Source organism: Eschrichtius robustus, chromosome 5 (genome assembly GCF_028021215.1).
Source record: "Eschrichtius robustus isolate mEscRob2 chromosome 5, mEscRob2.pri, whole genome shotgun sequence".
NCBI lineage: Eukaryota > Metazoa > Chordata > Mammalia > Artiodactyla > Eschrichtiidae > Eschrichtius > Eschrichtius robustus.
Window position 1 is genome coordinate 14,437,552 of NC_090828.1, and position 225,668 is coordinate 14,663,219.

Genomic DNA, 225,668 nt, shown 5'->3' on the forward strand with positions numbered 1-225,668 from the left:
CAGACAGCTGCACTAGGGTGAACCACTCTGCAGCTCTGTCAGTCATCTCTCCAGGGAGCCAGTCTCCCCTCAGATAAAACCCCCAACTCTAGAAATAAGTCTCCTGGAGATTCCAGGGTCACTTGTTCAGGCAAGATGGTGGTGGGGGTGGATGAAGTAACCTCCCATCATTAACACAAGACCAGTGGTCCCTGACTCTCTCTCTGCCTCTCTCCGCCTCCCCTTCCTTTTCCAGAACCTCCTCCCACCATCTCCTGAGGGTAACAGGGCCATATCTGCAGCTATTTAGTTAGACCCAGGGGAGGGACCAGCCCTGATTTTTTATGGCAATTTTTAGAATTCAGGTGTATATAACAAATGATTTGTCCTCAGCTTTGAACCTTAGTCAGCTATTTAAAAATAATATAAAAGGTCTCACTCAATGACAGGTTACAAAGGAAACATATAACAATGATTTTGGATGGTTATAAGTGCTATGAAGAAAATGAAATAAGGCAACATGACAAACAGCGACAGAGAATCACTTTAGATATGAAGGTCAAGGACAGCCTCTTTGAGAAGGTGGTACCCGAGTACCCACCAGAATAATGGAAATCACTGAGCCCTTTAGAGATATGAGAAAAGATGATTTCAGGCAAAGGAAAGAGCATGTGCCAAGACTCTGAGGTGGGAGTAAGCTTAACTATTTTGAGAAACAAAGAGAAAGCCAATGTGCTTTACAATATGAATTTTGCCTGGATTGGGCAAGACTACACCTCCATCCTTAGTCTCCTACCCAATGACACAATTTTCTTTTCAACAAGAGCACATGGCAGTGCTTCTCGCAATAATAAAGACAGGGGATAGGTGATGTTCAGTGAAGCTGTTCTTAGAAAGAATGACCAAGAAGCAAGTTTGACATAAACACATCACTAACACTTGGACCCTTAGATATCACTAATGCAAAAATTATTCTTGTCTACTTTTAGGTAATATGTCTACTACTGGAAAGACTACACTGGAGTAATTATCCTCTCTCTTGGTGTCTGGACGTTCTTTAAAATAAAGAAACTAATTGAAGTCTTCAGAAAGGTCCCTGGTACATGGGAAGCAGCTGTCTGCAACACAGTAATATCATCAGGATGGCTTTAAGCAACTGGATGAACAAGACAAAGAAATGTGTTTCTTGGGATGCAATTTATCAGCAATAAAGCAAAATAACATTTCATTACAACTTCTAGGAAGGAAACTGATAAAAATATTTCCAGGAGTAAAAGGTGGTAAAATAGAAATTAATTTCACAATTCCCATTCTTAGCTGGGATTATAAAATGTCATTGATAAGTCCTTAAAAATAAAATTTTTATTTAAAAAGAAGATTTTAAAAAAGCCACTCAAACTTATCTCCCAAATGTGGAGCTATCACCAGGATTCACAGTCAATTCACAGTGGTGGTGATGGGAAGCACAAGCTGAATTGTTCTTTTAGTCTCTTCCTCCACTCTTGGACACCCACTGACAAAGACAAATGAAAACAAAAGCTCTCCTCTTTCCTCCTTCAGTCAAAACAACAAGTCTCTGAGCCTATCAGCTTGTAGTCAAGTAATTCTCAAGCATAGTCCAAGTAGACTGCTTAATTGTCTAGCCTTCCTGCTCCACAAAGAGCAAAGTCTTTCAAAACTCGAATACTTACAAAGTTGTGGTACTGCTCACCACAATTCTAAGACAGTCCCCAAGGTCCTCTCCCCCAAGCCCTGTGTGCACCCTTTGCCTAGTTCCTGGGACTGTGAATACGATGGATTTTACCCTCATGATTAGATTACATTATATGGCATAGTTGACCTTAAGGTAGGGAGATTATCTGAGTGGGCTTGACCTAATCACATGAGCTCTTTGAAAGCAGAGAGTTTCTCCAGCTCATCACAGAAGAGAAAGTAAGAGGTTGGAAACTGGAAAAGGATTCCATGCACCCTTGCCAACAGGCAGATGGCAGAGATCATGAGGCAAGGAATGTGGGCAGTTTGTAGGAGAAGCATTGGCTGAAAAAGCCAGCAGGGAAATGGGGACCTCAGTCCCACAACTGTAAGGACCTGAATTCTGCCAAGAATCTGAATGAGCTTGGAAGTGGACTCTTCCTTGGAGCCCACAGATTAGAGCTCAACCTGACTGATGCATCGATTTCAGCCCTGAGACTCTTAGCAGAAACCCCAGCCGCACCGTGCCTTCTGACCTATATAGCACTGTGGACTAATAAATGGGTGCTGCTATATGTCAATTATATCTCGGTTTTTTTTTTTAAAAAGAAATAAATACATTATTTAAATGTTTACATTTTTCTCAAATCTTTTTCCTTCTATTCTCTGATATGTAGGTAGGTATCTCTCTCATGGTCTAATTAGATATTTCCCTCACTTATTAAATATTTCCTTAGACATAAGAATCTAGCCTGTATTCCTTCTATGTGGGCTCAATATAGGAGGACAGAATGAACTGTGATGTTGTACGGCAGAGAAGAGGAAAGAAAGATAAGAGAGAAAAGAGAAAGAATAAAAGATAGTAGGAAAGGAAGGAAGGAAGAAGAAAGAGAAGGGAAGGAGGGAAGGGAGGAAAGAACGAAGGGGAGAGGAATGAAAGAGGGAATGTTCTGGTTATCTCTAGCTGCATAACAAATCACTCTAAAACTTGCGACTTAAAACAACAGTTATTGTATTATTATCTCATGATTCTGTGGATTGACTGGCTCTGGTGGGTGGCTCTTCAGCTCCGTATGATACTGGCTAGGGTTGCAGACATCTAGGGACTTGGCTGGGCTGGAAAGTCCAAGATGGCGCTGACGTGTCTCCATGCCAACTGCTGTCTGGGAGCTCAGCTGGGGCTGTAGACGGCAGCCTCATGGTTTTCCTCCTTGTAGTGTCTCCATGTGCATTGGGTTCCTCATAGCATGGCTGCTGAGTTTCAAGAGGCTGGAAGCAGAAATGATCCATCTTGTTTAGGTCTGGGAGCAGCAGTCCAATAATGTCACATCCCCTGCATTCTACCCTGCGCTAGTTTTTCTTCATATTCCATTGTATATATGTGCCACATCTTCTTTATCCATTCACCTCTCGATGGACACTTAGGTTGCTTCCATGTCCTGGCTATTGTAAATAGAGCTGCAATGAACATTGTGGTACATGACTCTTTTTGAATTATGGTTTTCTCAGGGTATATGCCCAGGAGTGGGATTGCTGGGTCATATGGTAGTTCTATTTTTAGTTTTTTAAGGAACCTCCACACTGTTCTCCATAGTGGCTGTGTCAGTTTACATTCCCACCAACAGTGCAAGAGTGTTCCCTTTTCTCCACACCCTCTCCAGGATTTATTGTTTCTAGATTTTTTGATGGTGGCCATTATGACTGGTGTGAGGTGATACCTCATTGTAGTTTTGATTTGCATTTCTCTAATGATTAGTGATATTGAGCATCCTTTCACGTGTTTGTTGGCAATCTGTATATCTTCTTTGGAGAAATGTCTATTTAGGTTTTCTGCCCATTTTTGAATTGGATTGTTTGTTTTTTTCATATTGAGCTGTATGAGCTGCTTGTAAATTTTGGAGGTTAATCCTTTGTCAGTTGCTTCATTTGCAAATATTTTCTCCCATTCTGAGGGTTGTCTTTTGGTCTTGTTTATGATTTCCTTTGCTGTGCAAAAGCTTTTAAGTTTCATTAGGTCCCTTTTTTTTTTTTTTTTTTTTTCCATTTCTCTAGGAGGTGGGTCAAAAAGGATCTTGCTGTGATTTATGTCATGGAGTGTTCTGCCTATGTTTTCCTCTAAGAGTTTTATTGTGTCTGGCCTTACATTTAGGTCTTTAATCCATTTTGAGTTTATTTTTGTGTATGGTGTTAGGGAGTGTTCTAATTTCATTCTTTTACATGTAGCTGTCCAGTTTTCCCAGCACCACTTATTGAAGAGGCTGTCTTTTCTCCATTGTATATTCTTGCCTCCTTTATCAAAGATAAGATCCTTTATCAAAGATAAGGTGACCATATGTGTGTGGGTTTATCTCTGGGCTTTCCATACTGTTCCATTGTTCTATATTTCTATTTTTGTGCTTGGAAATTCTTACAAACTAGGTAAGCCCATCTCCTCCTCTTCCATGTTATTACTCCTTTTCAACCTTTCAGTCACTTTTGAGCAATCTTCTCTTGTTCTAAGTTGTGGTGTTTTGATTCGGCCAACAAATTCTAAAGGTCTAATCTAATCATAGCAAATTCCCTGTGAGCACTTGTACTATCAAATGAGAAATCCCTCCTTGTGTCCCCCTTTGAGTTTCCCTGATACAATAAGACTGCTGCTCAAAGCATCGCCAGGCTCTTCTAGTGTCTTCTGAATCATTAAGAGAATTAATAATGATCAGTCAAGTTTAGATGCTAAATACATTTCCCCCTCTGCCAATTTCACAGAAATGGCAAGTCTGCATGTTGTTGGTAAGATAAAGCTCATGGATTGTAACCATGAGTCATAAATCATGATGTTGATAAGCTCATTTGCTCTGTTCCCTAGTCCTCCTAGATAGATGAATGCCACTATTTTCTAGGATCATTCTAGTTGCTATTACTTAAATCTTGCCTCTCAGTTTAGGGTCAAGACAGGGGCTGCACACTGATATCTCATGTAACTAATGCAGCTCCCCATCTCCCCAGTTAGTTTTGTTTGGAAGACATAGTATAAAAACCTTTTTTTTTTTTTTTTGCTTTTAAGTGATCAAGTGCTCCCCAGTTCAACATGGTTCCTACCACTCTCCTTTTCATTTTTATCCACTTATGCCACTGCCTGAGGCATCTGAATTGTTGAGCCCTGGAGAGATGTAGCAATTTCACTGGAAGATGTTCAATAGTGTTGGCTAATAGATCCACTGAGGGTTCTTAACGACTCCTAGTCTGCTAGGCACACCCATGCAGAGCTGGCTTGGTCATCCTGACTCATGGATTCATATTTCAAGTTTACTCAGTTAATTGACAGATTGTTTGACTCCAAGAACCAGACGCTAAATTGCATTGAGCTATGGCACGTTGACATTTCCTAAGTTGTGCCATAAAAACACCAGAAACAACATGTTTGAAATTTTCCCTCAGTAGAATATTTATTTTTTAATTTAACATTTTAAACAAAATCTAAGCAGGCCCAATAAATCCCAGGACAAAGTGAAAAATGTACCCAGGAGCTTGAGTTCTTGTGGCAGAGCAAACACTAAACCAATATATCAGTCTTTCCCACGTGGGAAACTTGGTCTCAAGTTGGTGGGTGTTCTACAGAGCAAGGGTTCCTTGGTCAAATATACTGGGCAAACTGTCTCATAAATATAGGCAACTAATTTTTTTTTTACTGTAGGACCTGTGTTGTTAGTATGTTCCAAGAAAAGTTACAGTACATGTTATTTCCTAAATTTATTTGTCTAGCAAAATCTATGCACAGAACATCTGTTCACCAGTATTGCAAGGCACATCACTTTAAAAAGGCCAGGGCAGGCTAGTGGGCAGAATTTGTTACAAATACTTAATACTTCAGCATCATCCCTGTGACTGAGCCACCCCCCAAAAGTATAAGACCTTTATGAGACCTTGAGCAAGTCTCAAAACGCCTGTGAGTCACTCTTTCTTCATCTGGAAAGTGAATAGTTTAACTTCTCTTCCAGCTCGAATAGTTTCTGATTTGCCCCAGAACTTCATGATGTTGTATTTGGTCATTTTCACTAAATGACTAAAGGGGATGAAAAAAAGGAAAGCTATTCTATAAAACAGAGTTCTAGGACTTCCCAGACCCACCTGACTTCGCAGAAATACAGTTAGGATTCCGAGGTTAAACAGGTTTTATTTTCCCAGAGACCCACTGCACTGCTCTTTAAGTGGCATTTCAAACCTTTGAGTGTTAAGAACACCAAAAATGTCTGCTGATGGCTGCTTCAATAGTCCAAGACTTTTTATGGAATTATCACTAGAACTCTTACTCATTTGAGTAAGGAAAATGAGAGAGGCTAAAAGACTTTATTATTCAGTTTCTTAAATGTGATAGAAGTAGGTCTGAAGTTAGGACCCCTCCAGTGTTTCCAGTTTACCCATGTGTTGGGTTTTCTTTCTTCAGTACAGTGAACAGGGATGGAAAAGGAGGTCACAGGCCCATCTCCTCTCCCTGTGAGTCTTCACTTCCTGGGGTTTAAATCTAATGACTCATCTTCAGGATTGGTTTAAGTGGCCTGGCAACAACCACACTATTTTCAACATTGATTTGTCTTTTGATGGTTCAGGAAGAAGTAGAAGCAGTTTGTGCAAATCACAAATACAGGCCTCCAACCTCTCCAATTTATGACTCTTCTTTCTAAATCCAAGAAATAGAAACAACTATTTCTGCTTGTTTCTCAACCTAAGAAAAAAAATTGGTTTCTGGTTATGGATGAGAACAGAGCTTTTGCCTAATGTCTAATTAGGTAATAAGGTTGTAACAAAGTACATTCAAAAGGGAAATTAATTCCCATTATGCGACTCATTCTTAGCACTGTTTGTTCTTATCACAGATGCAAACACATGCTGTGATTTTTCTACTAGATGATAATCTGTACTTGAAGAGTTGAAAGTCTTCTGTTACAAATTTGAATGAGTCCAGGAAAGCTACCTAACTGTCCTACATGAGAAATTGCCAATGTTTGGTGGTGGATGGAACACATGCATGAATGTACACCTAATTTTTCTATCAGGGTTTGGTGAAAATGAAAAAAAAAATTTCGGAAGTCCTATTAATCCCTATCTTTTGGCTGCAGGAGATGGAAATCCAACTCAAACTAGCACTTCAGCCAAAAAGACAATGTGTTGGCTGGGAAGTCTGAGACATGTCTTGCTTCAAGTATAGTGAGGTCTGGGACTCAGTTTGTCACACCTGAACTCTCTCCCTCTTCATCTCTCCACTCATCTTTGCTGGGTTTTAATCTCAGGTTCTTTCTCCATCGGACAGCAAGACATCTGTTCATAGCCCCAAGCACAGTTTGTCCTTCTATCTCCTGATTCTGGAAGAAGAAAGAGACTCTCTTCCAGTTTTCTCAGTATCAAACCTCATGGAAATGCTCTGGTGGGACTTGCCTGAGTCATGTGCTTATAGCTGAACCAATCACCATGACCAAAGTAAAAAGCTACTCTGATTGGCCAATCGTAGGTCACGTGCCCACACTAAAGTCAAGGCAAACAGAGCTGATGTTCTACCACCATGGTGGGAGGGACAGTTTTCCAAAATAAGAGAGGCTGGCAGGCACCCAAGGATGACTAGCACAAAAGACACTCACTTCCTGAAAACCATAGCACTGGAGAGCTGAAGGGAGCTTCAGAGCTCAGCTAGCCTCCTCTTCCTACACAAGACACTGCTAAGGACTCCTAGCAGTTGTGATATCCTATAGCTATGTGATAACCTATAGGTTTTACATTTGTAAAACCTCTTCTCCAACTATCTCCCCTCTCTGAGATGCCTGCTGATAGGAGACTTGAGACCCAGACACTCAAAAATGTAATAAGAATGAAAAGAAGTTCAGTGAGACAAAGTGCCTAGAATTGAAAGAAAGCATTTTTTAGATATACTTATTGAAAAATTATGTTTCATTTAGACTTCAGGAATTTCCTTTATCCCCCCACCCTCTAGTTTTTGATTGCTTAAAATAAGGTTAAAGAAAATATTTTAAAAACACTATCCTCCTGTCCTACTCAAATGTCCCCCAGCCCAGGAAATAGTCAACTGGTATGAGAACCATAAATCACCTGAGAGTGAACACTCAATGCCTGAAAGCATGTGCTGAAGATTTTAGATAGTGTCAATGATTCATGGTTTAACATTCTTCTTAAAATTCCAACTTGCCCTCTGAGTCATGGTTTTCACACTTCCTATTTCCCTGCCTGGAACACCCATCTCCCTTCTCCCTTTCCTTTTCACCTCCACAAAGAAGCTCTCCTGCCTGATCTATAATAATAGATCACTCATCAGTTATTCTCCATCACAGAGCTTCATTTGCTTCCCTCATGGAGCTCATCACACCTGATTACAGTTTTATTTATTTGCCTGTTTCCTGTTGGTCCTAGATTTTAAGACCCATGAAGGCAGGGGCATGCTTTATTTGCTAACACCCATCCATCAACTAGCACAGTGCCTGGCACACTGTAGAAAAATAACTGAATAAAGTAAAAACCAGAAGAAAGAAGTAACTTAGGACTCCTCGGTTGTTGTCCAGGCTGAGAAAAGTAGGGGGAGGCTAACCTAGAAGGCACCAATCATTTCTTTCTGGCAGAAATTGAGAAGGTGATGAGATGGAGAATAGGGAGGGGACTGGAGGCTCTGCCTTATCCATCGTGTGTGATTCCTCCCATCTCCCATTTCCCATTTCAGTATATATTCTCCACTCTCTGCACCAGCAAAACTTGCTCTTAGGAAGGAGTAAATAAATTCCTTCACTGTATTGCATGACTAAGAACAGCTTAACGTCAGAACTTTTTAATACAAATAAAGCCTCAAACTCTTATCTATAGATTTCAGCCATGGAGGCAGGGGAAGGTAGGCAATACATGAGGTGTCCTTGATTCCGACTCTGAATTGTTCCTAAGATGAGTCTCCCTTGCCCTTTGAGAAGTGGAAAAGTTGAGGGCTGGGTTAGCATTGAAGTGAAAGCCGCCCTGAGCAGGCTTCTGATCACAGCTTTCCCATCTCCAAGCTCCTCTACACCCTCCTCCAGCAGTTAACAGTGATACTGGCTTTGGAGCCAGACCACAAGCTTGGAAAACAGCATCATTCCCAGGAGGTCAACAAAATGTATACGTCAATCGACATAACTGAAAGCAGCATTAGTCACTCCTGGCAAATGCAAGATGACAAATAATTTTTGATAAATTTTTTATTTTGGAAAAGCTCTTCCTGCTCATTGCAACTGTTACTGGAGCTTTATAGGTTATAGCAACATTGAGATAAATTTGTGATAAACTTTAAAAATATAAATTTTGGGTTGTTTGGCCTGAGGCAATCCAGCAATGGAGGCTACAGGCTCTTTCTTGGGGTTAACGGTGGACTCTGGGAGGGCTCATGCCAAGGAGTACTTCCCAGAACTTCTGCTGCCAGTGTCCTTGTCCCCGTGGTGAGCCACAGAAAACCCCACCTCTGCAGGAGACCCTCCAACACTAGAGCTGTGTGGCTGACAGGGTCTTGGTGCTCTGGCCGGGTGTTAGGCCTGAGCCTCTAAGGTGGGAGGGACGAGTTCAGGACATTGGACCACCAGAGACCCCCTGGCCACACATAATATCAATTGGTGAGAGCTCTTCCAGAGATCTCTGTCTCAAAGCTAAGACCCAGCTCCACTCAACGACCAGCAAGCTCCAGAGCTGGACACCCCATTCCAAACAACTAGCAAGACAGGAACACAACCCCACCCATTAGCAGAGAGGCTGCCTAAAATCATAATAAGTTCACAAACACCCCAAAACACACCACCGGACACAGTCCTGTCCACCAGAAAGACAAGATCCAGCCTCATCCACCAGAACACAGGCACCAGTGCCTTCCAACAGGAAGCCTACACAACTCACTGAACCAACCTTACCCACTGGGGGCAGACACCAAAAACAACGGGAACTACCAACTGCAGGCTGAAAAAAGGAGACCCCAAACACAGTAAGTTAAGCAAAATGAGATGACAGAGAAATACGCAGCAGATGAAGGAGCAAGGTAGAAAACCACCAGACCAAACAAATGAAGAGGAAATAGGCAGTCTACCTGAAAAAGAATTCAGAGTAATGATAGTAAAGATGATCCAAAATCTTGGAAATAGAATGGAGAAAATACAAGAAACATTTAACAAGGACCTAGAAGAACTAAAGAGCAAACAAACAAGGGTGAACAACACAATAAATGAAATTAAAAATTCTCCAGAAGGAATCAATAGCAGAATAACTGAGGCAGAAGAACGGATAAGTGACCTGGAAGATAAAATATTGGAAATAACTACCACAGACCATAATAAAGAAAAAAGAATGAAAAGAATTGAGGACAGCCTCAGAGACCTCAGGGACAACATTAAACGCACCAACATTTGAATTATAGGGGTCCCAGAAGAAGAAGAGAAAAAGAAAGGGTCTGAGAAAATATTTGAAGAGATTAGGGTTGAAAACTTCCCAAATATGCGAAAGGAAAGTCAATCAAGTCCAGGAAGTGCAGAGAGTCCCATATAGGATAAATCCAAGGAGAAACACGCCAAAACACATATTAATCAAACTATCAAAAATTAAATACAAAGAAAAATATTGACAGCACCAAGATAAAAGCAACAAATAACAAACAAGGGAATCCCCATAAGGTTAACAGCTGATCTTTCAGCAGAAACTCTGCAAGCCAGAAGGGAGTGGCAAGACATATTTGAAGTGATGAAAGGGAACAACCTACAACCAAGATTACTTTACACAGCAAGCATCTCATTCAGATATGACAGAGAAATTAAAACCTTTACAGACAAGCAAAAGCTAAGAGAATTCAGCACCACCAAACCAGCTTTACAACAAATGCTAAAGGAACTTCTCTAGTCAGGAAACACAAGAGAAGGAAAAGACTTACAATAACAAATGCAAAACAATTAAGAAAATGGTAATAGGAACATATATATCGATAATTACCTTAAATGTAAATGGATTATTAGATGCTCCAACCAAAAGACATAGACGGGCTGAATGGATCCAAAAACAAGACCCATATATATGCTGTCTACAAGAGACTCACTTCAGACCTAGGGATACATACAGACTGAAAGTGAGGGGATGGAAAAAGATATTCCATGCAAATCGAAATCAAAAAGAAGCTGGAGTAGCAATACTCATATCAGACAAAATAGACTTTAAAATAAAGACTATTACGAGAGACAAAGAAGGACACTACATAATGATCCAGGGATCAATCCAAGAAGAAGATATAACAATTGTAAAAATTTATGCACCCAACATAGGAGCACCTAAACAATATGCTACTAAAGCACCAAGAGATCACTGAAGAAATCAAAGAGGAAAGAAAAAATACCTAGAAACAAATGACAATGAAAACACGATGACCCAAAACTTCTGGGATGCAGCAAAAGCAGTTCTAAGAGGGAAGTTTATAGCAATACAATCCTACCTCAGAAACAAGAAACATCTCAAATAAACAACCCAACCTTACACCTAAAGCAATAAGAGAAAGAAAAACAAAAAAACCCAAAGTTAGCAGAAGGAAAGAAATCATAAATATCACATTGGAAATAAATGAAAAAGAAATGAAGGAAATGATATCAAAGATCAATAAAACTAAAAGCCGGCTCTTTGAGAAGATAAACAAAATTGATAAACCATTAGCCAGATTCATCAAGAAAAGAAGGGAGAAGACTCAAATCAATAGAATTAGAAATGAAAAGGAGAAGTAACAACTGACACTGCAGAAATACAAAGGATCATGAGAGATTACTACAAGCAACTATATTTCAATAAAATGGACAACCTGGAAGAAGTGGACAAATACTTAGAAAAGCACAACCTTCCGAGACTGAACCAGGAAAAAATAGAAAATATAAACAGAACAATCACAAGCACTGAAATTGAAACTGTGATGAAAAATCTTCCAACAAACAAAAGCCCAGGACAAGATGGCTTCACAGGTGAATTCTATCAAACATTTACAGAAGAGCTAACACTTATCCTTCTCAAACTCTTCCAAAATATAACAGAGGGAAGAACACTCCCAAACTCATTCTACAAGGCCACCATCACCCTGATACCAAAACCAGACAAAGATGTCACAAAGAAAGAAAACTACAGGCCAATATCACTGATGAACATAGATGCAAAAATCCTCAACAAAATACTAGCAAACAGAATCCAACAGCCCATTAAAAAGATCATACACCATGATCAAGTGGGGTTTATCCCAGGAGTGCAAGGATTCTTCAATATACGCAAATCAATCAATGTGATAAACCATACAAACAAACTGAAGGAGAAAAACCATATGATCATCTCAATAGATGCAGAAAAAGCTTTCGACAAAATTCAACACCCATTTATGATAAAAGCCCTCCAGAAAGTAGGCATAGAGGGAACTTACCTCAACATAATAAAGGCCATATATGACAAACCCACAGCCAATATTGTTCTCAATGGTGAAAAACTGAAACCATTTCCACTAAGATCAGGAACAAGACAAGGTTGCCCACTCTCACCACTATTATTCAACATAGTTTTGGAAGTTTTAGCCACAGCAATCAGGGAAGAAAAATAAATAAAAAGAATCCAAATTGGAAAAGAAGAAGTAAAGCTCTCACTGTTTGCAGATGACATGATACTATACATAGAGAATCCTAAAAATGCTACCAGAAAACTACTAGAGCTAATCAATGAATTTGGTAAAGTAGCAGGATACAAAGTTAATGCACAGAAATCTCTTGCATTCATATACACTAATGATGAAAAATCTGAAAGAGAAATTAAGGAAACACTCCCATTTACCATTGTAACAGAAAGAATAAAATACCTAGGAATAAACCTACCTAAGGAGACAAAAGACCTGTATGCAGAAAACTATAAGACACTGATGAAAGAAATTAAAGATGATACAAACAGATGGAGAGGAGATAAACCATGTCCTTGGATTGGAAGAATCAACATTGTGAAAATGACTATGCTACCCAAAGCAATCTACAGATTCAATGCAATCCCTATCAATCTACCACTGGCTTTTTCCACAGAACTAGAACAAAAAATCTTAAAATTTTTATGGAGACACAAAAGACCCCGAATAGCAAAAGCAATCTTGAGAAACAAAAACAGAGTTGGAAGAATCAGGCTCCCTGTCTTCAGACTATACTACAAAGCTACAGTAATCAAGACAGTATGGTACTGGCACAAAAACAGATATATAGATAAATGGAACAGAATAGAAAGCCCAGAGATAAAGCCACACACATATGGTCACCTTATCTTTGATGAAGGAGGCAAGAATATACAATGAAGAAAAGGCAGCCTCTTCAATAAGTGGTGCTGGGAAAACTGGACAGCTACATGTAAACGAATGAAATTAGAACACTCCCTAACACCATACACAAAAATAAATTTAAAATAGATTAAAGACCTAAATGTAAGGCCAGACACTATAAAACTCTTAAAGGAAAACATAGGCAGAACACTCTATGACATAAACCACAGCAAGATCCTTTTTGACCCACCTCCTAGAGAAATGGAAATAAAAACAAAAATAAACAAATGGACCTAATGAAACTTAAAGGCTTTTGCACAGCAAAGGAAACCATAAACAAGATGAAAAGACAACCCTCAGAATGAGAAAATATTTGCAAACCAAGCAACTGACAAAGGATTAATCTCCAAAATTTACAAGCAGCTCATGCAGCTTAGTATCAAAAAAGCAACAACTCAATCCAAAAATGGGCAGAAAACCTAAATAGACATTTCTCCAAAGAAAATAGACAGATTGCCAACAAACACATGAAAGGATGCTCAACATCACTAATCATTAAAGAAATGCAAATCACTACCATGAGGTATCACCTCACACCAGTCAGAACGTCCATCATCAAGAAATCTACAAGCAATAAATGCTGGAGAGGGTGTGGATAAAAGGGAACCCTCTTGCACTGTTGGTGGGAATGTAAATTGATACAGCCACTATGGAGAACAGTATGGAGGTTCCTTAAAAAACTAAAAATAGAACTACCATATGACCCAGCAATCCCACCACTGGGCATATACACTGAGAAAACTGTAATTCAGAAAGAGTCATCTACCACAATGTTCATTGCAACTTTATTTACAATAGCCAGGACATGGAAGCAACCTAAGTGTCCATCGACAGATGAATGGATAAAGAAGATGTGGCACATATATACAATGGAATATTACTCAGCCATAAAAAGAAACGAAATTGAGTTATTTGTAGTGAAGTGAGGTGGATGGACCTAGAATCTGTCATACAGAGTGACGTATGTCAGAAAGAGAAAAACAAATACCATATGCTAACGCATACGTATGGAATCTAAAAATAAAAATGGTTCTGAAGAACCTAGGGGCAGGACAGGAATAAAGGCGTAGACATAGAGAATGGACTTGAGGACGTGGGGAGGAGGAAGGGTAAGCTGGGATGAGGTGAGAGAGTGACATTGACATATATACATTACCAAATGTAAAATAGATAGCTAGTGGGAAGCAGCTGCATAGCACAGGGAGATCAGCTCGGTGCTTTGTGACCACGTAGAGGGGTGGGAGGTAGACCCAAGAGGAAGGGGATATGGGGATATAAGTATACGTATAGCTGATTCACTTTGTTATACAGCAGAAACTAACACAACAATGTAAAGCAATTATACTCCAATAAAGATGTTTAAAAAAAAATGCATGGGGTGTCCTTAGAGTCTGGGGGAAAAAAAGGCAAATATGCAAAATGTTCTCTACGAGATCCTCAATTTATAAAGAAATAACATAATACTATCCATGTTTCTTTACTTAATGGACATCCTGTATTTCCTATCTATATACATATTTCCTATAATATGTATATGAAGGGTAGGGCATCTTTAAAGCTAACACTTTTAGAAGGTTCTGGGGCTGAAAGAAAATAGATTCTTCTTGACTAAAATTCAGTAAGAAGCAAGGAAAATAGTCTAGCACCTGCAGAAATTTTCATAAAAGTCTATGGGTTAAGGGAGTGAGCAAAGTGCGAAAACACAAGACAAAGGGGAAAGGGGAGGAGGAGGACAAAGCCCTCTTAATCTTGATGAGTTCTAAAAGGAAGGCTGGAAGGAGATATTTTTGCCTGGAGCAGATCAACCAGAATTTAAAGTGTATTTACTTACATGCTGGAACATTTTTTTCCTTTGATCTTATGGAGACTTGAATCTGAGGTCTGAATAAATCCATCCTTAACCACTGGCTCAAAGAATTGTTTAGCCAGTATCAATGGAATTCAGGTTTCTAAAAAAGTCTGCTCCTTCCGGGACACGCCCTATTGGTTTATAGGTTTTGTTAATCCCTTTTCAAATGCAGAAATATATTGAATCTCTCTCTGGGTGTGAGTCCAAACTGAAGGCCCTATCATAGTGCACTATTAATAAAGGCACTAAGTCATCCATGTTCACGTGGATGAAATCTTTACACAGTAGCCTGGCCAGTGGTGTAGGGAATCTCATTTCCAGATAGCCATTCTCAGCTAATGTGGTCTTTTGAGTCCTTGCAGCTGAGCTCACTTCCACCCTGTTACCTACCTCTCCAAATCAGCAGTTCAGTGCGCTGAGTACATTCATGCCAGTAAGTCAACTAAATGCTTGATTCCAACTTACTGAGGAAAATGTAAATAATGCTACTAACCATGATAGATGTTGGGACTTGCTTTTCATTTTTTCCTTCTGGAAGCCACCACTAGAGTTTTAATGGTGATGAAATGAATAGCTGGGTCCTAGCAAACATCTCGATGCCAGAAAAGACTTGCTGATACCACAGACACCAAGAGAACCAGACATGATTTCCTTCTACTTGTGGTACTGATGAAAATGACATTGATCTGTACAAAGGAACCTGAACCTGATGCTCAACTGGCAACTCATGTCTGGGTCATGTGTTTCCGTGAACCCTGATGACCACTTCTCTGTGGTCAAAGTATAAATGTAGTGGTAATTTTATGCCTTTGTCCTCACCAGCAAGTCTGTCAAAGGGATTTCTTAACTTTTCAATACATTTGTTTTTAACATGAAAGAACAAGTTGTAGATACCTTAGTAAATACTGCCATTGCTTCAAGCATTTGAAATATTTTGAACAGACCACAAAAGCTTTGAGTTTCCTGTATATTATTTGTAACCATTTTGAATGGACCCTACTGCTTAATTTAATTTGTATTGGGAATTTCTACACTGACTGACCATATTCTCTCTGTAAAGTGGTTTTAGAAATCGTGAGTACTGGAATTTAATTACATGAACGTTTTTTCCAATAAGGACTTGTTCAGTTTTGGATATAGATATGCCTTGGGTCAAAACAAGCTGTGCAATGAAAATTAAGGTATATAAATCAGTTAGAAAGAGAAACTCCTGAGGTGAAGCTACAGTGTAAACTAACACACTCATAAAACTCCAAAATGTACCCAGTCAGCTTCAGTTCTAGTCACATCACTGTGGAGTCAGAATGAACCTCTTCTAACCTTTCATTTTACAGACAAGGCCCAGAGAGACTGAAAGTTGTATCCAAAGTCAGGGAGCTGATTAATGGCAGAGCCAAGACCGACTCTATACCTTGGCACTAAAATGAAGCACTGCCTTTGCCTTAGGATCCTTTTCAAGCCAAACCTGTTCATTATGATTTATTCAATCGATGTAAGTTTATTGGCTGATCACGAGGTACCAGGCACAGGGATTTGACTGTGAAATAATGCAGAGTTGGTCACTGCCCTCATAGAGCTTACATTCAAGTGGTCGAAATAGATGAACAGATAAATAAGATGATTACAAAATTAGGACATAAGCTCTAAACAAAAACACTTAAGGGGCTGAAAGAGAATAACAGGGAGGTATCAACTTACCTACCAAATAATAACTCCCACCTTTGGACAGAAGAGGCATTTAAGCTCAGAGATCTAAAGGAAGAAAAGGAGATAGCCAAGAGAAGAGTTTGGAGGGGCATGAGAAGAAGATTCCAGGCATACAGAGGTGCTTTCAATGTTGCTGAGCATGAAGTTAGTCTAGACTGTTCTCTGATAAAGGACATATTTATGATGTCCAAGGATGAACCATGCCTGACCCCCATTTATACTTGGTTCAACTCTTCATTCAACTCAACACAATGCTTCTTGTATTCATAAGAAGGGGTCTCCTCTTATTATCTAGAATGAGACCCACACGCTTATCCATCCTCTCCCCCATCCCAACCATCTGCCACAGACAACAGAAGGAAAGAGGCTGAGGTTGCTCAGATTCCTACTCCTAGCCCTGCTCAAACAAGCTAGACTTCCTCCTGATTAGACTGAGAGCAGATCTTCCTGGCAGGGGCAAACATAATCAAATATAGGGCTTAGGAAGTTATTCACATAGTTCATGAGCAGATGAGAATCCCACCCGCTCTCATCACTTACTGTATGCTCAGGCCACTCAAGATGGCTGTTTTCTTGCTCTTTGTACATCCCTGCTCGACCAGCCCCTGTTTCACCTGCACCCCACTCACATGAACATGTTTGCCGCTTGTCCCTTAGACCAGAATAGCTCTACCTGCTAGTTTGTTAAAGGGAAACATCTGACCTCGTGATGGTCATTAACCTGAGGGGCTGTGAGGGACGTGCCCCAGCTGCTGATTTCCCTGGTAGCTGATGAGCCAATCTGATGTCAATTCCCCCTATAAATGGTAGCCTCCTTCTCCCCCAGGTAGCGAAGACTTCTGCTGTGTCCTGCCTGCTGTCTGCTGCACACAGTGTGGGGTGTTTCTCCCGGACTTGCCTCAGCTGTATAAGATCCCCATCTATTAAATCATTTGTGTCTCTGTCGCTGTCTCAAGGCTCTTTCTTCAGTCTCGAGGCTGGGCAACTGCAAGGCTTGCAGGTCTGCAGGGTGCAGCCCAACAGTTATATTTATCACATAATGAGCTTGGTTTTCCATATTTTACACACTAAACAGATGTATAACAAAAATGATGCCTAGAAAGTATTGTTGCATTGGACTTGCTCATTTGATAACATGGAAGTTTCTGATTGCATCTAAATCCATTGACATTCTTCAGATTTGTCCCATTAAAATATCCCAGTCACTTATGTTCATTTAAAAAAAAATCTATTCTCCCATTTGGGCATAAATAGGATTATTTCCTCAAAGTTTCAGTCAAACCCCACTAGACTCCCTAGTGTCCGACCTCACACACTATGATATAAAAGTTTGGTAGATAACAAGAATGTGAACCCACCCTGTCTGTCTGACTCAGTCAATAACTTGACCTCCCAGATAATCTTGGATTTGACTGCTGCAGCTTGCCCGAAGCCCAGTTGCTCTCCAGCCAGTTGATTCAGCTGGAATGGAAGTAATGAAGCTGGGGCTACAGATTCGGCTCTCCTGAGGACTAATTAGTTTCACACAGAGAAAAAATTCTTCCAAACTTCCCTCATAATCCCAGCCATCTCTTTTGGAAGTTCACTCACTGGGGGAGGAAGGACATTCTGACTCACTCTCTCCAAATCTACAGATTCCCTCTTCTTCTCAACAAAGTTTCTTGCAAGAGATGTTTAGACTCATTAGCTCAGCCTCCTTTTCTCAGTTACTCCTTAAATGTCTGGATTCCTTCCTCCTCCCAACAATCCATTGAAATAATTCCTGCTAAAACCACCGACAATCTGCTAACTGCTCTGAGTAAGGACCATTCAGAGCCAATCCATTTCTCCAGGGAGGAAAAACAGTGGCAAACATAGTCTCACTCATGGAAGACAAATGAGCCCTAGTGGATGCTCTGTTGCCAGATCCTTCTCCAGCTGCTGGCACAGTTGGGGACTGAAGGCTTTCAGCTAGATTGCTCTTTGGGAATCTGCATCAGCTGAAAGCAGCTGTCTGTCCCAAAGTCTTTACGTTTCTGGGGACAGCCAGCATGCAATGACTGGTTGGTGGGGGGGTAAGTATAAAGTTTCAGCCCTCTTGCCTTAGATTAAGGCAACCCTAAGGGGCCATTCTTTTCCCAAGCTCCCTGTGGGATTGGCTGAAGCCTTTGTTGCAAATGCCGTGACATGACACCATCTCTTGATGAGAACTACATTGGACTGCCCACCACAGAAGGGACAGAGATTGATTCTGACAGACATATAAACATATTTTGTGGGGTCTGGGTTTGCCCTTTCTTCCCACAGGACCTCAGCCAACAACGCTGTCTGAGCACCTGATCCACTGACATGGGTCCTACATAACATCATACTGGACCAAAGAACCCACTTTATTTTATTTTATTTTTTATAAATTTATTTATTCATTTATTTAATTTTTGGCTGCATTGGGTCTTCACTGCTGCATGCGGGTTTTCTCTAGTTGCGGCGAGCCGGGGCTACTCGTCGTTGTGGTGTGCAGGCTTCTCACTGCGGTGGCTTCTCTTGTTGCGGAGCACAGGCTCTAAGTCTGTGGACTTCAGTAGTTGTGGCGCACGGGCTTCAGTAGTTGTGGCTCGCGGGCTCTAGAACGCAGGCTCAGTAGTCGTGGTGCATGGGCTTAGTTGCTCCGCGACATGTGGGATCTTCCCGGACCAGGGCTCGAACCTATGTCCCCTGCATTGGCAGGCAGATTCTTAACCACTGTGCCACCAGGGAAGCCCAGAACCCACTTTAGAGCAAAGAGATGTTGCAGTGGTCACATGACCATGGGCTCTACTGGTCCCATGACTTATTACACCACTCAGAAGCTGCTGGCCTGATAGAGCAATAGGATGGATTTCGAAGGTGCAATTAAGGTTCTGTCTTGAAGATGATACCCTGAAAGGGTGCTGCCTTCCCTCCCCACCCCACGCCCCAGGATTCAATATATACTCTAAATCAGTCACCATTACATGGTGTTGGCCCACAGAAGGTAGAACACAAGTATCCATAACCAACGGGGGTAAGTAGGAGTGGTCCCATCCACCATCATGCCCGGTGACTTGCTCTTGGTCTTCAGAACTCTAGTTCCTATGGATTTAAAGGTCCTAGTTCCCAGGGTAGAAACATTTGCACCAAGGGACAAAGCAAGGGTCCCATCAAAATTTCAGCTACTGGGCTGCACCCAGTCACTTCAGTCTTCTGGTGCCAAGAAACAAGAAAGTAATAGAGCAAGTTGTCCACCCTGGCAGGAGTGATTGATTCTGTTACTCCGAGGAGGTGAGGCTCCTGTTACACAGTGGGGGGAGGGAGGATTACGTTTGGTACCCAGGTGAGCCACTTGAGCCTCCCTTGGTACTCCCCTGCCCGGTTTTGACAGTGAATGGATAAACGTAGCAGCCACAGCCTGAGAAGGGCAGATTGACCAATGTTCAGGCTTCTCAGTGTTGAGGTTCTGGGTCATCCCACCAAGTAAACCACCTGAACCAGCGGAAGTGACAGCTGAGGGTGAGAGAAATCTCGAATGGGCAGATCATTTGCAGCTTTAGGAGCAGTTCCACGTGTAGATGTATTTCTGATGTATCTGTGGGGAGGAAGGTGATCTCCGCGTCTTACTCTTCCACCATCTTCCTCATTTGCAGCTTTGAGATGAGCTACAGTGATGGGTCCCATAGTTCATCCCACTATCCATTTTCTTATAATCCTGGGAGAGTTGGTCCCAGAATGTCTTATATGAAAAAAACTGGATCCAAGCGGTGTCAAGGGTAAACAGGAGTGCACGTTTTAGTGCACCACGCAGATCCTCCCTCTCAAGATTCTGGTAACCTTTCTTCCAGTTGCTACGAGTGTTGACAGCAGAAGACTTTCAGATGAGTTGTCCTCCAGAAATTGCCCTCGATTAAGTAAAGCCACCTCACACAAGACCATGCCTTCTTCTCACTGGCAGCTCATGTCCAGTGACTGGACAGTTCTGGGAGGGTATAAAGAACCACCCTCTTTGCCTCAAGGCAAGATGACCCTGGAGGACCACCTCAGTTTCTGAGCTCCCCATAAAACAGGATGAGGTCTTTGTGACTGTATTACAGTCCAACTTCTCCCTCTGACCAACACTGCTTTTGTCAATCCCCCATGAGTACTGATATTGGCGACACTCCCCAATGAACTTTCTACAGACCGGTCTCCAACTCAGAGTCTCTCTCCTGGGAAACCTAAGACAGAAGCTTGAATATAGGAAGAAGGTATCACATAGGGTTTAAGGAGAGTATGGATTTCGAAGTTCCATAGAGCTAGTTCCAATCCCAGCTTTCCATGTACTACTACCTGTGAACTTGTAAGCAAAGGCTTACATTCTCTAAGCTTCTGTTTCTGCATCTGTAAAGTGATAATAATAATATGGCCCTCAAATGGCTATGGTTGCATAACAGAACTCCTATATGTTCTCTGATGTTAATGGTTATTGTGATTTTTATGATAATTACATCTTTGCTTTTACTAAAAAAAAAAAAAAAATGGCTATGGTTGATGTGTAAATTAGCTATGATAAAGTTCTTAGCCCAGTGTTTCGCATAATAAGCACTCAAATGAAAGCAAATATACTTAAGTGTGTCTTCTGCTGGGTTCCTCCTGAAGCAGACCCTGAGCCTAGTATTTGAATGCAGGTAGTTTACTGGGGAGGTGACCCACAGGAAGCACTCACAGGGGGAAAAGGATATGAGATGGAGAAAGGAAAGAAGTCGATCCTGGGTATGTTAATGAGAAAGTTAAGGATGTGGGCAATTAGGACTCAGTCTCACCAGGGACCTCTGAAAGATTGGGTAGAACTTGGTCTCCTCAAGATGGGTAAGGAAATTGGGGTATTCGCCCCAAAATCCTATCCATCATCTGTTGAATGCTTTTCCCCAGAGGATTAATTCCTTGATCATCTTAGTTCTGCCTCACCTGCTCTGGGGGAAACACAATCCAGCAATGAGAGAAAACTCTTAGGCAGAGACTGAGAGGTGCCTTCAGGCAGGAGCCACTTGTTCTGTGGGAACGGCAGCACTGTGGGGATGTGGCCAGGGCAATGAGAACATTTGCTGCCGGCTGTGTTTGCACATGTTATACACTCACAGCAATCTCCTTGCACATTTTCACTTTATTCATACACTTCCATTTTCTCTTGATCCTCTCACTGTTTTGTGTCTTGGAGAGTATAGTGGATTGTATGGTGTCCCCCCAAAAGATGTGTCAACATCATAACCTCTGGGACCTGTGAATGTGAATTTATTCGGAGAAAGGGTCTTTGCAGATGTAAGTAAGTTAAGGATCTTGAGATATGGATCATCTGGGTGGGCCCTAAATTCAATGATAAATGTCCTTATAAGAGAGGCAGAGGGCTTCCCTGGTGGCGCAGTGGTTGAGAATCTGCCTGCCAATGCAGGGGACACGGGTTCGAGCCCTGGTCTGGGAGGATCCCACATGCCGCAGAGCAAGTGGGCCCGTGAGCCACGACTACTGAGCCTGCGAGTCTGGAGCCTGTGCTCCGCAACAAGAGAGGCCGCGACAGTGAGAGGCCCGCACACCGCGATGAAGAGTGGCCCCCGCTCGCCGCAACTGGAGGAAGCCCTCGCACAGCAACGAAGACCCAACACAACCAAAAATAAATTAAAAAAAAAAAAAAAAAAGAGTGAGGGCACAATAAAGACATTTCAAACTCACAAGAACTCAGAAATTTAAAAAAAAAAGAAGAGAGGCAGAGAGTTTTGAGACAGAGGAGGAAGAGGCAGTGTGACCACGGGGTCAGAGATTGGAGTGAGGCTGCCACAGCCAAGGGACACCTGGAGCCACCAGAAGATGGAAGAGGCAGGGAAGGATTTTCCCCCTAAAGACGGGAGGGGCCACAGCCCTGCCGACATCTTAGTTTTGGACCTCTGGCCTCCAGAACTCTGCAAAGAATCAATTTCTGATGTTTTAAGCCTCCCAGTTTATAGTGATTTGTCATAGCAGGCCTAGGCAATGAAAACAGGGAGTGTTCCATAAATTTGTTTCTGGATGTGTTTGGCATTCTTCAGAGAATGTCAGCAACCATGGCGTTAACTTAGCTTTTCACTAAAGAAGAAAGAGGCTTGAATGCAGACCAGTCCTCCAGCCCAAGCCAGCCTCTCACTTGGAGGACCTATGCTGACTGCATTTCCCAGATTGGCAGATGCGCTCCAGGCCTCGGGAACCAGGGGATTCTCACCTCTGGTCCCCTCTGGTCCCCTGGCTCCAGACTATAAGCACAACACTTCTCTGGGGTTCTCTGGCTGTTTCAGAGAAGCCACAGGGCATGAGATCTCTTCTGTACTCACTTAGGCAGTCTGAAAAAAATGAAAGCTAGATTAAATTAAAGCTAATTGAGGAAGCTGATTACTCTATTAGAAGCACTTCAAAATGCATTCTGCAAGTTGATGCGCAAGTTGGATATTTATTCCACAAATATTTATCAGTTTTTCTGGCGTACCAGGAATTTTTCTGGGTGCTAACAGAGATAGGAATCCTTAGGGAAAAGCAATGATTGTGTTATAAATTACACATTTATTGAAGTTCATATTCCCACTCCAGACAAGGTCTGTGCATGTGGTGTGTCAGCGTGGCAAAGATCCGTTTTTGACTCTGTTCAGAGTTCTGGCCCTCTGACTTGTTAGTTGGGGATTGATGCTCCTCCTGTGATCCATTTTGTTCTGGATGCGCTGTCTTGGCATGACGTAGCGGGGGAGAACTGTCCCTAGGGGACACTGGCTGTAGAGGCTACAATGCCCCCCTAAGCTCCTTTCACATTCTAGAGAACAGCATCTACAGGTTTGAACCAGGAAAATATGATCCGGGATTTCCCCTGTGGCGCAGTGGTTAAGAAACCGCCTGTCAATGCAGGGGACACGGGTTCGAGCCCTGGTCCAGGAAGATCCCACATGCCGCGGACCAACTAAGCCCGTGGGCCACAACTACTGAGCTCATGCGCCACAACTACTGAGCCCACGCGCCTAGAGCCCGTGCTGTGCAACAAGAGAAGCCACCGCAATGAGAAGCCTGTGCACCGCAACGCAGAGTGGTCCCCGCTCACCGCAACTAGAGAAAGCCCGCGGGCAGCAACGACGACCCAACACAGCCAAAAATAAATAAAATTTTTAAAAATAATAATAAAAAAAAAAAAGAAAAGAAAATATGATCGTTCCCACCCATCCTTCCTGGACCATTTAGTCCACCTCCTCCAAAATGCTTCCCAGACTTTGCTGGCCCAAGTAATCCATCCACCTATGATACTCTGGGCTGATCCACCCATGCCAGCCCAAATGTCTATATTGTTACTTACCACCTTGTTAAGTGTTATCTCCTTGGAAAGCAGGGACAGGATCCGAACATTGTCCTAGCCCAGGAAATCTAATAGATACTCAATAATTTGTTTGAATGAGTATTGAAGAAATTCATTAAACAATTGGAAAAAAATGAATGAATCTTGACACTTCTGCTCAAAGCCTCCTGCTGACTTCCTATCACACTCAAAGGCCAAAGCCAAAGTCATTACAGCAGCCCAAAGGCCCCCTGTGACCCAGCCATCTGCCACCTGTAGGACCTCATCTCCTATCAGTCTTCCCCTTGCTCATATCTCTGGTCTTCTGTTTCCTTGAACACACCGAGCATACTCTTTCTTCAAGCCCTAACATGGCTTCCCAGATTTAGCAAATAACATACAGCATGCTTAGCTCAAGTTTAATTTTAGAATTTTTTTTAGTATAAGTATGTCCCATGCAATATTGGGGATATACTTATACTAAAAATATTTTTTTTATCTCAAGTTCCACTTGAACTGGGCATCCTGTATTTTATCTGGCTACCCTATGTGGTGATTCCTCTGCACGGACCACGCTTTCCCAGGGCATCTACATGGCTCAGTCCCTCACTTCCCTCAGATATCACCCCATTAGAGAGGCCCACTCTCGGCACTCTGTCTAAAAGGGCACGTCACCATCAACTCCATCCCTCTCGATCCCCATTCCCAGCCTAATTATTCTTCTTAGTACTTATGACAACCTGACAGAGAGTATTTTTATAGGCTATTGTTCATCTTCCCCACCTTGCACATCCACCCCATATGAGTGGGAACTTGTTTCATTTACTGACATTTTTCTCATTCCAGGGACAGAGTCTGGCACAGGATAGGCCCTTAGTAACTACTTGTTAAATAAATAAATTTTAATAGCTTATAATTTGCTTTAAATTGTTGATTTCTATAGAGACGATTTGCAGGTAAGAATTTAAGTTTTAATTTTTAATATTGTTCTCCTTCAAGAATAATACTCCCTCTCACCTCCCCTTCACCCATCATGACAGACCCTCTCAATATGAAAATATCTCAAGCAAGAAGGGGATTTACCTTGATTCTTGGGCTTCTTCACTTGAAACTTTTCCCTTCTTTGTTCCATGCTGAATGCCAACTTAGAAACATGGAAGTTTTTTTTTTTTAAATATAGTTGATATACAATATTGTGTTAGTTTCAGGTGTACTACGTAGTGATTTAACATTTGCATGCGTTATGGAATGATCACCACAGTAAGTCTAGTAGCCATCTTTCCCCATACAAAGTTATTACAACATTTTTGACAGTATTCCTTATGCTGTGTATTACGTCCCTGTGGCTTATTTATTTTATAACTGGAGGTTTGTACCCCTTAATCCCCTTTAATATTTTGCCCACCCCATACCCGTCGTCTCTGGCAACCACCCGTTTGTTCTCTGTATCTATGAGTCTCTTTTCATTTTGTTTTGTTTTGTTTTTTAGATACTGCATATGAGTGAGATCATACCATATTTGTCTTTCTCTGTCTGACAGTCAAGTCCCACTGATACTTGAATTAGAGGACTCGTTTGACCTTGAGTTTTCCTGAGGTGTCCTGTGGACCAATTTACCTGTAATTGACAATCTGGGGAAGACAAAAATGAACACTAGTAATTAAGGGGATGACCCATGTTATTTCATCCCATGTTCCACTTTTCTATTTGTCCCTTGCCTGGGGATAGGGAGAGAATTGTCTTTTGTTTTATTATAGAGTTCAGGTAGAATGAAAATTGTAGCTGTTATACCAGCTGCTGGCTAAGGCCTACTGTTCTCACTCCTATTTGTCTAGCACTTGAAGGATGAGGCCTTGTTTGGAAACATCTAATAGGCAGGTACCCTGGGTTCTGCAAAGTTGACAACAAGGAATGAGAATCTCAGTTCATCTTTCTAGTACCCAACAGGACAGCTTTTGCCTTCTGAATCTTTACCCAAAGCAGATATTCGAGCCAAGATCACACTGGTGGTCAGTTGACTAAATGGGGCTCAGAAGAACCCAAAACTCCAAAGCTCTCCAACACTCCAATAGTGAAGAGTCTCTGTGACTTTCTTCTGCCCCTACCACCACTACATTAGGCAGGGTTCCATCATCATGTACCTGACTCCCTGCCAACTGACACTTGATTCCAGGCTCTGCCTCAGGAATCTGGAGGTCCCTGCCAGGCACTAATCTTCACGATTTCTTTCACTTGTTCAGAAATTGTAGTGATAATTTAGCCTTGGCCCCAACAAGAGTCTTCTGCCTGGCTTTCAAAACCTTCCATCATCTACTATTTCCCCACCAGATCAGCCTCCACCCACCCATCTCTCTAATTTCTACCTTCCTTTCTGGTCTACATCCCCCTCCAGGGGCATTCTTTTAGATGTTCCCTTTGCCATTTCTATACCCTGAAGCTCGCCTCACCTTCAAGATCCTCTTAAACCTTTATTGATCTTTCCTTAAAGGCCCCAAAATTCCAAATTTAGCATTTCATTATATACTTACTGCATTTTAAACATTTCTGTTGTCTTTTTTTCCCAAGTAAATTGTAAGTGCCTTGAGATCTTGAACATTTGTATGGAAAATGAAAACTATAGCTGATGATTTATTTGTAAATGGCCCCAGTGGCATAACCCTTAACACTAACTCCTAAGTTCGTGGCTATACCTTTGGTTCTCTCTTATAAGCAACTAGAAGAAGAGGGGTCTTTGTTGGTTCAGTGACTTCCTGACACTGGACTTTAGACAAGTTTATTTGACCAAAGTTGGGAAATCTGTAGTATCTTGACACTGGCACTATAAGAGCTGGTTTGTAGTCTCTTTCTGAGGAGTCAAAAATAAACATGTATGTGCTTAACACTGATAATACATTATCTTTAATCCTTACTACAAACTTATGTAGAAGAATTGTTATCCTCATGTTAAGAGTTTAGAAAAGCTTAGTCAGGTAAGAAATGTGCCCAAGTTCACGTAGTTAGTCAGGATTTGAATTACAGGCTGGGCTAACTTTCAAAGCATCTCCAAGTCATTCTGTAGGAATTAGAGATCATAAGCACCAACACCATTATTATAGACATGGGTGAACAAAAGGGCGTGGGCTCAGAGGAGCTGACTGTCAAATGTTCAAACAAACTGGCAGCATCATACAACTAGGAATTAGTCAATATATTATTTCTTTACATTCCCATGGATATTTGAAAAAACTCAAATCACAAAGTTTTCAGAGAACACCACATTCACTCAAAAGTTTGGCTTGCTGAACCTAAGAGTGCTCAGGAGATATTCAACATCTAAATATGATTGATTGTCTTCTCTGGGGGGGCAGGGGGGAGAGAGTAATGTTTTACTTTTCCTCTAGTTTGATAGAGCCTTTTTTTTTTTTTTAAAGATCTTCCTTTAGAAGTCTAAATGCTTAATCAAAATAAGTCCTGGGACCCCGCAGAGGTTCATCTTACACAGTTGCATTTAAAAAATGCACGGCTCAATAGGCAAAAAAATCACTTAATGGAAATTTCATTCTTTACTTGCATCTCTTATAGAATATCAAAAGAGATCAAATTCCTAAATCATGGGAACACATATCCAAATCTTATTTCCTCTTACACCTATTTCTCTTCTACTCTGAAGCTGTTTTGAAGCCTCTCATTTACCAAATCCTGAAATTCTTTCTGACATTCAACCCACATGAACTCTCTTTCTCTTCCACCCTCCTCTCTGGTCCACTATTCCTCTCCACCATTCTTCTCATTTGACACCACACACACACACACACACACACACACACACACACAACCAGACTAGCAGAGTTGCAACATTCCTAAGTGTGGGAAATTAAAAATGGCCACAACTTTTAAAAAAAATATTTTATTTATTTATTTGGCTGCGTCGGGTCTTATTTGTGGCATGAGGGATCTTTTATGCTGCATGTGGGATCTTTAGTTGCGGCATGCAAACTCTTAGTTGCGGCATGTGGGATCTAGTTCCCTGACCAGGGATTGAACCTGGGCCCCCTGCATTGGGAGCATGGAGTATTAACCACTGGACCACCAGGGAAGTCCTGGCCACAACGTTTTATGCCTCTCTATATCTGTACCTGTTGCAATGTGATTTTGTAGCTCCTCTTGTTGAGGTAGAAGTGACTGTGTGCCAATTCCGAGTTTAGACTTCAAGAATTACCTTGTCCGTTCCCTCTCTCTCTCTCTCTCTCTCTCTCTCTCAGTCCTGACATGACTAGGTGAACAAGCACAGGCTAGCTTTCTGGAAGATGACTGGAGGAGAGCCTTGTTGTTCCATCTGAGAACATCCTAGACAAACATACAGCCAACCAACCACCAAACATGTGACAGTATAGCCAATATCAGCAAAGCCAGCCAGCAGCCAGCCCACCAACCCATCACCTACGCATGAGCAAGCCCAGCCAAGACCAGAAGAGCCACCCAACGAACACACAAATTCTTGAGCTAATTAATGTTTGCTGCTTTAAGCCACTGCCTTTTGGATTGGTTTGTTACACAGCAATAGCTAACTGATACATTAGTGAAAGAGGGAAATCAAAGCTGGAAGCAGAAGGGAAATAGACAAGACTCATAAATAAATTTTGTTTCCTTCTGGTAGAAGCTGGTATTTATCAGTGAGAATTTCTAACAGTCAGCGATACTGGCTTCAGTGTTATCATTTTCTTCTTCTTTTGGTCCAATCTACCAAAATAACTCTGGTCAAAAAAAAAGTATCCATGGACTTCCTATTACAAATGTAAAAAGCTTCTCTAGCCTCCACTTGATCATAACAATTTAATCTGCAATTTTCCTTATAATCCAAAGCAAAGGTCTTTTTCTATCACACACATGGCTTCTGGTCAGAGTCTGCTGCTTGAGGGTTTTGCTGAGAGTAGTGCCTACATATCAAAGAAGCATTTATCATAATCTGCGAAAGGTTTATGTGTGAGCAACAGCAATGTATAAGTCATTGGTTCCTGACAGAGCTGTAATAAAATCTACATATTGGCTGCATCCACTTAGGAAATATTCCCCTTCTAAGGATATTTGTTTGCTTTCAGACATTTTGGACATAAATTGTTTTGAAGTTAGGGTACAGACCTCTGAGATATTGCCAAAGAACTGCTTCCATCACATCCAAATTCTATCCCCACGAGATATTCTATAGCTAGGTTTTTTTTTTAAAAAGCAGAGCTATAACATAGTAATGATGATAAGGCATTTCCTCAAGATTTAACAAACACACATTCCAAGATAAATTGGGTTAGAAAATAGTATGTAATGTCACCATCTGGTGACTTCCTCAAAATGTTACAACTATCTCCATGCCAATAATCAACATTTTATTAGTGCCTTAAAGCAAGAAAAGATGATTTTTTAACAAGACATATGGGAATTGTTTTGTAATATTTGATAATCTATTAAAGAACAGTGTATTGGAGTGTCTTTGGGAGTTCTTTGCTTACAACACAGAAATCAGCTGTAACTAAATTAAGCAAAAAGGAACTTGTTGAGAAGAATATGGGATGACTCTCACAATCAAAAGTAAAGCTAAAACAAACAAACAGAAAAACCCCACAGACACCTGAAAGGACAGGGAACAGGGCAGGCTCCAGGTATGAGGTGTCAGGCACTATTTAATGAGTCACCTGTTCAAATTGCCATTGTCATGATGAACAACCTCTGGCTGTTTTCGTCTTTTTGTGCCATTTTCTTTATGATTTCATTTCCAGGAAGAGAGTATCTACTTGGCCTAACTTGTGTCACCTACTCAATCTTGCCCAAGGGAGGGCTAGGCCACGTCAATTGACAGTCCCATCAGGACTGCATCCAATGGGACAGAGTATGTGTAGAAGGAAAGGAGGTAGGTCCCCAAAGCAACATGAGGGTTCCATAATCTGAAGAATAAAAAATGGGTGCTGAGAGATCAAACAACAGACGTCTACACAGATGTCCATGCTTAAAACACTTTGGGAAGCTGAATAAAACCTAAAGATCCCTCCCCATTGCTCTATCCTCTTCAGCTCTAGGTAGAGGCTTACAAATACTGTTAAAAACACTCCATAGACACGGCCTGGGGTGAAGGTGGGAGATATAATATTTTAAGGGCAATTTGAAAGGAGAGAGGGTATTAGCTTTCAGCTTAATTGGGCATAAAAAAGATCTTGCTTTAGTCACTAAGGCAAAGTGAAAAAGGGAGTAGAGAATATGGGGAAGCAAAAACACACATAAACAATGAAAATCGGGGCTTCCCTTGTGGCACAGTGGTTGAGAATCTGCCTCCCAATGCAGGGGACACGGGTTCGAGCCCTGGTCTGGGAAGATCCCACATGCCGCGGAGCAACTGGGCCCGTGAGCCTCAACTACTGAGACTGCGCGTCTGGAGCCTGTGCTCCGCAGCAAGAGAGGCCGCGACAGTGAGAGGCCCGCGCACCGCGATGAAGAGTGGCCCCCACTTGCCGCAACTAGAGAAAGCCCTCGCACAGAAACGAAGATCCAACACAGCTAAAAATAAATTTTAAAAAAACAATGAAAAGCGAAGGAGATAACAAAAAAGAAGCAGACTCATAGATATAGAGAACAAACTAGTGGCTACCAGTGGGGAGAGGCAAGTGGGGTTACCACTGGGGTAGGGCATTAAGAGATACAAACTATAAGGTATAAAATAAGCTACAAGGATATATTGTACAACACAGGGAAGATAGCCAATATTTTGCAATAACTATAAATGGAGTATAACCTTTAAAACTTGTGAATCACTATATTGTACACCTGTAACTTATATAATATTGTACAGCAACTATACTTAAATTTAAAAAATAATTTAATTTTTAAAAAGCAGAGGGGAAGGAAATAAATCTGTTATGAAGGAAAAAAATGCCATGATAGTTACTCCTTCCCTATGCGACCATACAGACTAGACAGACCCAGAATGGGTGCTTGCCTGTGGTAACATCGCTGTACTCTGCTGCTTAAATGTGACTTCAGAGATACCTAGAACAACCACGAGTTTTGTATTTTCTAAACTGATTCTCCTAGAACTATCTCTGTCCTCTCTTCTTTGTACCTAAACTGACTTTTTCCTCTTATAATTAATTTAACTTAATCTTGTACTATTATTAGTGATGGTAGAGAATAATATGTTACTACCCTTCCTATAAACATCTCCTCATATGCTTACCATTCTTAAACCAATCCCAACCCTGCTGTGAACCAAGCCGAACGATCAAACGACATTCTCCCATCAGTCCTATGTACTCAGCCCTAAACAAGCTTTTCTGAAAGAGGAGGTGTCACCTTCACTGGGTTCTCAGAAGAGGCAGAGGTCTATCTGTTCTCCGTTCAGAGTGGAAATGATTGTTTTTTAAATATTTATTTATTTGGTTGTGCCGGCTCCTTAGTTGTGGCATGTGAACTCTTAGTTGCAGCATGCACATGGGCTCTAGTTCCCTGACCAGGGATTGGACCCGGGCCCCCTGCATTGGCAGCGTGGAGTCTTATCCACTGCACCACGAGGGAAGCCCCGGAAATGATTTTTTAAAAAGGAAGAATCATACTGAACTGATGGAATTTGATCCCCATCCTTCCTTTAAAATCTATGCATGTGAATATCCTGTCACACGAATGCAATGGCAGAGCTCCTCTAGAGCACATTAAGGCGTCTCAGCCTGAGCTATGTTAGCATCTCAGCATCCTAGTTTGGTGGAGAAAGGACAGAAGCCATAATAAGAAGGAGCCGGGGCAAGGGCAGCAAGCAGCCCCAGCTGTAAGACCAGCCCCCAACCAAATCAGCCAATCATGAAATATAATAATAATATCAGGTAGTATTCACAGGTGCTGGACCTCAGGTCAAGTGACTTACATGCATGGTCTCATTTAATTCTCTTATCCACCCTGGCTTTCAGGTTATTTTTCTCACCTACAGATGAAGAAACTAGGGCTCAGAGGGTGAAGAAATATATTCAAGATTACACTTTGTAGGAAGTATCAGAGCCAGAATTCAGACCAGGTAATCTGGCTCCAGGACCCAGATTAGAAATGGCTGTCCCCACAAGGGTGATACCCAATGTTGGAGGTGGAGACGGAGTGCCTACTATGGCGTGCAGCTGCCTGAGGGTTCTGGGGGAAGGAGGTGAAAGGCCAGCACCACAAGAGGAGGATTTCTGGACTGGGCAGGCTATGGGAAATCCTGCAGGGAGGAGGGTCAAATGGCCGGGGGGCCTGGTGTTAAGTCTCAGCAAAAATCCATAAGCCAGGGTCCATGTCTGACTGCCTCAGGCAAGTCCAGGATGAAGACCAGAGACTTGTTACCTGATGGGTGTGGTTCAGGCCAAGTTCACAAGCCAACGAGAGACGAGCCTGGCAACATATCCAGTTGCCAAACCATTAGGGCCATGCTCAGTGTCTGGCCCCGAGCCTAGATAAACAGTCACCTAAGAGACCAGAGCCAGAACCAGAACCTATGTACTCCCTGCAGCCCTGCTCACAGCCAGTACCGTGTGTGCCCAGTCACCGTATCCAGCCAGGTTCCGATCCATTCCCTGCTGACCAGAACCCTAAAAACCTGCTCAGCCCCTTCCCATCCTCTTTTCTCTCCAGTGAGCTGAACTGTTCCTTAACCCAGCATCTATTTGTCGGTAACACTGTTTCATTCCAAATACATCCCCCCCGGATTCAAAACACTACTAACCATTGATGTTGCTTCCCACGACTACTCAGAGATCTTATTACTGTACTCTCGGTCCCCAAACTGGACCAGTTGGCTGCTGATGCCAGGCGTGATTAAACCCAGTCTTTCTGGTGATTAAGATGGCTGGCTACCTTCTTGGGCAGGAGCTCCCAAATGGTCACTCCCAACTGTATCCATCCCTGCAGCTCTAGCCCAGTCTGAGTCTGCTTACTCCCCTTCCCTACCAGCCTATGGATGGGGTCCCCACATACTTGGGAACCAAGCTGGAACACGTCATCATAACACAGGTTGCAAAACAGAAGCCCGGCCTGATGCCCTCTCCTGCAGCACAGGTCACCAGGATAAAGGCCATGGTGAGCTAGCTGGCTCCACAAAAGCAGGGCTGTGAGTCACGGGGCCTCACGTGACCTCACTCCCTCTTGCATGCCCTCCCACTTCTTGGCATCTGTACTGGATGTTCTATTATTGGGGACCTGCCTCCTCTTACCCTTGCCCAGAACTCCCCTAGATACCCACCAACTTTTCCCATTTTGAAACTGCAGTTCTTCAGTGAGTATTGTTTCTGGAAAAAGAATAGTTATGAAAGCCCTTTCTGTGGCTGTCCCCTTGGACAGGGTCTCCACGCAGGTGGGGCTCTGGTACTTCAGGTACCAGGCTATTAAAGCTGATGGCTTCACTCATGTCAGGCAACACTGAACCACTCCAGGCAAACCTCACAAAGAATAACGTCAGCTTGGCTGTTGCTTAATAGCTATCAGAAGCTCGGATGAAGGAAGTAGTTTTTCCAAAGGTCTGTAACTCTTCCCCTTGAGCCAAGACTGTTAACCTCAGGAATGAGAGTGGGTTTCAGGAGTCTGCAACAGGAATAATTGTATTTATATAAAATGTTTTGAATTCGCATTTTCCTGAAAACAGGGTCCACAGCTTTGATCAGATTCTCCCCCTCACCCATCCTTCCTACGTCCTATCAATATTGTTCCTGGACTATATCTGCACCTGCATTCCTTCTCCATCACCCTAGTCCAAGCTATCAGAACTGCTGCAATAGGGGCTTCCCTGGTGGTCCAGTGGTTAAGACTCTGTGCTTCCACTGCAGGGGGCATGGGTTTGATCCCTGATCGGGGATCACGCCTGCCACGTGGCATGGCCAAAAAAAAAAAAAAAAAAAAACCTGCTGCAATAACTTCCCAGTGGCCTCCTGACCTATGGTCTTGCCCACGCTCAACCATCAGACTCAAGCTAGGGCCAGAATGATGCTTTAAAATGCAGAGTTGATGGGGGCAGCCTGTTAACTTAGAGGGTCTACCCTTCCATTCCCAGTCATCCACTAAAATATTTTGCTTTTGCTGCTTTATTTCTTCCCTTTTGCTCTACCCTCTATGGGTGTTCTGCTTTTGCCAGCCCAATTCCGGTGATTATTGTGATCCTGAATCAAGATGAATATTTGGAGAGATGGTACATAGAGAGTAGGAGAAAAGGTGAGGTCACGGTAAAGCCGTGGCCCTGTAGGCTGAAAGCTGGGGAAGAGTAAGGGTGAAAGAAGGAAGGGGGAATGAAGAGGTGAGGGGTTCCAGAGCTGCTCTGGAATTGTGGTGGATAGACACGGTGGTTTCAAGAAGGGCTGCTGTGTGTTACAAATGACACTGTGTATTAGTCATTGTGGGGGGTTGAACAATGTCCCCCCAAAATGCATGTCAATCCAGAACCTCAGAATGTGACCTTATTAGGAAATAGGGTCTTGGCAGATGTGATTAGTTAGGATGAGGTCATGCTGGATTAGTGTGGGCTCTAATACAGCACTGGTGTCCTTATAAGAAGGCCATCTGAAGACATAGAAAGATGCAGACACACACAGAGAAAGAGGCCATGTGAAGATGGAGGCAGAATTTGGAGTGACGAGCTACAAGCCAAGGAGCACCAAGGATTACCAACAGCTACCAGAAGCTGGGAAGAGGCAAGAGAGAATTTGTCCCTAGACCCTTCAGAGGAAGCCTGGTCCAGCTGACACCTTGATTTCATACTTCTAGCCTCCAGAGCTGGGAGTATAAATTCCTGCTGCCCCTGGGTTTGTGGTACTTTGTTACAGCAGCCCTAGGAAGCTAATACAGTCGTATTACACTGGGGCAAGAAACAAACCCTGAAGCCTCAGGGCCTTAAAAGGGGGGTGATTTCTCACTCACCCAAAGTCTGAGGCAGGTCCCCAGCCCTCTTCCATCTTACATTCCAGAAAGATGACCTCCAAGATCATTGTTGCTGGTAAAGCGAGTACTGAAAGATCACACAAAATGTTTTTGAAAACCAGACCTGAAAATGACTTCCATCATTACTGCCAAACCCAGTCTTATGGTCCCAGCCAAGCTGCAAGACAGGCTGGAAAATGGAGGAGAGCATATAGATACCGGATGACCTCTAATGCTCTGCCAAAGATCCCCCTTAAAGGCACAAGTAATGACTAGAAGGACCTTTGGTTGCATTTCATTGACAGCGTGTTGCATTTCATTGACAGCGTGATTTGCATTTAAATGAGGTGCTGTGGCAAGACTGAGCCCTAGGGTGCCCAGAAGGGACTGGTTAGGTTATATAATCACGTCATTCCCAGATTAGAGCCCTTTATTTTCTTTCTTTTTTTCTCTTAGGAGAAAGAGAAAAATCATTATGCTCTCCAAGATCTATCCTATGCCATCTGGACCCTGCCGACCTCTTTGATCTTAGATGTGACACTTTCTCCCCCAGTCTCTCTCCCGCATCCCATAGATCTTCTTCAGTTTCCTCCAGGGCATTATGCTGCTGCTTTGCACACACAGTACTCCATCCCCATACCTTCCTCCTCCTACACCTGCTTTCAGACCTCAGTTCACACACACCACTTGCTAAGTAAAGTCTTAACCTTAATACCACTCCTTCCCAGTCTAAATTGTATCCTTCAGTTATTCTCACATAGTTTCTTATACTTTCCCTTCTTATTACTTATCTTAGTTTGTCATGCTATGTGCATGTGATTATTTAATCAATCTCTCTTTTTTGCTGCCATTTCTCAGTAATATTGTATTTATTAAAAATGAATGAATGAATGGGTAAATTCTGAAAAAGACTTTGGATTCCCCAAAAAGTTAATCGCTTTAAAGTATTCTAAAAGATGTATTCATTATGATGCTTTTGGCTGCAAGTAAAAGAAATAACAATTCAAAATTCCCAAGACAACAGGGGCTATTTGTTATCTTATATAATGAGGGTTTCCTAGATAGGGGACTGCCTGGGTTGGTTAATTCAGCAGCTCAGTGACATCATCAAAGACCCAGGTTCTTCCCATCTTGTGTCTCTTCCACCCTCAGCACGTAGCTTATTTCCACCCGTAGTCACAAGGTGGCTGCAGTAGTTCTGGGAAACAAGTAGAAGAAGTGATCTCCTCTTTCAGTACGAACCACTTTTATCGTCAGGACAACCTTTTTCAGATGCTTCCCTACCAACTGACTTCCCTACAGGTCATTTCTACCTCTAAACCAAGCATTGGCAAAGAGAATAAAATTATTATTACTGGTCAAGATTAATGAGGATTTACTCCTAAAACAGGTATCAGAGAGATGGATGGGTGTCTGACCAAAATCCAGATTCTGCTAGCAAGAAAGAGGGATGGCATTAACAGATAAACAACCATATCTGCTACACATTGGTTGGCAACTTTACAGATGTATTGCCAAATTTTGATCTGAGTATAGAATGTATTATATGAATACTTATCTTGATATATTAATAGGTGTCAGATAAAAATGCTATGTTGAGCTAATTGTGTTGCTGTGGTACGGTACAGGGTATATTTTCACATGAATAAGAGTCAGGAGGCATCAAATGTTACAAAGATATGTGTGCTGGAACACATGAAAACCTTTTCTCATGAGTAAATCAGAGTAAATGTCCAGGACAATGGAGACATAGGTCTAAAGAGGCACCAAGTGGATTATTTCATATCTATGGTGTAGGGCTGCACCCCACAGGCCTGCAAGCTCTACTTGCCCAGCCTCAAGACCGAAGAAAGAGCCCAGAGTCAGCGACAGTTTAATGGATAAGGAGGATCTTACACATTGGAAGCAAGGTCTCGGAGTGACACTCCACCCGTGTGTGGCAAATGGTGGGCAGGACATGGCAGTAGTCTTTGCTGGGGAGTGGGAGAAAGGGGAGAGGGAAGGTACCAGTTATAGAGAGAACTGATGCCAGGGAAACCAACAGAGAGGCACGCCCCTTTAATAAACTATCCTGGTGGAGATAGTTCTGATCTAAAGATTAGAACAATCACTAGCTGAGGCCAAGGGCAAGTATGTTGGCATTCACTGATTAGGGTCTATGATTAAGAGGGAAGGTCAGTCAGGTGAGTAGAGAGTAGAGTGTAGGCGAAGCAGGGGCTGGTTGAGCAGGGGATGTACATTGAGCAAGAGAACGGCTATATGGGTGGCCTGATCATACATACGGATATAACTTATGCACTAAAATTTCAGCATAGGGGCTCTGGGAGTGTCCCATGCCTCAGTAGCAACAAACATACACAGTAACCAGATCTTGGTTTCTACAATAAATGCCATTCCCTAATAAAAGGAATCAGGGTTCCTTCAAGAAATGACTGATTCTAGGGCTGCGGAGAGAAAATATAAGATGAGCCTACAGCTCCTGTAGTTCCAGAAAGCAAAGAAGTAATCAAAAAACAAAAAGATGGAGGTATATCAAAGGGGCACAGGAAAAGCTCCCAGGAGCTAAATCTGGAGCAACAAAATGACTAGTGTGGTATTGTATTATGATCCAAAATGTAAAATAAACATACATAAGTTCATTTGATATAAATAAATAAATGAATTAAATAAATACCTGGGGAAGAAGAGATAAACCTTCCCTTCAGAAGAATCCCATTTAATATAAGGAGACATTCCCACCTCCAGAAGGTGGACTTTGACTTCCTTGAGTGCGAGCTGGACTTAGTGAATTGCACCCTAATAGTATGTGGAAAGGGGGAAAATAGTAAATTTTCAGTGGAGAAAAGGCAAGTAACACCTTAACCACATCATCAAGGTTAACTTCACTGATGATATTGAAGAATGCAGCCCTGATCTAATGTGATGAGAAGGGCACTTGGCCTATGTGGTCCTCTTCCTCCAAACCCATAATTCCAATCTAATCATGAGGAAAACATCAAACAAACACAAGAAGAAGTATATTCTACAAAACACCTGACCAGGGCTCCTCAAAACTGTCAAAGTCATGAAAAGTAAGGAAAAACTGAGATCTATCACAGACCAGAAGAGACTAAGGAAACATGAAAACTAAATGCAATGGATATCCTGCACGGGATCCTGGGACAGAAAAAGGAGGTGGGGGGAGGCGTGAAATCCAAATAAAGTCTGGAGTTTAGTTAATGATAACGTGCCAGTGTTAATTTCTATGTTTCCACAAATGTAAGATGGACTTTCCATATTATCTCTGCAACTTTTCTGTAAACCTAAAATTATTCCAAAATTCAAAATTAATTTTTAAAAAGTGTAATTAAAAAAACAAGTTGAGAACAATTGCTCTAAAATCTATGCTTGGATTAGGCAACAATATCAAAGAACTGGATTGCCTGGGTTCCTGAAGCAAATGGTGTTGCTACTCTGCCTTCACTCTCTCCGTTACAAAATTTTCTGATGGTGATTTGGTATAATTCCATCAACTCATATTAAAGGGTATTGCTGTTGTCTGAATGTTTGTGTCCCTGAAAATTCATATGTTGATTGCTAATTATTAGAGAAATGCAAACCAAAACTACAATGAGGTATCACCTCACACCAGTCAGGGTGGCCAACATCAAAATCTCTACAAATAATAAATGCTGGAGAGGGTGTGGAGAAAAGGAAACCCTCCTACACTGTTGGTGGGAATGTAAATTGGTGCAGCCGCTATGGAGAACAGTATGGAGGTTCCTCAAAAAACTAAAAATAGAACTACTGTATGAGCCAGTGATGCTATTTCTGGGCACATATGTGGAGAAAGCTATAATTCAAAAAGATTCATTTGCCCCAATGTTCATAGCAGCTCTATTTACAATAGCCAAGACATGGAAGCTATGTAAATGTCCACGGATGTGGCACATGTATACATATATATATTTTATATATATATATATATATATATATATATATATATATATATATATATAAAATGGAATATTACTCAGCCATTAAAAAAATCATGAAATAATGCCATTTGCAGCAACATGGATGGACCTAGAAATTAGCATACTAAGTGAAATAAGGCAGACAGAGAAAAACAAATATCACATGATATTGCTTATATGCGGAATCTAAAAAAAAAAAAATGATACAAATGAACTATTTACAAAACAGAAACAGACTCACAGACATAGAAAACAAACTTATGGTTACCAAAGGGGAAAGGTGGGGGTGGGGGAGGGATAAATTAGGAGTTTGTGATCAACATATACACACTACTGTACATAAAATAGATAACCAACAAGGACCTACCCTATAGCACAGGGAACTATACTCAATATCTTATAATATAATGGAAAAGAAGCTGGAAAAGGACACACACACATATATCTGTGTGTGTGTGTTTATGTATAACTGAATCACTTTGCTATACACCTGAAACCAACACAACATTGTAAATCAACTATACTTCAATAGAAATTTAAAAAAATATTTGTATGTTGAAATCCTAATGACCAAGGTGATGGTATTATAGGTGATTAAGTCATGAGTGTAGAAACTTCATGAATGGGATTCATACCCTTATGAAAGAGGACCCACAGAGCTCCCTACCCTCTTCCACCATGTGAAGACACAGCAAGACATCTGCAGTCTGGAAGACAGCCCTTGCCTAACCATGCTGGTACCCTGATCTCGGACTCCCAGCCTCCATAACTGTGAGAAATAAATGGCTGCCGAACGAGTAGATCTTGCGATGGATTCCCAGGTGCATTTTTAACAAGAATCTCAAAGATAATTTTGCAGGCCATCTTTGGACTACACTTTAAGAAATGCTGGGCTGTTGATCTATAAGGTTCCTTCCTCACTTTAGAAATCTTTGAAGAGATGTTCAATGCTAAAATGACACAGGCATCAACAGCGTGTGTTAATAGATACAGTTAGTCAAAGCTCACACTTACAGATTCCTTCGAGGTTCAGTCACTTGTTCCTATATCGTTTAGGGTAGAAGTGTACAAAGTGTAGACTGGAGAGACTAAAGAGGGTTCTCCAGTGGCCCTTTATGGAATTATTGCTTAAAAAGTGACAATGGATCTCTATGTCTGGGCTTTGGCTTTTTCTTTAATAATAACCAGTTTTTCTCAAGGTTTCATAAGGATGGGGCATGGTTATCTTCATTAAATCTAAAACGGTGTGTAACGAGAGGTGATAAGGGGAAGCTGAGAGAGGGTGGAACACAGGGTCCTTCCCCACAATGGAGATGTTGGGGGCCTGGAACAGCGAGAACCGCTTTAAGGGGAGGCAAGATGCAGAGCATAGCAGCTTCTGTCCTGTAACCACCACAAAGATGATTAAGCAGGGACTTCCCTGGCAGTCCAGTGGTTAGGATGCCGAACTTCCACCGTAGAGGGCATGGGTTCAATTCCTGGATCCTGCACGCTGTGCCCCATGGCAAAAAAAAAAAAAAAAAAAAAAAAATTAAGCAACCTGAGATTTAAAAAAAAATTTTTTTTTCTTTTTCACTCAGAAGCCATTCTTGAGATTTCAAAGCCTCGTTATTCTCACTCTGCAATCTGAGCCGCCTTTGATAATTCAGCGGTCTTCCTGAGCATTTGAAGACAGCTTTCTAACCTGGTATGAAGTTGGGAACCTAAACAGACAAATTCATTCCTTCTATTTAGAACTGGAAATCTCAGAACACTTGTCTTTACTTTCCACTCCCCCAACATCTGTCCATAGGGACTGGGAAAACAATAATAAATGCTATTATCTATTGATTTCTATGATGTGCCAGGCACTACAGAAGGCACACCAGAAGGGTTGGTATAGAGCAGAATCTGCAAGGAACCAAGATAGACCAATGAAGATCAATGGTGTGCTTCAGAATTAACAATAGTAGTGTTATGGCTGAATGTGTATGTTCCCTCAGAATTAACAACAGTAAAGTTATGGAATGAATATTTGTCCCTGCAAATTTTATCTGTTGTAGCCCTATCCCCCAATGTGACAAAATTTGGAAACAGGGTCTTTATGGAAGAAATTAAGGTTAAATGCATGCAGGTGGGGCCCTGATCCAATAGGATTAGTTTCCTTATAAGAAGAGACCTCAGAGTTTTCTCTTTCTCTCTCCCATTCATACACACAAAGAAGAGGTCATGTGAGTACACAGTGAGAAGGAGGCCAGCCAGAACCAAAGGAGAGGAGAGTCTCTCCAGAAACTGACCATGATGGCACCCTGATCTTGGATTTCCAGCCTCCAGAACTGGAAGAAAATAAATTTCTATTCTTTAAGCCATCCAGTCTATGGTACTTTGTTAATGACAGCCCCACTAGACTAAGGCAAGTAATAATATCTGTGAAGCTCTTTGGATTTCACAAAGTGCTTTCACCTAAATATCATACTCCTTTCTCATGACAACCTTAAAAAGGTATTCTTCTTCTTCTATCAGACTGAGCCTTGGAGACATCAAATGACTTGCTCACAAACACAGTTAAGAGGTGGCAGAATGGGACAGTGACCTAGGCATTTTGGCTCCCAGTGTCCCGTCTTCTAGTTCTTCCACGTGCAGTTGTCTAGAGAACCGGAAGAGGTGGAGGACTGCAGACACAGAAGAAGCAGTGAAGTGTGCAAACTGCCCAGGTGCCAAACCTAGTTGATCTGTGAGTGGCTGTCACTTTGGGGAACAGTAAAATTAATTGTATTTTTCTTCATTCAATAAACATTTATTAGGACCCCCTCTGTGCAAGACACCACATGAAAACTTAAAGATATGAAAAAAAAAATGGCTACTGCCTTGAGGTTAGAGCCTAAACCAAATGCTTACATCCAAGGAAGGATGTGGTCGTGTGAAATAAACAACCCATACTTAGAGCTACAGGAGTGCTGAGTGAGGAGATATCAACACCGGCGAGGCTGAGAGGGGAAAATTGTGAAGCATGAAAATTATTATTTCAGTGGCAGAGAAGGGTGGTGAATTAAGTCCAGAAATGGGTGCAACGACCCCTCCCTTCCTGCAGCCCCTTCTGCAAGGTGATTTTTCTACTCCTCTTGTTATAGACTGGACTGTGTTCCTCCAAAATTCGTATGTTGAAGCCCCAACCCCCAGTGTGACTGTACTTGACGATAGGGCTTTCAAGGAGGTAATTAAGGTTAAATGAGGACAAATGTGTGGGGCTCTTCTCCAGTAGGACTAGTGTCCTTATAAAAAGAAACGACACCAGATCTCTCTCTCTCTCTCTCTTTCTCTCTGTGTGCACGTGGAAAGACCGCATGAAGGCACAGTGAGGAGGCAGCCGCTTACAAGACCGGAAGAGAGGTCTCACCAGAAACCAACCCTAAGGGTACCTTGATCTCAGATTTCTAGCCTTCAGAACTGTGAGAGAATAAATGTCTGTTGTTTAAGCTACCGAGTCTGTGGTGTCTTATTATGGCAGCCCTAGGTGACTACTACATGTCTCATCAAGAAGTAGAGACTACATCTCCTTCCTCATTTGAGATAGTTCTGTGACCTGCTTTGAATGCAACAGATATGACATTATACTAAATCCAAGGCTAGTCCTTAAGAGGTCTTGCAAGTTCTGGTTTTACCCTCTCAGAGTCTTGAGCTATCCTGTAAAGAAGTCTGTGTAGGGACTTCCCTGGTGGTCCAGTGGTTAAGACTTTGTGCTCCCAGTGAAGGGGGCATGGGTTTGATCCCTAGTTGGGGAACTAAGATCCTGTATGCTGCACGGCGTGGCTGAAATATAAATAAATAAATAAAAAAGTGGCTATGTAAATTATACTTCAACAAAAATTTTAAAACAAACAAACAAAAAGGCAGCCTGTGCACTGTTGGAAAACCAATGCAGAGAGAATCTTCTCAGTTTGAAATATGACAAGGGGAGAAAAGGCCCATAAAGATGAAAAAACTGCAGCAAAGAGAAGACAGAGTTCCAGCCATGCCTGCTCAGGGTCCACACATGTGAGTGGAGCCATCTTGAATCCTGCAGCTGTGCAGGTCAGACAACACTGGGTGAATCAGAGATGAACCATCCCAGCTGAACCCTGCCCAGCCGACCCATAAAATCATGAACAAATAAAATAGTTACTTTAAGCCATTAAAATTGGGATAGTTTATAATGGAAGACTAGAAATTGATACAGGTGGAGTGAAAGAAGGGATATTTGGGGCAGAATGGTTTAAACAATGGCACAATAGTAGAAGAATACAATAGAAATTTTGATGAGTAATTCTGGTTGGTAAAGCCTTTATGAACATATTAGAGAAAATGAGAGGACAAGGTTAGCAAGGTAGGTTAGAGTTAGCCTGTGGAGAGCTTTCACTATAATAATTTTTTATTGAGCACCCACTATTTACATTCAGCTAAACCCTTTTCACAGATTAACTAATTGTCACATAACTCTATGTGTAGGTTATACGATTAGTATCCCCCATTTTACTGATAAGGAAACTGAGGCTCAGAGGTTTAGTTAATTGAAAAAAAATTATGTAGTGATGAGGCTGGTATTTGAACCCAGGCAATCTAACTCCAGAACCTGTGACCCCAACCTCTACAAAAGACTGCCTAAGCCAAGGAATTCAGACCTTAATGATAAACATGAAATTATTTTAAGCCTTGGAGTGGCATACTGAAGCAGTGCCTTAGAAAGATTAAGCTGGCAGGGGTGGATAGAATCTGGAAGCTGAAAGAATAGTTAGGGTATATTGCAGTGGTCCAGGGATGAAGTGATAAGGGTCTGAACTAATCTGAAAAAAACAAAATAGGAAAGGGATGAATAAGAGGGACTTAGGGAAGGAACTATTAATAGCACCAGGTAATGGCTGGATATAGGATAAAGGGAAGAGGAGTCATCAGAACTCATTCCCATCCTTCTGGTTTCAGTGACTGAGACGGCACTCCTCCCTCTAAAATCCTTATGGAGTTCAGGAGGAAGAATTGCTTCAGGAGGGAGATAATAAATTGCTTTAGACTTGTTAGGTAGGAGGTGATGGTGGAATATTTATTTATTTATTTATTTGTTCATTTATTTGTTTATTTGGGCTGTGCTGGGTCTTAGTTTTATCATGCGGGATCTTCGTTGCCCACGCAGGTTCTTTTAGTTGCTGCATGCGGACGTCTTAGTTGCGGCATGCAGACTCTTAGTTGCGGCATGCGTGCGGGATCTAGTTCCCCGACCAGGGATCGAACCTGGGCCCCCTGCATTGGGAGCATGGAGTCTTACCCACTGGACCATGAGGGAAGTCCCTGACAGTGGGATATTAAGTAGAAGTATCTGCCAAGCATTTGGAGATATGTGAGTAGGAACTTGAACAGGGGTCAAGGCCATCTGTAAATACAGGCTTGGAAATCATCCAGAACTAAGCAAAGTTACATGCATCTAGGATGTATCTGTTAAAGATTCTTGATTACAAGCAACAGAAACCAAATCTGGCTAGAAAAGAGTCCAGTGTGGACTTCTACTCAGAAGAGGCAGGGACCATGGTGGTTCTGGGGATCCAGATGGGAAGAATTCATAAACAATCTTATCAAGTTAGGATGAGCCAGCTCCAACTACTTTCCCCATTCCCTTCAAGTATTCAAAGTCCTGGGAGGGGATCCAGTGAGCTTGGTCATATGCCCATCCCTTGACTAGAAGAAGTAAAGACACCTTGTCATCCATTCCCAACAGGGTGACATAAAGCAGGAGAAGTGATTCTCCAAAGGAAAACAGATCTTGCAATCAAAAGACAGGGAATAGATGCTGAGTGGCCACAAACCAATCAGTGGTCACTCTACTGGGAGAGAGCGTGTGAAGGAGAGGAGAGAGCTGAGGGCAGACAATAATATAGCACCCACATGTGGGAGGAGGAGGATTTGATGAGGGAAGGATAAAGGCTGGCTAAGGAATTGGAGAAGAGAGAAAACAGGCAAAGGAATTTCAAAAATGGGCAAAACACCAGAGTTATATGCTGCCAAGAGATCAAGGGTGATAAAGAATGATGAAAAACCACTGGGGTTGGCATTGGAAGTGATTAGTAACTTTTGAGAGAGAGAGAGGGTGGGGGGGTGGAGGAAGAGAGAGAGGGAGGAGACACAGTGATGCAGGTAAGAAGTGAGGGCATAGAGAGTATAAAAGAAAGGGAGGCGGCATCCATGTTTGGTGGTAAAAGGAAGAAGAGCTAGGTTGTTGTTTGAAGGGGTCAGCCTCACAGTGATCCTCAGCACATAGCGCTTTCCATCTTCTTTGGTCAAATATAAGCGGAAAATAATCCTCAGCCCAGCACTTACTGACGTCTTTTCTCGGAAGCCCTTGGTGAAAAGTAGCGACGATAGTGGGAAAGTGTGAACTGATGCTCTGGTTGAATCTGTTTCAGAAGTTACAGAAAGAGGAAACTGGATTTATTTGAAAGCCAACTTGAAAGGGAAATGAAAAGACAAAAAATACCTATTACAAGCTTAAAAAAAAAAAATCATACCAATGCAACAGTCCCAGAAACTAATTGTCTAAGTGAACTGTTATAACCAGTCTCCTTTCCCCTGGTTGAAACAACCTTACGAAACAGCATCTGCATCTATAAAGTTGTGTAACAAGTCGTCTTGTGGTGAAATGTATTTTAAATAGGGGTTAGATAGGAGAGGAGCAACTATTATTATCTTATTATAGAAATATCAGTACCTCTTCCAGACAAAACACCATCACCCATTGGGAGCTAAGGATAGCTTTTACTTAAATACAAGGTCATACTGTTTGGGTGTATGAGGGAGTAGTGGGGGTGGGGTGGGGGGATTTTCATCTTCTTCCAAAGCACTCGAAGCTGGACTTCTTCCAAGAGAGGAAATGAGACTAAATAGATCATTTGTTTTATTCTGTTTGGGCATTTCTTGCGTTTCTCCCAACTGCGGCTTATGGACACAAAGCCAAACTCAGAGACCGGCTGGAGCTGGCTAAACTCCAGGTCACTTAAAAAAAAAAAAATTAAGGAATAAACAATTTGAAGCTCTATCAGAGGATTAAGGCAAGCCACACAATTGAAGGACAAAATGAAATTCTGCTGTGAATGTGAAGTTGTAAAAAAAAGAAGCAGGTAGGAGCGTTAAACGATTTGGATTTCTCAAACAAGACAGGAGGGAAACGCCAATTGAAAGCGCACACCTATGACAAATCCATTTCAACAAGGGTCAAACACCCTCTGGTGTTTGAACTGCCGCTTAGGGGCACCAAGTGAGGTAGGAACACAGCTTCTTTGGGGCAGCCCCTAATGATGGGGGTCAAAGTGCCTGGTCACTTGAACGTCGTGGAAAGCTTGGGAGATTGCTTCTGTAACCCTCTTGCTGGCATCAGGAAGGCCGGTCAGCAGTCGCCGTGCACATTCTGTAACAAGCATAGTTGGTATTCCCAGCATAGCCCACTGGCAGAATGGGTCTTTGTCTTGAATCACTTCCCTCTGGGAGACACTCAGTGGCAGTCCCATGCAATGTCCAAGGAGAGAGAAAGGCCCATTAGTGGTTAGGCATAGTTTAGCATATTAGTTAACACTGCATCCTGTCTGATTTCAGAACTGACAAGTCATGTAGAGTATTGCTCAAAATGTTCCTTCAACAGTACTGGGTAGGGCAGGGAAGTGAACAGTCAGAGGTAAGTCCCAAAGATTTCTGACTGTCTTTTACAGATGAAGAACCTGGACCCTCATTATGCTCTAACTGGGAAAATAAAACATTCTTCCCCTTTAAAAAAAAGTTGGTTCCATTAAAACAAGAGACTTAAACCCTTTAACATAATATTTGTTCATTTCTGGGCTTCCCTGGTGGCTCAGTGGTTAAGAATCCGCCTGCCCATGCAGGGAACACGGGTTCGAGCCCTGGTCCGGGAAGATCCCACGTGTCGCGGAGCAACTAAGCCCGTGCACCACAACTACTGAGCCTGCGCACTAGAGCCCGCGAGCCACAACTACTGAGCCCACGTGCTGCAACTACTGAAGCCCATGCGCCCTACAGCCCGTGCTCCACAACAAGAGAAGCCACTGCGACGAGAAGGCCGTGCAAGGCAACGAAGAGTAGCCCCCGCTCTCCACAGCTAGAGAAAGCCTGAGCGCAGCAACAAAGACCCAATGCAAAAATAAATAAATAAAATAAATTTATAAAAATAATAATAATATTTGTTCATTTCTTTCAAAATTTTAGAGTAACTTTACTACAAATTCAAAATGGCAAATAATTACCCAAAGTGTTTGAGACATGAATCAATGTATACATGTTGATATACTGATTGTGATATTACACAGTAGTCTTGCAAAATGCTACCCTTGGGGCACACTGGACAAAGCATACAAGGGACCTCTCTGTGTTATTTCCTACGCCTGCATGTGAACCTACAATTATCTCAATAAAAATGTTCAATTTAAAAAAGTGATAAAGATAGAAGTGGATGCAGGGAATCGGGCAGGCTTTCATAACCTGGCTTCACCCACTTCTTGGTTCTATAATAGTCTGTTTCTCCACTAGTCCCCTGAATGACTCCCTTCCATCTGGAAGATGCTGATCCTAGCTTCTCAAACACACCAAGCTCAATCCCACCTCTGGGCTTTCTCCTGTAGCTTCTCCCATCCCCACCTCATTCTTCCCAGCTCCAGCTTGCCTTCCCAGATGAGAACAAATGATAACACTCTCCCTGGAGCAGTACTTACCATGTTAACAGTCACTTGGCACTTGTCCACAAATATTTCTTGAGCAAAGACTATAGGTGGAGTATTGGCTCCAGGCACTAGGAACCAGGTGAGTTAGAAACCGCATTCAACTGGTTTCTCTTCCTTCCTTTCTGGGAGCATACATTCTAATGAGGAAGTGTGGAAAAACTAGTCAAGAAACAAACAAACAAAAAAATCAAATCATGATGAGGACTATTTAGAATGTCATGGGTTGGAGAAAGGCGGAAGTGACTTTAGCTCAAGCGACCAGGAAAGGGTTTCTAGAGGTGACATCTGAGTTGTTGACCTGAAGTAAAAGGAAGCAGTCATCAGGAAGATGGTGGGGAGAAACAAAGCATTTCAGGCAGAGGGAACAACAAGGAAAAAGGATTTTTATCCTGCCTGTAACTGAATATGAATACTGGGCATGAGTGTAAAGCAATGAAATGGGTTTTCTTTCTGTGGGCTGTGTTTCCTTTTAATTTTAGGGCCAAAACTCCCATAGCATGTTTTCCTATATGAGAGGCTGTGAATACCCTTCCAAGATTCCAAGTTGCTTTCATGAGTAGATGCAAGCTTAATTCGAGGCTGTGTTTTAGGAGATTTACCATATTTCTTTCTCACAGTCGGGGCCGTGGGCCTGTTGGTGAGGGTTCTGCACTGTCTAAGGGCAACATAAATTATGCCATTAAAGTTGGGTACCTACAAAACTAAGCTGATGCAAAGGCGGGCCGCATACGGGAGATCTGGGTCATACAGCTGGGAGCAGGACGATAATTTGCCGCCGGCCTCTGGGGTCTGTGCTTCTCTGCGGCGCAGAGGTCCCATCGGCTGTAGTAACCGGTTGGGAAGGGCCGGATTCCCAGGTCTCTCCGGGGTACCTCACGCTGTCACCGCAACCAGGAATCCAGTTTTCTGGATCCCCTGGTCTGCCTTTTGCCTGAGGCGACCAGCTGCGGCTCCTCTGTTCGCCACTCCGGGAGAAGTCGGCTCTGGGGCACCCGGCGAAGCGCTTCGAGGGGTGATCTGTCCCTCCCCGGCCGCGACCTGGCACCGTTATCCCCATCACCCGGACCGGTAGGCACTGTCCCGGGGCGTCCCCCTGTTTCTCCCTGGGAGGGGGGCAGCCCAGACGACGCGTCCCAGGGACGCGCCACGAGCCCTTGGGTCCCTCCCCCCTCCCACCCCCACCCCCCCTCGCCTCCGAGCCCGGCGACCCACGTGCAGCTCGGGCCGGGCTGGTGCCGCAACTCGGGTTTGGCGCGTCTCCCGGCTCTTTCTGGGCGCAGCCCCGGGACGGGGACCCGCGGGGGGCGGCCTCGGCGGGACGCCGGCGGCAGCGGGGGCGCCCCGGAGTGCGGGCGCGGAGACGCGGCGGCCGCTGGCACACAAAGGAGGCGGCGGGAAGGCGGGGCGGGGCGGGCCGGGGGCGGGGGCGGCAGGAAGGGGCGGGGGCGGCGCGCGCCGCGATAAAGCCCCCGCCGCCGGGGCCGGCCCGCTAGCGCTGTGGGGCTGCCGGGCTGCTCGGGCTGCGCGGCGTGAGCAGGCGTCTCCGCCTCTTTCCTCCGCTGCCCCTCCTCGCCGCCGCCGCCGCCGCCGCCGCCGCTCTTCCTCCTCCGACTCCCCCGCCCCGCCGACACCCGGCTCCGGCTCGGGCCGCGCCGCGCTCCGCGGCCGCCACCTGGGGATCCCGAGCGAGGGGCGGTGAGTACGGGCTGCGCGCCCCACGGCCGATCGCGGGCGCCCGGGGCGGGAGGGGCGCGGCAGGCGCTGCCCGCCGCGCCGGGGACGGTCGCGGGGCTCGGCGTGCCGCCGGCTCCGCGCGGCGACCTTGCGCCGGGCCGGGAGGCTGCGGGGCCAGCGGGGCCGGGGGCGCCGGTGTCGAGGAGGAGGAACTTTCTTAGCCTCCCCCGGCCGGGCTGCCTCGGTCAAAGCTGCGTGCGCGCCCGGCACCCGTGCCCGGCCCGCGGGGAGCCCGAATACGACCCGGGCGGGGCGCGGAGAGGCCGCGCCGGCGGGCCAGGTGTCCCCGCGGCCGGGAGTCCTGGGGCCAGCGTGTCTGCTGCTACCGGTCCATCCTAGCGGGCGCCCGTGACCCTGAACCTGGGGTACCCAGGTACTCGCGGGCGTCCCCTTCCCCGTACTTTGCGTGTGCGCCGCCTGTTCGTGAAAGACAAACGGACTCCTACTTGTTGTTACCGCTGCCTGAGCGGGCTGGGGGTAACCGGTGGTTTGGGGGAGAGCCTTTAAATTGGCTTCTGGCAACCGATGTAACCCCATGGAGCTGATCTTTGCCATTTTCATCGTCTGTAGAAATGGGAATTGCAATGCTGATCAGTGCCTACAGGTAAGGTGAAAGTACTCAGAAATTCTGGGCGGAATTAGGTGTTTAATTTGCCTACAAACTGAGTGCGGAGGGAAGGCTTCTATTACATAAGACAGCACTCCACCTTCAGGTATTATGGAAGATGCTATTGAAGGTTTTAGTGTTTTAATGAGCAAAAAATAGTCTTCGTGTGTGTCTCTCTTGAGAAATCTCGAATGCTGCTGTGTCTTGCTTTGACTACTTCGCAGGGAACGTTTTAATATTTATATTATTTATATTTAGCATCAACATAAAAAGCTGTTTGAAGGTTTGACTTCCTCTTTCAAGCCAGGAAGCAGTTTGCTCCTCTGAACTGTTCAGGAACAATTTACGTGATAATTTTATGCTTCGGAGATTTTATATCGGAAAGTTGAACACAGATAACTGGGGAAAAAATGTAAGCATTGCTAATTTGTGTATCTAAAGCACACTTCAAAAATTGAAGATACTTTCAATGCTGACTGCATATCTAAATCAGTAATTATGTGCTGTTTGCACTATTTCAGCAAAAATTTTCTTCAGCTCTGCAAATGAAGGTGTTAGCCTAAATCATCGAAGGCTTCTCTCAACCCCAAGTTTTGAGACTTTCTTAAAAATCATGTTCAAAAATATTGTACAGTGCAGGGCAATTACTGAAGGTCATCAAGATGTCACCTATCTCTTATTCTTTACAAAAACGAATCTATGCAGAAAATTTCTGCCTCCCGTGAACTTCACATATTAGTGTAATTTGAAAAGGACTGAAATGATTCAGTCTCCAAAGGACAGTCATTTTCAGTTCCAGACATGAGTGGTTAAATACTAGTCAGAGATTGTTTGAGGTGGCAGAGTGGGAAATGAGGTGGTCACCTAGCCAGGTCCCGCTACACTTCTCTGTGGCCGTTCTTTGCCAGCCAGTCACTCTCTCGCAGCATGGGAGACTTTGGCCCGTGGGCTTTCTCTCCTCCCCTAGTCCCACAGTCCATGTATGGGATGCTTCCGATTCCTGCTTCCTTGACCACCTCGACTCCAGGGACCTCCACCCACTCCAGCTACTGGGTCCTCTACATCCAAGTCTTGCCCTCACCCAGAGATGCTCAACTTCTGAAATCAGCATCTCAGTATCTCTGCACCACAGGCGCCTTCCTTCCAGGTTGCAAACTGGTACTCCCATGGCAACTCTTCTTGAACACAAGAGATCTGTTCCCTTCCCTCCTTCCGGTTGGCAGGTGACTTTCATGGCCCACTCTACTGAGAAAGTAGGGGTCACCGGATTGAAGTCTCCCCACGTCCTACCCCATTTCCTTCCTACAGACTTTTCCAAATTTACCCACATCCAAGAAATCTTCTTAAGCATCTGTTGTGTCCAGGCACTTTGCTAGGCCCTGGTGTATGGTAAATATAGCAGGTCGCTGTTCTCTTGGAACAGTCTTTCCTGTGGCAGCAAGCAGACACAAAGAAACCTAACTATGCTCTGATAAAATAGGAATAAGGCAGAATAATAGAAGAGAAATCAAGTTGGGGCGGGGACTTAGAGAAGGTTAGAGAGAAGACTTTCCTGTGGCAGTGCCTCATGTCTCCCAATGAACTCTTTTCTTTTTTAACAGTGTTTTTAAAACGCCATAACCTCCCTTGTCCATGCATGCCCAACTCACCTACGGCCACCACCTGTCTCCCAGGCTTCTTAAATGAGTTAACACTTCCCCAGGCTTCCCTTTCTTCTTAACTCTCTGCAAGCTGGCCAGAGACTCCCCAAAGTAGGAGAAGACCCCACAACTCCTGAATGAGTGGTCCTGAGCATGTGTTCTAGACCTCTCTGCAGCATCGGATACAGATCTTTCCTCTTTTCCTGAAGGATGCTTTTCTCCTTCCCTAGTTGCCACCTCCTCCTGGTTTGCCTTCTGCCACCCTGGCACCTCCACTACCTCCTGGGGTGACCCAGGGCTCTGTTCTTACCCCTCTTCAGCTTCACGCGGAATGTTTGGGATACCACATTCCCACAACTTCCACTTTCACCAGTACAAAGTGAGTCCCAGATTGGTATCTCCAGCTAGTTACCTGCAGTCTATGCCCTTTAGGCAGAAAAACCCACAGTAAGTCGAAAACTGATTTTAGTTCTCATCACCCACTCCGTACCTGCTTCAACCTTGACCAAAATTTGTCCTCTTTTTTTTTTTTTTTTTTTTTGCTGGTGACTCGGCTGTTTACCAAGGTGCTAAAGCAGGAACCTCCCAGTGACGCTGGACTCCTCCAGCAACCGCCCGCCGCCCGCATCCAGACACTCACCGAGTCCTGCTGCTTCTCGTGCTGTGAAATCCCATAAACCTCTGCTCTAGTCACCATGGCCCTGCCCTGCTTTAGAGCCCAGAAGTGGCAAAATGGTGGCCAGTGTGCCAATTCCAGCTGGCAGATGTGTTCTTGGCTTGAACACAAGTATACAAAAATCGTGTGAATATTTGGAAATGTTAAGATATCACTTGGATTTATAGCTCCTCTTAAAAATCAGGAGGCCTGGAACAGGAGGCCTACATTCCCACGTGGCAGCCCTTGGCTGGCACGGAGCTCCCCGTGCCTGGCTATGCTGGAGGCTGCTTGCTTTCCGCGTCCCCTTGCACCTGTGGTCCCCCTTTACAGCAGCTTCCTAGCTCCCGCGGGCTTCTGACCATAGGCTGGGGGCCCAGCAGCAGCCCGGGGATGCCGAGTGGCCGACTGCACCATTTCCTGCCTGGTCTGTTGCACTAGATTTGCACCCCTTTCAAACCGTCATCCGCATGGCTGCTGGGGCTACTTACCTCAGGGCCCTCAAATCCGAATCTGCTTGTGTCCCTCCCGATAAAAACTCAGCGCCTCCCTCTTGCCTTGGGGACAGACCCCGACTCTGAAGGAGTAGCTGTGTTGCGTCACAAGCTAGGTATCTCAGATAGAAAGGTGGGCTTTCTATTGACTTTTTAAGGTGATGTACCTGCATTTCTCAAAATGCTTTTGCACCTCTATAAGGAGGGTCGCGAATATGTAATTCCAGTGTTATCTCACCTTTCCTGAGGTGTAGTCTCTGCTGTTTATAAACCGTTTCCACAGACCTCACCCCCTTCCCACTGCCTCATAACCACTCTGGAAGGAGACGGGGCAGGGGTGACTCCACATGCCAAGGCACGGGCTGCCCCAGAAGACCTCAGCCCTTGGAACATGGCGGAGCCCATTTCACATGGTGCCCAGAGTCATACAGTATGTTCCCAAGGTCACTCAGCTGCCTTTGGGCAGTCCTGTCCCAGAAGTCCTCAGCGCTCAGCCAGGGAACTTTCCACAGTGTCCTGCTCTCCTCCCTAGCAACTCCCCAGACTGCTGGCCATTTGTAATGACAGAGTCCAAGCGTTCTTCAACCCTTTCCCACCTCCCTGCCTTGTACCCTTCCACAAACTTTATTCTCTTGCAAAACTGAACTCCCTGCAGACTTCTCACACCATGGCGGTGCCCTTACTCCCCGCCTTGGCTCCTATTGGACCTCTGCCTGGAATTCTCTTTCTCCATCTTCTGCATTCATTGTCTGGCCAACTTCCCCTTTTTCAAGACTCATGTCTAGTATCACCTGTTCCAAAAAGTCTTTCCTGAAGATCAGTATCTCCCAATCCTCTGTGGCACACGTGTGGTGTGTGCACACACATGTACATCCTACCAAGTGGATGCCTGTCTGATGGCGGTTACTGTGTCATAGCAACATACCCTACCCACCAGATTCTTAGTGCCGTGAAGTCGTGCCTGTGTTCTGGTTTCATTCGTACCAGCAGTGGTGCGTGACCCAAAGGCACGTATTGGATGTTGAACTAAACCATATTCATATTTTTCATAAGTTTGCTGCACACTTTATGAAAGAGAGCTTGTCTTTGGGGCTTAAAGAGGAGCTCTCCTCCCAGACCTCTACCCCTGGTGCCGGGTACTTCTGCAGTTAATATATATCTTCACATTTAAAAAAAAATCTTTGATCAACCATGGCTTCTAAGACAGAACATTACTTAGAAAAAAGCAGAAGTCTAATACAGAAGTGCTTCTGTGTCTGCGTTCACTTCAGTTACCCTCATCCGAACCCTCTTTGGCTTCATTCTGTCTTCCTTGAAGTCCACTGGCTGTACTTCGTATTTCACGGTTTGTACAAGGTAGGAGAATACCTTCTGATTTATTTCCATTAACCTTCTCAGTGAGGGTGATACATGACCTCTTGCTGACCCTTGTTTTTCGTTTTGTTTTTAAATTTTTGCCAGGGCAGTTTTTTGTCTAATGTCTTAAGCCGGGTTTGGTGGAAAGAGCCCTGGGTTGGGAGAGGGTCTGGGCTATGCCACAAATGATTTATATAGTTGACTATCTAGAACTTAATTTCCTTGCCTATACAATGGGTGTGTTGAAATAGTGATCTCAAAGCTGTCTTATTTTAAAAAACAATTTAACTTCTTGGCTTATTTTCCTTTCTGATCCAGCTTTCTCATAAATATCAGGCCTAGATGAAATTTTTTCTTAAATGCATTGTTTTATGTTTATCTACATGAAATTCTTCTCTTTCATTTTCTCTCTCTTTTAAACCTAAGGAATATATATTCAGTTTGGTTCTTCAGGACTTAGAAATAGCATTGAGGCCCAACATGAAGATTTATTTAGTTTGTATTCCCACTTGGAGGCATTTATAAAAATGTTAAATAAATTGGGTCCCGTATACTTGGATCTTCTTTGTAAACCACTGTCTCCAACCATAAATGTGCCCGTCTTCTCTTTCCAAAACCATCATTCCTCGTGAGTAGATTGCACGCCTGATCTAAAAATCAATATTGGGTTTAAAAAAAATACCCTTAGGTATGAAATGGAGTGAAATGCAATAAACTACATCTTTAGGTTATTTCTTATCTATAAGTTCACAGTTTGTCTAAGAACACTGAAAGACTAGGACAATTTTATTTCTCTTTTGAGAAATGCTACCTTTCACCCAATGGGCCAAGTCAATTTACACAGTAAATGATTCTCCCCTTATTCTGCTGTTAGATTTCTAGGTCTGGATGTAAGCCCAGCCCAGAGAAGTTGGCGTTCCTTCTGTGACTCTTTTTGTGCATGGGGATGGCCACGGAGCCTAAGCAATCCTCTATTTGTAATTCCATTCATGCATCTGGACAAACATTTCATCTCCACTTCATCCTTGAATTCCTTCAAAGGTTGGGGTGGACACCCTAATTCAAGATCAGATGAGGAATACCCCATGCTCCTGCTTCAGTCTGACCTCAGACTTTGCCCTTTGTCTCAGAAGATAATTTGGAGAATTGGAATCCACTGTGCCTTTCTATTTTTATCAGTTAATTCTTGGGAGAAAGATAATGTGGAGGGGTCTTAATATAAAACAGAAAAATTCCTATGAAAAGGCAGAAAGGATTTCTTATAGTGAGTGCAAATCTTGGTGCATGTACTTTGTTTTGTTTTTGTGATGCCTTCCCCCACCTTGCAGCAGTGAGAAGTCCGGTAACCTGGGGAATTTCTAAGAACATGCTAAAAACAGCATCAGTGCTTTTTCCCCCTTCCCTTCCCCGCTCCATTTAGTGCCAACTAATACAGCTATAGAAAACTTAACTACTTGTTTTTGGCCTAAGTTTTTATGGACCAAATCTTGAAAGTGGGTGTGGGTATGCGGGAGAGTTTAACCCCAAATACGAAGCCCACTGGAAAATGTATACGGTGACTGCAAATGAAAATAGATTTCTCTTCCTTTCTTTTGAGAAATCCATGCTATATGGATAATGGCAGTGTTTGCATCTTCTACTAAAGAGTTTTTTCTTTTTTTAACTGAGGAATCCACTTAGGAAGAAATTATTTTTATTGAAGATTTGGTCACTGATTGGATTATATGAGCTTTAACTACTGTCTTATCTTTTGGTTATAAGGGCAGAAACCCCAATCAAAATAACTGACTCAGAAACACGGAGAGCATGGGGGGAACTACTGGCTTATGTCGCCGAGCCCGAGCCATGGCGGAGGTGCTTTGGCCTTGGAGGTGACTGGAACTAGAGACTCAGGGCCTTGGGCCTCTTTTCTCTCCCTCCATGTCTCTTGTCTCTGGACCACGACATGACTGCAGGCACCTTCGGGTTTCTCTCCCTACAGCCTTAGGATCAAAGAGGAAAGATGAGCTTCCTGTCAGTTCCAGTGGGCAAAATCCTATGGAGGCACTCTGATTGGCTCAGGTTGGGTCATGTGTCTTTCCCTGGACCAATGGCTGTGGTCAGGGCAGTGGGATGCTATGACTGGCCAGATTCTGAGTCACGTGTTCAAGCCTGCAGTCAGGGGAGGAGGGAGTATTGAGAGGGTGTGCTGGACAGGCAAGTTACCTCAACTGTCATTAGTATTTGTTTGCAGTTGACAGAGGCACTGTGTTATCTCCTCCAGCCTCATGTTTGCTTGTTGGACAGATACTAATATTCCCACTCGGACAGTTGTGGAGAAGAATGTGGAGCTGCCCAGGTGTCCATGGTAATTCATACAACCTCTTTGTGTCAATGCCAGAGCCTGAACCCAGGACTGTAAATGTGTGAGTTGTGAGCTGGTACCATGAGCTGTCAAAGATTTATGACTCGTCAATATTTATAACCTCTCAAAAGGAAATTCCTGTCAAACAACGGGCCTTCTTTCAAGAGACCAGCTTCTCACTTTGCTGTATGATCTGCTTCAGTAAGACAACCAAAACAGAGATGGAAAGAGACTAATATTTTTGTGTTATGTTTGAACTAATGTTTTTATGCCTTTTGGCCCCTGGGCCCAGTTTTTCCTTAGATACTTGTTTTTTTCCTGGGACTCAGATGCTAAAATTAGTACTGACCTTTGGATTGAAAAGGTAGAGTACATGTACCCAGAGTCCAGGGGAATAACTTAGGCTGAGCTGGATAAAACTCAACTGAAGAACAAGTGTGACATGATTTTTAAAAGATGTCTAATTGAACGCCACGAATGTGTGGAGACTTAGCTTAAAACGTGAAGGTTTAACTTTTCTTTTTATAGTTTTTTTTACATTTAACTTTATTTCAAAGTTTGTCACATCAAATGGTATGTGCTCTCCTCCTCCTCCTCTTCTTCCACCTCCTCCCCCCCTCCTCCCCCTCTTCCTTAGTATAGTGTAGTAATTAAGAGTATGGAGGATGTAGAGACCAACGGGCTTTGGCCTGAATCTAGATTATATTGGTTACTAGTTGGAGACCAGGAGACCATAGCCAATTGACTAGACTTCTCCAAGCCTCAGTTTCATCATCTGTGAGTTGGGCATGAAGGTAACCACATCTTAAGTGTTGTGAGGGTGCAGTGGAGAGTATGCTTTAGGTGCTGAGCACAGGGTCTAGAATGGAGCTGAATTCCAGGGCACGAGGTGGCAGTGGGGTTCCAGGCAAACATTTAACTCCACTGCGACTGGTGTTTTCATTGTGCCTTTGACCTGATGAATGAATGACTTGCTCTCTGTGTTTGCATACTTAGTTTCCAGACCCCTTTTCTGTAAAACTCTCAGTAGGCAGCACTCCCAGTGATCAGCTGGTCATCTGTCCTTTCCACAGGCTTCCAGCTCCTCCAGTACTGGCCATGGAGCAAAGGATGGCTGATGCATGAAATAAACTCCCTTTTACTCCACCTTATGAGGAAATGTAAGCAGCAGTGTTACCAGAAGCTCTTTCTAGAGGCACATTGCAGGCTAGCCCTGTCAGGCTTGGCGCTGTGTTTTTCTGTTTTGTTTTTTTTTAATGTTAGTTATGAAGAATGAATAAACTGTGCAGTAGGAAAAATCATCTATTTAGGTTTTTGCAAATGTAGCATCCAGAGTCTTCTCTTTTTGTTCTCATTTTTCCAATTGTGAAAAAGTCATTCTACTGTATCCAGTGATGTCCATATACCTAGAAATAACCATTTTAAACACACGTTGAATGTATTTAAAACACGTTTAATTATTCCTTCAATATACAAAAGAGTTCTATGAATGTTGGATTAACCACTGCCAACATCGTTAGATAGGAAATGTATTTTCTGCTGCCATTAGTATGATTTTTTTTAGGATTTTACTGGCAGATATCCATATGGGACTTTATACAGCACTCAGTGTATGCCCACACGTGAATTATTGCTCAGACAATGAGATGGGAGATGCCAGGGAGATTCTATGTGATGACTTAATTATAAACAGAGTTTTCTTTCTAAAGGTGTGGATTTTCTCTTTGAAGTTAATTTACTTGATAGACTCATATCATCTCTTGCCAAACCTGTGTTCATTTCTAGCAACTTGGAGGATTGGCCAGAGATGCCAAAGTATTCATAGTGAACCTGTTCTTGCGCAGCAAGGTGGTAAATCATGACTATCAAAGTGCTAATCATACTAATGTGAATTAATTCAGCAATACTGAAAACAGAGTTGTTCCATGCGTGTATATCACTTATTAGTGTAAACTTTCTTTGAGAACAATATATTTTTTAATGTATACAATGGCAAAAATGTGCTTTTCTCTTACTCTCTACCGTGTGTTCTAGTTATGTGTGTGTCTTATCCACCCCCACTAGGAAACCGCCAGGACTTTGTGGTCTCTCTTACTTCTCTGGGCTCCTTTCACAGTACCTGACACAGAGGAGCCCAAAAGACGCTTGAAAGGGGAGAATGAAGTGCAAGATCATTGGATCATCAGGGTGTCAAGGGCTGTGAGACACATGTTATACATGATCTTGTTGAATCTAAACAGCTCTTGTAAGGTAGAAATTAGTCCTGGTTTACAGGTGAGAAAACTGAGATTCAGGTGTGTGGAGCGCCCCTCTGAGATTCCCGCCCATGGGGACGTTCTCTCCAGGGCTGGGTGTCTTGCAGGGGAGATTTTTGATTCTGAAACATTTCTTTCAGGGAATGACTGATCCTAAACAGTGGTGATGGGGCAACAGCACAGGGAACCGCAGACCATTGCCGGATGGAGAATGACTTGGGGAGTCAGGTGGACCTGGGTTTAAATGACTATTCTACACTTAGTAGTTTTGTGTCTGCAAAATACTACCCGCCCCCAGTGTGCTCCATTTCCAAAGCTAGAGAATGGAGGTGATGAGGATTCAGCTTCCTTGCAGAGAGAGATAGTATTGTTCCTGTCTTACACACATGGAAATAGGAAGTATCATGAATTAGGTCACTTGACAAGCCTGAGGTCATTCTGTAGGTGAGGAACTCGGAGGCTCCGTGAGGGTCAGGAACATGGGCAAGTGATGGACTGTGTCCGGGTCTTAATTTCCTCCCATGCGAATTGAGGGCTTTGATGCCTGGCTTGCCAGGAGCCCGAGAGGGTCAGCCACGCTAATGCGAAAGCCCTTTACACATAGGAGTTTCTTAAATGTCAGTCACTGGGTCAGGGCTGTGACTTAGGTCACTTGGCAAGGTCAGGGCTGTGGCCGAGTGAGGATTCACCTCTCTGCTCCTATCACTTGTCACCTCTCCAGACGCAAGTCTAGGTACAGTTTGGTAACAGACGGCCATGACCTGTCACTCACCCCTGGTTGGCCCCCAGAGTACCCCACTGCCCTGCGGACTGTTATCGCTCATTCCTTAGGGCCACCGTCTGGTTCATGTCTCCCTTTCTCTTTGTTGTTCCCACCCATGTTCTCAAAGAGGATTATTCCCCGAGAGACAAGGGGTTTCCCAACGCTTACTCTTGATGAACCTGCCCCACACAGGACTTCAAAGGAGCACGAGGTGGCAGCCCTGTTGTATGTGGGTGGCATTCAGTTTGAGAGCTAGTTTTTGAGCATTTACTCTGTAATAGGTGCTCTGCGAGACACAGAAGTAGCCACAGCATAGGTTGACCTTTGAGGATCTTCTCTATGTAGGCAGAAAAGGCATACCCGTGAGACTTTAGCAATTGAAGATAGTCTAGAACAGCGGTACGCCGTAGTGGGGTGGCAGCAGGGGCATTCGGGCGAAGCACTGTCTGTAGAGGATTTAAATGTAATAGGAAGTTACCTCAGGCTTGGTTTGCTTTTTATCATCACTGTGTGCCATGGTGATTAACTACGCCTCCCCTGGACCAGACCATCACCCTGCCCCTCAGTACTGTTCTGGGTCACTTATCCACTGCTGTGTAATGAGTGCCATGGATGAGATGCTCAGGACGTCCCACTGGACTGGTCAGTGTGCACTGAGTTGTTGGTGTAAAGGGACTCTAGGAGCGCAGCGTGTGGCCCTGGAGACCGGAGCGGCCACTGGTGCCAGCCCAAAGCCATGGCCGTGCACTGCCTCCCTAAATCCACTTGGCAGCCCTGAAAGGCTGGAGTCCCGAGGTCGTTCTATGGATGAGGGACCAGGAGGCTCCGTGAGGGTCAGGAATGCAGGCAAGTGAGGGACGGTGTCCAGGTCTCGATTTCCTCCCACGTGAAATGAGGGCTCTGATGCCCACTTTCTAGCAGCCCGGGAGGCTCAGCCGTGCTGATGCTAAAGCCCTTTACACATAGGAGTTTCTTAAATGTCAGTCGCTACTAATCATGTGTGTTCGTGTTTGCGTACAGGCGTGTGTGTGTGTGTGTGTGTGTGTGTGTGTGTATGTGTAGAGGTAAGTCTGTGCACAATGTGAAGCGTTGGCTCGTAGCTGATAAGCACAAATGCCCAGACAGCCCTCGGGGGTAATGCAGTCCTTTCTTTTTCTTTCATGTGACTCTCCGTGAAAACCATTTTGATCTAAATTGTGTAGAATTGCTATTTACTGGTTTGTATCAATAATAATGAGTTGGCCAGTTAGTCTCTCATGTGCTCTCTATGACTAAAGATGTGGGGATAACTTCTCCATGGGGGAGAAATCAGATCTCATAAAAAATATGACAGTTTTAGTGCACAACTTTGGAAAGTGTGAAACATTACTTGCATGTAACTTTTACTTTCATTAAATACTCAAGACTACAAGACACTGGAGGGTCCAGAACTGCAGTAAGGCCCGCTCTCTTCTGAGTCAGGCATGCACACTGAATTGGTGCCTGAGAGATGCCTTGATGAGTCACTAAAAAGCACTAAAATGGTGGAATTTTGTCTGGGAAAAAGAGAGTGTCCTAGTTTAAACACTTCATGTTCGTGTACATGAATATGAAGTGAAAAATTTATCTGAAATTGTCCCTCAGAGAAAGAGAGATTTGCTATATATTAGGGTCCTTGCAAAATCTTCCATTTTACAAAGATCCTGATGTGTTTTTGGTCAGAGTTCACCAAAGCACTGGATGGATGAGACTCATGAGAACACGTGGGGGAGGCGCATTAGCCTGAAATCCCCTGTGTCAGTTCTTACTATGAATGCTTTTACCGATTGCATGATGAAAAAGGGTTTTTTAAAAAAAGGCAGAGAAGATGGCGGAAGAATACGAAGTGGAGATCACCTTCCTTCTCACAAATACATCAGAAATACATCTACATGTGGAACAACTCCTACAGAACACCCACTGAACGCTGGCAGAAGACCTCAGACCTCCCAAAAGGCAAGAAACTCCCCACATACCTGCGTAGGGCAAAAGAAAAAACAGAGAGAAAAGAATAGGGACGGGACCTGCACCAGTGGGAGCGAGCTGTGAAGGAGGAAAGGTTTCCACACACTAGGAGCCCCTTCGCGGGCAGAGACTGCGGGTGGTGGAGGGGGGCGAGCTTCGGATCCGCGGAGGAGAGCGCAGCCACAGGGGTGCGGAGGGCAAAGCAGAGAGATTCCCGCACGGAGGATCAGTGCCGACTAGCACTCACCAGCCCGAGAGGCTTGTCTGCTCACCCTCCGGGGCGGGCGGGGCTGGGAGCTGAGGCTCGGGCTGTGGTCGGATCGCAGGGAGAGGACTGGGGTTGGCAGCGTGAACACAGCCTGAAGGGGTTAGCGCACCACAGCTAGCCGGGAGGGAGTCCGGGAAAAAGTCTGCAGCTGCCGAACAGGCAAGAGACTTTTTCTTGCCTCTTTGTTTCGCGGTGCGCGAGGAGAGGGGATTCAGAGCGCCGCCTAAACGAGCTCCAGAGACGGGCGCGGGCCGCGGCGATCAGCGCGGACCCCAGAGACGGGCATGAGACGCTAAGGCTGCTGCTGCCGCCACCAAGAAGCCTGTGTGCGAGCACAGGTCACTCTCCACACCGCCCCTCCCGGGAGCCTGTGCAGCCCGCCACTGCCAGGGTCCAGTGATCCAGGGACAACTTCCCCGGGAGAACGCACGGCGCGCCTCAGGCTGCTGCAACGTCACGTCAGCCTCTGCCGCCGCAGGCTCGCCCCGCCTCCTCTGTACCCCTTCCTCCCCCCGGCCTGAGTGAGCCAGAGCCCCCGAATCAGCTGCGCCTTTAACCCAGTCCTGTCTGAGCGAGGAACAGACGCCCTCAGGCGACCTACACGCAGAGGCGGGTCCAAATCCAAAGCTGAACCCCGGGAGCTGTGCGAACAAAGAAGAGAAAGGGAAATCTCTCCCAGCAGCCTCAGGAGCAGAGGATTAAATCTCCACAAACAACTTGAGGTACCCTGCATCTGTGGAATACCTGAATAGACAACGAATCATCCCAAATTGAGGAGGTGGACTTTGGGAGCAATGATATATATATATTTTTCTCTTTTTCTCCTTTTGTGAGTGTGTATGTATATGCTTCTGTGTGTGATTTTGTCTGTATAGCTTTCCTTTTACCATTTGTCCTAGGGTTCTGTCTTTACGTTTTTTGTGTTTTTTTGTTTTTTTTTTTGTATAGTTTTTAGCGCTTGTTATCATTGGTGGATTTGTTTTTTTGGTTTGGTTGCTCTCTTCCTATCTTTTTTTTTTATTTTTAAATTTTTAATAATTATTTTTTATTTTAATAACTTTATTTTATTTTATTTTTTCTTTCTTTCTTTCTTTCTTTCTTTCTTTTTTTTCTCCCTTTTATTCTGAGCCGTGTGGATGACACAGTCTTGGTGATCCGGCCGGGCATCAGGCCTCTGCCTCTGAGGTGGAAGAGCCAAGTTCAGTACACTGGTTCACCAGAGACCTCCCAGCTCCATGTAATATCAAATGGCGTAAATCTCCCAGAGATCTCCATCTCAACGCCAAGACCCAGCTCCACTCAACGACCAGCAAGCTATAGTGCTGGACACCCTATGCCAAGCAACTACCAAGACAGGAACACAACCCCATCCATTAGCAGAGAGGCTGCCTAAAATCACAATAAGGTCACAGACACCCCAAAACACACCACTGGATGCAGACCTGCCCACCAGAAAGACAAGATCCCGCCTCATCCACCAGAACACAGGCACTAGTCCCGTCCACCAGGAAGCCTACACAACCCACTGAACCAACCTTACCGACTGGGAGCAGACACCAAAAACATTGGGAACTACAAACCTGCAGCTTGCAAAAAGCAGACCCCAAACACAGTAAGTTAAGCAAAATGAGAAGACAGAGAAACACACAGCAGATGAAGGAGCAAGGTAAAAACCCACCAGACCTAACAAATGAAGAGGAAATAGGCAGTCTACCTGAAAAAGAATTCAGAATAATGATAGTAAAGATGATCCAAAATCTTGGAAATAGAATGGAGAAAATACAAGAAACGTTTAAAAAGGACCTAGAAGAAGTAAAGAGCAAACAATGATGAACAACACAATAAATGAAATTTAAAATTCTCTAGAAGGAATCAATAGCAGAATAACTGAGGCAGAAGAACGGATAAGTGACCTGGAAGATAAAATAGTGGAAATAACTACCACAGAGCAGAATAAAGAAAAAAGAATGAAAAGAATTGAGGACAGTCTCAGAGACCTCTGGGACAATATTAAATGCACCAACCTTAGAATTATAAGGGTCCAGGAAGCAGAAGAGAAAAAGAAAGGGTCTGAGAAAATATTAGAAGAGATTATAGTTGAAAACTTCCCTAATATGGGAAAGGAAATAGTTAATCAAGTCCAGGAAGTGCAGAGAGTCCCATACAGGACAAATCCAAGGAGAAACACACCAAAACACATATTAATCAAACTATCAAAAATTAAATACAAAGAAAAAATATTAAAAGCAGCAAGGGAAAAGCAACAAATAACATACAAGGGAATCCCCATAAGGTTAACAGCTGATCTTTCAGAAGAAACTCTGCAAGCCAGAAGGCAGTGGCAGGACATATTTGAAGTGATGAAAGGGAAAAATCTACAATGAAGATTACTCTACCCAGCAAGGATCTCATTCAGATTTGACGGAGAAATCAAAACCTTTACAGACAAGCAAAAGCTAAGAGAATTCAGCACCACCAAACCAGCTTTACAACAAATAATAAAGGAACTTCTCTAAGTGGGAAACGCAAGAGAAGAAAAGGACCTACAGAAACAAACCCAAATCAATTAAGAAAATGGTAATATGAACATACATATCGATAATTACCTTAAATGTAAATGGATTGAATGCTCCAACCAAAAGACACAGACTGGCTGAATGGATACAAAAACAAAACCCGTATATATGCTGTCTACAAGAGACCCACTTCAGACCTAGGGACACATACAGACTGAAAATGAGTGGATGGAAAAAGATATTCCATGCAAACGGAAATCAAAAGAAAACTGGAGTAGCAATACTCATATCAATAAAATGGACTTTAAAATAAAGAATGTTACAACACAAGGAAGGACACTATGTAATGATCAAGGGAACAATCCAAGAAGAAGATATAACAATTATAAATGTATATGTATATATGCACCCAACATAGGAGCACCTCAATACATACGGCAAATGCTAACAGCCATAAAAGGGGAAATGGACAGTAACACAATCATAGTAGGGGACTCTAACACCCCACTTTCACCAATGGACAGATCATCCAAAATGAAAATAAATAAGGAAACACAAGCTTTAAACGATACATTAAACAAGATGGACTTAACTGATATTTATAGGACATTCCATCCAAAAACAACAGAATGCACATTCTTCTCAAGTGCTCATGGAACATTCTCCAGGATAGATCATATCTTGGGTCACAAATCAAGCCTTGGTAAATTTAAGAAAATTGAAATCGTATCAAGTATCTTTTCTGACCACAATGGTATGACACTAGATATCAATTACAGGAAAAAAAAAACTGTAAAAAAATACAAACACGTGGAGGCTAAACAATACACTACTTAATAACCAAGAGATCACTGAAGAAATCAAAGAGGAAATCAAAAAATACCTAGAAACAAATGACAGTGAAAACACGACGACCCAAAACCTATCAGATGCAGCAAAAGCAGTTCTAAGAGGGAAGTTTATAGCAATACAATCCTACGTTAAGAAACAAGAAACATCTCAAATAAACAACCTAACCTTACACCTAAAGCAATTAGAGAAAGAACAAAAAAACCCCAAAGTTAGCAGAAGGAAAGAAATCATAAAGATCAGATCAGAAATAAATGAAAAAGGAATGAAGGAAACAGTAAAACTAAAAGCTGGTTCTTTGAGAAAATAAACAAAATTGATAAACCATTAGCCAGACTCATCAAGAAAAAGAGGGAGAAGACTCAAATCAGTAGAATTAGAAATGAAAAAGAAGTAACAACTGACACTGCAGAAGTACAAACGATCATGAGAGATTACTAGAAGCAACTATATGCCAATAAAATGGACAACCTGGAAGAAATAGACAAATTCTTAGAAAAGCACAACCTTGTGAGACTGAACCAGGAAGAAATAGAAAATATAAACAGACCAATCACAAGCACTGAAATTGACACTGTGATTAAAAATCTTCCAACAAACAAAAGCCCAGGACCAGATGGCTTCACAGGCGAATTCTATCAAACATTTAGAGAAGAGGTAACACCTATCCTTCTCAAACTCTTCCAAAATATAACAGAGGGAAGAACACTCCCAAACTCATTCTACAAGGCCACCATCACCCTGATACCAAAACCAGACAAAGATGTCACAAAGAAAGAAAACTACAGGCCAATATCACTGATGAACATAGATGCAAAAATCCTCAACAAAATACTAGCAAACAGAATCCAACAGCACATTAAAAGGATCATACACCATGATGAAGTGGGGTTTATCCCAGGAATGCAAGGATTCTTCAATATACGCAAATCAATGTAATACACCATATTAACAAATGGAAGAATAAAAACCATATGATCATCTCAATAGATGCAGAAAAAGCTTTCGACAAAATTCAACACCCATTTATGATAAAAACCCTCCAGGAAGTAGGCATAGAGGGAACTTACCTCAACATAATAAAGGCCATATATGACAAATCCACAACCAACATTGTCCTCGATAGTGAAAAGCTGAAACCATTTCCACTAAGATCAGGAACAACACAAGGTTGCCCGCTCTCGCCACTATTATTCAACCTAGTTTTGGAAGTTTTAACCACAGCAATCAAAGAAGAAAAAGAAATAAAAGGAATCCAAATCAGAAAAGAAGAAGTAAAGCTGTCACTGTTTGCAGATGACATGATACTATACATACAGAATCCTAAAGATGCTACGAGAAAACTACTAGAACTAATCAATGAATTTGGTAAAGTAGCAGGATACAAAATTAATGCACAGAGACCTCTTGCATTCCTATACACTAATGATGAAAAATCTGAAAGTGAAATTAAGGAAACACACCCATTTACCATTGCAACAAAAATAATAAAATACCTAGGAATAAACCTACCTAAGGAGACAAAAGACCTCTATGCAGAAAACTATAAGACACTGATGAAAGAAATTAAAGATGATACAAACAGATGGAGAGATATACCGTGTTCCTGGATTGGAGGAATCAACATTGTGAAAATGACTATAGTACCCAAAGCAATCTACAGATTCAATGCAATCCCTATCGAACTACCACTGGCATTTTTCACAGAACTAGATCAAAACATTTCACAATTTGTATGGAAACACAAAAGACCCCAAATATCCAAAGCAGTCTTGAGTAAGAAAAACAGAGCTGGAGTAATCAGGCTCCCTGACTTTGGACTATACTACAGAGCTACAGTAATCAAGACAGTATGGTACTGGCACAAAAACAGAAATATAGATCAATGGAGCAGGATAGAAAGCCCAGAGATAAACCCACACACATATGGTCACCTTATTTTTGATAAAGGAGGGAAGAATATACAATGGAGAAAAGACAGTCTCTTCAGTAGGTGGTGCTGGGAAAACTGGACAGCTACATGTAAAAGAATGAAATTAGAACACTCCCTAACACCATACACAAAAATAAACTCAAAATGGATTAAAGACCTAAATATAAGGCCAGACACTATAAAACTCTTAGAGGAAAACATAGGCAGAACACTCTATGACATAAATCACAGCCAGATCGTTTTTGACCCACCTCCTAGAGAAATGGAAATAAAAACAAAAATAAACAAATGGGACCTAATGGAACTTAAAAGCTTTTGCACAGCAAAGGAAACCATAAACAAGACAAAAAGACAACCCTCAGAATTGGAGAAAATATTTGCAAACCGAGCAACTGACAGAGGATTATTCTCTAAAACCTACAAGCAGCTCATGCAGCTCAATATCAAACAAATAAACAACCCAATCCAAAAATGGGCAGAAGACCTAAATAGATATTTCTCCATAGAAGATATACAGATTGCCAACAAACACATGAAAGAATGCTCAACATCATTAATCATTAGAGAAATGCAAATCAAAACTACTGTGAGGTATCACTTCACACCAGTCAGAATGGCCATCATCAAAAAATCTACAAACAATAAATGCTGGAGAGGCTGTGGAGAAAAGGGAACCCTCTTGCACTGTTGGTAGGAATGTAAATTGATACAGCCACTATGGAGAACAGTATGGAAGTTCCTTATAAAACTAAAAGTAGAACTACCATATGACCCAGCAATCCCACTCCTGGGCATATACCCTGAGAAAACCATAATTCAAAAAGAGTCATGTACCACAATGTTTATTGCAGCTCTATTTACAATAGCCAGGGCATGGAAGCAACCTAAGTGTCCATCAACAGATGAATGGATAATGAACATGTGGCACATATATACAATGGAATATTACTCAGCCATAAAAAGAAATGAAATTGAGTTATTTGTCATGAGGTGGATGGACCTAGAGTCTGTCATACAGAGTGAAGTAAGTTCAGAAAGAGAAAAACAAACACCGTATGCTAACAATATATATGGAATCTAAAAAAAAAAAAAAAAAATGGTCATGAAGAACCTAGGGGCAGGATGGGAATAAAGACACAGTCCTACTAGAGAATGGACTTGAGGACACGGGGAGGGGGAAGGGTAAGCTGGGACAAAGTGAGAGAGCAGCATGGACATATATACACTACCAAATGTAAAACCGATAGCTAGTGGGAAGCAGCCACGTAGCACAGGGAGATTAGCTCTGTACTTTGTGACCACCTCGAGGGGTGGAATAGGGAGGGTGGGAGGGAGGGAGACGCAAGAGGAAAGAGATATGGGGATGTGTGTATATGTATAGCTGATTCACTTTGTCATAAAGCAGAAACTAACACACCACTTTAAAGCAATTATACTCCAATAAAGATGTTAAAAAAAAAAAAAGGCAGAGAAATCGAATACAGGCTTAGTCATTACTGCAGAGGTCATGACTTCACAGTCGCCAGATGTTGAATGTTGTGTTAGTTAAGGTCATGCTAATTGCCGTAACAAATAAACCCAAACGTGTACCGTGGTTCAAACATGATGGAAGGTTATTGTCCATTTGCATAAAGCCCCAAATGGGTGTGTCACTTTCCTGGTGCGGACCTGGTGATTCAGTGACCCAGCTTCCTTCCATCATGTGGCTCCACTTCATTTAACATGTGGGTTCCCAGGGCATGATGCTTGTCAGCAACAAGCTGGTGGAAGCAGAAAGGTCCTGGCAGATTGCACACGGCAGGTCTTGATGGGCCAGGCCTGAGGGCAGCATACATCACTTCCACTCCCATTTCGCTGACTGCGTTTCAGTCACACAGTCACTCCCATCTGTAGCACAGGCTACAGTCCTATCTTCAGAAGAAGAGGAAATGGGTTTGCTGAGTAGGTAGCTATTCTGTCAGATGAAATTTTATCAAAACCACAAAGGGTCACTTTAAAATGGAACACAGTAATATGCTGTGGGGATCACAGATATATTTTTTACCTATGAGGGCCACTGGCCTGATGCTCTGTGAAGGGCTTCTTATGGCTTAGGATAGATTTTTTTCCATGGCAGTGTCACACATAGATTTGGAAAGTGCGGTATCACAGGCAACTTGGAAGAAAAGTGGATAATGTGCTCGGGGAAATCGTTAGACAACACAAAAAGCGATGACAGGCATGTAGAAGATGTCTAGGGAAAATGCTGAACTAAATTGCTTCACAGAAGGTGGAAATGGAAAGAAAGGTTCTATTTCTAGAGTCACATAATATACGTGCTTTCACGTATTAGTCATAAAGTTTACTTAGTCCTGTGGACCAAAACTTGGGTCGGCTGGGGAGGAGGTGTCGGGATCTTCTTGTTGGGGAAGAGGGCTGTCGTATTTGGGAGAGACCATATATTCAAGCACATATTAGAACATAAAAAGTAAAGACTCTCATGATGGAAGAAGGGACGCCTCTTGCAGCTTGGGAGAGGGTCGTCAGGTGTGCTCAGAGCACCATTCTGCAACCGGGAGCAGAGGGCGAGGCGAAGCTGGGGGATGGGACCAACGCCAGTCCTGAGCGCTGACGGGGGTGGGGGGTGGGTGGGTGGGGAGATGGGTGAAAGAGGACCCGGAGGGATAGGACAGAGGGGGAGGCAGTTGACAGCCTTACGGGAGCATCTCTGCCCTCTCTCTGGAAGAAGCCTCTGGCAACATCTGTCACGCCGAGGTGGGCATATCCACGTGGTCCTCGCCTCTTTCTTGCTGTGTGACGTGAGGCAGATGCCTCAACCTCTCTGCGTTTCTGTTACCTCAACCGTATCCCGAAGGGCTCATGTGAGATTTAGTAAGACGATGTGCTCACAGGGCTGTACACACAGGAAGAGCTTTATAAACAGTCTCCCGTCTCCTGTGCAGCGACTCGCCGGCTCCACTGTTGGTGAACATCGTCTCCATAACTGGACCTGAGAAACTGGGGAGACGTTCTCCCCCTGCAAACTGTGACTTCATGACAAAAAGAAGCTCAGCCTCCTCCATCCCGAAAGATTCCTCAGTGCAGTGCCTTATAACAGAGGTTAGGCAATGGTGAGAACTTTCATTGTCATTGATTTTTTTTTTTTTTTTTGGTATGTCTGGTATTGATTCTTTTTTTTTTTTTTTAATTTTATTGAAGTATAGTTGATTTACAGTGCTGTACACCTGAAACTAAAAACTAACTTAACGTTGTAAGTCATTGATTTTTAATTCCTGAAATCCTTGTTCTACCTGAGCATTGTATAAAGGCCGTTCCTATGAGGAAGAGTTCTGTGGGACCTGAGAGCTGTCATATCACTTCTCAGGACAGTGTTTCACGTGTGTACCTTCTGAGGTACAGAATGGGGGAGAGGCGTAATCACTGATTTGATAGATGAGGAAGCTGGGACACAGAGCAGGGATTTATGCTACACAGGCAGGCCTAGGGCTAGACAATCCTATTGCACCATCGTTTCAAAGTGGACACAGGTTAGAGCAGCTCCCCGCCCCCTACCAGATCCCTTTGGAAGGCACCAGCGGAGACCTCAGTGAGAAAAATCAAGTCAGGCTAAAGGAAGAACCTTGGTATTTGAGTAACTAAAGCCAAGTTTGGAATTGTGCTTCCCATAACTTCAGGTGGTTTCTAAGCTTTGCAGAACATTGCTGGTTAAATGGTTGCTTGCTGGGAAAAGAAAAACCAAAAACAACAACAAAAAAAACATGTAAGTATAGAGTGGTCATCTTCTTAAATATTCCTTTGGGATTTTGTTTACAAACTCATCTCTCTGCCTTTTGGGAGATATTCTCTGGGCCACAGAAGTTTGAATCGGTCAAGTCTAAGAGTGTTTGTATTCCTTTTAAATCCATTGTTTTAAAAGTTACTTGGAGCAATAAAAACCTCAATTCCTAGTGTGAAAACTTAGGCATGGTAGAGGCCCAGCAAGCAATATTGACTTAAGTGTGCAGAACACTTTGTGACAACGCTTGATTGTACATTGTAAAACAGGGGACGCATGTTGAAATTCCTCCTGGGTGCTTTAACTCGTGCATTATATGTGCAGTATTTTCAATTAGCTACAGAAAAAAGTACCTTCGTTGTGAGTCTATTTTTACAGCTGGGAATTGCCCTGAAAACACAACTGACTATTTCATACATGTGAGATTTATTTCAATGACTCATGGGGCATTTGCAGTTTAACCAATAATTGAAAATATTATTGCAGTGTGGCAGGTAAAAGTAGGAAGTCATTTTGCATTCCTCCGAGCTCAATAGGCTTATGTTAGTCCAAGGGGCGGGCAGTGGACAGCGGGCGAGAGCAGTGTTGAGACTCGACCCTTCCCATTTCATTCCGGGCTGTGCTACACCATGGAAAGAAAGAGACCGCCTGGCCTAAGGATGCCGTGAGAGGGTGTCTCAGCAAGGACCCAAAGCACTAAGGTGTTCTCTTGTGTCTCTCTCCTGTTTTCATGTACCAGACACAGATGGAAGGTCCGATCATATGTGAGGAGCCCCATCCTTCCCCTGATTCTTCGCCGACTCCCTGTTTCTTCCCTACCATGCTTTTGCCCCCTGTTTCACATCAGCTGTCACCCAGCTCGCCAAGGCAGGAAGCTAGCTTGAGACTCTCAGGATGGACCAACCAGCCCCTCCATGGTGGTTCATAAACATTACTAGGGATTTGGAATATGTGTTCCCGCTGAAAGGATGTTGTAAATGGTGGTTAGGTAACGCTGTATTAAAATACATTCTTGCTCCTGTGATTCAATCAAAGCATGGGTTAATTAGGTATTCTGTGGGCAGAATTAAAATCCTAACCACCAATTTTTAATTTTTCTCTGGATCAACAGTTCTTAGCCAGGGGCTATCCCCCTCTCTCCCAGGAACGTTTGTCAATGCCTGCAGACATTTGGTTGTCACAACTGGGTGAGCGGTGCTACTGGCATCTAATGGGGAGGCCAGAGATACAGCTAAACATCTCACAATACACAGGGCAGCCGCTACAACACAGAACTAGCCAGTCCCAAACGTCAATAATGCCAAGCTGTGAAAGCTTGCTCTAGAAAAAAAGAAATAACTTCCCCAAAGACTTTACGATCCCAACCTGCTTGTAAGATGGTGGCTTCTGCAATCGACATTAGTATGTGAGGTGAATTCAGGTGCTCGCCAAAGGGCTGGCTTCTTCATCGATGCCCTGGTTACAGAGTCCCTTGGTGTCCCTTGTGCGGCGCTGGACACTGGGGAAGCTTGGTGAACAGGACGGAAAATGTCCCGCCCCACCCACAGCAGAAAGAGCAGGATTATGGAGGCTGGAGGTGGGAAAGAGCCTGGCAGCTTCTGCAAACTGCCAGGGGGAGAGTGTATCTGTCAAAGGAAGCCAAATCTGAGCAGGCTGGCCAGGTCGCAGGCTGTGGGAGGGTAAGAGCTCAGGGAAGCCACTGCAGGTTTGATGCAGGTCTTGGTGCCAAAAGTCAAGGTCAGCCTTCCCTATCAGCAAGCTCACTGAGCAGTGCAGACGGTGAGTTCGGTGTAGGAGACTGATGTCTTCTTCCAGGAATGTGGGTGGCTTGCTGAGCACAAAGAAGGCAGAGAGAGTAGACCGTTCAGGAACCGTCTCCGAGGTGGAGAGACAGAGCTTGTTGATGGTTCAGTGGGGCCGGGGAGAGGCTGGAAGATGACTCCCAGACTTTCCGCTTAGATTCTTGAGTGGGTGGGGAGCCGCACTTACGGAGATGTAGATCCTGGAGGAATAGCACATTTAGGGAGGAGGAGTCCTCTTTCCTCCCATTGCAGAATTTCTACGAAGACGGATAAGGGCACTTCTCTATATCTTTCTACCCAATGTTTCTTTCGAAAAGAAGCATTGGGCTTTAGAGTCAGCTCTGTTAGCTAAAATCTAAGATATTTCTCCTGGATTACCTCTTCTCTCCAGTTCCCATCATAGTAGGCTTTCCACTGTAGCTCAGAGTTATTTCTAAATGGCTTCCTTGGGCAGTCATCAAGCATTTTCTGTGTGAGATATTCTCTCCATCTAAGCAAATAAAACAGTAATGAGACTCCGCTCACCATCCAGGCTTCTGAGACACAGCTTGTCTGGCTTCGCCACACTAAAACTTTTTAAAAACTGTGATAGTCTAATCCTGCCCTATTTCATTTTCAGCTGGTAGGAAACCCTTTTCCTTATTCATGAGCCTGGCAGTCTCGGAAGAAGTGCACCAGGAAATCATCAGAGCCTGATGCCCGTTTCCTGGGTCCCTCAGTGACCATTGGTCCTTTCCTGACGCCAACACCAGGGCCATTCAAGGAGGCTGCACGGGGCCCAGCTGCTGCCCCGGGAGGACAAGGCCACTCAGGTCACGTTCCCTGAGGACTTGTGACCAGAGGTGAAACTCTGATAAAGTCACATGGTAGACCCTTGAAGCCCACCTGCAGCAGAAACATGAAGGAAATGGCCCACAGTTGAAAAAAGACCACCAGTAAATAGAAAAGGCAGCTTAAAAATTCCCTTTGATTTTCAGAAATTGGAATTTGGGGAAATTTTGCCTCTGAGGAATCCGTTAGGATGGGCTGGCGAGTCCACCTTCAGAGGCTGAGGAGAGAGACCCCAGGACTCCTCGACCCTCTGTGATAACGGCAGTCATGGCAGAGCCAGCTTGGTTGAGCCCTTGGTGTTCAAGAGCTGTCCAAAGAACCTGAGATGTATCACCCATTTTTATTCCTCACATCAGCCCATAAGGCAGGGACTACTGTTTTACCTGTTGTACAGTGGGCACAGTGAAGTGTAGTGCTTGTCAAAAGTCATGCAGTGAATTGGTGGGGGACCTCGTCTGAACTTGGGTAGTTTGTCTCAGGAGCCTACAGAGGCCAAGATGCCTAAGAACTGGTGCTCTCTCAAAGAGTTATTAAAAGGCACAATTATGCAAAAACATATTTTTGGTATCTTTTTTAGAATATTGACATTTTTAATGTGCCTGCAGTAATTGGGAAAAGAAAGTAAATAATAAAAAGATCTGTCTTAAGGTATATTTGTTTGCTGACTAAAAGTTTTAAATAAGGGTTTTTATTTTTTACTTTTTATTTGAAGGTAGTTGTAGATTTTTTTTTCACATCTTTATTGGAGTATAAATGCTTTACAGTGTTGTGTTAGTTTCTGCTGTACAACAAAGTGAATCAGCTATATGTATACGTATATCCCCATATCCCCTCCCTCCCACCCTCCCTATCCCATCCTTCTAGGTCATCACAAAGCATCGAGTTGATCTCCTTGTGCTATGCATATGACCCAGCAATCCCACTCCTGGGCATATACCCTGAGAAAACTATAATTCAAAAAGATACATGTACCACAATGTTCATTGCAGCACTATTCACAATAGCCAGGACATGGAAGCAGCCTAAGTGTCCGTCAACAGATGAATGGATAAAGAAGATGTGGCACATATATACAATGGAATATTACTCGCCATAAAAAGGAACAAAATTGAGTTATTTGTAGTGAGGTGGATGGACCTAGAGTCTGCCATACAGAGTGAAGTAAGTCAGAAAGAGGAAAACAAGTACCGTATGCTAACACACATATATGGAATCTAAAAAAAAAAAAAAAAAAGGTTCTGATGAACCTAGTGGCAGGACAGGAATAAAGATGCAGACGTAAAGAACGGACTTGAGGGCACGGGGGGAAAGGGGAAGCTGGGATGAAGTGAGAGAGTAGGATTGACATATATATACACTACCAAATGTAAAATGGATGGCTAGTGGGAAGGTAGTTGTAGATTGATATGCAGTCATAAAAAACAGTAGAGGGAGATCCCTTCACCTAGTTCCCCCAAAGGTATCATCTTGCACAACTAGTACACAGCAATAAATACCACAACTAGTACATTAACATTGTATAATCCACCTCGTTCAGATGTCAACAGTTTGACATGTACTCGTGTGTGTGTGTGTTTGTGTGTGTACTTATTTCTATGCAGTTTTATCATATTGTGGATTTGTGTCACCACCACGGTCAAGACGCAGGACAGTTTCATCACCAGGACCCCTCATGCAAGCTTTTTATAGTCACATCCATCCACCTCCATCTCAGCTCCCCTAATTCCTGGTTGCCGCTAATATGTTCTCCATCTCTCTAATTTTGTCATTTTAAAAATATTTTATAAATGGAATCATACAGTATGTAACCTTTTGGTTTTTTGGGGGGAGGGTTTGTTGTTGTTGTGTTTTGCTTTGTTTTGTTTGGCAGTGCAGCCAGGCTTGCAGGGATCTTAGTTCCCTGCCCAGGGATGGAAGCTGGGCCCCGGCAGTGAAATCGCCAAATCCTAACCACCGGAACACCAGGGAATTCCCCAGTATGTTACCTTTTGGAACTGACCTTTTTCACCAGCATAATTCCCTTGAGAGGCATCCCAGTTGATACATGTATCAATAGCTCATCCCCTCTTCCTGCTGAGTGGTGTTCCATGTATGGATGTGCTACAGTTTATTTAACCAGTCACTTGTTGGAGGACATCTGGGTTGTTTCCAGTTTGGGGCTATTACAAATAAAGCTGCTACCAACATTGGTGCAGGTTTTCGTGTGAAGATGAGTTTCCATTTCTCTGAAATAAATGTCTAAGATTGCTGGATCATATGGTTAAATGCATGTAAGAGACTGCCAAACTATCCTGGAGTGGCTGTACCATTTTACATTCCCACCAGCAATGTGTGAGTGACCCAGTTTCTCTGCATCTTCTCCAGCATTTGGTATTATCACTAGTTTTTTGGTTTTTTTTTTTTAAGTTTTTATTTATTTATTTATTTATTTATTTATTTTTGGCTGTGTTGGGTCTTCGTTTCTGTGCGAGGGCTTTCTCTGGTTGTGGCAAGCGGGGGCCACTCTTCATCGCGGTGCGCGGGCCTCTCACTATCGCGGCCTCTCTTGTTGCGGAGCACAGGCTCCAGACGCGCAGGCTCAGTAATTGTGGCTCATGGGCCCAGCCGCTCCACGGCATGCGGGATCCTCCCAGACCAGGGCTCGAACCCGTGTCCCCTGCATTGGCAGGCAGATTCCCAACCACTGCACCACCAGGGAAGCCCACTAGTTTTTATTTTAGCCATTCCAATAGGTGTGTATTGACAGCCAGTTGTGGTTTTAATTTGCATTTCCCTAATGGCTAATGATGTTGAACATCTCTTCATGGGCATATTTGCCCTCTGTATGTTCTCTTCAATGAAATGTCAGTCTGTGTCTTTGGCCCATTTTCTGATTGACTTGTTTGGTGTTCTTTACTTTATGTTGTGAGAATTGTTTGTATATTCTAGATAGTGTATCAGCCTTGTGTCAGATATGTGGTTTGCAAATATTTTTTCCTAATCTGTAGCTTGTCTTCTCATCATCTTTGCAGAGTCCTTTGCAGAGCACATCTTTTTAATTTTGATGAGGTGGATTTATCAGTGTTTCCTTTTTGGGGGTCAGACTTTTAGTATCAAGTCTAAGACAAAGTAGGGTTTTGATTCCTGCCTCCTCTAATGTGCAGTGTCTGATCACGAGAAAGAAGGCGGTGGGGCAGGATGGACACTGGAGTGTGAAGGGGTTGTTCTTCCAGCCTCTGTCTAGTTTGGACTCTGGTGTGTGGCATGGTGAGTTGCTGCTCAAGGTTATGGCCCCAGGGTAGACCTGGTCCTACAAAGACTGTAAGATGATGATGGTGTAAAGCAAAACTCCCAAAATCTCAGTTTCCAGAACCATACGTGGTACCTTCTAACACAAGGCCTTGTTGCACGTGAGATCCTCTGTCTGGAGCTCTCTCCCCTGCCCCCAGCCCCCTCCTGCTTTGTCGTATAAAGTTCTTCCTCCAAAGCTGGCCTACCCGGCCCTTCCTCAGAATACCTCCTCAACCCCTGCCTGCCCCCATCCCCCCAGGTGTGTCTCGGCTCCCTTTGTTGTAAATTTCACTTGCTGTCATACCACTTGGGAAGCAAATGTGTCAAAATGAATGTCAATGTCCACGCAGTATTTATGATGATGTCATTAAAGTCCGTTTCCCTCTAGACCAAGGTTTCTCAGCCTCAACCCTATTGACATTTTGGAGGCGACAGGTCCTTGTTGCGCAGGGATGTCCTGAGCCCCGTAGGGTGTTGAGCAGCACCCTTGGCCTCCGTCCACTATATGCCAGTAGCACCCTCCCCCTACGCCCAGTTGTGACAACCGAAAACGTCTCCAGATGTTGCCGGATGTTCCCTGAGGGACAAACTGCCCAGGTGGAGAACCACGGCCCTAGACTCTCAGCTCTGGGAGAGTAGGCACCAAGCCCATTTGTCCGTGTTCTCTCCCCAGCCCTGTGCCTGATACACTAGTGCTTCATTAATATTTGTGAAATAAATCAATGGATGAACAGTACCTGCTATTGAATAGTTCTTTACGTGGCAACCTTGGAAAGGCCACCTGATTCTTTCAAAAGAATCAAGTGGGTTTCATTGTGAATTTGAGCCTCAAAATCTAGAGTTCCTCTCCTCATAGTTGAATACAGTTTCCTTGCCCTCTTCCCCTGCTGCCTGAAATAAAGATGCAGGAGTCTTCGAGTTCCTGCTTGATTAAAGCCCACATCCTCTGTTAACACTGCCAGAGCACCTCCATCATTCACAGGGCTGGGAGGCCTCCCACTATCTCTGAACGCTCCTTCTTCCAAGAAAAAGAGGACATCCCTGCCGGCAGAATGGGAACCTCGTGCAGGTGGCATTTTGCCGGTAATTTGGCTCTGCTGGAGACGCAATTCAGCATTCGTCTGCTGAGTCTCCTTCCCTCTCTGGCCTCTGCTCCCTTTTCATGAGGAAAGGGAGGAAAAGAGAGATTTGGGCTCAGTTTTGCTTAGCTAAGCATGTAACTGAATATAATTAGTTCAGAAAGTTCCCAGGGAGTAGGTACAGTAGTCGTAAGAATAATTTAGGGATGTGTGAGCATTTTAGGTTTTTCTCTGTACCTGGCAGTTTGGTTCCCTGAATGATAGAGCTGACTTTGCTTTGGGGGGGGCGGGGGAAAGGGCTGCTGGGCATGGGGGAGCAGGCAGTGGGTGGGGAGGAGAGGCTGATGGGGGTAACGGCTGGGTATGCCAGCCTCGGCTCCCTACCGCTGCTTTATGGGAGGGGTCTCATTGGTACTCAGAGGTGCCGCAGCAGAGGGAGGCCGGGGCTGGTCCTCCCCCGCGCCGTAGAGGAACAACTGGGCCCGCTGTAAACGCCTTCCCTGCCCATCCTTGCGGGAGGCTCGGCATGACGCAGGCATTCTCCACTCCAGCCGCAGAACGTCCGCGGGCTGTAGAAGAGCCTGATTTGATAAGGTGGGCTGGCAGGCCAAAGCTTTAACTACTGGTACCACAAACCTTCCCTTCTGGGATTCACAAAAGGGATGGACTGGATCCCTTCCTCTCTCGTGGGTCGAAAGTTCCAGGGAGGACCACTGTGATGGTGTCAGCACAGTTGTTGCTTTGACAAGAAACAGTCTGTGACTTCAGACTGAAGGCTCGATTCTAAGTTAAGGAAAGTCAGTTGTGACGCATTGGGGAAGAGTGGAAATGTGTGCTTTTTTGTGCTCTAGAAGAGCCTTCCTTATCCTCGGCACAACTAGCGTTTGGGGCTGGATAATTCCTTGAGGTGGTGACCGTCTCCTGCACCGTAGGACGTCTGGCAGCATCCCTGGCCTCAACCCGTGAGAAGCCAGTAGCACCCCGTCCCAGGTGTGACAACCCAAAACACCTCCGGACGTTGCCAAATGTCTCTTGGGGGGCAGTGCCGCTCTCCCTCCCAGTTGGAACCACTGCAGTAGAGTAACAAGCTTTCTGTTCAATTCCTGTGCCCTGTAGAGCTGTGGTCACTTGTTTACTCCGAGTATTTGGTGATTTAAGCACAGGACAGAGAGGTAGAAAGAAGGCAGTGTTTCTTTACTTTTTCCTTGGTTGACCCTTTAAACTCCCGCACAAGAGTCAGCATGATATATTGACTAAAAGTGTCGGTTTTCAGACATCTCTTCACCTTGTATGATCTGTATGATCTGGGCAGGTCATTTAATTGGGCCTCAGTTTTCATTATCTGTAAAATAAAAGTACTAATGCCTACTTCTTAACTTGAGGATTCAGCTAGACGTTGAATATATAAAGCTCCAGGTACAGTGTCTGGCATATAGTAGGCATTCCATAAATGATGGCTAGTATTCTTGAGTACTTAAGAATGTATTTTACAAGTTTTAAACAAATTGGATTTTTTTTTGAGTTAGCAAAAGCAGTTGCTGCTGCTACCTAAACTAGTAATGGGAACAGTTAATTTCCATAGAATTACAGCTTATTTCTTAAACATTATGGAGTTCCAACTATATAGTAGGTACTATGCTATATGCAGGGAATAAAAAATTAACTGTAATCCCTGCCATTAAATATCTAATATGTAGATTTAGCCACATAAATGGGTCAAATCATGTTCATCAAAATAAAGCCATCGCTTACTGAAAAAGCTCAACGTGAAATGGTCCATGGGTTGTAATGGGGTGTAGCATTCATTTTAGTGTAGATAAAAGGGTCCCAACATTATTTCTCAACTCTCTCCTTTTCCAATAAGTACCATTTTTTATTCAAGTTTTTATGATCCTGTGATTCAACCACTGTGATTTAATTGTGTTCTGTAGCCTTCTCTGCTCCCTCTTAGTACACATCTCAGCTGAGCTATCTGGAATATATTACCATATCTTTAAGTTTTCTTCAAGGATAGTTTCCTAGCTTCTGAACGATACTGTGTTGGATGGATGTCAGGAACTGTCCTTTACTGTTGGGTGTTGTAAGTTGTGCCCTCCCAGATGTAGTCCCTGAGTCAAGGATAAAGTGTAATTGATTCGTTGAGGAAGTGCTCCCAGGTGAAACAGTAAGGGAATGGAAGAAATGGGAATTAGAAAGGGAAGCAGCCTATCAAGGGGCGATATCAGGTGAAGTCCTACATCAGCCTAATCCCACGGGGAGCTCTAGAGAGTCTGTTGCACCTTCGGGTGGTCTGTGCCACCTTGAGGCAAAGAAGCTGGGCTTTTGTACTCCTGACCAGTAGTCAGTGGCTGTTGACCTCCCGGATGGCAGAATGCTGTATGTAAACTCCCAGCCACTTAGAACCCACTAAGATCGTGGGCTCCAACTCACAATAGCAAGCCTCTGAAAATAGCAGGTGCAAATGATTAGCAACAAAGAACACAGACGCTAGAGGAGAAATGCACAAAGCTGATAAGAGGTCACCCACGGTGTCCCTTCATTGGAAATTTAGGTCGCAGTGATCATTGTTATTGCAATCTATCTATTGCAAAGAATATTGCAGTGATTTTGCTACTAGAAATAACTCCACAGTGAACATTTTTAGACTCAAATCTTTTTTTTTTTTTATTATTACCTTAGAACTGAGTGATAGAAGGAATATTACTTTTCCAGTAGGTATATACATTTTAAAGAATATGCATATGAAAAATTGCCTTTCAGAAAGATTTTTATCAATTTACACTTCCAACACTTACTGTTCATTTTCTTTTTTAGCAACAATCTAGAGAGCATTGATTTCTCACCTATGAACTGAAGACCTGTAGACAACATCAGAGTTATTCTCAGGGGTCAGAAAAGTCATGTTCCTGGTCTAGCTTTGAGTAGAGACTGAATAAATGATATCTCAAAATATGATTGTTTTGAAATGTATCAAGATGCTGTTATGTATAGCTAAAAAGCATTTGCATTTTATTAGTGTTTATGAATTCATGGTAGCATTTTATCATGTATTTTCACCAGTACTAAAAATATAACTAGTCATGAAGCATCTGTAACACTTTTTTTTAGGTCTCAAAAAGGTGCTACCTTGTTTTAAAGATTGAGAACCACGAGTCAATATCACTATGATGTCTTAGGACATGTCTTGACTATTGATTAGAAAATCACCCATATAAACTGTTTTGTCTTAAAGATTTGTCAGTAAGAAAGTCTATACGACTTGGCACCATACATAATAAAGCAGATTTAATGACCCAAGTCAACAGACTAAAAAGCACATCTCAGAACCATGAAAGGTTTTTGGGAACATACCTACCTACCTCCACCCCCGCCATAATAGAACCCCTTCTTTCTCTTATAGGGGTAAGGGAACACACCAGCATTGTCTTATTCTGTGTTTTAAATAGTCTAAAGAAATTATAAAGACACAGACAGGGCTATATCAAGGTGGAAGTATTGTTTGGCCTGTTTTCTTAGCTCAATCCTTGAGGCTTTCTAAATAGCTGTTGAAGTAAAAATCAGAGACTGTTTCGGGTCTTGAGCATTGAGGAAGACAACGGCGACATTTACTGAGCCCCTACTCTGAGCCAGATACTGTGCTAGTTCCTGTCTGCCTTTCTGTTGTGAATATGGAATTCCCATGACCACCCTTGAAATTCGATTTCTAATACAGTAAAGGAGAAAGCTGAGGTTGATAAAGATCGTGACTTGCCTTGGATCTCTTGGTTAGTAAATGGTGAAATTGGGATTTGAACCTTACATGAATTTCCCCTGACACTTAGAGGAAAATAGAATAAATGTCCCATAATCTTGTATTTTAAAAGATGGACAACTCTCAATTTAAAAAAGACCATTAAAAAAAAGATGGACAACTAACAAAGCCCCAACTGCCTTCTTCCTCATAACCTTCCCCTTTCACCTCAAAAGAGATTTCAGAATGAATGGTATGTGGATGAAAGACACTTGGATGTCAGTTAGAGTGTACTTATAATATGTCTCTTTGTTGAAGGAACCTTTTAGACATTGTTGCCATACATTTCAGTAGCTGAACATTTCTTTCCTGGGTATTTTTAGGTTCCTTTCTGGCAAAATTAATTAGTGTCATAGATCAAGCATATACTTTGAAGTCTGATAAAAATGTAAGAAAAAATCCAAAGAGGTCTCTAAGTCTCTCTCCAGTAACCTGAAAGAAGACATTTTAGAACCACCAAGCTACTGTCACTTTGATCAGTTGGCATTTCCTGTTTGTTCTCTTAAGTCTTAAGAATGCTAACTCATTCAGATAATACTCTGTACACTTCCCAAGGGTATCAAGAGGCCCTTTAGTTTTGCTTGTTCATCTCATTTTCTGGCTTAAGAGAATGTGGTAGATATTTGGAAATGAGGACAGGTTCTGGTGGATGTAGTTCAGTAATGTTTGTAGAGGCTAGAGGGACTAGAGTCCTCCTCTCTCCATTATAGGACCAGACCTGAGGCTTAACCACAGTTATTTGTTCATTAGCAACTGCAGTCACTTTGCAGATACAGCCTGCACTTCCATAGGTCAACTCCTGAAGTTCTCCAGAATGCCTATTGCCAAACACCCTTAACAGTGTTAGGCCTTTGCCTGTCGGCAGAGTGTTGGTGAGAAACATTTGGCCTGACTGCTGGGCAGCACAGTCCTACTTAAGGCCACTTAGAAGTCTCAGTTTGGCAGCCTTTCCTTCACATTTACTTCTTTGGGAAGCTCTGTCAAAAAAGCTGTTGGGAGAGGTCATGATTCTAATATAATCTGATGTGCTATTTCTTCTCCTCCTCCTGTAGCCCCCCCCCAGAAGAACTGGTTAATCCAGAGGTACATTAATAAAGGATCTTAGTTTCCAAGAACCAGGATCCTAGGAACACAGAGACCAGAAGGATATCAACAGTTTCCCAGTGCCTGAGAACATGTCAGCTTTCATTGATGGGAAGGAGCTGGTTGTCACACCTTGCCCCCCACCAAGATAAACTGGGGGACTGTCCTTGTTATGCTGTGGGCCACTTGTTCATTCCAGGAGCTTGCATTGTTAGGACCTCACTCAGGATGGGGTTGATCCAGGAGACTCAGTGCCTTCACATGAGGGTGATTCATTTTGATTATCCTAGCCCAACTTTTAATGCCCAGCTCACTCCCCCATATTTTCATTATCTAGTGTGCCTCCCCTAAGCCATACAGCCCTGGGAGGCAAACCAATTCGCAGGGTAGCAGTCTATCTTCCACACTTGAATTTCAGTATTCGGCTATAGTCCAGAGAGGGATGTAAGTGGATTTTGGATTTTTCTACATGTCTGTTGCCCAGTATCCCCACAGTTAACTTAGGGTTTATTTGGTCAAGATACTCAGATTGTGGTCTCTAAATACTGCCTCCCACTAAAAGGAACCAGAGTTCCCTAGAGAAGTGTCTGATTCCAACTGGGTATGCAAAATGAGCCTGGAACATCTTGCCAAACCAGAAACAAGGAAGCTATTGAGACTACAGGGTCACATAAAAGGTTCAGGAGCCAACCTGAAGAGGCTCGTTCTGAGCATTAATAAAAGTAATAATATTTTAGTAGATCAAAACCCTTAAAATATGTTGAAAAACATGAGTTCGTAATTATACTAAGCAGACAAACAAAGAAACCCCCTCTGGTCAACAGTAAGAATTCTGGGTAACCAAGTCATTATTTGGAGAATGATACAGGGAATGGATCTTGCCTTTGCTATACAAACTGAACCTCAAGACAACCAAATCGATGGTTATGGGAAATTTCTTTTTATAGAAATATCCCAACCAATAAATGGAGAAAGAAAGAATTACAAAAGCACCATTTGGCAAGCCATAATAAAACAATGCACTTAGGCAATGATCATGAGTAACTGCTAACGTCACAGAAAAGAGACAGACAGCCGCTGTTTCCTGATTCCAGCCTCCTGGGCAGTACCTCTGTGAAATACTCTTGCAAAACAGAAATATGAATCTGATCAGCCTCTAGAGCAGAAATTGGCAAACTTCCTGTGAAGGGCCAGGTAGTAAATGTTTCCTGGCTTTGCAGTCCAACTGGGCAGCTGTCTGTTCAACTCGCTGTAGGAGCCTGAATGCAGCCAGAGACAAAACAAAAAGCGTGGCCAGATCTGGCCCAGGAGTTAGCAGACTGCTGTTCTAGGTCTAACTACCAGTTTACAGGAAGTAAGGAAGACAGAGGAGCTTGCTAAACAGCATCACATGAGTGCAATTAGCAAAATCTAGACTGGGAAACTCTATAGGACAAGTAAGCTGGTTTCTTCAGTAAAAAAGTTCCAAGGAAAAAGTTAAAAATAAAGCAACTAGGGGAAGATTTTTTAAAAGACAAGAGACATATAACCAGTTGCAATGTTTGGAGCTTATTTAGATCCTGATTCAAATAAACTGTAAAGCAGAAGGCAATAAGGAAAATTTGGACACTGACTAGATATTTAACATAATAAAGAGTTATTAATTTTTGAGTGGGATAATGATATTATGTGTGTGTGTATTCCTTAGGTTTAGAGTATATGCTGAAAATATTTCGAATTATATGCTATCTAGAATTTGCTTCAAAATAATCTTTGATTTTGAAAGAAATAAAATAAGCCACAAGTTGATAATTATTTTTTCTGGATGTTGGGTATTGAGGGTTTATCTTGCATATATTTGAAATCTTTTATGACATAAAAAATGTTTAAATATATACATTTTACAAAATATATCACTTTACACATTTTTTAGAGAAGAAGAAGGGATGGAGTATTTTCTGTTAGGCACTCCTGGGTCCTCCTAAAACTGGTGGGAATCATCTGGCTAAGAGTTGGCGCCAGAAGAGTCTTTCTAGTGTTTTTTCCCCCCAACACTGTTTTCATACATCTTATTTGTTATTCTAAATAGACTCGACAGATATCATATTATCATTTGAGCCGACAGATATCATATTATTTATCATTTGCTCATGTGTTATATGTAACAGACATTTTGTTTTGTAAATAAAGAATTTATAAGGTTGAAAGTAAGCTTCATCTTTTGTGACCAACTATACTAGGCTCCCATTGTTTAATCGATGAGCGTTTGTTCAGTGCAGGAGTCTGGCCACAAGTGCTTTTCACAGCCTGGGGAGGTAATGTGAGTGATGGCAACTGGTGGGGAGCAGAGGGGGCATGTAGGAAAGCAGGCGCCCAGCTCCTGGGGCAGTTGCTATGCAGGATGTCTGCCGTGGGAATGAGGGCCCTGTGTTACCAGAACACCCATTCATTTTCCTTTTTCCTGAGAAGAGCTCTAAATCTAGATTGTATGTGACATTATCTAACTTTTAGTTGCTTAAAATATTTCTGCAATGCCTTGTCTTCCAAACCAAACACTTGTACAGCTGGAGTAGACCTCTGATTTAGCGTCTACCCAATGTCAGGGCCCTAAATGAGAGCCTGTGGGCACCAGGATTCTAAAGTGCCCTGGCCCTGCTTTCTGTGAGCTTCCAGTCTAGTTGGGAGGGAAAAAAAATACTTGAAAAACAAAATGAGAGGTGTAGATAGGAAATGCTATGGGAATTCAGAGAAGGGGGTGGCTAACCCCATCTGGAGAAATTAGGGAAAGCTTCCCACAGGCCACGGAAGGAGTTGGGGGAAGCCCTGGTGTTCTAGGTGGAGAGCCAGGGAGAGAAGCAATGCCATGGACATGGGCAAGAGCAAGGCCCAGCAACAGGAAACCAACCCTTTAGGAGGAGAGTCAGTGGCCCTCCATAGCCCACCCATGAAGGTTGTTTCAAGACAAGATTGTATTCTGTACAATCAGGTGAAAATAGGCAGCAAACAGTGGAAAGCATGGCACTGAAACTCAGCTGAGGATTTGAGCAGCAGATCAGAGTATCATCTGTCTAGAAGTGATGGTTGAAGTCATGGGGCCTGTAGAGTGTGTTTCTTTAATGCCTGCCATTGGCAGGTGGTACATTTATATAGGTGGTAGGGATGCTCTCTGAGTCTGACATTTCAAAACTACCAACCCATTGTTTATAACCCTAAATCTTACTTAAAGCTCAAAGCAGCACCCAAATACTTCAAAAACGTTCCCCACACTGGAAAGGAAAGGTTTGGAGTAAGAGAAACTAGAAGTCCATGGGGAAAGAGAAGCCCACATATGGAAGGATATGCCTGTGGTAATGGCTTTATTTATAGGTATATGATCTCCCTCCAAGGATGGCCAAAAGTAGAGACTTTTTCACTGTTAAAAAAAGATTATTCAAGAAATTGAAATATTATATAGATTATGATTGTCCATATTAATGCTATGTAATACATTTGAGCAACATCTTTATCCCTTCCCTTATTTGAAAGTTTAAAGTATAATTTCTTTTAAAAAATAAAACAGGATGTTATTATGTTCTTCCCATAATGAGAATCTCTTCGTTTTAGAGAATAAGCATTTCAAAGCCTGATAACTCCAACAGTTATTTCATGTAAAAGACTATCTATTTGGACATGAATATGTGTTAATATTAGGAATGTTATCAGCCTATAATAATGTATGGATTAATACCCACTTTCCTGGCTACTGAACTTTGGAGAGAAGTGAAAGCTTAGTCTTGGACATGTACACAAGCCAGGTGAGTTTAGACCACTGAGCATTTAGCCTAGGAAACTGAGGCCAAGAAGAAGTTATGTCCAGAACATCAATCAAAAATAGCTCTGATGATTCATTTGGAGATTGGTTCAAGATGGCGGAGTAGAAGGACGTGCACTCACTCCCTCTTGCGAGAGCACCAGAATCACAACTAACTGCTGAATGGTCATCGACAGGAAGACACTGGAACTCAGCAAAAAAGATACCCCGCATCCGAAGACAAAGGAGAAGCTGCAATGAGATGGTAGGAGGGGCGCAATCACTATAAAATCAAATCCCATAACTGCTGGATGGGTGACTCACAAACTGGAGAACACTTATACCACAGAAGTCCACCCACTGGAGTGAAGGTCCTGAGCCCCACGTCAGGCTTCCCAACCTGGGGGTCTGGCAACGGGAGGAGGAATTCCCAGAGAATCAGACTTGAAGGCTAGCGGGATTTGATTGCAGGACTTTGATAGGACTGGGGGAAACAGAGACGACACACCTGGAGGGCGCACAAAAAGTAGTGTGCGCATCAGGACCCAGGGGAAGGGGCAGTGACCCCATAGGAGACTGAACCAGACCTACCTACCAGTGTTGGAGGGTCTCCTGCAGAGGCGGGGGGCAGCTGTGGCTCACTGCAGGGACAAGGACATGGGCAGCAGAAGTTCTGGGAAGTACTCCTTGGCGTGAACCCTCCCAGAGTCCACCATTAGCCCCACCCAAGAGCCTGTAGCCTCCAGTGTTGGGTTGCCTCAGGCCAAACAACCAACAGGGAGGGAACTCAGCCCCACCCATCAGCAGACAAGCAGATTAAAATTTTACTGAACTCTGCCCACCAGAGCAATACCCAGCTCTACCCACCACCATTCCCTCCCATCAGGAAGCTTGCACAAGATGGCCTCATCCACCAGAGGGCAGACAGCAGAAACAAGAAGAAATACAATCCTGCAGGCTGTGGAATGAAAACCACATTCACAGAAAGATAGACAAAATAAAAAGACAGAGGACTATGTACCAGATAAAGGAACAAGATGAAACCCCAGAAAAACAACTGAATGAAGTGGAGATAGGCAACCTTCCAGGAAAATAATTCAGAATAATGATAGTGAAGATGATCCAGGAAAAAGAAAAAGAATGGAGGCAAAGATCGAGAAGATGCAAGAAATGTTTAACAAAGACCTAGAAAAATAAAAGAACAAACACCTAGAAGAATAAAAGAACAACAAAACAGAGATGAACCATAAAATAACTGAAATGAAAAATACATGAGAAGGAATCAATAGCAGAGTAACTGAGGCAGAAGAACAGATAAGTGACCTGGAAGACAGAATGGTGGAATTCACTGCCACGGAACAGAATAAAGAAAAAAGAATGAAAAGAAAAGAAGACAGCCTAAGAGATGTCTGGGACAACATTAAATGCACCACCATTTGCATTATAGGGGTCCCAGAAGAAGAGAGAGAAAGGACCCGAGAAAATATTTGAAGAGATTATAGTCGAAAACTTCCTTAACATGGGAAAGGAAGTAGCCACCCAAGTCCAGGAAGCGCAGAGTCCCAGGCAGGATAAACCCAAGGAGAAACACGCTTAGACACATAGTAATCAAATTGACAAAAATTAAAGACAAAAATTATTGAAAGCAGTAAAGGAAAAATGACAAATAACATACAAGGGAACTCCTGTAAGGTTAACAGCTGATTTCTCAGCAGAAGCTCTACAAGCCAGAAGGGAGTGGCATGATATACTTAGAGTGATGAAAGGGAAGAACCTACAACCAAGATTACTCTACCCAGCAAGGATCTCATTCAGATTTGGCGTAGAAATCAAAAGCTTTATAGACAAGCAGAATCTAAGAGAATTCAGTACCACCAAACCAGCTCTACAACAAATGCTAAAGGAACTTCTCTAAGTGGGAAACACAAGAGAAGAAAAGGACCTACAGAAACAAACCCAAAGCAATTAAGAAAATGGTAATAGGAACATACATATCGATAATTACCTTAAATGTGAATGGATTAAATGCTCCAAGCAAAAGACACAGGCTCGCTGAATGGATACAAAAACAAGACCCATATATATGCTGTCTACAAGAGACCCACTTCAGACCAAGGGACAAATACAGACTGAAAGTGAGGGGATGGAAAAAGATATTCCATGCAAACGGAAATCAAAAGAAAACTGGAGTAGCAATACTCATATCAATAAAATGGACTTTAAAATAAAGAATGTTACAACACAAGGAAGGACACTATGTAATGATCAAGGGAACAATCCAAGAAGAAGATATAACAATTATAAATGTATATGTATATATGCACCCAACATAGGAGCACCTCAATACATAAGGCAAATGCTAACACTATAAAAGAGGAAATCAACAGTAAGACAGTAATACTGGGGGACTGTAACACCTCACTTACACCAATGGACAGATCATTCAGCCAGAAAATTAATAAGGAAACACAAGCTTTAAATGACACAATAGACCAGATAGATTTAATTGATATTTCTAGGACATTCCATCTGAAAACAGCAGATTACACTTTCTTCTCAAGTGCACATGGAACATTCTCCAGGATAGACCACATCTTGGGTCACAAATCAAGCCTTGGTAAATTTAAGAAAATTGAAATCATATCAAGCATCTTTTCAGACCACAACACCATGAGATTAGAGATAAGTTACAGGGAAAAAAATGTAAAGAACACAAATACATGGAGACTAAACAATACGTTACTAAATAACCAAAAGATCACTGAAGAAATCAAACAGGAAATCAAAAAATACCTGGAGACGAATGACAACAAAAACATGACAATCCAAAACCTACGGGATGCAGCAAAAGCAGTTCTAAGAGGGAAGTTTATAGCAATACAATCCTACCTCAAGAAACAAGAAAAATCTCAAATAAACAATCTAACCTTACACCTAAAGGAACTAGAGAAAGAAGAACAAACAAATCCCAAAGTTAGTAGAAGGAAAGAAATCATAAATATCAGAGCGGAAATAAATGAAATAGAAACAAAGAAAACAATAAAAGATCAATAAAACTAAAAGCTGGTTCTTTGAGAAGATAAACAAAGTTGATAAACCATTAGCCAGACTCATCAAGAAAAAGAGGGAGAGGACTCAAATCGATAAAATGAGAAATGAAAAGGGAGAAGTTACAACGGACACCGCAGAAATACAAAACATCCTGAGAGGCTACAGCAAGCAACTCTATGCCAATAAAATGGACAACCTGAAAGAAATGGACACATTCTTAGAAAGGTATAACCTTCCAAGACTGAACCTGGAAGAAACAGAAAACATGAACAGACCAATCACAAGTAATGAAATTGAAACTGTGATTAAAAATCTTCCCACAAACAAAAGTCCAGGACCAGATGGCTTCACAGGTGAATACTATCAAACATTTAGAGAAAAGCTAACACCCATCCTTCTCAAACTCTTGCAAAAAATTGCAGAGGGAGGAACACTCTCAAACTCATTCTACGAGGCCACCATCACCCTGATACCAAAACCAGACAAAGATACTACAAAAAAAAAAAAAATTACAGACCAATATCACTGATGAATATAGACGCAAAAATCCTCAACAAAATACTAGCAAACAGAATCCAACAACACATTAAAAGGATCATACACCATGATCAAGTGGGATTTATCCCAGGGATGCAGGGATTCTTCAATATATGCAAATCAATCAATGTGATACACCATATGAACAAATTGAAGAATAAAAACCATATGATCATCTCAATAGATGCAGAAAAAGCTTTGGACAAAATTCAACACCCATTTATGATAAAAACTCTCCAGAAAGTGGACATAGAGGGAACCTACTTTAACATAATAAAGGTTATATATGACAAACAAAGGAAACTATAAACAAGACGAAAAGACAACCTTCAGAAAATATTTGCAAACAAATCAAGGACAAAGGATTAATCTCCAAAATATATAAACAGCTCATGCAGCTCAGTGTTAAAAAAAACAAACAACCCAATCAAAAAATGGGCAGAAGACCTAAATAGACATTTCTCCAAGGAAGACATACAGATGGCCAAGAAGCACATGAAAAGCTGCTCAGCATCACTAATTATTAGAGAAATGCAAATCAAAACTACGAGGTATCACCTCACACCGATTAGAATGGGCATCATCAGAAAACCTACAAACAACAAATGCTTGAGAGGGTGTGGAGAAAAGGGAACCCTCTTGCACTGTTGGTAGGAATGTAAATTGATACAGCTACTATGGAGAACAGTATGGAGGTTCCTTAAAAAGCTAAAAATATAATTACCAGACTTCCCTGGTGATGCAGTGGTTACAAATCCGCCTGCCAATGCAGGGGACACGAGTTTGAGCCCTGGTCTGGGAAGATCCCATATGCCGCGGAGCTATTACGCCTGTGCGCCAGAACTACTGAGCCTGCGCTCTAGAGCCCACGAACCACAACTACTGAGCCCACGTGCCACAACTACTGAAGCCCATGTGCCTAGAGCCCTTGCTCTGCAACAAGAGAAGCCACTGCAATGAGAAGCCCGTGCACCGCAACGAGGAGTAGCCCCCGCTCACCACAACTAGAGAAAGCCCGTGTGCAGCAACGAAGACCCAATGCAGCCAAAAATAAAATAAATAAATAAATAATTTAAAAAACTAAATAAATAAGATAAAAATAGAATTACCGTATGACCCAGCAATCCCACTACTGGGCATATACCCAAAGAAAGCCATAATTCAAAAAGACACATGCACCGCAATATTCATTGCAGCACTATTTACAATAGCCAGGTCATGGAAGCAATGTAAATGCCCATCGACAGATGAATGGATAAAGAAGCTGTGGTACATATATACAATGGAATATTACTTAGTCATAAAAAGAACAAAATTAGGTCATTTGCAGAGCTGTGGCTGGACCTAGAGACTGTTATACAGAGTGACGTAATTCAGAAAGAGAAAAACACATATCGTATATTAACGCATATATGTGGAGTCTAGAAAAATGGTACAGATGAACCGGTTTGCAGGGCAGAAGTTGAGACACAGATGTAGAGAACAAACGTATGGACACCAAGGGGGAAAAGCCACCGGGGGGGTGGGGGTGGGGGTGGGGGTGGGATGAACTGGGAGATTGGGATTGACATGTATACACTAATATGTATAAAATAGACAACTAATAAGAACCTGCTGTAGGGCTTCCCTGGTGGCGCAGTGGTTGAGAATCTGCCTGCCAATGGAGGGGACACGGGTTCGATCCCTGGTCTGGGAGGATCCCACATGCCGCGGAGCAACTAGGCCCGTGAGCCACAATTACTGAGCCTGCGCGTCTGGAGCCTGTGCTCTGCAACAAGAGAGGCTGCGACAGTGAGAGGCCCGCACACCGCGATGAAGAGTGGCCCCCACTTGCTGCAACTAGAGAAAGCCCTCACACAGAAACGAAGACCCAACACAGCCATAAATAAATAAATAAATAAATAAATAAATCAAAAGTTAAAAAAAAAAAAAGAAACTGCTGTATAAATAAATAAATAAATAAAATTCAAAAAAATTTAAAGAAAGAAAAACTGCTCTGATTCCAAGTTCTGCACAGCCCCTGACACTGTCCCAATGCGCTGTTATGAAACTACACACAGACATCTCACAAAAACTTCCCAAATCCAAGGAACTAAGAAAAACACCCCTGGCAGCCTTCCCCCACTTTATAATGAAACTGTTCTTTTAGCAAAAAATTCACAACCAAGAAAAATTCTGCTAAATAAGGTGGGTATTTATTTGGGAGACTGTCTTTGCTGATTCCAAGACCTTGGAACTTAGCTTTCTCTCGTTACTGTTGTTTTCTACCCGTTTTACAATCTTCTACATAAGTATGTAGTATGTGGGTGAATCAACTTTAAGCTATCAGAGGCAAAACCAATTTGATGTCCTTTATGAGTATGCAGATTCAAATGTTTATTCAAATATTTGCTGATCCAGGAGGATTTCTTTGGGAAGCTTGGGGAGAATAGCTAATGGCACACTGAAGGCAGATGCCAGAAGCCATCGTAATGCAAGAGTCCACAGTTCAGATTGATGAAGTTGGTGCCAGTCACCGAATTTGGCCATTTGTAACAAAGAAGGTACAAATTGTTTTATACTTATGATGGCTTTGTAGTATATTAAATGTTAAAGAGGAAGTTTATTTCCAGAAAGAAAGAAGCAGGGGAGCGGACACAATGTCTAATTTTTAGACCAAATGAGTAGAACTTCCATTCAGGATTTGGAAGTGCTCCATTATCCAACAGGCTGAAAGTAACTCAGGGGATTGTCGTGGTTTTAGAGACAGTCCAAGGTGCCAAAGTCAAAACAGGCCACGCTGGCCATAGGAAAGCCCCAAGTGGGAGTGTATGTAGGTCACTTACATGTTTTGAATTTAGACAGGCTGTGTTTATACAATCATTTTACAATTAAGCGCTGGATAAGTTCTGAATGTTCTAAATTGTTTATAATGTGCTTTTTTCCCAACATATAAGAAAATTGCACCATCACCTTGAACAATGATGTCTTTAATGGTTCACCTCGGGGCCCTGAGTGTTTGGTGGAGCACGGGCGGGGAACTCTGCCTCTGCTGACAGGCCTCTTCCCACCCCAGTGAATTTCACTCTGCTTGAGAAGTGTTTGGAGCTAAGAGTGAGTGAGGCTCAGGACTAAATTAGTCACGCTCAATAAACATTATTTTGATGCAATGGAAAAGAATGAACAAAAATAGAAAGTGTATCAGCCATCAGGTTTAATCCCACACGTATTTACTGAACATCTACTTGGGTGGGAAGAAGGCCAAGTACATAGAGAGGAAGGCAAGGGAACACACATGCCCGTTTTGCCCGATGCTGTCCTGGTGCCCTTTCTTTCCCTGGAGCATATGGACGTTATTTCCCCTCGCTCCAGGTCTCCTCTCTAAAAGGCTCCCCTCTTTCTTGTTCTCTGCAGACACCCCCAACCTCCCCCATGTAAATGCACATAACAGGAGGACAAGTTGTTTCCTGGGGAAACTTGTGCTCATCAGAAGCTCGGGTCTATAAGGGAGGGACCAAATTAGCCACATCTCAAATTCTGCTTTTGTTTTACCAGCTGCCGCTTCTACGGTCTTATTTAATGAAAGTATTTGCTTTTCCATAAACACGTGTAAATTTCCTACCTCTTGCTTGTCACAGCCAGAGAAAGCTCAGTAAGTGGTAATCAAGGAAGAAAGCATATTTCAAAAAAATCACTGTAATTGAGAATATCAGTGTAAACAACGCCATCTTCACAACTGATGAATTTGCCAATTGTTCTGCCCTCTTGTAGATTTAAGGGTGTCACTTAAATTTATTTTCATTAACAATTCATTAATTAAGAAAGTTATATATATGGTAAAAAAAAGAAAGAGTGTAGTTATAAGATAATCACAGCAACCCAAGGGATTCACGCCCTTATTTCAAACTCTCCAGTGCCTTCTTTCTTTTGTTTTTTTTCTTAATTTATTTGATCGCACTGGGTCTTAGTTGCGGCTCACCAGCTCCTCAGTTGCGGCACGTGGACTCCTTAGTTTTGACTCACGGGCTCCTTCGTTGCGGCTCACCAGCTCCTTAGCTGCGGCACGCAGCCTCCTGAGTTGTGGCATGCGAACTCTTAGTTGGGACATGCATCTGGGATCTAGTTCCCTGACCAGGGATCAAACCCGGGCTCCCTGCATTGGGAGTGCAGAGTATTAACCACTGTGCCAGCGGGGAGCTCCCTCCAGGGGTTTCTCATGACCCCTAGAATGAAATGCAAGAGCCATACCTGGTGTGACAGGCCCTTCAGGATCTGGCCCCTTTTTCTTCTTCTCCTCCTCCCCAACTTCTCCCCTCCATGTCCCTTACATCGCTGGCACACCAAGCTCCCGACAATCCACCTCTGTTCCCACCTCAGGGCCTTCGCCCTGCCGTCCTTCTGCCTGGCACATCCTTCCCCACTTTCTCGTCACTCAGCTCTCAGCACACGTGTCCCTCTGCAGAGGTGCCCTCCCTGCCTGTCCTGTCCCATGCTCCCCCACTCCATTCACTCACTTCACCGTGTCTTATTGTTGTGGCCTGATCCCTCTCTGAAATGACTTTATTGCCTCCTGGTTTACTTTCTGTCTCCCCTCTAGAATATAAACTCCAGGAGGGCAGGGGTCTTGGCCATCTTACTTATATTTCTATGCTCAGCACTTAGACAAGTGCCTGGCACACAGCAGGCTCTCAGTAAATATTGGTGTGATTGGATGAAGGGTGGTAACAAGGATGAAATAATGATTAGAACTGTGCCTGGCACAGAGTTGGGACCAGCAAGTGGAAGTTTCCTTCCTCTCGCTCCCCATCCCCCTAACAAAATATACATAAAGGAAAACAATCTAATCTACACTGTTGTGTCTTGAATATATTAAAGACATTCAGTTACACTGAGTATAGTAAATCATATCTAGCTGAGTACAAAGTAGCCTCCAAAAAAGTATTCATTAAATGTAGAATGTAAATATTTTCTTGATTTCATTTTTCAGGTTGTCCTTGCCAGAAGGAACCATGAATTGGCATTTTCCCTTCTTCCTCGTGGCCACCGTGACATTGCCCTCTGTGTGCTCCCAGTTCAATCCCCTGTCTCTGGAGGAACTAGGCTCGGACACAGGAATCCAGGTGTTCAATCAGATTGTCAAGTCCCGGCCTCATGACAACATCGTCGTTTCCCCCCACGGGATTGCGTCTGTCCTGGGGATGCTTCAGCTGGGAGCCGACGGCAGGACCAAGAAGCAGCTCACCACGGTGATGAGATACGGCGTGAATGGTGCGTGCGCCTGGGCCTGGCTGGCGGGCCTTGCAGGAGTCCCAGTCTGGAGGGCCCCTGGCTTGGTCTTTGCTTACCGCAGCGAGGAGCAGAGCAGCTGGGAGGGGTCTTGCTTGGTGCCCCCTGGGCTTGAGGGCCAGTCTCCTCTAAGGGACAGTGGCAATGCTAGGAGTCAGGAGAGCTGGGTTCTGGTCTCCGTTCGGTAGCTGTGGGACTTTGGGCAGTCACTTGACCTCTTGAATGCCCCTGTTTTCTCATCTCTAACAAGAAGACTTCCCGTCTGCCCCCTCTCTATGTTGTACAGGGCTCAGAATGCATCATGGCTGTGAACGTACTTTTAAATCCGTAATCTGGGGAGGTGGGTGGGTGTGACCATGGAGGGCAGCCCGGGTCAGCCTTATGCTGATGGAACCGCTCTGCGTCTCAGTTGAGGTGGCGGACGCACGAATCTCCATGGGGGGTAAAATTGCATAGAGCCACACACACACACACACACGCACACGTATGTAAAACAAGTGAATGAGCTCTGGGGACTGCACCAGTGGCAGTTTTCTCGTTGTGGATCTGTACTACCATCATGCAAGATACTACCATTGGGGAAACTGGGTGAAAAGTGGAAATACACAGGACCACCTTGTATATTGTTTTGCAACTTCCCGTGATTCTATCATTATTTCAAAATAAAAAGCTATAAAAGAAGTTTGTTTAAAAGTAAGGCCCGGGGCTTCCCTGGTGGTGCAGTGGTTAAGAATCCGCCTGCCAATGCAGGGGACACGGGTTCGAGCCCTGGTCCGGGAAGATCCCACATGCCGCGGAGCAACTAAGCCCGTGCGCCACAACTACTGAGCCTGCACTCTAGAGCCCGCGAGCCACAACTACTGAGCCCGTGTGCCACAACTACTGAGCCTGCGCTCTAGAGCCCACGAGCCACAACTACTGAGCCCGCGCGCCACAACTACTGAAGCCCACGCACCTGGAGCCCGTGCTCCGCAACAAGAGAAGCCCCAGCTCACCGCAACTAGAGAAAGCCCGCGCGCAGCAAGGAAGCCCCGACACAGCCAAAAATAATAAATAAATAAAATAAATAAATTAAAAAAAAACAAAGTAAGGCCCAGTAGGAATGGTTTCGTTTTCTTGAAAGAAAGCCCCGTTTTAATTACCTGTTTAAGCTTAAGAGCTTACACCCCCTAGTGCTGTCCCTCAGCTTTAGCTCAGGTTTCTCAGCCGAGTCCCCTCCCACCGCCCCCTCCACAGTGCTGGGCATGGGCCAGCGCTAGCCTTGGAGCCCTTCCTTGGCACCAGCCTGTGCCGTCACCTTGACAAGTCCCATCTCACATCCAGGTTTTAGTTGCTTTACTGGGAAGCGAGGATGTTTTCCCACCCACATTCCGCCACTCCCACTGGCCATAAAGTTCTAGGAATCTTGACCGCATTGGTGCCTTCGCTGGGAGAGGAGGAGAGATGGGGGTTTGCGTACTCCAGGGCTCCCCTCTGTGCCCCAGTTAGATCCTTCTCAGTGTAGCCCCCGGGGGCTGCCAGCACCAGATGCCCACCCGCCCCGCTCTGTTTACAGGGCATTAAACTGTTGCGTGAGTTTCCAGTTTGTTCACCTGTTGGAAGCACTGGGGGACTAAATATTTGGAACACACCGTTGTACCCTTGCTTGGAAGCCCACAGAACTCTTGGTGATTTATAACCTCATAGTGAATCACCCACGGGGTTCCTGGCCTCTCCCAGCGCCACCCAGGCCCTGTGGGCCAGCACCACTCCAAAAGAGCAACTGGATTGTCCTTGTTTGTCTTCCCGCTGAGCCACATTCATTTTAAGTAGTGTTTCTAAAGTTTTGACAACATTGGTCTGTTGGCAACTCCCCCCAACCCCCATCTCTTCTTCCTCCAAAATCACTAGCAGTCGAGTTGTGGAATGACTTCAGTTCACATGACAGACTCACCGGGGGAGCCCGGGTGGGTTTTCAGGCCCTGCTTTGGGCTCAGCCTCTGAGAACTCAAGACAGCGGCACTCTGGTTGAGGGCAGAGGCAGGACAGTCTGGGGCACAGGAGGAGGATCTGCCCTGATCTTTTCTGGGCAGGAGACTGGGGACCGTGGAGGAGTTGAAAGGGACAAGTGCCACGATTGGGCTCTGAAGTCTGCTGGTCCCTTCGTTATACAACGTGCCTGCCCACTCCTGCTGGGCCTGCCCCACAGAACCCGTGAGGGGTGCAGTCTCCAGAGGCCTCACAGAGGGCCAAACCGTGGGGCTCTTAACTGCCATTATTTAAGAATGACAGGTCAGCTCTCCAGGGGACCGTCAAGGTGACTCTGCCGGTTGTTTTAGGACAGTGTCCTTTTGAAAGGACCCCAAGCGAGTAAGACAGATCTGTAATTCGAGCTCTCTGTAGGAACACATTTCATCCTTTATAACATTTCCCTCTTTTCCATGCTCTGAAACTAAATGGAGCGTGTATGAATGGCCTGTGTGAAATAAAGCTTACGTTGCCGTAAAACTAATTCCCTTACTTTGTGAGCTTCGTATCAAGTAAAAATCACCTTGTTCTTGGATGGTGGCACGTGGCCATTTTTTATAGTCTTTCTGATGCTCAACTTTATGCCTTTTTTTCCCGAAAATAGAGAAAAATCGTGTTGTTACATCTTTGGCAAGAAAGGAAATAGCGCTTCAGATTGTTAAGAAAGAGAGACGAGATTAGGAAGAGTCCTTTGGTTTATTCCCCCATGGCTACATAACTGAAGAGTTTTCCAGTCTCCCTATTGACCTGGTGCCAGGAAAGTCTTCCAGGAGAGCGAGGTCTACTTGGGGAAGTTGTGGAGAAGGCCTGGAAGATGCCTGCTTTGAGGCTGGAAGCGCAATTGATCTTTAGGGGCTATTAATAGTTATACTTCATTCTACGCCCTCCCTTTTCTTAACAGAAGGCCACTGAGAAAGCAGATGACTTAGTCTCTTGCTACTCGTACTAGTTTTGTTTATACTGTTCTTATTTGCCATAATATAGACGATATTAAAAAAAAAAAAAACAACCTTCCTACATTCTTGCGGAAATATTGCTGCATTTTCTCCTTTCTCCTTCAGGAGTCGGTAAAGTGTTAAAGAAGATCAACAAGGCCATCGTCTCCAAGAAGAATAAAGATATTGTGACGGTGGCCAATGCCGTGTTTGTGAAGAATGGCTTTAAGATGGAAGTGCCTTTCGTCACGAGGAACAAAGACGTGTTTCAGTGTGAAGTCCGGAACGCGAACTTCGAAGACCCTGCCTCCGCCTGTGACTCCATCAACGTGTGGGTTAGGAACGAGACCAGGGGTGAGTGGCCACGGTTCCCAGGAATGAGCGGGCGTGATCTTCCACTTTATGAATGAAAGCGTGAGTTGGGCTCTGAGACCCTCACTGGGGCCTGCGTGTCCAGTGGCCCTTCTGTTGTGAAAGGCCTGGGCCCACTGACTGCTCCGCCCTTTCTCTCTCAGGGACCCCACGGCTCAGTCCGCCTTCCTACCCTTTTCCTGCCGCCATCCCCTGTGCCCCCTGGGGACTTGTCTCCCTGTGGCTCTCGGGCAGCAGGGCGGAATACAGCTCTGCACACTCTCTTCTTTCTCCGCAGCGTCTCATCTCCAGAGTCCCTGCCCACAGGCCCTTGTCTGTTTCGAAGGTTTTAGTGCTCATTCCTTCCTACTTCCGTATCCACATTCCCTTTGCCCAGAATGTGCTTCTCAGCCTTTAAGATTCGGGATTGAGCTCTCCCCACACCTTCCTTGCCTCTTTCTTTTTACATTGAAGCATAATTGACGTACAATATTATATAAGGTACAGGTGTACAATGCAGTGATTCACAATTTTTAAAGGTTATACTCCATTTATAGTTATTATAGAATACTGGCTGTATTCCCTGTGTCGTGCAGTACATTCTTGTAGCTTGTTTTATACATAATAGTTTGTTCCTCTTAACCCCCTGCCCCTATGATGCCCCTCCCCCTTCCCTCTCCCCTCCCCTTCCTCATCTCTTGCTTCTGTCCTCCCAGGAAGTAAGTGCCTCCCCCGGTTATGATGGGCATATGCTTATCCACGACCGCACCCTTCATTAGAGCACATCCACACTATGTAATTACTTGTGTACGTGCATCTCTCCCTCCATGAAACTCAAGAAATGTCTAACATCAGTGTTTTTAGCCTGTTAATTTGTAAACTTGAGGTTCAGGTGGAAATATTCAGAGGGAGAGGTAGGTCCAGAACATCAGAGGAGAGTTAAGGCTAGAAATAGAGATTTGGGAACCGTTTTTCACCGAAGGGGAGAGTTGAAGTCACAAGAGTGGAAGCAAAAGAGACTCAATAAGGAGAGTAAGCCCAAAGACAAAACTTGGGGAAACTCTGGCTTTTCGGGTCATGTCTCTCAAAGCGTGGTTCCTGGGGCATGTGTTTAGAATGCAGATCTCTGGGGAATTCCTTGATGGTCCAGTGGTTAGGTCTAGGCGCTTTCACTGCTGAGGGCCCGCGTTCAATCCCTGGTCAGGGAACTAAGATCCCAAGCAAAAAAAAAAAAAAAAAAAAGAATGCAGATCTCTGAACCCCAATCTACTGAGGCAGAATCTCTGAGGCAGGGGCCTAGCATTCTGCACTAAAGCAAGTTCTCCCCCAGTCTCCCTCCAGACTTGTAGATGTGCATATTTGCAAACCATGTGAGGGGCTAGAGGAGAGCCGGATGGGGAATGCTCTGGAGGGTGGAGGAGAGCCAGCGTCTGGTTTTGGTAAACCTGTGACATCCCTTTTCAACAGGATCCTGCATGGTGCAACCTGGGCTCCCTTCCTGAAACCACGAAATGATCAGGAGACCAGCAAATGGGAGGGGGTTAGTGTGTTTTTCTGAGCCTGTAGGGCTAAGAACAGAGGTAGGAAGCTGATGGCCCTCAGATGCGGGTAGCTGTATGATGTGACGTGTCAGCACCCACCCAGCCTTCTTCTTTGCTGTGTCCTGGGAGTAGTAAGTCCCTCAGGATGACGCCCGACCATTTCAAACCACTTGAACACACACTGACTCAATGTATTTCTCACAGCAACCGGGGAAGGGAAAGCGATGAGACTAGAAAAGTGATTTTCAACCCTGCAGACCTAACTCCCGCTGTTAAACAAAGATTTTCACTCTGTTTACTCTCTTGAAATGAAACTCGTAGCTCATATAACCTATGCACATGTACACAAATTTTTAAAAAAATAATATAATGCCAAACTGTAATACCAGGACAAACAAAAGTTATTTACAGATGTAGTTCAGCAGGTAAACCCTGGGGTACAGCCATCCCTGAATACGTAACAGTCAGATTCTTAGAATAAGAATCGACATTCACATTGCCTGTGAATTGACAGCCACAAAAGCAGACCGAGACAGGCACACTGCACTGGCGACACGAAAACCACGGGCTGTGTTACCATCGTTGAGGCAGTTTTTTCTAAAACGCTGCAAAACTCTTGGTAAATTTCCGAGCAAAACAAGTACAAGCTCCCCTTGGTTTGCGTGGTAGTCGCATTCCTGACAAACTCAGCATACATTAAAAGTATCCAAAATAAAAGATACTTTGTGTTTACACCGGAACAAGAATAAGGTTCTGGGCTCAGATGACAAGGAGCAGGTTTCTCACGAACGTGACTACGCAGCGGGGCGTTTGAAAGCAGGATAGTTCATTGTTTGGGCTGTTTTGAACACTGCAGGACGTGTAGCATCTCTGGCCACTGTCTGTGCAACCAGAAACACTGCCACAAATTTCCAAACTGCCCGCTCAGAGGCACTTGTGTATATGCGAGGTGTCAGAAGGACCCTGCTGATCAAACTGTCCACGTGTGGAAGACCGCTGCGTGATGACAGATCCTGCCCTGCAGAGAGTGGGGGGGGCGGCCTTTCCAGTGTGCTAGGGATGTGGTGATGGCCTGGCTGGGGCTGCCCTGCCACCTCTCTGCGGCCTCAGCCCCAACCACGTGGGCTTCCTCCCAACTCTCACACTTGCCATCCTCTCTCCAATCACAGGAGCCCCCCCGGCCCCTCCCCCGCCCCGGTGCATCCTGCTACCTGGAATGCTTTCCTTCCCCGTTGCCCCTTGCCTGTTCATTTCACACTATCTCATGAATGGCATAATAGTTACAAGCGTGAGAGCCCAGTTTGAACCTCAGTTCTGCCACCTGCTGGCTGTGTACCATTAGGCAGGTTACTTAACCCTGTGCCTCAGCGTCCTCGTCTGTAAAATGGAGATAGAGCAGTGGTACCTACTAGAATTGTTATAATAACATTAAGGTTGTTATGGGACTATAAATAATAAGCATAAGTCATTCAGCAAGGTGGTTGGCACTTTGCAAATGTTCAACGAATGTGAGCTATTTTTATAGCTATTGGCTCAAGCAATACTTCCTCAAGGAATCCATCCATCCCTGACCTCATCCACCAGATCACATCCCCCTCTTATTTGCCCTCACATCCTTAAGTACTTTCACTTGAAGATATTTATTACAATTGCATTTCCAAGTCACTTATATCAGCCTCCACTTCCCTCTAATCTATAGCTTTTGGAAGGGTGGGTTTTATTTTTATTTTGTTTTGTTTTCTCAGGTAGACATCAAAGACTGGATACATGGATGGATGGATGAATAGGTGGGTGGATGGATGGGTGGATGGGTGATGGATGCATGTTTATGGCAGTTATTGATGGCAGGTCCCCCATGTGCCTCCTTGCCTCTAAACCATGCATTTCTTACACTTCTCTTTTATCCTTTCTTTTTATTTCTTTGTGCCCCCTTATTATATCTTAGTTCTACCAGTGGCAATAAGAGGCTTTATTTACCTTAGGAAAAAAGGGCAGAAGAGATTCTTTCAGACTCTTGGTGTGCTACAACAGAATAGTGAACATAGAATCTTAGGTGTGATTTTTAAAAAATGAATGACAGGGTTCTTGCTCTTGTGCAGCTCACAGTTTAGTTGAGGGAGACAGATGCTGCATTTGGCTAGAATAAAATACCGCAGTGTAACGATGGTGCTGAGCATTGGGCTTTATGGAAACTCCAGGAGATGGGGAGGAGTGACAGAGAAGAGATATAAGAAGAGGGGACCACTGAGCTATGTCTCAAAGGCAAGTAGGAATTGGACTGGGTAATGGTCCCAGCAAAGGCAAAACACAGCCTTCGCTATTGGGAAACCAGCTCTCAAGAGCTTGCTATCGCTGGAGCACAGAGTTTTCACTTCCTTCCCACAGGACAGAGTCTGTTCACAGAAGCCGCTTTGCTTTGAGCGATGGCTATTTATATCGCATGTATTTTCCTTCCAGATCCTGATGAAAGGTGGCGTTGGTGCCCCCTTGTGTAAGTAATGAGCAATGATGACACTGTCTTGCTGGGCGCCCTGTGGGTCAGGGAATCCTCGAGTGTGCTTCTTTACCATGACTTACGTAAACATCTGTTTATTGTACCTCAGAATCTTCTTGAGCTTCATTTCAAAGAACTTAAAGCTCTCTCTGCTGAATCAGATATTCTTGCTTCTTCAGAAGCTGTTGGTTTTATTCTCACCATTTAATGTACTGTAACTTGCATTTATATTACGATCATTTTTAAAAAGTTGGACCAAAAGCTACACTGAACTAATTTTTAATAGCTTTAGTGTTAGTGATCTCTCTTAAACCCATATACGCACACACACAGACACACACACACACACACACACACACACAGACACACACACAAACGCACAGTTGAATCTTCAAAAACCAAGCAAAAGGAACCTAAATGAAAATTCAAAGCTTCAAGCACAGGTAGCACTTTAGAAGGGTCTTTGTGACTTCACAAGAACATCCTGAAATTGCAACAGTTGTGTGTGCTTCATTCCTGCACAAACAAGCTGGACCATCCTGATATCTTGTGAAGAGCATCTTCCTTAACAATTAATTATTCTAGGAGAGACCCCATGTCTTTTTATCTCTATAATATGAGCCTAGATGGATCCCTGACGCATAAATATAGATACCAATTTTAGTCTCAACTCTTCTTTAAGTAGTTATATAATAATCAGGGATTCCAAACTAATGCTCAACATTCCTAAAATCTTAAGAGAAATTAAGCATTTGCCTTTGATAACATTACACAGGCCGAAGTGTTCCTTTATTTTTAACTGGGATTAAATCAACCCAGTGGTTACAACAAAGCAACACGACAACTGTTTATCTTGTGCCGACCAAAAGCCCTCACTGGCAGTCATACATGTCAGTTATTATCAAAAGCAGAGAAATTAATTATGAATTAAGTATAGCTTATGCGGATGAGCAAAATGTTCTTAAAATATGGGGTTTATAGGGAATTAGTTATAAAAGAATTTCTTGATGAAAAGTTTGGTAACCCTAAGTAGAGGGTCTCTGAAGTCTTTTCTGGTTCTCTGATTTTTAACTTGTTTTCAGCTTTTAATTTTTAGTGAGGAAAAAAATTAGAAGGGACAAGAGGATATTGTAAAAGTTCTTTTAAAAATGTTGGAAATTTTAAATTTTACAAATCTTTGAATCTTAAAATTTTACAAATCTTTGAATCTTAAAATTTCTCAGATTTTTCATTCCCCCCGACCCTGCAGCTGCCTTTTGCCCCCAAGCGGACTGCCAATCCTGAGTGTCCTCTGTGTCTGCTCTCTGACTGCCCAGGTATGATCGACAATCTGCTGTCCCCGGATCTCCTCGACGGTGTCCTCACCAGACTGGTCCTGGTCAATGCAGTGTATTTTAAGGGTTTATGGAAATCACGGTTTCAGCCTGAGAACACAAAGAAGCGCACGTTTGTGGCAGCTGATGGGAAATCCTACCAAGTGCCGATGCTGGCCCAGCTCTCCGTGTTCCGGTGCGGTAAGTTCACACTCGGTGAGACTCAGTCCTAGAATGTGCCAGCCGCAGAAAGGCCCTCGGGTGCTGTCACTTAGCTCAAGAGCAAATCTGCCTTTTTATTTTTTATAGAGGGCAGGGGAGGAGAGGGCAGGATTTTTTAAAAGCTCATGGTAAGTCTTTGCATTATTTACAAAGGTTATGGATTAATGTATAACACATGTAATGCTTTTAGGTTGAAATTTAAAGATGACAGGACAATTCACAAAATGAGAATTATCATGGACATGAAACATATTGCATGCATTGTCAAGTCATCATTAGCAATCTTACATTACCAAATCGAAAATAAAAGTAAAAATTAGATCTCTTTTCCACTGATCAGATTAGCAAAAATTATGAAGATTGACGAAGCCCAATGGTGGCTCTGGTGTGGGGGGCACGTGGGCACCCTTGGGCGCTGTTGGTGGTGGGGAGCCGTGGTCTGGAGGACTTTCTAGAAGCCCCGCCTCAGCAGTCTCATGCCAAGGAATTTATAATATGAAGATAATCATACACTAGCAAATAAATAGAAGCCATATACGTACATGTAGTGGAACACACATGATAATTAGATTTATATAAGTAGAGAGTTATATAATATGTGGTTGATTTCAGAAAACAAGTTACAGAACAGCAGATGCTGTTTCATCTCATTTATGTAAAATACTTTCTATATATTCATACAGACATGTCTTGGAGGATGTTCAATAAAATGTTAAGTGGTAGTATTTCAAATGATTATTTTTCTTTGTTTGAGTTTGAAATTTTTTTGAAGGAACATGTGTCAGTTTTACAGTTGGGGGAAAAAGAAAATGACCCACCTCTGCAGTCATTACCACACATAGGTAACTAAGGCTGGTGACTGTTTTTTAAACCTGCTTTCACTGAAGTATCAGTGGTCCAGTTTAAGTTAAACTTCTTTTTCCTCTATAAGTTAGCCTTTATGTCTCCAATCTATATGTGGACATGTGGGTCCCAAGTATTCCCTTTGCATATACAGTATATATTAGATCAAGCACTGCTCAACGTTTCTCCAGCTGCCTGATTCTTTAAATTCAGAAATGACTCATGCGAGGGACACAATAAAGTCACTTTCCTTCTCCCATGTCTTTCATCAAACGTCCAGGTAGAATTCTGTCATTCACTCAATAAATTTTATCAAGATAATATGTATTTAAAAGCCCTGCAGAGGGACTTCCCTGACAGTCCAGTGGTTAAGACTCTGCGCTCCCTATGCAGGGGACCCCGGTTTGATCCCTGGTCAGGGAACTAGATCCCGCATGCCGCAACTAAGACCCGGTGCAGCCAAATAAATAAATAAATATTAAAAAAAAAAAAAAAAAGTCCTGCAGAAAGGTAGCATGCTAAGCAGCTGAGACCAATGAAAGGCTCTTTTTGTCCAGAACACATTCTCAGGTTACGTTGCCCAGGAAGACGTCATGGAATGCAAGCGTGGCCCCCGGCTCCTATCCGAAGCACAGTTATTTTATTTTAGGTCAATCTTTGTACACATTCTAATAAAACAAAACGCGAGGAGGCCTCATTTACTGTATATTTCTGTTGCTGAAAAATAATGAATAAGTCAGTAAAGAATAAATCAGCAAGGCTTCTGTAGGCATTCCCATGAAAGATTAAAATGTTTGTAGGAATGGAAGATGCTTTTCTTGAGTATATAGGATGTTCCCAGAGAGGGAGTTACATATCCAGGTGGCTTTTCAATTAAGAACTGATTTGTCTAAGAATCTGTGGTGTGCCTTATGGAAAGTAAGACACACATACATTCTTATGGTCCAAGATTCAAACTCCACAGCTCCACAGTGTGGGGGATCTCTTCCCCCGCCTTCCCTGATTCATGCTCTCCCTTCTCCACCCTCTTCTGAAGCCCCAGGAGACTGCATCAGTGGGCTCCCTTTTCCCCTGGCTTCCCGTTGACTGGCTAGTGCGGTGAACCAGCAGGTGATGGGGTAAGGGAGGAGAGCGCGCTTGGGCATTGGCTTCCCAGCCCTCTCCCTGCATCGCCAGGGCCGCAGCATCCTTCCACCCAAGGTCTCCTGCCATCAGGACCTGCCCAAAGGCTCTTTCTCTCTGGGCCACCAGCCCCTACCCTCGGCCCTCCCAGGCTAAGGCTGGTAATGGTGCCCCACTGTTTGTAGCCCAGGGTACCATCCTTAATGGCTCCTCTGTACCCTATCCTTGCCTTATAAGTGGTCCCTTCATTAAACTCTGCTGAATTGACCCAGTTTGGTGTCCTGTCTGTTAGCTGTCAGACCTTGATTGATCTGTACTGAATTCAGAACAGAACGTGAAAGTCCCCTTGCTCTCATTCCCTGCCCAGTACACACTGTAAGTGGTCTGGGACCATCCTTCCTGCCCCCGCTTTCTACGCTGTCATGGGTTTTTACTGAGTAACTTGGGATTGGAACCCAGCTCCTTTGTGGGCCAGGAGACAGAGTCCAGTGGTGTCATCTACTCCCAGGTTTCCCTCTTTGGCCGGCAGAGAAGTTTTTCATGGAAAGACGAGGCAGGTTTGTCTTCTGGAGAAAGCTCAGCAGTCTGTGGTGGCCCCAAGAAGTCATTTATTTTCATGACCATAGACCACACAGCCAGTCACCATTTTCTTCCTGTCTCATCGCAATCTGGCCCACTCGACCAGCCAGCGATGGGAGGCAGGTGGTCCTGACAGCTGAGCCAGGCCAGGCTGCCTGAACTCACTCACTCAGGCTCTGGTGCCACCTGCCCAGTGCCTTGTGGGGCCTCAGCCAGGCCTCGCCATCTTTGGTCACTTTGCTGAAACATTGTCCTTCCATTTACCTGTTTTTCAGCCTTCCTGACTTTTCCTCCAAGATAATCATCAAGGTCTCTGAGAGGATTTCCTTAATAACATTAAGGGAGAGGGTAGAAAATAGGAGGGGAAAACTCTTCTGACTTAAGCCCCATAAAGTGTAAGCACTTTGAGGGCAGAGACTTTTCCATTAAAAAAAAAAAGCCTTAAAAATTAGTAGAAATGTATTTCATATTCATTGCAAAGTCCTCAAATACAGTGGTATATAAGGCAGAAAGTAAATGTTACTCTATATTCCCATTTCCCAGCATAAAAACCCCTATTAAGTGCTAGGCTTTTTGAGGCATTTTCTATGGATATCATTTGAGGCTTTTTCTATGGATATGTAAAATTTGTCTATCCAACTTTTTTGCATACATAGGATTACACTATAATTTCTATTCTGTAATCTGTTTATTCATTAGACAGTCTATCTTGGAAAACCTTTTATGTCAATTCTCATGGAACTGCTTGATCCTTTTATCAGCTGCATAACACTCCATAATGTTATAAACGTATCATAATACCTTCGGGATGGCCATTTACTTTTTTTCCTATAACAACGCTACAGTGAGCATTCTTGTACGTAAATCTTTAGATATTTGTGTCAGAACTTCTAAAGGTAATGTCCTTGGATAGGAATTGCTAAATCAAAGTTGTTACAAATTTTCTGTTTTTATGGTTATGGATTTAGATGTAAGAGACTTTGAAAAAGACCACAAAGAATTCCAAACACACATATGTTTGTGTATATACATGTGTGTCTATGAATATACAGTATGTTTCTAGCTTCCACTCTCCTCTGAGCTTCCAACTCATACCTACATATCCATATTATGTCTCTAATTAGTTGTCTATTAAGTTCTGGTTCCACAGATAAATATACTCTTGCCCTTGCCATCTAGCTCTCCCCGCAGTGTTCCTTCGCCCAGCAAATGGCACCAACACTCACCCAGTTGCTTAAACCACTCCTCCTTTCCCATTAACTCTCCCCAGACTACCTTTCCACTGCAGCCTGAATATAGACTACTATATACAGTGGGTCTACTTGTTGTGGTTCTTTTTTTCAAATGTATATTTCAATTTCTACTTAAATATAGCCTGAACAGTTCCTTAAGACTCAGAAATCCACAAAGCTGCTTGTAGTAGAAGGTAATTAAAAGGACTTTCATCTATAAGGCTTTCCTGATACTGAATATTTAAAATACTGTCTCTGATTTTACAGGCTGAGAAGAGTTCTTTGCACTTCAGCAAGCCTAGCTATCAATACAGCCTCCCTTGTAGGACTTAAAATAAGAATCAGAGTACTTTAGGGGGCTTTCCAGAAAAACTGGACCATCCCCAAAGCACCACCTACAGAAAGTTTTACATCTTCTCCATATTTTCAATACTTGATTCTTTGCCTGTTATGTCTCATTAAAGGTTTTTGTTGAACATGATTCATCTAAGAGAAAAGACCGATTTTCCCCTTTCACCTCTTCCCTTCTTTTTAGAATGAATGGGCCTGCTCCATTCACATCTCTATATATTCCAGGAATTATCCTCATTAAAGAACACTCAGTCTGCTTCCCAGATGTTAAAGGATGGAGGGCCTGGGGCTGGAAGAGGTCTGGCATGATGACAGGCTTCCTGCTCTGACACAAGGTTCCCAAATACCCCTTCCCTGCCTGGTTCATTCCGCCCGGGAGCTGTGCCCCAATGCAGCGGGCGTGGTTTCTCTTGGTGCATCGATTCTGATACTCAAGAAGCAAAGTATCTTACAAAGCTGCTCACACCCATAAATGAAGGTTTTTTGCTGTGTGCAGCCACTGGGCTGAGCTCTGGGCATGTATTTTCTCATTTAATTTTCACAACAGCTCTGTAAGGCAGGTACTAACGTCCCATTTTACAGATAGAGAAACTAAGACTTGGAGTTCAGGAACTTGCCGAAGTCCCAGAGCTAGCGTGTGTCTGAGCCAGGATTTGAATTCAGGTCCTGTAACTCCAGATCTTGTGTCTTTAACCTTTGTCCTCTGTAAAACCATGCTGTGAAAGCAGTACCTCTGTGATTGGGTGGACGGAGAGGAAAGGGGTTATTTTGTAAAGATAAGCATGGAAGGGGCGTGTGTACGGAGTCAGCTGAGCCAGCATTTGTCATCAGCTCCCGTGATCAGAAGCAGACCTGGAGCCGGGGAGAAATGGACCGTCAGGCAGATGTGAGTGACGAGATGTAGAATGGTGAGCAGTTATTCACCTTACTGACCAGTTAATGATGATCCCGTCGAGGCTGGGTTCTCTGGTAGAAGGAGCAGCTCTCGCCCACCTCGAACACACCCCAGCTTCTAACTTTTCATTTTTCATGATCCTGACCTTTCAGAACAGTAAACAGTTCTAGAAGTGGCTAATGAATACTTCCAGGTCCTTATTTCATGCCCCAGAGCAGTCATTTATTAACAACTTCCCGCATTTCGCAGTTTCTTTTTTTTTTTAATTAATTAATTAATTTTGGCTGCATTGGGTCTTCGTTGCGGTGCGCGGGCTTCTCATTGCGGTGGCTTCTCTTGTTGCGGAGCACGGGCTCTAGGCACGGGGGCTTCAGTAGCTGCAGCATGTGGGCTCAGCAGTTGTGGTATGCAGGCCCTAGAGGGTGCGAGCTTCAGTAGTTGTGGCTCGCGGGCTCTAGAGCACAGGCTCAGTAGTTGTGGTGCACAGGCTTAGCTGCTCCGCGGCATGTGGGATCTTCCCGGACCAGGGCTTGAACCTGTGTCCCCTGCGTTGGGAGGTGGATTCTTAACCATTGCACCACCAAGGAAGTCCCTTTTTCACAGTTTCTAAAAATGAGCTCTACCAGTGTAGGAACCTAATGTTTTCTTTGAGGATTAAAGGGCTTATTAGGAAGTGGGTTTTTTTTCTCACTTTTCCATCAATTTTTCAGTTTCTGCTGAGACCATTTTATCATGCAGGGTAAAAGTAAAGGTAAAGACTCCCATCTTGGACTCTCAGGCAGCCCCAAGATGGGACCCAGGCGAGAAGGAGAGTCCACGTGTGTCTGGAGCTGAGGCCAGGCACCCTGGGTACCTGAGCAGCCCTGCAGGCGAGGACGGCACGTGGGGACAGGAGACATCGAGCACCCCCATGAATTGCCCGCATATTTCTTCCTCAAGGAGAAGCTGTCGTGTCATTCTGTAGCGTCATGCATTCTAAGAGCTTCACTGTTCTTACCATATTTTACAGCTAAAAGTGTTTGTTACGTAACGAAGACACAGTACGCTGTCTCTCTCTCTCTCTCTCTCTCTCTCCATCAGTGCCTCCCTCCCAACCCCTGTCTATGGACAACTGGCTTACTGACGTTCCTTGTCTCAGATGCAGTGATTAGCAAAGTCATCCCCAAAGAAAAGACAAGTGACAATCATGAGAGAAACTCACTTTCTCTTTTCTCTCGTTCTTAAATATGTTGTCCTTCCGGGTCATTCAGAGGAGGAGGGAGAGGGAGCCAGTGTTCACTGGGCACCCACCGTGGGCCAGGCCCTGCTGAGTACCTTATACGTGTATGTCTTCTAATTTCATCATCACAACAATCCTGTGAGCTACACACTTTCAATATCCCTGGTCTCTCCATTCTCCAAACCAGGAGGCACACGGAGGTTAAGTAACCTCAGCAAGATCACCGAGGTCTTCTTCAAAAGTTGGAAGTGTTTCAGAAAACATTTCAGACATCCACTGTCATCTAGAAATGCTGGTTTTCCATTCACCTGGTTAATTCTTACAACTCTCCCATCGCATGTCTAATGTAAATGTTCCGTGGGCTCCTAAGGCATGCTCTGTGGAAGGCTTTTTCTCCCGGGAGTTCATGGCCCCTCTGGGCCCCATGCTCACACCCTGGGCTTCTCTCCAGCGCCCATCATGTCTGTACTTGCGTCCACTCGGATGGGCAGTGCTCAGCTGTGCTGCTCAGTTGCTAAATGTTTTGAACATTTTACGTGGGGATAAAAGGGTTCTAAGATCAAATTAGTTTGGGAAACCTGAGAATAACTAGGGTTAAACAGTTTTCTTCAGGATACCTCAGAGCCTTTCTAGCATTGGTGTATATTATGAATCTGCAGGAAGAATCGAGTGTCTGGTGCTTCCTCAACTTCCTGGGATGTGGAATCCGTTTTGTCTACCGGACGTCTTGCAGGTTGTGTGTTCTCTAGATGACATTCTGAGAAATGCTGGTTTAAATCCTTCTTGGGTTTTCATCAGTAAGCACAAGTACCATAAGGTATCAAAAAGCCCTAATGGTAGTTACTGGAATGAATGAAGAATGAGTAGGAAGTCAGGCAGTGAAGGAGGATCATCTTTGGCATTAGACGTACTGAGTCCATACTGAGTCCTGGTCCACTTTTTAGCCATGTGTCCCTTGGTAAATTACTTAATTTCTCTAATTGTAGCCTCCCCAGCTGTAAAATAGGACTGCGTATACCTACCTGGTGGGGCGCTGTAGGTGCTAATTGCATTGGGGTGGTTGGTGTGGGCCTGGCACAGAGTGGACCCTAAACAGTGGAAGCTGTTTACCCCCTCCCTTCCTCCCTCCTCTTCACATGCATTCAGAGACACCACCAAAAGAATCATTCTTAGGCAGCTCAGATTCATTCCTCCATCCATATGATAAGGGTCAACTTGCAAAGCACTGTATTCTAAGTGCCTTGTGATCTAGTTAAGTTCTACTCAACAGAATTAGTATGACTTTAGTGATGGCCAAAGGCATTCTGTTAAGACATGTCTAGACTAAAGAATTCTTTACCAGGGAAGGAAGAAATAATTGCCCTTATCTTTGACTTTCTAAGCAAGTTATTTTTATTTTTATTTCTTTTTTTTGAATTTTTGAATTTTATTTTATTTATTTTTTTATACAGCAGGTCCTTATTAGTCATCAATTTTATACACATCAGTGTATACATGTCAATCCCAATCGCCCAATTCATCCCACCCCCACCCCCCACCCCCCACCGCTTTCCCCCTTTGGTGTCCATACGTTTGTTCTCTACATCTGTGTCTCTATTTCTGCCCTGCAAACCAGTTCATCTGTACCATTTTTCTAGGTTCCACATATACACGTTAATATACGATATTTGTTTTTCTCTTTCTGACTTACTTCACTCTGTATGACAGTCTCTAGATCCATCCACGTCTCTACAAATGACCCAATTTCATTCCTTTTTATGGCTGAGTAATATTCCATTGTATATATGTACCACATCTTCTTTATCCATTCATCTGTCGATGGGCATTTAGGTTGCTTCCATGACCTGGCTTTTGTAAATAGTGCTGCAATGAACATTGGGGTGCATGTGTCTTTTTGAATTATGGTTTTCCCTGCTCAGTAGTGGGATTGCTGGGTCATATGGTAATTCTATTTTTAGTTTTTTAAGGAACCTCCATACTGTTCTCCAAAGTGGCTGTATCAATTTACATTCCCACCAACAGTGCAGAATGGTTCCGTTTTCTCCACACCCTCTCCAGAATTTGTTGTTTGTAGATTTTCTGATGATGCCCGTTCTAACTGGTGTGAGGTGATACCTCATTGTAGTTTTGATTTGCATTTCTCTAATAATTGGTGATGTTGAGGAGATTTTCATGTGCTTCTTGGCCATCTGTATGTCTTCTTTGGAGAAATGTCTCTTTAGGTCTTCTGCCCATTTTTGGATTCAGTTGTTTGTTTTTTTAATATTGAGGTGCATGAGCTGTTTATATATTTTGGAGGTTAATCCTTTGTCCATTGATTCATTTGCAGATATTTTCTCCCATTCTGAGGGTTGTCTTTTTTGTCTTGTTTGTAGTTTCCTTTGCTGTGCAAAAGCTTTTAAGTTTCATTAGGTCCCATTTGTTTATTTTTGTTTTCATTTCCATTACTCTAGGAGGTGGATCAAAAAAGATCTTGCTGTGATTTATGTCAAAGGGTGTTCTTCCTATGTTTTCCTCTAGGAGTTTTATAGTGTCCGGTCTTACATTTAGGTCTTTAATCCATTTTGAGTTTGTTTTTGTGTATGGTGTTAGGGAGTGTTCTAATTTCATTCTTTTACATGTAGCTGTCCATTTTTCCCACCACCACTTATTGAAGAGACTGTCTTTTCTCCATTGTATATCCTTGCCTCCTTTGTCCTAGATTAGTTGACCGTAGGTGTGTGGGTTTATCTCTGGGCTTTCTATCCTGTTCCATTGATCTATATTTCTGTTTTTGTGCCAGTACCATATTGTCTTGATTACTGTAGCTTTGTAGTATAGTCTGAAGTCAGGGAGTCTGATTCCTCCAGCTCCGTTTTTTTCCCTCAAGATTGTGTTGGCTACTTGGGGTCTTTTGTGTCTCCATACAAATTTTAAGATTTTTTTGTTCTAGTTCTGTAAAAAATGCCATTGGTAATTTGATAGGGATTGCATTGAATCTGTAGATTGCTTTGGGTAGTATCGTCATTTTCACAATATTGATTCTTCCAATCCAAGAACATGGTGTATCTCTCCATCTGTTTGTATCATCTTTAATTTCTTTATCAGTGTCTTATAGTGTTCTGCATACAGGTCTTTTGTCTCCCTAGGTAGGTTTATTCCTAGGTATTTTATTCTTTTTGTTGCAATGCTAAATGAGAGTGTTTCCTTAATTTGTCTTTCTGATCTTTCATCATTAGTGTATAGGAATGCAAGAGATTTCTGTGCATTAGTTTTGTATCCCGCTACTTTACCAAATTCATTGATTAGCTCTAGTAGTTTTCTGGTGGCATCTTTAGGATTCTCTATGTATAGTATCATGTCATCTGCAAACAGTGACAGTTTTACTTCTTCTTTACCAATTTGTATTCCTTTTATTTCTTTGTCTTCTCTGATTGCTGTGCCTAGGACTTCCAAAACTATGTTGAATAATAGTGGTGAAAGTGGACATCCTTGTCTTGTTCCTGATCTTAGAGGAAATGCTTTCAGTTTTTCACCATTGAGAACGATGCTTGCTGTGAGTTTGTTGTATATGGCCTTTATTATGTTGAGGTAGGTTCCCCCTATGCCCACTTTCTGGAGAGTTTTTATCATAAATGGGTGTTGAATTTTGTCCAAAGCTTTTTCTGCATCTATTGAGATGATCATATGGTTTTTATTCTTTAATTTGTTAATATGGTGTATCACATTGATTGATTTGTGTATATTGAACAATCCTTGCATCCCTGGGATAAATCCCACTTGATCATGGTGTATGATCCTTTTAATGTGTTGTTGGATTCTGTTTGCTAGTATTTTGTTGAGGGTTTTTTAAGCAAGCTATGTTTAGAATAGGGAAGTTCTCAACCTGAATTGCTGTCTTCCCTCTGAAGCTACCCTGGCGATCAGCAACCATTCATGCCCCTTCTGGAAGTCACCAAGGATGCACTGAACCTGCCTCTGATTTCTTTAGGGTCTACAAGCACCCCCAGTGACTTATGGTACAACTTCATCGAGCTGCCCTACCACGGGGAGAGCATCAGCATGCTGATCGCGCTGCCGACAGAGAGCTCCACCCCACTCTCGGCCATCATCCCGCACATCAGCACCAAGACCATAGACAGCTGGATGAGCACCATGGTGCCCAAGAGGGTGCAGGTCATCCTGCCCAAGTAAGTAGCCCCTTTCCCTAAAAGAGAAAACAACAGGACTGCTCGATCCCTGGGAGTGATTATGTCAGATACTGGACAGCTGAAGGCTGAAATAGACACATCATGAAACCTGCCTTATTTTGCAGAAGTTGCATGGTGGGACTACAAGGCTGTGCTTTTGTAAAAGTTGGTTTTCAATCCCTGTGCCTCTTATATGGCAGGATAGTGATGACGGGGAAGGAAAGAAGGCAGCCTGGTCTCTAAACCTCCACAAGACTACAGCTCTTGTGCCACTACAAGGGCTTTTAATATAGGTCACTGTTCAAAAGACTGAAAAGCAGATGCATATCATCATCTGATAGCATGCTGAAAATACAGTAAAGTTTAGTAGTGCTCCGTGTGTTTTGATAAGGAGTTTCATTCTAGGTACTTAAGTTTTACCTGGAAGTTGCTAAAGACCAAGGTCCAAAAGGTTAGGTAATAAGGAAATATTTTGAAGCCACCCAGGCAGAGTTCTTACATTAGTATCTAGGGCAGTTTTTCTATTATACCCTAAAAGTATAATATAGATGAAACCTGAACTGTTAGGACTTGAAACCAAGGGGAAAGGAATCCCAAATTCTGTCTGATTCCTAAATTTCTAACAGGTCAGAGAATGCTTTGCCCAGATCTGTGAAGCAGGCAGTGAATGTCCCCTTTTTATAAACTTTTCAACATTACTGTTTTGTCAGTATCCAGGGCTTTAAACCACCCAGGCCTCAGTGGTGGTGGCAATACCTTCCAGTTCTAATAGCTTTTAATTCTCTAGCCACTGAGTTAAGTAATCAGACGAGTACATTCATAATAAATATTAGTAATTCTTATTAGTATTAGTATTAGTAATTCTCCCAAGAGTATTTCTTTTTGTTGTAAAATAAGCCTTCACATAGGCAGTGCTTGCCATAAATGAAGAAGCTGGTGATGTACATAAATTATAGTTATAATGGTAAATTACCATATAAATTACCATAATAGCCCATCTGTGATGAGAATCTGCTCACTTACCCTTGCTGCTTTCCCACAGAATGTGATAAAATCTGGTAAAACATCCTTTGATGATAGATTTAATAACTGACATTTACATATCTATAGCTCTAATACCAGATAGTCCACAAATATCCAAGAAATCCATATCAAACCCAAATGAATACCATTCCTAGTGTTTGCCCCTGTTTTAATGGTAAAATGCTTCCAGAATCCCAACACAAACCAGCAGGAATGTATTTCCTCTCTTTTGACCATCCCCAATCCCAGTAAGTATGGTGGCTCTTACAGCAGCCAAGATCATGGCTCTGTGGTTGGGTATGGGGAAGAACCCATAGATAGATATTCCAGAATACCAGACACTCATCAACACCCTGTTACTGAGTCCAAGCTTGTATTTCTCGCCGCATGACAGACCAGTAAATCAAGAAATATCAAGGAATAGCAACTTTATTCAGAAAGCCAGCAGACTGAGAAGATGGTGGACTAGTGTCCCAAAGAACCATCTTGCCTGAGTTAGAATTCATGCTTCTTTTATACTAAAAGGGGAGGGAGTAAAGTCAAACCTTTCCTAGTTCCCGTCAGCCTCCAGAGGGGATGTGTTCATTTCTTCCTTCCCGCAGTCATTCACAGGCGGGCCTGGTCAGGATGTTTCCTGTGAGCTAAACAAAAGTATTTTAGCTTAATGCTCATTACCTGGGAGGCAGGGTTCCCAGAGATGGGCCATTTATGTGTAATTTAAGCTTATAGACAACATCCCTTTAATGATTAACTTGTAATAGCATACAGAGGTTCTTCCCTGTTGCAACCCTGCATCTCCCCATCAGCATAAGAGAAAGTGCTTCTGTAGATCTTCCTAGGACTGGAATGGGGAGCCTATTGCCCATGAGGGTAAGGACACCCCTACTTGCTGATACTGTGCCATTTTGCCAGGTATGTGTTTGAGAGACGAGTTGTTCTCTACTTACCTGGTACTTAAATCTTGGGATTAAAATTAAAGATATAGGTGTTCAGAGTGTACTTTAAAAAGGATCTGTTTGTAAACCTTTTTTCCACTGGCACTGATTATATCATTTTATATCATTTATAGTATATTGATTTTCCCCCTATTTTCTGCTTTCGTGCTAGGTTCACAGCTGTAGCACAAACAGATTTGAAGGAGCCGCTGAAGGTCCTTGGCATCACCGATATGTTTGATCCATCAAAGGCAAATTTTGCAAAAATAACAAGTATGTTCAATTTAAAACTTGCTCTTAAACTTGTGGAGTATGTTACAGATTGAGTCTCCGATTTGTTCAGAGAGAAAAGGTCAAAATTAGGAATGTGCTGCCATAAAACTCTCCGAGGTTTAATCTGATATATCACCAAAGGATGCTGTTGAGCCTTCATCACTTAAATCAGCATGTCATCCATCCCTACATTTCACATGTACATTTCATGTGAAGCCCACACGATCCCACACATTTAAAGAAGCATTTCATGTGCTGTCTCTGTTACCTAAAAATCTGGCTCTTAATTAGATACTAGTCTCTTCCTCTTCCAAATGCAAGCTTTTCCCCTGTATTTTCAAATTTTCAAAATCAAATTTTTGAGCTCTCAAATGCTTACTTCCACCAAACTACAGCAGGCACCACTATATTCAGATAGGTATTTTGGCATCTCATCACCCATTAATCTGAAATAATATAAATTCAAAGGAGTCTGATTAGAGCTTTCCTTTGCCAAACCGTCTGGGACACAGCTGGTATAATATTCCTTCATTTGCCAGTACACGTAATTTTTTCCTAGAGTCATATTTGAACGGTCGGTCCTTTGTCTTTTTAAGTTAGAGCATAGCCACCGCCTGCCAAAGGCATGGCTTAAACATGATTTGTGCTCCATGTTGTATTTTTCCCCTGAGTGATAAGGAAACAGTTCTTTACCAACCTCAGTTGCCTGCTAGTGAACACCTGAGTACCTGTGCTGGGGATTAAGGCGACTTCCCTGGTGAAACTGAACCTCCATGGATGTCCTGATACTCTCATCCCTCTTGAACCAAACTCTCTTCCCCCATCCAGCGGGATTAGCATCACCTTGTTTGAAATTCACAATTTTGGGTCTGACCCAGACCTACTGAATCAGCGTCTTTGCTTTAACAAGATTCCTCATCCCAATGAAGTTTGAGAAGCACTGTTTTGGTTTTTTTTTTTAATAAATTTATTTATTTATTTATTTATTTATGGCTGCATTCGGTCTTCGTTGCTACATGCGGGCTTTCTCTAGTTGTGGCGAACGGGGGCTACTCTTCCTTGCAGTGCTCCGGCTTCTCATTGTGGTGGCTTCTCGTTGCAGAGCACAGGCTCGAGGCGCACGGGCTTCAGTAGTTGTGGCACTCGGGCTCAGTAGTTGTGGCTCACAGGCTCTAGAGCGCAGGCTCAGTAGTTGTGGCACACGGACTCAGTTGCTCCGCGGCATGTGGGATCTTCCCAGACCAGGGCTTGAGCCCGTGTCCCCTGCACTGGCAGGCGGATTCCTAACCACTGCACCACCAGGGAAGCCCTGAGAAGCACTGTTTTAACCTGCCCTTTCCCCTTCAGGATTAGCTTTGTAGCTTAAGTACTAGATAGCGGTCGCAGGGCATTCACAGGTGTTCAGAGGGAGGACCAGGTGCCAGAAATTCTCCTGAGATGTTCTGTTTAACCGTGCAGGTGACGTGGTCCCTGCAAACGTGCCTCTCATTCATGATTGGTCACATTAGAGCCGAGCATCGGTGCAGATGACCCAAAAAGCACTTTCTCCATTTGCGTCAGACCTGTGTCCCATCAAGGTCACCATTAACTTCTGTTTGCATTCTCCTCGAATGCTAACCCCAGTGGGCGTTGCTGGCATGGTAAGATTCGCTGAGAAGGAAAGTGAATTCACTAGAAGGTCCCAGAGGCACGGCTGCATTTATGAGCCTGGCCTTCCAGAGCAGCCTAAACTCTGCTCCTACTCTTCACCAATATGCCCATAAGATGAGTGGCTTTTGTTATGAAAAGACAGCACTGGCCTTCCCTGGTGGCGCAGTGGTTGAGAATCTGCCTGCCAGTGGAGGGGACATGGGTTCGAGCCCTGGTCTGGGAAGATCCCACATGCCGCGGAGTGACTAGGCCCGTGAGCCACAACTACTGAGCCTGCGCGTCTGGAGCTTGTGCTCCGCAACAAGAGAGGCCGCGACAGTGAGAGGCCCGCGCACCGCGATGATGAGTGGCCCCCGCTTGCCGCAACTAGAGAAAGCCCTCGCACAGAAACGAAGACCCAACACAGCCATAAATAAATAAATAAATAAATAAATACATACATACATACATACATACATACATACATACATACATACATACATAGAAAAAAAAAAGACAGCACTTACCATGCCACTAATTAGCCACTTGATTGGGGGACAGATTTCTTAACACTCTGGGCCTCGCTTTCCCCATCTGTAAGTGCCATATTTTTTCTGGATCTGACATTCTGTAATTGAAAAATAATATTGTTGGCTTGCTTATTCTGGAAAACTGGGCTACATTTTTAAAGCCCTGCTCTTTTCATTTTTTAATAAAATCCTTAGTGATCAGAGTTGAATTGATAAGAGTCACTAACACATTTGGGGTCCGGGACTCCCTCCTCTGAAGTGATGTCACAGTTCACTTAGCAGAGACTGAAATTAACCATGGGTGACCCTCACCCTACATACAGCCTTCAATCACCAGGACTGTAAGAGGTCACTTCTTCTGACACCTTTTAAGAATTGGAGCTTGCCGTGGCTTTGAGGTTACTTCCCCCACTAACCCGATGGCCTGCATATCAAATAAATGCTGTTTTTGTTTTATTTTCTGGGAACAGGGTCAGAAAACCTTCATGTTTCTCACATCTTGCAAAAAGCGAAAATCGAAGTCAGTGAAGATGGAACCAAAGCTTCAGCAGCAACAAGTAAGTATGCCCTGGGTCAGCAAGTAAGTAAGGCCTGGGCAGGACTGGTCCTGGTGAAGGGAGCAAGTGTACCCTGGTCCACTCGTCAACTAATGTGTCCTGAGCCCTATTTCTAGCCAGGCACTGTGGACTGACCCTCGGGAGACAGTGGTGACTTTAGGAGGATCTGCATCCACGAAGCTCAGAGTCTGTTACATTAAGGAAAGCACTTCAGTAGAAATTCCTCTAGGACAGGAGTTGGCAACCTTTTTCTATAAAAAGCTAGATAGTATATAGTTTCTGCTTTGTGAGCTATACAGGGTCGCTCACAACTTCTCAACTCTGCCCTTGCAGTGTGAAAGCAGCATAGACTATACAGGCAAATGGGCGTGGCTGTGTTCCAATAAATCTTTCTTCATAAAAGCGGGGCCCCTCAGACTTGGCCTAAGGATGGTAGTTTACTGACCCCGCTCTCAGAAGGAGGAAGCATATTGTGGATTCTTATCGACAGAAAAGACCCATCTTCACATTAAAACATAAAATAGTAGCAACTACTAATAGGAAAATAGCCAACTGGGTCTGGACGAAGGACGAAGTGAAGAATTAACAAGCAACTATTGAATTACAGCAAGATTGCTATGCAGCCTTCCTCGATAATTAGAACATCCACATTTGCTTTCTCCTCAATAGCTTATATAATGGAGAAAATAGAACAATTTTAGGTTGGTTTTTATACCCCCTAATTATCCACATGAGATTGGATGAATAGATCTGGCCAAACTCTGTGAATTCGTAAAGTGAATATCTTAGCTATACCTGTAAGTAGGTCAAATATTTCTGGTCATTAAAAGGTACCATTTATACTCAAAATAGACATTTTATTGCCTTTCTAGAATAAACATTTAATTTTTATTCCTTTAAAATAGGGTTTAAAACGAAGACCTAGAAAGTGACATCTAAATTTTGCCAAAGTTATTGAGCAATTTTGCCAAATTGGTATAACTATCGGGACTGACTACTTAAGATGTAGGGCCCTATGCAGAATGAAAGTATGGAGCCCTTTGTTCAAAACTTATTAAGAATTTCAAGACAGCAATAGCAGAGCACTAAACCAAGTGCAGGGCCATTGTGAGTGTGGGGCTCTTGTGACTGCCCCGGTCACATGCCCTTGAAGCCAGCCCTGCTGTATTAGTCTGCTAGGGCTGCCATAGCAAGGTACCACAGACTAGAAGGCTTAAGCAACAGAAATTTATTTCTCACGGTTCTGGAGAATAGAAGTCCAAGATCAAGGTGTTGGCAGGGTTCCTTTCTCCTGAGGCCTCTCTCCTTGGCTTGCAGACGGCCACCTTCTCACTGTGTCCTCACATGGCCTTCTCTCTGTGTGCTCACACCCCTGGCGTCTCCCTCTCTTCTTATAAGGACACCAGTCCTATTGGATTAGGGCCCTACCTTCATGGCCTCATTTAAACTTAAAGACTTCCTTAAAGGCCCTGTCTCCAAATACAGTCACATTTGGGGTTAGGGATTCAGTATACAGGTTTTGAGGGGGTACAGTTCAGTCCATAACACTTGCTAACTGTTGATTTAATTTTAATAACCCTGGGTTGAGCGGTTTACCCAAGCATAGCTGCAGATGTTTCCCTTATAACATCAAGTCCAAGTCGTTCATGCTTCCCAGGGGATTGAGGAAGAAGACTGGGTCATTGCAGCAAGCGTGGGGCAGTTATGCCAGGCATCTACCCTCCTGCAAGACCTTATCACTGGCTTATAAATCAAAGCTACCATTGGTAAGTGGCAGAGTAAACATGTGTAAGACCATAAGCCTAAATAAGATTGCCTTCTAAGTCCAATGTCTACACCAGATGAGTTGAACAGCAGTATAAGGTAGTAGGTCCCAGATGAGCAGTCTACACTGCCAGTGAGAGGACAGTCTAGATGATGTGCTCAAAGAAAGCACAGACAAAATGGATGAGAAGTGAGCGGGTCCTTGATGCAGGATTTGGATAAGCTAAAAGGCCCAGGGACCAGGCATCAGCTAGGAAGATGGTATGAATGAAAAACAGCTAATAATAACGGTGAATATGCGTTGGGTGTTTATTAAATGGCAAACACTGTTCTAAGAGCTGTAATATGTTTCATTTAATCCTAATAACAACCCTACAAGGAGTAAGTACGTTTATTAAAGGAGATGGGGCTTGTGTGGACTAAAGGAGGACGGATGGAAAGGGCCTGGCCCATGGCAGGTGTGCAATCAGTGGTGACCACTGGGCCTGTTATTACATGGCCAGCCTGTGGGACAGGCATCATGTCCTGCCTTGAATTACGTGCTGCCTTGCTGGCCTCATGCTGGGCGTACAGTGCGTTTTCCTTTTCCTCCCGCAGCTGCGATTCTGATTGCAAGGTCATCGCCTCCCTGGTTTATAGTAGACAGACCTTTTCTATTTTTCATCCGACATAATCCTACAGGTAAGTGATTCTCCTCCTCTGTTGTTTGCTAGCTGTTAGTTAACTCCAGCAGCGCTGATTTAATCCTTGTCCCATGTGTCAACAAGTGCCAACGCTTTCAGTAATGTACCCACGCCCCTCACAGAGAGAGGAAAATCAGGCTGTTTTTACAGAGTGTGATGGCATTTTTCAAACACAGAATTTTAGGTTTTGTTTTGTTTTGTTAACATCTCGAGAGCTCTGCAGCCCTTTGGGGCATTTTGATGTCTACTGATTTTTTTTATAAATGCAGTAGGTAAATTTTGCAGGAAGCTACCTGTCTTCAACCTTCGTAAGGGCACCCTGCTGTTATGACCTGAGAATTGTTAATTCAGTCTATCTTAGCTCCATGAGTCATGGGTTCAAAGTTGGCTCTGTCCTTTAGCTTCATCTTTAAAATTAGAATAACAATAATTCCTACCTCTTAATACAGTTACGAAGAATAATTAAGGCTGTCTTTGTGGAGACGTTGTCGTCATGTTGGTACAGAGTAGAAACTAACATAGTCTAGCTTTTACTCTGCTTTTAATCAGTAACATAAGCTAGTTCCTTATCCTTTTATCTCATTGCATCTTCATTGTTATAATTAGTGTGCTCCTGGGCCAAACAGTCCAATATGGGAGCCTCTAGCCTCATGTGGATGCTTAGCATTTTAACTTTAATTAATTAAAATGAAATGTAATTAAAAATTCAGTGTCTTAATCACACTAGCCACATTTCAAGGGCTCAATAGGCACATGTGACCAGCGGCTACCATATTGGACAATGAAGATACACACATTCCCATCATTGCAAAAAGTTCCATTGGACAGCACTGCTTAAGAGCAGTGGGTTAAACACAGCCCAGAAACCTCCCCTTAAATATACCTTCCATCTTCTTTTAAGGATTGTTTTTTTATAGAGTTATGTGTTGTTTCCTTTTAATTCTCTAGGTGCTGTTTTATTCATGGGGCAGATAAACAAACCCTGAAGAGTATACAAAAGAAACCATGCAAAGCAAAGACTACTTTGCTATGAAGAAAAGACTCCTTTCCTACATCTTTCATAGTTCTGTTAAATATTTTTGTACATTACTTTCTTTTTCAAAACTAGTTCTTAGGAACAGAGACTCAATGATGCAGCATTTCTGTTCTGGGAGGCGTTAAGGGAAAAAAGGGCAAGATGGCTGGAACACTGTACTGAGAAATGAATAGAAGGCTTCAAAATGTCTAAAAGATTCTTTAAACTACTGAGTGGTTACCTAGGTCAACAACCCTCTTGAGTATTTACTGTCCGAACAGTTCAGGATCTTTGTTTTGTTTTGTTTATATGTGTGGCTTTTCAGAAAAAAAATTAATCAGTGTGATGGGAGGGAAAAAAGGACATTTTATGGTAGCTCTTACTTTTATATGAAAAAAGTATTATTGGCCTTTTAAATTTTTTTTTTTTGTCTCATCCAAAGTCTTGATAGTAAGAATTACTTTGGGGATAGAAATAGCGAAATCTCTAGGCTCTTTGTGTGTTTTTGTTGTTGTTGTTGTTTTATATAATGCATGTATTCACTAAAATAAAGTTTAAAAAACTAATGTCTTGCTAGACAAGGTTTGCTGTTGTGCAGTGTGCCTGTCACTACTGTTCTGTACTCTTTGGATTTGCATTTTTGTATTTTGTACAAAGTAAAAATAAAGTATTATGAGTAGTAGAAAAAAAAAAAAGCCATTTCTCTGCTATTTGAAAATACAACAAAAGAAATAGCCTTTTAAAAATACCTCAGCCTCTTCTAGTAAACCTTTGCACTTAGGCAAACAGCAAGAAACCCCTGGCCTTCCCTTCCCTTCCCTCTAAACCTAGCAATCAGACACTGTTCCCTGCCCCAGCACTTGACAGTTTACAGATCACTCAGGGGAGCCACTGTCACAGTAAGTCCATCTCTGATGTCAGCTGTGGTTCCTCAGGTGAGGGCTGAGGCTTCTCAGCAAAGGTAGGGATTTTGTAGCAAGAGCAGAAAGAAGTTACCTAGTGAACAGTGACTGTTTCATTTTTGATGATAGGCCGGAGCTTTTGTTTTTCGAAATGACAAGCTTTTGGTCTTTTGTGTTTTTGGAGAACTCATCACAATTCTAATGTTACCATTTTTTATTTGCCTGTTTTTTTGTTTGTTTGTTTGTTTACTAATTTCCTAAAGATTTGGGTAGTCTTATCTAAATCAGAATGCTTTTAAAAATATTTCTTATCAAAACTTTGAACTTTTTTTTTTTAACCTTCGAGCTCTGTTCGTCTCTCTTTATACATTTAAACCTCACGTTCAACTCTCCACCAGTTTGCCATTTGTAATTTTTATTTGTCAAGTGGACTGAGTTTTGCAGTTTGCAACTATTTAAGTGTGGATACCTTGGTTAACCAAGAGAGAATGGAGAAAGGGGGCAATTGTTTTCCTGATTTAAGAGTAAATGCCAAAAAATTATTTTGAAGGGTTACCTGAGGCCAGTTACATTCTAGCAAACATGTTAGTATAGTTATTAATGCCTCTAAAGTAGTTTTACTGGTTTTCCAGTTTTCTGATCCCATTCAGTTATATTATTTTGAATAGCTTAAAAAAGGAGTAGTGTTAGCAGTAACTCGAGAATTATACACTTCATTCATTCATTCGTTTATATACCTATGGGTTACCAAGTACCAGGCGGTACAAAGATAAATATGTCCTTTCCCTAAGTGACTTGATTTTGGAAGGGAAAGAGGGAATCCTAGCCCAGCAAAGTATCTAACTATTGCAAGTGTATTTACAAGATGTGGAAGTAGGATCAAGTGGTCATTAGTCCAGGAGAGAGGATATAAAAGTGGCTGCGGGGTCAAGACTAGATCCCTGGGCTCTTGGCTCCAGCACTGCTCATTCCAGAAAGGACCGGAAGAGTTTGCCTTTCAGTATAGTGGCCCTGTTACATGATACAGGTAGTCTGCTCCCCAGTAAAATAAATGTCAAATTTTACTGGGCACATTAAATTTTGAAGTATCTGGACCCATTTCTGAATGCCTCTTCAATAGGTTATAGCATTTCAAATTTATGCTATACAAAACTTGGAAACATCTCATGGAAAATTTATAATATCAAGGTTCTCAGACTATATATATCCTATTTTTCATTTGATCCTCCCAACCTACTACTCATCTTTAGCCTTTCCTCATGTTGACCTAAAACACGTAGAATGCCAGGTGTTTCTCCAGCAAAGATGGGTTTATTCGGGATCCGCAGAGAATTACAATTCGGGGTCTGCAACTTTGGGGAGCCTCGTACAGTCCACGCCCATGGCAAGAGAAGGAAATGCTTTTATAGAGGAGAAAAGAAAGTTGAGCGGCTGTGATAAACAAAGGGTTCATGGCTTCCCATTGGCTGAGTCCTTGCGGGGAAAGGAGTCTGTCTTTTCCCTGTTGGACTCAACTGTCTTCACAGGGCGTGAGAGCTCCCCCTTCTGGTCTCCAGACTCTAGTGCAGTTTCTGTTTATTAACTTTTTATACTTACCAGTCAACATCCAGATTCTGACCCTGGCTGACTCTTAGACCCTGTTTATAATCTCTGGACTTGGGGAAAAATTTCCTCTCAAATTATTATTTTTCTAAAATTCAACTTTTATCTTTTGATATACTTAGTGGGTCTGTCGGCCTTGTCTCCAAAATGATAAAGTTTATGAAAACTGCTTTACCTGAAGGAAACGAATAAATTTAAAATATGGAGACTGCCACAAAAATGACATACCTGGGGGGGGGGGTGTTTCCCTGGTGGCGCAGTGGTTGAGAATCCGCCTGCTAATGCAGGGAACACGGGTTCGAGCCCTGGTCTGGGAAGATCCCACATGCCGCGGAGCAACTAAGCCCGTGAGCCACAATTACTGAGCCTGCGCGTCTGGAGCCTGTGCTCCGCAACAAGAGAGGCCGCGATAGTGAGAGGCCCGCGCACCGCGATGAAGAGGGGCCCCCGCGTGCCACAACTAGAGAAAGCCCTCGCACAGAAACGAAGACCCAACACAGCCAAAATAAATAAATAAATAAATAAACTGAGGAATCAATTAAAAAAAAAATGACATACCTGGGGTAAAAGATCATGTTTGCTGTGCTGCTGCGATTTATAATAAGAAATATATATTTGGTCTTCATCCCCATTTCTGGCACAGAACTCCCAAAACCTTTGGAATTTCTTAAGTGAGGAACACAAAAAAGGGGGCTTTTGTTATGTTAATGAGGTAGCTTTTCCTGCTCCCAAGGATGGGGGTTGGTCACCAGGAGACCCAACCACGTGATTGGAGGGGGTTGGAACTTTTAGTCCCACCCCCCTGACGTCCTGGGACAGGGGGAGGGGCTAGGGGTTCACACTGATGGCCAATGATCTAATCAGTCGTATTTATGAAATGAAGCCTCCGAGAAAATCCAAAATGACGGTTTGCAGAGCTTCTGGGTTGGTGAACTGAACACATGGAGATACAGGGAAAGCGGCATGCTCATTGAGAGCTCCTCGCCCTTGACCTTCCCCCAGACCCTGCCCTATTTGTCTCTTCCATTTGGCTGTTCCTGAGTTATATCCTTTTGTAAGAAACCAGTAATCTAGTAAATAAGATGTTCCTCTGCATTCTATGAGCTGCTCTAGCCAATTCATCGAACCCAAGGAGGGGGTCATGGAAACCTCTGATTTATAGCCAGTGGGTCAGAAGCACAGGTAACAACCAGGGCTTGCAATTGGCATCCGAGGTGAGAGGCAGTCCTACCGGCCTGAGCCCTTAACCTATGGAATCTGATGATACTCTCTCCGGGTAGATAGTGTCGGAATTGAGTTGAATTGTAGGACACCCAGCTGGTGTAGGGAAAACCCACACACACTGCAATTGGGTGGCGGAATCTTTATTTGCTATGTAGATATTTGAGCAAACAATCTACACATGGATTAGATGTCATACTGAGTTCGGACAGGAGACCGGCTGCAATTTCCCTAAAGTAACAAGAACGGTAGACTTCTGGAAAAGCTGGGAACAACAACTAGTAAACTCACTCCTCTGACACTTAGTGAGATGGGGACTTTCCATTCTTTTTTTTAAATTTATTTTTATTTATTTATTTATTTTGGCTGCACCAGGTCTTAGTTGTGGCACACAGGCTTCTTAAGTTGCAGCATGCGAGCTTTTAGTTGCAGCATGCGAGCTTTTAGTTGCAGCATGCATTCGGGATCTAGTTTCCCGACCAGGGATCGAACCCGGGCCCCCTGCATCGGGAGTGCAGAGTCTTACCCACTGGACCACCAGGGAAGTGCTGGGACTTTCAATTCTGCCTGAGACACAATGAAAAAAAAGAGTAGGCACTGACCCAAATAAGTTGAAAGCACTATGTCTTGTTGGCCTTCGAGTCTTTGTTTTAAAAAGGAAATGATGACAGGTGACCTGAAAAAAATGCCAATCATAAGAGAACTTTACAGAAAGACACAAGGGAGTGGCTTTTGTACCCGCAGCTCTTTGTTTTCCTGAAAATAAAAAACTGAAGGACACATGTGCTCCACATTAAGGGACCTAAGAAACTGAAGGAGGAAGGGCAGGGATTTGCTCAGAGCCAGCAGAGTAAATGTGATCGGCGGTGACTGCCCGGGAGAGGTGAGGTTTGGGTGAGCTGGTGGACGACCTCTATGTCCTTGACCTCCCGTGAATGCTGAAAGACACTGTGTCCTACCAAGAGTCCACTTCGGGCAGCCAGAGAGTGGACAACACCACTGGCTCCAAAGCCCTGTTTCTTTCAAGATTCCCCAAACTGCCCCTTTGACCCTCTTCCAAACCTTGAAGAAAAAAGGATGCAGATGTTGTGATTTAAAGGAGAAATTTGCTAAATGAGAAACCCCTGCTGTACACGATATCAGGTATGTTGTTTGCAGATTAAATTGTTGTATATGAGGTAGTAAGATGGAAATGAGTTTTTTAATCCCTTAATGTTATACCTCCTTCATCTGCAGTTTATAATGCCAGCTACCAAAGGTAAAGAGAAGGGTGGCAGACTTTTGTGCTTGTCCTTTCTAGACAAAAAACAATCCCAGGACCAAAACCTGAGTCCTAGTGGCAGGTTGTCTGGAGCCTAACTAATGGTCACCATTGCCAAGTTCATCTGTGGATGGTCAGCTGATTTTTGACTGTATGTGTCTTGTTAACTGTAACGTCTGCTGGTAAGTATCTCCTGGCCCTTGCTGACATGTTTTCTTGCTGTGGAGGCGCTGATATCAATAATTTATGTAGAGGAAGTGTTATCAGAAAGTCAGGTAAACCCTTCCTCCTCTGACTAGAAATGTCCTTCTCTAGCTGACAATGACCTCATTCCTCATCTCTCCTGCAAAACTCATTAAAACAAACTCGCTTGTTCATTGTGCAATTTTAATGTACAACAGATATGGTAAAATGGTGTTCTGTGAATAATCAAATTAATGGGGTTCTTCCTCAGTTGAAGGGGGAATAAGCTAATGTATTTAATTTTCTCAATCGTTTTTCTCTCAGAAAATTTTCTTAAAACCCTTAGTCTTCTGTTATCGGTGAGCACTAACAGGCAGCCGGATAATTGAACAGGAGCAAATGAGCGTCGAGTGGAAAGCACAGACGCTACTGATGCCGAGACAGCTTTCTTTTTTCAGGAGCGTGTGTGCTTGTGATTATGACTTTTGACTGCATGAATTTTCTCCTGGAAAAATTGTTCTCTGTTTGCAAGATGCGACTCAATCTAGCCATCAGTCTTGGTATCCTACAGAGAGAACTGTGGCTTTCGAGTGCTCTGATAGTCAACCAAAGTTGCGAACCACAGCTCTAGGGCCTAGCAACAAGGGTGGAGGGCTTTACCAACTGAGAGAAGACTCAGGGGTCTGCTGAGGGGAAGAGAAAAAGTGGGCTTAAGGATGCAGACGTGGGCAGCATGGGGCCACCCTCAGCTGGGGAAAGTTGTGAGCTGGACCACCCCCCCATGAGGAGAAGGTCTGGTTTTATGAAGTGTCAAGAGGGACAGTGAGATTCCCTTGCCTCTGCAGTGCATTTTCTGCCATCATAAAAAGAGAAGAGGAAAAACAAGTCTTTTCAAAGTTTTATCCATGGCAGCCCTGCAATTCTCCCTCTTTCCAGTAAAGATAAAAGAGCTCAAATATCCATATCTTGGCATCAGAAATGAATTGTTCATACATGAAACTCTTAACCTTACGTCCTTAGGGGAGAGGTGAACTAGCTTCTGAAGATATAGTCATAAAATATTGTAGCTGTAAGGGGCCTAGAAAAGTCATGTTTCACTGTAATCAAATGTAATCAATCTTTCCTGTATAGGGAGAAAACGGTGTTCCCCATAATAGCACTTTATATATTACTTCACTGCCAGTGGGGTTAGAGCACCACCTTGTGGCCAAAATCTAACACATGCCGAACACAAAAAGCCGCATTTGTTCCATTCTTACCTGGGATAATAGTTTACTAGTTTCTAGTAATACTTTCTCATGACCATATCAAACACTTTTGAGACTAATATGCCCTATTTTACATATGCATATAATAAAAACATAATATGAACTAAAAAGAATAAGCCTTGTGTAATTGAGTCTGTAGATATCAATCTCAACATTTTTGGCTAAGGAATCTTTTTGGAGCAATTGTATTTTGGGCTTAGGAAACTGGAGGGTGGGAAAGAGGGTCAGAATTTCAAAGCAAATGACTTTAAATGTCTTTCTCCGGTGCCAAGGTAAAGTATCAGTGCTTTTATATCCCACCAACTTCCTATGGTCATAACGACTGTCTTCTCAACGCGGATTAGACTTTAGTCAAACAGGAGTTCTCTGAATGGTCACTGAATGCTCTTGGGTACAAACCCCTTTTGGCAACACCCTCAGACCCACATCTTCCTCTTGCCCATACATCAAACTTATGCAGTATTTATTCTCATACAGCAAATTAAGTAGTTGTCCAGGTTGGTTCCAAGTTTCAAGCTATTTCACACAGAAGTGCAAAAGCATATTTGTTTTCTGCATTCTAGTCCATCATGTTTTAATGGGTGCTTTTAAAAGGTATAACTTAATTTGGGTTCTAAGAAGACTTTAGAATTGTGTTGAAATCATTCTTCTTCAAGGGATTTGGATCTCTTGCAAAGCAGTTTTCATGAACTAGAGCTAGATTTGTTCCACATGTTAATCTAAAAGCATTCAAGTTTAGAAGCTTGAAAACCTGAGGCTAGTTCCCCTCCAACCTTGTAGATTAAGGTCCTACAAGCTGCCCTGAACAGGAGAAAGATCAGCACAAATTTATGGGGGAAAAGAAAGGATTACTGAGTTTGCAACTGAGTTCTCCAAAGACTTTTCAAAAAAATATTGAACTAAAATAAAATTATAACACTGCTCTAGCTAGAATCTGACATTTTGCACACGCTGGATGAGTAAGTGGTTGGAGCACACATACCATCTTTTGCGTCCCAGAAACTTTCTATAATCTCTTTCCTCCTATGGCGTCAATGAGATGCTTATCAAGTCAGGTTTACTTGTCATGGATGATATGCATAAGAGTAGCATTTTACTACTGGATTTGGTCCTCTATCCCTGTGTTGAATTATTAGGAGTTGGAGTTACTCTCAAAAGAAAGGTGAAATAGTTTACATTTAGCCTAATTCTGCCAACTAGGTCATTCTCAAACTTCCCTCCAAAAGCAGTCTCTGTGTTAGCTGTCATAGCTGTGAGCCCTCTTACATATAACATTAAGTCCACTTTCCTAACCAGTCTCAGGAAAGGAGTTTCAAAGATCCTTCATCTTCCCTTATAAAAAAGATTTCATGGCAAAAGTGCTGTCAGTTTAAACATTTTACCACTTTTCTATTCTCATCTCCCAAGTCCCACTTTTCTTGTTGACCTCTGGGAGTGACTACTGGCAGACTGAAACTAAAAATTATTACTGTTGCCAAAAAGTTGAAAAGAAATAAATCAAAGGGAATTTCCAGGAGAAGGATTACTGAATTGAACACAAAGGATTAAAGAACCAGAAGGACACACTCTTTTAAGATTTGTCCTCTACTGAATTAAATGTGTTATAATAAAACACTTAGAAGAGTGCCTGGTACACGGTAGTTATGATGATGATTATGGAATACTAATTGATAAATACATACTTAATTTTTCCATTAGCTTCAACATTTTAAGCTGCTTTAGATTTCTGTTTTATTTTAAAAGCATAAAACGTATGTTCCCTGCCATTCATTTGTTTTATAGATATTGAATAACTATGAAATTAATTAGTATACAGAATTTTAAACCTAGACAGAATAGAGTTCATGTAAATGCCTAATTATTATAAACAGCCCCTTACATTTCTAAAGGTTAAGTTATAACATTACTTTTTAGCTAAAGCCATACTAGAGAGGCAAAGTTCACTAACCTGGGTATAGCAAATTAAGCTACAATGAAACACTTAAAGAGTAACTTTTTTATTGGCATTACAGCAAACTTCACATAAAACGTATATTCAAATTATGATACCTTAAAGCTAGAAGGGAATAAAATACACCTAACTGTACAAGTTAAATATTTACAATAATAAAATCAAGAAGTTTAGTTAAAATTTATCAGAAAAATAACAAAAAACACTTTTGACAAAACAAAAATGATTAAAAAGAAAAAAAAAGTGTCCTGATAAATATCAATACTTGTTTCAGTATGAGGAATAAGATATATTTCTTTAGAATTTAAAAAATGTCCAGCTTTGAACGTCTTTTGACACTTGTCTCACTGTTTTGCTTACAAATTTCAGGCTGCCACATCTCTGGCTGGCTAGCTGGCAGTGATGGTCTTTTCTGCTCTCACATGTTCTTTGGGCTTGGAATAGTCCCAGGGCCGGCGATTCTCGGTGAATCCGTAGAGTTTCCTAAGTGCCACTCGAGCAGCTTCTTCTTCTGCAACCATCACTGTCTCCCCAGGTCCTTCCGCAATCAACTTTTTATCACTAGGAAAAAACCCAACAGTAGCCTAAAATTACGTGGTGCATCATAAAACAAAGTGCACAAATCAGTTTTGCCTGATCTAATTTTGGCAACAATATTCACCAGAAGTAACAGAAATATTGCGCTTTTTTTTCTTTCTACCAGCAGTGTATGAACTGCTGATAAAGGATGTGTTTAAAGCTTGCCAATCTGATAAGCAAGAGTATCTCATTTTGCTTTGCACTTCAATTAAAACTAAAGAAGAAACTTCTTAAAACATTTATCAATTTTCTCCTTTGTGATGTCTTCCATTGCTTTCATACCTATAAAGTCCTACATCACATAAAGATCAGAAAAATATTTACCTAAATTTTAGTTAGTTACCTTAGATATTCAGTTTACATTTAACACTTCAATCCACCTGAAATCAATTTGAGGCGGGTCAACTGTTACTAAGAAACCAAAAATGTTCTCAGCATGGGCTGAATTATACATTTTTGGTGGACAACGTTTAGTTTCTTTTCTTTCCCAGTTCTAGGCTCAATTGAAGCTGTTACAAGTGTGGATTGGGGTTAAATCTGTAATATTTATGAGTCAAAATTTTTTTACAGAAATATTTAGATTAGCAGATACTCCATGAAATTCTACAGTGAATAGTTGGTTAACAAAAGCTACTATTAGCATACCACAGATTATTTACCTTCCCCTAAGGATGACCAGCAGGAAAGGAAGTAGTGACTAGATAACCACGGGAATGAGATTTTTTAAAAATCTTTTAATGCAATTAGAGGTTATACTAAGAAATTGTGAAAAGTCAGTTTTTAAGGCTTCCGATCAATATTATGAAGTTAAGATTAAAATTTTACTAACCAGTATAAGCCAACAAAATACACAGGCAAAGCTGTGGTGCTTCCAGACTGCCTAGTAAGTCTAGATTCGGGAGCTGAAATATTCCTTTTCTTCAATTCTTCTACCAGTAGCCCCATGGGATTTATTATCTTCCAAATCTCAAAGAGTTCTTTTCCGGTCATTTGAGTAATTAAGAAGTCCTGCATATAAAAAATACAATTGATACATTTAAATTAGTATAAAGAAAATAAAGACCATAATTCAAAGTACATTTTTTATAGAAATTTAAAAATTTAACAGGATTAAGAGGTAAGAACTACTATGTATAAAATAAATAAACCACAAGGATATATTGTACAGCACAGGGAATACAGTCAATATTTTATAATAAGTTTAAGTGGAGTATAATCTATAAAAATGTTGAATCGCTATATTGCACACCTGAAATTAATACCGTAAATCAAAATCAACAAGTAAACGCACATCTGATCATGAAGATCCCCTACCCAGAGCTTCCCCAGCGGTCTCCACCTTAGCCTTTACCAGACCATCAAATAGAGACTCCTCAGCATGGCTAAAAATAGCACTGTTCAAATTCTGGGTGCTTACGTATCAGCTGGAGACCTAGTTAAAACAGATTCCTAGGCCCTACTCCCAGGGATTCTCATTAGCAGTCTGAGGTGGTGCCCGAGAGTCTGCATTTCTAGCACGTTCTCAGTGATGGTAATACTGATGCACAGTTTCAAAAGATCTTCCCCACACTGGCTCTAAAAGGTCCAGACCCACCTCCCATCATTTCCCCAGATACAACATGATCTGACCACACAAAATTACTTGTAGTTCCTACAGCAGAAGCTCATCCTCAAGGTTTCTTCCTGGAATGACCTTCTTGGGGCAGGTGTCACTTCTGTAAAACTTCCCTAGCCCTGCTAGAGTTAGTTGTTGCCTCCTGAGCTCCCCCTACTCCTTACAATAACTGGGAGCACCGCCCACATTCCACTCTATCTGCCTAATGAGCTGTGAGCAGGACCCTGAAGGCAAGGATCGAATGCTGCTAAGCTCGGGCTTCAGCGCTCAGCACGGTGCCCGGCACACAGCAGACAATAAATATTAGGTGGACAAGTGACTGAAATAAGACAATTCAAACCTGTCAGTTCTACTATGGAAGGCAGCTACACTCACCACTGTACCACCAATGCAGTCAGTCCTACTATGGGAGATATCAAAGCTCTTGACTTAGAAATGGATATCTGAATTATCTGACCCTACTAGGATCTACAATTGGAACTGTCAACAGAGGCACTAAAATATGGTAAACAAGTATTTCCAAAATGGTCTCATGACTACCCTGTGAAAATTTCAAAAAGGTGACCAAAAATTAGGCAGTTCTAGCCTCTACATAAGCTATCGTGATAGGGAGAGAATGGAAATCAAGGGAAGATTTTGTGAGAATTTCTTTAGAAAAAGCTATTTAATTGCAGGGGGAGGAAGGGGCAGGAGAGGCTGCCCTTTTCACCTTAAGTCTAGAGGGCTTCAAAGGGTCCACTGGCTTCTGAATCTGAGGCAAGCGATGTTCAGTCAACTGGCAGCCAACACACACTCGTGCTTAACAGGCTGGCAGAAGCTGCCTGCAGTAGTGGGGTGGAAGTCTGCACCTGATATCAGAGGTATACAAATCCTTAAGACCTGACGTGGAACTCACAGAAGGGATGTCATTTTGAAAGGAATCCCGCCCAGGAAACTAGAAGCTGACAGCCAACCCCCATGTAAAGGAACCTGGTTACAAGGTTCCAGCAGGGAACAAAATGCTCACTAGAGTCTGTTTTAAACACTGATCAGGCTCAGAAAGCACTAAACCAGTTTACAGACATCAAGTAAATATCTTCTGCTTTCCTTTTTTCCCTCAGCTCCCCTCCAGAGGGGTCACTTAACATGCTTGCTTCCCAAAGGCAAACAGGTAGTCTACCTATTATAAGCCCTGGTTGGGGAAGGAGGAAGACAGGTCTCATCTATGAACGAAGTCTGAGTGTTGGTTAATACAGGTATCCTTCTTGATCAAAATGAGCAAACTCAGTGTCAAAACTAAATAAATAGATTCCAACAGTAAGGGATGCTGGTTTAAAACACCTGACGTTCAAAGGTCTGAATCAAGACTGTTTTTGTGACTTGAAGTGATTGCCTGGACTATCCATTATGTAAGAAAGACCAAAAACTCATGTTTTCATCCAAAAGCAAAGGATGAAGCTTCTCCCAGTTAACAATTCTAAAAGGACAGTGGAGTTAAGTCATACCAATTATTTATTAAGTATTTTAATTAGCAAAGCTACTGGCTAACAAGGAGTTAGGTATACATCATAGGGACTCAGAAATCCAAGATTTTATCACTTTAGAAGAACAGAACAGCAGCTATTACTTAAGCATGGAGCTCCCTAACCATACTAGGCCCTCCAATAGTGTCCTTTGGACTCATTCATTCACTAAACATCTACTGAGCGTCTACCATGTAGGCACTACCCTTGTACCTGAGGATGTAAAGCTAAAGATGTGGCTTGCGGTGCTTACGGACTCACAACCCAGAATTTAGTATTCACCTCTAATGCTGTCCTCAGTAAGAGACAAATGGAATAGTTAAGACACCACCATAAAAAAGCTTTAGGTCTTTCTCAGTTTGGGCAGGGAGAAAAACTCACACGTAACCTGCCGAGGTCATAGAGCAAGGACATTAAGTACAAAAAGAAATGTTTCTTTCTGTCTACTTCAAGCATGTCCCAGAGTGTGCAGTTAACAATCACCTACCCTGATGAAAAGTGCAGTCCTCTCAGGTCCGCTGCTCTGTAGCAGGACTCCAATCACTGCAAAGAAAGTCTGCCTTAACACAGCTGGGGGGACTGGGAATTCTGCACTCAACGTTAACTCCTCCACTGCCAAGTTTCTAGCCACATGACACACAACTTCCTCACTGGTGAGAAAGTCGACTAGACTTTTAACGCCTTCAGTGGGCAAGTCTGAGAATGCGTCCTCAAAAAACTGTGTGAGGCAAGTTTGTGAAAAAGATGTCCCTTGTTCAGATAGTTCTTGATTATCTTTAAGGTTCAGAAGAACAGCTTCTTTCTCTATTCCAAGTTTTTGGCGTTTGGCCTCCTCACTTTTAATATAGCAGCTATTAACAAATGCAGTTTTGAGAAGATCTAAGGAAAAGGTTTCCTGTAACCGATGGCCAAATGCTTGCATTTCAGCATGGTAATCCCAGTTGGGCTTCTCTGAACTGAAAATGTAAAACAGAAGATAGATGGTAAAGAGAACAACAAGATGTTACTATGATGCAAACATTTTTCATTGTGATGCAATTTTATTAATTATATAAAGGAGATTTTAAAATACTGAGTTTCATTTAAATTCCAGACTCTGATTTTCTGAAAATTAAAACTTATGTCACATGGTTACTTGTGGTTCTTTGCCAGATTAATTTTCCCTTTGAGTCAAATGCCACATCAAAGTGGTTCTTCAACATCAGAGACTAAGCCATTATCCTAACTTCCAGGTTCTTTACTTCTGCTCTAAATGGGACTACGCTTCATACTTAGATATGAAATACAAATTATAATGTCATAGGGTCAACCCATAAACAGTAAGTATATTATATTTATCTTGTATTCTATTATTTTAAGTTTTGAAAACAACCATTTAAATTAGCAATTAAATAATCTAGTATCAATATTACAAATAGGTTAAAAGTTCATAATCATTCTCAAGAATGATTAATAGGTCTTTTTTAAAATAAAGACAATAAATCGAAAATAAAACTCCTTTAAGTAAAAAAGTGCAGCAAAGTATAAAAATATGGGTTGTAAGTCATGCGATGTATATAATCTATACAATCCATAAAGTTTCTTCCAACTATAAAAGCCTAAAGCGACTAACCTCACAATAATCAAATGTGAATTAAGCAGAAACATTATTTTATTTTTCTTTTTAGAAAGAACTTAATATTCTGTGTTGAAAGTATATAGGACTATGAACACGTATACACCTCCTAGTAGGTGTATAAACCGGATCAACCTTATTTTTTGGAGGGCAACATTAAAGTACCTATCAAATTTTCATACTAAATTTCCAAAAGAGTAATAACTTCGAAGCTGTTACATCGATGTAACTAACAGATGTACACTGTTTCATCGGTTGTAATGGCAACAGTATGGAATTCAAACAACCATAAATGGAGTTATAAAAGAGTGAGGTGCATCAACCTGTATAGCCACAACTACACGTCAAAGACACATTATTAAAGAAAAAAAGGTGCAAAACCTCATGCATAGTAGGGTCTTTTTTGAAGCCATAAAGACCTGCGTCTATTCCTACCAGATTTTCTACTACTGGAACAAGATTAATTTCGGCAGACACCTAAAGCCAAACCGTTTTCCTTTTTCTCTGGACAGTGGACTTGTGATTGTATAATTTTTTCTTGCCCTAAATCGCAATACTGTGGAGTGCTTTCTTCCCTCTTGTCCGTACCCAAAGAATTCGCAGGCATCATCACAAAGCAGGGGCTACAACACCCAAGCCCAGATAAAGATTATCCTCCAGCCGGCCTCATTTCTCACAACTTTCCCACAACTTTCGGATTCTAAATGGGAGTTCCGAAATCGCCGGGGGCAGCCACGCGCCCAACCCCTTAGCAGAAATCCATCATTCCCTTTGCCTCGGCCACGCGTCCACGTCCCGCGCGGGTCCCTAACGCACAACTAGGGTCAAGCCAGGAGCGCACCAGCAATGAGCAATCCTTCCCGCCGCCGGGCCGAAGCTGTGGGGAGGGGAGGCCAGGGTCCCCAAGCGCCACCCCTACCCCTTCCCGAGGTGGCTCCTACCGGCGCACGGGCGGCGGCGGGCACCGAAGCAGGCGCCACCGCTCTAACTCCTTCTGGAAGCGGAAGGCGGCGCGGAATGCCTTCTTCACTCCCCGAATCGGCGGGGCGAGAGCGGGTACGGCCGGTGCCAGGAGGCAGCGGGGCCTCCGCAACAGCAGCCTCACCAGGCCGGATGCCATCGCGCAGAAGAAACCAAGGGCCGGCGGAAGGAAGAAAGTCGGCCCAGCGTCGCGGTAACACAGTTCCCCCGGAACTGGGGTAGGGGAGCGAGGCCGGGGCGGAGCCAGGGCGCGGCGGGCGGCGCGACTGGCATGTTTTAGTGCGCATGCGCAAACGTTGGTGTTATTGCGCGCCTGGGAACTTCTCTTGAGGGAACGGGGCCTGCTGGGCGTTTGGCTGCAGGAATTTCTGGAAAAGTTTCCTCATCCTGTCAGTTGCTCTCGTTCCTTCCGTTCTCGTTGAAGTAAAACAAAAAAGTTGTTTCACGTTTAGTTTAAAGAAAACACTTAAATTCTCAAAAAAAGAAAACACTTCTTATCAACATGTCTTAGAGCTCCAGACCATCAATCCAGCCGCTATTTATGAAAAAATATTTACCTGGCATGTCTCCAGAAGCCTTCGTTTTAGGAGCCCTATACTAAAACATATTGATTTAACCAAAATAAACATTTTTATTTAAAAACTAAGTGTGAACTTTTTTACAGCAAAAAAAAAAAAAAAAAAAAAAAGGGAAAGAATGGAAAAAAATACATCAAAATGGGAACAGTGGACTTATGTCTTTTTTTAATCTTTCACTCTTTAGCAATATCATTATATTGCTTTCTTACCAAACTGTAAATATATATTTTAAATTTAATATTAAATCACAAAGGAAGTCTTGTCTGAATTCTCAAATTTTGAGTTGGGTGCGGAACATCTAGATGTTGAAAGGGGCACCTCTTTCTGTGGTCTCTCTACTTGTTAATGGCGTTAAAATCCCTCCTCAACCAGACTGGGCTCCTATGTCTTCAGTTGTTCCTTTTTCCACAAACACCCTCTTTTGTCTAGTTGCCAAGTCTTTTTTTCAGTTTAGACTGAAAGCAGCTACCTGATGGCTTAGCCTACCTCTCTCCCAGGTTATTGCAATCAGCGTTCATTGTAATCAATCTTATACCTTCCTCTCTTCCCTCACACATCTCACCTACATTCATCTCCCTGAAACACAGACCCAAACATGTTACTACTTAGCTCAAGAATCTCTGATGTTAGGATCTGGCAAAGATTCTCCCTTGCCCAAAGTTCAGTCAGGCTGCTGTAAGCCCTCTCCTCAACAAGGCTTTGATCTTAGGTTCCAGTGTCCCCACCCCTTGACAGGCCTGCATCACCCAGTTTCAGCAAGAATCCTGTTAAGTCAGTTTAGAGAGGCTCCCCCTTCCTCATTATCTCATCACCCTTGATATCTAATCAAATTTATAAGCCTCTCTATCCTCCAGTGATGTCTGATCACCCTGGCCTGCCTTCTGCAAGAGTTCTGTCAACTTGGTTTAGCCAGACTCCTCCTTTACCCCTGATGTTTCCCTCAGTACTTTTCCACCCACTGACCACCCACCCTGCTCCTTGGCTTCAAATCCCCACTTGTCCATGCTATATTGGGAATTGATCCCAGTTGTATGCTGGGGTCCCTTTTCCTTCATTGCAATAGTTCCTAAATAAAATCTGTTATTAACTACTGTCTAGCTGTTATTTGTCTTTGACAGGTCATACAACAGTTTAGGTCTCTTAGCTTAACTTTTCAAGAGGAAGAATCTGAACTGTTCATTCCAGCTTGTAAAAAGGTTCCCTATGGGAAGGGAGAGAAGAAAAGAGGGATTTGGTACATATCACAAAACAAGCTGATAAATTTCTGGATGAAGCAAGTTCTCTAAGAAAAGGTGAGAGGAGATTGTGATTGTTTTTTGTATTACACTGCAGTGTGAAGTATTGAAAATTCATGGAACATTAGTCGAATAAATGGAATGGAAGAAAGCACAGGGAACTGTATTTTTGCAATATCTTGAGAGAAATAATCGAATAAATGATCTAATAATCTAGTTGGAGCACAATAATGTTAAATGAACTGTCTCTGTATTGAAAGTTTCTCATTGAGGAGTATTAAAGAAAAGGGGGGGATTGAAACCAAGCAGGACAAAAAAGCCCTTCCATGTCCCCAGTTTCTTGTTTGTAGAAAAAGGCTTTAGTCACTATATCTTCCCTGAGTTCCAGAGAGCAGACTCAGTTACTAATTAGGGGAGTGAAGGAACACAGAAACAAAGGAAAAGCAGTCAAGCAAGGAAAGTAATGATAGTTTAAACAATAGTTTAGCCATAAAACAGAGTCCTTGTTCCTCCTCAAGGAAGAGACGTAGCAGTCTGATGCATATCTTTGAGGTATTCTGCAGAAACTAAGACCCCCCCCCCATCCAGGTGGAGGATGGTGACTACAGGCTGACCAAAAGCACGTAGACTCCAGACCAGTTGGAACCAGAGGTTGATGTTTAAGATTCTGAAACATAACCCGTTACCTCACCACCAACCAACCAGAAGAAAGTCCACAAACTGCAACCCGCACCCCAAATGTTGCCTTTAAAAACCCTTCCCTGAAAGCCATCAGGGAGTTGGGTCTTTTGAGCACGGGCTGCCCGTTCTCCTTGCTTGGTGCCCTGCAAATAAACGCTGTACTTTCCTTCACCACAACCTGGTGTCAGTAGCTTGGCTTTGCTGCACTGCAGCCTAATGGACCCAAGTTCGGTTCAGTGACGTTTATGTTCCACAGGAACCAGCTGTGAGCACCCAGCCAGCTCTTAGCAACACCCAAGTCTGGCTGACAGTACCAGGACAGCTCCTAGAGGTCTAGGGCTGCTTTTCTCTTTCTCATAGCTTTGTGACCTTAAGCAAGTGATTTAACTTCTCCATGGTTCAGTTTTCTCATCTCCAAAATGAGATTAAAAGAGCACTTATCTCTCTACCTCCTATGGTTGTTATCAGTATTGAGATAACCCATGCAAAGATTTTGGGATAGTGCTTGGTATATAGTCACCCCTCAATGAGTGCCTTTCAAAGATTCTAAATTGCACTCATTTTTTCACACTTTATCATGTCTGAAATGGAGCTGTGGTGCAAACAAAGGCTTCTTAGAATGGATACAATGTAGTATTATTATTTTCCCAAGGCTCTGGTTCGGGGGACAATTCCTCTTCGCCGCCATCTGCTCAATCCACTCCTGGCTGAATGACTTTACTTTTCAACCTTTGTGAGTTTCACCACTGCTCTGGCAAATCCCTACGGGCCTCTCTCTCTCTCTGCCAAGTAATTTTAGTTGCGCGTCTTCCCCAGCCAATACGATCGTTGGCGGCAGCACTCGGGAGCTTACGGCGGCGCGGCACCCTCACCGCCAAGGAGCCGAAGCGAAACCTGCAGGTCCCCGCCCGGCCATCAGCTGATGGGCCGCCCGCCGCGAAGACCGCCGCCGCCGCCGCCGCCGCCGCCGCTGTGCGAACATGGCGGCCGAGATCCACTCCAGGCCGCAGAGCAGCCGCCCGGTGCTGCTGAGCAAGATCGAGGGGCACCAGGACGCCGTCACGGCCGCGCTGCTCATTCCCAAGGAGGACGGCGTGATCACAGCCAGCGAGGACAGGTAGGGCCGGCGGGTCGAGCGCGGGGCCGAGGCGCGACGGGGGCCGCCCGGACTCCCGCCGGCGACCGGGTGTAGGGACCGTGGGGTCGGTGGCCTCGTCCCTTTTCTCGTGGGGACGTCCACGGCCCCCGGGTCCCTCGGCCTGTCGCCCCCGCCGCCCTTTCTGGCCTCTGGGCCCCACCCCCGTCCAGGGTTCCCGCTTTTGGGTTCTCTAGTCTCGACCCCCGCCGCGCCCCTCCCGCCCGGGACGCCGTACCTGCTTCGCACCTTCAGTCCGGGACACCTGTCCCACCCCCGTCCACTGCGCTCTGCCAGCCCGAGACCCGCATCCCCGCCACGTCCCTCCAGTCGGGGACTCTCGCCGCCCCCACCTCGCACTCTCCTCTGTGGGATTTCGCCCAGAGCTGGATGCGTCCCCTCCTCGGTCAGTTCCGAGCCGCTTTCTCTGGGAGCCGGGACTGGCGGCCGGTTACCGCGGGACCCGGTGCCAGTGATTCCCTTCTTGCAACAAACCTCCCGGGCCTTCAACGGTCTTCCTTCTGCTTTACGCTGGAGTTTACACTTCTGTTTGTGTCGCGCACACCAGGTCCTTAGATCAGTTATTTTATCACAGCAGCTGGGACCACCTGAATTGTTATTTACATAATAGTTTTTTTTTTTTTTTTTTCTAAAAGTGACTCACTTAAGAAAAAACTTAAAATAAGAACAGTGAAAGATACTTTTATTTTTAAGAAAATTTGATATTTCCACTATTAATGGAAAACCGGTTATCACTTGCCATAAAAAATTAAACTAATAGCTAAAACATGTTCATCTGTGTCACCTAAAGTCAGCTCTATCTTGTAACACGACGTCTTGCCCACCGTATTTTGGGAAACACTGATCTGATACGATTTTCTCATTCTATCCAAGAGGAAACTGAGGCCCATGGAGAGGCACAGAAATACTGGTGACGCCACAAATGCTCCCCAGGATTCCCCAGTCCAGCTCTCTGGTCTTCCCAGGGCTGTGTGATTGGATCGGAGAGAAGTTGTTTGTTTTAAAACTTTGGTATTTTTTTAAACCCTAAAAGTTTAAAAGGTTAGTGGCTTTTCTGTGGGAATTTGGAGGAAATGACTGATGTTACTGAGAGAAACTGCGTTTCCTTGCTACAATGAGTGGTCTTAAATGGTGATATTGCAAAAGTGGAAAGGCTTTCTGGAAAAAGGAAGGTACTGCTGTTCTCTTAAAGCTGGAGGCCTTTTGTAATCTATCTTTTGAAATAAGTACCTTTGAGGGCCTGTCCCAAATGGAAAGAGGAAACCTGAAGCCCTCAGTGCCTATTTGACCTTTGTATTTTGCTTTTGAGTGAGTTTATTGTGAGCAGGCAATTCACACGTAGCTGACCTTGGTGGGACCTGGGTGTGGGTGCGTCACCAGGATGGGAATGGGAGAGAGAGGGATGCATGAGCCACAGGGAGAAGAGGGGAATGTAAAAAAAGGCAAAGGACAGAATAATGATATTTGCATGATATGAACATAGATGCAGATAACGCTTTATACAAGTTAGCTGTCTTTATTCGGTAAAATGTTTTATTCATGACTCGTGTGTTGGGTCAATCGCTGAATATTTGAGATTATTGGCCAGGAGCAGTGCTGATAAATGTTTTATGGAAAGTGATTACTTAGCTGCTCTGGGACTGAAGTGTTCTGGGGGAGCCTTAGATCAGCTCATTTTGTCACTAGGGCACAGCAGGGTCCTGGCAGATGACTGGACCAGGCGAGGGTTGGGGCCTCGGGTTTCTAATTTGTGTTTCAGGCCCATGGACCGTCCTGGAAGGTAGGACACTCTTTTCAGCAGGTGCTACACTTTATGAGATTTACGAAAGCACACGGCTGTGGGGTTTTTGTTGTTGGATGTGGTGGTTTGTTTTTACATTGTCATAAATATGTGTCATATTCTTCAATCATTTATTTATTCACTCATTTCTATATTTAGCAATACTGTACTTACTGAGTGCCAGGCCCTAGAGATAGAACAAGGATCAAAAGTCATAGCACCCGCCCTTATATAACTTAGGAATCATTGATTTTATGGCCTCTGACCTGATAGAACCAGCTTGTTGAGGAAATAGAACACTGACCACCCTAATTCATCAAACAAGCATTTATTGGACACTTAACTGTATGCTGGGCCCATGCTAGACCGGTGGGTAGAAAAAACTGACACTGAAATTGTTTTTTCCAAAGGGCTGGATGTTGTGGTGAAGAGATGGCCATGTGCTCTCAGCTTCCTGGGTGCTGGGGAGACATAGAGGAAGGAGTATCCTTGGGTGAGGGCTGGGTTTCAAGGAAAGCCTCCCGGAGGAGAAATCACTGGAGAGAGGAATGGTCTGTGTGACCCTGGTCCAGGCAGAGGGAAAGGACAGGAGAATTTGGACTTCAGTTTGCAAGCAGTGGGGGACCATCAAAGAGTTCAAAGCAAGCAAATGACATGATCAGAATTTGTACTTGAGAAATAACAATAGTTAACCTTTTAGAAGTCCCTTTCCTCTCTCAGTACAGAAGAGTGGACCAATGTACCTGACTGCATCCGATCCTCACATCTCCCTGTGAGGTGGGTTCAGTCACCTAGTCTTATCAGCAGTTCCAAAATTCAAAGCATTTAAAAAGTCAAATGTGCTTTTGTTTGTTTGTTTTTTTGTGTGAGTTAGGCCTGAAAACTCATTGGTGCTAAAACTTGACCTATATAGTTGAGACTATTTGTAATCTTTATTTGTCCCATGTGGTGTGAATATTCATTTGTTTCACTGCAGAAATAGCAATGCATTTAATTGCAGGCGCTGCCCCAGGCCCCGCTGGGAGTTTTATGGAACATTTGGTGTAGGCATCTTATTGTAACGGGCATTTGACCATTTAGAAAACTGGGGCACAAAGGACACTGAGTAAGTACCCAAGGTCATGTAGCTGGTAAATGATAGGACTGCGATTTGAACCCAGGTCTGACTCTGAGGCCCCAGTTCTTTCTGCCGTGGCCCTAGTTCTACACATTTGGAAAACCTGAGTCCAGGCAGTGTCAGTGATTGTCTACTCTGGCAGCAAGTGTAAAATGCTAGGATTCTGCCTTCCACACCCTCCCCCCTCCCCCCCCTCCCCCCTCCCCCCGGGACATTTGGCAATATCTGGAGACATTTTGGTTGTCATAACTGGGGGAGGGTACTCCTGGCATCTAGTGAGTAGAGGATGCTCAACATCCTTTAATGCACAGGACAGACCCTCATGAAAAAGGATTATGCAGCCCCAAATGTCAATAATGCCCAGGTTGAGAAACCCTGGTCTAGGCTTAATGGACTTGTTTATCTGGTCTCTCTAGACAGTGGTTCTCAAACTTGAGTGTGTATCAGAGTCGCATGGAGATAAATCTTGTTAAAACACAGAGATTCTGGTTCAGTAAGTCTGGGGCGGGGCCTGAGAGTTTGCATTTCTGCCAAGTTCCACATGCTGATGCTGCTGGTCTAGGAACCAAACTTTGAGGACCACTGCTCTACGCAAACGGAGAATTACCCGTCATGGTGCTTGCCTGTGGAAGCCCACTGGGAGAGAATACTGTTTATACTTTGTCCTCTTTTTTGTCAGCTTCTGGGATGTATTTGCCTGGAGTCATTTAGATATACCCACCTATTTCCCAGTAAAACCAAACTATATATGATAGAGCTAAATACAGAGAATCCCCCCCGCCCAGGGAGTGATAAACCAATGTGGAGTATTCAGCTTAATTCCATCGGACCTGGTGTCACTGGTAATGGTTTGGGCAGTGAGCTTAGGGGTCTAATCAGAAACCTTCAGGGGTTACAGTGCCATGAAGGGTTAACAGAGAAGGGCGCTACTCTCACATGCATCCATTTCTATTTTGTTGAAGTAATAAGTACCCTAAGCTCTTTTGCTTAAACTTCATTCTTCATGAAACCTTAATTAGTATTTTTAAAGTTTAGTTTTCAGTTGCTTGCACTTTGGAACTAGAATATTTGAGCATGCAAAGTAGGGTGATACATTTGTAAAGTGAAAAAAAATATTCTTGAGTCAATGGAGTATGACTGTCTTTCTAGTCAGGAGACTGTGAAAATAAAAGTAATAACCTCAGTATTACGTTTCAGAATTTGAACCGCAGCAGTCATTTTCCTGGTAAAGGGAAACAGAAAATGAGACTCTGCTTTCAGGACAGAACTGAAATGTGGTGAGGCAGCAGGAATTGATTCCCTAGACACGTTTGCTTTTTGAACTTCTTTGCTGTGAACTGCACCAAAAAATTAGTCAGTTGGTTGAAAAGGATAGATAGCATTTTTTAAAGATAAAAACTTTATTAAAAGCCTTATCAATAAGTTAAGGCTGTGGGCCCGCTGTCTTCATTTTTTGAAAAATAGAGTTTGGAGACAGGCGTGCTAATACTATTGCTTCAGGGGCCTGTAGGCCAAGATTGATTTCTGCAAGAAACTCAATTTTGTCTGGCCCAAGTCAAACAAAGAGATATCTCATATGTTTTAAGATATTTTAGGATGTTGCTAATAGGCTGGTAAATAATAGAGATTATAGAAAATCAACTTTTAAAATATTTTTGGTGGCATCTTCCTTTTTTTTTTGTTACACCAGCTATTTAATTTTTTTGTTTCCTTTTAGACATTTCTAAGCATATTAAGATGGTTTGAAGGAAACAATGTATATTTAGTAGCTGTTCACATGGAAACAATCTTAAATAAACAACTTGATTTTTAAGTGTTATGCTTAGGAGGAAACCTGGTGTAGCTGGAAGTTTTTAGTTTATACAGAAAACCAGAATGTTAACCACTGTATTTTTGTTGTCATGCAGTGCCTAAAAATAGACTCTTTCGTTTGTGTTATAAAATAAAGTGAAGAAGTGAGAAACGGGAAGCCTGGGTGGGAGAGCATTTATTCCTCTGTTGTTAGAGTAGTTTTTCATTGTTATGATCATTTTCTGTTTATAGCATAGTTTAGAACAGATTCTGGATCCAGAATGCCAGAGTTTGAATCCCAGCCATGTGACCCTGGGCAGGTTACTTATTCTCTCTGTATCATAGTTTTCTCATCTGCAAAATGGAGATAATAAAGGCACCTACCTCATAGGATTTTGTGGGAATTAGATGAATTCATATGCAAAGCACTTTGAACTGTGCCTGGCACAGATAAAGCGCTTTTTGTGTGTTGGCTATTACTGTTTTCATTCCCATTTATTTTCCATTTAATTGCTTTAACCTCATCAGAAGCTAAAGATGTCTCTGCTTACTGTGTCTGTGGGTATGTATGTGTGTGTGTGTGTAAATAAAATGAAATTTCTCCTGTCTGAATAGGATAATACCGTTTTGGGGGTCACTTACAGACCTAAGTTCTTATAACTGTCTTCGAGTTATGCCTTTTCATCATTTCCATATTTGGTCACTTACAAGTCACGTCAGTCATAAGTTTTCCCTTATAAAAATCTTTGCCCTGCTGTGTTAGGGGGCGCCAAGGCCACTGCCAATTTCCTTGATTCACTAGGACTGTCATTATATGGTCATGGTCACGGCCATGATTTATTACAGTGGGACAACCCAAAACAAAATCCATGAAGGGAAAGGCGTGGGGTGAAGTCTAGAGGAAACCAGGCATGAGCTTCCAAGAGTCCTGGCCCTGTGGAGGCACTCATGAGGTGCTCCGTTCCTCCAGCAGTGAGTTACATCACATGTGTGAAATACCGTCTACTGGAGACCGATGATAGGTGGCTGGAGACTCACTACCCAAGGCTTTCACTAGGAGTTGGTCATGAAGGCAGCCTCTGCCTCACACGTGCTGAAATTCCAGACTCCCAGAAGGAAAGCATGTGGTCAGCGGTCTCTCAAATGTTAGTTTGAGTGAATCAATGAACAAATAAACCTGGTAGGAATGAAGAAGCATGGACCAGAATTGAAACACAGGCTTCTTCCTTACGGCCTCCAACGGTGCTTCTTTTAGGTTAGTTTAACCTTGCGTTTCAAGACTTCTAGGCTGTGAACAGAGTTTGAAACTTTTAATTTTTAATTCAAGAATCGGTGTTGCTTGGACCCTACATTGATTGACTCCATCCTATCCTCCTGCCCCTGCTCCTCAAAGGTTGTGATAGCTTTTACCCTCCTAGGTGGCACAGAGGTCACAAAAAAATAATTTTTATGCTAACAGTGAAAAGATAACAGCAGGAGTGGTTCCTCAAGTAAAAAAGAAAACATCTGCAGGTAGAAAACCCAGCCATCAGGCTTCTAGAGCAGCATTATTCATTTAGGGGTTGGTGCAAGTACCACACAAGTGCAAGTGGCCTTCCCTCCGGGATAGAAATCTGCCTGTGACATGATCTGCAGTCTGAGAGTCACCATTGTCATGGACCCTTGAAGCTTCCCCGGATTCCTTCCCTAGACTGTAGAAGGGGGTGGAAGTTTTAATTTTTTTTAACCAGTCTGATTCTCCTCTGTAGAAAGAGGCTGGTTTCTCTGCCTTTCAGTTTAGATAATCAATTCAATAAAAATCTAGTGTTTCCCCCCTTTGTTATCAAAGGAGAAAGGCTGCTTTCTGCCGCAGTAATGAAGAGGGCAGAGTTCAGGAGACTTGGCTGGAAGGAAACTGCTGTTTATTTGATAAAAGCAGATTGTACCATATCCTTTCCTCTCCCTCTTAGGCTAACATTTTAATGTTATAGAAACCAGCCAGGCTACCAGAATTACACATTTTTGTAGGTAGCCCTGGAGGTACTGTCAGACTAGGAAAAAATATCCTTTGTAGTAGGTAACACAAATGTTTGGTGATTTACCAAGATATAAAATAACATCAGCAATCCTAAGAGTGACTGGAAAATCAGATTTCCCCAAACTTACTATTTGTTCAGAGTTTAAAAGAAATCAGGCCTGGGGCTTAATTAATTTGTAGCATATGCTATACCCTGTATTCTTTTAAATCAGTTTGTTGAATAACCCCTGTATATCAGTTTACAATTTAAAGATGGTTAAATTGCTTTAATTTAGCTATTTTGGGATGATTAGGGTGTTTTTTTCTTCTTTTTTAAAATTTTATTTATTTATGGCTGTGTTGGGTCTTCGTTTCCCCGTGAGGGCTTTCTCTAGTTGTGGCAAGCGGGGGCCACTCTTCATCGTGGTGCGCGGGCCTCTCACTGTCGCGGCCTCTCTTGTTGCGGAGCACAGGCTCCAGACGCGCAGGCTCAGTAGTTGTGGCTCACGGGCCCAGTTGCTCCGCGGCATGTGGGATCTTCCCAGACCAGGGCCCGAACCCGTGTCCCCTGCACTGACAGGCAGATTCCCAACCACTGCGCCACCAGGGAAGCCCCATTAGGCTGCTTTTTTGAGAACTTTTTTTTTTTTTTTAATTTTTAAAAAATATTTATTTATTTATTTATTTAGGCTGTGCCAGGTCTTAGTTGCAGCACATGGGATCTTTAGTTGTGGCATGCATGTGGGACCTAGTTCCCCGAACAGGGATCGAACCTGGGCCCCCTGCACTGGGAGTGTTGAGTCTTACCCACTGGACCACCAGGGAAGTCCCCTGAGAACTTTTTTAAAAGAGCTGGTTTTAATCATCAAAAAATCTAGAAACAATAAATGCTGGAGAGGGTGTGGAGAAAAGGGAACCCTCTTGCACTGTTGGTGGGAATGTAAATTGATACAGCCACTATGGAGAACAGTATGGAGGTTCCTTAAAAAACTAAAAATAGAACTACCATACGACCCAGCAATCCCACTACTGGGCATATACCCTGAGAAAACCATAATTCAAAAAGAGTCATGTACCACAATGTTCATTGCAGCTCTATTCACAATAGCCAGGACATGGAAGCAACCTAAGTGTCCATCAGCAGATGAATGAATAAAGAAGATGTGGCACATATATAGGATGGAATATTACTCAGCCATAAAAAGAAACCAAATTGAGTTATTTGCAGTGAGTGGATGGACCTAGAGTCTGTCATACAGAATGAAGTAAGTCAGAAAGAGAAAAACAAATACTTTATGCTAACACATATATATGGAATCTAAAAAAAAATGGTTCTGAAGAACCTAGGGGCAGGACAGGAATAAAGACACAGACATAGAGAATGGACTTGAGGACACGGGGAGGGGGCAGGGTAAGCTGGGACGAAGTGAGAGAGCAGCATGGACATATACACACTACCAATGTAAAATAGGTAGCTAGTGGGAAGCAGCCACATAGCACAGGGAGATCAGCTCTGTGCTTTGTGACCACCTAGAGGGGTGGGATAAGGAGGGTGGGAGGGAGACGCAAGAGGGAGGAGATATGGGGATATATGTATATGTATAGCTGATTCACTATGTTATAAAGCAGAAACTAACACACCATTGTAAAGCAATTATACTCCAATAAAGATGTTAAAAAAAGTCATACTCACCAAAAAAAAAAAAAGAGCTGGTTGTAGAAATGCTGATGTGTCCGTTGAGGTGGAACTTGGCGTTGTGATTTTACAGAAACACTTGTGTGCTATTTGAATCTGTTTATCAAAGTGTGGGCATGATTTTCAAGGTTATCATACCAGAAAATAATATGTATTGAACCAAATGTATGTTCTCATGGAGTTACAGGTTTGAAAATGGTATTAATCATGACTTACACGAGGTGCCTCCTGTTTTGAGAGCCAGGGCTTTTTAGAAGAAAAATCATGCTTTGAATCTGTCTTTGCTCTAGTATGCTGTAGCTTAAGCAGAGGAGGCTTTATAGACTTGGTGATTTCCTAAAGTATATCTTTAACTTGCTATCAGTCAGCTCTTTGAAAGAGTCAAACAAAGAGACTGGAAGAAATAAAAGGAGCCTCTCTGCTCCTCATCAGGAATGTCTTTGAGCAGATCACAGATTAATCTCCCTGGAATAAGTACTTCTTTCTTAATCAAACCTTTGGTTTTTAGTCTGCTTTTTATGTGTCTACTGTAGTAAGGTAAAAGAACATACAGAATTATTATCCTTGACAGACAGGATGAAAATATTGAATAATATTTAATTAAGAGTAATGACTTCATTTATGCTTTTACAGTAATGTCTTCAGTTTCTTGGGAATCGAATTAGCATCTGAGCAAAGTGAGGATCCTAGAGCTCAGTTAAAAGTTAAAGTGGACTTACGTGTTTACTAAGTACTTTGAAATTCTTGACACTTGGTCAATGCCAAACGCTGTTTTTGTTTCCAGTTTTAAGGTCAGATTCCTAACTATTCTTTTTTTTTTTTTAATTTTATTTATGTATGTATGTATGTATGTATGTATGTATGTATGTATGTATGTATGGCTGTGTTGGGTCTTCGTTGCTGTGCACGGGCTTTCTCCAGCTGCGGCAAGCGGGGGCCACTCTTCATCGCGGTGCGCGGGCCTCTCACTATCGTGGCCTCTCTTGTTGCGGAGCACAGGCTCCAGACGCGCAGGCTCAGCAATTGTGGCTCACGGGCCTAGTTGCTCCACGGCCATGTGGGATCTTCCCAGACCAGGGCTCAAACCCGTGTGCCCTGCATTGGCAGGCAGACTCTCAACCACTGCGCCACCAGGGAAGCCCCCATAACTATTCTTAAAGATATACTGCTTGGAACAGATAACATTGTATCAGTTAGCTATTGCTATGTCGCAAACCAACCGAAAATTCAGTGGCTTAAAACAACAAGTGTTATCATTGATCATGAGCCTATGGGTCACCTAGACAGTCCATCTGGTCACAGCCAGGCTCACTTATACACGTGTTGGCCCTGCTCATCTTAGCCCGTCTCTTTCACGTGGCTTGCTAGCCGCAGCCCTGTGGAGGACGGCTTCACCTGGCACAGTGGGGCTCTCTTCTGTGCCATCTCTCATCCTCCAGCGGGCTAGCCCCTCTTGTTCATGTAACCATGGTAGGCTTCCAAGAGAGGGCCTCTTTACTCAGAGCTGGCACTGCATTGCTACAACCACGTTCTTCTGGCCAAAGCAAGTCACAAGGCAGCCCATTTTCAAGATCAGAGAAGTAGCTTCCACCTCTTGATGGGAAGAGCTACAGTGTCACATTGTAAAGGGCAGGGATGCAGGGAGGCATAAAGAATTGGGCCCATTTTTGCAACTTGCTACCTCAAGCACTTACTTATTGTATCGTATACTGCAGTTGATCTTGAGGTAGTGAGAGATTTTGTTAGAATCACTGTACATATTGAGCACAGAAGTCAGGATTTTTTTGACCTAAGTGAGAATTTTGGAGTTAGACCTGGACTTTTCCATATTCTGCATTTATTTGGAGAAAAAAGGAATTTAATGCTTCATGTTTCCTTATTGTTTAGGAGTTACTGCTTTGGAGGATAAAATGTAGAGTTTTCTGAATGCCCTTTAAAAAATTGTTCTATATATTAATTAATTAGCATATAAAGCTTCTTTGCTTTGAATTATTTACTTTGGTATTGTTTTGAAATGTGAATTTTCATCACCTTCTGGCAGAATAAGTAGACAGAGTTAGAAGATCTGATCCAGGGCTGCTGTTGGTTTCTTTGATGTTAGGACTTTCTCCCTCCTGACTTCTGCCTCCCTAAGTATAAAATGGAGGTCTTGGCTGTCATCTTTGCCTTGAGGGTGTGGCATCACGTTCTCAACAGACCACAGCTTTTCTAGACTCCCAGTGCATACGCAGAAGGCAGGAGGTAGCATCTGTGCCACTGGAGTTCTTCTCTGGGAACTTTGAGAAGTTCAGTGGGGACACGTTTGTGAAAGAGGCGCGGTTTATCGCCTTGTATCTTTCAGGCCATCGAGTCCTGTGCCTTTTGGTGTCTTCTCTTTCCTGCCTTTCCGCACGGGACTTCTTTGCCCAGCTCTGCCCACTGTGCCCCTGCTCACTGCTCCCGGGGCGTAACTGATGCTCTCGAGGCCCCGTCCACCCAGCACCTCTAGCCCTTGTGTCCAGGCCCTCTCCACTCCTCTGCGCTGACCTCCATGGGTGCAGCGGATCCCCTGACAGACTCCGTGGGGGCACAGGGCCTCTTAGACTCTGCTGCACTGAAAAAAGGAAAGTGGTCGAGCCCTATTTGAAACTGCCTCTGATTCTAGTGCCTGCAGCTGCTCCAGATCTTCAGTCTGACCCCCTTTTTTCTCCTCAGCCTCACTTGCTCTCAGTGGTAATGACTTAACGGGCACGCTCCCAGGGAGGGGACGGTTTTTACATTTAGAATTTGAGATAGGTACCCTTGAAAATCAGACAAGAGGGGCTTCCCTGGTGGCGCAGTGGTTAAGAATCCGCCTACCAATGCAGGGGACATGGGTTCGAGCCCTGGTCCAGGAGGATCCCACACAGCCCTGGTCTGGGAAGATCCCACATGCCGTGGAGCAACTAAGCCCGTGCGCCACAACTACTGAGCCTGCACTCTAGAGCCCGCGAGCCACAACTACTGATCCCACATGCCACAACTACTGAAGCCCGCACGCCTAGATCCAGCCAGTGCTCCGCAATGAGAAGCCACTGCAGCGAGAAGCCCATGCACCGCAATGAAGAGTAGCCCCCACTCGCCGCATTTAGAGAAAGCCCGCACGCAGCAACGAAGACCCAACACAGCCAAAAATAATAAATAAATAAAATAAATTAAAAAAAAAAAATCAGACAAGATAAGTCCTTATGTGCCTCGAGGCTTATGAGGAGGTGTTTAACTGTTGGTGGCCCTGCTGTTTTCCCCGCTTCTCAGCTGCTCCACATCTTTTCTCTGGGGACCACCACCCCCCCCCCCGCCCCCCAGGAACCAGAGTCCTTGTCTGCCCCGCGGGCGTGTTCTCTTCTCTCCGTCTTTCTGCCCTTCATCAGCCTCCTTGTCCTCCCTGCCCAGCCCGACTCAGCACAGTTATGGAATTTAGTTCTATCATCTTATATTAGGCTTAAAAAAAAAAAAAACCTTAATATATTATAAACATTTTTTCATGGTTCTATGGTCTTCATAACTAATTTTAATGACTATATAGGCAGTTGAATGAATGTGTCATTAATCCATTTCATTGTTTAACATTTTCCCCTAACTTTACTCCTTTGAATAATGCTCATATGAACTTTTTAAAATATGTAGTTCTTTTTTTCATCTATTAAAAAATTTCTTCAGGATCAATTGCCAAGCCTGGAATTCCTAAATCAGTTCATTGTGGTCGTTACCATCATCATCATTGTTATTACTGTTACCATTATTATTAGGCAGGAAACGTGTTTCTCACTCTATGGAGCAAAATTCTTGCCAAAGAATTAGCTCTGATGTACAATGCTGACAGAAAATCATGAGAGCCCTAGAAATGGCATGTTATTACTGTTTTCAGTTGTTCCTTGGCTTAGCCCTGCCCGGCAATACATTTTAAACACATTTCCATCTGAAATATTTAAAATAAAGAAAAACAATCCAGCTTTGGCATTTCATTTATTTAGAAAATAATTGGATGGTGATCCACCGTGCTGAACAACGAGACAAATAAGATGATGGTTTGATGTGCATACAGTGGGGCTATAGCCTTACAGAGAGACTTCCTCTCGTGTCTCCATGGAAAACACTGCAGCCCTACATGAGTTCACACTTCTCAAACGAGGAGGGCAAAGGAGACTGTTGGTGCAGCCCTCCACAGCAGGAGCGTGGGGAAGATTGAAAAGCACTTGTAGTAGTGTAGGCTCTGAAAGAAATGACACATTTCCTTTCTAAGTACCTTTTGGAAAAATATCAGACTATTGTTTTTAAAACAACTTAAAAATAGATCTTGGCGAAGATGAACATGTTTCTAAGGTTCTGGTTTTAAGGAAAGACTTTTTTTCCAGATTGACGCAGTCTTGGAACATCAAACGAGATCCCTCTACTAGAAAAATGGGTAGAATAAGCAGCAAGCAAAACATAAAGTGAGTTTAGGTGAGTGGGTGTAGGTTGTCAAAATAGTGAAGGAAAAGTTAAGCTGTTTTACTTCAGTCAGAGAGGGACTTAGACATTCATATAGGCAGAAAAATACTGTGGTTTTTGGAAAAATAAAGCCATCTGATCCTATCTCAAATCACTTTGGTGATTATATCGTTCATTAATATCATCCTAGAGTTTTTAATAGTTTGCTCCTGTAAAATGTTACTAAACTGTTTTATTGTGACTAGTAGATTTTGTTTCCAGTTTTCTGAATAGTAAATTTTTTTAGTCTGTGGAATTTGTTGATTTTTTTAAATAAACAGCCCAACTTAAGCCTGTTTTTATAACCATTTTTTTAAACCAATGAGGCGTGTTCTGACTACAAGACAAAACCAATTTCTATATTACTTAGTAGAAATTATGCACCTTTGTTTAATATCATAGTTTCTTAAGAGTGCTGGAGTATTAGGAGTTAAATTTGATATCGTTTTGATTTTTATCTCAGAAGTGGGAGAGTTTAATGCGTCCCCCAAGGAAGGGAAACAGTTTGGCTTGAAAAGAGAAGGAAGGGAATTCCAGATAGAAAGTGTGAGTACAGAGGTAGAGCCAACTATCAAGGTCAGCTGCCTGATTTGGAACCTGATTCCCAAAAAAGGATGGTCTTCTCTCAGCCTGGATGTGATAAATAATTTCCAAATGAAACACCCCAAGAGATAATTTAAGTCTTGCCAATTTCCTAGTGTGTCAGCTGGGTGCAGACCAAATGGTAGTAACTGATGTTTGTCCTCCAAAGGAAATAATACTGTGTTTCAAAGATGCTGGGGTCTAGGTAGGTCCCATTTTGACCTTGGACTAAGCTGCATGAAGTTAAAATTTGACTTTTCCAGGTTAGATGATTGGATGGAAGAGACAGCCTTTAAGGTTTTCTGCTCACAGTGACTTCCGTGCTGTCTGAAATCACTCTTCTTTCAAGAGGACTCAGGGAAAAGCATGTGCCACTGAGGGCTCCATTGAGCTACCAATGCATTCATGACCCACAACTTTTGGGGTTAATTTGGGGGCTTTTAGACTACATCAGCATTCTGGTCTTTAGACCCTTAAAAAACCAGACAGATAGGTTTAATCCCTTTGAGTGAATGAAGGCGCTGTATGGTGCTCTCATCTTCAAGTGCCTTGGCCTTTGCTGACCTGTCTTTGCAAGTGGAGTAGAATCCTTGAACAGATTTAGTGCTTAGAGGTGAGTTGGCCTTTAACTTCTTATAACTCCTGTTTCATCCCCTGTGTTGAGCATAAGTAATGAAATGTATCCGTAAACATTCTGTACTAAGTAACATAAAATGTAGTCAACAGAATGTAATATTGTGTTAGTAGTTCAGGCCTAAGGATCATCATTACAAGCTTCTATTGATTAATTTAGGTGAGGGAGGTCATGCTGAAATGGTACCCATCCTGCGGGTGCTGCCCAGATGAACTACTGCCTAGAGAGAAAAGTCCTTGGTGGAGTGGTGAGGGAGGAGGGATTAGGACATAACCTGAGCTCAGCGTATTTGGGGCATCTGAGGTTGACAGCTTGCTGGGATGTAGGGTCTGGGTCTGGGAATCATAAGTATGTCAGTTGAACCCCTGATTTGAGACAACAGCTGGTGGGCTCTGAACACAGGGGCAGTGGGATGCATGGTTCCTTGGGAGATGTAGCCAGTAGTTGACATGCCCGAGGTGGGCCAGAGGGATGAGCCCACCACATGACCTGAGAGGAGGCTGCACTGAGGCATGAGTGGTGAGGGCTGGACGGCGGTGGGCATGCTGAGAACAGAGACAAGGGCCAGTGTCCCAGGTAGGCATTACTGCTTCCTTCTTAACAAAACAAGCGAAAACCTGCAACACCATTATCACACCTAAAGAAATAAGCAGTATTTTTTTTTTTAAATAAATTTATTTATTTATGGCTGCATTGGGTCTTCGTTGTTGGGTCTTAGTTGCTGCGCATGGGCTTTCTCTAGTTGTGGCGAGCGGGGGCTACTCTTCGTTGCAGTGCACGGGCTTCTCATTGTGGTGGCTTCTCTTGTTGCAGAGCTTGGGCTCTAGGTGCGCAGGCTTCACAAGTTGTGGCATGTGGGCTCAGTAGTTGTGGCTCGCGGGCTGTAAAGCGCAGGCTCAGTAGTTGTGGCGCACGGGCTTAGTTGCTCCGCAGCATGTGGGATCTTCTCGGGCCCGGGCTCGAACCTGTGTCCCCTGCATTGGCAGGCAGATTCTCAGCCACTGTGCCACCAGGGAAGTCCCTAAACAGTATTTTTTAATATCAAATATCTAGTCACTGTATGTATTTTCAATTGTTTCATAATAATATATGTATATTTAACAGGTTGATTGAATCAGGATTTAACCAAGTCTCCACATTGAGAATGTTTGATGTGCCTGTTAAAACCTCTTTAGTCACAGGCTGGTGATCCATCCCTGTTTCTTCCCCCTTGCAAATTACATGTTGAAGAAACTGGGTCATTTGTCTATAGAGTTTCCTGCAGTCTTGATTTTTGCTGAATGCACCCCAGTGGTGATGTATACTGTGTTCCTCTGCATTTCCCATAGATTGGTAGTTGGATCTAGAGGTTTGACCAGATGTACTGTAAAATAAAGTTGGTATACTGCACTTACCAATTTTGTGTAGGGCTTTTACTTAACATTATATCATGAACATTTTCCCATGCCATTAAGTTTCTTTTTTTAATTTATTTTTTTATTGATTTTTGGCTGCATTGGGTCTTCGTTGCTGCGTGCGGGCCTTCTCTAGTTGTGGCGAGCAGGGGCTACTCTTTGTTGCAGTGCGTGGGCTTCTCATTGCGGTGGCTTCTCTTGTTGCGGAGCATGGGCTCTAGGCACGCAGGCTTCAGTAGTTGCAGCGCATGGGCTCAGTCGTTGTGGCGCACGGGCTTAGTTGCTCCGCAGCATTTGGGATCTTCCCGGACCAGGGCTCGAACCTGTGTCACCTGCATTAGCAGGCAGAGTCTTAACCAGTGCGCCACCAGGGAAGTCCCCATTAAGTATTTTTCATAGCTTCATTTAAATGGTTTCACTAGGAAGATCTGTTCCATGAAAAAGTCTTAACCTCTGAGGTTTGTGGAAGAAGAAAACTAAATAATCACGAACAGTAACCAAGAACCCACAAATAATAGCAGTGGTTTAAAACGTTACCTCAAAGAGTGTCAAATTTTGATTTAAGATGTCGAACTACAAACAGTAAAAAGTATAGGTCTGTTCACAGATGCTTTAGTCTGATCTTTCTCTTTCTTTCCCTTTTAATTTTGGATGTGAACTTGAACTTTCTAGAACTTCTTATCACAATATAGGTACTCCTGAAGGAGTCTGCCTGATTGCCTTGCCTTGTGAACTTTGTCACGTAGGACCTTGTTTAATGGTGCTTGAACGAAGAGACGGTGTCCGAGAGTCTTCATGGTGTCCCACGCAGACACAGTGTATGAGTACCTGTTTGATTGCAAATAGCAAAAATTACTCAGGCTCGCTTAAGCCGCTGAGGGTGTTTGTGGTGAGGATGCTGGGACATTTGCCTCACGGAACCCAAGTCTAGGGAAGTAGCGGCCTCAGGAGCAGCTGGCATGGGGGACTTTCCACCCGGACTGTCTCCAGCTTGCTCCTGCTTCTCCTCTTCGGTCGGCTTCATTCTTTCCCTTTTATTAACGTACAAAATTCTCCAGTCCAAATTGCCAAATGTGTGACCAGAAACAGTCAAGTCAACTACTGGAGACATACTGATCTATGTCTGTCTCTCCTGGTTTCTGATATCCCAGGGAAGGAACTGACGGATCCCATTTCTGGTCTGACCAGTTGTGATCAGAGGGGGGATGTAGAGAAAAATTCTGAGTGATTCAACTTGGCCGAAGGTTCCATCGTGACCAGTTAGCAGTGGCTGGAAGATGGGTCGTGTTGTACAAATGGCTGTTCCTACACTAAGGCCTGTACGGCCAGTTCACATTTAAGATAGCATGATTCCCGCTGTGCTGCTAGGTCATCTTATTTATTTGGATGAATGGAAGTCAACATCTGGTCTTTATTTTCTTTTATTTAGCTCTAATCATTTACAGTAATCTGTAAGATCTTAAGTGCAGCTGGGCAGGTTCTGAAAAATGCATACACCTGCGTCACCTACTCCCCAGAGCCTTACTGTGGCCCTAGAAGTTTCCCTCATATCCCTTCACTGCATTCTGTCCTCACGCCCAGAAGCAACCACTATTCTGATTTTTATCCTCATAGACCTGTCTTACTTGTCTTGAACTTCAAGCAGAATGGAAACATAGTGTCAACATTTAGCCTTACTGTATTTTAGTTCAAGGTTGCAACCATTAATTCAGTGCTGGCTGTGGGCCAGAATCTGCGTTGCTGTTAGAAATACAAGAGTGTGACAGAGCTGACGATAAGGGACACTGAGACAGTTAGGAGTCATTGCAAAGGCAGAGCACGGCTGTGCCGGAAAAGGCAGTGAGTGTCCTACTCTGAAGAGGAAGAGGCCCAGAGCTTCCTGGAGGTTCCATGAGTGCTGGAGAAATATTCCATATTGTTCTTCTGAGGTGATAAGCCAAAATATTAAACCTTGGCTGTTTTGGTCGTGTGTCATTTTCCTGCCTGTGTCCAGGATTTCCTCATCTCTCTGTGTGCGTTCTGGTGAAAGGAGAGGCTCAGAGACGGGTGTGGAAGGATTTCCTCCCGGGGCCGAGACAACTGGGAATTATCTGTGAACGAGCAGTGGTGTGGGCTCTGCTTTGTACGCACGTCTCTCCCAGTTCTCCAGAAACATTTTCTTTCCATTTATGTCTACGACTCCCATTTGGCTGAGACAGCCAAGTGACCAAGTTTGCAGTTTGTTGCCAAGAAAAGTAGTTAATAGTTCTCAGCTTTCTTTGTATATCATTATATAATGAACATTTTCCATATTATTAAAGTTATTTAGAATCCTGACTCCTAGTTACTGCAAAACTTACCATGTATGGACATACTGTAGGTAACTATATAATATGTGTGTGTATATACACATATATACTAGTATAAAGTATACCATAATACTCTGTGTGTGTATTTGTCTAATTTGTCCAGTTGATTAATGTTATAAGGTCAATGGGAAACAGTATTGAAAATAAAATAAAAAGTTTGCCTGGAGCGGAAAAGAAGGTAAAATTACTAAAAACTACTCGTTTTTTTCTTTTCTTTTCCCCACAGAACTATCCGAGTATGGCTGAAAAGAGACAGCGGTCAGTACTGGCCCAGCATTTACCACACAATGGCCTGTGAGTAGCTGTCTTTGAGGATTTAAATTTCAAAATTCCTGATTAAAAAAATGCCGCTAGATTTCAAAATGAGCTTCTTAGTTGCCTAATACCTCTGATAGGCTGTGTTAAACCACGGGAAAACTCCCTTTCTCTTGCGAATGAAGCTGGGTCTACCGGCTTAACTGAAGCGGACTTGAACAGAACTGGAAAAAATAAAAGGAAGAGGAAAGCCTCCCACCTCCTCCATTTTCCTTTGTCTTCATTTTGCCAACTTCTATTAGTAGTAACTTTCTTCTTAGTAATAGCTGATATTGACACTAAAACAGAGCTCTGAACACTCCTCTGCCTTCTGAACTGACCTTTTGCCCAACTTTTTCTTAAACTCTGGGTACTGTTGAGAGATTTGGTACAAGGCACAACGCATTCTAAATGGAGATTTTTCTCAGTAGTCAAATATGTTCTAAAAATGAACCCTGATGATAAAGCTTTTGCACTGAGATTTTAGAACAGCCCTGAGATGTAGTGATATAAAATTACATTTAAATCCAGCCCTTCCTGCAGATCTAAGCAGCTTTGCATCCTTCTCTCCCACTTCTCCATCCTTTCTTGAAAAAAGTGCCTGGATACCACCCGGGTCCAAGCTGGGGTTGAGTCCTGCCACCCGCAGTGGCCACACGGAAGGCATCCGTAGCTGCTTATTTCCTGGTGGTTTTGGTCCTTAATGAGGGGTTTTCCTCAGTTAAGGTTTCAATAATCAGAGGATCCCCTAGGAAAAGACAAAAGGCTCTGGAGCAGGCTTGATGGTTTGCTAGTGATGACTGTTACGAAGTTCTCCAAAGAAGAGTGTTTGCTAGTTCCAGACGCTGTGGACACGGTTCATAGCTCCCGTCAGAGTTATTCTGGGGGCTGTGGAGTTTCTTACAAACACAGAGCTGCCAGTTATTCAGCAAATTCCTTATATCAGCTTGAATTATCCTTCCAAGCACCTCCTTTCTTGGCTAGCACTTTCTCATCTGCATATTTATCGCAGGGTACGTGCAGGGTTTAGATCCTATAAGCATTTCCACAAATAATTAATAGTTTATCAGGATTTTCATTTGTTCTGCCTTCTACTGACAGCTTGGGCAGGCTGGTTATTTTCTCTATCTTGATAACCATTCAATGAAAATGAAGTGGACTCTTTGGAATACTGGTATAAAGCTAACTATTATAAAAGGACCCATAAAACTTTACCATATGCAGTGTGTCAAGACTACCTGAAACCCTAATCATGATTTACTGTGCCAGGCAGTAGTACCTCCCATCCTGTGTCCGTGTGTGTCTGTGGATTTGTCACCTTGGTTACTCAGTGTGAAATAGGAAGCGGCTGATGTCTTGTGAATGTGCTTATGGAGCCCGTTTGATAAATTTACTTTGGGATTTTGAGGGAGCAGGGCAGAGGTAGGTGGGATACCCTGGGCCTCTGAGCCTATCCTTTACCCAACTGAAAAATAAGAGGCTTCTCTTAGACAGATAAGTCCTTACTTCCAGTGACCCAGTGGTAGATCTGATAGCCGGGAACAGCAACAGCCTGGGGACCTGCTACCTGTGCTGGGGGATGTTTTGCCGTCTTTGTGGCCAGTCCTGCTAATGCTCTTGCTGTTATCCCTCCCTCCTCTCCATTACCCCGCACTTCATAATCTGGCCACAGCTCAGTCTCCTGAGACCTCAACCTTGGAGTTCATGCTCTTAAGAACAGAGAGAGACTGAGATAGATGTTTGTCCAGTGTTTAGTTCAGTGACTCCTTGGCTTGTATTTCCCCCAGATATTTAGTTCACTTTGTAATTGATTTCTCTCCCAGGGCACCAGAACCTAGCAGTAGCAGTGCACACTCTTCCTTGGCTTTTGGGTCTTGGGCACATGGCTTTGCTTTCTCTGTTGCCATCCCTTGCTATCTTGGCCTAACAGTACCCTCCAGAAGTAGCTTCCAGCGCTGTGCCTGGAAAGACTAGTAAAAACACATCTCTGCTGTGGGTGACTGACACCTTCATGTTTGTATCTACACGTATGCAGCCTGTTGCTTCCAGATGCCTCTTTATCACCTCCATCTGGAACGGTGTCTACTGATGAAATTGCAAGAACACTGCCAGAAGAAAACAGAATGAATGAATTTTGAGAAATAACTGCTTGTCTGTTTTATTTTAAAATTAAATTTGAAGTATGAGAAGGAAAGTGCCATGTTGGTTTTAAAAACTGTCTGCAGATTACCCAGTTGAGGACGTTTTAGTGGCCATCCACCGGTTTGTTTCCTGTGACCTGACAGAGGTGATCAGTAAGCAAACCTTAGAATGTTGCTGTACGTGGACCAATTATGATTCAGAACATTACCTCACATAACAAAAATAACTTTCAGAATCTGCTTTAGCTGAAGAAAAATGTAACTCTTAGTTTCTGTATCTACTATGTGCCTCATGCATTCTTGTTTTTTGGTACTATTTTATGAAATCATCACAACAGCTATATAAGGTAGACGATATTTTCACCATTTAGTAGACAGGGAAACTGAGGCCAGAGGTTGGAATTCCAGTTCATGCCCATCTGACTCCAAAACTGTGCTGCTCACTGCAATATGGGGTGGGTCCACAAACTTTTTCTGCAAAGGGCCAGACATAAATATTAGGCTTTATGGGCCAAACAGTCTCTGTGACAACTTCTCAACTCTGCCATCGTAATGTGAAAGCAGCCATAAGGAATACATAAATGAAAGAGCCTGACTATATTCCAGAAAACCCTTTGTTTACAAAACTAAAGTTTTAAGCATATGATTTTGGACTGCAATGGTGCCTTTTTAAAAGGTCACTGATTTGAAAGATGATTTGTGTTTTGCTTGTTTATAAAACTATGTGAACATTCACATTAAAAAAAAATTATAGTTTATCTCAGTAGAAGCTTCCCTTCTAGGAAAAAAGCCAGGACATTTTTAGATACAAAGCAAACTAGCGAGGCTTTTTTTTTTAAATATGTGAGAATTCTCTAGTCTTATAAAATTACTCAGCACATTGTAATTTTTACACAAAAGACTTTAACATGTTTATGTACAGTTAGTTATAGCATTGGGCATAAAAAGAATTGAAAAGAAGCTTAAAACTAAAGCATTAAGATTTAGTACCAACTGAAAAGCAAGCAAAAATAATGACAGTGAATCTTTAAAATCATCAAAGAGATTTGATTTCTCAAAGATAATTTTATGCATGGTTATTAAAAGGCACTTTGTATGAAGACACATATATCTTTGTGGTTATAATTCTTAAACATGATCGTTCTTTGTAGTTTCAAACATCAATATGGTGGATAAGGGTGTACAAACTTGTAGTCAGTTCTAATTGTTTTGTGTGTAGACAGTTTTGGTCTCTGCGTTTCAACGAGATAGTTTTTTGAATGCAACTGAAATAGTCTGATCATACAGCTAACTATGTTTCTGCCTTTGAGTACAATTCAGTATTGTAGTTTATTTTCTTCCTTTGGTGGAGAATATCAGCCATTGTAGTTAGAGAACTTTAAACTGTTTTCAAATGGTAACTTCATTTATAAGATTTTTCTCTTTTTACTTTTTTTAAGAAGTTTTATTTCAAAATAAACTCAAGTTTGTTTATTTCCTAGCATACATTTCTTTCCACAGTCAATTAAAATTCTTAAGGCTGAAGTGAACCCAAACATTTCTTTTTCCAAATGTTCTATTTTCTAAATCACTTTAATTCTAATTTTTAGCAGAGGAGACAAGTTAGATTTTCTCCTTTGTGAAACTCATTCTCTGGCCCATGCTTTCTGGAAGAAGACTATGTAGAAGCTGGAGGAGGGGTGCATACATGGGAAGAGTCGGGGCTGTCCTAGTCACATGACATGCTATGGACAAAGAAACATGTCTGCCTCTCACAACTCGTTACCAGAAACTGGGGTTGTATGAGCCATCGCAAAACGGAACATTTCTTTCATCATTGGGAAAAAAAACACCAAGTAATCCCAAAGTGGCTTTCCCAGCTTGCTCACATGCCACGGAAAGGGAATTGTGGTGCTGGGAACCCTTCTTTCCACAGATGCCAGGTGCTGTTTTATGTGTGATGGGGAAGCGGGAGGGGCAGGATGACCTGTGGAATTTGGGTAGCAGATCACCTGCTCTAAGCACTGGACCCCAGACCTTTCCAGAAACAAGTAGGAGTTTCAATCAGATGAGACTTCAGGGAGCTCGCTTCACCCAAAGTTATAAAAGTAACTTGGAAGATTGTTAACGTTAAAATTTTACACTAAGACAACAGAATTTTAGTAATTTTTTTTTTTATAAAGTGTTTTTGCCCTCTTTCTTTTAACCTAAGTTTTATAGCTCTTTTTAATAATGTACCTTGAACAATGACTTAACATGCTTAGCTTTGCACGTAACGTGGTCTTTGTCTTTCTGGCAGCTCCTTGCTCTGCTATGGCTTACCATCATGATAGCAGACGGATATTTGTGGGCCAGGATAACGGAGCCGTGATGGTAGGTAGCTTCCAGAATGTATTCATTATATTGACCTCCCGTGTTCACTCCTGTTGGACAGTGTAAATCAAGCTAACAATGAATGCCTGCTTGTTTGGCATTAGAAAATGTTTCATTCAGTACAGATGTTAGGCCTAAAAATGGATTAATTTTAGTTAGTGCTTAATTGTAAACTACAGATCTTCCTCAACTTATGATGGGGTTATGTCCTGATAAACCTATCGTAAGTTGAAAATATCATAAGTTGAAAATACATTTGGGACTTCCCTTGTGGAGCCGTGGTTAGGAATCCTCCTGCCAATTCAGGGGACACGGGTTCGATCCCTGGTCCAGGAAGATCCCACATGCCGCAGAGGAGCTAAGCCCGTGCACCACAACTACTGAGCCTGTGCTCTAGAGCCCTCAAGCCACAACTACTGAGCCCGCGAGCCACAACTACTGAAGCCCACACACCTAGAGCCCGTGCTTCGCAACAAGAGAACCACAGTAATGAGAAGCCCGTGCACCACAACAAAGAGTAACCCCCCCTCGCCACAACTACAGAAAGCCCGCGCGCAGCAACAAAGACCCAACGCAGCCAAAACTTTTAAAAAAATAAAAATAAATTAATTAATTAAAAAAAAGAAAATATATTTAATACACTTAATCTACTGAATATCATAGCTTAGCCCAGCCTACCTTAAACGTGCTCAGAACACTTACATTAGCCTACAGTTGGGCAAAATCACCTAACACAAAGCCTATTTCATAATAAAGCATTGAATATCTCATGCAATTATTGAATACCGTACTGAAAGTGAAAAACAGAATGATTGTGTGAGTCCAGAATGATGGTAAGTGTGTTGGTTGTTAACCTTCACGATCGCATGGCTGAGCGGGGCTGCGGCTGCCCCTGCCCAGCATCATGAGAGAGGATCGTATGGCATATCAGGCACCTGGGAAAAGATCAACATTAATCGAAGCGTGGTTCCTACTGAAGGCGTATTGCTTTAGCACCATCGTAAAATTGAAAAATCATGAGTTGAACCATCGTAAGTCAGGGACCATCTGTAGTTCCACGGAGCTCTGAATGCTGTCATGATTGATGGTTTGGTGCTCAGTCTAGCCCACAAAGCACAGCCTTCGTGCAGGGAACATGAGTCCTGTAGCAGCCCTGATCCCTGAACCCATGAAGGAGGAGGCTGGGGCAAGGACAGTGTGGGAGAGAGCGCGTGTGTGTGTGTGCGTGTGTGTGTGTGTGTGTGTGTGTGTGTGTGTGTGTAAGATGAGGAGGAAGGAAAACGAGACTAGGGACTAGTCATTCAGCCAACAGCTCATATAACTCTCTGAGGCTATATGTCTCGGACCGGATATTTAAATTTTCAGCTTATTATAGATTGGTATTTTTGTGGGTCTAACTGTGTGTGTGTGTGCATATATTTAACTGAGATGTAATTCATATACCATAAAATTCACCAGTTTAAAGTGTGCAATTCATTGGTCTTATAGTATAGTTACAAGATCATGCAACCATTAATACTCTAATTCTACAACATTTTTATCAGCTCCTCCACCCCCCCAAAAAAAAGAAATCCCGCACCCATTAGCAGTCACACTACAGTCCCCTTTCCTTCAGCTCCTGGCAGTCACTAATCTACTTTCTGAATTCAGAGATTTGCTTATTCTAAACATTTTATGTAAACAGAATCATATAAGATGTATATCCTTTTATGTCTGGCTTCTTTCACTTAGCATAGTATTTTCAAGGTTCATCTATGTTGTAGCCTGAATTAATACTTCATTCCTTTTTGTGGTGGAATAATATTCCGTTACATAAATATACCACACTTTGTTTATCCATTCATTAGTTGATGGATAGTTGGGTTGTTTCTACTTTTTGGCTATTATGAATAATATTGCCGTGAATAGTCGCATAACAGTTTGTGTGTGACCCTGAGTTTTCAATTTTACTGGGTATATACACCTAGGAATGGAATCGCTGGGTCATATGGTAACTCTGTACTTAACTTTTTACAGAACTGCCAAACGGTTTTCCAAAGTTGCTATACCATTTTACATTCCCAACAGCAATATATAAAGGTTCTAAGTTTTTAACATATTTACCAACACTTGTTATTTTCTTGGTTTGTTTTTGTTTTATTATGGACATCCTAGTCGGTGTGAAGCGGTATCTCATTATGGTTTTGATTTGCATTGCCCTAATAGCTAGTGATCTTGAGCATCTTCTCATGTGCTTGTTAGTCATTTGTGTATCTTCTTTGGAGAAATATCTATTCAAGTCCTTTGCCCTTTTTTTTTTTTTTTTTTTAATTGTTGAGTTGTAAAAGACTTGGACCTTCAGCTTGGAACTGTTTCACCAGTGAAACCGTCTGGTCCTGGGCTTTTCGTCCTGGGAAGTTTTTTGAGTGCTAATTTAATCTGTTTACTTGTTATGGGTTTTCTATTTCTTCTTCAGCCAGTGTTTGTTTATGTCTTTTTAGGAGTTTGCCCATTTTATCTAGCTTATCTAATTTGTTGGCATGTAATTGTTCACAGCAGCCTTTTACAGTCCTTTTTCTTTCTGTAAGGTTTATAGTAACGCTCCCCCTTTCATTCCTGAATTTAGTAGTTTGAGTCGTCTCTCTTTTTTTCTTCACCACTCTGGCTAAATGTGTGTCAATTTTGTTGATTTTTTCAAAGAACCAGTATTGATATCATTGATTCTCTATTGTTTTTTTTCTGTTCTCTGATAATGTATTTCAACTCTATTATTTTTCCTTCGGTTTGCTTTGAGTTTAGTTTGCTGGATTGATATTTTGGGTATTACATTGTTGATTGAGGAAATTTGCTGGTTTTGTCTGCTTGGATGTCATAATAATATTAAATTGCTGTAAAGGTTTCTGAACACACATTCGCTATTTCTCTGCTTCTTTCATCAGGACCAGTGGTCCACAGACCGCACTTTGAGTATCACTGCTTTACAGAACTGCACACAGAGCAGTGAGAGCACAGACCAGTGCCTGCACCTGGCCGGAGAGCAGCAAGGCCAGCTTGTTACTGTGCTGAGTCATAGAGGATGGCTAGGAGTTAACCAGGAAAGAGGGAGGAGGAGGACTTCCAGACGCAGAGGACAGTATGAGCAAAGACAGAGGGGTTTTAAAAGTCAGAGTGTGCGCAGGGAACAAGAATGAAGGAACTTGACAGCATGAAGCACATAAGACTGAAGAGATGGCTGGAGCGGGTCATAGAGAGCCTTGAGTTCAGCACTAGGTGTCATGCAGAGTGCTAATTAAGAAGAAGGTGGACATGGTCCCTGCTCTCAGGAGTCTTATGGCCTCGTGGGAGGGACAGGTAATACACAAGTAAACATCAAGTTGCAGGTTGTGGTAGATGCTGTGAAGAAGTGAACAGGTGCAGTGAAAGAGGGAATCCAGAGAGATGTGTGGCCCCGCTCCTAGCAAGCAGGATCGTCAGGAAGGAAGACCGCTCCAGGGATGTGACATTCAGCTGAGGCCTGAAGGGCAGGTAGGAGACAGCCAGGCAGAGCCAGAGTAAGTTTTCCAGACGTGAAGGTCCAAGTAAAGACTCGAGGCAGGAAGATCTCCGTGTCTGAGGACTTGAAGGGGGTCATCTTGGCTGGATGGTGCTGAGCGACGGGGCAGGACGAGGGGCGATGGGACAAGTGGGCTGAGGCCAGGTCACGCAGGGCCTTGGAGGTCTGGATGAAGTTTTAAGTTTTGTAAATCTGTGGGAAGCCCTTACAGGGTTTTCAGCAGAAGAATGGCGTGATTTAATTCACATTTTTAAAAGATCACTCTGGCTGCTCAGTGGAGAGTGGATTGAGGGACCACAAGAGTGGAGGCGGGACCGTCAGGTGTTGTCGCCTTGTGGGTGAGAGGGCAGTGGCAGTGACGATGGACAGAAGCAGGTGACTGACATACATCTGTGGCAGGTTGGGTGTGGGGAGGGGAGGAGGAGGAGCAACTCCGGTGACAGCCAGGTTTCTGGCTTGAGTCACTGGTAGACAGAGGTATCATTTATTGAGACGAGAAAGGCTTAGAGGTATGTGGGGAGAGGGGGCATTTAGAGGGAAAGAAGACAGTGAGGAACCAGCTGTACAGCTGAGATACCAGTGACACACCCAATGGCGATGCGGAATTGGCATTGGATTTGCTGGCCTGGAGCCCAGTGGGAGCCCGGGTTGGGGAGTCATGTACACATAGGGCATCTTTCAAGCCATAAGAATAGCTGTGATCACCTGGGGAGAGAATGAGAAGAGACAGGCCCCAGGCCTGAGTCCTGAATGACTCTGATTTAGGAGTGGGGCTGACGAGGAAGCCAGCCAGGAAGGAAGGGGAAATGGCGATCCTGAGTGTGCCTTAAGGAGCCTGGACTACATCGTGTAAGCCGAGCTTCCCAAGCTTGCATAGTCAGTCATGTTTATCATTCAGGGAACTTACTGAAATTCACGTTGCCTGGCTCCATGCCAGACCCACCGCTTCAGAAGCACTAGGGAGGGGCCTGGGAATCTATATTTTAGCAAGGCCTTTCGGTGACCCTTAAGATCGAGTGCATTAGGGAATCACTGCATGATGGGGAGCCATTGGAAAGCATCCGGTGGGGGAGGATGGAACGGTCAGTTGTCTGTTTGTTTGCTCAGTGTGCCGATATGTGGAAGATGTTTGATTAGATGTAGGTGTTTAATAGAGAACAGTGCTGATAAGGTGGCGTCCGGTTTCGAGCCAAGATGATGGTGAACGGTTAGCTGCTCCCTGAGACAGAAGACATGCTGGTATTGAGGGGAAAGGTGACAGGTTCCGTTTTGACAGTTGGGTTCATGTGCCCAAGGGGTTGGTCTGGGCTGGGGTTGGGAGTCCTCCCAATTTAGGTCTCAGTGGAGACCACACCTGTGGCTGGCGTCAGTTAGGGATAACGGGTAGGATGGGAAGAGCAGAGGGCCAAGGTCATGTTCCCTGGGGAATATCAACATTTAAGAGAAAGTCAGGGGGTTGGGAACCCACAGGGGAGACAGAGACAGAATGGGCCATGTGGGAGGAGGGCCAGGCAGGACAGTGTGGTCATGGTAGCTGGAGGGGCTGTAAGTTTCAGGTGCGACAGAGAGAGGATAAGATCAGGGCAGGGACACGGCCTTGGGGGTGGCAGTTAGACAGCAGCTGGTGATTGCAGGGAGAGCCCTTCCCATGCAGCGGGGGTGGTGCCCTGCGGTGCGGTGGATTCAACAGTGACCGGGGTGAGGAGCTAGAGACCCTGAACGTGGTGAGTGTGGGCTCATCTGTAGAGAAGGCTTTGGCTGAGGAGGGGATGAAGAAAGTTTTAGTATCGTTAAGAGAATTTTGTTGTTTTTTGTTTGCTTGTTTTGCTTTTTAAAGTAAAGGAGAGGAAGCCTTGAGTGTGTTTAAGGGCCAAGAAAGAAAGCCAGGAGAAAGGACAGGCTCTCTGCTTAAGCAGTTCATGCAACAGTGGGGAGCTGCAGGCTTGGGGGTCAGCGCCCACCTGCTAGGGGCTGCTGTGTATACGTTGTGTAGTAATAAATGCCGGTGGTCTTGTTTTACTCCTTCTGAAGATTTTCTAGGAATATCGTGGCGATGTGTGCACACATATGTAACGAGAAGCCACGAGTGCAAGCCTCAAATACCTTCTCCAGTGGTGGTAGTGGTCATGCATTTATTTCTCTAGGAACCATTCTTGTGGCTCGTGGTTCAAGGGTACCCTCTGCGGTTATAGGATGGCATATAAAAATTCTTATAGCTCCTCAGTGGAAAGGGGCAATGTAAATCCAATTTATTATTAGTTAGTATTAATCTATTGATTTCCCCCGAATAGAAATTAGTATATATAAAATGCTGGTACATTTTTGTACTTTGCAAAAAACCAAGGTGGAGGACAAGGAATCAGTATTCCTTTGTGGGTTGTTTTTTTTTTTTTTCATCCTGACCAATCAGCAATTCATAATGTTCCATGTTATCGAGACTCTTAAGAACTTATCAATTTAGCACTGATCAATAGAATTTTTAATTAGTGCTTTTTCTTTAGAGTTTTATCTTCTCAGTTTTATGCTGAGGCTCATTTTCTCATTAAGAAATATGTACTTTTAATTTTTTCCTAGTTATAAAGTATTACGTAGTCTATATAAATTTTGGAAGATACAGGAGTATTAAAAAAAAAAAACAAACCCACAGTGTCTAAATTTCCTTTTTAGTGTGTGTTTATATATTAAATATACGTAATTTTCCTCTTCTATTGCCTCAGATACCCAATGCCTTATTGACACTAGTGCTGAGAATTCCGTTTGTAATGGTCTCTGTAGTTTTACTTTGTATGTATTATCTTGAGGAAATTCTAGTGAAGCCAAGAGAGCAAAATGAACAAGATGCCTCCTTTGCAATTAGAGGGAGAGGAAATACAGAGCACTCATTTGTAGAGGAAGAGTTGGACAAAAATGCTGTACTGGTCAGCAGCACTTTCTTTACTTGTCTGCTTCCAAAAGAAATGGTAACCCGAGGACAGGACCAAGAAGCAATTCCCTATTGTTCTTATGTAGCTCATCTTGAGTCCCGAGGCTGGTGATGGCCATTTTTGGATTTTACTTCCTTTTGAAAGTTAAGGTCCTGTTGTTTTTAAAACCATAACTGTTTTCTTATTGCATGTGTTTACTTTTAGGAATTTCATGTTTCTGAAGATTTTAATAAAATGAACTTTATCAAGACCTACCCAGGTAATTATAATACACACACACACAACTAGAATACCATGTCTTAGGATCAAAATTAGGTTTTCACATTAACTTTTTAAAAGTTTTGTTACCCCAGTTATGTGGGAGGCTATTAGCTCTTCAGAGTTATGTACCATCCTTTTCCTGCTTATTAACATTTGAAATTTTGTATACTATTCCATTGGGTGCATGTGTCAGATTTAATTTAACCATTCCTCTGTTTTTGAAAATGTATACTGCTTCCATTTTTTGATAACACATACTAACATATATGATGGTGTGTATATGTGTGTATACATATCTGTATGTGTATTTCATATATATGTATATACACATATGTGTGTGTGTGTGTGTGTGTGTCCTTGATGGTTACTCTGACTCTAATTCTGTAACTCTGATTACTTCTATTTAAGACAGATTACTAAAAGTAGAATAACTGGGTCAAACTTTAAAACTTTTTTTAATACTCTGGATTTATTTTGCAAAACTCTTTCCAGCAATAGTGTAAATTTTTAATGAGTGGTGATTGAGAGTGCCTGTTCATTAAGTCTATATTGATCTTTATAAATATCTATTGCCAGTTTGATAGTCAAAAATAGTTCTCAGTTTTAAAATTATTTAAGCTTTATTTAATGTTGGCCATTTGTCATGTTTTATGAATATCTGTTCATGATTTTGCCCTTATTTCCTGGGAGTTGTAGTGTTTTCTGATTTTGCTGATTGATTTATAAGAGAGCCCCTCCGTTTTTCTGAAGCAGCCTACACAGCTGAGAGCAAGGTCAGCGGTGTCTCTGTCTAGCCTCTGACTTCATTCATCAAACTGGGCATTTATTAAACACCAGCTGCATGCAAGATCCTGTTCCAGATAAAGTAGACAGGTCACTGCCCTGGTGTGGCTTGCAATTGACCTGGAAATACAAATATTCTAGAAGTTAGGTAATTGAACACCCTCTCATTCTCAGCTATCGCTTTGGAATGCAGAACTTTACAAATGCTTCATCTTAAAAATAATAAAAGGTTAATTTCAGAAAATTTCAGTTGCCCTTTTTTACAGTGCCAGTGTTTTCTAAAGAGTCAAAACGCTAAAGGTATTGACAGTAAAAAACAAACAAACCTATTCTGTTGAGATAAGACTGCTGTTTTCCATATGGAACTCATTGAGAGTTGTATGTGTGTTTTTTAATCAGTTCTCTAATATATTATTTGAATCCCTCTTGAGCATTACTCTGTAATGATCTGTAGCTTCTGATGGTCTTCCCTGTAGGGAGGCAGAGGGCAGGGCCACGGAGAGCCTGCGATAGATCTGGGGTTGGGGCGGGCACATGCTCTGCAGCCTGTTTGGAGTGCGGGCATCTCCGGGATAGGACTGCTGAGCCCGTGAGTCTGCAGGCCGACCGAGTGGAGAAGGGGAGCCTCAGTTCACACCCACGGAGACTGGATTCCAAAGGTCACATTTCTTCCTGAAGGGCACAGTCTTTCCCTCTCTGTCCCCACAGCTCATCAGAACCGGGTGACCGCGATTATCTTCAGCCTGGCCACAGAGTGGGTGATCAGCACCGGCCACGACAAGTGTGTCAGCTGGATGTGCACCCGCAGTGGGAGCATGCTCGGGAGGCACTTCTCCACTTCCTGGGCTTCGTGTCTGCAGTATCCTTCCCCGCCCAGCGCCTCCCGCTCTCAGGAGTTAGTTTTGAATCTGCTTGGAAATTGCTGATTGAGATCCAAAGACTGAACAATTCCTACATATTTCACATAAAATCTAAGAATTTCTGTCTCTGCTTTTTTGCTATAAAGTTGGTTTATTAAAGATAATAATTAAATGAATTGCTGTTCCCTGCTGGGATGTGCTCTAGGTGTTTTAATACAGAATCTCGGAAAACCTAAACCTCATTAACACAGACCCCTCCCTTCACTCCTTTGCTTTTCAAAGTGAAAGAAAAGACTTTCTGTTGTATAAGGAAAGAAAGGAACGACTCTTCTGGTGGTGGTTTATTTGCAGACCCCACAGGAGAATATAAGAAGGGTCTGTGACCCTGGAGTTCATAAATGGGCTACAAGGAGTTTTTTAGGTTTTTTGTGTGTGTTTGGAGAGGGTTCATAATCCTTATAATACTCTCAGAGGTGCCTCAGGATACCCCAAATGTTACAAAATTGCTGGTCTCAAATTTTTCTACTACTCTATGGGATTTGTTTCACGTAGAGCTCGCTCTTGCTTAAGGCTGCCTGTGGTAGCTGTGTATCTTAGTGATGGCAAGGTCAAGGCTGTCAGCAACAGGCAAATGCCCCGCAGTAGTCTCTCTTTGAGAGGTGGATGTCTGGTGTAGTAAAATTCTTTTCTTCCATTGAAAGCCTTTATAAAAAAATGTGTGCTACAAATGAATGCACAGCATGAGATATTTAAAATAGTACCATATGCTTTAGAATCAAACGAGGGAAGACTACTCAGATGTATCATGTGCTAAATAAGTTCTTCTGTTATGTGTTTGGCTTTCGTGTGGATTGATAGAAAATGGCACAGAATCACATAATCATGGCCCAGCCTGTGGTCCTCCTTTTGATCTATGTTTTGGAATTAAAATAGTAGTTATCTTATTGTGTGTAAACTACTGATTTGCCACAAATGTCTATGGCCATAAAGCGACCAAGAAAGTAATGAGTTGTTGCCAATAGTTAATATATTTTTAAATTTCAAGTTTCCTACTACCCCAAATGACTGCCTTTTGTATGATTAAAATTAAACTCTTCACAGCAATTTAAACCATCCTCTTCACTTAACGCTAAATCATCTAGGCCCCCCAAAAAGGTGGGTTCATGTCCATATTTGCTGTCATTTTTACACTATTTCCAGAGATATTTCATGAAAAGCAGTTTTCTTCCAGTTGTTTTTGGCTGTTTTCATTATTGAGTGTTTTACTTTTTAACACTCTGTTATAACTTGCTTATAATCACTTGTTTTTATGTCTGTCTTCTCTATCAGCTCTTAACATTTTTGTTGCCAATACCTAGGATACTGGTTGGAATAGTAGCAGCTACTCAGTGTATTCTTGTTGAATGAATGAATATTAATTTTAATTTTAAACATTCTTTTTCTTCCATGTTTACATGTTGTATGATTTTCAGTTGGGTATTTCTTTTCTTTTCTCATAGTTTTAGGTTTGTGCTTCTTCTCTTTAGAATGTACCTTTTCTTCTTTATAACTTTGAGATGCATTGTGTTATACGTCCTTGACTGCTTCTCCACAGATATGACTTTGATACCCAGTATGCTTTTGTCGGCGACTGTTCTGGACAGATCACCCTGCTCAAGCTTGAACAGAGCTCCTGCTCAGTTATTACCACCCTTAAAGGGCATGAAGGTAGACTGTATAATCACCGCCGTTTTTCACCTAATTTGGGCATCCAAATTTAGTTCTCGGCTCTGTGGTTTCACGAATGATCAGCTCCTTATGATCTGTCAGATTTCAGTTTGATTGGCCAGATAGGGGAATTAAATCTCAAAAGATCTCAAAGAGTGAAAACTAAGTGAAGGCAGGGGGTTGGGTAGGGTTTTGTGTTGTCCAAATCCCTTCTAGATTGCTTGTGTGGATAATACTTTCTATTTTGTTTACCTTTTAAATTAAATGATTTTTGAAGACCTTTTAAAATGTCTTATAAATGGTGAGACCTTTGGAAGAATGTTGTTATTACTGTTTTAAATTTGTCACCTTCTAGGACACCAAGCAAGATGTAGATGGTGAGTACAATTAGAAGAAATGTATGAGCTGGTTCTGCCTCTACTTGGGAAACATCCCCGGGGGAGGGACCGAGGGAAAAGAATGACTGGGTGGACTTTTATCATTTCTGTAGGGTGGTGAGTTGGCCAGGCTTCGTGGAAGGGCTTTGAAACTCAATCGGCTATATTGAGTAACAAATGAGAAGCTCTGAGGCCATCTGGTTCACGTCGAAGAATTGGGGGTTTGTTGAAGGAAGTAATGATGGACTTATTTATGAAAATAGTGTTTTTAAGCGTAACAAGTTAAATGTCCTCCATAGCTAATCTATGTATGTAAAACCGAGTCTATCAGATCAGGGACCTTGAAGGGGAAAAGGGAGAGAGAAGGACAGTTAAGTTTGAATAGATTTAGGCAGGAAAGCACAGGCCCTGCAGAAACCACTTTCTGTTTATGACTAATGGTCTCATGATCCCCATATTGTTAAGTATTCTCTGGGTTGCTAAGGACAGAGTGGGTTCTGATAACTACTTAGCAGTGTTCATGTAGAAAGACCTTGCTTGTCTGCTATTAGGCCTCTAGCTGAAATGCATGGGGCATAGGATCAAACAGGGTCAGGATTTCTGCAGAGTTGATCCCTGAAGCCAGTTTTGCACAATACTTCTTTTTTCACTTTCGTTAAGCTTCTGTGAGAAACTAGTCTCTGTTGGTTGCTTTTGAATGTGGCTTTATTAGTTTTCTGTATACCCACCAAAAATATTATTAGCTTGTGTGACTGGTTCAATTTTATTAAGTTTATTAATAGTTTTTTTCTAGGCAAGCAGCAGTCAATGGAACAATGAAGAGATCTGTTGAGAGAGAAATCTGTAGAAAGAAAGATTTTCCCAAGGATATCAAATTTAATAAGTTTAGCCAATATAGAGTGTGAAATGTAGGGTTTGGATTTTTTTACCTAAGTTCTCTGGCATAATTGTATGGTACACCTGCATCTCTTTTTTTTTTTTTTCTCTGAGATACTTAATTCAGTTTTCTTAAACGTAGGCATCCTACGGTAAGACACCTGCAAGGTCCCAGAGCCCTAGAATCATCTAGATTTTAATCTTATATAAGATAACCACAGAAAACTTTTCACTGCCTTTTCTCATTAGATATTGGTAACTTTTTTTTTTTTTCTTCCAAAGCTTTTTCTGAACTAACCCTCATATACAGCTATTTTATAATTTTTTGGTATAGACGAGGGAAATCTTCTTTAAACACATTTGTGTTCAAAGCAGTTTGATATACAACTGAAAATCCTAATCTTGTAGCTCGGGACAGCGGACGTGCTGTGCCTTCTCTGTGGCTCGCGATAAAGTGTTGAACGCCCTTTTGTACAACGAAAATGCATTTTTACTTAAAGACTCAGCTGGGCCTCGTCCGGTCTTCTGCCTCACATGTGTATGTCCTGATGTAGAGTTACATGTAACCTCCGTCTCTCACGCCTAGGTAGTGTCGCCTGCCTCTGGTGGGACCCTATTCAACGGTTACTCTTCTCAGGAGCCTCCGACAACAGCATCATCATGTGGGACATCGGAGGAAGGAAAGGCCGTGCACTCTTGCTCCAGGGCCACCAGTGCGTGACCGTTTGTGAGGGTGGGGAAAGAATCTGAGTTGGGGCAGGTCGGGGGAGGCGTTAGCGTTCTGAGACTACTTTCTCCTAAACCCCGTCTTTTAGCAGACAGTGAGCCCTGTTTGATAGGGCTCACTCAGTCTGCTCCTAACTGCTTTTCCGTGAATCCTCAGTGTCTGGTGTTCTGTAGCAAAAATAGAGGCCAGGGTTTTCTTCTTCCTTAGTCCATTGGTAGTAAGTAACTACCATGCCATTGGTAGTTTGATAGGGAATTGCATTGAATCTGTAGATTGCTTTGGGTAGTAGAGTCATTTTCACAATGTTGATTCTTCCCATCCAAGAACATGGTATATTTCTCCATCTGTTTATGTCATCTTTGATTTCTTTCATCAGCGTTTTATAGTTTTCTGAGTACAAGTCTTTCGCCTCCTTAGGCAGGTTTATTCCTGGGTATTTTATTTGTTTTGTTGCAATGGTAAATCGGAATGTTTCCTTAATTTCTCTTTCTGATTTTTCGTTGTTGGTGTATAGGAATGCAAGAGATTTCTGTGCATTAATTTTGTATCCTGCAACCTTACCAAATTCACTGATTAGTTCTAGTAGTTTTCTGGTGGCATCTTTAGGATTCTCTATGTATAGTATCATGTCATCTGCGAACAGTGACAGTTTTACTTCTTCTTTTCCAATTTGCACTTCTTTTATTTCTTTTTCTTCTCTGATTGCTGTGGGTGGGACTTCCAAAACTATGTTGAATAAGAGTGGTGAGGGTGGACATCTTTCTCTTATTCCTGATCTTAGTGGAAATGCTTTCAGTTTTTCACCATTGAGAATGATGTTTGCTGTGGGTTTGTCATATATGGCCTTTATTATGTTGAGGTAGGTTCCCTCTATGCCCACTTTCTGGAGGGTTTTTACCATAAATGGGGTGTTGAATTTTGTCAAAAGCTTTTTCTGCATCTATTGAGATGATCATATGGTTTTATTCTTCAGTTTGTTAATATGCTTTATCCCATTGATTGATTTGCGTATATTGAAGAATCCTTGCATCCCTGGGATAAATCCCACCTGATCATGGTGTATGATCCTTTTAATGTGCTGTTGGATTCTGTTTGCTAGTATTTTGTTGAGGATTTTTGTATCTATGTTCATCAGTGATATTGGTCTATAATTTTCTTTTTTTGTGATATCTTTTTCTGGTTTTGGTATCAGGGTGATGGTGGCTTCGTAGAATGAATTTGGAGTGTTTCTCCCTCTGCAATTTTTTGGAGGAGTTTGAGAAGGATCGGTGTAAGCTCTTCTCTAAATGTTTGATAGAATTTGCCTGTGAATCCGTCTGGTCCTGGACTTCTGTTGGAAGATTTTTAATTACGGTTTCAATTTCATTACTTGTGATAGGTCTGTTTATATTTTCTAATTCTTCCTGGTTTAGTCTTGGAAAATTGTACCTTTCCAAGAATTTGTCCATTTCTTCGTGGTTGTCCATTTTATTGGCATATAGTTGTTTATAGTAGTCTCTTATAATCCTTTTGTATTTCTGCAGTGTCAGTGGTGATTTCTCCTTTTTCATTTCTAATTTTATTGCTTTCGTCCTCTCCCTTTTTTTCTTGATGAGTCTGGCTAAGGGTTTATCAGTTTTGCTTATCTTCTCAAAGAACCAGCTTTTAGTTTTATTGATCTTTGCTATTGCTTTCTTCCTTTCTATTTCATTTATTTCTGCTCTGATCTTTATGATTTCTTTCCTTCCATTGACTTTGGGTTTTCTTTGTTCTTCTTTCTCTAGTTGTTTTAAGTGTAGGGTTAGATTGTTTATTTGAGATTTTTCTTGTTTCTTGAGGTGAGATTGTATTGCTATAAACAAGATGGCGGTGTGGGAAGACGTGGAGTTAGCGTCTCCCCACAAATAGGGCGCCTGCCAGCCGCTGGTGGGGGACTCTGACCTGCAGTTCTTAATGACTGATTAGTAGTGCTTATTTCATAGAAGCTATTATTCTGTATAATAAGTTATAGAATGCCAATTAAAGTTTATACTGGGATCCAGATCACCAATGATAAAATGTCAGTTGCTGATTCCAGCGAGGGGAGAGATTTGAGCCTGCATGAAGGTGATGTCTGTGTTTTCCACATTGAGACACGTAACTGTTGTGTGTGCTGTTTGCAGTGACAGGGTGCAGTCGCTGTGTTACCTTCAGCTCACGAGGCAGCTGGTCTCCTGTTCCTCAGACGGCGGAATTGCAGTGTGGAACATGGACGTTAGCAGAGAGGAGGTAAGAGAGGGCAAGGCAGGGCTGACCAGGAGAGCTCCCACAGCCTGCCTCTTGGTTTTCTACCCAGTGACCGGAGATGCCAGCCAAGGTGCAGACAGCCCCAGCTCTTACTGGCTATCATCTGACAGGGTCCTGCATGTCACTTTGCGCTGCATTCACTACTCATTGGAGAGTTTCCACAGGGACAAGCGATACACACAGCCAGGCATTTAGGCTGATTTTCACAGAGAAGGGCAAGGAGAGGACGCGGGAGACAGTCCGGCACGCCCAGGGAAGTGACTGTGGGGAGGAGCTCCGAGGTTGCACACCTGTCCTGGGGTCCCCGAGACACGCACCAGGGGCATAGCTCCTCTGGGAAAGTACACCTCTGTTCTCTGCTTTTATTTTACACTGACTTCTGTTCCCCTGAGCCCATGTCAACATAGTGTTCTTTTCAGGAGACCTGAGTTCTAAGTGCCTTAATTTCCCTGAGTCTCCGTTCCTTCTTCCATAAAGTGAAATAGCTGAATGAGATGACGTCTAAGGTCTCTTCCAATTCTTTAGACAGACACTCTATCTAAGCAATCTTTCTGTCTTTTTTTCTATTTTAGATAATGCTGCAGTGAACATTTTTGACCTTGTCATTGTGTGATTGTTCAATTATTTATTTCAGACAAATTTCTGAAAATAGACCCTTTGGGTCAAGGATATGTACATTCTGAATGCTTTTTATAGATGTTGTCAGATGATTTCCAGGCAGGATTTCCATTCTCATCTCTGCCAGCGCAGGTATTTATCTGTCTTTTCCAAGTGGCGTTTAAAACCTGTGACGTAGATAGCGGAGTTGATTCCAGAGAAGATTTTAGTGTGAGGGGTGTTAAAGACTTATGGTTTAACTTCAGAAACATTTATTGAGCATCTAAAGGGTGGCCCTAAAGTCTGGAAACTTAGGTGCATATGCATCATAAATGGTACTGCATTGCAGTACATACTGTATTGCGTGATGTCACATGATGTGTTCCGGGTGCTGTCCTTTACACAGCGTGTAGGTCAGTATGCTGGACACCTCTGTGGTGGATCCCAGGCATGAATGCAGCATTCCCACCCACCCCTGCATGCGTCTGCTTTGTGTTGCTTCTAATTACTTGTGAGTCTGATTCTCACTGAATAAACTTGCATCTTTAGCATACCCTAGGGACGTAATCAAAGGGGTTCAGTCTATTTAAAAGAAATAGCAATATTACTCACTTCCAGACTTTATGATTACCATGCTTTATACACAAAGATTCATAACTGCAAGAAGCTTGTAATCTGGTGAAGGAAATAGACTACTGTATAAATGATAAAATGCAGTCCGTCATCTGGAGAAGTACCAATTGCTAGTTTTTTAGTGACCTTGTAAGACAAGTCACATAGAGGAAATCTTGATTGCATGTCTGCTGGTTAATTTCCCTTTTTGAATTGTCTAAAGATCTTTTGGTAAGGCTTAGAGTAACTTGTTATTAAACATATGTAACATTGGCTCGATATTACAGAATGTGTAATACTTTCTTTGCAAAGATTTATTTGAACAGTGTTTTATATTTATCATCTGCTAGTTACATGCAACAGTGGCAGCTAGTATACTGTTCTATTTCCTAGACTCGGCCTGTTGTTTTTCAGTCTTATTCTGTGTTCCCTGGATCGTGAGGGAGGAGACCATTGGGGCCTGATGCTACTAGTGGCTCTTGTAAGGGTTTAACCACTTGGATTTCAATCCACTATTCTCATCCTTGGTAAGTTCTTTTAGATGTAGAAAGTAGAAGCAGAGTTCTTACCTTCAAGGTTATGTGAGTGTGGAGTTTATTTGTGCCTCTAGAGAAAGAAAAGACAGTCCTGTCATTCCTGTGGGGGTCACTCGTTTCCTTGTAGTCACTTATGGAAGAGTACCCCAAATCATGAGCACACAGCTGGTAACACGTTTTGCTCTACGAGCTTTTCTGTCTCAATGGTTGGCAGTATTGGTAGGAAAGAAAATTATGTCAAAAACATGCAGCAATTTTAGTAGGTTTTTTTGTTTTTTTGTTGTTGTTTTGTTTTGTTTCTACCAGCTGAGTAAATATTAGTGTAAAAGTAAGCAGCCTCTGATCTATTAGATTCTGAACTTGAGTTAGGGTTTTGGACAATTTGTAGGACTTCTTTAGGCACAGGCCTAGAGGATTAATCCCAGATTCTCTAGCCCCACGGCGTTTGCTGGAATTTCTTTCTGAGTCACCTGGAAACACTGACTGGAGTGTCCCCAGCCTACAGCGGCTGTCGGCCACCACACTGGCTGGCTGGAAGCAGATCTACCTCCCTGCCAGATTGTAATCAAAGGGACTCCTTTCTGGAAGTAGGCATGAAACATAAATGAGCAAGTAACAATAATTAGAATGAATCCTCTTGAAATGAGAAGTTTATTTGGAGCTGGTCCATCACAGAATGGATACTGACTGTTTTATACATCAGTGCAAAGTAGATGAGCGCAGCAATTAGCAGCAGCAGTGCATTGGGGTTATTCTTGTTACATCATCTTCGTCCAGATTAGGCAGATGGAACAAGATGTAGAAAAGAGAGTGAAACAGAAAACTTGATTAATGTTCTCTTCAGCTCTTCTCAGCATAAAAGAAAACTTTGTCTCCTTAGAGAATAAGCATTTAATAGGATGGTTCATGATAGCTTACACCATAACACTTAATTCTATTAAAAGAAACAAAGTTATGGGTATTTCTTATATCAAAATATGTTCCAAAAAGTCTGTTTATTTCTGAGTTCATTTTCTCATTTGTTATCTCAAATTATTTTAAGCATATTTTTTCTTCCCTCATGCCCCTCTGCCTTCCAGATCAGCAAACTAATATTCTTTCCTAACCCTTAGGCAGAAGCATGCTTCCTGAGGGCAGAAACTCAGTCCCCATTGGTTGTCATACTCCAGAAACATGTTTGGAGACCCTGACATGTTGAAGCGAAGAGGACCATGTCCAGAGGCTGTGTAGAGCGCAGTGGACGAGTGCAGGGCTGTGGGCTGGACTCTTGGGTCTACTGGGAGCTCCACCCACTAACCAACCATGGACAGTCGCTTCAATCTCTGAGCCACAGTTTCTTTGCCTGCAAAATGGGTAGAATGTTGCTCTGTATCTCCTAGGGTTGTGTTGAAAATTAAGCAAAATAAGGCATATAAAACCCTTGGCACACTGCTGGACTTATAAGGCCCTCTGTATATACCAGGCGTTATGCAAAACATTTTGCAAATGTTGTCCCATTTAATCCTCACAGCCTTATGCGGTGTACACTCATACCTGAATATCACTGCCGTGAATACGTTTTTGCGTTCATCTCGTTCCACGTGACTGTTCCTCACGTGGGTGGTATTGCAGGAGTTACACTGGCGTGTGTCACAAACATAAGACTAGACAGTGGCCCCTGCTTTCCTTCCCCCTGCCATTTAATGTCCCCACGTTGTTGGCAGCAGGGCCCGTCGTGTCGTCGTAATCACCGTTTCTCCTTCAGGAACATTGTTCACAGGCAGTGTTTTCAAACCACCTTCTCTCTTCCCTGGTCACAGAAACAAGTAATTCTACATTGAGTAGTAATCTTCCTCATGGAGGTGCACATCTCTTTATCACTCTTTCTGTCCTCCCTTCCCATTTCCAACGTTAGCCCAGTTATTTAAAGAAACCTCTCCTCTGTCTCAGCCCACTTCATTCTGTTTGTGAGTGCCTTACCCCCCAACCCCTGAAAGAAGGACCTTCGTAATGGCTGTCCTATACAGAAATATTTCTAGTACAATGTCTAAAATAAGAAATAGGAAAGCCAAAAGTTTTGATGAAATAGGAAACAAAAAAGAAGTTGGGACACTCATTCTTTAAACCAGCAGAAGTCCCCTTTCGAATCTCTGTAAAGCTGACCATCTTCACTGCGTACTTTAGAAGGATCAGTGTAGGTCAGTTCCTGTGGTTCTCCCATCATCTCCTCTTATCAGATACATTTTTCTTGAGTGTTAACTTTCAAGATCAAGAAAAGGTTATTTCTTACTTCATGACCTTTGGTTTAATTTTATGGAAATAGTATTTTCTATTTTTACTGCACGTATATGATGATGCATGATTGAGGTTAAAGAGACTTTTAGCAGGTTCAGCCTGCAATCGAATACAACTTGTAATGTTTTGTTTAGAGAAATATTTTCTAAGTTCTCAGTGAAGTAATTTTGAGGCCTAATTGCCCTGTTTTAACAAAAATTCACTGAGCGCCTACCCTGTGACAGGCTGAACGTATTTAAAGATGAAAAGACCAGTGAATAATCCATAGGTTAGTCGAAGGGGCTGGGGGGAGGAAACGTGCATAAAGAATTGCAGTGCAGAGAGATCACTGCTCGAATGGGGGTCTGCAGGCTGGCTGTGCAGGCACAGGGAGGGAAGGACACCCACTCACGGGAGCTGGGAATGGGGGCGGGGCAACTAATCTGTCTGACATAATGCCCACCCCGAAGAACTCCTGTTGGTCACCTTGTGACCCCACAAGCCTTCCCAAGTGGTAGTTCGTCAGGTTCTGCAAGAAAGGATTTTGCTCAACTGGATATAGTTATCAAACAACTTTAAAAACTTTGGGCATAAAAAAGAAATACATGAAGACAACTCGTAAGAGTTCATAATGCAAATTGAACTCCTCCCTCCTATCGATAGATTACAAATGAACAATCCTGAAAACATGGCAAAAATGATAAAGATTATTCAAAACACAAACATAATATTGAATATGGCAACAGCTATAATATATTGAAGAGTTCAAAAAAAGGATAACCCCACCAAGGTCTGGAACTGTCGTATTAACTTCTGACCACTCAGTGTAAACCTGCAGCTGCTCAGATGCTGGGTTTCACTTTCTCCTCCCCCAGGCTCCTCAGTGGTTAGAAAGTGATTCTTGTCAGAAATGTGAGCAGCCCTTTTTCTGGAATATAAAGCAGATGTGGGACACGAAGACACTGGGGTTGAGACAGGTGAGTAGCCAGCGTCGAGTCCTCACTGGGTTAATTATGTATTTTGCTATTTACCTGATTAATCTGTCATTTTGTTTGGAATCACACTTTTCCCTGTAAATGCTGTTAAATCCCACCTTTGTGGTATCGCCATCATTGTGTGACTGACAATGAGCAGGGCCTTTCCCGGGGTAATTGTGAGACTGTTACCGAACTATGCCCTTGCTTGTCCTGCACTGGAAAAGCCGGGACGCGCAGAAAACCCTGAGAGCCTATTCGTAAATAGATGAAAGAGTTTTGAGTTTAGGACTATTACTTGTTAAAGTCAGTGTTTGCACTAGCCCAGCACAAAATCAGAATGAACTAGGGCGTCTAAGCCTAATGCTTGCACAAACAGATAAAAAGTAACAGATTAGCCCTCACTGGAATACTCTGACACCAAGAATTTTAGATTATTCATAAATTGTTCCACGTAAGTGTACCTGGAGCATTTCTATTAAGCATGTTTCAAGTATGTACTGTTTTTTATTTTTTTTAATTAGTTGAAGAAACATGTCCCAAATAGCCTACAGATTTCAAGGAAGCGCTTATCACTGGGTAGTCACGTAACACTAAAGTTCTACAAAAAACATAGTTCTGCAGTAGCCTTGAAGGTAGCCATTCATTCAGATTGCATATGAATTTGTGCAGGTAAGTGAAAAAGAATGCCAATTTTATTCCTTTTATTACTGGTTGCACCTCTCTAAGGGGTTGACGGAAAGTTTGTGTGTGTTAATAAACTTTCTTTGACTTTACTTATGAAGCTACTCTACAGCAAGGTCAGATATGAGACTGGCAGGCAGTGCAGGAATTGTTTCCGCATTCATAACATTCTAATGCTCGGAAACAGCACCCACATTGCATCCTTCGCCTAGCTTTCGCAACGCATGTCTGGTGGTAACTGGTGTGTGAAGTAGTCTCTACTTCAAAGGAAACATGAAGAATTAATTTTAATCTTATGAGTTAACACCTAGTGGTAGAGAGAGGAAAGGTGTGGGTCACAAAGCTTTTAGTGGTTTAAAAATATATATATGTTAAAATTAGTAGTAATAACTGGGCTATTTTGGAATGTTCTTGGTGCTTATTTCCAGAATCACAATTTGAAAGATGAAAAGAAATAGCACAACATGATTATGGGTATCTGTTTCTTAATGAGGGCAAATTACATTTAAAACTTTATATCAAAACTTTTCTCCGTAATAGGAATACATTTTTCCCTCCTGAAGTCTCTAGCCATTTGGGTTCCTGAATGAGCTTGAACTTGGTCTTAACAATGTTGTTTATGGTCGCCTAGGCAGGTAATATGAATGAATAAAAACTAGTATTTGACCAATAACAAAGCAAAGATATTTGGAAATCCTCAACGGGTGTTGACATTGTCTGCCTTTGGTGTGTTTATTGATACATTGAATGGGGGGTGATTATAATTCGAGGCACATTGTTCCAATCCCATTTCCCCTACTCTGAAGTGAGGCCACGGGCATTAAAGCAAAAGGTAAACTCCTCCCTTTCCTCCTTCTGGTCCCCGAAGCATCACTGCATTAAAGCAAAAGGTAATTTCCTCCTTTTCCTCCTTCTGGTCCCCGAAGCATCACTGCAGGAAGTGTGGGCAGGCTGTCTGTGGGAAGTGCAGCAGCAAGCGCTCCAGCTACCCTGTCATGGGCTTTGAGTTCCAGGTCCGCGTCTGCGATTCCTGCTATGACTCCATCAAGGACGAGGAGTGAGTGTTTGCTTATCTTTATCTTTTTGTGTGTCCATCTGCAGTGGGAGAGCCTGAGAAATGATACAGGTACATGGTTGACCCTTGAACAACACGAGGGTCAGAGATGCAGCCCTCCGCGTAGTGGATAATTTGGGTATAAAACGAGTTGGCCCTTCCTATCCACGGTTTTGCGGATCATGTAGTGTTGTGGTATTTACCGTTGAAAAAACTCCGGGTATAAGCGGACCCATGCCGTTGGAAGCGTGTTGTTCAGGATCAGCTGTCTTTCTGCCCACTCGTTTATCCCTTTCATAAACAGTTTCTAAAGAGAGGATTCTGCCCTAGCTTTATGACTTAAGACGAGTTTCTCCCAAACACTGTGAGAAATGATGCAGCTAAGACCAGTCTGGCCGCAAGCCCCCGCGCCACTCGGGATGCTGTGAGGGTCAAGGCCGCGTGCACGCTGATGGGTGGCTGAGCTGGCGCCCTGCAAAAGCGCCCCCGCTTCCACCTGTGCGCACACACGCGTGGAAATTTTATTTGTGGGAAAACTGGAGACCCATGTTCTCTCTTCCACAACAATCTGACCTAGCAATCTGTTCTTAAATAACTATTTGTGTGTAAGACAAGTCTGTCTGTCCTCCATTCTGTCCTGACTCAGGCAGATCCATTTGGACAGAACCAGCATTTTCTTTTGCTCCTTTCTTTTATTTTTATTTTTCTAAATTTTTGGCTGCGTTGGGTTTTCGTTGCTGCACGCGGGCTTTCACTAGTTGCGGCGAGTGGGGGCTACTCTTCGTTGCAGTGCGTGGGCTTCTCATTGCGGTGGCTTCTCTTGTTGCGGAGCACGGGCTCTAGGCGCGCGGGCTTCAGTAGTTGCAGCACGCAGCTCAGTAGTTGTGGCTCACGGGCTTAGTTGCTCCGCGGCATGTGGGATCTTCCCGGACCAGGGCTCGAACCCGTGTCCCCTGCATTGGCAGGCGGATTCTTAACCACTGCGCCACCAGGGAAGCCCTCTTTTGCTCCTTTCTGAATCGTCTTTGAAAGTAGCAGACGGACACACCTTGGTGGAGGCCCAAGTAGGAAAGCTAGTGCGGCACCACTGGTGTCGGTCCGTGAGCTGGTGATGGGGCCTGAGCTGCTGCGGGCTTTGGAGCAGGGTGAGGGTCACCGTGCGCAGGAGCGCTGCTTCTCGCACCAGGGTTCCGGGGGAGCCTGCAGCCTGGGATCTCATGCAGTGTAGTCTTGTCCTGATGTCTAGGAAGGTACCAGCCTTTCCACTAAAAAAAAAAAAAAAAAAGAAAAAAAAATTTGGTTATTTTGGGAGTTTTAGAAAATCTTTTATAAAACAGTCTCGCAACTTATCATGCTTTCCATCATCCTTTAATTATAGTTTTCAAAACTGTAGCCACATTTTTAGGAGCGAATTTTGACACTGTTATCGTATTTCCTCTCTGTTGCTAAGAAAATTCATCCCTTACCTCTAGAAACAGTGGGGTGAGTTTAAATGGTCTCTTTTCTCTCTGTTAGTCGGACTTCTCTAGCAACCTTTCACGAAGGAAAACATAACATCTCCCACATGTCCATGGATGTTGCTAGGGGCCTGATGGTGACCTGCGGGACCGATCGCGTGGTGAAGGTAACCTGCCAATTAGCACCTCAGTGTAGACTGCTCCACCGTCATGCTATGAATGTGCATAAGGCATTTCTGATTGGCAAGCTCGCCTTGCCTTTTGATGAACAACCTATAGCCACGTGGAAACCTGGAAACAAACTGCATGTTTGTGAGTTTCCACGCCCTTGGTGGTGTCTCCCTCGGCCACGTCAGTCTCTCCAGGTGAGCCAGTGAGGGCCTGGCACACCTCTGTCACTGTCTGCACTGAGCCAGCCCCAGGGTCCTCCCTCCCCCTGCCCGGCCTTAGCTGACCCCTTTCTCTGATCACCCCTTCCCTGGCTATTGATCCTTTCATCCTGGGCAGAAGGCTTCCCACGTATAAGAAATAACCACACGTTTTTTTATTAAATCCCTGGGTGGCTAACGCAGGAACTGAAAGTAAGTTAAGTTTTATCCTTAGTACCACTCTTGAGTTGTAAAACTATGACATAGTTTATTTCATAATAAAAAAAAAAAAGGGCCTTTCCCCAGTGGGCTTTTTATTAAAAATAAATTTATAGTAAAACATCATTATGATGTCATTTGCAGGTGTCGAGAGAGATACTGCTTATAAGCTTTTTGCATATTTTAGCCGACCACGCTGTTTCGTCGCTATGTAAATCTCGAGAAGGTTTTGTAGGGAAAGCAGAGAATGAGTTATGCTGGCCCCTTTGAGAGTGTAACAGCTGTCTGTTCTCAGCGCCAGCAGCGCCTCCTGGGGGGCCACGTGACCGTGACCGGTGCTGCGTCTCCAGGCCTCCCCCTTCTCTTGCAGATTTGGGACATGACGCCCGTGGTGGGCTGCAGCCTGGCGACTGGGTTTTCTCCACATTGATCCGGGAGCCGGGCGGGGTCTGCGCCTTCCCAGCAGCAGCCTTCACCAAACACGATGCTTCCCTGTAGCTCCACAGTCACTGTCACGTGGATGGACAGCAGCCACTAAAAAACAAGTCAACGTTTCTAAAAAGAAAAAAATGTAGAGGTGTGTTTTGGGGCATTTGTGGAACTACCCATGGAATGTAGCGGGTCCCCGAGGAGTGGAGTTATTTACTCCAGCGAGACGTCCTCGGGAGTGGTGAGCTGACGTGTGCCGAGGCAGTCATTTAGCACGTGAGAGTTTCGGAGGAAAAATACCGAACGGAAGAGTTAAAGCCTAGAACTTTCTTCAAGCAGTTCCAACTACAAACACACTTCCCCCCAGGCTTGCTGGGCCCGCAGGGGCTCCCATGCTTTTCTGCAGGCAGAGCAGGGGTCAGGGGAGGAGGACTTGTTCTCTCCCTTGGGGGGTGCAGTGGGACTTAGGAGCCCAGAGACCCTCCTCGTCTGCTGGCAGTCTGTGAATATTCTCCACCCCTAGTCACTGAGAAACTTCTTAACAATATCTGTCCTCTCCAGGCGGTGCCACGTCTGCTCTTAGTGTGTGGCCCGCTTCAGTTGTTTCTCGTCCCAGCCAGCATGCCGTGGGCGAACTCTCAGATTGTCACTCAGTGAGCTGTACAGTTTCTGTACTAACCAAGGCAGTCCACACTCTTCCCTTTCCCCCAAATGTGCTCTGAGGACAAGACGTTTCTATGGTGCTGCTAACGCGGGACTTGCACAAGCCGCCTGACGCTTTCTGACTGCAGTCAGTGATGACTAATGGAAAACCCGGCTACCAGCATGCCTGGGATGGGGAACGGTCAGTCCATTCCATGGGACAGCCCAGTCCTCCTAAAAGACACAGTCTGTTTGCAGCTCCAAGATGAGCCCCCGTGATACTGTGGCAATTTAATAGACACCTCAGAAAAGAACTCCAAAGCTTTTTAAACTAGGTTGACTTTTAGTTATAACTTATTTCATAGAAGGAAATCGGTAATCCAGAGCAGTAACTGTTAGCCAGGTCCTGCACAGTAATTCCTCACTTGTAAATTACTTTCATAACAATTAGCAAAATCTGTTGTATCAAACGGCATTTTAAAAGTTTTCGGCGGCTTAGTACCAGGATGGGGAAGAGGTAGGGAATGGGGAGCCTGTCTTTTAATATTCAAATATCTATTTGTTTTTAACAGCAAAACATGTATCTGTTATTTTAGGGCTATGGAAGTGAGTGGAGAGAAGTCGACTTTTTGTAAGGACAGATTTTAAAATAGATAGCAAAAGTATTTTTGTTAGTCTTACTAATGGATATTGAAAAAAACTACTGCATCGCTTTTGGGGGATCATATCAAGACAACATTGTTCTGTATGATATAACTAAGGGACTAAATATTTTAAAATAACAGCTGTTAATTAAAATGTTTTTTTTAACATCTTTACTGGAGTATAATTGCTTTACAATGGTGTGTTAGTTTCTGCTTTATAACAAAGTGAATCAGCTGTACATATACATATGTCCCCATATCTCCTCCCTCTTACGTCTCCCTCCCACCCTCCCTATCCCACCCCTCTAGGTGGTCACAGAGCACTGAGCTGATCTCCCTGCGCTATGCAGCTGCTTCCCACTAGCTATCTGTTTTACATTTGGTAGTGTATATATGTCAGAGCGACTCTCTCACTTTGTCCCAGCTTACCCTTCCCCCTCCCTGTGTCCTCAAGTCCATTCTCTGCGTCTGCGTCTTCATTCCTGTCCTGCCCCTAGGTTCATCAGAACCATTTTTGTTTTAGATTTCTCCATATATATGTGTTAGCATATGGTACTTGTTTTTCTCTTTCTGACTTACTTCACTCTGTATGAGTTTTTTAAATAATAGTTTGAGACAGGCAGTTAAACTAAGATGTCTTAATGGCCAAGTGGCACAAATAAGGAAAGGAAGTCAGGCACATCATGTTCTAGAATGATCTGCAGTAGAAGTCGACTTTGTTGCTCCTTGTAATTTTTGTGTCATATCACCTGAAAAAGATGTTTTCTTTAAAAATTTTTACTAGGCCCTTTGCATAATGTCTGTTACTAACATAATCCAGAAGAAAATTTGAGTGATGGTAACTTGAACGGCAGTGTTGAATGTTAGGTTAGTTTAGTCAATGGTTCAGCTCATACAAAGGTGCTATCCTGGGGATTTTATGAAGTCCTGCAAGGAAAATAGAACATGATCTATTCCTTGCCATGTTGAAGAGTGCTGAACTGTGGTTTTGCTTTCCTTTAACCTCTGTAAAATGTGATTTTATGATGTCTGTGCTAGACTGAGCAGAGTTTCGCAGCTGCTGAGAATATGCCATAGCTTTGAGACTTCTTTTCTTTTAAAAAATCCTTAATGAAAAACTCAGTGTTTCATAGAGAATATAAGGCTGATATAGCGCTTCCTAAGGGGTTAACCTAAGTCAAGGAGGAAAGGTCTGTGTGAGGAGGAATTGGAGCAGGGTATCCAGAAAAGGAAAGGAGAATGTTTCGATGTATTTTTTCTCCACCAGAGCTTATTACCAGTTTTTTTTTTTTGTTTTTGAAACGCACATGACAGGCTTGCCTTGTCTCTATCCCACACTAGGTAGCAAATGGGGTGATATTTTTTATAAAGGTGGGTAAAAATTATTTTCACAATTTTAGTGACTGGGCACATAGAGTACAGCTAGACTTCTAGTTATTGCCTTATTTTGACTGCGTTGCTCTTAAACGGGTCACTTAAAATAGTTCTTCGAGTAAGGGTTGACCGGTTTTTCCATTCCTGAATACTCACGCTGAGTTGCAATTAGGGATCACAAAGTACAGAATGTTAGAGAATATCCTTCTGTTTAGATCTAGTATGTTTGTGATCAGGACTTGCCAATTCTTCATTCTAAACACGTTCTAAAATTGCTCTTTATTAGTGCAAGCGATAGGAATATACCCTTATAGCATGAGATGGAAACAGATTATTCATTACATTGTAAATCTCTGTTTACTCTGTCCGAGTTCTATCCTGCTGCCTAGAGGATATAAACAAAACATATTGCTCTAGAAGATGGTGTCACTTTGTTCTCCCCCTGAAGCATTCAGTTTGTTAATACCCACATTTGTAAACTGTTGAAACTGGCCTAAGTATGGAATAAATACCATAGTGGCTCAGACCCAAGGAGATATTTTCTAAAATCAGTTTTCGTTAAATTACGTCCTACTTCCGTTACTGGACCTGGCATCTCCTAAAATGTAAGAAACCCGTTACTATTAATGATAAACCATCTCCTCATTATAAATGTGAAGTTTAACAAGTAAGTAATACATGCTATATTTATTCAAGTGTCTATTGCTTAATTGTTAATTGTGAGCAGACTATTGAATGCCTACTCTATTTTCTGCTATTTACTATACAGTAGCTCTTTGAGTAAGTTGAAGTTGAATTGTGCAACAAATTCATATTAGAATACAATTTAAAGTGTTTTTCTCTATAGACTTTTTTGACTGGGGAAGCAAAGGGCAATGTTGATTAGTACATTTTGTCTTGTACTAGCTATGTTTCTATAAGATAGGGTGCCCTGCGTGTCCCAGACAGCTAGAAAACTTTGTTCTTTGCTTCTATTTGCGGGTTCTGTTTTTGTGGGTTTTTTGAGAACGTGCGTGCGTACAATAAACTGTTCCTTGCTTGTTGCTCTGTTGCTTAATTTGGCTTTTGTTATGTTTGATCTGGACATAGGGCAGCAGTAGTAGCTACCGTGGTTTAGCACTGTCTGTGTGCTGGGTGCTCTGCGGACTTTGCATTATGCAGTCCTGGCAACACTTCTGCAAGGCATTGTTTTCCCCGTCTTACAAATGAGAAAACCAAGTAGATACTGTCTGTCTGACTTGAAAGCATATGCCTTCTTCATACCGCCTGCCTTCATGTGCTAGTGTGTAATGAGAGTTTTATATAAAGGAAGTAGGTATGATCTGTTTTGAAGTTTGTGAAGCCCTGGAGTCAGATCACTCAGGATATACAGGCCCCCTGAGTGCCCTGAGCCACGTGGAAACACCATGATCCCTCCCTAGGTCCCCTCGCCAACAGCTCAGTCTTATGAAGAAACACAGGGTGGTTCAGACCCAGGAGAACTGAGTCCTCAGCTTAACTGATAAGGAGTTGGTTTAGAGATCAGAATGGTAGTTTATTGATTTTTTTTTTTTTTTAAACACTAAAGCTTTATTTTCTCTCATCATCAAAATAATATGTTTATTGGGAATTCCCTAGCGGTCCAGTGGTTAAGACTCGGTGCTCTCACTGCCAGGGGCCCAGGTCCGATTCCTAGTCGGGGAACTAAGATCCCAAAAAGGTGTGTAGCGCGGCCAAAGAAAAAAATATAATAATAATATGTTTATTATAATAAAAAGAAAAGGGAAATAAAAAGATAATACCAAAAATAGTTGGTATTTTAAATATCAAATATTTAAAAGATTTTTTTAAAACCCCTTAGTCCAACCACCCAGGGAAACCACTGTTAAACTTATGCTGTGCATCTTTCCAGGGTTTTTTTTAAATGCACATGTACGTATAGAACACACACTTATAGATATGGTGTTCATGGGTGACTACCTTTTTTCCCCACCTGATGTAGTACAGATAGTTGGCCCATGTCAAAAAATTGTGCACGCTGTTAGCATTATTAGCTGCTGCAAAGTGGCAGTGGACGCTAGCTCTGTGCTGTCCGAACGTGTACTGGGACTGCCCGTCTCCAACTCTGTGAGGTTGGGTAAGGCCACGTGACTGACCTCAGCCAATGAAGTACAGGCAGAAGCATTTAATTGCAGGCGAGAGGCTCAACCACCAGTTTCTTCCCGAGCGGTCACGGAAGTGCATGTTGATAGAGGAGTATAATGCCGAGCCACCCCGTGGAACCCAGCTTGCCCTGGACTTGCAGTGGGTGTTACGTGAGGGGAGAATAAATCTTTGTTGTCTTAGTGCACTGAGGCAGGGTATGTGTGTGTGGGTTTTAGCTGCAGCATAATTTAGCCTGGACAGCGGTATGCCATTGTTCCATTATGTGGCTGAACCATCATTTATGTCACCAATCCCATGTTGAAATTAGATTATACATCTTTTGAATATTTGAATTTTTAATTAAAACACTAAATATCTTAAAATACTAAACTCAGCATGCTTGTATATTCATCTTTTCCCATTTTTCCAATTAAGATAAATAATATATTAATAAGGTAATATACTAAGATATTAATATAATAATATATTAATATCTTCTAAGATAAATTCTTAGAGGTAGGAATTGCTAGGTCAAAGAATATGCATATTGTGTTTATTCTTATTGCTAATATCCTCATACCATTGCCAACACTTGAATTTGTGCCTTTGACTAGGCAATAAACAGGCGTAGCTTAGTGTCTTAATCTATGGAATTCCAGTTTGTTGATGTACGGCTTTCTGTAAGACAGTCTAGATAGAACCCAGGTCACCTCTGGCAGGCTGTGCGGTGGACAAGGATTGGGGGGATAAAAGGTTGGCTGGATGACCTCGATGCTGTTACGACAGCCTGATGTGCTTGTTGCCAAGGGTGCTGGAGAGTCAGCTGGTCGCTTTTCCCTTGGAAAGTGGAAACAGACCAGCAAGTTGTTTCCTGCCTTCCCTTTGTAGGTTTCACCTGGCTTACTTATAAAAACATTCTCGGGAGGGTAATGCTGATACTTGAGTTATAGCTTCCTTTCCCATCCATCACTCTTTAGTCCCTAAGTTGCCTTGACTATAGTTAGATCTCTTTCTAAATCTTTTCACTGCACACACAAACCATCCCTTAGGGAGTTTATTACATATTGATACCTATAGTTTCCCACAACAGTTGAGTAACACACTATGAGACCACCTTCTTGACTTTAGTCTTGTCACCTGTGGTATAGAAATGGAGCCTATGAGATAGCTTCCCAGGTCAAACCCAAGTGGAAAACTGAAGATTCAAGCTCTGGTCTGTCTGACCTCAAAACTCATGCTTCTTTTTCTAGTACCCCATCTGGGTCTTTCACATTTGAAGAAATTTTAGATCCTGGAGAAAGATAAAGTAATAGAAATTTCGTTACACCATTAGCAAGGGATGTGTGGTATGTTTTCCCACACCCTAGAGTTTAAGGTCAAGAGGGGCATTAGAATTCTATTTGTCACCCCCTCACCCGCACCCCGGACTCATGAATCAGTGGTGTCACTGATAGGTGGCTTCTGTGGTGACATTTATAACTCCAGGTTTCTTACAAACCAATCATTTCCCGTATACTCCAAAGAGCAGTGATTCTTAATCTGTGTTTTATGATATTTATGATCCTCTACTATTTATACATCATTTTGAAACTGTTAAAAAATTCCTTCCAGAAAGTAAATTGTATTTTTATCTGAAATAGATTAACATTAATGCACAGCAAAGAACGTAGCAGTGTCCCCAGATCAAGCTAATAAATTTGAAAGAACTTGGGAATCACTCTTCTAAAGTATGGCTGTTAAGCCTGTGACACTGGTAAGGGACTTTTACTTAAATCTGCTCTCGTAACGGGGATTTTCCTCTATTCCTGCAACATTTAAGAATAGCCAACAGCCCGTGACTCCACCAAAATCAAACCCAACTAATAAAGCCACAAAACAGTTACATGATTTTACTATTATAGAATTCAAAGTATCATTCCCTTATTAAATAAATATGATATTCTTTCGACAAGATAATGGTAACCAGATATTTCAATAGCTGTAGATTGTTCCAGTTAATGCTGTGATAGCAAAATTTGCATGATTGCACAGTTTGTTGAATTCAAGATACCTTAAGTCACAGAAAGGAAAATTATCTTCGAACAATTGCAGGCTTATTTAAACTCTTCTTCTGGACCCCCCACATGCTTTAACTCACGACAGGAGACTTGATACATACATGGTGATGGCCTGCTAACATGTGCTCTGGTTCTTGCCTGAGAGCCTCTGAAAGGCAGGGACCAGCCTTTCTGTCTGTATCCTCATTGCCCATCATACATTTGTTTCTTCCCATCCTTTGAAAATGCCACATTAGGCTGAATACTTTGAACGTTTTGTGTGCTCTTCCTTGAGCTGTTACCTGGAGTTAGAGGAACTAATTGGAGAGCAACTTCTAAAATTAAGTAGGAACATCTGGTTGAATTAACCCAGTGTAGTGTCAAAAAGAGGAAGGGAGAGGAAAAAGCATACGGTCAAACAAATTTGTTTTATTTCTGGATTTACTTGTGTAAAAATAATTCTTTGCTCAAGTGACTTGGGACTTTATTTCTGCGTTATTATTGTACTTACCTATTTCTTGTATTTTATTGACATGGCATCAAATGTCTTTTGCTGCAGGAGTCATGTCAGCTGTAATCTATCAGATGAATCCCAAGTTGCAAATGTGTGCTGAAAATGCAGGCAAGCTTGCAGACACAAACCTCAGTACAAGCCTATTGGCTCTACCTTCAAAATGTATCCCAGTACGGCCACTTTTCACCATTCAGCTGCTATTACCGTGATCCAGTTCCCTGTCATCTGGATTGTTCCAGTGGCCTCCTAACCAGTCTCCCACCTCCTGCCCCTAACAGCCTGTTACTCAACACACCTGTTAAAACACGACTCGGATCGTGCCATTCCCGTACACAAAACCCTCACGACTCCACCCCACTCACAGTAGAAGCCCAAGTTCTAAACTGTCCCGTCATTATCTCCCTGACTTCTGTGTTCTCCTTGCTTGCTCCTGTCTAATCATGCAGTTCTTGTTTTCCTCTCTGTAACTTCTAGGGGGCAGAGAATTTGTGCAAACACAGCATGGAGCTCAGGATCAGGCACATCATAGACACTTAAATAATGATGCCTGTATGTGTACAGTTTGGGTGCTGTGTGCATAAATGCCAAGGAACTTAGGTGAATTTTCTTAGGGAGTGAGTCCGTAGTGTGAAATTCCTGTTCCTCCACCACCATCATTCCTACCCACCCTATCTCACCTTCCAAGCTACTATTACAGTTTCCAGAGGCTGGAAAGAACAGTTAGAGAAAACTGTAGAGAGGTTATAGAAGATAAGTACACGGGGGACATGAGATGTTTCTAAAACATCAAGCACTAGTTCTGGGAGTCTGGTCATCATTAAGACCTAATCAGAAGACAACACTCTGCAGCTTCATGTTTGATGGGTATGATGGTTTAAAAATATTTCTGCAAATGCTTAGACCCTCCTTCTGTTGAGTGGTGGGATTTAGGTACCCTCCCCTTGAATCTGGGCCAAACCTTAGTGACTCACCAATAGAATATGGCAGAAGTGACACCGTGCAGTGTCTGAGGCTAGGTAAGAAAATGCCACGCAGCTTCCACCTGGTTCTCTGCGGGAAACCAGCCACCTGAGACCACCAGGTGTTGTGGTCGGCGGCAGAGCTGAGCTCCGTCTGACAGCCAGCATTAACTGCCAGCCATGTGGGTGTGCCATCTTGGAGGCAGCCTGTCTGAGCTTTCAGATGTCTGCAGATCCAGCTGACAACTGCCACAGCAGGAGAGGAGCCAAGCGAGGGCTGCCGAGGTAAGCCCTTCCCCAATTCGTGACCCACAAAACTGTGAACAAGATACAATGCTTGTTATAAGCTGTTAAGTTGTGGGGTGATTTGTTACACAGCAGTAGTAACCTGAACAACAAGCCATTAATTCCTCATCTGGGAGCCATAGGGCAGAGCACCGTCCCTACCCACCTGCCAACCCAAGCAAGAGAAGTGGACCCAAGGCAACATAGTACCCACGAGCTTCTTCAGAAACAACTGGGTTTCTTTCTCGTAAGAGTACTCCAGGGACCTATAGCTAATGGGTCATGATCCTCATTATCTTTCTTCAGATTGCCTCCACATTCCTACCCACCAAGCCCATCGCCCTACCTCCACTCCAAATTTTTCTTTGAGATTTCCCTTCTGGCCACATTAAACTTGTTTTCTTTTTTTAACTTTTTATTTAATGTTGGAGTATAGCCAATTAACAATGTTGTGATAGGGCTTCCCTGGTGGTGCAGTGGTTAAGAGTCCGCCTGCCAATGCAGGGGACACGGGTTCGAGCCCTGGTCTGGGAAGATCCCACACGCCGCGGAGCAACTAAGCCCGTGCGCCACAACTACTGAGCCTGTATGCCGCAACTACTGAAGCCCACGCACCTAGAGCCCGTGCTCCGCAACAAGAGAAGCCACTGCAATGAGAAGCCTGCGCACCGCGACGAAGAGAAACCCCTGCTCGCTGCAACTACAGAAAGCCTGCGCGCAGCAACAAAGACCCAACACAGCCAAAAATAAATAAAATAAAACGAACAAACAAAACACAATGTTGTGATAATTTCAGGTGCACAGCATGTATCCATTCTCCCCCAAACTCCCCTCCCATCCAGGCTGCCACATGAATTTGGTTTTGAATTAACCCAGTCTGTACTAAGCATATTCAGATTTTATATTGGCCATATTTAAGGGTGCTCTAATTTTCTCAATGTTTTTTGCCCATTATGTAAAAGCAAGTTATGTACCATGATTAGGGCATGGAGAGTTCTGAATTATGGAATTCCCAGTTTTCCAAGCACTGAAACGTTACTATATGTGATGTGTATTACATCATATATATTGTGTTTTTATTGACACACCACCATTCATTGAAAAAATACTGAGTTTCTACCATGTATAGGTACTATTCTAGATCCTTGAGAAAAAAAAAAAAAAAGAACAAAACAAAGATCCTGCCCTTGTGGAGTTTACATTCCTACAGAGGGAGACAGACAATACACAGTAAGCCTAATAGATAAGTTATACAGTATACTAAAAGGTAATAGTGCTATGGAGAAAAGGCAAAGAACAGGTTGCCACAAATGGAGCATGCAGGTGGTGGGTAGGGGTAGTTTGCCAAATAGAGTGATCAGGGTGATAAATGTTCAAAGGATTTGAAGGAGGTGAGGAAGATAGCTAAGTGGAAATCAAGGAAGGAGTTCCCAGGGAAGGTAGCTGGATCAGAGGTTCCAAGACAGGGGTGAGCTTGATGTGTCGGGGGAAGAGCAAGGAGACCAGAGCGGCTGCAGTGGAATGAGTGAGGGGGAGAGTTTTAGCAGATTAAGTGAGAGCTCAGTGGGGGCTGGATCACGGAGGCCACTGCAAGGATGCTGGCTTTTACGGAGTGAGGTAGGAGCCACCTGAAGGCTTTGAGTACAGGAGTGACGTGATCTGACTCGCATATTAGGAGGGTCACTGGCTGCTCTGCTGCCCATACGCTGTAGTGACGCGGGCAGGCAGGTAGCTGAAGAGGCTGGGAAGTAATCCAGGAGAGAAATGATGGCGGCTCAGTCAGAAAACGCTCCAAGTTTTCCTCTGAGCATGGGAAGGGTGGGGCTGCCATATAGCTCAGAATTACGATCAGTTGTTGAGCTGAAAAGTAGATGTTGGGGAACCCTGATCGGAACTCGTACCACAAAAAGAACCCAGCATACTCAGAACTGACCAGATGCCAAGCCAATATTCCGTGTGCATTTTTTCTTTATTTCACACAACATCCATGAATGAGAACGAATCCCCATTTTACAGAGAAGGAAACTAAAGTTCTGAAAGGTTCAGAGACATTAAAGTTCAGTGACCTTGCCCAGCCTACTAAGTGGAGGAGCCGGGATTCAATTCCATTTTGACTCTACTGCCTGTAGATTCTGCTGCAGCCCTCAGGGACACTCTTCCTCCACTGGACCTTAGCAGCTGGCATATTCACTATTTGTTTTTCATAATATGTTACTCAACTGTCCAGTTGTGTAAGACAAAATTAATTATTGATTAAAAAGTGTCACTGCCTTCTAAATCTCCCCTCTCCTGAATCAATAGATCCTCCAGTATCTTTATACCTACAAATCCACTGCATTTACCCATTTATTCAACTTGAATGGCTTCTGTCCTTTCTGTTTATTGTCTCATATCGCTTGAACACATTGCTGCCAAAGGCTGTTGAAGCCAGGTTGCTTTGGGTCCTACCTATAGTTTTCTCATAATAAATACATAATTGCTAATCATAGGTATCTAAGTATGTAAGGTTTCTAAGAGAAGGTATATGAGTTACCTATAGTTTCTGTATCTTTGCTATGCTGACTTTGGCACCATTTTATTTTTGACATCTGGATTCACTATGGTGCCAGATGATCTGTGAATTAGGAACGCCTGATAAACTACATTTTTACGTCTTTCTAGACTTCTGTTATTTGGAGATTGTTTTTTGTTTGGTTTGGGTTTTTTTGGGCCGTGCCAGGCGGCATGTGGGATCTTAGCTCCCGGAGCAGGGATGGAACCCGTGCGCCCTGCAGTGGAAGCGCAGAGTCCTAACCACTGGACCGCCGGGGAATTATTTGGAGATGGTTTTTTGTTTGGTTTGGGTTTTTTTGGACCGTGCCAGGCGGCATGTGGGATCTTGGTTCCCGGAGCAGGGATGGAACCCGTGCGCCCTGCAGTGGAAGTGCAGAGTCCTAACTACTGGACCGCCGGGGAATTCCTTGGAGATGTTTAATAGGAGGGAATTGATGAACGGTGGCAGAGCTTGCAGGGGAATTACTGCTGCATAAATGTCATGCCTGCCGGACTGTTCAGCTCCTCGGGAGGTGTGGGTGTGGGGAACTAGTCCAGGATACTTTGTTAGATGCCTAGCTTGTCCATTTGAGAAGGGGGTCTGCAGACATTTTATTATCCCAGCATGGAATAGTCATTGCAGTTATACCATTTTATTTGTTTTCTTGTCCATTGTAGTTAATAATTTTATATATACCATTTTAAAAGGGTGAAGTGTCCACTGATACCTTTATCATTGATAGACGGTGGCACGAGATCTGGTATGCAGAGTGCATGCAAAACTACAACCGCTCCAGACTGCCTCAGGGCTTTTAAATCTTGGTTTCTTACTTTTAATTATAAGTGAAATTAAATGGAAGCTTGTTCACCTTCATTCGCTTTCTGGTTCCATTAAATGGTGCAGAATCACCCTCACCCTCAGGGTCCTACAAGCTCAGGATTAATAGCTTGTGTGGCTTTGACTCCTTAAATGTTATGCCCCGGGAGCCTCACATGCTGCACCCTAGTCCTGACCTGAGTCACGTTACCCTCATCTTCTTAGGAATTACCATCATCTGAAGCTGTCCTCTTCGTTCATTTACTAATGTGACTAATGTGACTAATATTTCTCTCTCGCCTTAGACTATAAGCTCAATGAAAATATAAGCTCTTTGTCACAAACAGCCTGCTTGTCCAGTAGGTTTAGGAAGCATCATGCCTACAGGCTCACAAAAGCATTTTTATTTTAATTCCTTCTCAAATCAGAAGAAAAAATGAAGATAAGAAGAATGAATATATAATAACGAGTCTAGCCTGGATTATATTTGACTTTATACCAACGTAGTCATTAAATATACTATTTAAGATATTTTTATGGGGACAGGGGGCCATGATGGCAAGAGTGGCCTGGGGCCCACAGAAGTCATAACGCAGCCCTGGTCACAGCACCTGGGACTGTGCCTGGCACATGGCAGGTGCTCAGGAAATCTCTGTCATGAGAATGAGTTAGTGAAGGGAACACTCAACCAAAATAGAGATTTGGAGTCGAGTCAGGAGATATTGAACAAAGAGTTTTGTCCCTGGAGTCTTCCATTTCTAAGAACTATTGCTTCTCATTTCAAGTTTTTTGTTTGTTTGTTTTTATAAATTTATTTATTTATTTTTGGCTGTGTTGGGTCTTCGTTTCTGTGCGGGGGCTTTCTCTAGTTGTGGCAAGCGGGGGCCACTCTTCATCGCGGTGCCCGGGCCTCTCATTATCGCGGCCTCTCTTGTTGTGGAGCACAGGCTCCAGACGCGCAGTCTCAGTAGTTGTGGCTCACGGGCCTAGCCGCTCCGCGGCATGTGGGATCCTCCCGGACCGGGGTACGAACCCGTGTCCTCTGCATTGGCGGGCGGATTCCCAACCGCTGCGCCACCAGGGAAGCCCCTCATTTCACGTTTTAATCTAGATTGAAACAAATACCCAGGGACTCTCTAATCCATACACGTTCCCATATGGACTCTGCAAAACCACCTGTCTGTGTGATTTACAAAGAATGTGAGGACATTCTTAACAGCCCAGCCCAGCATTCTTCAGCATTCTTGCTGAAACGGAAGTTTTTTTGTTTTTTTGCTTTTGGTGAAAATAAATGGTTATTGTTCTCCCTTCGCTGGCCTTTCATTTATCTAAAAAGTTGCCTAGTGTCTTCTCTTCATTAGTTCAAGTTCCGCAAGTTTTAATTTAAACACTTTATACATGTCAGGAAACATTGGTCAATCTCAGTGAACTCTGGGGCACCATGCCCAAGGGTTAAGCGGATCACAGTGTTTCATATTTCAAGTCCCAGGAGTAGGAAATTCACATAGTTTATTTCAAAGAATGTACAGAATAACCTCTTTGGGACTGATGATAAATACAGTTGATAAATTCAAAAAATTTAGTTTTTGTTGTTAATGGTGATAGCCCTTTCTTTTACAAGCAGCTAACTTTGTTTGGGAAGGGGAGGCAGTGTGGGATAATGGGTAGGAGTGCATCCCCTGATGACTTCATGCCTGGGCTTGAATCCCAGCTATCACTTACTGGCTGTGTGATCTTGGGTAAGTTAATTAACCTCTCTGCGCCTTAGTTTCCTTATCTCTAAAGAGAAGGTTGTGGTGGTGCCTTCATCATTGGGAGGTTGTTATGGCCACATCAATTAATCCATGTAGAAGTGTTCAGAATGGTTCCTGGCACATAGGACGTGTGCTCAGGATATGTTATGCAGATTCAAAATTCAGCTTATTAAGCCTTAGTAAATTAAAATAAACACCTCTCTGTCTATAAACAGACAGGCTTTATATTACTCAGGGAGGCAAATTTTAGATTAATACCAACACTCTTGCAAGTTCTCATAAAATATAAACGTTGTCATACTCAAATTCCTTCTGTTTCTTTGTTATATTACCCCAAATTAGTCAAGGTTAAAGTTTCTATCAGACTCTACAAGAGACCCAGTTAAAACAGGATCAATTTTCATTAGAATTAAATTTTGAAAAGAAGATTTTGAATTATTATTTCTACAGAGTATGTTTGATGCATTTTTCCATTTTTAATTTCTATTTTGATTTTGAAATTAATTCACATTGTTTAATAGTCATAATTATGAGTGATATATATGTCGATTTTAATTAGGTTTCCAGTTTAGCTCCAAGACTTAAAACTATTATGACATCATTTTACTCATAATGTAATTTTAATCTAAAATGTTTAAAGCTTCCATTTTAATTTCATGAATTAAAAGCTAAAGCATAACCACCACCTCTCTCAAGATATGAAAGCTTCCTTCCTTCCTTCCCACTGACCACCGCCACCCCCACAAAACACCCAGCTTTCTTTACTTTGACACAGTATTGCTAATTGGTTACTGGAGAAAAGAGCAACTAAATTCTAGTTTTCAATGATTTCACAGTGACTTTCACCCCAGGTAAAAAAGATTTCAATGGCCTTTTGTCTTTACAATAATCATCTTTTTAAAAAATAGAAAATATATTACAGAAATAAGTCCTTCAAAACAAATGGCCAACAACGACCTACTGTATAACACAGGGAACTATACAGTAGCTCCTAGTTCCAAGTTCAATATCTTGTAATAACCTATAATGGAAAAGAGTCTAAAAAAGATTCACTTTGCTGTACTCCTGAAACTAACACAACATTGCAAATCAACTATATTTCAATAAAAATTTTTTTTAAAAGACAAATGGTCTTGGTGTATTTGTCAGCGTTTAAACATTATTTTAAAAAACTCCAATCATCTGGGACATGCATAAGACTGTTGAATTTATCTTGGTCCTCAATTATCAATAATTGGGAATGCTGTCAACTGCTTTTTTCTTAACTTTTTATTTTGACACAACTTCAGACTTACAAAAAGTTGCAAGAATTCCCATACACCCTCCCAAATTCTCCAAATGTTAATATTTTACTACATGTGAAACTGAAGGCAGTCATCGGTTAGATCCCTTAAACTATAATTCTCTTAATAAATAATGTCCTGTAAACTGCCTTCACTGACTAAGCTCTCTTTAATTATTTTTGCAAGTTGTATACCCTCCAAGTTTCACACAGTCTTGGTAATATATCGCAAGACTCACTAACTCCACCCCCCCCCCCTTGGATAATACCTCTGACCTATGGGTTGCTGTCGTAACAGTCGGAGCTGGCTAAGACTGGTTGGGACCACCAACCCTCAAACTGGGCCTGTGCAGCTGTCCAGTCTGACCTTTTGACGTCAGAGGGTCAAAATCTCCAGCCTCAGATCAAGCTAATGCCACCATTTTCTGAACAGGCATCCCATGAAGAGCACATAACTCAGATATGTCTGTGCAGAGCAGCAATTACCTCACCTTTTTCCTGCCTCAAATCACCTTCCCCTGCACCTCTGACCACCCTATACTCTACGCATAAATATCCCAAGACCCTCGCCCTCAGGGAGGCCGATTTGAGAATTGTTCTCCCATCTCCTCACTTGGCTGCCTTGTGAAGAAACCCCTTCTCTGCTACAACCCTTGGCATCTCAGTGTTTGGCTTGGGGTGCTTTGGGCAAACCAACCTGGTTCAGTAACACATGTAATGAATACTTTGAGACTCTGTGAACACCCTATTACTCTTCAAATTTTCACCCACTAGTTTCAGCGTCCATTGGTGATTCTTGCTTGATGATTTTCTTGGTACTCACCAAGACTGCTTGATGATTTTTTTAATTCCAGCATTTATTCTACATTTATTAGTTGCTTTCTAGTAAGAAAAGCTTTGCCTTGACCCAGCAATCCCACTACTGGGCATCTACCCAGAGAAAACCATAATTCAAAAAGACACATGCACCCCAATGTTCATTGCAGCACTATTTACAATAGCCAGGTCATGGAAGCAACCTAAATGCCCATCGACAGACTAATGGATGAAGAAGATGTGGTACATCTATACAATGGAGTATTACTCAGCCGTAAGAAGGAATGAAATTGGGTCATTTGTAGAGATGTGGATGGACCTAGAGGCTGTCATACGGAGTGAAGTATGTCAGAAAGAGAAAAACAAATGTATCTTAAAGCATATATGTGGAATCTAGAAAAATGGTACAGATGAACCTGTTTGCAAGGCAGAAATAGACACAGATGTAGAGAACAAACGTATGGACAACAAGGGGGGAAGTGACAGTGGGTGGTGGTGGTGGTGGTGGGATGAATTGGGAGATTGGGGTTGACATGTATACACTGATGTGTATAAAATAGATAACTAATAAGAACCTGCTGTATACAAAATAAATAAATTAAATTAAATTTTAAAAAAAAGCTTTGCCTTTCCCTTCATCTGTTTTCTTGTTTGTTTATAAATCAATCCATGTAAACTAGTGAATTCTTATTTTATCCAATAGGTTATAATCCTTTTTTATTATTTTATTGCTTGAATTAGTTTAGATTTTTCCTGTGGGAGTCCTTGCAAGCTGGCTCTTGTGTCCTCTTAACATGTCACTATCATTCTTTGCTTACTTTCTGGCACAACAAGACATTCCAGGCTTTTCTTATACTTTCCCTTTGTCAGCCCTGGTACCTGTCATTTCTTCAAAGTTTGTTTTATTTCATGGTATATAGAAGCAAGATCTGGGTTTTAGGTGGGCTCATTGCTTCTGGGGTATTACCGATTTTAGGCCTTTTCAAAGGAGAGAGTTTAGGAAGTAGATATATGTCTCCACACACACACACACACACATATACATATACATATATATCTACACATACCTATATCTATTCTGTACCTCTATTGTGCATTCTTTTTCTTTTCTTTTCTTTTTTTTTTTTTTGGCCATGCCACACAGCATGTGGGATCTTAGGTCCCCAGTCAGGGATCGAACCTGTGCTCCCTGCAGTGGAAGGATGGAGTCCTAATCACTGGTCCGCCAGGGAATTCCCTATCATGCATTCTTAATGATAATTCCAACTTCAAGCCAACACTACAGGGTTCATTCTACCACCCACTCTTTCTGCATTTATGACTTCCTTCTACAACAGTGAGAAACCTGTCTCCCATGACCCATAATATATTTACTTACTTGTTGAATCCTAGAACATACAGGAAATAGTTTTAGAATTCCTAATCTATATCTCCAAAGAAGAAGGGAAAGGAGGATGATGAGTTGTGGGGAGGAGAGAGAAGAGGAAGAATTTGTTTCCTAAATTCTGATCCAGTATTTAACAGTTCTTTATCTTTAACCAGAGGGGATATTGTCCAAAAACTATACCCTGCAGGTTTTGGACTTGTCAGCCTCCATAATTGCATGGGCCAATTTATTAAAATAAATGTCTCTCTCTATATACATCTCCCTCTACTCTTAATGGGGTTACAACCCAATAAACCCATCTTACGTTAAGAATATCTTAAGTCAAAAATGCATTTGATACACGTAACCTACCAAACATCATAGCTTAGCCTAGCCTACCTTAAACGTGCTCAGATCACTTACATTAGCCTACAGTTGGGCAAAATCATCTAACACAAAGCCTATTTTATAATAAAGTGTTGAATATCTCCTGTAATTTATTGAATACTGTACTGACAATGAAAAGCAGAATGGTTGTTGGATTCAGAATGGTTTTAAATGTATGAGTTGTTCACTCTCATGATCGCCTGACTGGGAGTTGCATCTCACTGCCACCGTCCAGCATCACAAGAGAATATGGAACTGAGTATCGCTAGCCCTGGAAAAGAGTGAAATTCAAATTTCGAAGTATGGTTTCTACTGAATGCGTATCACTTTCACAACATGGTAAGGTTGAAAAATCATAAGTCGAACCATCATAGGTTGGGGGCCATCTATATATACACATCCTATTGGTTCTGTTTCTCTAGGAAACCCTGACTAATACAGATGTGAAACATTAACCTGGATCCAAATGTTAGAACTGTGCCCAGAGCTATACGTAGAGAAGTGACATTCCCCTAGCCCCTTCCTAGCTTCTCCACTCCCATCCCACCCACAGTCCCTGGGTAAATAATCGGACAGTGCCTGGTTTAGGCTCCTTTTGCACAAGAGGCAGATGCACGTGTGTTTTGTTTGCTCTTTTTTGTTGTATGAAGGTAGCGTACTACACATACTCTTGTACTTTGCTTTCTTCATTTAACAATATATCCTAGGAACCACCCACATCAGTTCACGGAAGTTCTTCTCATTCATTTGTGCTGCTGCAGAGTATAGCTGTACCATAGTTTATTTAGATGCCTCCTATGCATGGATTACATGTGGTTTCCAATATTTTGCAATTACCAATAATGTCACAGAGAGTTATTTTGTGCACTGTATTTTTGTATTGTTGGAGGTGTATCTTCATGTGTGTTCTTAGAAGTGGAATTTCTGGATCAAAAAGTAAACACATATATAGTTTTGTTAGATGTTGCCAAGTTACCCTTCATAAGGGTTGAACCGGTTTGCATTCCCACAGCAATGGATGAGAGAGCCTGTTCCCCACAGCCTGCCAACAGAGTTTTTTGTCATACTGTTTAATGATCGATCCTTAACCAAAACGTTGAGGAATCTCCGGTTTTAATTTGCATTTCTCAAGTTGAACATCTTTACATATATTTAATGGTCATTTAAAACATTGTGTGATGTCAATTATACCTCAATAAAAAACAAAAAGCAAACAAAAACAACTTGTGCATGTGTGTGTATGTGTGAGTGTGTGTGTGTGTGTGTGTGTGTGTGTGTGTGTGAGAGAGAGAGAGAGAGACAGAGAGACAGAGAGAGATTTTTCAGTCAGGTATTTTGATCATTTTGTTCTCAATTCTGAGAAGTTCTTTCTATGTTAGGGAAGTAGCCCTTTATCTGTGGCTATGTTGCAAGAAATGTTTCCCCTGTTTTTCTTTTCTTGTCTTGTTTGATCCTGCATGTGGCATGCTGGATCTTAGTTCCCCAACTAGGGATTGAACCTGTGGCCCCTGCAGTGGAAGTGTGGAGTCTTAACCCAGTCACAGGACCCCCAGGGAAGTCCCTCCGCAGTTTTTCATGTGTCTTTTGACTTATGGTGTTTTTTTCCTGCCATAAAATTTTTTAAAAAATTTTATGTAGCCAAAGTTATCAATCTTTTATTGATTTTGTCTCTTGTTAGAAAAACTCTTCCACATACACAGGTTAAAGAGGAATTTATATGTTTTCTTTAGTCCTGTGTGATTTCCTTTCTCTTTCATTCTTCCTTTATCTCTTGCTCTCTCTCTTACCCTTCCTTCCTCCCTCCCTCCTCCCTCTTTCTCTCTCTCTATCTCTTCCTCCCTTTCTTTCTTTTTTACAGTTAGATTCCTGATTCCTGTGGAGTTTACTCTCATGTGGCGTGACATATAGACCTGACTTTATTTTTTTCCAAATGGTAAATCAGTGTACCAGTACCATTTATTAAAAAATCCATCTTTGTGTCAGTGGTTCGAGATAAGCTTTGTCATAAAGTTCCGAATAGACTTGGGTCTGTCTCTCGACTTTATAAGCCATTCCACTGGTCTATTTGCTCCTGTCACAAAGTGCTGTATTGCTTTAGTTCTAAAGGCTTCCTAGTATGTGTTAGTGTCTAGTAGGGCTAGTCTATTTTGTAGCTCTTTTAAAATGTTTCCTGATTGTTCTTGAATGTTTATTTTTCCATATAAACTTTATTTCTACTTGTCTAGCTCTGTAAACAATGCCTTGGTACTTTTATTGGGATAAGTTATTTATGAATTAAGTTAGGGAGAACTGACATCTTATAATGTTGAGTCATCTTGCGCAAAAGAGAATGTGTTCCTTTTGTTCAAATCTACTTTGTGTCTTTCAGGAAAATTTTGGTCTCCTCTAAGGTTTTGCACATTTTGTGTTAAATTTATTCCCAAGTGGTTTTTTTTTTTTCTTTCATTTTTGTTGTTAGGGTAAATGCAGGTTTCTCAGCTATTATATCCTCTAACTGGTAATTGTGTATATGAAGGTTATTGATTTGTTTTTGTCTTTTGAAATTATATCCTGCTTCTTTCTTTTTAAAATACCTTTATTGGAGTAAAATTGCTTTACAATGTTGTGTTAGTTTCTGCTGTATAACAAAATGAATCAGCTATATGTATACATATATCCCCATATCCCCTCCCTCTTGAGTCTCCATCCCACCCTCCCTATCCCACCCCGCTAGGTGGACACAAAGCACCGAGCTGATGTCCCTGTGCTATGTGGCTGCTTCCCACTAGCTATTTTACATTTGAGAGTGTATATATGTCCACGCCACTCTCTCCCTTTATCCCAGCTTACCCTTCCCCCTCCGCGTGTCCTCAAGTCCATTCTCTACATCTGCGTCTTTATTCCTGTCCTGCCCCTAGGTTCTTCAGAACCATTTTTTTTTTATATCCTGCTTCTTGAATGAATTATTTTATTGGTTGAGTGCTGAGGGTTTTTAAACAATTTTGTGTTTCCCTCTCCCCGCACCAAAAAAAACCCTGTTAGTCTTCATAAAACCTGGACATCAGTGATATAGTTATAATGAATTACTTGAAGATTTTTTTCTGCCACATTTCAACCACAACTAGGGATCGAACCTGTGCCCCAGGTTGTAAAAGTAGAAAAATGAAAATTAAGAAATGTACATTTTAATATAGTGTTTTCTCAAACCTTCATATTTAATTATGGTAACAAATGTCAAAGTCCTAATTATACAACAAAGTTAAATTTGTAGCTGGTGTCTGGGAATGTGATATATATTTCTTTCACATGGCTCCTTAGAAATTCGTTTTGTTTTTATTTATTTATTTTTGAAATTATATGAAGTTTATTTTTCAAAACAGATGACTTTTTATTAAAATATAGTTGATTTACAATGCTGTGTTAGTTTCTGGTGTACAGCAAAGTGATTTGGTTTTATCTATCTATATATATGTATATGTGTATATATATATATGTATATATACATATATATTTACATATTCTTTTTCAGATTCTTTTCCATTATAGGTTATTACAACATATTGAATATGGCTTCCTGTGCCATATAGTAGGTCCTTGTTGTTGTTTATCTATTTTATTCCTAACAAATTCTTTAGAAAAACTTTAAGCATTGTTTACAAATATTAAGCAGGTTATACTTATGTGAATTTGAACCATTCAAAACTTACTGGGTGAAGGGTAGGGAGGAACCTCCAAATAGTTTTCAGATTTCAGATTTCAGATTTCCAGAAGGCAGTAGACAAGGGTAGCTTTTGCTTTTCAATCTAATGGCTTATGTGTTAAAATGTATTAATTAAGGATAGTACACAATTAAGTACCTAATTGTGTTGAAAATGCAATTGCACATTTAGGAAAATTCTCCCTAGTAGCAAAGTTGTTTCTGTATTCAAAACTTATTGGGTAAAGGGTAGGGAGAAACCTCCAAATAGTTTTCAGATTTCAGATTTCCAGAAGGCAGTAGACAAGGGTAGTTTTTGCTTTTCAATCTAATGGCCTATGTGTTAAAATGTATTAATTAAGGATAGTACACAATTAAGTACCTAATGGTGTTGAAAATGCAAGTGCACATTTAGGAAAATTCTCCCTAGTAGCAAAGTTGTTTCTGTACTCCTATAATCATTTCAAATGCTCTTTAGTCTCCCTATTTAAACTATTTATCCGCATTCTAATGAATGCAGTGAAAGCTTCTAATTAAATGCAGAGTGCTGGATTTATTTCCACCTATTGCCTAAGTCTCAAAACCAAGTCACAGCAGGATCCAGAGGGGCATTTACAGCTCAGAAAATAAAATACCATTACAGAATTTGCCTCAGTGTTTGCGCTTAGTGTCTAGAAAGCAAATATTCAAAGGAACATAAAAGGAAGTGTGTGTGCTTTAAGTCTTGAAACCTAGTTGCCTTTTTTTTTTCTGACATCACAGGGCTCAGAGTTAATTCAACGACAACAAAAATGTCCAATATATTCTTCTAGATATCTCTGGTGAAATGAAAGAATATTGGGTTTATTACTTACAGCCAACTGGTGATTTCAACAAAGTCAAATTAAAAAGTAGAGCATTGAAGAACCAATGTTCAAAGAGGGTAAATATTGATTCATGTATTTATTTATTTATTCATTCAGTCAAATATCCTCTTCACATATTTAGTTTCTGGCACCGGTTGAAGCAAAACACTAGGGATATAGCAATAAATAAAACACATGAATCTCTGAGTGCTGGATTTAATATTACACGATGATGGAATAAAACAGAAAGGGTTAGCTGACATTTTGGTGTCCAGGGACTATTTATAATCTATCTGGACCTTAATTAAAATTCCAGGGTCTTTTGGGCGATACACAGAGTTTAATAAGAAGGAAAAGTCCATCTTCCTGGGAAGCTTCAATTAATTGGAGATGACTCCTTAGTTGTGTTGAGAGGGGAGCACTGAGTAGGACGTGAAGATGGTTAGTGAAGGACTAGTTAGATTGGTTGGTGAAGAATCCCTAGGGGATAGAGATATAGATACAGATCTAGATATACAACTTTATTAAAGTGTTTCCCTGGGGAAAAGAGAGAAAACTGTGAGTAGGAAGTTACGCAGAAGCTACTGCATACCAAAGATTTTTTAAAACATGCATAGGTCCATGTAGTTTCACCTCTTTAGCTTTAATTTACAGCTTTTCCCACATTGGTTCCCTCTAACTGTAATCTTATAAATTTATTTATGTATTTATTTATTATTTATTTATTTTTGGCTCCGTTGGGTCTTCGTTGCTGCTCGTGGGCTTTCTCTAGTTGTGGCGAGCTGGGGCTACTCTTCCTTGCGATGCGCGGGTTTCTCATTGTGATGGCTTCTGTTGTTGCGGAGCACGGGCTCTAGGCGTGCGGGCTTCAGCAGTTGTGGCTCACGGGTTCTAGAGAGCAGGCTCAGTAGTTGTGGTGCATGGGCTTGGTAGTTGTGGCACATGGACCGGGGATAGAGCCCGTGTCCCCTGCATTGGCAGGTGGATTCTTAACCACTGCACCACCAGGGAAGTCCCTAACTGTAATCTTAAATTTTAATAAGCCTGTTTCTTTCCATTTACCATATTTTTATAAAAATAAAATTGAAAATGTCCACCTTCAAAGAATGGCCTCTTGCATGCTGAAAAAAAAAAGGCACAGAGGGCTTCCCTGGTGGCGCAGTGGTTGAGAATCTGCCTGCCAATGCAGGGGACACGGGTTCGAGCCCTGGTCTGGGAAGATCCCACATGCCGCGGAGCAACTGGGCCCGTGAGCCACAACTACTGAGCCTACGCGTCTGGAGCCTGTGCTCCGCAGCAAGAGAGGCCGCGATAGTGAGAGGCCTGCGCACCGCAATGAAGAGTGGCCCCCGCTCGCCACAACTGGAGAAAGCCCTCACACAGAAACGAAGACCCAGCGCAGCCAAAATGAATAAATAAATAAATTTTTAAAAAATTTAAAAAGGCACAGAATATGTATTGTATTGCATTTTGTTCTTGAATCCAATGCTTACATTTTAGCACGGGGGTCAGGCCCAATTCCTACAGCACATAACATCTTCTGTATGCTGTGTTCTTGTTATTTGTTGCTTTCTCTTTGCATTTGTACATTTTCTCTGTTGGATTTTCGGCAGTTCATTTATAAATCTGAATTAGAGCTTAGCTAATTTCTCTATTCAAAACATATTTGCTGCCAGCATATGATTTTAAATTGTGTTCATTTGAGGCCAAGCCTGTCTGGATGTAAAGTTACATCTTTACTCCCCCCCACCCCCCTTTTATTTTTTACCACCATGCTGCTGCTTCATCTTCCAAATGGCCTGGCATTACTGCTTCTCCTGTGTGAGGCCCAGTGTGGGTTCCCTGCGGTCCAGAGGAGGTGGAGGAGAGGAGGAGTGGTGGTGCTTATTCTTTTCTAAATGCGGTGCTAAATTCTTCATCTGGGTTATTTGATTTAATCCTTTTAAAAACCCTCTGTGGTAGGAACTATTTTTATTCCTATTTTACAGGTGAAGAAATGCTCCTCAAATTCTGGTTTTTCTGCCCAAGCGTTGATTCTGACTTCCTAGAGGAAGCCTACAGGAAGTGCCAATAAACACTTTCAAGACAGCGTGGGGTAGAAAGTGCGTGGACTTTGCTCCCAGGTTTATCTGGGATTGAATTCCAGGGCTGCTGCTCATTGGATATGTTAACACTGGCAAGTTATGCAAACATCCGGGCCACCCATTGCTTTCATTACCTGTAGAATGAGTACAATAATACTGCGTATGTAAAGCACAAGGTGTTTAAAGTAGCTAGCTTAGTATCCATAATAGATATTAGTTTCTTTCCTCTCCCTCCCTTTCATTAGAAGTGATGGCGATGAAGTGGAGATTGAACATGTTTTGGGGAAGTCGATGGAGAAGAGGAGAGCGGTGCGTGGGATATGCCCCTTAAGGCAAAACCTACTTTGGGGTGGAGAGTTGAGGTGTGTGGTCTGATTGCATCCTGAGTTCCTGGTTCATGGCCTAAAAAGAACAAAATGCCAATACTGGGCAGTGCACGCAAGTGTTCCCTGACCCAGCCCCAGGGGTGCTTATTACCAATCAAAGAAAAAAACCCATAAAATCTGATTGAGCAGGATTGAGCGATACTGAGTGAGGCCGCCTCTCCAAGGGTAACCAAGAGTGCTCTGTACTCATGGAGGGGAAACAGCCTCCATGGGCCCGGAATAGACCTGCTGGCCAAGAGTCCCTTAGGGGCCAGAAAGGAAGGGAAGGGGCTAGGAGAATCTGGAGTCCAGGAACACTCCTCAGTGGGATTTTGAATCTTTTTTTTTTTTTTAATTTATTTATTTATTTATTTATGGCTGTATTGGGTCCTCGTTTCTGTGCGAGGGCTTTCTCTAGTTGTGGCAAGCGGGGGCCACTCTTCATCGCGGTGCGCGGGCCTCTCACTATCGCGGCCTCTCTTGTTGCGGAGCACAGGCTCCAGACGCACAGGCTCAGTAATTGTGGCTCACGGGCCCAGTTGCTCCGCGGCATGTGGGATCTTCCCAGACCAGGGCTCGAACCCGTGTCCCCTGCATTGGCAGGCAGATTCTCAACCACTGCGCCACCAGGGAAGCCCGGGATCTTGACTCTTGAAGTGAGTTCCATTTTGATTCATTCAAACGTTCATTCAGCATTGATTCATTCAACTAATGAGCCCGCCTGCCCCCAGCGCAACCAAATAAATAAATATTTAAATAAATAAATATAGAGCATTTGGAGTTATAAATTTAAAAATTGATTCATTCAACATGTATTCATTGAGCACCCACTCTGCAAAGCTGTTAGGGTTCGGTTGGGGGGGGGTTGGCCATGACCATGGGCTGTGGAGTCGAATGCCTGGACTGCAAGTTCCCTTAGGAGCTGTGTGGTCTCAGACCAGTTATTTAACCTCTGGCTTAAGATTTCTTTATCTATAAGGTGTGGAGAGTAATTACCTGCAGACAGTCTAGTAGTGAAGATTAAATTAGTTAATACATACAAGGTGTTTTGCACACTGCCTGCCACATATTCAATGCTCAGTAAACTTGAACTTTTTTTGTTTTTTTATTATATTTTTCAGTTGCTTTTAAATTATATAATAAATGCATATTTTTTTTACAACTTAATTGATGTACGACTGGCATACAATAAATTGCCCATCTTTGAAGTGTACACTTTGGTGAGTTTTGACATGTGTACACACCCATGAAACTATCACCACAAGCGAGGTAATGGATCTTGCCCTCACCCTCAAATCCTCCTCATGCCCCTTTGTTATCCATCCCCCTTGCGTCTCCGTCTCCGAACACTGATCTGCTTTCTGTCATCACTATACATTAGTTTTCATTTTCTAGAATTTTATATGAATGGAATTGTACCATGTGTACTGTTTTCTGTATGTCTTCTTTTACTCAGCATAATGACTTGGAGATTCACCTATGCTGCTGAGTGAACCTTTCGTTTACTTATTTTATTGCTGAGTAATTCCATTCTATAGATATAAATTTGAACTTTTTTGATGCACCAGAGTGGGCCAGAAGATTAGAAATTCAAAGAATAATAATGCATCTCAGAGGCCTGCTAGGCACTTAGAGGGCCCTCATGCCCAGCAGGTGGAGGCTGGGTATTGTCATGAAGGCGAAGACAGTGTCGGGCAGATCCCAGACCCAGTTCCCAGCCCTGCTTGATGAGGGGGTGTTTGAAAAGCCCAAGTTGCATCCCAGGGTTTCACGTCTGAGTCTTTCTTCTCTGGTTCCTGACTGGCCTTTTGTAATCATGTCCTCTCACTTGGGGACAGAGACCACAGTGTAATGGGAGCCGCCCAGTCTGAGAGCCAAGCCTGGGGAATGCCATAGATTTGGACAAGTTGCAATGGTGACTCTTTTAAGCCTGGGGAGTTGCGTGGAACTTTTGAAGGTTACAAGTTTAAAGTAGCTGAGAAGTGCCTAGGAGAGCACTGATGCAATCCCCCAGCTCCTCTATGACCCTGAGACCTGGTGAGGCTCAGTGACTTGACCATCCCAAGGCAAAGGCAAGACTAGAATCCACATCTCCAGTCCTCATCACATACAATATGTATGTGTGGGAGTTTAGAGTTGAAACAGCCGCTGTGCAGTACATGGACCAAACTTATATTTTCACAGATGGTAACACTTAAGGCTCAGTATGGCTGAAGGAGAGTTCATTACTGGCCCTACTTCTTAGTACCACTGAATCTGAGCTGACTTGTTTATTTGGAAAGGTGGCAACTAATTATAGAAAAAATAAAGTTTCTAAGAATGGCCCTGGTGCATAAAGGACATTTTTCCACTTAACTCCTCTAATTTTCTCTTTTTTTATGTGAAATGTCACTTATTTTTATTAATACAATTTAGGGAGAAATCTCTTTGTTTTTTATTTTTTTGTGTTTTTTTTATTATCCAAGTATTCAATTCAATTCATTTCAATTTAGCAAACATTGATTACATTCTAACTGTCTGTAAGGCATGTAATTGGAATCCATTCACTTTTTTTTTTAATTTAATTTTATTTATGTTGCGTTAGTTTCAGTTGTACAGAAAAGTGATTCAGTTATACATATACATATATTCATTCTTTTTTAGATTCTTTTCTCATATAGTTTATCATGGAATATTGGGTAGAGTTCCCTGTGCTATACAGTAGGTCCCCTTCGGTCATCTTCCTTATATATAGTAGTGTGCGTGTGTTCATCCCAAGTTCCTGATTTATCCCTCCCTCCTCTAATTTTCTTAAAAGTCAGGAGAAAAACAGGTTCATGCTGGTAGCTATTACTCAAAATGAACACAGGGGGTCTCTACTGCCATGTCTTGGCTTGAAATTAGCTCACTCTTCTGGTTTTCCTTGAAAGCTGTACTAACACCTAACTCTCATAAGACTGTTAGAATCTAGTCTTTAAATCCAGCAGGAAAAGAAAAGTTATTTATTGCTCTGGGAACTTCATTTTACCAGAAGTCAAACTCTGAGCTAATATTCACACTCCCCTTTTGCCTGGAAGTGTAGGTTTAATGCAAGAGAACTATCCAGGCAAATGCTCAATGATTACTAATTAGGAGCAGTGAAAAATGTGGATCACTCCCAATCACCACATTCCAAGAAAAATGATTTCCTGTGCTGTCTAGGGGAGCTCAGGTGAGCAAATACCCCCATAGCCAAGGGTTGAGATAGGTGACACCATTTAAAGAAGGATTCAGAGAGAGGAGAGAGGAGTGGGGAACGAGCATTCTGTTCATGAATTTGTTAATCATAGGAACTCATGAGATTAGGGTGCCATTTTGTTTAGAAAGATAAAAGAAAGAGATTTTTTACAAATAAAATTCTAGCTCTATCAGAGCCCTCGAGGCCTGCTTCACCTGGGACCGAGGTCTTCTTCAACTGCTCTGCTCTCCATTGTGCTCCAGCCCCACCTGCCCTCCTTCAGCTCCTCCAAGCACTCACCTGTCCTCTCCCATCCCCTTTACCTGGCTGGTCCCCTTTCAGCCCTCAGGTTAAAGGTCTCTTCATCAGACGTTCTCTCCCTTTATTCCCTTTCTAATTAGATTCCCCATTATACTCTGGCCACTGGTTTCATCCATCATAGAATTCACCACAATTTCCAATTATAGTGTTTTTGTTGGTGTACTGGTTACTTTCCATCCCTCCACTAGATTATAATTCACTGGATACTGTCTGTTGCATCCACTGGTGCTTATGCACTTAGCTCAGTGCCCAGCACATATTAGGGACAAAATAAAGAATTTCTGAATTGGGCTTAGAAAAGAAAGAAATGGTGGTGAATGGAGCAGTGCTTGCGAATAAGGAAAGTGGCTCTGGGGTCTTCACAAGTTGTGAGTCCTCGAATCATTTATGCTGGAAAGTTCGGGGTAGTCTCTGCCTTGACTTTGGGGTTCTCCACCCAGGCAGCTCTCAGGGAGAGCGTCTTATTAGGGAGCGTTCCAGACAGAACTGAACTGAAAAATAACTGCCTGTGGGGTTTCAGAATGTGTGTGGGTGTCAGGGGCAGGGAGGGCAAGCTCAGAACTCCAGCTCCTCTACTAGTCTTGGGGGCAAACAGTCCGAGTGAGATCTTTGTTTTGGCCTAAGAAAATATTCACAAAATTTAGTATCAACAAGAAGAGTTAACTTTTATTAAGCACTTACTATGTACCGGGTACCACGCTAGACACTTTTCAGGTATTATTATTGTGGTTCATTCTCACAACAAAACTGAATTGCATGCTGGTGTTATCTCCATTTACAGATGAGGAAACTGAGGCACAGAGAAGCTAGGCAGTCAGTCCAAAGTGGCAGAGCTAGTAAGTGGTGAGGCCAGGACTAAAATCAAAGCCTTGTAGTAGAATGTGAGCCCATAACTACCTCACTCTGTGCCCTGGAACAGATCTCCTGCGTCTGCATTTCTCAGGAGGGGCTGGCATATATATCTTTAGCATGTTCCTTCCGCAGTATTTCTGTGCACACCAACGTTTGGGGTCCACTGGCTCTAGTGAGTGGGGCCAGAGTTCTCATGGCTTCCCATGGCAGGAATTTTCTCATGGGTGTTTGAGTTCGTCCTTCCCATCCGTGGGACCCTGGCCTGTGTCCAGGATGGGGACTCCCATACATCAGGCTTGAGAAGGAGATGTGAACAGTGTGTGCAGAACAGGGAACCTTCTTCAGGATAGTGCTCGAAAATGCTGGAAGTTTTGGAGTTGGGAATAAAGAGGACAAGAATAAAGGAAAGCTCAAGGTCTGGATAAAACACAGGCTGGGTGCTGAAAGATCACTTAGTGGAAAGATACTAGACTTTGGGGCCAAGGTTGCCCAATCTGAACCCCAGCTCTGCACTTTACTAGTGAGGTGATCTTAACAAGTTTTTCACCATTCTGAGCCTCAGTTTTCTCATCTACAAAAGAGAGATAATAACTTACACAGAATATCTGGAACAATCTCAGTACTTTCCAAAATGTGTGACTAGGGAGGAAACAAGAGTGGAAAAAGTGTGACCAGAGAGGAAAAGTCTGTGGTTTAAGAAAATAGATAAAGAGGGGGCTGAGACTGCATAGAAAACCTCACGGCTGAATGAATTCCTGCTAATTATTTGCTTCACCCAAGTCTTAAAATACTATATCAAAAGGGCAGAATATTTGAAATAAAGATAAAATTGTCAGTATCTGTTACCTCCTAACACTGTTTTTAGAATACTGACCCATATTAGAAAAAAGCCAAGCAACTGACAAAGGCTTAATTTGCAAATATACAAACAGCTCATAAAACTCAATAATAACAGCAAAACCTCCCAATCAAAAAATAAGCAAAAGACCTAAATAGACACTTCTCCAAAGAAGATATACAGTTGGCCAATAGGCACATGAAAACATGCTCAACTTTGCTAATTATCAGAGAAATGCAAATCGAAACTACAATGAGGTATCACCTCATATCAATCAGAATGGTGATCATTAAAAAGTCTACAAATAGGGACTTCCCTGGTGGCACAGTGGTTAAGAATCTGCCTGCCAATGCAGGGGACACGGGTTCGATCCCTGATCCGGGAAGATCCCACATGCCACGGAGCAACTCGGTGCGTGTGCCACAAGTACTGAGCCTGCGCTCTAGAGCCCGCGAGCCACAACTACTGAGCCCACGTGCCCAGAGCCCGTGCTCCGTAACAAGAGAAGCCACCGCAGTGAGAAGCCTGTGCACTGCAATGAAGAGTAGCCCCTGCTCGCCGCAACTAGGGAAAGCCCGCGCACAGCAATGGAGACCCAACGCAGCCAAAAACAAACAAATAAATAAATGAATAAATTTATTAAAAAAAAAAAGTCTACAAATAATAAATGTTGGAGAAGGTGTGGAGAAAAAGGAACCCTCCTATATTGTTGGTGGGAATGCAAATTGGTGCAGCCGCTATGGAAAAGAGAATGGAGGTTCCTTAAAAAACTAAAAAGAGAGTTGCCATATGATCCTACAATCCCACTCCTGGGCATATATCTGGATAAAACTCTAATTCGAAAAGATATATGCACCCCTATTGTAAGCACTACTTACAATAGCCAAGACATGGAAGCAACCTAAATGTCCACTAACAGATGAATGGATAAAGAAGATGTGGTACATATATACAATGGAATACTACTCAGCCATAAAAAAAGAATGAAATAATGCCATTTGCAGCAACATGGATGGACCTAGAGATTATCATACTAAGTGAAGTAAGTCAGACAAAGACAAATAGCACATGATATCACTTATATGTGGAATCTAAAATATGATACAAATGAACTTATTTATAAAACAGAAATAGACTCACAGACATAGAAAACAAACTTACAGTTACCAAAGGGGAAAGGTGGGGAGAGATAAATTAGGAGTTTGGACTTAACAGATACACACTACTATATATAAAATAGATAAACAAAAAGGTCCTACTGTAGAGCACAGGGAGCTATATTCATTATCCTGTAACAAACCATAATGGAAAAGAATATGAAAAAGAATATATCTATGTAGATATATATACAACTGAATCACTTTTCTGTACACCAGAAACTAACACAACATTGTAAATCAACTATACTTCAATTTAAAAAAAATGCAAATAGTACATACAACCTATATCAATGGATAATTGTATTAAATAAGGCAATACATTTAAAACCCTCTACTGCAATCACAGTAAGCAGTTAATAAATGTTCGTTATATTATTTAAAAAAAAAGAAAAAGAAAAAAGCCAACATGTAATCAGGTATTTATGATGGCATAATATTCTAAGGACGGAAATTAGAAGGCAGAGAACCTGATCTCTTTCAACAGAAGGAGGAAAAATACTCTCTCACAAATTCCTGAATGTAGGAGGCAGTGAGCTGACATTTTCTTAGGTGACCATCTCCCCTAGGCATTCACATCACTTACCCTAAAGATCCTTGAGACCATGTGATCGCCCAAGTCCTGCTTGTGTGTGCAAATTATTATTCTGCTTATTACTTGAGTTTCATGTGAAAGTCAAGTGTGGTTTGCACTGCTACGGACAAGCTGGCTGGACCCACGGAGCTACCATGCATCCCACTTAGCTCTCTCCATGGCTTTGAAACATGCTTTTAAGAAGGCACATCATGCTTTGGAAAAGATGTTTTGGTCAGTGAGTATACAAGGCAGCTTTTAAATAAAGTTAATACTTATCAAATTTACTACTAGTGGTAGTAACAGCTATAATTATTGAGTGTGGACTTTTTAATACTGCTAACATCTTTAGGAGGCATAAGAATAAGATAAGGAAATTGAGGCACAGTGAGGTTAAACATGGTGCCCAAATTCATATGGCGGGTAAGAAGAGAGACCAGACTTGCACTCAGGGCATCTGATTGCAGAAACTCCTCTCCTCCCATAAGACAATCCCAGCACATTACCTTGGGGAGATGTTAGCTCTCCACTCTTTCCCTGTCCCAACTCACTTGAGGACCAGGTGATTCTGATTGTTCTCCATCGCCCTCCCCACTCCCCGCCCTGGATTTTGAAATCACTGGCTTTGACGTTCAGTCTCTTGCCCAACATATACATTTATCTAGTGACTCTGTACACATGCTTAGCCTACACATGACCACAGGATTACATGGGGGGTTCGACTAAATGCTACAAAACAAAAAGTTGTTGCTTATCAGGAACACCAAGGCAAAGGATTCTCTAGTTGATGTGAAATTTAAATATCAACCAGGGAGTTCAGTATATTTCACAGGAGACTGCCAATGTATGATACCAATGTGGCATTAAGCTTCAGAACAAACTGAAGCCCCCTCCTACCCAGCTATAAATCTGGCCCCAAACATCACATCTATGTCTTGGGCAACTCATCAGCGTCACCACTGGGTATTGTGAGTGGCCACAAGATCTTCCTGGACCATGGTGATTGAGCATTCAGAATTCAAAGTCAGGTGGATATAAGCGGTGAGAAAATGGTGGCAGAAGTCAGACAAAAGCGCAATGCAGCAGTCAGGACTGATGCCAATCCTTTGAAACCAAGACCCAGAATGGGGAAGGCAAATCTCTGAACATGACTGGAGGATCAAATCAAAGGCCAGCTCTCACACGATAAATTGTTTCTAAGGCTCTCTAGTTTCCATGGCATCCATTACACTGACATATTCTGCATTGTTAATGGTAATTGTAGCTGCCAGCCAATATCAAGGTGTATCTGCATTCCATTTTCTTTTCTCCTTCGGTGTGGCAGTGATAACCATCTGCCTGCTTTGTTGAAGTATCTTGTATTTGACCAGATTAACAAAATGAGAAACCCAGGGACTACTCCTCCCATTCCATTTATTTTTATTTTAGTTAGTCTTTAACTAGATTACCATTATGATTAGGAAAAAAGAATGACCTTGTACATTTCCTGACAAATCTTGTTTGATGACATCAGTAAGTCTCATTTATCTGCAGATTCCAAAGATTACTGTTAAGAATTCAATCAGGAAGGGTTTTGCATAATCACTCCCCCACCCCACACACACACAAAGGCACACTTTGTACCTTTTTTCTTTTCTAAAGACAATCTGGCATTTACAGTGTGATTAATTAACATTTGAATAGTATTAATCAGTACATACCTCTGGTTAGATACCATTAAACCTCTAAGGCAGAAATGCAGGTAACTGCAGGGATATTTGTCTCATGCTTTAATAATTTCACATTCTCAGGGATTTGCAATGTCTGCACGAATCCTTCAGTATGTCAGGAAGAGATGTTAGACCAGCCCACTCTTGGTGATACGCATGTAGCTATGTTTTTAAAGCCAATTTGTGGTCTCTAGAGATAATGGGCATACTTAACTTAGGGAGGCACCAATGGGGCCTGGCAGTCTAGGACTTTCCCCTAAGAGGGAGGAGCCTCAAAGTACCCGCCACTGAGAACTTGTAGGGGTGACAGTGTTACCAAAAGCTTGGCCTCTCTTTTGGTAACACCGGGGCCGAATCAAGTCTCAGAGACAGAGTTTTGGGTGAAGTAGAAAAGGACAGCTTTATTACTTTGCTGGGCAAAGGGGGACACACTGGGCTTCTGCCTAGAAAAACTGCGTAGCAACCCGGGAGGATTTGATGAGGGCTTTTATAACAATGGTTCAAAGGTGGGGTCTCCAGCCAGATGAGGGCGTGAGCAGGGCTTGCACTCCCTTCATCTCGTCTCAGGTGGTTGGTCTTCCTAATCTTGATGAACTTCTCTGGTCCCTTTAATCTTGCCTCAGGTGGTTTCTCGGCTACTCCTCCCTTGATTAACAAATGTTCAACTCTGGAACTCAGGGAAGGTCATGGAGGCTGGAGTCTTGCCTACAAGGAAGGGGGAACAAAAGGGCTTCCGTGCCTGGGAGCCCCACAGGGCCCCGCTTGGTTTCAACAGTAAACCTGCAGCATCTGGCTTTCCCACCTTCCTCAAGGATATTTCCCAACTCCACCACAACTCTGGCTCTAGGGCTTGCAACCCTCTTTCCATAAATCCCTACTGCATGAAAATCATGTTGGAAACAAGCTTATATAGAAATGGAAACAGCTTGAGAGTTTGTGGACTGCCTTCCCTGGTGATTGGTTTCAATAATCAATAAAAGCCATAACACAAAGGGACTGAATTCTTGTGGAAATTTTGCCTTTATTGGGGATGTGTGTGTGTGTGTGTGTGTGTGTGTATGCACATGTGTGCATGTACCTACATGTATGTCAGTGAATTAAGTCACATACACACACTGAATTTCTTGGCCAGGTTACTAGTTTCTTCTCAAATCTCAAAAAGTACACTTCAAGTCCCACTTGATTGGGCATCTAGTTGTTTGAACAGTCCCTCCAGGCATCATGTCCTTATGCCCTGCAGCCAAATACTTTCTCAAGTTAATCTCTTTCAAGCACAGCTTTGTTTCAGCCACATGCTAACCTTTTCCACTTGAAGCCCCTCCTGACATGCTCACCCCCACTATAAAAACTTCAATAGATCTTCATTGTCTAAAAGTAAAACAGGAATTATTTGACTGACATTAGGGCCCTTCAAAAATTGGTCCAGGGGACTTCCCTGGTGGCACAGTAGTTAAGAATCCGCCCGCCAATGCAGGGGACGCGGGTTTGATCCCTGGTCTGGGAAGAGCCCACATGCCGCAGAGCAACTAAGTCCGTGCACCACAACTACTGAACCTATGCTCTAGAGCCCGCGAGCTACAACTACTGAGCCCGCGTGCTGCAACTACTGAAGCCCATGTGCCTGGAGCCCAGGTTCCGAAACAAGAGAAGCCACCACAATGAGAAACCCGCGCACCGCAATGAAGAACAGCCCCTGCTCGCCGCAACTAGAGAAAGCCTGAGCGCAGGAAGGAAGACCCAACGCAGCCAAAAAAAAAAAAAAAAAAAAAAATTGGTTCAGATACACACTAGTGGCTTTGAAACACTATCTTCACTCATGCCACATCTCAGCTAAACTAGGGAGTGTGAAGATGAGAGAGGTCCAAACACTGAGTCTGGGTAGGCCAATGCTTAGAGGATTGGAAGATGAGGGGGATTTAGCAAAGGCAAAAGGACGGGGCCAGTGAAGCAGAAGGAGAGCCGAGAGAGTGGTGTCCTGGAGGCCAAGGAGACAGTGTTTCCTGGAGGAGGTTGCGTGCAGTTTGGTCAAACCTGGCTGATGGGTGGACTGAGATGAAGATTGAGTGCTGCCCACGGGGCTGGGCAACGTGAGCTCATTGGCGATCTGGATAAAAGCAGTGTGGTGGAGGCAAAAGCCTAATGGCAGTGGGTTCAAAAGAATGTGGGATCAGAGGAGGCAAAGACAGGGAGTAACAGCTAACTGAGTCTTTATTGTTGCAGGAAGGGGGACCCCCTCCAGGGCCCGAGAGCGGGCTCTTGTTTAACACTCTGAAACGAATTGTCCGAGGAGACATACGTGCTGACAAAGCAACAGACTTTATTGGGAAGCGACACCTGGGTGGAGAGCAGGAGGGTGAGGGAACCCAGGAGACCTGCTCTGCCGTGTGGCTCACAGTCTCAGGTTTTATGGTGATGGGGTTCGTTTCCGGGTTGTCTCTGGCCAATCACTTTGACTCAGGGTCCTTCCTGGTGGCGTGCACATCACTCAGCCAAGATGGATTGAAGCGAGAAGGATTCTGGGAAGTTGGTAGGACATTTGGACAGGGGTCTCCTCTCTCCTTTTGACCTTTCCCGAATTCTTCTGGTTGGTGGTGGCTTGTCACTTCTGCGTTCCTTACCAGAACCTCCTGTCTCAAGATAACTCATGCAAATAGTTACTGTGGTGCCTGGCCCGGGTGGGCGGTTTCAGTCAGTGGTTCCCCTAACGTTATTATAAAGGAGAGAGGAGATATAGGGTGGCAGCTAGAAGGGAACACGAGGCCAAAGGAAGTTTTGTCTTGTTTTTAAAGGATGGAGGATATTACTGCATGTTTAAATGTTGTATGGGGATGGGCTTGTAGAATGGGAGGAAGTGATGATGAAAAAAAGTGTGGCAATTCCAGAACAGGCTCCTTGCCTCTGTGAGGGGCGGGGGGTACTTCGTGCCCAAGCGGACAGGTCCAGACAGGCCATCCGTGGTAGTAATGGAGGGACGAGCAAGGGGAGACATGAGAGAATTCGGGAAGGCTGGAACACTGGTGTTTTAAGGCTGGGGAAGTTATCTTTTTTTTTTTTTAATTTTTATTTTATATGGGAATATAGTTGATTAACAATTTTGTGTTAATTGCAGGTGTACAGCAAACTGATTCAGTTATAGATATACATGTATCTCTTCTTTTTCAAATTCTTTTCCCATTTAGGTTATTATAGAATACTGAGCAGAGTTCCCTGTGTTATACAGTAAGTCCTTGTTGGTTATCGATTTTAAATATAGCACTGTGTCTTTTGATTGCTTCTATTTTCTCAGTGGAATAAAAAGCTGTTGGGAGGAAAGGGGAGGAGGTGCTGAAGTATGAGGAGAGAAGGTCTTCAACAGTCCTTCAGCAGAGGGGAGCAAGTTGGCTGGGGGATGTGGTGAGACTGCCAGTTGGCCCTAAAGGATATTTAAATGTGTGGGCAGGAATTTAAACTGAGACAGGCCAGCAGAGTTGTGAGTTTTCTCCAACTGAATTCAGCTGGAACTCTGTTTATACTGAAATTTATTCTTAATTCAAGAGTTACGTGGGTTGTTTATTACTGGTGGGAATATAGACCAGTGTAAGCTGGATATATATATAGAGAGATGCTTCAAAAGGTTTATTCTTTCAACTAGTAATTTGAATTTTATGAATTTATCCTGATGTAACCAGAAGCTTGGAGAAAAATTTTATGTACAAGATTTCCATTGTATTGAATAATATTCATAAAATAACAAGTGGAAACAATCTCAGTATTTAGTCATAAGGACTTAGATTCCTGGAATTTCATTATGTGTCAGTTATAAGGAAATAGAATATGCATAGCCCAAGAATAGGCTATTTATATGTCCTTTAAGTATTGTGTTGTTGCTGTTGTTGTTGTTTTTGGCTGCGTTGGGTCTTCGTTGCTGTCCGCAGGCTTTCTCTAGTTGTGGCGAGCAGTGGCTTCTCTTGTTGCGGAGCACGGGCTCCAGGCGCACGGGCTTCAGTAGTTGTGGCACATGGGCTCAGAAGTTGTGGCACACAGACCAGGGATCAAACCCGTGTCCCCTGTATAAGCAGGCGGATCCTTAAGCACTGCGCCACCAGGGAAGTCCAAACAGGTTTCTTATTGATTCTCCATCTCTAGAGAGCAGGCTCAGTAGTTTTGGTGCACGGGCTTAGTTGCTCTGCAGCATGTGGGATCTTCCCAGACCAGGGCTCGAACCCGTGTCCCCTGCCTTGGCAGGCGGATTCTTAACCACTGCGCGACCAGGGAAGTCACTGTGTTTTTGTTTTTGTTTTTTTTAACTAGAAATTGATATTGAGAGATTCTCACAAAATAGCATTAAGTAAAAAAATCCAGGGACTTCCCTGGTGAACCAGTGGTTAAGGATCCGCCTTCCAATGCAGGGGACACAGGTTCGATCCTGGTCAGGGGAACTAAGATCCCACATGCCACGGGGCAAGTAAGCCTGTGCACTCTAAAGCCTGTGCACCACAACTAGAGAGGAGTCCGCGTGCCGCAACGAAAGATCCCGCAACTAAAACACGATGCAGCCAAATAAATAAATAAATATATTTTAAAAAAATCCATTACAAGCATCCTGGTCAAAGTCACTGTATCATCTTTCACTTGAAATATTGCAAAGACCACCCAGATGCCCTGTATCCTCTCCTGTCTGCCACCAGTTCTATTCTCCGCACCACAGCAAACTGTTAATAAACATCTTTAAAATACAAATTTGACACTTCTTTACTTGTAAGCCTTAAATGGTTTCCCACTTCTTGATCTCATATTCTGAATGCTTAATCCAACCTCCAGGGCCCTGCGTGATTTGCCCCGTCCCTGCACTCAAGCTTTTTTGGACCCATGTTCTGCAGCTTCACCTGCTCCAGGCTCCTGAGCACGAGCATGCTGTTTCTTGCCTTCAACTGGTCTCTTCACCTCCCTCCTGCTCCAGGCCTGCTTAACTCCTACTCATTCCTCAGATCTCACCTTATACCTCCCTTTCTCAGAGAAACCTTACCTGACTCATTTATGCCTCAAATCATCTTAATCACCCAAACTGTGACAACCAAATTAGTTCAGGTAACTGCAAAATCCAGGATTAGTTTCTGGCTTGATCCAGGACTCAAAAAGTGTCTCTTGGCCGCATTTCTTTGGTGCTGGTTCCAAAGAGAAGCTCACCTTTCATGCTAAGATGGCTGCAGTGGCTCCGGCTTCCTTCTTCACCTTCAAACCTAGGAGGAAGAGTGGATATACTTCTCCAAGGAGATTCCAATAAGTGTCCCAGAATTTAGTCTTGTTGGCTTAGGT

At 42.8% G+C, this 225,668-nt stretch overlaps 3 protein-coding genes and 1 long non-coding RNA gene across 9 annotated transcripts; 2 read left to right on the top strand and 2 right to left on the bottom strand.

Moving 5' to 3' along the window:
* Positions 1 to 45,463: 45,463 nt before the first annotated feature.
* On the bottom strand, positions 45,464 to 48,816 carry LOC137764715 (uncharacterized). Of its 4 annotated transcripts, none has more exons than XR_011074049.1 (3): positions 48,668 to 48,816; positions 47,447 to 47,592; positions 45,464 to 46,207 (listed from the first exon to the last, which is right to left on the bottom strand). It is a non-coding gene; the product is annotated as an uncharacterized lncRNA (long non-coding RNA). The 4 variants fall into 4 exon arrangements; XR_011074047.1 differs by having other exon boundaries at positions 47,447 to 47,614; XR_011074050.1 differs by lacking the exon at positions 48,668 to 48,816 and adding an exon at positions 48,153 to 48,618.
* Positions 48,817 to 48,922: 106 nt separating this feature from the next.
* SERPINE2 (serpin family E member 2) lies at positions 48,923 to 123,352 on the top strand. 3 transcript variants are annotated; one of them, XM_068544340.1, is made up of 10 exons: positions 48,923 to 49,150; positions 69,795 to 69,962; positions 94,806 to 95,086; positions 98,173 to 98,400; positions 103,749 to 103,946; positions 114,179 to 114,377; positions 116,508 to 116,608; positions 119,238 to 119,324; positions 121,686 to 121,769; positions 122,720 to 123,352. In XM_068544340.1, exons 2-10 carry the CDS (start codon positions 69,886 to 69,888, stop codon positions 122,755 to 122,757), a joined length of 1,293 nt encoding a protein of 430 aa, XP_068400441.1. In that variant the 5' UTR covers positions 48,923 to 49,150; positions 69,795 to 69,885; the 3' UTR covers positions 122,758 to 123,352. The 3 variants fall into 3 exon arrangements, with proteins under 3 accessions (XP_068400441.1, XP_068400442.1, XP_068400443.1); XM_068544341.1 differs by lacking the exon at positions 69,795 to 69,962; XM_068544342.1 differs by lacking the exons at positions 48,923 to 49,150; positions 69,795 to 69,962 and adding an exon at positions 92,361 to 92,382.
* Positions 123,353 to 131,204: 7,852 nt separating this feature from the next.
* On the bottom strand, positions 131,205 to 137,620 carry MRPL44 (mitochondrial ribosomal protein L44). Its single transcript, XM_068543757.1, has 4 exons — positions 137,427 to 137,620; positions 135,358 to 135,826; positions 132,583 to 132,761; positions 131,205 to 131,735 (listed from the first exon to the last, which is right to left on the bottom strand). Exons 1-4 carry the CDS (start codon positions 137,603 to 137,605, stop codon positions 131,564 to 131,566), a joined length of 999 nt encoding a protein of 332 aa, XP_068399858.1. The 5' UTR covers positions 137,606 to 137,620; the 3' UTR covers positions 131,205 to 131,563.
* A 3,229-nt stretch (positions 137,621 to 140,849) lies between these two features.
* WDFY1 (WD repeat and FYVE domain containing 1) lies at positions 140,850 to 188,684 on the top strand. The gene is made up of 12 exons (XM_068544343.1): positions 140,850 to 141,077; positions 159,169 to 159,236; positions 163,656 to 163,729; positions 170,390 to 170,444; positions 171,938 to 172,088; positions 173,684 to 173,796; positions 175,636 to 175,762; positions 177,918 to 178,023; positions 182,915 to 183,016; positions 184,624 to 184,754; positions 186,267 to 186,375; positions 187,166 to 188,684. Exons 1-12 carry the CDS (start codon positions 140,941 to 140,943, stop codon positions 187,223 to 187,225), a joined length of 1,233 nt encoding a protein of 410 aa, XP_068400444.1. The 5' UTR covers positions 140,850 to 140,940; the 3' UTR covers positions 187,226 to 188,684.
* Positions 188,685 to 225,668: the final 36,984 nt, after the last annotated feature.

Coding starts and splice junctions, on each gene's coding strand:
- SERPINE2 (XM_068544340.1), top strand. CDS start 69,886: ATGACAAAAAGAAGCTCAGCCTCCTCCATCCCGAAAGATTCCTCAGTG. Junction 95,087..98,172: donor GATGAGATACGGCGTGAATG/GTGCGTGCGCCT, acceptor TTTCTCCTTCAG/GAGTCGGTAAAGTGTTAAAG. Junction 121,770..122,719: donor CATCCGACATAATCCTACAG/GTAAGTGATTCT, acceptor TTAATTCTCTAG/GTGCTGTTTTATTCATGGGG.
- WDFY1 (XM_068544343.1), top strand. CDS start 140,941: ATGGCGGCCGAGATCCACTCCAGGCCGCAGAGCAGCCGCCCGGTGCTG. Junction 170,445..171,937: donor CTTTATCAAGACCTACCCAG/GTAATTATAATA, acceptor CTGTCCCCACAG/CTCATCAGAACCGGGTGACC. Junction 184,755..186,266: donor GACTCCATCAAGGACGAGGA/GTGAGTGTTTGC, acceptor TCTCTCTGTTAG/TCGGACTTCTCTAGCAACCT.
- MRPL44 (XM_068543757.1), bottom strand. CDS start 137,605: ATGGCATCCGGCCTGGTGAGGCTGCTGTTGCGGAGGCCCCGCTGCCTC. Junction 135,827..137,426: donor CCGCCGCCGCCCGTGCGCCG/GTAGGAGCCACC, acceptor TTACATTTTCAG/TTCAGAGAAGCCCAACTGGG. Junction 131,736..132,582: donor TATTTTGTTGGCTTATACTG/GTTAGTAAAATT, acceptor GTTTTTTCCTAG/TGATAAAAAGTTGATTGCGG.